Source organism: Giraffa tippelskirchi, chromosome 3 (assembly GCF_054371585.1).
Source record: "Giraffa tippelskirchi isolate mGirTip1 chromosome 3, T2T-mGirTip1v1.2.pri, whole genome shotgun sequence".
In the NCBI taxonomy this organism is placed as follows: Eukaryota; Metazoa; Chordata; class Mammalia; order Artiodactyla; family Giraffidae; genus Giraffa; species Giraffa tippelskirchi.
Genome location: NC_137277.1, coordinates 28,233,719 through 28,467,296, shown reverse-complemented (window position 1 = coordinate 28,467,296; position 233,578 = coordinate 28,233,719). Strand labels below are relative to the sequence as shown.

General features: G+C 54.6%; 11 protein-coding genes and 3 long non-coding RNA genes across 52 annotated transcripts; 7 read left to right on the top strand and 7 right to left on the bottom strand.

The window, feature by feature from the left end:
• Nucleotides 1-12,608: 12,608 nt before the first annotated feature.
• On the top strand, nt 12,609-34,106 carry GRAP (GRB2 related adaptor protein). The gene is made up of 5 exons (XM_081583596.1): nt 12,609-12,749; nt 18,599-18,696; nt 23,199-23,321; nt 30,990-31,158; nt 32,972-34,106. Exons 1-5 carry the CDS (start codon nt 12,672-12,674, stop codon nt 33,155-33,157), a joined length of 654 nt encoding a protein of 217 aa, XP_081439722.1. The 5' UTR covers nt 12,609-12,671; the 3' UTR covers nt 33,158-34,106.
• A 7-nt stretch (nt 34,107-34,113) lies between these two features.
• SLC5A10 (solute carrier family 5 member 10) lies at nt 34,114-91,430 on the bottom strand. Of its 4 annotated transcripts, XM_081583591.1 has the most exons (15): nt 91,317-91,430; nt 86,176-86,247; nt 85,819-85,923; nt 85,459-85,518; nt 84,714-84,818; nt 79,993-80,098; nt 79,651-79,731; nt 77,886-78,091; nt 72,260-72,395; nt 40,890-40,997; nt 38,486-38,636; nt 35,090-35,258; nt 34,758-34,973; nt 34,556-34,613; nt 34,114-34,441 (listed from the first exon to the last, which is right to left on the bottom strand). In XM_081583591.1, the coding sequence occupies exons 1-15, from the start codon at nt 91,428-91,430 to the stop codon at nt 34,335-34,337; spliced, it is 1,794 nt and encodes a 597-aa protein (XP_081439717.1). In that variant the 3' UTR covers nt 34,114-34,334. The 4 variants fall into 4 exon arrangements, with proteins under 4 accessions (XP_081439717.1, XP_081439718.1, XP_081439721.1 ...); XM_081583592.1 differs by lacking the exon at nt 79,651-79,731; XM_081583593.1 differs by lacking the exon at nt 40,890-40,997 and having other exon boundaries at nt 34,335-34,441.
• Nucleotides 48,749-80,329, top strand: SACK1G (scaffolding CK1 anchoring protein G). The gene is made up of 6 exons (XM_081583590.1): nt 48,749-48,801; nt 49,278-49,876; nt 62,395-62,562; nt 69,722-69,846; nt 70,506-71,751; nt 77,342-80,329. Exons 2-6 carry the CDS (start codon nt 49,370-49,372, stop codon nt 77,747-77,749), a joined length of 2,454 nt encoding a protein of 817 aa, XP_081439716.1. The 5' UTR covers nt 48,749-48,801; nt 49,278-49,369; the 3' UTR covers nt 77,750-80,329.
• Nucleotides 91,431-95,008: 3,578 nt separating the features above from the next.
• Nucleotides 95,009-129,953, bottom strand: PRPSAP2 (phosphoribosyl pyrophosphate synthetase associated protein 2). 13 transcript variants are annotated; one of them, XR_014080446.1, is made up of 15 exons: nt 117,916-118,057; nt 113,508-113,737; nt 113,228-113,322; nt 112,856-113,006; nt 111,946-111,998; nt 111,353-111,419; nt 109,422-109,594; nt 107,599-107,714; nt 104,945-105,000; nt 103,697-103,845; nt 102,593-102,663; nt 101,308-101,454; nt 98,159-98,274; nt 97,347-97,427; nt 95,009-96,798 (listed from the first exon to the last, which is right to left on the bottom strand). XR_014080446.1 is itself a non-coding variant. In XM_081583584.1 (13 exons), exons 4-13 carry the CDS (start codon nt 112,972-112,974, stop codon nt 98,116-98,118), a joined length of 1,110 nt encoding a protein of 369 aa, XP_081439710.1. In that variant the 5' UTR covers nt 112,975-113,006; nt 113,228-113,322; nt 117,310-117,352; nt 117,916-118,057; the 3' UTR covers nt 97,530-98,115. The 13 variants fall into 13 exon arrangements, 8 of the variants coding, with proteins under 8 accessions (XP_081439710.1, XP_081439707.1, XP_081439708.1 ...); XR_014080447.1 differs by having other exon boundaries at nt 113,508-113,683; XR_014080445.1 differs by lacking the exon at nt 113,508-113,737.
• On the top strand, nt 99,784-105,089 carry LOC145543114 (uncharacterized). The gene is made up of 3 exons (XR_014080448.1): nt 99,784-99,915; nt 101,058-101,498; nt 104,655-105,089. It is a non-coding gene; the product is annotated as an uncharacterized LOC145543114 (long non-coding RNA).
• A 142-nt stretch (nt 129,954-130,095) lies between the features above and the next one.
• On the top strand, nt 130,096-168,765 carry SHMT1 (serine hydroxymethyltransferase 1). 4 transcript variants are annotated; one of them, XM_081583573.1, is made up of 12 exons: nt 130,096-130,146; nt 159,698-159,812; nt 160,699-160,844; nt 162,357-162,472; nt 162,774-162,934; nt 163,316-163,397; nt 163,796-164,008; nt 164,978-165,094; nt 165,921-166,043; nt 166,920-167,036; nt 167,501-167,611; nt 167,830-168,765. In XM_081583573.1, exons 2-12 carry the CDS (start codon nt 159,717-159,719, stop codon nt 168,000-168,002), a joined length of 1,455 nt encoding a protein of 484 aa, XP_081439699.1. In that variant the 5' UTR covers nt 130,096-130,146; nt 159,698-159,716; the 3' UTR covers nt 168,003-168,765. The 4 variants fall into 4 exon arrangements, with proteins under 4 accessions (XP_081439699.1, XP_081439698.1, XP_081439701.1 ...); XM_081583572.1 differs by lacking the exon at nt 130,096-130,146 and adding an exon at nt 154,030-154,221; XM_081583574.1 differs by lacking the exon at nt 130,096-130,146 and adding an exon at nt 158,490-158,574.
• LOC145543113 (centrin-3-like) lies at nt 146,432-148,399 on the top strand. Of its 2 annotated transcripts, XM_081583589.1 has the most exons (2): nt 146,432-147,888; nt 147,931-148,399. In XM_081583589.1, the coding sequence occupies exons 1-2, from the start codon at nt 147,498-147,500 to the stop codon at nt 147,999-148,001; spliced, it is 462 nt and encodes a 153-aa protein (XP_081439715.1). In that variant the 5' UTR covers nt 146,432-147,497; the 3' UTR covers nt 148,002-148,399. The 2 variants fall into 2 exon arrangements, with proteins under 2 accessions (XP_081439715.1, XP_081439714.1); XM_081583588.1 differs by having other exon boundaries at nt 146,432-148,399.
• Nucleotides 160,175-164,411, bottom strand: LOC145543116 (uncharacterized). The gene is made up of 2 exons (XR_014080450.1): nt 163,233-164,411; nt 160,175-161,948 (listed from the first exon to the last, which is right to left on the bottom strand). It is a non-coding gene; the product is annotated as an uncharacterized LOC145543116 (long non-coding RNA).
• SMCR8 (SMCR8-C9orf72 complex subunit) lies at nt 168,589-177,600 on the bottom strand. 2 transcript variants are annotated; one of them, XM_081583571.1, is made up of 3 exons: nt 174,742-177,600; nt 172,065-172,481; nt 168,589-170,982 (listed from the first exon to the last, which is right to left on the bottom strand). In XM_081583571.1, exons 1-3 carry the CDS (start codon nt 177,102-177,104, stop codon nt 170,976-170,978), a joined length of 2,787 nt encoding a protein of 928 aa, XP_081439697.1. In that variant the 5' UTR covers nt 177,105-177,600; the 3' UTR covers nt 168,589-170,975. The 2 variants fall into 2 exon arrangements, with proteins under 2 accessions (XP_081439697.1, XP_081439695.1); XM_081583569.1 differs by lacking the exon at nt 168,589-170,982 and having other exon boundaries at nt 171,957-172,481.
• A 181-nt stretch (nt 177,601-177,781) lies between these two features.
• Nucleotides 177,782-197,982, top strand: TOP3A (DNA topoisomerase III alpha). 5 transcript variants are annotated; one of them, XM_081583558.1, is made up of 19 exons: nt 177,782-178,049; nt 184,017-184,076; nt 185,116-185,189; nt 186,201-186,276; nt 186,976-187,084; nt 187,593-187,736; nt 187,844-188,014; nt 188,170-188,270; nt 188,673-188,747; nt 189,825-189,907; nt 190,430-190,637; nt 191,479-191,664; nt 191,744-191,873; nt 192,844-192,957; nt 193,041-193,206; nt 193,824-193,964; nt 194,538-194,660; nt 195,214-195,902; nt 196,941-197,982. In XM_081583558.1, exons 1-19 carry the CDS (start codon nt 177,870-177,872, stop codon nt 197,117-197,119), a joined length of 3,009 nt encoding a protein of 1,002 aa, XP_081439684.1. In that variant the 5' UTR covers nt 177,782-177,869; the 3' UTR covers nt 197,120-197,982. The 5 variants fall into 5 exon arrangements, with proteins under 5 accessions (XP_081439684.1, XP_081439683.1, XP_081439682.1 ...); XM_081583557.1 differs by having other exon boundaries at nt 195,214-195,931; nt 196,919-197,982; XM_081583556.1 differs by having other exon boundaries at nt 195,214-195,945; nt 196,919-197,982.
• LOC145543115 (uncharacterized) lies at nt 185,778-191,856 on the bottom strand. The gene is made up of 2 exons (XR_014080449.1): nt 191,274-191,856; nt 185,778-186,301 (listed from the first exon to the last, which is right to left on the bottom strand). It is a non-coding gene; the product is annotated as an uncharacterized LOC145543115 (long non-coding RNA).
• Nucleotides 197,983-200,390: 2,408 nt separating the features above from the next.
• MIEF2 (mitochondrial elongation factor 2) lies at nt 200,391-204,626 on the bottom strand. Of its 2 annotated transcripts, none has more exons than XM_081583576.1 (4): nt 204,514-204,626; nt 202,828-202,985; nt 202,493-202,673; nt 200,391-202,100 (listed from the first exon to the last, which is right to left on the bottom strand). In XM_081583576.1, exons 2-4 carry the CDS (start codon nt 202,972-202,974, stop codon nt 201,046-201,048), a joined length of 1,383 nt encoding a protein of 460 aa, XP_081439702.1. In that variant the 5' UTR covers nt 202,975-202,985; nt 204,514-204,626; the 3' UTR covers nt 200,391-201,045. The 2 variants fall into 2 exon arrangements, with proteins under 2 accessions (XP_081439702.1, XP_081439703.1); XM_081583577.1 differs by lacking the exon at nt 204,514-204,626 and adding an exon at nt 203,187-203,218.
• Nucleotides 204,627-205,328: 702 nt separating this feature from the next.
• FLII (FLII actin remodeling protein) lies at nt 205,329-217,440 on the top strand. 7 transcript variants are annotated; one of them, XM_081583553.1, is made up of 30 exons: nt 205,329-205,405; nt 206,934-207,044; nt 207,435-207,506; nt 208,596-208,676; nt 208,992-209,077; nt 209,160-209,321; nt 209,609-209,712; nt 209,952-210,127; nt 210,213-210,370; nt 210,929-211,013; nt 211,358-211,505; nt 211,666-211,799; nt 211,947-212,159; nt 212,293-212,472; nt 213,079-213,161; nt 213,277-213,351; nt 213,562-213,645; nt 213,750-213,921; nt 214,418-214,522; nt 214,617-214,808; nt 215,074-215,262; nt 215,340-215,479; nt 215,562-215,790; nt 215,912-216,066; nt 216,160-216,220; nt 216,297-216,425; nt 216,541-216,647; nt 216,739-216,844; nt 216,940-217,005; nt 217,090-217,440. In XM_081583553.1, the coding sequence occupies exons 1-30, from the start codon at nt 205,343-205,345 to the stop codon at nt 217,222-217,224; spliced, it is 3,801 nt and encodes a 1,266-aa protein (XP_081439679.1). In that variant the 5' UTR covers nt 205,329-205,342; the 3' UTR covers nt 217,225-217,440. The 7 variants fall into 7 exon arrangements, with proteins under 7 accessions (XP_081439679.1, XP_081439677.1, XP_081439678.1 ...); XM_081583551.1 differs by having other exon boundaries at nt 211,663-211,799; XM_081583552.1 differs by having other exon boundaries at nt 210,929-211,016.
• LLGL1 (LLGL scribble cell polarity complex component 1) lies at nt 217,401-232,304 on the bottom strand. Of its 8 annotated transcripts, none has more exons than XM_081583565.1 (23): nt 232,084-232,304; nt 228,797-228,894; nt 226,947-227,028; nt 226,739-226,869; nt 225,543-225,701; nt 225,290-225,452; nt 225,077-225,212; nt 224,732-224,786; nt 224,488-224,642; nt 224,195-224,418; nt 223,972-224,039; nt 222,862-223,015; nt 222,675-222,779; nt 222,009-222,301; nt 221,733-221,877; nt 221,504-221,657; nt 219,897-220,192; nt 219,246-219,510; nt 219,050-219,164; nt 218,735-218,844; nt 218,423-218,543; nt 218,194-218,280; nt 217,401-217,958 (listed from the first exon to the last, which is right to left on the bottom strand). In XM_081583565.1, exons 1-22 carry the CDS (start codon nt 232,162-232,164, stop codon nt 218,202-218,204), a joined length of 3,189 nt encoding a protein of 1,062 aa, XP_081439691.1. In that variant the 5' UTR covers nt 232,165-232,304; the 3' UTR covers nt 217,401-217,958; nt 218,194-218,201. The 8 variants fall into 8 exon arrangements, with proteins under 8 accessions (XP_081439691.1, XP_081439694.1, XP_081439688.1 ...); XM_081583568.1 differs by having other exon boundaries at nt 218,735-218,838; XM_081583562.1 differs by having other exon boundaries at nt 219,050-219,510.
• Between the last annotated feature and the right edge of the window lie 1,274 nt (nt 232,305-233,578).

Sequence of the window (233,578 nt, the reverse complement as noted above, 5' to 3'; positions counted from 1 at the left end):
CCAGAGCAGCCAGGTGACTTGACTGGAGTCCACAGCAGAGGTGCTATAGTCAGGGCTTTAGTCCACAGTGGCCCCTCCAGCGCCAGCACCCAGGCAGCCGGGCACCACGCCCGGACCCAGGCCGACCACCCACATCTGCTGAGCAGTCCCCAGGCTGAAGGGGACCCCCTCCCCGGGCCCTCAAGGTCACTCTGCCTGGGAGGAGACGTCTGGAGCCACATTTGTCCCTGTACTCAGAGCAGGGGAGGCTCAGGGTCTCTCGATCCGCAGTGTGGAGCCAGGTCGGTTGAACTTAGGGACCCAGAGGCCCAGGAGCCAGGCTTCTCCTCTGCTCTTGTTCTGCAGGGTCAGCCCGGCAGCGCCATCTGGCGGCGATTGTCAGGTAGCAGCGCCCTTCGCCCGCCTGGGACGCAGCCCAGCCCCAGGTTCTGGGCGTGGGGGATCCCGGGTCCAGACCATCAGACGAAGTGGGAAGCCTGGAAAGAGCATCAGAGGGTGTCCGCCTGGAGCCACAGACCTTGCCATGCCCCTGTCCTGCTGCCTATTCTCCATGTAAACTAGGGCAGATGGCCTTGCCTCCACGCCCGGCTCACCTTCTGCAAAACCCACTCGCTACCCCGTCTCTGCCGGAGAAGGCAATGGCACCCCACTCCGGTACTCTTGCCTGGAAAATCCCACGGACGGAGGAGCCTGGTAGACTGCAGTCCATGGGGTCGCGAAGAGTCGGACACGACTGAGCGACTTCGCTTTCACTTTTCACTTTCATGCATTGGAGAAGGAAATGGTGACCCACTCCAGTGTTCTTGCCTGGAGAATCCCAGGGATGGGGGAGCCTGGTGGGCTGCTGTCTATGGGGTCGCACAGAGTCTGGCAGGACTGAAGTGACTTAGCAGCTGCAGCAGCACCCCGTCTCTGCGTGTGCAGAGATCACTCCTGGTGCTGATGCTGAGCTGGGCCCTGGGGTAGGGCAGAGCCCAGGAGGAGCGAAGTTGATGTTTCAGGACACAGACGAGGAGCAAGGACAGTCACCTGTGGAAACTCCTTGAGCTGCCCGTAGGTATATGCCACTTTCGTGGGAAAGTTTCCTGAGAGGATAAAATGAATTAAATACAGGACATTAGCTAAGTATTATGAAAAGAAATGCATTACATCTCCTACCAGTGTTTTTTGAAAAAGATGTTTAAATTGGCTTTTTAATGGTTTGCCATGAACCACACAGAGTTCCAGGAAAGGCACTTGCTGTGAACTTATTGCAAGGCCCCTCCCAGTGCTCTGGACATCTGGGCAGGTGAGGGCACTGCAGCTTAAGCCTTGTTAGCTTCTCAGTGAACTTGCCCTCATTCCCGGACTGTCACCTCCTGGCTTCACCCCGCTTCTCCCCTAGCTTCCCCCACACTGGCCTTGTCGCTCCTCACACCCCCAGCATACTCTCACCTCAGGACCTTTGAATCTGCTGTTCCCTCTGCCGGAAACACTCTTCCCCCAGGTCTTCCAGTGGCTCCCTCACCTCCTTCAGGTTTCTGCTCCTGTCACCTCCTCAGGAAAGCCTCCCCTCACCACTCTACTTAAAGCGATGCTCTTCCTTCCTGATCACCTCTCCACGACACATCTCATCACCTGCCAAGTCCCACATCTGACTCACCATGCTCTGATCCATCTGCCCCACGAGAAGGTAGCCCTGTGGTGCAGGGGGTCTGTCTCCTTCAATGGAACAGCACTGTGCACACAGTAGGTGCCTAATGAATGCTCGATGATAGGGGGCCACGTGGAAGGCCACAGAGCTCGAGGAGCCTGATCAAGCCTGGGACAGGGGCAGCACACTTTGTCCCCAGACTGGGAAGTGGTGATGACGAGCACAAGTGAGGGTGCTCAAGGCAGAGGGAACAGCAGTGAAAAGGTGCAGGGCATTGAGGTTCTCTAAGCCTCGGTTTCCCCATCTGCGACACCTCAGAGGGGTGTTGGTGAGGAAATGCATTGAGCAGGTGCCCAGTAAGGGCTCAATAAATGTTAGCTGTGATGTTCAGTTTGCTTCCGTCCACTGTGAGAGAAACCGTGAGTGGATAATTATAGCGATTACGACAGTTAACCCTGGTTAACATCTACTGTCTCAGTTTGTTGTTGTTCGGTCACTCAGTCACGTCCGACTCTTTATGACCCCATGGACTGCAGCACACCAGGCTTCCCTGTCCTTCACTATCTCCCAGAGCTTGCTCAAACTCATGTCCATCGAGTCGGTAATGACATCCAACCATCTCATCCTCTGTCGTCCCCTTCTCCTCCTCAGTTCTTCTAAAGCAGACCTGAGACAAGAATTTCTTTGGGGGCGACCCTCAGGAGCCCTGGCAGAGGTGAGGGGACAGAAAGAGAGCAAAAGAGTGGGTCCTGCTTCTCAGGGTTACCAGGGCACAGGGACTGGATAGAGCTCTCACCACAGCATCGTCCCTCCCATCAAGGGCTGGGAAAGGTGAACTTTGCCCTCATCAAAGGTTGTTTGCTCCTGTGCCCTTCACCTGGGCTGAGTGTCTTCAGCTGCCAGAGAAAGCCCTCAGGTGCTCCAGGTGTAGGATTGCCAACTGCAGCAAATGAGAATACAGACTTCCTACTTAAATCTGAACTACAGGTTAACAATGACTGGTTTTTAGCATAAGTATGTCCCATGCAATATTTGAGACAGGCTGAAGAAGGACTTGTTTATCTGAAAATCAGATTTATCTGGTGGCCTGTGTTTTATCTGGCAACCTCTTGAGGTGGGAAGCCAAGCGCTTGTTTGGAAACTCGGGGCTGGCTTGGTGCTGGCGGGGCTGTTACTGGCCGCTCAGCGCTCCTTATGTGTCTTCCCACTGCTCTTCGTCATGACCTGGTGGCTCATTCCAAGCGCTACGAATCAGAAGTTTCTGGTTCTCCGGAGGTCTGAATTCGGAAGTCCCAGAGCGTCACTTCTGATGCATTCTCCTGGTCTGGGCCAGCCTGGATTCCAGAGGTGGGGAAATGGGCTTCGCCTCTTGTGGGAATGAGGTGCATGCAGGGAGGGAGACGTTGCTGGTGGCCATCGAGGGGGTGGTCAGCTGCACTGGAAAAGCACTTCCTTTTTTAGGTCTGTTTATTACATCCGGGTTAATCTCTGTTGATCATGTTCAGGGTAATCTCTGCACAGCTTAGAGTAATTCAAAATTTCCCAATTATGAGTTGTGACCCCTTAGTGGGTTGTAAAATCCATGTATGGAATCCCAAACTGATGAGTTTTTTAAATTCTTTTTAAAATTTTTAATTAATTAATTGGTTACAAAGCGTGTGGGATTTTATTTTTCCCACCAAGAATCGAACCCATGCCCCTACTGTGGAAGAACAGAATCTTAACCACTGGACTGCTGGGCAAGCCCCAAACCAGTGAGTTTTAAAATAGTCTTTTAATTTGTAACTTCTGAACATGCATGAAAATAGAAAGTCTGAACCCCCTGTACCATCACTCAGCTTCAGTCCCCACAAACATTTTTTTACACATGTGCATCTACCTGCCTTTGAACATTTTTAAAAAAATAATAAAATGAAATGGGATAAGTTAGGAATTTGGAATTAATATAAACACACTATTATAAATAAAATGAAAGTGAAAGTGAGGACCCTCAGTCGTGCCCAACTCTTTGTGACCCCATGGACTGTAGCCCACCAGGCTCCTCTGTCCACAGGATTTTCCAGGCAAGAATGCTGGAGTGGGTTGCCATTTCCTTCTCCAGGGATTTTCCCAACCCAGGGATCAAACCTGGGTCTCCCTCATTGCAGGCAGACTCCTTACCGTTTGAGTTACCAGGGAACCCCATAAATAAAATAGATACATATTTTTATACAAGGACCTACTGTATAGCACAGGGAGCTATACTCAATATCTTATAATAATTTGTAATGAAAAATAATCTGAAAAAGGAATACATATATATAAAATGAATCCCCTGGACTCCCCTGGTGACTCAGTGGAGAAGAATCTGCCAGCCAAGGCAAGGGACACTGTTTCAGTCTCTGGTCTGCGAAGATTTCAAATGCCGGACCATGCTACACATGTGATACATGCGTAGGGAGTACATGCTAACTGGTGTACCACAACTTCTGAGCCTTCATGCTGGGATGAGTGAAGACTGAGCCCTCTAGGGCCGGTGCTCCACAACAAGAGAAGTCACTGCAATGAGAAGCCTGTGCACTGGAACACAGAGTAGTCCCTGGTGACCACACCTAGAGAAAGCCTGAACACAGCAGCAGAGACCCAGCACAGCCAAAAATAAAATAAATAAATAAAATTATAGTTAAAAAAACAAAAAATAACTTCACTGTATACCTGAAACTAACACAACATTGTAAATCACCTATACTTCAAGTTTTTTTAAAAAATGGGAAAAATAAAGTAGATAGAATAAAATAGAATAGAAAATATCAGAAAAATAAAGGTATTGTTTTGTGAAATTTTTGTTTCATTTTTATGTATGGTGTAGGTCAGAATGTTAAAGTGTGTTTGAAAAAAGCTTTTCTGATACGTAATTTCCCTTTTGAACAAAGAGCAGGCCATGCACTGGCTTTTGTGAGAAACGGTGTCCAACAACATTTTATAACATTGTCTTGTTTTTCCGGTAGTTTCCCTGTTATTATGCACAAAGTGACAAAATTTCCACTTAAGAGTAACGGTATGTTACTGACATTTTAAAAAGCGTCCTCAGAAACATTCATCTGTTCATGGAAGTTTTCAGTTCTTATTAAGCAGTATCGTTCGGGAAGGTGAGGGGCTGGGATGACGCGAGGGAAAGGCCTCAGCCTGGACCCCCGCCCTGGTGGCCGGCCCCCGCTGGACCCGAGGTCCGGACTCTGAACGAAAGGCGGCCTGTAGGTCCGAGAGATGCCACGAGAGGGCAGACGCGGCCGCCGACCAAGGGGCTGCGGGGGATGCGGCCGAACCCAGAGGCTCCGGTTCTATCCCGCTTCTCCGTTCCCCAGGCTGCCCCTCCACCCCTTCGCGGTAAAACGGGTTTCTGGAAAGATTAAATAAAGTGCATATAACATATAGTTTATGAACGCGTTCCCCCGCCCCAACAGCTTCATCTCAGATGGGAACTGGGGACCTCCCACAAGGGCCGTGGGCCGTTTAATGAGCAGGAAGAATCCAAGGAATTTTTATTTAGCTGGTTTGCCTTGAAAAGCGTGGGAGCAGAGGAACTAGGTGATTAAACAATACGGGGTGTGTGTGGGGGGGGTGGAGAAAGGAAAAAAAGGAAGAAAATGGACCTAATGAAAGCTACCTATAATTCTATTTCTCATCAATAAGCATAAGGATATTGGTATAAAGTTTTGCAGTCTTTTATTTTTTTAACTGCAAACACATATACACATACATAAATATATGAATATTTTATCCACAAACTCAAGGGCATGAGCAATGTCACATTAGTTCATTAAGAATTTTCCTTTACTTTAAATAATGACTTGTTTTTAGAAAAGTAACACATACTCAACAGAAAGAAATCCAAGCAATTTACTAAAGAAAGTACAGAGACAATAAGCAGTAGAACATCCTCACCAGTAGGAATGTGTATTTCATGAATATCTCACAAATTTCTCCCTACCCAGCCTCACTCATCTCTATAGGGTGAATGAATAGACAGACAGATATGATCATGAAGACTGGGATCATGATCCATAACCTGTGTGTGGTTTTAAATTAATTAAGAGATTTGAGGGGAGGGGCAGTTTTAAGTTTATAGAAAAATTGAACAAAAAGTACGGAGAATTCTCATATATCACTTCACATCTCCCCCACCCACCCATTTTCTTATTAAAATTCTGCATCGTGATGTGGTGCATTCATTACAATTGATGAGCCAATATCAATGCATAATTATTAAATAAAGTTCATAGGTTGCATTAGGGTTCACTTTTTGTGTTGTCCTTTCTATGGATTTTGACCAGTGTATAATGACATGTATTCACCATTATGATATCACACGGGCAAAGTTTACCTGCTGCTGCTGCTGCTGCTAAGTCACTTGAGTCGTGTCCAACTCTGTGCGACCCCATAGATAGCAGCCTACCAGGATCCTCGTCCCTGGGATTCTCCAGGCAAGAGTACTGGAGTGGGTTGCCATTGCCTTCTCCAGCGCATGAAAGTGAAAAGTGAAAGTGAAGTCACTCAGTCGTGTCAGACTCTTCGCGACCCCATGGACTGCAGCCTACCAGGCTCCTCTGCCCTCCCCCAAACCCTCATGTTCCATGTATTCATCCTTCCCTCCCTTGAACCCCTGTCCACCACAGATCTTCCTCTGATTCCTTTCCTGGAATGTTGTATAACTGGAACCTACAATCATCTAGATTTTCTCCTGTGATGTTAGCCTTGTTTAGTCACACAGTCATGTCCAACTCTTTGTGACCCTATGGGCTGTGGCCTGCCAGGCTCCTCTGTCCATGGGACTTCCCAGGCAAGAATACTGGAGTGGGTTGCCATTTCCTTCTCCAATGATATCAGCCTATGCTTCTCTTAAAATAAAAAACATTAAAAATAATTTTATTGCAATTTAGAATATGAAGAAGAAAAGTTAAATTGAGTAAATTCTAGATTTGAGATGCATTTCTTGTAACTATAAGAAATGTGAGTTCAAAATGAAAATAAAATGAGAAGAAGAAAAGAGGAAGAAGAAGAGGAGGAGGAAGAAGGAGAAAGGAAAGTGAATTCCTTACAAAGAATTCCTGCAGAGTTAAGACAATTTGTGAAAGTCGTTAACACATTGGAGTCTTTCTTTTAAACCATACAGTTTAAACATAGATATGAGTGTCTCTCTGTAACAAAAGATAAGGTGACCAAAAAAATTTTTTACACTGAGCCCTGGCAACTTTTGTGCTTTGACTTTGTTAACATGTATAATATATTCATGTCCTGTTCTGCAGCCTTGAGTCTCCTCATTTTGAGTTCTGCAAAAGGTAAAAAATCTGCCTGCAATGTGGGAAACCTGGGTTTGATCCCTGGGTAGGGAAGATCCCCTGGAAAAGGGAATGGCTACCCAGTCCATTATTCTTGCCTAGAGAATGCCGTAGACAGAGGAGCCTGGCAGGCTACAGTCCATGGGGTTGCAAAGAGCAGGACACAACTGAGCGACAAACACTTTCACTTTCCATTGGAAAAGATTTAGTACCTACCTTCAGTCCTTTTTGCATCAATTTTCCATTTCTAAGTTCTTTATATCAATTCCTTATAGACTGACCAGATTTTATTACTGAGTAGTTTTTTTTACGAAAGTCCAAATGGTGTAATATCTGCTAAGAGTAGCAGTCAGAGTCTAGTCAGGAGACCACAGTTTAAACAGAAGTTTGGAGAATAAATTGCTAACTGTGATCAAAGGGTAACTCTAAGGAAAGCCTGTATGGTTCCTTAGTGCTGAGGGAGGGTACCCCAGGAAGGACAAATTTGGAAGGGGTTCACACCTTCTTGGGGAAAGTGCGTTTCTGCCACTGGATAACAGAGGCTCTAATCTAGTCGGGCTGAGCTGCTGGACTGACAAGAGGGTGCTCTCTTTAATAAAAAAAAAAAAAAATTTTTTTTTAATTCTTGCAATGGAGACTTTTAAGGTCTATTCTCTTAGCAACTTTCAAATATGCAACACAGTCTTATTAACTATAGTCCCCATGCTGACAGTACATCCCTATGTCTTATTTTATAAAAGTGAAGGGCTATTACTTATTCTATAGCTGGAAGTTTGTACCTTCACCTGTTTCGTCACCTCCAACCTCCCACCTCTGGCAGCCACCAATCTGTTCTTGGCATCTACTACCTTGAGGTTTTCGCTGTTGTGGTTTTGTTTGTTTTGTTTTGAATTCCTCTTTTAAGTGAAATCATACCATAAGGTATTTGTTTTTCTCTATCTGGCTTTTTTCTCTTAGCATGATGCCCTTGAGGCTCATTCAGGTTGTTGAAAATAGCAAGATCTTATTCTTTTCCATTTACGTGGGATGTCGGAGGACTTGGTAGGGCTCTCTCATTCCTGGACCATGTCAGCCGTTAAACTCCACTAAGTTCCTGCTATTTCTCTGTGTCTTCCAATCACATCCTGGGTCATTTTCTACCAACGGATCCAGTCAAATTCTGGCTTCTTTGAAGGAATAGTGTGTGATTTCCATAGACAGAGAAGCCTGGTAAGCTACAGTCCGTGGGGGTCGCAAAGAGTCAGACACAACCCAGCGACTAACACCTGTTTGATTATTTGCTCTGACCCCAGAAGGGTTCCTGCCTGGGTATTGTACTGAAAACTTGTTAGCTTCCAGTCTAGCCTGGGTGTGCACTCTCCCCTCTGTATCTCCGTAATCACCACTGTTCTTGACAGAACTTGAGGCTTGAATTTCTTCCCTCTGTGTTGTTGCCGATGAGGTCAGTTCCTTTGGGAAGAGAGTAGGAGCTGTCCATTTTATGGCTGGTTTCTATCCCCAGGCAAAACCCAGGGAACAATGGGTACCTTCTCTCTGAGCAACACCCCTGCTTTAGGAGCTGGGGAGGGAGAGGCAGGCTGAGAGCCATGAGCAACCACCACCTCAGGAGCCAGGGCCGGGGGTCAGGGCACCAGGAACTCCTGCACACCGCACTCTGGGTGGAGACTGTTTCACGGAGAGGCGTCCACCTCCCCACCACACTCAGCCAGTCAGCCTCAGCGACACTGACAGCCTGCTCCTCCCAGGAAAAGAGTCCTACTGGGAGCTGAGAGGAGGGGCCCTGTGTCCTGGACACAGCTGTCTGGAGGCTCACCAGCTGTGAGGAGACTGAAGGGAGAGAGTAGTTTTGGTGCAAATACCACAGACTCTCACTTTTCTTATCAAATTCTCATGAATGTTCTTGAACAAACGTTTCTTCATTTCTGTTCACCCTTCGGGCCATTTCCAGAAACATTCAGTATTTTTATTTTTACCACTTTTCATCAGTTTCACGGGCAGCAAGTCTGTGGTAGAACTTTGAGCTCATCTTGCAGGGTGCTGACCTCTGAAGGTGGAGGCTCTGTGTCCATTGTCTCCTTGTCAGTGGCACATGGACAGAGCCTTCCTGGAGCCAGCGCAGGTCAAGGCTCAATGATGGGCAGAGGAGCACACCTGGCTTTCTCTCCACTCTCCTGGTAAACCTGCCCTCCCCGCCCCATGATGAAGCCCAGAGAGGTCTCTTGGGTGTGTCCATCGGTGTCAGATAACAGAAGGCTGCACCCAGCCTCTCTGAAGCATCCAAGGGTCTCATCCACTCTCTGAACTACAGAGCTCCAGCTTCACAGATCGTGGTCCCTGGAGCCCCAGGCCCAGCTCTGGGACTGGAATGGGGGTGGTGGTATCAGTTCCTGCTCGCTGTCCTCATGGTCTGGTCTCAAGTTGCCATTTCTGACTCAGGCCGGGACGGCCCCGAGGGAGGGGGTGTGTGTTTCCTGTGGCTGCTGTGACAAGTCACCACAAGGTAGACATCACAAGATCACTCTCTACTGTTCCGGGGGCCAGAAGCCCCAGCTCAGCCTCGCTGGCCTGAGGAGAAGGCGTGGGCGGGGCTGGTTCCTCCTGGAGCCCTAGAGAGAGCCCCTCCCCTGCCCTTTCAGCCTCCAGAGCTGCACTCCTCACAGCCCCCAGCCACCCGTCCTTCCTCCATCCTTGGCCACAGTGATTGCTTCGTCTGTCTCTCTCTCCCGGGACACTCGAGATCACATCTCAGGCCCGCCTGGATAACCCTGGACCACCTCCCCATCTCAAGATCCTCACCTCAATCACATCTGTGAAGTCCCTTTGTCACCTACGGGAGCACTGGCAGGCCCAAGGGTCAGGCCCTGGATGTGTCTGGGTGTTAATCAGCCTGAAACAGGGGGTTGGGGGCCTAAGGAGCACACCTGGTTTTCTCTCCACTCTCCTGGTAAACCTGCCCTCCCCGCCCCATGATGAAGGACCAGACAGTCCTAAGTGGCTGGTTCTGCTGTGACCAGGCATGGCCAGTGGCCACCAGTGCTTGTTCCTCCAGGGGTGGCTTTTGAGGGGCCTCCCACGGGGACCCAGCTGCAGCCATGATGGGATCATTAATGGTCTCCCAGCTGCCAGCTCTGCGCCCCCTCATTTTACACCCCAGCATGCACTCTCAGTGGGGTATCTGAACCCCCAAGGGGTCCTCCCAGTCAAGTCCCACTCCCAGTGTTCTGCTGGGTCTCTGAGAGTTGGGCACATGTGCCCTCCCACCAAGATTTAATGCTCACCCCTCACCCCAACCCCCACCTCCTGGCTCTAGACTGAGGCCACAAGGCTCAGGGGTCATGGCCCAGGAGTCACAGCTCCGGCCTGGGCTCATCTCTGCCACTTATCAACCGCAGACCTTGGGAGAGCTACTCTCATTTTTGTACATGACTTGGCACAGAATAAGCATTTTGAAAAACAAAATAAACCAGCCCCCCAGCCCCCAGGCCCCAGAGGACACTACTCAGCTTTGTAAGGGGAGCCCTCCCCACTCTTGCCTCCAGGCACCTCAGACTTGGGGCTGGGTGGATGCCCCCCCCGTCCCCCCCCCCCACATTGCTCCATTCTGAGGCTTTGAAACCTTAGCTGAAACAGAGCTGGAGCCGGAAAGAAGCACCTGCTAACATCCTGTCCCTGAGTAGGGGGCTGGAGGAAAGGTGAGGAGAGGCCCTGGAGTGGGGCCTGGGTCGCTGCCCTCTGCCCTCTGGGGGCCCCAGGGAGGTGACAGCTCTGCCGGATCCCTCTTCTTTTCCCTCAACTGTTGTTTTTTCTTTTTTTTTTTTTTAACTAAAACTTTTATTTTGAGATTACTGTAGAGTCACATCTATATTACCAACTTTTTACATGGAAAAATTTCAAGTCCTTTGAAAAGGTGTGAGAAAGACATGACACCCACATCCCTCTCACCTGAACTAACCAATTCACATGTGGTTAAGGGCATCATTTTTAATCTGTTATCCACAGCTTTGTAATTACACATAGAGGTAAATGCAGAAATATGCAGACACTAACTCTGTCTGCTAGGAAATACATTTCTAATATACATAATGATTATATATAATATCCATGTTAGTCGCTCAGTTGTGTTTGACTCTTTGTGAGCCCATGGACTATAGCCCACCAGGCTCTTCTGTCCATGGGATTTCCCAGGTGAGAATACCGGAGTGGGTAGCCATTCCCTTCTTCAAAGGACCTTCCCCCACCAGGGATCAAACCCAGGTTGCCTGCATTGCAGGCAGATTCTTTACTGTCTGAGGTACCAGGGGAGCCCCATATATAATATATATAGTGATTTATTTAAATATATAAGATATATGCAATTTTATTATTTTTTTCCTGCCTCTGTCTGTGGAATTATTTTTTTCCTGCCTCTGTCTGTAGAGAAGCAATGATACCTCCACAGTAATAAGCACACCCAATACCAGCTCAACCTTGGGTTCTAACATCACCTTCCATTAAAACCATCCTCCCTCTGCCCCTCAGGAAGGGCTGGTTCTTGGTCTGAGACAGAAGTCCTGGAGAAGCCTGGGATGTGTCATCAGAGAGGTGGGAGCTGCTCAGAGAACCATGGGGATTTGTCAAAAGGACAAGGGGCATCTGGAAGGGGTCCCACTGACCAAATCTGAGACAATGTAAGCATCAACATAAATAATAATAGTAATGGGTCATAATCTTTAATATCTGAAAGCAAGATGTCACCTTATCAATATAAATAAAGGAAGAAAAATTCTTTTTTTTTAAACAAAAAAATAAAACCAATCTGACTTCATGCTGATTCAGCCAGTCCCCGTCCAACACCCCACGGCTCTTCCTCGCTCTTTTTTTGGGACTGTGGTCACCCTCCTTCCCTGCACAGCAAACTCCATCCTCTGTCCTTGGTTCCGACGGCTTCGCTGCATTCAGTGGTTTACGTTCTTTCCCATGAGACTCAGCCTCATCCCAGAATTGCTGCACCGATCTCACCACCCACCCAGCAAACCTAAGCAAAGGACCACATTTATTTTCAGTCCTTTTTGACCTTAGGCTCACCATCCCACTGAAGGTGCCCAGTGTTTAAATCAGAAGCGGTGCCTTCTGAGCTGGGCATTGATGGATGAATAGGAGTCTCCTGGGAAGAGAAAAGGGAAGAGAGGCCATGCATGTGGAAAGGCTGGGGGATGAATTGGACATGTGGGGTGTCCCCCTGCTGCAGCTGCAGCCCAGGTTTGTTCAGGGGGAAGGGGAGTAACAAAGGATGAGTCTGGAGAGGTGGGGCGGGAAGGAGCAACAGGGAGGGCCCTGGTGGTTGGGCCAGGAGCTTGGGGTCAATAGGGGGTCACAGGGGGTGGCAGAGTTTAGAAACTGTGGTGGATGGATTGGTAAATGAGTGGGAGTGGCTGGGACCACAAGTTGAGCATTCTTGCTGCTCTGGAGACTCAGTTTTATCACCGGTAAGGTGGGTGCAGGAGGAGGACCCACTCCCAGGGCTGCTGGGGGACACCCTGGAGTCTGAGAGGGCCCTGTGGCTCACACCCCCTGTCTGGGACATCTCTGCTTCCTGTTTCTCCGTCAGGGGAAGTCTCTGTCTCAGCTTCAAAAGCACAAACACGCTCTCAAAACAAAGGAAGCTGGTCCTCGACTACAGAGGAAGCAGGAAGCTGCTGGCCCTGCTAGCAGCCCAGCTGCCGGGGCTTGGGGACGGCGTCATGGAGTCGGTGGCACTGTACAGCTTCCAGGCCACAGAGAGTGACGAGCTGGCCTTCAACAAGGGGGACACGCTCAAGGTAGGGTGGTTGGGGCTGGCCGAGCTGGGCCTATGTGGTATGGGGGGGTGCTTAAAATCAGGGCCTGGATGGCCCTTCTAATAGAGTCTAGTCTCTGGAGGAAGATAGGCCTGGCTTCTCCAGTCGTTGGCTATGTGACTCTGGACAAGCCACCTTCTGCCTCTGATCCTCAGTTTTCCCATCTGAGAAATGGGGAGTTAGTGCTCCCTCCTCTAAGAGCCATTCTGAGAATTCAGCGTAGCAAGTGGCAGGGGCTGATTCAACACCTAGTTTCCCAGGAAAGAATTTGAAATTAGTTAGAGAGAGGCAAAGAGACAGAGACTGAGACAGAGAGGGTCTTGGGAATGAAGTACACACACTAACCTATCACGGATAAAACAACTGTGACTAAGGGTCTAGATGGGCCTTCCCGCAAGTGAGATGAGTCTCAATGCTACGCAGCCCCTTCGTGGGACCTCTGTGAGGAGCACACACCCTCCAGGGCAGAGGTGTTTCCAGGCTTTCTCTCTCGGGAAGTGTCCCTGCTTACGTGCCTGCATTTGGAAGTGGAGCTCAGGGTCCTGACTTGGGAGTGGGTGACATGATTTGGGTGCTGGAGCTGCCATCAAGTCCCGCTCAGGAAGCTCCCTTGGCCCCAGGCTCCACGCCGGCCCGGTGGGCATGAGACCGGCCATCCTTCCAGTCTGAGCCGGGTCCCCACTGTGGGCCCCAAGCTTCAGGCCTCGGAAGGGACAGCACCTACCGTGGGCTGACCGTGTATGGAGCCATGTCTGAGCTCGCCGTTGTGCTCCAACGTCCTCTTAAGCTGCCGCGGCCCCATTTTGCAGGTGACTGAGGCTCCCAGGCACCATGACTTGCTCAGTGTCGGGTTGGGCATGAACCCCTGAACCTGGGCTGGGGCGGGAGGGTGATGGTTCTAAGAAGAACCACATCATTTTAAGGAAGTCTTCCCTTATCTGTGCTGGGGTGCTGGCTCTGGGCCCCTTGGGTTGCAGGTGGGGGTGACCTGAGGATGTGTGGTCACCTAGGGATGGGGCAGGCTTGGCACTAGGACCAACCAGCCAGTGCAGGAGACTCTGAGATCTAGGTCCAGTTCACAGGCCTTGTTAGCCAATCAGAGAGTTTGGGTCTCTAGCTCCAGACTCTGGGGCTTGGGAGAAAGTGGAATCATGAGGAATTTGGAATGGGGTGGTCAGTGCTTTCTACCTGAGACGCAGGTGATGGGCAGTGTGGCGAGGATGGATCTGTGGGGTCCCCCAAGGGAATCACTGTAAAAACTATGACACCCCCTTCCCTCCTGGATGACTGGGCTCACTACCCACCCAGAGACTGGCCGAGTTCCCACTAATCCTGGCTAGAGCACTGGCATCTCTTGCTGTGTTTGCTTCTAACCTGGGCTCCTGCGGGCAGGGACATAAACCAGTGCTGGCATGGGGCAGGCCCTCAGCAAGACACAGGGTGTCAGAGGAAGGAAGGCTGGATTAAGATGTTAGTTGAGACCCAGGAGGGGACCTCTCAAGGCATGACAGGCCATGAGAGGGGCTACCTTTTCCTTCCTTCGTGCAACAAACACTTGCTCAGCTGTGGAGCGTTGTCCTGAGTGCTGAGGACACAGGCAGTGTACAAAGCCCAGTCCCTGTCCTCCCAGAGCTGACATTCCAGATGGTGAGTCATGCCAGGAGGTGACAGACGGATGGAAGCAATCACCCAGGGATGGAATGCAGAGGGTGGGAGGGGCAGGGGGACAGCTTTAGATGGGGGGTGGGGGTGGGTTAGGGCAGCCTCTCAAAAGAAGTGACACTTCAGCTGAGACCTGAAGGATGAGTGGGATCCAACCATGCAGAGAAGAGGCAGGGGAGGAGAGTGAAGGAGGAGATGCAGCTGGCAGCGGTGGGGATGTGAGTGAGTCTGCAGCGTGGACTCAGCCTAGCTCCATGCTCCATGCTCCATGGTGGCACAAAATATCACACAGTCCCTAAAAACACCATCTGGGGAGGTGTCGTTTAACAATGCAAAAATGCTCATGAGGCAACATGAAGTGGCAAAAAGGCAGAATACAGAGGAATATACACAGAGAACCAACTCACACGTATTCAGTAGATTTGAGTTTTAGGGATGGGAAACGCACATTCTGAAGGTGAGAAAGGGAAAGCTGAGCCTCTTCTAGGCACTGGATTTGTGCCTAGGAAAAAACACCAGAATGTCCTGATGAGTTAGTCCTCGGTCCTGGGAGGCGGGCCATCAGCAAGTCCCACTTCCTTGTTCATGCCCTTGCCTTTCCCTGACGGACAGGGATGAGTAAATGGGCTTTCCAGGGCCAGACCTGGCGACGGGCCCTTCCTCTCACGGTGGTGCAGGTGCCAGGTCAAATCCTGCCTTGATTTAAGATTTTGATGGATTTTTTTTTTTGCATTAAATTTTAAACAGTCTAATTTTTAGAACAGTTTGAGGTTTACAGAAAAATCAAGAAAATAGTACAGAGGGAGTGCATCTGACACCGCACGCCCACTCTCACCCATGGTAACATTTTAGAGTATCAACCTTGTTCATTTGTTACATTAATAGACTGATATGGATACATTATCATTAACTAATGACTGTATTAACTTTTTTTGCATTGATTTTGGTTTTTTAACGTATTCTCTTAAAATACTTAAAATACGTTGATTTGTGAAATCTTTGGAGCTCCCCAAAATTTTGCACTCAATGTGCATCACCCACCTCATGCTGGTCTGGAGTCCGATTTCTGTAACTGCAAAAGTTCAACTGCAACATCGCCCGGCAGCCCTGTTCCCTCTCCAACGCCCAGGGTCTGGTGACTGAGCACACAGTGTGTCCATTCACGAGCATGTTTCCAGCACACCAGCTGTGAGCGCCCAGTGGATACACAGATCCAGGCCCTGGGAGCTGGCAGGACGCTGCTCTTCCAGTCTTGAGCTCTGCTCTTAGACGACCCTCTGGACAAGTGGCCTCAAATGTCACTTCCCTGAAACATAGACCCCTCCCAGGAACAGGCAGCTTTGGGTGCACAGCACCCCGTCGCTCCTGGCTGGAGGAAGGATGTGAATGCTGGCTTACCTCTACCTCTACATTGACAGCCTGGCCCCCAGAACCCAGACTTAGGGAGAGCATGGTCTCAGCACCTCCACGGGGATGGCCGGTGCGCCCCAGGTTGGACACAGCTGGCCCTGGGCTCCCCTCCTGCCCCTGCAGCTGTTCCATCGCACCTGGCGGCCACACCCGCCCACCAGCACCCGGGCCCAGAACTTGGGGTGGTCTTGGCTGCCTTCTCTGCATCTCAGAGCCAGCCTGTCAGCGGTTCCCCCTAAACCATCCCAAATCTGACCACATCTCAGTCACCCCAGTCCAGGGCCCCATCACTGCTCACCTGGGCCCAGCTCCTCATGTCCCTCCCTCCAGTCCACAGCCTGGTCTCCACACAATGGCCACAGCCCAGAGCCTGACCTTCCCCCAGTGGCCCTCAGTGGTTCCTCTTGTTTGTTTTTGTAAATAATTTTTTTAATTTATTGGCTGGGCTGGGTCTTTGTTGCTGCGTGGGCTTTCTCTAGTTGTGGGAACGGGGACTACTCTCTAGTTGCAGTGCTCAGGCTTCGCATTGCTGCGGCTTCTCTGGTTGCTGAGCACAGGCTCTAGGGCTTGTGGGCTTCTGTAGTTACAGCTTGTGGGCTCTAGAGCACAGGATCAATAGTTGGGGTGCACGAGCTTAGTTGCTCTATGGCATGTGGGATCTTCCTGGATCAGGGATCGAACCTGAGTCTCCTGCATTGGCAGGGGGATTCTTTACCACTGAGCCACAGGGGAAGCCTGCTCCTCTTGGTTTTGAAAATAAAAATCTGAACTGCCTCCTCACTCCCACCAGAGTACAAGAACGTCCAGCTCTCGCTCTCCCTGTGCACCTCACTGCCCAAGCCCCGCCTCAGCTGCAGTCACACTTCTTTCCTTTCTGCTCCAAGGACAGCTTGCTCCCACCTCAGGGCCTTTACACTGGCTATTCCTTCGACCATGGACACTGTTCCTCACATCTTCTCACGTCCAGCCTTTCCTGTAATTCGGGCCTCAGCTCACGTGTCGGTCACCTCCTCAGAGATGCCTTTCTTGCCCACTCCCCCACCCCTGTGGACAATCCCCTGCCCCAACCAGGCATCTATGTCTTTCTGATGTATATCTTGCGAACACTCCCCACTGCATTAAATTATCTTGTTTATTTGTCTGCTTCCTGTTTCTCCCTCTGCCTCTGCCCACTCAAGTGTGACCTCCTGCTCTCTGCTGTGTCACTGGGCTGGACAAAGGGCCTGCCCTGCAGGAGGTGCTCAGTGACCGCACTGGCCAGGGGATAGTGGCGCAGGACAGCACCAAGGAGAAGGGGCCAAGCTGGGGGCAGGCCAAGTTGGGAGCATCACCAGGGAGGGTTGGCAATTCCCGTATCTCAGAGGGTCTGGGGGCTTTGAACAATGTTGACGGCAAGACCTCAGCTACCGCAACCCATCAGAACATTTCTGAGTCTTTCCCTGGAGTGGAGATGACAGGAAAACAAACAAAACTGGGATATACGAGACATGTTACAGCCACATGTCCACACAGGACTTTGTAGATCACAAAACACCACCACATGCCGTGTAGGCTGTGTCCGTTTTACGGGTGCAGAAACTGACGCCAAGCCTGCAGAGAGAGTTAGAGGCAGGCAGACTGGTCTAGAGCCCAAGGCTCCCAGGAACCTTCACTGAATCTGTGTCCCATAGGCCCTGATTTTCCCATTAAGCTGGGGTGGGGGGGATTTGTTTTGTGTTGTTTGGTTTGTAGCAAAAGTTTTCCTGAGTCAGCCACCTGCTTCCGGCTGTCCCTGGGGACACTGGCCTGGCCCAGACAGTGGGGACAGGAAGGAGGGGGGTCGGCGGCTCAGGCGATTGGACAAGTTGCTGCCCCAGCCCTCGCTCCCACGGGGCCTCTGCTTGGGCGGCTCATCTGTGTCTGATTTTTTGTCTCAACCAAGCATCCCCACCGGGTTTGAGCTGATACGTGAACCCGCTCTAGGACAGACAGGGGAGACGGCCCTTGGGCGGAGTCCAGAGACAGAATGAAGGAGGACAGGCGTGAAGACTGAGGGGGTCCTGCTCACCTCCCCTGTCTGGGCCTGCGTCTTCCTCTGTGAAGTAGCTTTTGATGACAGCGGCCCCGGGGGCCGGTGTGAGAAGGGGTGACCCCTGGTGAGCCTGCCCAGCAACAGGGGAGGGAGCCCAGCGTCCTGCCACCACCCACAGTGGCTCCTACCCACACTCAGGTTTCAGTTCCCCTCAGGCCACCTGCAGGGCAATGAGGAGCCTGTGACAGGAGCCTCGTCTCAGCCCAAATACCTCTCGTTTGCTCCCCAGGGTCTGAACCCCCCACCCAACCGTTACCCCTGAGTTTAGACGTAAGGGTTTGTAAATGTGGGTGACCCCAAGTGATCACCACTTGGCAGGGCTCCTCAGGCTGCCCCCCACCCCCGGGTTAGCGGAGGCATCGAGTACCGTGGGCCCCATGCTCAGGGCCACAGCTCAGGGACCGAGGGGCTGCGGGGTCTGCCCTAACCCCACGGGGTGCTGGGGGTCTGGGTGGCAGCACTGGGATGTCCAGCTCCAGCCCCCAGAGCCAGCCCACCAACCAAATCCTCCTCTGTGACCCGTGGGCAGGCCCCCCCAAAACGGGTCAGGGAAGACCGTGGAATCACACGGGGTGGGGCCGGTGACCTTGCCTTCCTCTGGGACGTGGGCCCCGGGGCTGGTGTGTGCCCTCAACAGGGAAAGCCGACACTCCTAGGTGACCGGGGGCCATGTCTCTCCTGCCCACAGATCCTGAACATGGAAGACGACCAGAACTGGTACAAGGCTGAGCTGCGGGGCGCCGAGGGGTTCGTCCCTAAGAACTACATCCGCGTCAAGCCCCACCCGTGAGTAGCTCCCCTACATCCACAGGCCCCCTGCCCCACAGCCAAATGTCCCCTTCCAGCCTGGCCCAGACGGAGTGACCTGCAAGGCCTCACCCCAGCCTCCTTCCATCCGTCTGGAACCCCCTGTCTCTACCCTGAATAGAAGTAGGGGAGAGAGATGTGATGACTTGTCCCAAATCGTGGTAGTCCAGGCCACAACACAGAGAGCCTGGGACACCAGAGAGCATCCGGGCCCTGGAGAGGACAGGGCTTGGGCAGTCAGCGGTGGGCCCACCGGCCATGGCGTGACCTCAGGCAGGCCCTGGCTCTCTCTGTTCCTGTTTCTCTGTGTGCAGCACAAGGAGGGCTGAAGGTCCACTCATGGGGGGTCCTAGGAGCCTGTGTGGGGGTGGGGATGAGGGGCCAGGGAGGAGAGCGGCAGGAAGGAGGCAGACCTGAGGGCCCTGCCATTGGAGCAGGAGAGGGGGGAGCTGGACAACAGCCAAGCAGAGCCGGGACAGGGCCGAGCAGGAGTCGAGTGTGGGGCCCAAGCGTCCCCAGGCCTGGGACCTGCTGGCCCAGGGAAGCCCCTGGTCAGGTTTTCAACGTTGAATGCCCTAGTCTCAGCCCCGGGACAGGCCTAAGTGGCCAAGAATCTATGAAAAACCAAGTGGATATGCGTGGAGTGAAGGCTGAAGTAGCCTTGAGACACAGTCATTTACCAAACACTGGCTATGGCCCCAGGGACCCAGCCTGGGTGATGCTGGAGACATGTGATGAGATGCTCGGGTCAGAGCACCATGTCCCGGGGAGAGACAGGAGGTAAAGAAAGTATGACAAGAGAAGGCAGTCAGCATCGAGATAACTAACCAGGTAGGCCTTCTCGGAAGAGGTGACAAACTGAGGTTTTAAAGGATGTGTGTAGGAGTTAGCTGCGTAGAGTCAGAGAAGGGCATTCCTGGGATAGGGGCAATGAGAACCCCTGGCTGTGGGCCTGGCAGCGGGGCCTCAGATGCCAGGTGGAGGGTGGGAGGAGCCATGGATGGGTTTCAGCATGGACAGGGGGCCTGCATCTGATGCAGAGGCAGGTGATGGGGCTGGGCAAGCTAGAGGGGGCAGGCTGGGAGCCATGACATGTGTGTGGTTGTAGAGTGAAAGGAGAGGAAGGTGCAGGGCCAGGGTGGGGCTTGGAGGCTGTTTCCTCTTTATCTGTCTTCGAGTTCTTTCCAAAGCTGCCACCACCTCCGGCTTCCTGTGTTGGGTAAGGCTTCTACCCACCTAGGTACCCTGTCTGGGCTCCAAGCACTCCCATCCCCCAACAGGTGCTGTAGCTTGGCCTCCAGGCCTGCAAGGTCTCTGGGCTGTGTGACCTTGACTTCTGTAAAGGGAGACAGATAGAGAGAACCTGCCAGGGCCACCAGCCAGGGCCAGGTCAGTGAAAGACACAGTGGAAGTGGGAGCCTCCAGGTGGAGGCTGTGGCCCAGAGAAGGCTGGGAGCCTAGGAGGTTGGAGGCTGCTGAGAAACCCAAGTAGAGGCTTTGGTTTACTCAGAAGGAAAGAAAAGCTGATGGATTTCAGGGCCATGCCCTTCAGGGCAATATGGTGGTTGAAGCCAGTTTCCATCAGGGCAGATGGCAGCCGTGGAGGATTCCACGTCTGATGGCCCTGGGGTCCCTGGGGCTGTCTTTGGCCACTAGTGTCTGGGACAGATCAGAGACCAAGGGCAGATCCCCCACCTGCCTGAGGCCAGGTCCAGGTGCATTCTGGGCTAACTTCACCCCTGCCCTGGCTCTGAAATAGCAGTGGGGAAAGTCCAGCCAGTGTCTGACTCAGCCCTTGGGGTTCCAGCGTGGGACATGGCAGGGCACGGGTCTCAGGGGGACCTTGATCACCACCACCACCCTGCAGCCAGGGAGTCCGAGGGAGGTGTGATGCAGACCATCTACTCCCAGGGCCTCTGGGCATTGCGGGCAGGGTCCACCGAGGGTCTGACCCAGTTGTGTGGAGGTCTAGGGGTGTACGGTCTGCTGGGCCCGGGAGGTAGAGTAGAAGTTTGCTGGGAGTGTGGGCAGACTGGCTAACGATGGGGGAGGTGGGGTGCGCATGGGTGAAGGTCGTAGCAGTGGCAGTAAACCCCTGCAGGTGGCAATGCCCTCGTCCTCCCAAGGGCCCTGAGAGCTGGGTGCTCTCGTCACCATCTTGTGGGCCAGGAGACAGCAGCACAGAGATGAGTGGCCTGTCCAGGGTCAGAGACGGAGGGAGGTTTGCCTCAGGTGCTGTGGGCCTGGGCTGTGCCCACCAGAGTGGAATCGGGGAGATTTGCCAGGCAACTCTCGGGGGGGCCTTTGCCCCTCCTTGGGCTTCAGTTTCCACATCAGTAAAATGGGGGCTAAGTGAGGAGTGAGCTGGGGGTGTCAGGACGGGGAGGCTGGTTTCTCCCATCTTGTCCTTTGGGCCACCGAGGACCTGGAGGGGGCTGGGCAGCCTCCTTAAGACTGCGGTTGTGAAAGCCTTTGAGGGTGACGGCCGCCCACACATGGACGCCTCCTGTAGGGTTTTGTGTGTTCTTCAGAGACACCGGGCTCGGGAAACGCCCACATGGGGCCCCACTGGACCCCTGCTCCCCCCGCGGCAGCACCTACACCTGTTCCTGCTGGGGGCTTCCCAGAGGAGCTCCGTTCCGGGCACCCCCGAGCCCTGGGCCCCCCGAGCCCCAGCTCGGCCTCCGGCCTGGGGGCTCCTCTGGGACTCCCAGAGACCCGAGCGGAGCTCTCAGAGGCAGCCTGGAGCCCCACCCTTGGCCGCCACCTCCACCGCCTCCACTCCGGGAAAACCCGCTGTGAGACGGGCCCAGGCTTCCCCACTCCCCAGTACGGGGGCAGCTGTGGGCTAGAAGCTCACTTTTGGGGTATGGGCTCCCAGGAGTGGCGTCTAGAACACAATGTCAGGACCGGGATTTTATTTTGAGGTGGAAGGTGGGGAGGAGCCTTGGAACTGCTCCTTCTGGCCGGAACCAGGGAGCCAGCGCCTCAAGCTGAGCAGGGTGACTGTCCTGCTCCCCTCGGTCACCACCTGAGGACGTTGGGGACCCAACCCCCCGCACACAGGCCAGGCACATCAGTAGAAAGCCCTTGGAGGAGCCACCAGTGCTCACACGTAGCAGGCAGGGGAGGGGCAGATGGCGCTACGGGCAGGACCCCGTCTGCCTGCACCTGAGCCGCTGTGCTGGGCTTGGAGGGCTCTCTGTCAACATCCTGACATGACAGGAAATTCCCGCCTCTATCCGCCCACGCGCTCAGACTCAGGAAGGGGAGAAAGGAAACGGTGCAGGGAAGGGAGGCTTAACAGCCTCGGGGTGCCAAGGTCCCACGGTGAGATTCTGGCCACACTGGGCTTTGGTTTACCCATGTGAACATCAGGAGTGGACTAAAACCCTGGGGCTGGGAAGCCAGTTGGAGATCACCTGGGCCCTCTGAGGGTAGGCGATTCCCAAAGATGCGGACTCTGCCAAACTGCCTGGTGCATTTACCAGGAACCTTCTGTATACCCAGTTCTGTTTGGTCAGAAGGAAGAGGGACTTGAACCTGTGAGAAAAAGTCCAGGTGGCCTCTGTCTGTGCATCTGAGAGATGGGTACAGGGAGAGACACTGCCTCACCAGAGCAAAGCTGCTATTTCTCTTTGGTGGTGGTTTAGTTGCTAAATTGTGTCTGACTGGAAAAAAAGACAAAATAAATTGTGTTTGACTGTTCACAATCCCATGGAATGTAGCCCACCAGGCTCTCTCTGTCTATGGAATTCTCCAAGCCAAGAATACTGGAGTGGCTTGCCATTTCTTTCTCCAGAGGATCTTCCCCACCCAGGGATTGAACCTGGGTCGCTTACATTATAGGCAGATTCTTTACCATCTGAGCCACCAGGGAAACCCATTTCTCTTTGGTCATCTGTAAAATATTTTTTCACTTTTAAGAACCTACAATAGGAAATGTAAAAGCCCAGGTGGGGGTGGATGGGTCGGAGTTCACAGAAGTGTGTGTTTGCCTGAGTGTGTACGCATGTTAAGTCGTTCAGTTGTGTCTGACTCTTTGCGACCCCGTGGACTGTAGCTTGCTAAGCTCTGTCTGTGGGATTCTCCAGGCAAGAATACTGGAGTGGGTTGCCATGCCCTCCTCCAGGGGATCTTCCCAACTCAGGGATCGAACCCGAGACTCTTACGTCTCCTGCACTGGCAGGCGGGTTCTTTACTACTAGCACAACATGGGAAGCCCTGTGTGTTTGCCTGGTGTGGTGGCAAAGGCTTGTGCTCAGGAGCCAGAATGCTGGGACTAGGCACAGCTCCTGTCTGCCACCACGTGTGACCTTGTGTACATGACTTCTGCCTCTCTGGGCCTCAGGTTGATAGTCTGTAAAGTGGGTGCAGTCACACCTTCTGTGTCCAGGACTGCTGGGGGGACCTGGCAGTGATGGGTGCCTGGCACTAGGCAGGGTGGCCAGCCCCCCGCCCTCACCTTGCCCTCTCTGCAGGTGGTACTCGGGCCGGATCTCCCGGCAGCTGGCAGAAGAGATTCTGATGAAGCGGAACCACCCAGGAGCCTTCCTGATCCGGGAGAGTGAGAGCTCCCCAGGGGAGTTCTCCGTCTCTGTGAAGTGAGTTCTGATCCCGGCATGCAGAGGAGTTTGGGCAAGGACAGGCCCTCGGAGTGTGGAGGGAACGACAGACCCCTGGAAGCAGATGATCGTCTGGGGGTCGGGGGTGAGGCAACTGCAGGGAGTGGCGCTGGGCAGTGAGGATGGGAGGCCGACTGGGAGTCCTCCCATGCCAGGCCGAAGGATCGGGTGTTGTTCCATGAGCAGCAAGTCACCAGGGGAAGCTGATATGACAAGGCTGCTGGGGGAGAGCCGCAGGCTCCCCCGGGGTGGATGTCTAGGGTGTGCTCTGGACAGGGTCCCTCATGTGCTGCACAGTCAAGAGGATGGACCTGGGGCCAGGGTGCTTAGGTTCACATTCCAGCTTGGCCATTTCCTGTCTGTGTGACTTTGGGCAAGTCACTTAACCTCTCTGTACCTGTTTCCTTACGTGTAAAATGAGTTATTGAGAGGAACGAATGAGTCATTCTATCAAGAGCCGTTAGAATAGTGACTGTCACTGAAGCAGGGTGGCAGCCTCTGGGCAGCACGGAACCTGAAACCAGAAGTTACAATGGGGCAATGAGGAGTCCAGGCAGAACGAGGGGCAGGAACTGGGGTGGGGCTCGGCCCCCTGTTGGTCTCTGTCCTGTCTCTTCAGCACCTGGAACAGGGGGATATGGGTGCAGCAATTCAAGGACTAGTTGCTGAGTTATGTGCAGTGTGCCAGGCAGCGTCAGGGACTCAGGAAACAACAGTAAAAAAACAAAGTTTCTGTCCTTCAGGGTTTGTGTCTTAGTGGGGGAGACAGACCTTGAACAAGGAGAGAAACGAACACAGCAGGAGCCAGGTGGCAGGGACAGATGGCCTCAGGTTTGAGCAGAGATCTGCAGCTGTGGTGTAGGCTGTCCCAGGGCCCCGGGAGTGAAGACCAGGAGGAGAGCTTCCAGGCAGAGGGAATAGCAAATGGAAAGCCCCTGGGGTGAGTGGGCAAAACCAGTGTGGGGAGGGGTGTCAAATCCAGAGAGAATGGCCTGACAGGTCCCGACCAGGTGGCGGGTTCCCCCAGCGCAACAGGCCCCTGAGGAGCATTCCCAGTAGGGGAAGGGAGTGGATCCCTCGGGCTACCGAGCAGGGAGGATGGCCGGGATCGAGGGGGGCCCTGGAAAGAGCTAGGCGGAGCCGCTGGCATTAGCACTGGGGTGCGGAGGGTCTGGGAGGTGACATGTGCCTGTGAATTGGGGACCACCAACAATAATACCACCATCAGGGTTGCTGAGGGCACTGGGCACGTAGCTAGATGGGATGGGTGGGTGGACATGGGCAGTGTGGCCTCAGTGTGCTGGATGGCACAGTCTTCTAGGACTGAGATCTGTAACAGCCAATGGCTGGCTTATTTTTCAATGGATAAATGAACATAGGATGGCTTTAATGGCTCCTGTGGGGGCAAGTCTGACGGGGCACCAGGCTCAGGGGAGGGAAGAGCTTGTGTCTCCCAGCAGGCCGGCCATGAGGCTCCTATTTGCAGGAATGTGTCCCAAGGGAGGCCTTTTCTGTCTGTTCTGTACAGTTTGTGGTGGTGTGCGGTCAGCACACTGGAGCCCCAGCAGGTGGGTGTCAGGAGAGCTTCTGGGGATGGTGGTCCCACATCAGGGGTCACAGCCCTCACCCGCGCCTCTCCAAGCTTTGTCACCAGCCTTGGCTTTTCTCACTTCCATTTCCCCTGGGAACAGGCTGCGCTCCTGATCCAAGGCCATGGCTCTCCTCCTCTCTGAACCTCAAGGGTGGTGAGACACCAGTTCTTGGCCCTGACCTCCCACCCCGATGGCCCTGAGCATCTAGAGCCCCCTGGCTCCACAGCCCAGCCCCTGAGGCCAGTGGGTCCCCTGAGGAACAGGAAGTGGCAGTTTTCCCTGTGTCGGCTCCCAGGGCCCAGTATCTCCTGGGAAAGGTGCTTGCCTGCCGGGCTGGTCTGGCCTCGCTCCAGGAATCAGCTCCAAGGTCACAGCAAAGCAGGGCACAGGGGGTTTCTTTGGCCACCCCTGCAGCCTGAGCTGAGCTCCTACCCGCCTCCCCCTCCCCTGAGAGTGGATCCTATGGCCTGAACTTCTGCCATGGGTACCCTGGCACCCTTCCCTCTCCTGGCGCCTCCCTGGGCGTGCAGACCCACCGCCCCAGGCACGGGGTCAGGGCCAGCCAGCTCAACCTTTGGGGTGTGTGTGTGTAGGACAGCAGACACTCCACAGCCTAGAGGAGATGACATCGGAGCTGAGCCCCAAAGCATGAGTAGGGGTTTGGTGCACAAAGAGGAGAGGGGATGCCAGGCCCAGGGAATAACAAGTGTGAAGACCCAGAGGTGGGGCCCAGAGGTGGGGCAGAGAAGGGTGGGCTTGGAGAGCAGTTTGTCTGTCTGAGCAGGAGGGGGATGGGCAGTTTTGGGGAGCCAGCACCAGTGCTGTCTGGGAAAGGGGCCTGGAGTGTCCCTTGGAGAAATCCCCACACACATATCATACTCCCACCCTACTCCTGCTCTGCCCCAGGCATCCTGGCCAAGCCCTCTCCCCCAGCTCAGAGCCAGACCCTGGGCCCCCAGGTTGTGGTGTGTACACAGCACCACCAGGTGGCACCCTCCAGCCTCAGTTGCATCCCCCAGGGCCAGAGTCCTGGGTCCTGCCCCTACTCTGGTCCATCCTCTCTCAGGGGGCCTTTCAGGGCCCTTGGAGGACCACCAGGCAGATATTAGAGCAGGAAACAGACTCAGGGCATCTGTGGCTAGGAGAGGGGCTTTTGAGCAAGAATATCAGCTGTATAATCCTGGGCACGGAGAAGGCAATGGCACCCCACTCCAGTACTCTTGCCTGGAAAATCCCATGGACGGAAGAGCCTGGTAGGCTGCAGTCCATGGAGTCGCGAAGAGTCAGACACGACTGAGCGACTTCACTTTCACTTTTCACTTTCGTGCATTGGAGAAGGAAATGGCAACCCACTCCAGTATTCTTGCCTGGAGAATCCCAGGGACGAGGGAGCCTGGTGGGCTGCCATCTGTGGGGTCGCACAGAGTTGGACACAACTGAAGTGACTTAGCCACAGCAGCAGCAGCAGCAGTCCTGGGCAAGGTACCCTGGTCTGTTTCCTCATCTGTGAGATGAACATCGATGTAAGAGGCTGAGTATGCTGCCAGCACACAGCAAGTTCTCCCCAAATGTCGGCGTCCCTGGTGGCTCAGCAGTAAAGAATATGCCTGCCAGTGCGGGAGACACGGGCTTGATCCCTGGGTGGGGAAGATCCCCTGGAGAAGGAAATGGCAACCCACTCCAGTGTTCTGGGAAATTCCATCGACAAAGAAGCCTGGTGGGCTACTGTCCATGGGGTCGCAAAGAGTCAGATATGACTTAGAGACATGAACAACAACAATCCCAAAAGCCAGCTATCGTTGTTATTGTCATGTCAGTCCTTCCAGGGCCACACAGTGCCTCCTGGCCCCAGCCCCATGGTCCCAGGCTGTTAGAGAAAGGTCAGTGGCCATGTGAGGGTGGGTATCCCAGCTCTCCTCCTGTGTAACCTCAGCAGATCCGTCCTCCTTAGCTGTAACGTCCTTATCTCCAGCGTGGAGACAGTAGCCAGGACGTCGTGAAGTCCAGTGACCTAACAGCCACCCTTCTGGGTGATGACTACACAGATGCATGTGCAAGAGCGTTTCTGCCTCACTGGCAGGGCTCCCAGGACCTCTGATCCTACGCAAGTGGCATCTCCTGCATGCTCCCGCCAAGCCTCATAAAGCTGTCAGAGGTGGGGTTTACAGGCCTTGCTCTGCCTCCTGGAGCCATGGTGGCCACGGCTGGGTGCCCTTTACGAGTTTACAAAGGGCTGTCACCCCCCACCCCCACCTCCAGGAGCATGTCTGAGCTGGTGGCCTGAGGGCCAGGGCAGGGGCGCACGGCCTGGCTGTGTAACTTTTGCCCCCACTCCGATCCAGGCTGAGGTGGGCTCCTTGGTTGGAAGCAGTTTGTTCCCCAGTGAGACCAGGAAGACACTTGCTTCTTTTCATGCTCAGGTGCCTGGGGTCCCAACCTGTTTGCTGTGCCCCTCTGGTTGCTGAGCCCCTACTGTGTGCCAGGCCCCGTGCCCAGTTTCAGGGACTCAGCTGCCAACTCGGACAAAGCTCCCTGTCCTTTAGGCTCAGGTTCCACTGGGGCAACTGATAATTGTATACACGTATGTATGTAGAGATGTGTATGTATAATTTACTAAACAATTAGTAAATTATATAAAATCTTGGGAGGTGAAAAAGGCTCTTTGAAAATGAAGCAGGAAAGAATCAAAGGAAGGCACAATTTTATGCAGGCAAAGACAGAGAGGAAGTGACCCCAGAAGTCTGGTGTTCAAGTGAAGAAACAAAGGCTCAGAAACATGCAGTAACTTGCCTGAGGTCACACAGCCAGAAACAGCAGAGCTCGTGCCCACTGACACCCCCATGACCTGAAAGACAAGGTCTGCCCTTCCGCTCTCCTTCCCTGAGGCTAAAAACCCGGTGTTGGGGGTTCTGTCTCCACTCCCTTCCCAAGGTCAGTTTGATTCTATCTCACATCTGCTGCAGAACAAGTCATCCACCCCCTCCTTTTTCACAGATGGGAAGACTGAGTCTACAGAAGGGCCATGCCTTAACAGAGATCACCCAGTAGGCAGTCAGCAACCTGGCCTCCACCAGGCCACCAACCTGGTCTCCAAGCCCTGACTGGGGGGTCCTGGGGTTCCTGACACCTTACCCCAGCCTTGTTTATCCACCCTAGGCCACTGTCACCCTGGCTGCTGCCTCCACCAGGCCAGAAAAACCTGCTGGGCAGGACCAGTGGCAGCTAGCATCAGGCCTGACTTCATCCTTTAGACTTTTCTGACAGCCCAGGGGCTGGCCCAGCCCTCACCCCCCTGGGTAGGTGGGCATGGGGTCACAAACAGAGACACACACACCCATGGCTGCTCGGAGACGGATGCACACGGCCGGCCTCCCAGAGCAGGGAGAGACATGTGCACACATCCAGGTGTGATGGAGAGACACCAGCATACGCAGGCCCAGACATCACACACATACACCAGGCTTGGTGCCCCCTCCAGCTTGGGAAGGCTCACCCAGCAGGGCCACCCCTCCTAGCTCCGGGGCCACCTGGACTTAGACTCGGGGCTGGGGAGGTAGGAGACAGGCTGGCAGGGAGAGAGAGCCTGCCCAGGTGCTGGGTCCTCAGCCCTGTCACATGGAAGAGGGTCGGTCACTCGTCAGGCCGGGGGCTGGCTCAGAGGAGGGTCACACCTGCTCACAGACACAGCAGACCAGCTGCCCCCAGCCGTGGACGGGCTCCTCTCCCCTCTGGGCCCCGCTATCCCATCTTGAGCCATGCACAGGCTGGGGGCTGGACCATGAGAGTGTCCCACGTTTGAGAATCTGCTAGCTGTCAGGCTGATGAATTTGAGCAAACTCTGGGAGATAGTGGAGGACAGAGCCTGGCGCACTGCAGTCCCCGGAGTTGCAGAGAGTCCCCGCAGAGAGTCCCCGGAGTCGCAGAGAGTCGGACACTACTTATCAATTGAACAACAACAATAAGCTTCTAGAACTGCTGGGTCCCTTGCCCCCTCCCAGGCCTCGCCCCTCCCCTGGGTATGATCAGGGAAACGCTCCATTCTAGGTGACGTCCGGGTGACTGAAGGTAACCTTCAAACACCAGAGTGTTCAAAACTGTGCTCACTTGGAGCTTAGGTCTCCTCAAAACCCGTACACCCTCCTCCGCCCCTCACTCGGAGGACAGCTGCTGTCTACACTCCTGGCTCCTCCTCGGGGATGGCACCGAGTCAGGGCCTCTGCCTCCCCAGCACCACGGCCACAGTCCAGGGGCTGAGAGAACCCCAGGCTCTCGGTGACAGGGCACAAGGGAGTCAAGGACCAAGGCTGCAGCAGGCCGGACAGGAGGGAGGCGCCTGCCCACCCGCCTGCCCTCCTCCCATCCCAGGACGTGGACACACATGTCCCACAGCCGACAGCACAGCTGCTTAGTCACCTGGGAACAATGTTTGCTGACGGCACACGAGCGGCTTTGTCGCGGGCCGGGGTGATGGCTCTGCCTGGTCACAGAGCCTCCAGCATTTTCTGGCCTCAGTTCTGTGGGTGGAGCTGGCTGCCCTGAGAGTGGACGTGTGTTAGAGGGGCTAGGACCACAGTTCAGAGCCAGTGGGGGTTGGGGGGTGTTGGCAGGGTCTGGGAATGAAATAGCCAGTGAGCATGGACACCCTGGGCTGTCCCACAGTGTCCCTGACCAGATCCTCTCCCAACTGGCCTATGCCTGGGCCGACTCCTGCCTTCCTGCCTTCCTGCCTTTGGGTATCTGTGAGCAGCGGGTTACAGGCAGGCTGCACAGGGCTGAGGAAGACGAGGAGTCCCCTGACTCTGACTGAGGGCGTCTGAGGCAGCTCACAGAGCTTGGGCCATGTTACCCGGGCTTTGAAGCATGAGTAAGAGTTTGACTGAAAAAGAATCTGAAAGAAATAATGCAGCAGAGGCCTGGAGGCATGCTTGAAAGTGGAGAGAGAGGCTGTGCATGGTTGGGATCCTTGCCTTGGGCAGGGTGGGAGGATCCCCCTGCCCTAGGCCCAGAGACAAGCACTGAACGGAAGGTATTTACCCGGAACAAATCTCTATCTTAAATCTCACATCTTACCTTTAACAAGGCAGCATGCCGGGCCTCGGGCTGATAGGTGGAGGAAGTGAGCACAGACAGGGATAGGCAGCTGGGGCATGGACACCGAGCTCCGGTCCAGGCCCTTGAAGCACACAGAAGGCAGGACTGCAGGAGCTCAGGCTGCCCAGTCATGTGCGGTCCCTCCTGGTGTGGGATAGGCTGAGCACGGGGAGGCACCGGCAGGTCCCTCTGCCCTGTGGCCAGTCTGGGAGAGGCAGGCCATCCCTTCAGTTGGAAGGTGCTGGGCAGGGGGGTGGGATGTGGTGCAGCTAGGCTGCAAGGCTGGGTAAAGCGAGGCAGAGGAGAAAGGGGTCGCATCCGAGCGTATTTGAAGAAAATGAGGCTGGACACATCATCAGAGCCAGACCTTGAGATCAAGGTGTTAGGATTTTACCCCGAGGGCCAAGGGCCGTGGGGAGCCATGGAAGGTTCTTAAGGGGGGTGGGGGTGGACAAGAAGCATCCCACAGCCTGAGCTTCTTGCACACTGGCAGGCTTTGGTCTATGTCAGGATAGTCTTAGGACTCACCCCTCAAGGGACTGTGAGGGCTGGGAGGGGATGAGGTGGGGGAGGGAAAATAGAGTTAAGGCTGAGGGGACATTGGAGAGAAGAGATGCTGTCTGGTCACCTCTCTCAGAGGAACCATGCAATATTGCCAATAAATGAGCGCTCACCCAGAAGGGAGGTGTTACTATGAGGAAACCGAGGTTCAGAGAAAGTAAGTGATTTGCCTAAGGTCACACAGCAAGAAAGTGTCCTGATCCAGGGTCTACACCCTTAACTCCACACTCCACAGCTGGGAGATTCCCTGTGCCTTGCACAGAGCCCATTGATGAGGCCTGGGACCCCTTCCCCATCTTGTCTCCTCCTGACTCTGGGCCTCACCATGACAGGAAAAGGCCAGGTTCTGGGGGGCAGGGGGAGGGCCCATCTGAGCAGCCGTCTGAGGTGGCCTCTCCCCCAGCTATGGGGACCAGGTGCAGCACTTCAAGGTGCTACGTGAGCCCTCAGGGAAGTACTACCTGTGGGAGGAGAAGTTCAACTCTCTTAACGAGCTGGTCGCCTTCTACCGGACCACCACCATCGCCAAGAAGCGGCAGGTCTTCCTGCAGGACGAGGAGCCCCTGCCCAAGGTAGGTGGGGTTGGGGGGCGGCAGGGGGAGGGTCCAGTACAGCTTCTCCAGTTCTGTCCTGGGGGTTGCTGTGAGGCAAGAGGAGTTGGGGGGACGGCGGGAGGCGGGAAGGGCGGGTAGAAACTGCCGGGTAAGCAGAGCCTGGCTTGTTCTCAGCCAGGAGCTGTGCGTTGCACACAGTAGGTGTTCAGTAGTTGTGTGTTGAGTGAATGAAGGTATGCCACCTGCTGAGCCTCCTGGGAGCCTGCACCTCACAGGTAGGAAGCTGAGGCTCAGGGAGCAACGGGACTCGTCCCAGGCTGCCTGCCATGTGGGGTCAGCACCGGCTTCTGCTTGCCAGCAGCTGGCCTGGGGTGGGGGGTGGGGCAGGGGGGTGCCTGTGGGCTAGGTCCTGGCCTGGTGGAAAGTGTCCAGCCACCCCTGGCCTGGTGGAAAGTGTCCAGCCACCCCTTGTCCTCACAATAACAGCAATTTGCCAGCTGGCTCTTTCATCAAGGGGCCCTGGGACCAGATCTCAGTCTCATTAGGGTGACGAAACCAGCCAGTGGGGTTATTAGACCTAACAAACTATTTTCCTTGGGACGGAGTGTCAGCAAGGCCTGGGGCTGGAGGTCAGGACCCTGCACAGCCTAGTGAACTTGGGTTCTGTGGGGGACGGGGAGGGGGCTGCGGGCTGCTGCTCCAGTCCTGCCTGTTCCTAGGCGCCCCCAGCCCCGCTCCTAGCCAAGTATGATCTTAGGGCCAGTTCATCCCTCCCCTGGGCCTCAGTTTCCCCTGGGGGCAGCAGGATGAGCCCTGGGAGCTAATAGGAGAGTAAACAGTGTTTTCAGAGGACCCCACCCCCGACCCCTCGCCTTATACACCCTCCTCCCATCAGCACACTTAGTGCCTGGACAGCTCAGAGCTCAGTCTCAGGGACGCTTCCCCCAGTGGGTCTGCTGCCTGGGCCAGCTCTGCCCTTGGAAAATGTGACGGGGCCACAAGGGAGCTGGGGGATGCTGGAGGGCTCTCCCACACCCACCGCCTGGCTCCGAGGTCACCCACCCTGCGAGGCGACTGCAGAGCAGGCCCGGCCCCTGGGACCCAGGCTGCCTCCTCTGTCCTGAGCAGAGAACCGCTAATTACAGCCTGTCTGTGATCCTATCGCCTGCCCAGATGAGATTCTGCAGGCTTGGAGCAGAGTGCCTGGTGGGCAGACAGGGCCAGGGTGCTGGGTGTGATCATCACGGCGCCAGGGTGGCGTGCCCGAGGGGGAGCTCTTGTCCAGCAGCCGTTCACAGGGGGCAACCAAGTTCCACAGAGGTCAGGGACTTACCCATGGTCACTGGGGCACAGGTGGGACTAGAGCCCAGCCTGAGAGATGGAAGGTACAAAGTGATATCCTTTGCCTCAAAGCCTGACCAAGGGCAACAGCAGTAGACTGCTCATAGCCACACATCACTTTACAGTTTACAAGGCCTGTTCCCGTAGGTCTGGGGCCTGGATTCAAAAGCTCAGGAGAGAGCCCCCAAGATGCGCAGGGACCTAACCAAAGTCCCATGCTGAGGCCCAGGACTCGGTCCCTTGATTGTTGGTCCTGTGGTCCCAGCTGGGCTGCCGGGACAGACCCTGTGGAGATGCAGGGTCTGTGCTGCAGATGTGCAGGGAGTGAGCAGCGGGAGGCCCATGGTGGGGTGGGGTGGGGGGATGGCTGTTGTCTGAACCTGGACACAGAGCTGGGTTCAATCCCATCTCTGCCTCCTCTTGGAGCTTCCGTGGGGACAGCCCAGCCGGGAGCTCCTGAAGGGCCCACTGACAGTCTCCTTCCTTGCAGCCGCCCAGGGCCTGCTTTGCCCAGGCCCAGTTTGACTTCTCGGCTCAGGACCCCTCCCAGCTCAGCTTCCGCCGCGGTGACATCATTGAGGTCCTGGAGCGCCTTGACCCCTGCTGGTGGCGGGGCCGGCTCTCCGGACAGATCGGCTTCTTCCCACGGAGCTATGTCCAGCCAGTGCACCTGTGACTGGAGTGGGCCCAGGGGCTGAGTCAGTGGACCCGCCGTCCACCCGGCACAGAGGTCTGGAGAGAGGACACTGGCGCCCCCAATCCAGGGCTTTGCACAGGAGCATGGGCTTCTTGACTGTCTGGCTGGCCTCTGGTGCTTCATGCTAACTGGGATGGGCCCAGCACCCCGGAACCACTGCCATGTGCAGTGCCCACCGGTCTGGGGGGCTCCAGGGACTCCGCTGGCCTCTGACATCACAGGGTGGCCAGCAGGGCCCGTCCACTCCGAATACCAATGCCCCGCCCCAGGAGGACTGAGGACTCGGGCTCCATACACTGGGGGCTCCAGCCAAGGAACCACAGGCTGGGCCTGCCTGTCCCTCCATTCAAAGCCCCAAGGGCTGGCTACTGCGGAGGGGGCCAGGGCCCTGTGTACCGGTGACCTGGACTTGCTGAACAGACCCCAGTGGAAAGCGACTTCTCGGCTGTCCCTCAAAGACTCTGGGCTCCACAGGCCTCCAACACCCCTGTCCACTGCAGACACTTAGTGCTGGGTGGTGGTGGAGGCGAGGTCCCGAGGAAGGAGGGCAGGGGTGGGAGGAATGGAGGCAGGTGCTCCTTGCCACTGGCCCCATGGGACGGAAGCACTCCAAGGGGGCAGCCCTGGACATGGCCCCCTAGGAGACACAGCTGCACCTGCCGTATTTGTTGAGGCCCACGTTCTGCCCAGACCAGGGCCTTAGGAAGCATGCGGCACTGCAGACCAGGTGGGGAGCTAGGGGAGGAGCTGGGCTTTGGGGTCCAGCAGCATCCAGGATGGGGGCAGCCTCGGTGGGCCTGGCTTAAGGAGAGGCTGGGTGTCCATGGGGATGGCGCTGCCATACGACCTGGGATGCTCAGAGGCCTGAGCTCTGGTGAATTCGCTGCTCATGACCTGGGCCCGTGAACTCAAAATAAACACAGTAAAAGAATATAAGGATGTCCGTGAGAAATCGCATTTTCTTTCCAATTACAACTACTATTTTTAAAGTATCAGACATTCTTTTTTCCCATTTCCTCCCTACTAATTTTTCAGGGCTCCTACTTGGCTGGCTTGGCCAGTCCCTGGGCACTGGCCTGCCCTGTGGCCCAAGGTGCGCCGCCCTCCTCTGGGCCTCGGTGTTCTTGATGGGGAAAAGGGTGCTCTGGGGGCAGCATCAGGCAAAGTAGGTGTAGAAGAAGATGTTGACACACATGAGGAGGATGGCGTTGACACCACAGACACGAGCCCAGAAAGCATGTCTCTGGGATGCTCGGCCATCACCTGGAGGTAGTGGAAGGAATGGGCAGACTAGGGCCACAGGGTCCCACCCAGTGCCCTTGCCTGCAGCCCTGCCACAGGTAGGAGCAAGAGCGAGGCCTAGGGTCACACACACACCTGTTTTCACTCCCAAGGGCAGGTCCTGAGCCAGAGTCCACCAGGTCAGGCTCTGGATCTACAAGGAAGGGCAGGGGTGAGCCCAGGCAGGGGTCAGTGATGAAAAGAGGGCAGGGACCAGGGTTAGATGGGGTTACAGGTCAAGACCTAGAAGATTTCTGAGTCAGAGAGGGTCAGAGGCCAGGGGTGAGGGCAGGCTCACCTGGATGGCCTGGGGGTGTGGTGTCAGCAGGCTCCCAGCTACCACCACAGCCCCGCTGAGCAGGAAGAGGGCCACGGCGAAGTGCAAGTAGTGGACACCATGGAGGATGGGGGGCCGCATGTCGGGGTGGCCGCAGGGCGGGGCTGGGTGCAAGAACTCCAGCACCAGTCTCGTGGCACCCACCACCAGCCCCACCATCAGGCCCCAGAAGGCTCCCTGGAGGAGAAGGCAGGGCCGCTGGGGCCTCGGGAGGAAGGCCAGGCCTCCCCCACTCAGCACCCAGGCAGCAGGAGAGATGAGCCCTGAAGCCACCCACTCTCTCCACATCCTACCTGTTCATTGGCCCGCCGCCAGAAGATGCCCAGGACGAAGACCGCAGTCACCGGTGGGGCCAGGGAGCTGGTCACCGACTGCATGTAGATGAAGAGCTGCCCGCCATTGGAGCCCTGCAGGACGGGGATCCAAGCCACACTCACGCCAACAAGCACCACGATGACCAGCCTGTAGGCAGCAGGGGGCGGGCCATCCTCAAGACTCCCACCCCTCCCCTACCTCCCCCGGGTCACTGAGGCTGGCTCTCTATCTGTCCCCTGCTGCTGAAGCTCCAGCCTCCTCCCTGGCCCCTGCTCCTCTTCTCCAGGGACCCAGCTGGCCTTGCCCTCTCCAGACTCTTCCATGGCTCCCTGCTGCCTGCAAGAACTGCCCCTAACTCAGCCTGTGTGCTCCCCGTCATCCCTGAAGTCTCCCCTTGATCTCCTGTCCATCTTCAAGGCCCGACCCTGCCTCTCTGGGTTTGCTGCCATCTCCCACTCCTGGCGAGAGCAGCCTCATCCTTTAGGTCACTGCTGCATCCCCCAGCACACAGTAGGCGCTCAATACACATTCATGAATGACCTGTTGCCCTCACATCCAGGCCAGACTGACCCCCTGGCGGTTCCTCAAACCCTGGCAGGCCTTTGAAAGAGTCGGGACCTCTGGTGGCACACCCCACCCTCTGCTGTGGTGGTTTGAAGCCCCTCCTCCTGCCCCCGTGTGGACACCTCCTTTCAGCTCCTGCCTGCCTCTGGCTGGTGTGAGCCTCCCCTCGCCCCACCCCCAGCAGGGGATGTGTTTCACTCATTCCTCCACAAAGCACTCATAAGGAGCCTGCCCCAGAGAAGGATGGGATGTTGGGGCTTGGCCTTGGTGATGAGCGGGCCTGGTTTCTGCCCTGCCCCCAGCGTGGGGTGTTCTGTCATCCTGTGCTCAGGGCTGGGCTGAGGGAGCCCAGAGGAAGCATCAGTTCAGGAGGGCTTCCAGGAAGAGGGGGCCCTGTGGCATTGAAGGGGTGTGGGACCTGGCTAAGGGGACAGAGCTGGGGCGAGGTGTCCATATGCTCCTCTCTGCTTAAGGGCCGCTTGCCTGTATCCTGGGTCACCTGGGTGTCCCTCACCCCCAAGGTGGGTGATGGGTGAGACCCCCGGGACCCCAGAAAGGACAGCAAGAGGCCATGTGTGCAGCTGGGCGGGTCCTCCCCTTCCTGGCCTGAGGGAGAGGGTGGAGGAAGGAGGCACCCCCTTGATTAGGGCTAATTAACCCTCTGCCTGGCAGACGGCAGGCGCTGCCCTCTTCAAAGGCACAGGCAGGCTGCACCCCACCCTCCTTGCACAGGCTCCTATCCAACACCAGACTCAGCATCTCTCACAGGGCTGGGCCTCTGCAGCTGGCCTAAAGCATGGCCCCGGCCCTCACCGGCCTCTGGGGTTTGCTCTTCTGACTCAGCCCCTACCAGGCTGCCAGAGGGACCCCAAACCCAGAGGCTGTTCCTTCTGCCTGGAATGCCCTAATCAGCTCCTCCACCAGCAAAACCTCCTCATCCTCCAAAGCCCAGCTCGAGGCCCTCCTCCTCCAGGAAGTCTTCCTGCCCCCTTGCCCCACACCCCACTCTGCTGTCAGGATGACAGGCCCCCTCCATTGTCCCTGGGCTGCAGCTGTGGTCACTTGAGGGGAGCCCCTCAAGGCCACATGTCTCTGAGATCTCTTTGGGTCCCAGGGAGGCCCGGTACTAGTGGACTGAATAACAGGAGTGAGTTCAGGGAGGACCAAGGAGTGGGGCTCAGGACGCCAGTCATGAAGTGATCACACCCCGAGGCCTGTGATGGCTCCTCCAGTCCCCGACCTGAGGAGACTGGTGGGGTCCCCAGCGTCCCCATGATGCCAGGCTCCTGGGGGACCCCTGATGCCCTGCCCTGTGTCCTGTCTCTCCTTGGACTGGGGCTCCAGAGACCCAGAGCCTGCATGGTGGAAACACAGCTTGAGCGGTGCTGTTTTAGGCCAGAAGCAGGCTGGAGGTATTGGGGGCTGGTGCTTCAAGAGGGCAGGTGGTAGGGCTGAGCCCTGGGGCCCAGAGAGGGTGAGCAGCCAGGCCCACATCACACAGCTATGCGCCCACAGGCAGGCTGGCAGAGCCCAGGGTGGGCTTGCCTGAGTGGATAGGCGTGAAGGTGGGCCAAGGGTGCTGTGTGGGGGCTGGGCTGCATGGAGGGGAGTCCAGCTCAGGACTTTGGCCTCAGGTGGGAGCACAAGGCCAGGAAGCAGCAGGCAGGGGCCGTGGAGCCACCAAAGGGGCCCTGAGGCTGCCGTGTCCAGCCAGGGGGGTGAAGCACACCCTGGGCAGTAGGAGGATGCCCAGTCCTGGCATCCAGGAGGCTGGAGCTGGAGGGGCTCAGGGAGTCACCTGGCTGGGAAAGGTGGCCCAGGTGCCGACCCTGGGAGCAGAGGGAGGGGCTCCCTGCCCTGGAGGAGGCCCTGGCCATGCAGGAGCCCACATCTGCCAGCTGGCGTGTCCCAACACAGGCGGCTGTGCTGTGTCACGGGACGGCTGCCTGGAACTCAGGGGACCCCACCCTGAGGACGGGTGCCATGCGCTCTCAGCCAGAGGGGGCACTGCTGGTCAAGCCCAGCACCAGAGAGCAGAGTCCCCTGGGCAGGCAAAGTGGGGGTCGCATGGCTCAGAGGGAGATAGGTGGGGTGGGACGCCTCAGAGGGCACCAGCTCCCCTTCACCAATCGCAGAGTTTCACCCCGGGAATTCCTGGGGACTTAGTCAAGCTTGGGGATGGAGGGCTGGGCCAGACACAGCTACACCCACAGGAGGGGGCGTCAGGACACCAGTGGGACCTACGAGGCCTGCCTGAGCTATAGGAGCCACTGGGCTTTAGTTCCTACAGGGGGCTTCCAGGGGAGGGGACTCAGTCCTTGCCCGGGGGTATCAGATAGGCTGCCAGGAGGAGGGGCACTTGAGCAGATTCTAGAAAGATTAAATGAGTCATGGAGGTATAAGGATGGGACAAGCAGGGCTCAGAGGATGTGGGCAGAGGGACAGCTACAGCCTGGGTGTGGCCACACCCAAGTAAGGGCTCCCGGTCTTTCTGCAGCAGCTGGGATACAACAGGGGACTAGGGGCTCAGATCCAGGGAAGACATCTCTGGATGTTGGGGAAGGGGGCTTTCCCAGCAGACTCCCTCAGAGGTCCCAACTGGAGTAAGAGAGCTACCCAGGATGGGCACGGCCAGGAGCCCGTTACGAAAGGTGGGGGCAGGATGTTCTGGCCTCTCTTCTCCTCTCCTTCCTGGCATCGTTCTATCTCCGCCCAGCAAACTCCTACTCATCCCTCAATGCCCACCTCTGGGGGGCCTCCCGGGCTGAGGGTGTGCTGGGAAAGCCCTCCTCCCCGCCCCTCCCCCATACCGTCCCACCAGCAGCAGCTCCCGCTCGCCCGCACGGGGCCGCAGCCGCCTCCAGATGTCCATGGTGAAGAGGGTGCTGCTGCTGTTGAAGATGGAGGTCAGCGAGGACATGAGCGCAGCCATCATCACAGCGACCATCAGCCCCCGCAGACCTGGGGGAGGGGTACAGGCCACTGTGACCTTCCTGGGCTGCTCCCGGGCCCTGCTGATGAGGCCCCTCCAAGTGCCCGCAGGCAGAGGCCCAGAAGGGTGGGGGTGAGGGTGTTGGAGGTGGTGGGAGGAAGACCCTGACTTGGGAGGCTGGGGCTGATGGTGGGCTCCTGCAGCTGCAGGCAACACATCTGTTCTCAGCCTCTCGTTTCTATAGAGCTTCCAGTTGACAGACTGCTTCCATACCCAGACTTCATCTGATGGGTGAGGAGGTGGAAGCTCAGAGAGGGGAAGAGAGTTGCCCAGAGAAGCAGAGCTGGCCAGAGACAAAACCCAGGGGTGGTGAGGGAGTGAGAAGGGACCCTCAGCCTGGAGCCCACACCCTGGGCAGGGTGCAGGGGCCCAGGGCCTGGGGTTTCTGCTACTTCTTGTGCATAGCCGCAGGCAGGCCGAGGGCCCCTGTCTTGTTGGCTCCAGGGGAGAGGAGACAAGGCTGTCTAACTGGGGGAGAAAAAGCCCTTGATAATGAATGAAGGGCCCCCATCGAGGTGGGCAAGGCGCTGCTGTGCAAGGCCTCCTGGGGGTCATAGGCTCAAAAGGGGCTGAGGGTACAGAGGATTCACTGCTGTGTGACTTTAAGTTGGTTGGCTCCCTCTCTGAGCTTTGGCACAAGTCTGTCTCCAAAGTTTCTTGTGCTTTTTTTCAAGTGTCTAAGCACCTCCTCTACCTCTGCAGATTCCCTGTCTGTCCTCCACGCCCCCAACACCTACACACCCTTCCCCGACCTCAGGAAACACCACTTCCTCCGAGGGCTCAGCCTTGTAGATGCCACTGCTTGCCTGGCCCTGTTTCTGTGTCTGATCTGCTGTGTGACTTCTAGGCATCTCATACCCCTCTCTGTTCACTAGGCTGGCTGAGATGGGGCCCAAAGAAAAGTGAGTTAAATCATGGTTTCCCCCCCCGAACACTTTCCCAACCTCCTCTTGCTCAGGGAAGTGGATTACCTTGGGGTTTATTCTCCTCCCATTTCTCAAGTGGGGAGCTCAAGACCTTGGAGCTGGATCTCTAGGGATTGTGGTGAGCCCCTCAGAACAGCAGAGGCAGACAACGCCCCGAGGTGTGAGTCCACACGACAGCCAACCCCTGTGCCAGTCAGTTTCCCTACGCTGTGTTTAATCCCACAATCAGGCTGAGGGGTGAGTAGGCATCATTATCCCCAATTTACAAATGAGGACATGAAGCTGTGACCAGGGAAGAGGCTTGCCCCAAGTATCTCTGCCAGCAAGTGGCAGAGCCCAGGCCTGGTCCTGGAGGAAGGGAGGGAGGGAGAGAGGAGCAGGGCGGGGTCCGAGCTCCCACGGTGGGACACTGAGAATCCGGAGGTGAAGCCAGTGGAGGACAGCCGTCTCCTCTGTTTGCTTCGGTGGGACCACACCTCTCACCGTGTGTTCTGCTTTCACACCCTGTATCACACTGGCCAGGAATGTGGAAACGGCCAAAACACACCCATGTTCTCTGGTCTGCAGGGTCTCAGGGAGGCAGAAGCTGTAGGCTCAAGGCAGGGCTGGGCCCCTTGGGTCCCGGCAGAGTCAGTGGTGGACTTGGGGGCCAGAGAGACTGAGCTCTGTGTCTCAGCCACAAGCTACAAGCCCAGGACGAGTCACTTTCCTCTCATCTGTGTCTCAGTTTCCACATCTGTAAACACAGCTAAGAACTCTGCCTCATAACATACAGGAGAGGTCGTTTGTGAGTGGGCCTGACACCCAGCAGGCCTGAAAGACAAGAGCGTGGCAGCCTTTCTTGGGGGCAGGGCCAGCACAGGCCCCAGCTTTGCAGCTCGCTTGTCACCTGACCTTGGCCAGGGCACCTTGGGTCCCAGTTTCCCCATCTGTAAAGCCGGGATGATAAGGGACTTCCCTGGGGTTCTGTGCTTCCACTGCAGGGGATGCAGTTTTGATCCCTAGTCAGGAACTAAGATCCCGGGTGCCTTGCAGGGTTGCGAAAAATTAAAAAAACAAAGTGAGCATGATGATTAGAGCACCAGGGTCACTGAGAAGCGGGTGCAGGTCAGTCCTGTGCGATCCCCTGGGCATGGTGCTTGGTGCATGGTGGGAGCCTTATGTGTTTTCTATGATTCTTTTCCTCTCTTCCCCAGGAGCAGAACATCCCACCCGGGTGTCACACAGGGTCACGCTGGATCCAGAGTGGCCTCCACCGCCCCCAGGGCCCCTTGTCAGACCCAGCCAGGGCCTCACCTGTGGGCATTAGCTCCATGACCAGCTTGGGGTAGGCGATGTTGGAGCAGCCGATCTCGGCCCCGCAGGCCCGCAGGCACTCGGCCGGCACCACGCAGCCCACATCATCTGCAGGAGAAGGATCCTCAGTGTCCCCTGCCTGACCCCCACCCTGGGGTGGGCAAGGAGTCTGGCTGGACCTGCTCTGTCACTACATGCTATCAGCTGCTGCTCAGCCCTGGGCCTCAGTTTCCCAGCCAGGGTGACAGACAAGGAGGGGGCCGGTCCTGGAGCACTATTCTGTCCCTGGACACCCTCTCTTCCTGCCTTCCTGTCCATCACCACGAGCCTGTCCATATCCACGACGCCGGCTTCCTGTTCCCACGGGAGGCCGGGGCTCCCCTGCAGGCTGCCTGCCCAAGCAGCAGTCAGTCTACCATCTGCTGTCTCCCTCCCCTTACCTCCTGCCCCCAGCCCTTCTCCCCAGAGGAGCAGGTGAAGGCCCTCCCCTCAGACTGTCTCCAGCAGCTTCCAGAGGACTCTTCAAACAAGAAGGGAGTCCCCCCAACAAGACTCTCCAGATGCCAGGCTCCTCCAGGCCGGTTTCCTTCTGCGCCACCTTCTCACGGCATCCCAGCCTCCCCCCACCCAATCTCCCTCTCCCAGGACTTCCCAGGAGCTGCTCAAAAGTCATCTCCTCCATCTGGGCTATAAGGATGGGACCAGGTTTTGCTGCAGACACTCCCCGTGGTGGAGATAGCGCCCACTGCGTGCCCTCTGAGTGGATGTCCAGGGCCTTGACCCAGACCCGGACTGAATCTGAAGTCCCCGCCTCCCTCCCAGCCACTGGATCCTGGCCCTGTTCCAGGCAGGAGGCCAGGGGCACCGAGCAGCACCATCGGCCCTGACCCCTGGGTTTTCAGCGGTGGTGGGGACAGGGAGGGGGGCAGAGGAAGGCAGAGAGTGACCTGCGCTCAGAGAGAACAGGGGACAGGCATGCAGCCGCTCAGCACAGGGGCCTGTTTGGGGTCAGAATGTTTCCACGCATAGCATCGATGTTTCTGTCACCCAGAGCCCTCCTCATGGACTGAGCACTCCTGGGTTAAGATCCCTCTTTAGATGCCCAACCCACCGTGGAGGGTCTCGGGTCTCCTCCCTTGAGCCAGTGGCACTGGAGTAGCATCACTCCACCCCCATGATCCTCAGCCCGTCTCCAGCCCAGCCTCTCCTGAGCGCCAGGCTCCTGGGACATCTGTACCGCCAGCCCCCAGCCTGTCCTCCCTCCCCACTGCCAGTCTGCCAGCCCTCAGCCCATGGGGGCTCCTCCCATCACCTGCCCCCTCCACTGGGCTCCCTCCACCTGCAGCTCTGTCTTCTCAGTGGCCCTCTTCCACCCTCTGCATCCTCATCCTTTCAAAGTCATGGCTTTGCTCTTGTCACTTCCTTCTCAGGAGCCCCCTCCCCAACCCTGGAGCCCACGGCTTCCTGGAAAAAAATTCCTTTCCACAACATTCAGACAGTCAACATTCGAGGCCCTGGACAGCCAGGCCCAGGTCCTGTCTTCCCAGCACCTGTGCAGGCCACCCTAACCTGCTTGTATTTTCTCACGCACACCCAGCACCCGCCACGCCTTTGTGCCTGGGCAGACGCAGCTGGGTACCTCCTCCCACTGCTCTGGCTCTGTTCCTACCCTTGTTTGCCTCCTGCTTCACGCCTGCTGCAAAGGACTTGCTCTCGGAGGCTTTCCATAACTGTCCCCCAACCCTTCCCAGGCAAAGCAGCTTCCTCCCAAGGCCTCCTAATGACCAGGATTGAATCACAATTATTTGTTTGCATATTTCACCTCCTCCACCAGACTGGGAGCTCCCCAAGGGTGGACACTGGCTTTGAATCACCTCCGCTCCCATGTATCACCCAGTCCAGGGCTGGGCCCAGAGAAGATACTCTGTGAACATCCGTGAATGAATGAGTGAGTAAATAAGTGAATGGTTGGAGGAAGAGGAAAGGCACAGAAGGCCAGGAGGAAAGGGAGAAAAGATCCCATGAAGCCCTAGGTGGGGAGTTCAGGCACTGTTTGATCCAGCTGCCTTGTCCACAGCTGTGCAAATGTGAGAACTCAGGACCAGAAAGGGCATAACTTGCCTAGGACACATAGTGAGACCCAGGATACAGCCCAGGGTCCCCTGGAGGGACTCTGGGTCCAGGTGAGGGCAGGTGACTGGCCCCTCTAGACAGGTTCTGGGCTTGGACTGGCTGTCTCTGGCACCTGGAGGACTCAGCCCTCTCAGAGGGACAGATGAAGGGTCACAGCCACATAATGGCTCGAAATGCCCGAGTCAGGAGATTCTGCCCAGGTTTTTATTCAGCCTGTCACAGCCCATTGCAGGCTCCCGGGATGGGGCCCTGCCTCTGGGCACCTCAGGGTTTGTGCTGAGCATCAGGAAAGAACCACCTCTCTTTTGTGACAGCAGCAGAGGTGTCGTCGCCACCTAAACACCGGCTCCCATTTCTGTCAACTCAGGACTGAGCAGCCCCAGGCCGAAGGCAGGGCCAGGAGCCTGGGTGAAAGACTTTGGGTTTGTCTGGTGCTGGACTCTGCAGGCCTGCGGGGGGGCCGTGTCCCCACTGGCTCCACCTTGACATTAGCACCCCTACCCAGCGGAGGCCCACGCCGGAAGCCTGAGGGCTGCCTCCCTCCCTGACCCCCACATCCTCCCTCCCTTCGGCCAGTGCCAAGTCCAGTCACTGGGCATGGGGACCGGGGGGCTGTACCACCTGCCCCCTGTAACCCACTCCCTGTGGGAGCTTCTAAGAGCATCAGTCTGCCCACACTCCTTCCTGCTCACAGCCTCCTGTGGCCCCCATCGCCCACAGGAATGACCATGGGGCTCTAGCTGGGCACTACAGCCTCCTGCCCATGTGGCCACCCTGACTACCACCAAAATTTCATCCACAACTCCAGGCCTTTGTGTTTGCTGTTCCCTCTCCCTGGAACAGTCTTCTGAAACCCAGGGAGCTCCTCCTGACTCCTCTCGGCTCTAAGGCATCACCCTCCACAAGCGCCTTCCTGCCTCTCCACAGACGATACCAAAGGGGCCCCTGGGGAAGCCTGGGCCCCAGGTATGCACAGTGTAAGTCCATGCGTGGCAGGTTGTGCCTGTGTTTGTTGACTGACTGAATGACTCTCTTCTAAGCTGGTCACTTGACACACCATCCTAGGGAGTAAACAGGGTGCTCCCCACTCCCAGGCCAGCCTGGCTCATCCCTGGGAGCCAGTCTAGATGCTGATGTTGCAGGAGGAAGCGGGAGAAAAGAAAAACACACAGACCTGCGTTTGAGTCCAGTTCTCCCAAACCCATACCGTGTGCATGCTCAGTCAACTCAGTCCTGTCCGACTCTTTGTGACCCCATGGACTGTAGCCCACCAGACTTTTCTCTCTATGCAATTATCTAGGCAAGAATACTGAAGTGGGTTGCCGTGCCCTCCTCCAGGGGATCTTTCCAAAGCAGGGATCAAACCTGTGTTTCTTGTATCTCTTGCACTGGCAGGTGGGTTCCTTACCACTGAGCCACCTGGGAAGCCTCCTGTACTATGTGGTCCTGGGAAATTGTTCTCAGGCTGTTTCCTTCTCAGTAAAGCCCTTCTGGGGAGATTCAACATAAACTTCACACCTCACACAAATATTAACTCAAAATAGGCCACATATTTAAGTGTAAACTATCAAACTTCAAGGAAAAGAAATAGGAGAATATCATCAGAACCTAGGGCAAAATGAAGAGTTTTTAGACTTAACATCAAAAGCATAATCCATAAAATGAAATATTGACAAAACAGAGCTAATCAAAACTAAAGCTTTGGGGATTTCCCTGGAGGTCCAATGATTAAGACTCTGAGCCCTCACTGCTGAGGGCCTGGGTTCGATCCCTGGTGGGGGAACTAAATTCCACAAACTGCACAGCGTGACCAAAAAAACCCCAAACAAACAAACAACAAAAACTAAAGCTTTTCCTCTGTGTAAAACATCATCAGTGAAAAGGATGAAAGGAAAAGCTGCAGAAACAAATTCAATAAAGTCACAGGAAACAAGATCAAAACTCAGAATCAGTTGTTTCTGTACGCTAAGAGTGAACTGTCAGAAAGAGAAATTCAGAAAACAATCTTATTCTTTTTAAATGCTATTTACAACATATAGAAGTTGCTATTCATTTATGTATTGTAAATATGCTATTTACAATACATAAAAAATTTACAATGGCATAAAAATATAAGATACCTAGGAATAAATTTAACCAAGGAGATGAAAGATCTGTACACTGAAAACTATAAGACACTGAAAGAAACTGAAGAAGACACACTGAAAAATGAAAAGATATTTCATGCTCACAGATGAGAAGAATTAATAGTGTCAAACTATCCATACTACCCACAGTGATCCATAGATTCAATTCAATCTCTATCAAAATTCCAATGATATTTTTCACAGAGATATTAAAAACCATCCTAAAATATTTGGATGGAACCAATAAAAGACCCTGAGTAGCCAATGGAATTTTTAAGAAAGAAAAACAAAGCTGGAGGCAGGCATCACAAGCCCTGATTTCAAACCAAATCATAAAGCTATAGTAATCAAAACAGTGTGGTACTGGCACCAAACAGACACATAGATCCATGGAACAGAATAGAGAGCCCAGAAGCAAAGTGAAAGTGAAACTGTTAGTCACTCAGTCATGTCCAACTCTGTGACCCCATGGACTGCAGCCCACCAGGCTGCTCCTCTGTCCATGGAACCCTCTAAGCAAGAATACTGGAATGGGTAGTCATTCCCTTCTCCAGGGAATTTTCTTGATTCAGGGATTGAACCCAGGTCTCCAGACTTGCAGGTAGATCTTCTCACATACATGGTCGACTGATTTACGACAAAGGAGTCAAGGATATACAATGGGGAAAGGATAGTTTTTGCAGTAAATAGTGTTGGGAAAACTGGACAGTGACATGTAAAAGAATGAAACTGGACTCCTGTCTCATACCACATGCAGAAATCAACTTAAAGTGGCTTAAAGATTTTAATGAAGATCAGGTACCATAAAACTCCCAGAAGAAAACATAGGTGGTAGCTCCTTGACATCAGTCTTGGCCATGACCTTTTGGATTTGACACCCAAAGCAAAGGCAAAACAAAGCGAAAAACAAAAACAAACAAATAAAACAACTGGGACTACATCAAACTGAAAAACTTTTGCACATCAAAGGACACAATCAACAAAATGAAAAGGTATCTTGAAGAATGGGAGAAAATATTTGCAAATTGTGTATCTGATAAGGAGCTGATATCCAAAATATGTAAAGAATTCATGCAACTCAGTATCTAAGACTAAAACCCACAAACAAACCCCCAAAATCTGCTTTAAAGATGGGCAGAGGAACTAAACAGACATTTTCCCAAAGAAAACAAATGGCCAACAGGTACGTGTAAAGTACCTGTACAACATCACTAATCATCAGCGGAATGTAAATCAAAACCACAATAGGCTATCACCTCACACCTGCAAGAAGGGCTATTATAAAAACATGAGAGGTAACAAGAGCTGGCCAGGATGTGAAGAAAAGGAAACATTTGTACACTGTTGGTGGGAATGTAAATTGGTGCAGCCACTACGGAAACAGCATGGAGGTTCCTTAAAAAGTTATAAACAGAACTACCATATGATTCAGCAGTCCCACAACTAGGCACATATTTTAAGGAAATGAAATCACCACCTTGAAGAGACATTTGCTTCCCCGTTCATTGCAGCATTGTTCACAATAGCCAAGATATGGGAACAATTTAAGTGTCCTTCAATACGATGAATGGATAAAGAAGATGTGATGCTCATATAGATATATATGAAAATATCATTCAGGGACTTCCCTGGTGTTCCAGTGGCTAAGACTCCACATTTCCAATTCAGGGGATGTGGGTTCCATCCCTCGTCAGGGAACTAGATCCCATGTGCTGAAACCAAGGCCCAGTGCAATCAAATAAATAAAATAAATATTGAAAAAGAAAATATTATTCAGTCATGAGAAGGAAAGACATCCTGCCATTTGTAACAATGTGGATGGACCTCAAGGGTTTTACGCTGAGTGAAATAAGCCAGATAGAGAAAGATAAATACAATATGATATCCCTTATATGTGGAGGCTAAGAATGCCAAATTCATAGAAATAAAGACTAGAATACCATGGAGTACCAGTCAGCAACAGAAAGGAATGAGCTACCGATATACACTGACCTGAACGAATCACCAGAGGAGAATGGCCAGAGTTATGGTGGAGATAGTTTGACTGCAGGGGGACAGTTCTCCAACTAGATTGTGACAGTGTTTACACTAACCTACGCATCTGATGAAGTTGTACACACATGCACATAAACAAGCACACGTAAGCTGGAGAAATCTGAACCAGCTTTCTGGCTGTGGTTATCGCACTGTGGTTATACAAGATGGCACCACTGGGGGAGACTGGGTGAAGAGTGCCTGCAAGCTCTCTGTTGGGTTTTCAACAGCTTCCTGTGATTCTAAACTTATGGACAGGTAACTGGAGGGTTGGAGGTCCTTCAGCCCTGAGAGCCAGGACTCCCTTCATGAGCCCAGGGCCTCCCAGCAGGGGAAGAACAAAAGGAGATGCCGAGGCCCAGAGACAGTCTTCTCTGGGTCCCCAGCAGCAGAGGCCATTAGCCAGGCTTCAGGGCTCCCAGTGGTGTGCTCACCCTGGGGCCGCCTCGCTCCCACTTCTGACTGTGTGGGGTGGGGATGGGGAGGCAGGTGTGTGTGCACTTACCTGGGAGGTGCTGGGGGCACCTGAAGGGGCACCATGTTCAGACACAATGTGAAGCCCCCGGGGCAGGGCAGAGGGCAGGACCCAGTGATGGGACCACAGAGACACGGGGCTGGGAGGCAGCATCACTGCTGAGGGCAGCGGACCCAGGGGAGATGGCCTGACAGGCAGACGGGTGGTGGAGAGGGTCCTGGGGAAGGTTTTCTCGGGCCCAGGCCTAGAGATGTCAACAGCCAACCCTCCGCAGCACAGAGCAGTGTCCTCAGGGCCCCAAGCCCAGGGGAGCACAACCAGCCCATGCAGGGCTGGGAAGGCTGGGCCAGGTGCCTGGCTGACTGGCTGCGGCACAAGACGGGGTGGGGGTTGTGGTTGGCAAAGTTTAATGGGCTTTGCTGTCCCCACCCTGGCAGCCTGCTTTCAGATGTGGTCCCCACACACCTCCATCACCGGGGTCCCAAGCCCCAGGGACGCAGGGCAGAGAGCTGGGCCTGACCCCAGCCCACAGCTGCCCTCTCAGGCCTCTCTGCCCCAGGGGCTGGGGCGCGACTCATCATGTAGGACCAGTCCTGGTGTGTGGGGGGGTTCTCAGCAGGGAGCCAGGGCTGGGACCCAGAACTGGGAGCCTGCCCTGTCCACACCAGGCTCTGGGAGGGCCCCTGAGGCTGGGTCAGAGCGGCCCCGCCCCTGCCTCGGAGGCTCCCAGCCCAGCACCCCAACTCGACTTCCACAGCGGGTCAGCTGAGCATCTGTGCAGGCTTTCTGTCCCACCTGGGAAACTGGACACGGTTGGGTTGGACCAGGATTACCAGCAGTGTGGGGGCGGGGCTTGTCAAGGCTATGGCCTTGCTATGTGTCCTCAGGAGAACACTGTCCCTCTCTGGGCTGCAATGGCCCAGAAGCGCTTGGATTTTGGTCCCTGAGTGGCTCAGAATTCGGCCACCTGGGGCTGGTGGCGGCGGAGGAGACGCACGCACACCCTCCAGAAGTCTGTCTGTCGAGGGTGGGGTGAATGTTTCCGGCCCCGCCCCCAGCCGCACGTGACCGCAGGTGGCGGCAGCGGGGTGGGCGGGGCCGCACTTAGTCACCGCTGCCAGCGCCCGCGCCGCCCGCGCGCCCGGTAAGCGAACCCCGCCCCGTGTCCCAGACCCCCGACCCCCGGCCCCCGGGAGATCCGCCCGCTCACGCGCCGCCCCGAACCTCCTCCGCGCAGACCCCTAGGGTTGCTGATCGCGGCGCTGGGGGTTTTGGGGGCTCCTTCCCACCCCGGAAGCCCTGGGGATGCGGGGCGCCGCCGAGCAGGGCCAGAGGTCGTCGGAGAGCAGACTCCGGACCCTCCTTCTTGGGAACTTCTGGGGAGTCCCTTGCCAGCCCTAGTTCCCCCCAGAAGTCGCCAGGACCTCTGGCAGCTCCAAAAATCCCCGAAGAGGCGGGCCCCCGCGCGCGCCCCCCGCGCCCCCCGCGTCCCCGCGAGGTACCGGCACCGGGACAGTAAGCGTGCGCCCCCGCCCCCCGCCGGCCCCTCCTCCGCGCCGCCGCCCCTCCCCGGCCCCGCCTGCACACTGACCCGACCCTGCCGGCCCGCCCCTCCCGCAGGTCCCGGGGCAGAGGAGCGGCGGCGGCCAGAGGCCCCAGATCGCTCAGCGCCCAGCCGAAGACGGCCCGGAGCTGCGGAGCGCGCGGCCGCCATGGCCTTCTCGCAGGTGCAGTGCCTGGACGACAGCCACGTCAACTGGCGCTCCAGCGAGGCCAAGCCCGAGTTCTTCTACAGCGAGGAGCAGCGGCTGGCGCTCGAGGCGCTGGCTGCCCGCGGCCGCGACGCTTTCTACGAGGTGCTGAAGCGCGAGAACATCCGCGACTTCCTCTCGGAGCTGGAGCTGCGGCGCATCCTGGAGACCATCGAGGTGTACGACCCTGGCTCCGAGGACCCCCGCGCCGGCGCGCAGCTCCGCGGGCCGGAGGATGGTGAGGCGGCCAGCGGGGCCGAGGGCACCCCCACCGAGGCCGAGCCGCTGCCCTCGCTGGAGTACTGGCCCCAGAAGTCGGACCGCTCCATCCCACAGCTGGACCTGGGCTGGCCCGACACCATCGCCTACCGCGGCGTGACCCGGGCCAGCGTCTACATGCAGCCCCCCATCGACGGGCAGGCCCACGTCAAGGAGGTGGTGCGCAAGATGATCAGCCAGGCCCAGAAGGTGAGCTGCCCGGCCGGCCGGAGTCCCCGAGAAACGCAGCCGGGCAGGCCTGACCTGTCCCTGTGTCTCTGGCGCCCACACGCGCGCACTCAGCCCAGCCCGGGCTCTCGGCTGCCTGCTGGGCTGCCTCCCTCCTGCCTTCGCCAGGCTCCTCGGTTTCTCTGCAGAGTGATAGGGCACGTGGGTCCCCTGGTCGCTGACAGCAGGCTGCCCCGTCTCAAAGGATCTTTGTGCATCGTTGGGGGGTGTTTCTGACTTCCCCAGACCTGGCTAGCAGGTTCCCTAGAAGAAGGTGCTTGGACGGGGTGGGGCAGGAAGGATCGCAGGGCTTTCCCTCACTGTCCCCGGCGATGGCTCTGAGAAGCAGGAGGTTCCCGCGCACACGTGGAGTGCTCTGGTGTCGCTTTTGTGGATGATGGAGACAGTCTGGGGCCTGGGGTAGGCATGGAGACTGAGAAGTAGCCTGAGTCTGGCCAAGGCTGGCCTGGAGATCCAAGTTCAACTGTGCCTTTTTCCTTGCTGCGCTGGGTGACTGAGGGCAAGTAGCTCTCCCTCTCTGAGCCTCTTTGTGAGCTTTGCAGTGGCAGAACCTTTCCAGGCTGGGAGGTGGGGACTGGCAATGGTGCGTTCCTAGGGGTGGAAGCAGAGCAGGTCCCAGTGGGGATTGTCAACCTGGATTGAAAGGACCTCAGGCGTTGTCTGGACCTCACGTGGAGGGACTCCTGCCGAGCTGTGCCTTGTCCCTCTGTGGATATCCATTCAGCTGACACACTGACATACCTTCCAAGAAGGGGTCTCTCCACTGGCAGCCAGCCAGGCCCTTGCTGGATAGCCGTGACCATAAGTGGGGCCTTCTCTTGCTTCCATGGTTTCAAGGTACATTCTGAGATGACTGATAAAGCCTGCCTTGCGAGCAGTGTTGAGGATTCAGAAGCCAGCTCTGGGCTCAGTAGAGAGGAGTGACTGGTCAACAGTATCTGTTCTGGCTTTGGCCCGGCAGGGCGAGGTATTTCTAGCCGAGTCGAACCCCTTTACTATTCTGGGCCCGCTCGAAACCCAGACAGTGGCCCTGGGGATCATCCTGGCTGACAGGGCCCAGGGGAGCTCTTGAGCAGAGAGACCAGAAGTGGGTCAGGCACTGACAAGATGGCCATGGCTTAAGTTTCCGGAAAGGTGGAGTCCCTATCTCCCGAGGGGGCTGGCGGGGTCGGGTAGCCTGTGTTGGGAAGCCTGGCTCTCGGCCTGATCCTGGGCAGTTTTGGGGCTTTGGGTTTCTGCTCTGTGAAACGGAGGTGGCAGGGATGAAAGCCTTGAGGATGGAGTCGGGTGTCATAGTGAGGAAGAGGTGGGGTGGAGGGACCATCACAGTTTTCAGGCTGAATAACCTGCTGTGGTGGAGAGGGGTGCTGCTGGCTTGGGTGCCGGGCTTGAGATCGTGGAACCCAGTCCCTTAGGAGTGCCCGTTGGATCCCATTACCTAGCCTCCACCCCCTTTTTAAAAATGGAGCAATTGAGACCCTTGTAGAGGGGGCTTGACCTGCCGTGCTGTGGTGCCTCTCCTCCCCACCAGAAGTAGGAAAGAGGTGGATCTCAGATCCCAGACTGCTCGGGAACAGCTGGGAAGTCTTATCTCCCCAAAACAGAAAGACAGACAGCCAGGTCCAGACAGGGGAACCTGGGGCCAGGCTAAGCACCAGGGCCTCCTCCCTCCTCTCTTGTCTCTGTGTCCGGGGCTGAGACCCAGCCATCCCATGCAGCCCCATGCCCCCTGTAACTTCGTCTGCTCCCCACAAAACCCTCCAAGCTTATCAGCATCACCTGTGTAAAGGGACAGAGCCAGGAGAAAGTCCCGCCCAGGCCTGCACCCTGGTCTATGTGGTCCCAGTCGGTGCTGTCCTGCAGCCCCCCACAGGTGGGTGTTGGCCCTGCTTTCATCCCTCCCAGGGTAGGGGCTCACTGACCATGCTCATACGGCATGGCAGTGAGCCCTGGGCTCAACAGGAGGGGCCTCAGAGGCCAAGCTCCTCCTCTTTTGGCCAGGGACACCGAGACACAGAGGACGGGGGATTTGTTCACACCTGATGGGGAGCCTTGCTCCTTCTTTCCAGTCCACGTCTTTCCTGCCATGTCCACCCCAGGACCCGCGGCCAACATAGTGTGTGTGGGGTGGAGGGGGCAGCCCTGATAACCAGAGCTGCTGTTTACTGGGTGCCAGGCACTTTGTAGTCTCATGTAGTGTTATTGGCTCCATTTTCCAGATGTAGTCACTGAGACCCAGCAGGTTAGTCCCTGCCAAGGTCACCTGGCTAGCTCTTGGGTGGAGAGGTGGGGAAGGGACCAGACTGGTATTGTCCTCAGACTCTAGGTAAGTCCCCCGCCTGTCCTGCCCTGGCCTTGGAAGGACACAGTGATGGGCAGAGCAGGGAGGGGCCGCTCATCCAAGCTGCCTGCGACCCTCCCGTCTCCCTCCTCTGCCGCCTCCTGGCTCGCAGGGCGGGGCTGTGACGCCAGCGGGTGCTGACGGGTGCTGACAGGGCGCTTTGCCTGGGCCGCCCGCTTGGCCGCCAGGAGCCTGACCCACCTTCTCTCTCCCCATGAATCACCTCTCTTTCCCTCACCCCTGAATCCTCCTCTTGCCCCCAGCACCAGCGCAGGGAGAACGCCCCCTCTACCCACCCGGGATGGAGACCCCGTGGTCCAGCTGCCTGGCCAAAACGCTGGACCCCTGCCCACCTGGGCCCCTGGGCTGGGGCTGGTGGCGCTGAGTCAGGACAGCCCAGCCCACCGCCTCCTCAGCCCAGACTGTTGTCAGCACAGCGGGCCGACCCTGGGGCAGGGAAGTGACACAGCACACACTCAGCCCGTCTCGCCGGGAGCGGCCGTGTTCCCATCAGGGCCAACGCTGAGTCCTCCCTTTTTCCCAGGACATGAGCGTGGAATGAATGGGCCACAGCACAGGAGCCACAAGTGCTTGGTCAGGTCCCGGCTCTTCCTCCACCACCTGTGACCCGGCACAAGCCCTGATCAAGCCATCTGTGAAATGGGCAAGGCATTGGGGCCTTTTAAGGATCTCTCCCACTCTGACCCTCCTCTGGTACAAAGACTAGTGGGTCCAGGGTCTGACTCCACTGGCAGGTGGCCCTGAGCAGGCCCCAGAGATGGATGGTCATCTGCTTGCCCTTCTCTCAGCCCCTGGGAGCCAGGGATTTATCTGGGGAAAAAACCTGCCATGGGGTTCTAACTGCATACCAGAGGCCGGGCCTGTAGCATCATGCCTGTAGCATCATGCCTGGGCGGCTGCAGCCTCTGCAGAAGGGGTGAGGCCGGGCTGGGTCGGGCTAGGGCTGGGGAGGGCCTGCCTTGGCCAGCAAAAGGGGAGATGCTCTAGCAGGTTGTTCATTCAGGGATGCCCCTCCGCGGGACTTCTTCACAGGGGCCCCGAGGGCAGGGCTGGATCATGTGTGGGTGAGAAATCTGGGGGGGGGGGCACAAAGGAGAGTAAGGGGTGAAGCCTAGACCCGAAACCAGATCTCGTGCCCGCCAGACTGGGGCCAGACCCAGAGATGTTAAGTTTCTTGCTTGGGGCCACACAGCAAGAAGGGACTGGAACCAGGTTCCATGGTGCCCGAGTGACCCCACATCTTTTCTATCTGGCCCCTGCCTTCCCACGCTGCCATCCTGGCTCACAGCTTGGCTCCAGGAGAATAAAAGAGCTTAATGAGGCATTTATTAAATGCCAGCTGTACCCCAGGTGCTGAGCGGGCACTTTGCCTGCCTGGATCCTCCCAGCTCTACAGCATAGGTGTGGTCCCCTCTGTGCAGATGAGGGGCTCACAGAGGGCAAATGACCTGTCACCCAGCCAACACTGGAGGAGCCTTCCTAGGACCTAGTTCTGGGTGCTCTAAGCCCCCTTTCCCTGGAGGAGCAGTGTCTGGGCTGTTCTTTCTGAGCCCTGCCCTTCATGAGAGTCGAGGCTCACTGCGGGCCCTCAGCTTGACTCGGGATAGTAAAAGTATTTTCACAAGGCTCCTAGACTCTGGGTTCCCGCAGGAGCAGAAGTCTGACTGCCCCAAGGCCTGGTGAGCACAAAGTGACGGGGAGCCAAGGCCCCTGAGGACCAGGAAGGGACTCTCGCTGTCCCCAAACGAGGCAGTACCCTCACAGCCCTGACACCGTGAGAGGCCTCAGGGTGGCCCAGTTGGCTGCTTCCAGAGGCAGCACCAGCCAGGCTCACGCAGTGGGTCTGGGGACCACCTCCCAGCCCAGAGATCCAGGTGGGGAACCATCTGATAATGTAATCCCAGGTGTTGGCTCCTGTCTTCTCCAAAGGTTCCTACCCAGCAGCATTTGTGTCTTAATTGAGGTTGAGGAGAGTGAGGAGCAACTCTGCCAGGAAGGTGGGCTGGCACCTCTGGGCTGGGTGCACGCCAGGCTCCAGAGCACCCAGGCAGGTCAGCCCACACCAGCCGACCCTGCCCTCCCTCCGCGACCCTGGGAGCCAGGGCCTGTCATCACTCCCAGGTCACAGGTGATGACAGCCGAGGTTCAGAGGGGCCAGGGCCTGCTGAAGCTCCACCAGGGTCTTTGTTTTTTCTAGTTGTGGCATGTGAACTCTTAGTTGGGGCATGTGGCATGTGGGGATCCAGTTCCCTGACCATGGATTGAGCCCAGCTGCACTGGGAGGGCCGAATCTTAGCTACTGAACCACCAGAGAAGTCCAACACACCAGCGCCTTGAGTGGCAGGCCTGGACTGAGCTTCTGGTCTTGGAGATCCAGCAGGCTCGCCCTGCAGCCAAGGGTCCTTCCCCTGGGCCCTCAGAGGTAGGCTGGGCCAGGCCTTTCAGAGGCCCCCTTGCTGAATGACCTTGAGCCTTAGGTTCTTTGTTTGTAAGATGGGGATTGGGCACTGGTCTTAATAAGGCAGTCACATCCATGAGAATGCTCAGTGCGGGGCTGGACTGCCCCCTACTGGGGCCACACCTCCCTCGTCTTGACAGGCCCTGGCTGGTGGGCTGCACCAGCCTCATTCGTGAGGTCTAAGTGATCCCCTAGATTAAACACCACATGAGGTGGTGGAAAGACAGTCTTCGGTATCGGGAGACCCGTGCTTGAGCCCAGCTCTGCTGTCGGGCCATGCTGCCCGAGGTAACCACTCCACCTCTCTGATCCTCCATCCCTTCCTGCTCAGCGCCATGTGATGCCAGCACCTGCCCCAAAGGGGCTGTGAGATTTGCATGGGAAAAGCGTGGTGTCTGGCACGGATTCAGTAAATGCCAGGTCTCTTCCCTCAGCCCTGTCCCGATGGCCTCTCCCTGAGGGTGGTCTGGCTTGAGAAGTGGTGAGCCCCCCAGCCCGCATACTGGAGGAGTTCAAGCAGGAGTCGATGGAACACAGCAGAGAGGACATGGGCCTGCAGTGGCTCGGGAGGCTTGCCCTGCAGGGCTGGCTCTGTGACCCCCGGCAAGTCCTTTCCAGGCCCCCTAAGCTGGGGGGTTAGGACGCTCCATGACCACACCGTGTCTGTTGTGCATAGATTCTGGAGAAGCTGAGCTCTTACATGTTTCAGATTGATGAACTTGAGATTCTCCAGTTTGAAAACCCTCAGCTTGTGCCAGCCTCAGTCTGGATTCCACACCTGGAAGCTGGAGGCCCCTGGGGGCGGCAGGAAGAGGGAGGGGCTTGTCCTCTTGTCTCGCCCACCAGGCACAGCCCTGGTCACCTGACCCCACGCTCTGCGGCCTCCGGTCTCTGCAGCATTCCTGAGCTGTGGCCGATGTCTATCAGACTCGGGGGCAGGGCCCACGCCACTGGGCTGGGTGGGACTGCATGCACTTCCTGACCCCAGCCCACTGCAGCCATTTGGTGCTTGGGTGGCCTGAGTCTCCTTTAATTGGCCTTAATGAGGCTTCTGCCTTAATGGTGCAGAAGGAAGGTGCCAGAGCTGATGACTGTCAGAGGGGAGGGACCGCAGGTCTTCCAGTCCACTCCCCCTGAGGAGGAGTCCTCCAGTCCACTGAGGAGGGAAGCGCTGTGCCATAGCCTCCCCCCCGACCCCCCAGCGCGCCCCCACACACTGAAGTGTAGCAGAGCTGGGCGGCCCAGTCAGTGACTCTCTGGGCAGTGCTGATAGTCAAGGCTTTGTTCTAGGACCCAGGGTGGGCTCTGGGAGGTGGCAGGTGGAGTCACAGCTAGAATGGATGCAGGATCCCTTCTGGGAGAGGAGCCAGGAGCAGGAGGCCTCTGTCACCAGCCAACTGTAACCCTGGGACAGTGACAGAACACACACACATACCCGCCAGGAAGAGACAGCAGTACGAGTGTCAGCAAGCTGGCCCTGGCTTGAGCCGGCATTGTCACCCTGTATACAGACTTCCTCCCCGTCTGCCTGGGAGGCTGAGGCTCCCAGGAGGCCTCCTCCCCAGGCCTTGCAGGTCCTTTCAGCAGCAGGGTGGGGAGGGGAGAGGCACCATGTCACATTGTGGGAAACTGAAGCACAGCGGCCGGGTCTGCCCAGCCCTGCTGGTGGGCGCAGGGCTGGGGGCAGGTGCTCCACACCCCAGGGGGCGAGGGCAGCCTCAGCTTCCCCCCACCAGGCCTCAGCCCCTCCACCCGTGTAGGGCTGGTGACAGCTGCAGTGTAAGTTGACCAGAGTAAATTCAGCACTTGTGTCCCTGAAAAAGTCCTTATTTCATCTTTGGTTTTGAGAGCTGTTTTCACTGGGTAGGGAATTCCAGGTTAATGGTTTCTCCATTCAGTTGCTCCCGTGTCCTCTGGTTTGCGTTGATTCTGAGACGTCTGCTTTGTTCCTCACTGCTTGATGGTCTTTTCCCTTCTGGCTGCTTTTAAGGTTTTCTCTTTGTCACTGATTTTAAGTGATGTGATTATGATGTGTCGTGGTGTGTTTTCTTCATGTGTCCTCTGCTTGGAACTCATTGAACTTCCTGGACTTGGGGATAAATGAAAAGTCTAGTGGAAGTGTTAGTTGATCAGTGGTATCTGACTCTTTGTGACCCCATGGACTGTAGCCCACCAGGCTCCTCTCCAGGCAAGAATAGCTAGAGTAGGTAGCCATTCCTTTCTCCGGGGGATCTTCCCGACCCAGGGATCGAACCCAGGTCCCTACATTGCAGGTAGATTCTTTACTGTCTGAGCCACCAGGGAAGCCCAGTGGTGTCCATCAAACATGGAAATGTTATGACCTTTTTTTCCAAATGTTTTTCTGTCCTCCCTCCCCCACCCACTGTCTCAGCACCTGCTGAAACTCCAGTTACATGTACTCTAGACCTTTGGAGTTGATCCAAGTTCACTGACACTCTGGCCTTGGTTGTTCTTTTTTTTTTTTTTCTGTGTGTGTCATTTTGGATAATTTCTACTGATAGGTGTTCAGGCTCACTAATCTTTTCTTCTATAGTGTCTAATCTTCTATTAGTCCTATCCACTGTATTTTTCATCTTAAATCGATGAAATTTAAGATGAATTGTTTCACTTCTTGAGTTTCAATTTGGTATTTGTTTTAAAAAATCTTCTGTGTCTCTAAGTAACTTTTTGAACATGTAGGATGCATTTATAACTGTTCACACTTCTTTGTCTGCCAGTTCTAACATTTGTATCCCTTCTGGGTTACTTTGATCGATTTTTTTTTTCCTCTTGAGGCTCATTGTTTTCCTGTTTCTTTGAATGCCTGGTAATTTTTGATTGGATACTAGACTTGAAAATTTTATGTTGTGGGAGTTTGGGTTTTTTTTCCTTTAAGCATTTTGTAGCTTTGTTCTGGGATGCAGTTCTTGGAAACAATGTAACACTTTGAGGCTTGCTGTTAAGCTTTATTGCTGCTGCTGCTGCTGCTGCTAAGTCGCTGCTGCTGCTGCTAAGTCACTTCAGTCGTGTCTGACTCTGTGCGACCCCATAGATGGCAGCCCACCAGGCTCCCCCATCCCTGGGATTCTCCAGGCAAGAATACTGGAGTGGGTTGCCATTTCCTTCTCCAATGAGTGACAGTGAAAAGTGAAAGTGAAGTCGCTCAGTCGTGTCGGACTCCTAGTGACCGCATGGACTGAAGCCTACCAGGCTCCTCTGTCCATGGGATTTTCCAGGCAAGAGTACTGGAGTTTTATTAGGTAGGACCAAAGCAGATTTAGTCTACTGTAGGAGTTGGCTAACCTGGACCAAATCTGGCCTACCACCTGATTTTGTAAATAATGGAATGGAGATGTATACATTTGTTTATGAGCTGTCTGTGTCTGTTTTCAGAGTTGAAGGGGGTGTCAGAGACACATGACTTGCAAAGCCTGAGACATTTGCTATCTGGCCTTTATAGAAAAACCTCATGGCCCCTGGTCCAAGGCGTGTTTGCCCATCATGTAGGTGGTATCCTTCTGGGGACCCTCCTGCAGGTCCTTAGAGCCTGTACTCTTCTGGGGACGTAAATGACTCCTGGTCCTGTGTGATCACCAGCCGTTGTTCCAGCCGCTTCTTTCCAGCAGTTCTGTTCCAGTCTCTGTGGTTTCCTCCCATGCGTGTGCAGCTCAGTCTCCAGTTGAATCCTCAAGAGGCAACTCTGTGGCATTTGCTCTGTGCAGCCCTCTGCTCTCCTCTGTCCTGAAAATCCTGGTTTCCAGGCTCTGAGGAAATTTTATCTCCTCAACTCCAGGAGCCCCCTGGACTCTGCTGTGACCTGGAGGTGGCTGGGGCAGTCCTGCAGCTGACCTCGTTTGTCTCCCTTCTGTCCAGGGTCCCTGCACTTACCATGCTGCCTGTTGGCCACGGCTTCATAGATTTTTCTGCCTGGTGTTTATTGCTAAGACAGGTAGGTAAGTGCAGGCTCTGATATTCCCTTGTGGCTGGAAGTGGAATCCCAGGTCTTGAAGGCACTGTGCCCACTCTTAGGACAGCCTGCAGCAAGCCCAAGTGTTCCTGTGGGTTGCCCTCCGGTTGGCAGAACAGGAAGCAGGAGTGGTGGGCAGTGATCTCCAGCCTGTCCACCCGAGGGTGCTGTGGGTCTGGAGGGCTGGGATTGGTTACGTCTGCTGAGCACAGTTTCCGGACCCTAAGTGGCACTGTGCCCGCATTGGTTCACTTCACCTGCCAATAGCCATGCAGGTGGGCGCTGCCATCACCCCATGAGGAAACTATGGCCCTTCCTGAGGTCACACGGCTCCCTGGGAGGATAGTCTAGAGCCCACGCTGCCGCCGTCCTGTGTCCACCTGAGCCTTAGTGACAGACCCAGAGATCCAGACCCACCTCTTGCTTTTCCAGGTGGTAAAAGTGCCCATTGAATGCTGGGGACTCGCTTTCCGTGCCTCATGTCTCTGGTGACCTCTGGGCTCCAGGGCAGGTGGGTGTGACTGTCTCCCCTTCTTCTGGGGAGCACTTTGAGGGGAGAGACCCCTGCTGGCCCCTTAAGCCTCTGCAGTCATCTCCATGGTCTTGGAGTGGGGGGCAGGCAGGACCAGTACAGAGGAAAACTGCCCACACAGTCCTGGGTCTCAGGATCAGGCCTTGGAGAGACGGTGTGCCACTCAGTGGGTTGCTATGGCTTCTCCAGAAACACAGATGTGAGGCCTGCTCATGGCAGCCTTTGAGTCAGGGTTTGAAGGTCAGGAAGGTGTTACCGGCGTGGAGGAGGAGGGGAAGGCACCTGGTCAAGAGGACAGTGGGTACGGCTGAGGCGAGGTCTGGGGTGTGAAGGGAGGGGTCAGTGGAGTCAGAGCCCCTGTGGCTTCTGGGCCTCTGGGGAGAGATGCTCAGAAGCTGGGCTGTGGTCTTTTAGTGGTGTGGAGACCCCGGGCCGCCTCACCACTGCCCCTTCTTCCTCGCCCTTCCCTGCCCACAGTGCACCTCTGCCCCAAGAGAGGCTCTGTGGTCATGGGGGTGGGGTCTCATGAGCAGTGGTGGGGGTGCCGGAAGCCTCAGGCTGAGAGTCAGCCCGGCGAGGCAGGAGCCCTGAGCTGGTGGCGCAGAGGGAGGTGGGGCAGTGGTGGTCAGAGCTGCCTCTTGGAACCTATGCGGCCTGCCCAGACGGGTTGGTGGGGCACCCAGACTGGGCATAGGAACTTGGGGGTTGCTCAGTAGGCACAGCCTTGGGCATCATGCCCACCATCATCCCCATTTCACAGATGAGGAAACTGAGACCCAGAGAGGCTGCAGCTCACCCATGCTGGACAGCAGGCTGGGGTCCAGAGCTCCATCTCTCTTCCTGCCAGGCCACCCAAGCAGGTTGTTAGGCAAGTGAGCGAGTGCCTCTGTGCCTCGGTGTCCTCGTCTGTAGAATGGGGGCAATGACCCGCGCCTTGCAGCATGTCTGAGGACTGGACAAGGTAGTGGTTGTTGGGCAGAAGTCGCTTCGGATGGGGCACAGGGCCTGGGGTTCTCATCTGGAGTCTCTGGCCCCAGGGACGGGCACTCAGGTCTCCAGGCCTCTGAGAAACATGGTGGCCCCCATGGACAAGCCTCAGACCCCACCCTCCCAAGCACCAAGACCCCTCTCCAGCTCTGCTGGCACCTGTACAAGCCCTCCTTTGACCCCTGGCACTGAGCTCAGTGCCTGGGACCCCGTGGGGCTCTACTGGGGAGAGAGGGGCAGGCCTCGGCAGACCCAGCCCGACAGCAGGCAGCCTAGACCGGGCAACTGCCTGCCCAGGTGTCATGGGGAAGGCGCATGTGGGGTGGGTCCTGCTGGGCCATGTCCCCCAGCCCGGTCCCAGGGCACGTCCCCTTCTGGCACGGTTGGCGGAGCCTGGACCTGGGCCTGCTCTGGGAGTAATGTGTCAGCAGAGCCCTCCCCAGGCTGGCACGTGAAGCTGTGCCTACAGAAGGGCTGGAGTCACCGTGGGGTGGGGGGTAGGTGTCTAGGCGAGAGGGTCCCTGCTGCCACCCCTACCCCACCCTGGGTCCCATCACCCTCGACTGGTGGAGCCATACCAGCTCTCAACTGGTGTACTGAGCCCACCAGCTCTGATGCCACGTCCCATCTGTTCTCTCGTCCACCCCCTCAAGCAGTCTCTGGCCTTCGCACACGTCCAGGGACGGGGTGCTCACTTCCTCTCAAGACCCCAGCCTATTTGGGGTCAGAAAGCGTGTCCCTCAGCTGGTGCTGTCACCGCCCCGGGTGCCCCCAGCCCTGCACATACTATGTCTGCTCCCCAGCCCTGCCTGAAACACCCCTGACGGACTCAGACGGTGAGTTGTGGTCCCTTGGGAGCCCTGGCTGGGCCCACATGAGGAGGCTACATGTCTGTTCAGAGAGGACAGGGCAGGGAAAGGCCCCCAGAAGTACCAGCTCTGGTGCAGACGTGTGACCAGCGTCAGCAGGGGCCCAGGGCCCAGGAGGAGCCCCGCTGGGCTGCAGGGGCCGCGTGAGCTCACAGGAGTGTGCAGGCATGTCTCCAGCAGGCTCCCTGCCAGGTCACCCTCCTGGCAGGAGTGGGGGGAACCCTGGCTCTCCTGGGCCTGGGTGGTTTGAGCCTGTCTGTACCCAGCTCACTGTGCGGCCCAGAGCACAACCCTGCCCGCCTCTAGATGGAAGACTCTTCCAGGGGGCTCTCAGACCTGGGATGGAGCTGTGGCACTGGCCTTAGTGGGTGGGAGGGCTCAGCAGCATTGGGCCCTGGTCTGTTGTGTTCCCCTTGCTGCCCAGTGGGGTGGGGAGGGCAAAGGAGAAAGACTAAGTGCCAGAGCCTGCTGGCCACTGAGCCCTGTCAGGCCCGGCACCTGCTGACCACCCCACTCCCTGGCCCTGCACTGCCAGGGTCCCCGCATGCCACGCCTGGGCGTATCTTGGCTGGGCTAGGCTGGGTGCACTCTGACCTCTTGGTCCCACCCAGAGCCAGTCCCGAGGCTGAGGTCTGCTGCTGTGGCACAGATGTGGTCAGAGGACAGGAAGAGCACATGTGCTCTGGACTCCGTCCAAACCAGACTGGAGAGGTGGCAGCGAGAGAGCCTGTCCAGGGACCGAAGACTGGTGGGCGGCTGCAGCCCCCGCCTTCCTCCCTGGTGCTGACACGTCTGGCTCATCAGCCTCCCGGGGTGGCGGGCAGAAGGCGTGGCGTGGCCTGCCCGCCTTGGGAAAGCAGCCCGGGAGGGGAAACAGGACCAAGCTGTGAGCCCCGGGAGCAGGGAGGGCCACCCAGGTTTGTGGGGGGTGCTTGAACCCCAGCACTTGCCCCCTTCCCGCTGCAGGGCCTTGAGTCAGCTCCTCTGGGCTCCTCAGCACCTTCCCCTTCCCTCCATATTCCTCACCTCCCAATCACTGGGCTTGGTTTTCTGCGGTCTTAGGTTCTGGAAAAGGCAGGCCTGTGGCCTGGGCCTGCCTCCATCCTCTGCTGTCCAGAGTCCAGCCTGTGCCATCCGCTGGGCATGTCGCACCCTGAGTGTCAGTCCTATGCCTGCAGCCTCAGGGCCAGGAGAGCCAAGGCCACAGGGAGCAGAGCCCGAGTGGGCAGGTGTGGGAGAGGGTGGTGGGCATGGAGGTACCTGTCCTCCTGGCTGCATGGCACGGTCTCCCTTCCTGTTCACAGGTGATTGCTGTGGTTATGGACATGTTCACTGATGTGGACATCTTCAAGGACCTGCTGGACGCTGGCTTTAAGAGGAAGGTGGCTGTGTACATCATTGTGGATGAGAGCAATGTCAAGTACTTCCTGCACATGTGTGAGCGGGCCCGCATGCACCTGGGGCACCTCAAGGTGAGCTGGCCAGTCTTTCAGTTGAAAAATTCTTAGAGCACCTGCCATGTGGGTTGGGGCCGAGCACGTAGAGTTGTGTCTAGGGCCGCCCACCAAGTGGTCATATGGCCTCTGCTTCAGTGCCCTAGGGACAGGACACTACTTGCCACCAGGTGTCAAAGCCCACATGAGGTGCTCCTTCACCACTGTCTCAAAGCAGCCCATGCCACAGTGGTTGTCTGTCTCTGCTTGCTCACCTCCAGTGACAGGGTGCTCACTCCTTGGCTCTGGCAGCTCACACCCCAGCTGGAGAGCTTCAACTCAGGAAGTCCTTTCCCGGGTTTAAGCCCAAGTCTGTCTCCACATCACATCTACCCATAGTCTTTAGGACCCAACAGTGGAAGCTTCCTTGGGTTGAGGTCAGGGAGGGCTCCCTTGGAGGCTGCAGAGTTGAAACGGACTTGAGGAGCCAGTGGGATAGAAAGGGTCTTCCAGGGAGTGATACCGGAGATGGAGGCGGAATTCTCAGGTTGAGCCTGGGTTCCCAGCACTGCTTTGTTGTGTGTGGCCTGGAGCATGTGACCTCCACTCTCTGGACTCCAGGATCTCAGTGGTCCAATGGAGGGGTCGATGGCCCGTGTGGCCGGGCTCTTCTGCTCAGACACCCTGGCATCTGGTGCCTTACTTGGGGCCTTCCTGGTGATTCAGACGGTAAAGAATTTGCCTGCAATGTGGGACACCCGGGTTCAATCCCTGGGTCAGGAAGCTCCCCTGGAGAAGGGAATGGCAACCCACTTCAGTAATTTTCCCTGGAGAATCTCATGGACAGAGGAGCCTGGCAGGTTATAGTCCATGGGGTCACAAGAGTCAGACATCACTTAGCGATGAACACTTTGGGGGTGGAGAGAGCCATTGCTTGGTACCTGTGTGCAGCTCACTCCCCTGATTATAGACCAATGACAGTGGATACAGTCACAGCCCTCGTCCTGGGCCCTCGATATGGTTACTAAGCCCCCCTCTTGTCAGCCGACAGGAGGGGTGGCCGTTCCATGTTACTGATTGGGGATGTGGGCACTGCCAGGTGTCACCCCTGCCAGTGAGCAAGGCGTAGGCGCAGGGACAGCATGAACCCTCTGGCTGAGCATAGCTTCCGATGGGTCAGAATGCCTTGGGCAATGCCAGCTTGCTTAATAAGGGGCTGGGCTCCAGCGCTCATAATTAGTCGGCTTTGTCCAGTGACCCCCGTCCCAGCTGAGTCCTTTCAAGTGAGTGTGAGCTTTCTGGGCAGTGCGAGTCTCTGGCTGTTGGGACATTTTTATGTGGTCTCACTGGTGGGTTGGCCCACTGTGCTGCCTGCTGTGTAATTAGCACTGAGCGCCAACTCCAAGGGCAGACAGCTCAGGCTGGGAGGTCCAGAGTGTGGAGGAGGTGGCTTCTGAAAGGTGACCGCAGGGGCCTTGTCCTGTGGGCAGCAGATCACAGAGCCTCAGGGCTCTCGTCCAGCCCACTCCCTTGCTCAGAGGCCAACCGGCCCCCTCCTGCTGCACCACTGCCCCACGCCCAGCAGGGACCCTGAACACATCACAGCTGTCTACCCTCTGAGGCCCCCCTCTCCACGTACAGATGAAGAAACAGGGAGGAGGCTAGTCTGTTCAGAGGCTCCAGTGCCCCTGCTCTTTCAGCAGGGAAACCCTAGACGCAGGTTCCTGGAAGTGTCCGGAGTCCCAGAAGTGGGCGAGTGGGGCAGGCCATCCAGACCAGGCTTCCTAGGACACTCAGGGAAACAGGCCAGAGGGGGCCTGTGACTTGCCCAGAGGCGTTCCACCAAGTTGGAGCTGAACTTAAAAGCCGGTGATGCGAGGTCGGCGCAGATGGGGCCACACAACCTTGGTGCCCAGCATCCTGGACTGAGGCTGCACCTGGCAGTGGGGTCACCCTGGTATTGGCCATGCGGGCTTCCTGGCTGCCGACCTCCTGGTGCGGGGCCCACCTTCCTGAGCCTCCAGGGCTCTGTGGCCACCAGGATGCCTCGTTGGATGGTTTGAGGGTGAAAGCAGATGAACGATGGCTCTGAAGTTACTCCAAGCGATGGGTAAGCACATGGCTGCGGCAGCAACAGGAGTTACAAACCCTGGGCCCTGGGCCGAGGGTAGGAGGCTGGGAATGAGGCTCTAGCCCAGAGCGTGGCCCAGCCTGCACTGCTCACCCCTCCCTGCTCTGCAGAAGGTGGTGGGTCCACAGGATGACATACTCGGGAGCTAGACGCTGTGGGTCGACTGGGTATTTTCACCGGAAGCAATGTGTGACCCTGGCCGCTTAGTTCTCGCCTCTGAGTCCGCCCCCTCTTAGCCTGGGCAGGTAGCCAGAGGCTCCTGCGGGCCCAGCCCTGGCCAAGTGTCACCTTGTTGAGAGCCTACCTCCCTACCCGCAGGCCAGCTGGGCCCAGACCTGTCCCAGGAGCACTTCCTTTGCCGGTAATCCCGGGGCCCGCCCTCAGGCCCGCCGCCCCTGCCCAGCTCTGCAGTGACCTGCCCTCAGGTCGTGGGACCCAGGGTGCAGGTTGTCCCTGCTGGGGTCATACTCACGACCACAGGGGTGCTGGGCACCAGGCTGGGGGCAATGCCAGGAGCCAGGCCTGGGCCGCAGCTCTGCCCTCAGCACTGTAACCTTGGGCAGAGACACTGAGGTCTCTGGGCCTCAGCCTTTTTGTCTGAAAATTGGGAATATTGTCACTTATTTGGCAGGGCTTCCATGAAGAGTTAGGTAGGCCTGTGGGGCCAGGGCACTGGGTCCTGAACGCCCTTCCGTCCTGTCTGCGGTTGGGGCAGCCGTGGCCCTTCCCATGGGCTCCCAGCTCTGGTGTGAGTGCCACGGAGCTCCTCACGCCCCTCTGAGCTGTGGTCTGGCTGGTGACCCTCATGTCTCCCTCTCAGGGCAGCTCCCCAGCTGAACCCCTGAGCTGACACAACACAGTTTGAAAACAGCTGCAGTATTGCTTGGACTCAGCCCACTCCAGGGAGGTGGGAGGGTTGGCGCCAGCCCCTCCCCAGCCTGAGGCTCCCAGCTGTCCCCAATTCCCCGCCCGCCTGCTCAGCTGGGCCCTGACTCCCCCAGGCCCAGGGCACGTGGGCACAAATGCCCACACTACACACGGGAACAGGCCTTGAGAAGATGATCCCAGCCTCTGACCCCAGGCCCAGGGCCGGGCACATCTGGGGTGATTCTGGGTGCTGAGGGGTGCCCGGGCCAGGGAGCCAGGGCTCAAGGTCACCACTTAGGATGGCACCAGAGCTGTGAGATGCCTGGCTGCTCAGAAAAGCTATCTGGCTTTGTGTAGCTGAACTGGAAAAACCAGCAGCCACCCGGGCAAAGGCTGGACCCATTTCTGAGGAACAAAGGAACCCCAGGCAGGGTGGCCATGGGAAGGTGCTGGGTGAAGATGTGTGGATTCCAGCTCCTCCTGGACAGGCTGGTCCCTGCCCCCTTCTGGTACTTGGGCCTCCGCTTCTCCTGACCTGCCTTCTTGGACCCTGGCCTGGCTCTGCAATGGACTCAGGGCAGTTTTTGCTGGCTATGACCCGGAGGGAACTGCGGTACCTGCATTTTGCAGGTGGCGGCCAGGGATGCTGCTCAGCGATCGCAGGACAGTCCCCAACATAGAACCGCCTGGCCTAGAATGTCACCGAGCCAATCGGCTTGGCCCCGGGAAGGAGCCAGGAGCCCCCCAGCCCTGCTCTGTCCCCTGCCCCCAAGGGTGCATCCCATCCCAGCTTCACTATTCCTAGGGGACGCTAGGGGGAGTGTTGGTTCCCCCTGCCCCATAAAACAGACCCTTTAGAAGAAGGCACACGGGACACAGCTGTCTGTCCCTGACCTGGCCTGAACTTGCTGTCACCTGTCAGGCCTGCTCAGGGTGGTCTCTGGACCTCCCCACACCTCCTCCAGCCCAGAAGGTACCAGCAGGGCCTGGAGGGTGAAAGAGCTGCCAGGGTGCAGGTACAGGCTGTCCTCAGTCCCTGGAGGCTGGACCCTGTCCACTGGGAGGCCTTGGGCAAGTCAGTCTGCTCCCTGAGCCACCTGACCATTGTGTATGGCCAAGCATCCCGGCCTCCCTGGGCCCGAGTCCACACCATTCCAGATGTTTTCCACTCCTCTGTGTCACTCCCCCTCCTTCTCTCTGAGTAGAAGGGATGACACTCCCATCGTGCTGCATGGCACAGCCCCCCCTTATCCCCTCCAGTTTAGGGAGCAGCCGCTGAGCACCTAGCCCCTCCCCCGATGTACTCAATCTTCACAGCAGCCCTGAAGCAGGGGGTGGACAGGCCCATTTCACAGATGAGAACACTGAGGCAGGGGGAGGCCAGCTTGCATCCCTTTGCACCAGGACTGGAGCTGTGTTTGACCAGAGCTCAAGAGTGACCCACTTGCTCAGGGAGGGGGGGGTCTGGGCTGGTCCCCCTGCCTTCCACCACTCCCATGTGTACACAGGAGACTCCGTGGAGCCCTCGTGCCCAGCACACCCTGCCCCGTCCATCCACCTTTGGGGTGGTGGCACTCCGGGAGTAGATGAAGCTCTGCCCAGCTATCTCTCTCTTCTGGCCTATCACTGCCCCGCACGTATCAGGAAACAGGCTCCTGAGGATCCGGGGATCAGCCAGTGCCAGGGCAACCCATTTGTGTCCCCCGTCTGCTTTGTGCTCTGCTGGGGGCATCCCAGGCTCAAAGACAATGCGGCTTTGTGGATCCTCCACTTCTGCTTGCCCGAGCCCTGGCTCCTGAGACGTTACCTCATCTGGGCCCGGCCCCACGGGGTGGGACCCACCTCCACCCCCATCCCCACCCCCACCCAGGACCAAACAGCCAGGCGCTGCCATTGGGGGAGCCAGCACAAGCCCCTGCCTGCTGCTGGGCCCCAGGGCTGGACAGGCCTGGAGTGGTAGGCCAAGCCCCCATCACGCAGTCAGGGAAACTAAGGCCCAGAGAGGGCCAGAGAGTCACTTAGAGTCACACAGAGCATCAGGCGAAGCTGAGGCCTGCCTCCCCCACGGATTGAGTCACTCTGAGCTGTAGGTGGTGACCTTCTGAGCCCTTCATGGGACAAGCTTTGGTGAGGGTGGGGGCAGACACTGGTGGGAGGAGAGTCCTGGCTGGGGGCCGTCCTTGAAGGCTGAGGAGAAGCTGCAGCCTGAGTGTGCCAAGCTCTGGGCCAGGAACCCACAGAAGCTGTGGAGCAGGGCTGCGGTCAGGCACAGGTGACAGGGGAAGGCCGCATACCGCCTCCAGGAGCTTTGTTCAGACTTCTGGTCCCCAAGCCTGTTTCGTGTTTGGTACAAAGTCACAGGCACTAATTGTCCTGGGCTGCGGCCAGCTTCCTGCTGAGCTGGCTGTGTGCAGACAGGCAGTAGGGGAAGCTAGCCTGGGAACAGAGGTTTATCTGCCTTCTGGGCTGGGCCACACGGCCAGGTGGGCATCCCTGGAACCTGCCCCTCAACCTCTGCGGGTCCTACCCTGGGGCTCCCCAGGCAAGGGGTCTGCGACCTGTCACAGAAGAGACAGACACGGAGTACCCAGGGCCGAGGGCAGGAGTGGAGACAGCCTCCAGTTCTTTCGTCCAGCCAGACTCAGGCCCACCTCCCTCAGGCACAGAACCCCGCTCCCCACTGTCAGCCTTTGCGCCCTGTGAATGCATGCATCCTTCCTGGATGGCTCCCCCGCATTGTTCCCTGCTCTCGTTCCTCTGAGGCTCCCTACTGCCCCATACGGTCTTTCATCAGAATCTAGCTGGGCCCACTCTGCAGGCTCCATAGCCCACCCTTCTCCCCCAAAGTCCTCCTGGTTCTCAGTCAGGCCTTTGTTGTCCTGAGTCTGGGGTGCCGCACCCTCTGCCCACCCTGACCAGCTCTTCCTCATCTGTTACACATCAGCCTGGACGCCAGCCTTCCCGGGAGGCTGCCCACAGCCGGGGTCATTACCTATCTGCTCCCCTCTCTCCAGTGCGGGGTCCTTGTCACAGTCACCCTTTTGTGGGCTGGGGACCTCGGCAGGGATCAGTGAATGACTTTGTAAGCTGTCACTGAGTGAGGGTGACAGGTGGGGGTGTCGCAGAAAGTATGACAGACCAGCACCCCTGGTGGGCGCAGCGCCCTCCTGGAGGGAGTAAGAACCCTGTCACCAGGGCACCCAAAGGATTTCAGGCTCAGATTCCCTGGGGCTTGTGTTAGAAATGGAGTTCCTGAACTCAGTCCTCCAGAGTGGGAGCTGGGGCAGTCGTGAGCTGGGCGATGCTTGGACCCCCTGAGCCCATCTGCCTCCTGCCCTGAGGTTTCACGTCGGGGTGCCCTCAGTCATCCTCTCAACCCCCAGGTCTCAGCCAGGCCTGCCCTGCCCACCCTGGGGTCCCCCCACCACCAGGCTTGCATGCCTGCCCCTCCCTCCAAACAGGAAGCTCTCCTGATGGGAGGGGAGCCTGACCCCAGATCCCAGCACATCCACAGACTTGCAGAGAGGGAGGGCTCTGATACCCAGAGAAAGACAGGAGGAATCTAGCCTTGACAGGGGGTGGGGCTGGACCAGGTCTGCCTCTGACACCTGGGAGACCCTCTACTCCCTCTGGGTCTTGGCTCCCTTTCCGTGGTCTCTCGGGACCTCTCTGGCCGGCTCCTGAGCTGACCGTGCCAGCACAGCAAGAGGGATATGGCCATTTCCTGAACCGCCCTGGGAACCAGGCAGGGGGCTGGCTCTGCGGGAAGAGGGGGAGGTTACCAGGATCCCTGCCTACAGGGCTCAGGGAACACGGACACCGTGGTGACGGGGAGACAGGGGTGGGGTGGGGGGGTGGGCGCGGCAGTCACCCATGCTGGGAAGGCCACAGATCTGCCCAAGTGCAGGACCCAGGTTCTTCAGGTCAGCCCCGTACCCCACTACACAGCCCCCAGCTATCCTCTGGGCCTTCCTGAAATGTGTCTACCTCCCCCTCCTGCTGGAGACCTGCAGTAGCGTTCCCCAGGCTGGACCCGCCTCCCCTACCCACCTTGGCCAGGACCCCCACATGCACTGCCCCTTTCTCTAGGCCGTCCCTCTGTCTTATCCTTCCTGTCCACGCTCGCCTGGATCCCTCCCTAGGCCCAGGTAGGGTGCTCAGTGGTGAGTCATGTAATTCCGTCTCCTGTCCCCAACCCAGAATCTCAGGGTACGGAGCAGTGGAGGAACCGAGTTCTTCACGCGGTCGGCCACCAAGTTCAAGGGCGCCCTGGCCCAGAAGTTCATGTTCGTGGACGGCGACCGGGCCATCTGTGGCTCCTACAGGTGACTCTGGCTTGCCAGGGCCTGGGGGAGAGGTGGCTCTGGTTCCCAGCTGGTTTCTGCCCTTAATCCTGCCTATGACACCCCGGTTATTCTGGTTCACTGGTCCCCAAACTGCTGAGGTGTGCGTGGTGCTGGGCCCGCCCGCACGCCGCCTGCCCATCTCAGAAGCAGGCAGAGTGACGCTTTCCTCCGCCAGACTGTTGTTCCAGCCTCGAGGTGTCAGCAGCCCGGAGGTGGAGTGTGGGCTGGGCTCACAGGGCGGTCACTCTAAGAGCCGGGCAAGGGTGGGGGCGGGATGAGGCTGGCAGGGCCCAGCTCTATCGGGTCCATCAAGCAAGGGCAGGGGGCTGGGGGGTGCCCACAGCCACACAGCATGGGCGAGCAGATACTGATGGTGGCACAAGTCACTGTGCTGGACGACACACCCTGTCCAGGCTGCACCCCCAGGAGGGGCTTGGTGCACGGGGCTGCCTGAGGTCCCACACCAGGCCTGACCTTGGGGCTCTGGCCCCCTCCTCTGCCCCTGCTCCCTTCTCCCAAAACCCTCCTGTGGCTGCAGTCTGATGGATACTGGCCTCTGGGTGCACTGGGGCGGGGGAGGACTCCCTCATCTGGGGCCCAGACCCTACACCTGACCAGGCTGCCACCCTGTGTTGCAGCTTCACGTGGTCGGCTGCGAGGACGGATCGGAATGTGATCTCCGTGCTGTCGGGCCAGGTGGTGGAGATGTTCGACCGGCAGTTCCAGGAGCTGTACCTCATGTCACACAGTGTCAGCCTCAAGGACATCCCCATGGAGAAGGAGCCTGAGCCCGAGCCCATTGTGCTGCCCCCCTCAGTCCCACTGGTGCCCTCGGGCACCGTGGCCAAGAAGCTCGTCAACCCCAAGTACGCGTTGGTCAAGGCCAAGAGCGCCGACGAGATCGCCAAGTCATCGTCTGAGAAGCAGGACACTGCGAAGCCTGAGGGGGTGCGGGGCGCAGCCCTTGCTGAGCGCCCGGGAGACCTCCCCGAGCCTCCCCTGCCCGTGCACCCAGGGCTGCTCAACCTAGAGCGGGCCAACATGTTCGACTACCTGCCCACATGGGTGGAGCCCGACCCCGAGCCTGGCAGCGACATCCTGGGCTACATCAACATCATCGACCCCAACATCTGGAACCCCCAGCCCAGTCAGATGAACCGTATCAAGATCCGAGACACATCCCAGGCGGGGACTCAGCTGTGGAGGCAGAGCCAGGACCCCGGCCCCGCCCTCCAGTCCAGCGCCCCACTGGACAGCGTCCCTGCCGAGAACAGCCTCCCCCAGGGGGATGCCCAGCCGCAGCCGCCTGTGCCCAAGCCCCGGACGGTCCCAGTGGCAGACCTGCTTGCCCAGGAAGGCGGTGGTACTGGCTGGGCCCTGGAGACTCCAGAGGAGGAATCACCCCACAAAGGGACGGACCACGGGCTGCCCAGGACGGCAGGCCCAGGCCACACCGTGCTTCAGTGGCAACTACCTGTGACCCTGGATGACCCCGATGGCGAGGGGCAGGTGGTCCCCAATGGGCTGGACGGGGAGGAGGAGGAAGACGACGATGACTACGTGACCCTGAGTGACCAGGACAGCCTCTCGGGCAGTTCTGACCATGGCCCTGGCCCCCGGCGGGCCTCACTGGCCTCCTCCTCCGTGTCAGATGAGTATTTCGAGGTGACAGATCGCTCAGCCTGTCTCCGGAGGCGCCACTCGGAGCAGGTAGCCAACGGGCCGGCCCAGCCCCCCCGCCGACAGCTGAGCGCCCCCCACATGAGCCGTGGGACCTTTGGCGGAGCCCTGGGTGGCTCCTCATGGGCCCAGGGTCAGGAGAGAGAAGAGGCGGGCACCCAGAGGAGAATGCAGGCCGCATGCCCTGTGGACCAGGAGGCACAGGTGGGTCGGGGTCCTGGGAGCCCCACCCCCAGGACTGAGCACCCACAGATGCCACCTGCTGGGCATCCCCGGTGCTGATGGCTTTCTGTGTTATGGGGAAATCTCATGGTGGGGGGGTGGTAGCAACCAGGCAGGGCTCACATGCGGCAGGTCACTAGCCAGCGTCCCACAGAGGCAGCCTGAGCCAGGGACCAGGAGCCAGAAGAAGACACATGTAACACACCCAGAGGCGACAAGTGTGCAGGGTCACGCGGGTGATCTGCTTCCGAGTTTGTGATGAGGGGACGGCGGTGCACAGAGGTGTTCCTTCATACCCCGAGGTCACACAGCAGTAGGTGGTCTTTGCCCGGACCTCATATGCTGCTACCTCCACGTGGATCCCTTTGACTGTGGCCCGGGGACCACAACCCTCCCCGCTCCCCCAGGCCGGGAAACAGCTTGCCTGTCCTTGGCCTCTCCTCCTGGCACCCTGAGCATCCTGCAACCTTGCCCCCGGAGCATGTCCTACCTGGGAACAGCACGCGGCTGATCATGCCCGGCATCACAATCAGGCCCATGGGCAGCATCTTGAGATAGCTGGCCAGGATGGAGCCCCCCTTGGCGTGGTTCAGGTCCCGGGCGGACAGTGACCGCTGCACGATGACCTGGGGGCAGGGGAGGGGGTGAGTCCCAGCTGCTCCGGATTCCTCCTCTGCGGGGCTCAGGGAGTATGTGAGATAGAAGCTGACCTGTCAGCCCTGGATGCGCCCTCCCCGACCCCTGACAGCACCCCTGCTGGTTGTCTGAGCATCTGGGGCCCAGGTTCTCTCCAGGACTCAGTCTTCCCATCTGTCGAGCAGAGAAGTGTTGGTCCTGCCCGGCCTGTCACCCCGACAGTTGTCAGGGCTGGAGAAGACCATGGATCGGTGTCAGGGACCACCCCCACCCCCACCCCACCCCACCCCCGCCGCCATCCTCCCGCCATCTCCTGCGCTGTCAGGAGAGGCCAGCAGGCTCATGCATGTGTCAGGAGCAGACACTGGTTCCAGCTGTGTTTTGTGTCCCAGGCAGAGGTCTGGAGCTTTAAGACCTGGGTTTGGGGAAGCTTGCATGTCAGTTGTGGAAGGAGCTAGAAGCCACAACATGAGGGCAACTCCTCATGCAGCCACAGGCAATGCCTATCTGGGCCTCAATTTCTAGATCTGCAGAATGGGAGGGGGTAGTCAGAACTGATGGCATCTGAGATCCTCCCAGTTCTGACACCACGATTCTACTTTTTAAGAACATGGGACTTTAAACAGCTTTACCGAGATATGATTCACACACAGTTCAACCATGTAAAGCATACGACTCCGTGTTTTTAGTATGTTTCCAGTTGTGCAGTCTATAACTTTTAAATGCAAGTATTTTTCGGTTCCTGTTCTGCAATTTAAGTCACCTCCTGCAGTTCACAAGTAGAAATTCTTTGTGATTTTCACTTATTTTCCAAACACGCGAGTTTGACAAGTAGCTCCTAGCAGTTCCCTCTGACATGGCTGTTGGTGAAGCAATTAATTACAGGGTCCCAGTCAGCGTGAGCTCTAAAATAGATGTTTTCCTGCTAAATCAGGTGGGGACGGAGCAATTTTCAAAGCTCTAAGGGTGCAGCCAGTGGAATCCACTAGAACATTCCTTGGGTTCACTTGGCGACTCCACCCTCCCTGGCTCATCCTCCAGCACCTTTTCATCAACTGAAGAAAATTACCTACGTTTACATCAGAGCAAAGGGGCGGGAAGGACACATGTGAGAAATAGAGGCTTGCAGACTGTTTTTTTTTATCTTTGGCCGTGCTGGGTCTTCCTTGCTATGCTTGGGTTTTCTCTAGTTGCAGCGAAACGGGGGCTACTCCTGTTGCAGAACACAGGCTCTAGGTGCATGGGCCTCAGGCACAGGCTTAGTTGCTCTGCAGCATGTGGGATCTTCCTGGACCAGGGATTGAATCCGTGTCTCTTGCATTGGCAAGTGGATTCCTAACCACTGGCCAGCAGGGAAGCCCCTGTAGCCTGTTCTTCACCAAGGACCTCAGGTGCTTCCTCGATGTGATCTTTCTCCATCTTTCCCCGGGTTCTTGCTTGGGTGAAGGTGTTAAGTACCTAGTAGTTAGGTGCCTACTGGTCCTCACTTGATCTAACGTATGCTGCTTGGAGACAGTTAACATCCTGGGGAGCAAGTGCAGAATCACAGGGTTGTGCATAGGCGTGGACACAGCCCTTGTTTTAGGGTAAACCTTTGCTTTGACGAAAGTGGATTTTCTAAAGGCTAGAAATTGCAAGTATCCATCCTAGAGGCCTCTAGGTGCCCATTTGGGTTTGGTGCCCTTAAGAGAAACTGTCATGAGCTTCTTCAGAGGTCCCTCTAAACGTCTCAGGAAATGCCCTGAAGACTGTAAACTTGCTCGATAAAGGAGCTCTGGATCAGAGATGGTGATCCCTGAAAATTTAGGCTTTGGTGCAATTTTCTTGTTATAGTCACTTGAAGATCCAAAAGTGAAAGCGTGTCCTTGGAGGCATACTCGCACATACTAACTGTGGAAGCCCATCCCTTGGAGACTGAACAGTGCGTGGATGGTGGCTGAGCCGCATACAGAAATAGAACTTTGGGATTTCCCTGGTGGTCCAGTGGTTAGTGCTCTGCAGCCAGGGGCCTGGGTTCAGTCCCTGGCTGGGGAACTAAGATGCCACAAGCCTTGTGGCTTGACCAATAGAAAAATAAATATAGTACTCTGATTCACGACCCACGGCAACCTGCCCGGGAAACCACTGCCCTGATCTCTCTCAGAGCCAGGCAGGAAGGCAGATGGCTGTTTCCAGCACCTGCCCAGGAAGCTGCACAGTGACTTTGTAACGATCAGCCCCAGGTGACCAGGACCTAATTAATAACTGGCAACTTCTCTAACTGTTGTTTCCAACTCGTCCCCCCCACCCTGACCGTTCTCAAGGCCACCCCGTTTCAGTCCCTGCCTCCTGAGTCCCTAGACTGGTGGCCTCCTGTCAGTGCCCTCCCCCGCCCCCCCCGCCCCCCCCCCCACGCCTCCCCTCTGTGCCTCTGCAGAGGTTCCCCCTCTGCTTGCCTTTGAGTTTCTGCCAAACGTGAGGAACGGGAGCTGCCTCCCCTGCTGCAGCTCAGAATAAACAGCCTTTGCTTTTCTTAAAACATGGCCAGTGCCAGGCTGGCAGCGCGGGGGCTGCAGGGCAGGCTGGTTCCACCTCCTCTTCACCAGCTCTGACTTGGGACAGTCCATTCCTCACTTTGGGCCTCAGTTTCCCTGTCTGCAGTGAGGGGTGAGCTGTGGTTCTCTGTAGACCCTCCCCTTGATGTCCTGTGATTACGAGAGCTGGGGCTGCACTCCTCGCGGGAGTGTTTCCCTGAATCCCTGCCATCTTCTGTGATTTTACTCCATACTCTCAGTGGCCAGGCCCGGGGCGGGGGCGGGACAGTCGTGGTTGCCCCACTCCGCAGCTGGAGAAGCGGTACCCCCGCAGGCCAGGCCAGGACCACCTCCCCGTCCTGGCAGCATCAGCACCGCTGCCACACAGGCCCTGCCTGAGGCCGCTCCCTCTTCCTACTCAGCCATAGGACCTCCCCGAAGTGCTGAGTCCTCGCCTGCAAAGTGGGATGTGACGCCTGACCCTCGGGGTTGTTGCACAGCCTGACTGAGGCCGCGTGTGGACCGCCACGCCTGGGTCTGGCTGACTGGTGGCGAGTCATGGAGGGCAGGCGTCTGTCAGGGTCACTGCAGGGTCACCTGCGGCCCTGTGCCGGCCTAGGAGCATTTAGATGCTCGGCTGTGAGACAGGGACAAGAGAGGAGCTCGTGGGAACGAGGATGACAGGTGATGGGGACTGTGCACTCAACACAACACCCGCTCTGCAGCAGATCCTGAGGGTTGTGGCCTCTGTGGATGGACCCAGCTGCTGCCCGAGAGGGACGGTCCATCTGAAACTGCAGCCGCGACAGGGGACCAAGTGCGCTCCAGCACCGCCGGAGCGGGCAGGCCCGGGGCCCTTCCTGTCTGTGCACCTCCCTGCTGTGCAGACGAGCACCTGCAGTGGGAGGGCACGGCAGCCCCCAGACAGGAGCCCGGTACCTGGCCGGCCCCTGCCTCCTGTTTCATTGATTTTGTTGGCTTCTGAGCGTCACCTACATGCTGCGGCCAAGCTGGGAGACACTGAAATGTCTAAAGAGGGTGAAAAGCACTCGTGGCCCCAGCACACAGAGCTGCCACGTGGTACTGACCACACCGTGGGGCTGCCTGGATCAGGGGCTGAGTAGGTCCCAGTGGACCGGTATCTGCATGGTGGGGGATCTGGTCCGAGGCCCAGCGGTTCCCCAGGTAGACCCAGCCTGAGCAGGAGGGGGACAGAGAGGTCGGGCTGAGGCCAGGTACGGCCCCAAGCTCCTGGCACTCTTGACCCCCATGGGGTCAGCAGTGCCTCTGCCTCCGCATGTGACTTTCTTATCCAGGAAGGAGGGCGATCCAGCCCTGACCTCCAGGCCAGGCTGTGTGCTGACTTATTAGGCCTTCATGGGAAAATCTCCTGAATGCTGGCCCACCCCTGGACACAGGGCCATGCCAGGCCCATGCTGAACAGGGAGGGAATGAGAAGCGCCTGGTGAGGAAGGGGCTCCAACTGGTCCACGGGGTTGCCAGGCACCCCCTGCCCACCCTCCACTGCTGGCCTTTCATCCAGACCCACCCTCACCTGGGCTGAGCCTCAGTCCTGCCAGGTACTGGGCAGACGCCTTCAGTGGGTACAGCCTACAGGGACTCTTGGGCATGTGACCATGTCACATGTCACCATGTCACTTACCACAGGGGGGGAAATTGAGGCCCAGGACCCTTCCCACCTGGATTGCGTCCCACAGTCACAACCCAGACAGGGTCTCCTGGCGAGCACATGGAACAGCTATGCTTGGGAGATGCAGAGTGCCCCTCACCAGCTGGCACCCACCCTGGCCTCAGTGTCTCGTCCTGTGGATGGAACTGCCGGGCCCGCCTCACAGGAAATCTGTCCTCGTTCACTCCACCGTGACTGGCTGGGTCGACTCCCAGCCAGGCAGCCTCACTCCCAGGGTGGGGTCCTCAGGCCGTGGGTCCAGAATCAAGGACAGTGGTCCGGCCAGTGCCCCTGAGGGCCCCTCCCACCCGAGTGCTGCCTGAAGGTACCCATGGCCCTCAGGCAGGCAAGACATCATCTGCTTCTGCCCAGGGAGGGAGCGTGGCCCCCTGAGGCCACCTGGTGCCAGCTTGGGACGGGGACTCTGCCCCCAGGAACCAGAGACCTGGCCCAGGTGGAGGCCCATCTGACCCCTTACAGATGGGGGAGGCGGGCAGGGGCTTGGGGAGGAGCAGGCGCTGGCCTTGATGTGACCACAAGGGCAGGACCACTCCTGCAGTACCTGTGGGGAAACAGGCACGGAGGAGGGAAGGAAACGTGTCCAGGACCCCCAGCTGGTGGGGGCAGGGCCAGGGAGCAAAACCAGGCATGCTCGCCGCAGGCCAGAGCCCTTGCGAAGGTATGCAGCTGCCTCCAGCCCCTAGGTCTCACCTCTCTACTCTCTCTCCACCAGGGCCAGCGGTTTCACCACTATGGAACCCCTGCCTCGGGCACCAGGGAGAAAGACGGCTTCCCGCGGCCATTGAGGACCCTGGGACCCCCGCGGTTCCGCCCCACTGCCGACGGCACCCAGAGCTCCAGCAAGAAAGCAGTCCCGGCTGTGGCGAGCCCCCAGCACTGGCAGGCCAAGAGCGGCCCAGGGCCCCGCATGCTGCCTGGTCCTGGGAGCCCAAGGCCGGCCCGAAATGCCAGTGCCCTGGCCAACAGCAGGGCCACCGAGGAACACCCTAGCCCCTTCGGAATCCCGTACTCCAAACTGTCTCAGTCAAAGCACCTGAAGGCCAGGACGGGTGGCAGCCAGTGGGCCCCATCTGACTCTAAACGGCGGGCCCACACCCCCCGGGACCGCAAGGACCCCTAGCACCCCGTGCCCGGGCCACACCATCCATGGCCTCTGCCCAGCCTGGGCTCACCGTGCAGGGGTTCCTGGGCCACCTGCACCTCCACAGGCACCCTGAAAGGCAGGAATGGGGGAGGGTGGCGACGTGGACCCTCACCTGGTCAGTGCACCAGTACCAGGCGGCCATGATGGTCAGGCCAAAGGTCATCCCGGTCCACGGGAGGTCCCCTGTGTAGGGGTCTCGGAACATGTGCATGGCGTCTGCCCGGGGCACGTGGCAGGTGGTATTGGAGATGGTCCTGGATGGGACAGCTCGGGTGTAGGCCTCTGCCAGCTGCTCGTACCCGCCAATCTGCTCGAAAGCTGCAGGGGTGGGTGGGATGATGATGGTCAGCGGCCGGCGGCCGTGACTCCCGGCCCCACTGCCCTCGTCTCACAAGTAACTCCCTGGTACAGGAGGCTCAACTTTTTCCCATTCACCTTTCCCAGTGTCTGGAAAGGTGTGGAGATAGAGGGTTTTTTAAAAAAAGTGAATTCAAAAGACTACTTTATTTGTATTTAAAATAATAATATTAAAGGAACATTTTGCACGTGGGCACCCCATGTCCTGCAGCCTCTGGATGCCCGTTGGCCAGGAGGGGGCCCCCGCCAGGCTCACTGTCGACTCAAGGACACAGCCGCGTCTTTTCCTTGGCAGTCGAGGACTTTCCTCAGAAGTCAGAAGGGCTAATGTCCTGACCCAGGGGCTTCCAAAGGATGAGACTTTGGTGGAGCTAAGTGTGGCAGGGGAGTGAAGTGGGGGGTGGCTCTGAGACGGGAAACAGGGTCCCAAGAGGGCAGGGGAGCCACCAAGGCCAAACTGCCAGCCAGCTGGCCCAAGCCGAGACCACGTTTACTGCTCACTGTTCTTTGTCTGCCCTGGAGTCTGGGCCAAAAGTGAAAGTCCCTCATTTGTGCCCGACTTTTTGTGACCCCATGGACTACACAGTCCATGGAATTCTCCAGGCCAGACTGGAGTGGGTAGCCTTTCCCTTCTCCAGGGCATCTTCCCAACCCAGGGATTGAACCCAGGTCTCCTGCATTGCAGGCAGATTCTTTACCAGCTGAGGCACCAGGGAAGCCTGTGGCTTTTGCTTTGTCTGTGGTCACTGCCCCACCACCCCTAACCAGACGGCCTGGCTGTCCAGGTGCCTTTCCTGCAGTGGGCTACAGGGACACAGGCCCCTTGTCTGTGAGGAGGCAGGTACACAAAGCCCAGACAGCCCCAGGCCCTGCTCCCCACCCCTTCCCCATAGCCCCCAGCATCATTCCCACCCAGAGCCCAGGCCAGGCTGAGGTGAGCACTCAGAGCAAATGTACAGACACTAAACAAGGGTCCTAGAGTTTGAGTCCGGAAGAGACTGTAAAGGCCTCTGTTTGCCCTCTATGGGCTCCTCCTGGCTCTGCTTGCATGCTTTCCAGGTTGGGGAGCTCACTACCTCTGGGACAGCCCCCAAGCTTATCCCTGTTCCCAGACCAGGAGATGCTAGACTGAATCCCTTCTTCCCACCCTGCCTTTGTCCTGCCTGCCACAGCACTTCTTGGGGTCTTGTACAAGGTTTCAAACAGTGGAGGCAGATGTCCAGGCAGGTACTTGGTCTCCCAGCGGTGTCTGCACACCACCTGCAGCCCCATCTCCCATACCTGAGCCAGGGTAGATATGGATGGCCCTGCTTCCTGCATCAGCTCCGCAGCCAAACACCAGCCGGCTTGAGCTGGTGACAGAAGTGCCACATGGCACCTGGGGCGAGAGGGGAACAGGCTTCTGCCACTCAGGGGAGGCTGGCAGGGGGCTGGAGGGCCTCACAGCCTGACCTCGTGGGGACACCCACCCCCAGTGCCAACATGAGGGTCCTGCTACTGGATAGGCCCATGGCCCTCACCTTTGATTGTCAGGATCACGGCCCCCACCACCATGACGAGCGTCTGCAGGGCGTCTGTGTAGATGACAGCAGTCAGGCCCCCTGCAAGTGGAGATGACAGAGCTGGAGGGGCCTCGCCTCAACTGGAGAGGAACGGGGAAGCAACAAAGCTCTGGGAGGGATAGCTGTCCCACACCCATGCCCCTTGCCCTTGCATAGGTGGACACAGCAACCAGGCTGGCTGAGCAGCTGCAGAGGCCCATGTGACTGGCTCAAACCGGCCAGGTCCCAGGCTATGGGAGGAGGTGCCCTGAACCCCCCCAGCTAGCCTCCTGGTTTCCCGTGTGTCCCCGGGCGCTGCACCTGCGATGGTGTAAAGGGCCGTGATGGCGAGCATGATGATGGTGGACAGGTAGAAGTTCCAGCCCAGGCAGATGTGCACGAACAGGGCCCCCGCGTACAGGTCAATCTGGGGACAGGAAAGAAGTGTGTGCAGAGGCCCAGGTGACCCCAGGACCCGGAGCTCCACGCACCCGCCCAGTGGCCTTGGTGTCTCGTTGACGAGGAAGGGGAGACGGGGAGACCACCTCACCCGCCAGGGGCTGTCCTGAGCGGGGGGGGGGGGGGGGGTGCATCCTGGCTGTAGACAGCAGTGGGCAGGGGATGTTGCTGATGTTAATAAAGTCCTAAGTGGCCCCTACCCACAAGGGAACAGCTTGCTGTTCATTTTGGCTCCTGCCTAGGGATGGAGAAGGAGAGTCCTGGAGGGCTTCCCGGGTGAGGAGTGGGTCTCAGAGAATAGGACCCTGTGTCTCGGTCTCCATACCCACATCTTTCTGTGTACATGGGTCCCTGTGTTCTGTTCCTTGTTAGGCAGGGCCCCTGAGAAGAGCCCAGACTTATGCTGGGCCAGGCTGGGGGAACAGAGGGGCTCTCTTGCTTATTGAACCCTCCCCATGGGGTTGAAACTGAAACCAGGACCACGTCTCAGGCTGGAGCTTGTTCCCAGGGGTTGGACTGGACTCAGTCCTGCTGTCCCAGACTCTGGGGAGCACAGGACAGTCAGGGTCTGGGGTGAGCCTGAGAACATCAGTGCTGGAACGGGCTTTATAGACCACACACACACACCTTCACTGCACGGTGGGTGCCTGGAGAAGGAGGGAGGACCCCGTTCTGTAGGACCTAGGGGCTAGGCCAGGGGCCCACCCCCAAGTGTCCAAACCTGCCATTCTAGGCTTGCTTCATGTCAGGAAGATACCCCAAAACACAGCCTGTGGGGCCAAGAGGCTCCTGAGAAGGCTGGGCTAGGCCACGGGTCAGCTGCCATGTGGGGGACAGTCTGTGTGAGGCCGGAGCACCGGCCCAGCTAGGGGTCCAGCAGCCCTGCTGAAGCCAGGCTCTCAGACCCCTGCTTCCCCAGGCTCCTCCCCTCCCCTCTCCTGGAGCAGAGACCAGCCAATGTGGGGATGCTGACAAGCTGCTCTCAGAACAGTGGCCCCTCACTCTGCCCCCACCCCTGGCAGCGAGTCAGTGCATGTGTGTGTCCACTCCAGCCCAAGCTGAGAAGCCCAGAGCTGTTGAATATAAGAGCAGGAAGGTCTCTCCAAGCCCCCCCACCCCCCACTCCGCTCCATCAGACCAGGAACAGGGAGCTGAAGGGACCTCCCCATGGTCAGGCCCTGGCAAGTAACAGAGATGGGAGTGGCCAGGCAATGGGAGCAGGGGGCAGGTTCTAGAAAGTAGAGGAGACACAGGTTTGATCCCTGGTCTGGGAAGATCCCATAGGCCTCAGGGCAACTAAGCCCATGCGCCACAACTACTGAGCCTGTGCTCTAGAGCCCGTGAACTTCAACTACTGAGCCTGCGTGCCACCACTACTGAAGCCTGCGTGCCTAGAGCCTGTGCTCCACAACAAGAGAAGCCACTGCAGTGAGAAGCCCGTGTCCTGCAACTAGAGAAAATCTGCACAGCAAGCAAGACCCAGAACAGCCAAAAAAAGAAAAAGAAAAAAAGACCCCTCCCCAGACCCTAGTCACCTTGGAAGGGAGCCCTGGTCTGTGTGCCCAGCCTTCAGGCTCTGGCCACACTGCCCTTTAAGCCCAAGTGACTCTGGTCATGCCAGACTGGCTGCTGTTCCATACCCAGCACTTTGCTGCCTCCAGGCCTCAGCTCACCCAGGTCCCTCTGTCCAGGGACGTCTCCGTCTCTGTGTCACTTATGACTCAGCCTGCCCCCGACGCCCTCCTTCCCAAACCACTCTGCAGCCCAGGGACTTCCTCCTGAGACCAGTGGTTGGGCGGTGGGGACAGCATGGGCATGGGTGTGGAAGTGGGACTTGGGAACCCTGGGCTGCCTCTGTAAAGGCTCCTGGTGCTGCTGGAGGCCAGGTAAGTGTGCGGTTGGCTGCAGGCTCCAGGTTGTCTCCCAGCCCCATCAGACCCCTCCTTCTGCTGAACTCTGTCCTGGGGGCCCAGGCGAGCTGCTGCTGGGTAGGAGCTAAGAGCCCTGGATCTGTGACCCTGGTGAGCAGGTCACCTTACCTCCTGAGCCCCAGGGACCCTGTCTGTAAAGTAGGGGGTAGATGTGGAGCACCACTGGCACTGTGCTCAGACCCCACCAGCCCCCTGGCCTCTGCAGACCCGGAGCAGAGGAAGCCGGGGTGGGGAAGTTGGGACCCCTGAGGGAGCCATTCCACTCCACAGAGGGGCACACAGGCGCAGAGGTTTGAAGCAACTGGCCTCGAGCTCCTGAATGACCCAAGGCGTCAGACCAGGTTTCTCTATTGTCCAGAGGTTAAGTGACTCGCTCGGAGCACACAGTGATGGAGCTCAGCTACCCTCCAGCCTTTAGGCCCCCTGGGGTCATTTGGCGGTTCTCTCTGCAGACTAGTGCCCCTACCTGGGGGCTGGCAGCAGGCGGGCCCTATGGTCTCTGAGCAGGCTGGAGCTGGGGTGAGTCCTGGGCATGTGGACACACGGGGCATTCCAGGGGCTCCACCCAGTGAGGTCAGGGCCTCAGGGGCCCTGCTGGGCTCCAGAGCTGCAAACAGCTTCAGCCTTGGTCAGGGGAGCCCAGTCCCTCCAAGGCCTGGCCTGGCAATCAGCATTCCCCTTGCTTCCCTCCCACTTCATGCATGCAGTCCCAGCCTAAGTGCAGAAGCTGTAGCCTTGACATCAGTGGGTTCCCTCCCATTTTATAGGTGGGTAAACTGAGTCACCTGGGGCTTTCCCGGTGGCGCTAGGGGTAAAGAATCCACCGGCTGATGCAGGACATGAGGATTTGATCCCTGGCTCTGGAAAATCCCTTGGAGAAAGCAATGGCAACCCACTCCAGTATTCTTGCCTGGAGAATCCCATGGACAGAGGAGCCTGGTGAGCTACAGTCCATGGAGTCACAGAGAGTCGGACACAACTGAGTGACTGAATGATGACAACCGAGTCACCTCATTACAAAGTGGGGCAGTGATCAGCCTGCTGGTCTCTAACTGTGGTCTCTGCCTGATTCACCATGACCACTCCCTAGGTCTCCATCATCTTGTCTGTAAACAGGGCTGTGCACAAAGTGTCCTCTAAGGACTCCCCCTACTTACTCCCCCACCGTTCTGGACACCCTGCCCAGGCTCTGAGTGTGAGATGTGAACTCTGCCTCAGAGCCACCAACAGGACAAATGGGCTGGGGGACCCATACACCTAGAGGTTGGCCTTGGCAGACCCCACCCTGGCCCCTCACCTCTCACCCCTGTGCCCTCAAGTCCATCCTCTGGTGGGGGAGGGTGGTGGCACTAACACAAGCCTGACCGTGTCACCCGTGCTCAAAGCCCTGGGGCCCCTTGGCACTCAGATCCCTTACTCACCTCTCACCAGCCCTCTGGCCTGAGGTGGGAGTGGCCCTCGAGAGCAACATGCAGCATCGGTCTGGCTGTGTGACTGCTGGTCAGTCCCAGGCCCACCCCTCCCTGTCACCCCCCCACTGGCTCCTCCTCTGGTCCTGAGGTGTCTGACCCCTGGGGTCTGAGGCCTCCACCATGACCACCCCCAAAGCATCCCACACTGCCCCCCACCCTTGGCGTTTGCCCTCCCCATCAGCACCCCTTTCTCCATTAGACCCCAGCTCTGTGTCGCCCAGCAGGAATGCCGCCTTCTTTTCTGAGGTCCATCCCCTGTGCTACATCTGCACCCCCTGCCGTGCTGAGTCCCTGCTTCCAGAGGGGTGGGGGGCTCAGGAGGGACAGGAGAGGGAGGAGGAGGCACATAGGAGCCGTCCTGGAGGGCAGCAGCGCCCACTCCAGGAGAAAGCCCCAGGGGAGATCCTCCTAGGAGAGAAGGCGGGGCCTGCTTACTAACCACCCCACCTCCGAAACCCACCCTCACCCAGCAGGGGCCTGGCAGGGGCCTGGCAGCCCAGGTGGAGGCTCCCAGGGCTCCCGGGGTCGTGGAGGAGGAAGCCCTGGACACCCCTGCAGAAGCTGCCAGGCAGGAGGGAGGAACCAGGCTCAGTCTAAGAAAGGGACCACTGTCCACCTCTGAACCTTGCCAGAGCTGGAGCGACTGTACGGCCTCCGGGGATAGGCTGGTGATGGGGACACGGGAGGGAGAACACAGGCCTGGAGTGGCCATGGAGGCCCCATGGGCTTGGGACCAGCTCCCCCCATCCTGGCCTCAGTCTCCCTCCCTGTGAGACCCAGTGTGTGGACAGGATATGCCCAGGCCAAGCCCCCCAGGGAAAGGAGGTGCTGTGGGGTAAGCCTGGCGGTGGAGCGGACAGCCACTTGCCACCTTGGGCCAGAGACGGCAGGCTCTCGGCGCCCCCTAGTGGGCACTCCTGGCTCACCAGAACTGGGACCCAGAGCCCAGACAAGAACCCAGGGGCAAAGTAGGAGTCACAGCGCTGCATTCTGCCCCCTCCTGGGGCCCTGGGGCAGCTGTGTGATCCTGGGCAAGTCAGTGTGCCTCTCTGGGCCTTGGTCTCCCCAGCTGTCAGACAAGGCAGAGGTGGATCAGGGGCTGTCAGGTTCCTTTGAGGGCCCCAGAGCAGGGATGTTCCGGCTAAGCTGGCCAGAAGCTGGGAGGGAGGGGGTGGCTCACCGATATCTTGGTGAAGACGGACAGCAACAGCGACAGGACAGACAGGTACATGCGAATCCGCTGGCCCCCGTAGCGCTTCTGCATGTATTCAGGCATAGTGACAATCTAGGGGCACAGGCAGGGGAGCTAAGCTCACTGCAAGGCCACAGCTAGTGATTGGGCCTGGAGCATCTCACAGCCCAAGCACCAGGCTTAGAATTCCAGGCTTACACTTCTGATCACATGGTGAGGGGCTTAGGCTGGGCCATGGCGGGCTGAGACAGGAGGGATACATGAGGGGCTGTGGCTAGGGGCAGGGGACGAGTTGGGAGGCTGTTATAACAAATCCAGATGAGCTCTGGCTAGATGGGGAAGTAGGAGACTGAGACATCCAGGAAATGTGAACCACCAACCAGACTTAGTGATGCCTGGCTGGGACTAAAGAAGTGGCAGAATTGAGGATGTGACTTGCATCCCATGTGTGCAGCCTGTGTGCTCAGGTAGATGGAGCATCCTCCTCCAGATGCAACATGCAGGTACAGTAGAGACCAACAGACAAGGCACCTGGGCTGAGGGCCCAGGGGACCTGTCTCCATGGGTTGATGGGAACGTTAGTTGGACTAGAAACAAACCCAGAGCTGAGACTTGTGGTTTCACTCACCAACTCATGTGTGAAGCCAGGGGTCCTGCCCATCGCCACCACCCACTCCACCCCAGGCCCGGCTATCCTGAGGCCCCCAGCTGGGCTGTCCCTGAGCAGACTCACCTCCGAGGAGAGGTAGATGGGCACAAACACCCACGCCAGGGCCAGCAGCACGTAGGTAGCCTGCGGGGGACAGAGGCAGGTAAGGATAGGGACATACAGGGTCCAGAACTGTCCCCGCCTCCTCTCTGCAGCCCTGAACACTAAGGATGATGGCCGAGGCTCAGGGCTCCTTGCCTGAAGCGTTCTGTAGACCCGACTTCCCCATCAACCCTGCCTGCCTGGATCTTGGCCTTCCGGGTTGCTGGGTACTGCCTCTGGCCATGGAGGGGTGGGCTCTGATGAGCGCATCCAGCACCTATCAAGGTTGCTGCCCACCCACCCCACTTCCACCCACGGTGGACACCCGCCTCTGGAGCTCACATTCCACTCAAAGCCAGCCACAGCCAAGCCTCCAGCCGCTCCCGAGCCTGCCAGTCCAATGAAGAGGCCTGAACCCTCACTGCTGGCAAAGAGGGAGGCTCCAATCTGGAAGAGAGAGAGGGGAGGAGCTAGCATCAGCCCTGCCCTCTCCACGCCTTCCACCACCTGCCCCCCCATTGCCGCTCAGGGACCCCTGCTGGCCTAGGCCCCATCTCTGCCTGCTTGGCCTGGCCTGGGGGTGACCCTGGGTGTGAGGAGGACACAGGAAGTGACAGCAGGGATGCAGATGCAGGCTGACCTAGGGATCAGATGTGGCCCCAGTGCAAGGAGGAGCGGGAGGGGTTGGGGGGCACTCACCGGCCACCACGTCATGTCCCGGCCGGCCAGGAAGTAGCCGCTCACCGTGTTCCTGCTGGCCCGGCAGGAGGACTGCAAAGACAGGGGCAGGAACTGGAGCCTTCGCTGGGCCAGAGGCAGTGAACAGTGTGCCGCTACTGTGGGAAATAGTGCACTGGCTCCCCAGAGAGTGGGACACACAGGTGACCCCGAGACCCAGCAGGTCCGCTCCCAGCTACATCCAGGAGAGCTGAGAGCAGGTGCTCGAATGATCCCCGCACATGGCTGCTCACAGCTGTGTAACTCGCCACAGCCTGAGAGTGGAAGCAAACCGAAGGCTCATCAGCTAATGGATGGATGGACGGATGAACAAAGGTGCATCCACACCACAGACCATCGCCCAGCCCCCAAGAGGAAGAGGCACCACTACTTGCTGAAACACGAGTCCATCAACATGCAGGCCTGGTTCTTCCAGCCTCCAACTGCCTGCTCTCTGCTCCCCAGATGGTCAGGATGACTAAGCTGGTTTGTCTGGGCCCAACACTCGAAGCTTCTGACTGCTGGGTGCTGTCCCACTACAGCCCCCTGACCTCTGCTTTCTCTCTGTGCTCATGATCCAGCCATACTGAACACAGTACAGTCTGAGGACTCTCACCATCTTGCCAGGATGGCCACGTCCAGCTGTGTAGGTGGTGCACTGCACAACCTCCAGAGCCACCCTAGTCTTAGCCCCTGCTTTTCTCTATCGTGTTCTCTTATCCTCAAGGATGTAGTGGATGTTGCCAACAGCCTTCTCACAGCATTTTCTCTTCCTACAAGGGCCTCATCTTTCCCAGCAGTTGACTGAGTGGTCCTGACTCACTCCAGCTCCTGGGGTCCCAAGCCACCTAAGTCACAGAGCCTGTCCCATTCCTCATGTACTCTGCATGTACTCAGATGTACTCTGCAGGTAAGTTAAATAAGCAAGGTGACAATATACAGCCTTGATGCACTCCTTTCCTAATTTGGAACCAGTCCATTGTTCCATGTCCAGTCCTAACTGTTGTTTCTTGACCTGCATACAGGTTTCTCAGGAGGCAGGTAAGGTGGTCTGATATTCCCCTCTCTTTAAGAATTTTCCACAGTTTATTGTGATCCACACAGTCAAAGGCTTTAGTGTAGCCAATGAAGCAGAAATAGATGTTTTTCTGGAATTCTCTTGGTTTCTCTATGATCCAACGGATGTTGGCAATTTGATCTCTGATTCCTCTGCCTTTTCTGAATCCAGCTTGTACATCTGGAATTTCTTGGTTCATGTGCTGTTGAAGCCTAACTTGAAGGATTTTGAGCATGACCTTGCTAGCATGTGAAATGAGCACAATTGTGTGGTAGTTTGAACATTCTTTGGCATTGCCCTTCTTTGGGATTGAAATGAAAACTGACCTTTTCCAGTCCTGTGCCACTGCTGAGTTTTCCAAATTTGCTGGCATATTGAGTGTAGCACTTTAGCAGCAGCATCTTTTTGGATGTGAAATAGCTCAGTTGGCATTCCATCACCTCCACTAGCTTTGTTCGTAGCAGTGCTTCCTAAGGCCCACTTGACTTAACACTCCAGGATGTCTGGCTCTAGGTGAGTGACCACACTGTTGTGGTTATCTGGGTCATTAAGACCAGGAAATAAATTAATGAACTCCTTATTGCCAAATTCAGATTTAAATTGAAGAAAGTAGGGGAAACCACTAGACCATTCAGGTATGACCTAAATCAAATCCCTTATGATTATACAGTGGAAGTGACAAATAGATTTAAGGGACTAGATCTGATAGACAGAGTGCCTGATGAACTATGGACAGAGGTTCATGACATTGTACAGGAGACAGGGATCAAGACCATCCTCATGGAAAAGAAATGCAAAAAAGCAAAATGGCTGTCTGAGGAGGCCTTACAAATAGCTGGGGAAAGAAGAGAAGCGAAAAGCAAAGGAGAAAAGGAACGATATTCCCATCTAAATGCAGAGTTCCAAAGAATAGCAAGGAGAGATAAGAAAGACTTCCTCAGCAGTCAATGCAAAGAAATAGAGGAAAACAATAGAATGGGAAAGACTAGAGATCTCTTCAAGAAAATTAGAGATACCAAGGGAAAATTTCATGCACAGATGGGCTCGATAAAGGACAGAAATGGTATGGACCTAACAGAAGCAGAAGATATTAAGAAGAGGTGGCAAGAATACACAGAAGAACTCTACAAAAAAGATCTTCATGACCCAGATAATCATGATGGTGTGATCACTCACTTAGAGCCAGACATCCTGGAATGTGAAGTCAAGTGGGCCTTAGAAAGCATCACTATGAACAAAGCTAGTGGAGGTGATGGAATTCCAGTTGAGCTATTTCAAATCCTCAAAGATGATGCTGTGAAAGTGCTGCACTCAATATGCCAGCAAATCTGGAAAACTCAGCAGTGGCCAGAGGACTGGAAAAGGTCAGTTTTCATTCCAATCCCAAAGAAAGGCAATGCCAAAGAATGCTCAAACTACCGCACAATTGCACTCATCTCACATGCTAGTAAAGTAATGCTCAAAATTCTCCAAGCCAGGCTCCAACAATACGTGAACTGTGAACTTCCAGATGTTCAAGCTGGTTTTAGAAAAGGCAGAGGAACCAGAGATCAAATTGCCAACACCTGGTGGATCATCGAAAAAGCAAGAGAGTTCCAGAAAAACATCTACTTCTGCTTTATTGACAATGCCAAAGCCTTTGACTATGTGGATCACAATAAACTGTGGAAAATTCTGAAAGAGATGGGCATACCAGACCATCTGACCTGTCTCTTGAGAAACCTGTATGCAGGTCAGGAAGCAACAGTTAGAACTGGACATGGAACAACAGACTGGTTCCAAATAGGAAAAGGAGTACGTCAAGGCTGTATATTATCACCCTGCTTATTTAACTTATATGCAGAGTACATCATGAGAAACGCTAGGCTGGAAGAAACACAAGCTAGAATCAAGATTGCTGGGAGAAATATCAATAACCTCAGATATGCAGATGACATCACCCTTATGGCAGAAAGCGAAGAAGAACTAAAGAGCCTCTTGATGAAAGTGAAAGAGGAGAGTGAAAAAGTTGGCTTAAAGCTCAACATTCAGAAAACTAAGATCATGGCATCTGGTCCCATCACTTCATGGGAAATAGATGGGGAAACAGTGCAATCAGTGTCAGACTTTATTTTTGGGGGGCTCCAAAATCACTGCTGATGGTGATTGCAGCCATGAAATTAAAAGACACTTACTCCTTGGAAGGAAGGTTATGACCAACCTAGATAGCATATTGAAAAGCAGAGACATTACTTTGCCAACAAAGGTCCGTCTAGTCAAGGCTATGGTTTTTCCAGTAGTCATGTATGGATGTGAGAGTTGGACTGTGAAGAAAGCTGAGCGCCGAAGAATTGATGCTTTTGAACTGTGGTGTTGGAGAAGACTCTTGAGAGTCCCTGGGACTGCAAGGAGATCCAACCAGTCCATCCTAAAGGAGATCAGTCCTGGGTGTTCATTGGAAGGACTGATGTTGAAGCTGAAACTCTAATACTTTGGCCACCTCATGAGAAGAGTTGACTCATTGGAAAAGACCCTAATGCTGGGAAGGATTGAGGGCAGGAGGAGAAGGGGACGACAAGAGGATGAGATGGCTGGATGGCATCACCTACTCAATGGACATGGCTTTGGGTAGACTCCAGGAGTTGGTGATGGACAGGGAGGCCTGGCATGCTGCGATTCATGGGGTCGCAAAGAGTCGGACACGACTGAGCGACTGAACTGAACTGAATGATTATATTTTTTAAAAAAGAAAGCCTCCACTGCAGGGGCCCCTCCTCTGACCCCTAGCACAGTGCTCCCAAGAACACAGCACACTATGGTTGGAATGGATTTTCACATCCGCTGGGCTCTTGTGCTCCTTGGAACAGCTGTGAGAGGCAAGTGTACAGATCTACAGGGTGTGTTTGAGGAAACAGGAGGTTAAGTAACTGTTCCCAGAACACACAGACCCACCTTTCCCGACACCCAGCACTGGGCTGCCTGAGAGTTACTATTTAATCACATGAGAATGAATTCCAATCACTGCAGCTGTTACTTCCACCAGCCCCTTCTCCACTTCCACCATCATCTCCACCACCCCCACCTCCACCTCCACCTCTACCTCCACCACTCACACTTTCTACTATAGGATCGACAGCAGCAGCGGGGTCCCTTACGTGTGGTCACCTCAGGTAGAAGACCTCTCCCATTTGGGAACTTGGGACCTAGGACCAGACAGGTGATACATGTCTTACAGATAAAGACCCTGAGGCTCAAAAAGCTGAGCAACTTCCAAGGATCCTAGAACTGAGGCCATGGCCAGAGAAGATAAGAGGGGCTCCTCATTCTGCACCAGGAGAGGAAGACTGCCGCCAGTCAGGGCTTAGGGGTGCCAGCCTGGGGAGCCCTGGGAACAAGACTGGGTGGCTTGTGTCCACCTCCCACCCAGGATTAGGAGTAGACGGAGGAGGCCCTCCCCTCTGGGCAGGGTCCTGGGTTCACTGCCCAAGTCCCTGCCCCCTGAAGCCCCGGGGTTCACCTGCAAATGGGGCTGCGGTGGCGGGCGGGGGAGGGGCAATGCGCACAGCACCTGCATAGCAGTGGTCCCGCTGCTGCTGGAGCCTGTGGTGACCTAAAGCCCTTCTCTCTTCTCAAAGAAGGAAGAAACTGGCTCACGAACTAGGCAAGGCTGGCGGACACAGTGTTGTTAAAACAGAGACCCCAGGCCCCGCATGCCACTGCCCCCCTCTGGATTTGGCTCAGCTGGTGTGGGCACAGCCAAGAACCCCTGTGATTCTGTGAGCCCATCTGACATCAGAGGGGAGGCCAGAAGACTGCATGCTATGACAAGTGCCCAGCTTATCAGCGGCACAGAAGCCCCCAGCGTTCCTCTCGACCTTCCCTTAGAGACACTTCCTGTCCCTCACTTTAGAGACTTGAGAATCTGTTGCCAAAGAGAGAAAGGGCCTTCGTCAAGGTCTCCAGCGGGGCTGGGAGGAGGGCCCGAGGGCATCGGGCCTCCAGAGAGAGGATGCCATGCCCAGGGACATCCCGGACGGTTCCCACGCCCCAGCGCCCGCCCCGGCCTGTGCCACCACTGTCCTCTCACCCATATGCCCACGGCCACGTTCAGGGCAAAATACACGGTGATGATGGCAATGTCCGCCATGCTCAGCTGCGCCCTGGGGGTATGGGGGTCGCCGGTGGAGTTGTCCACAGCCATCCTGCAGCAGGGCTGGCTCTGAGTGAGTGGGACTGAGGGCTGGACCAGAGCAGAGGGCTTCCTGGCAGGCAGTAAATTTATGATTAAACCAGCACGATGGTGACATTCCAGCCCACGGTGCACGCTTCAAAGTGCAGCTGGGTCTTCTCCACCCTACCCCCTCTCCTGCCCCAGTGGGGACCGCTGGGGGAGGGGCACCTCTTTACACACAAAGGAGGCTTGGGAAATGTGAAGGGGTCTAATGGACCCAGAGGAACCAGAATTGTCCCAGAAAGAAAGGGCTTGTTACCGAATGTGTGCAATTCAGGTAAGGAGCAGGAGGGTTGGGGGCCAATGCCCCTCCTCTGGGGATGCTGCCGTGACAACAGCCATGTACTTCTACAGCCTTTGGGCCTCAAGTGGACCGCGAGGCCCTTGGCGGTGACTTGCATCTCTTGGGTCACTTCCAGCCACAGCAGTCCTGGTCCTAGAATATACTCTGTTGGACACTAGAGGTTTGTCACATTTCCTGTCCTCTTTTCTAGACCATGCCCAAGAGCCCCTTCCTGACCATCCTCTTGGGTCCCCTGGTCTCCCAGCACCACAGATACTGGGCCCCACATCTAGCAAGCATCTGCCAGGGGCTGGGCCATGCTTAACCTTTCTGCTCACTGACCCGTTCTGTGCTCAGAGTAGGTGGTGTGGGTCACAGGGAAGGAAGCAGGAAGGTGGCCACCTGCCCCCGTCCAGCCACTTGAGGGCCAGAGCTGGGCTTCGGCCCTGTACCCAACCTCAGATGCTTCCCGGTGGTGGCAGTGATGTCTTGGGTCCATGATGTCCCTCCTGCTTAGATGTCTGCTCACTGATTAAATCAGTATGTGCAGCCGAGCAGCTCTCGGTGACACGGCCTGTGGCTTCACAGAGCATTTGGAGTTTACCCTGACATGCAGCCTTTCCAGAAGTGTTAATGAGTGAGCAGCTGGCCCTGGGAACACCGGCTTGCAAAGCCAACTGTGCCTGTTACTTGGTAACCAAGGTGGAGGGTTTGAAGATTAATCCCCCTCACATGCAGGATTCAACCGGGAAGAAGTAAGTCACTGCTTACAGTAAACTCAGGCAGGCCCAGACCGTCCTCCCCAGCCACCCTCACCTTCAGCCAGTTAGGCTCTCAGATGTCTTACACATTGTTGGAAATGCATCGTGACTCAAAAGGTCACTTCGTACCGCAGAGGGACCCAACTGGATAATGTCCAGATTTATTAAACTGGTCTCCCAAAGAGGAAATAGCTGAAAGAACAGTCTTTGGTCCCCTCTCCATAGCCTGGGTCTCAGAAGGAAATATACCACTTAGACAGAGTCCTCCACCCCCTCCACTGTCTGATCAAAAGGCCTGGGGAGAGACTGCCGACATGAGCTGATGGATGGGGCCAGGGGGAGAGTGGCAGGGGAGGGAATGGAGAAGAAATTCCGCACGGCAGTCCAATCACGGTCTACACTCTCCTCCAGCCTCCCCTGACCACACTCGTAGATCCAACCCTCATCCAGGATAGGAAGACAGACAGCTGTCCAGCCAAAAATCACAACTGGTGACTGCACATGGACATACCATCACCGTCCAGAGTTCACATTAGGGTTTATTCTTGCTGTCGTGTGTTCCATGGGTTTTGATATATGTATGATGACACACATCCATCATTAGAGTATCACAGAGCATCTTCACAGCCCTAAAAATCTAGGCTCTATCTATTCCTCTCTCCATTCCCCCACCAACACTTGATCTCTTAGCGTCCATAGTTTTGCCTTCTCCAGACTGTCATATAGTTGGAATTACATAGTATGTAGCTTTTTTAGATTGTCTTTCCTCATTAATTTTAGTTTCCTCCACATTGTTTCATGGATTGATAATTCATTTCCTTTTGCTTGAATAATATTCCATTATCTGAAGGCACCACAGTTTATTTATCCATTCACCTACTGAAGGACATTTTGACGGATTCCAAGTTTTGGCAATTATGAATAAAACTGCTATAAAACTCCATGTGCAGGTTTTTATGTGGACATAAGTTTTTTATTCCTTTCAGTAGGTATCAAGGAGCATGACTGCCGGATCACATGGTAAAAGTGTGTTTAGTTTTGTAGGAAACTGCCAAACCATCTTCTCAAGTGGTCATTTCTGTATCCCCACCAGTGATGAATGAGTTCCTGTTGTTCCACTTTATCAGCATTTGATGCTGTCAGTGTTCCAGATGTTGGTCTAAGAAATGTGCAGTGTTTCTCATTGTTTTAATTTGTAGTTTCTTGATGGCATATGATAAAAGGCACCTCTTCATACGCTTCTTTACCATCTGTATACTTTCTTTAGTGAGGTGTCTGTAAGGTCTTTGGCCCCATTTTTTTCAATATAAATTCAAAAGGTTTACTGTACCAAATGCCACAGAAAAATGGATCAACATATGAGAACAAGTTTTAAGAAAAAAGAATCCTATATGTTGACATTGATGTCTATTTAACTGATTAAAAACAAAGTCCTATTACTTTGTCTTAGTGGAATTTCGATAATAACAAATCAATCCCGGAATTTTCTTTCCAAAAATCACTTAAATCTAAGCATATTGTAATCTCACTTCCAAGTTTTATGGTTCATTTTTAATCAGGTTTTTGTTTTCTTAGGGAGATTTAATTGTTCTCTTTACTAGTCCTTGATCAGAGGATTGTTTTCCAAAGACTTGTCCTAGTCTATGACGGGTCTTTCACTCTTAACACTGCATACCAGAGAGCAGAAGTTTTTAATTTTAGTGAATTCCAGTTTATCAATTCTTTCTTTCATGGATCATCCTTTGGTGTCATATCTGAAAAAAACCATTGCCATAACCAAGGCCATCCAGATTTTCTTCTAGGAGTTTCAGTTTTGACTTTTACATTTAAGTCTGCATTTCTTTTTTTTTTTTTTTTCCTGCATGTGAATATCCAGTTATTGGTGGCTCAGATGGTAAAGAATCTATCTGCAATGCAAGAGACCCAGGTTTGATTCCTGGGTTGGGAAGATCCCCTGAAGAAGGGAATGGCTACCCACTCCAGTATTCTTGCCTGCAGAATTCCACGGACAGAGGAGCCTGGGGGGGCTACAGTCCATGGGGACATGGACTGAGTGACTAACACCTTCATACTGTCATCCAGTTACTTAAGCCCCATTTGTTGAAAAGAATATTTTTGGTCTACTGTGTTGCCTTTGCTCCTTTGTAAAGATTGGTTAACTATATTTATGTGGGTCTGTTTAAGCATTCTCTATTCTGTTCAATCAATCCATCTTTTCTTTCAACAATATTTTTTGTTGTTGTTTTTGGCTTTGCCATAGGGCATGTGGGATCTTAGTTCCCTGACCAGGGGTCAAACCCACACTCCCTGAAGTGGACATGCAGAGTCTTAAACCACTGGCCCACCTGGGAAGTAACACCACACTCCTGATTATGGCAACTTCACAGCTGGCTTGAAGAGAGGTAGTGTGAATATGTTCTTTTCCTTCAATTATTGCCTTGGCTATTCCGAGTCTTCTATCTCTCCATGTAAACTTTAGAATCAGTTTGACAAAATCCACAAAATTATCTGGTGGAATCTTTATTGAAATTTCATTGAATCTTTAGACCAAATCGGAAAGCACTGACATCTTGACAACAATGGGTCTTTCTGTCCATGAACACAGGCTATTACTCCATTTAGTTTTTTAAAATTTATTTCATCCATTTTGTTGTTTCCCTTACATAGATTTTATGCCTATTTTGTTAGATTTATACTTAATATGTTATTTTTGTGGTGCTAGTGTATATGGTTTTGTATTTTTATTTTCAAATTCCACTTGTTCTTTGCTGGTATACAGGAAAGCAAGTGACTTTTATCCTACAATCTTGCTATAATCACTTATTAGTAATGAGTTGGGAGAGTTGTTCTTGATTCATATTTTCTACATAGGTGATCGTATGATCTGAGAACAAAGCAGTTTTATTTCTTCCTTCCCCATTTGTGTACCTTTTAAATCCTTCTTGCCTTATTGCATTAGCTTGGATTTCCAGTACAATATTGAAAACAAGTGATGAGAGGGGACATTCTTGCCTTATTCCTGATCTTAGTGGGAAAGCTTCTAGTTTCTCACCACTAAGTATGACATTCACCGCAGGCTGTCAGTAGATATTCTTTAACAAGATCAAGTTCCCTCTCTATTCCTATTTCACTCAGCTTTTGTCATGAATGGATGTTGAATTTTGTCAGGTGCTTTTTCTGCATTGATTGATATAATCGTTATTTTTCTTTAGTCTGTTGGTATGCTGGATTACATGAAGTGATTTTCAACTGCTGAGAAAAGTCTTGCATATCTGGGATAAATCCACTAGGTTGTGCGTAATTCTTTTTATACATTGTTGGAATGAATTTGCTAATATTTTGTTGAGGATTTTTGCAACTATATTCTTGAGATCTTGGACTTTGGTTTACTTTTCTTGTAGTATCTTTGCCTGGTTTTTGTCCTAGGGTAATGCTGGCCTCATAGAATGAGTTAGGAACTACCCCTTCTTTAGCGGGGAGAAGGGTGGAGCTTACAACAATGCAGGGGGTGGGGGTGGGGGCAGGTGTGAAGTAACAATGGTTACCAGCCTCTTTGCACCTCTGTGCAGAGAAGTAGCTACTTGCTATCAGAGCACAGATCTCTGCTGTCTGGAGGAGGGGCCTTCTTGCCTATCCTGGCTCCCACAAAACTGTGCAGATCGCTCCAGGAATGTGTGCAGAGCTGCCTGCCGCAGGGTTAGGAGTGCGGGTCAGGAATCGGCAACTTGACTAAGAGCTGGATTTGACAAAAGTTAGCTACATTTACTGTCTAACACTTCCCCTGGAAGTTGCAAATCTTCAAGACTCCAGAGTTCCAAAATCATTAGATGGATTTGCCACTGTTTAGATGGAGACAGATTCCTGGTGCTTCCTATTCCACCATCTTCCACAAATCCTCCCCATTTGATTCATTTTTATTATTCTTCTTTATTGATATTCTCCATTTGGTGACATATAATTTTCCTATACTTTCCTTTAGTTTTTTGAGCATGTTTAAAATAAATGATTTAAAGTCTTTGTCTAGTATGTTTAAAGTCTGAGCTTCCCCAAGGAAGACCCTGTATATGGGTGCAACCTTGTTTCTTTAGACGTCTCGGAACTTTTTATTGTTGAAAACTGCTATTTCTAATATTATAATGTGATGGAAATCAGGGTCTTCTCCATCCACAGGGTCTGTCTGCTTTTCTCAACTGATTCTGTAAAGTCTGTATTCTTCATTGTTTGTGGCAACTGAAATCTCTGGACAGTCAGCTTAGTGGTCAGCTAGTGAGACATCACACACTTCCATAAAACTCTGAAACCAAAAAAGAGAGAGAGAGAACAGCATTCCCAATCTGCAGGCGGGCTGTGAGACCTGGGCATGCCGTCAACGCTCAGCCAGGAAATCTACAACCCCACTGGGGCCCTCACTTCTTGCTTGCACAGAAACCCAAGGTCAGTCAGAGGTACAAGCCTATGGCTTTCTCAGGCCTTTCTGAGCACATGCTCAGCAAGCAAAGGTTTAAGGATTTTTAGAATAAAAAAAAAGGAATTTTTCTCTTTGTAAGAAAGTCTTTTGTTTTTGTGCATGAGCTGGAGGGGGTTGTGGTTAGCTGACCCCAGTATCTCACAGCCTGATAAACTCTACGGCAGTGTGTTGGGCTCTGAACTCTGACAGACAATATTAGATGCTCGACACTGACCAGGGTCACAGCTCTTGCCCTCTGGAACCTCCTCCCTCCAGCACCTCATCATCCAGAGCATGCAGCGGTGCATTTTGTTTCGAGAATGACTGTGCTATCACACAAGGAGCAGAACAAAGCCACGCCAAAATGCATTCGGCAGCTCACACTGACTTCTGACCTGACCCCAGTGGCTCATGCTGGTGTCCCAACTCCTCTCCTGCTGCAGTCAAGTGACTACGCGTCATGAACGTGCAGGGCCCTGGACAAACAGAACAGGGAACATTACATCCCAAAGACACAACTACACCACCTGAAGCTGCAGAAATCCCCACAAGCTGACCAACACTTCAACATCCACATGTGGATATTCAGCTTCCACTTTATTTTAGTTATAAAACAATTGCCAAAACACAAAGTTTAAAAAAACACACACAAACACAGTATGTTTTTATTCCTTCTTTTGTTGCAGAAAATAAATAACCGTCACATATTCCATAGCTTATCTATAAAAGCATTTCTAAAAATGTAATTTACTGGATTTAACAGCATAATCTTTTTGGCTTTTCAACTGCAGTATCATACAGCAGATCATTTTATTTTACTAACTTTTTAAAAGCACTTGGGCTGCAGCAACTTTTGATAAAGGCCGTTTGTGAGCTTAGAAATATTTTTCCAAGTTATTTTTTAAACGGTTAAATGGAATACAACCAGGTCTTAATTAATTCTATTTAAGAGGAGAATATAGTTTTTCTTTTATAAAAATTGCCCCTCAAACTCACAAACACCCAAATGGACATAAAAAGTGGGTCTGTCTTCATAGAAATTAACAAAAGGAAGGAACAAGACACAGCCGGCCCCTGTGAAATGCATCCAGCCGGGCATGCGCCTCAGAGTACAGACGTTCACGACTCCAGTGTGGCCCTCGGGACTTTTTAAGAGGACAGTGTTCAGTCATCTAAACCTATGTTTCTGAAAAGGTAGGACATGGACTCCCCATTGTGAATCCGACGGATGGCTTCTGAGAGGGTCATGCTGATATCCACAGTTTTGATTTTGGGGCACTGGAGCTTCTGGATTTCATGTGGAATTGTATTGGTAACCACCACCTGCCAATCAAGAGGAAGAAAGGAGAGGTCATAACACCAAGTATCCTCCTGGATGGATCTGAAAACATGACACATTCTCACCCCTCTGAGGTCCTACTTCCAGGACTGGGGACTACTCTGCCTTCAGCATGAGTTCCGTCAGTGTGAACACAACCTGCATCTTAGGTTAAGGTTTACACCCACTGTGACAGCTACAGAGACAGATGACAGCAAGTGTGGGCAAGGACGTGGAGAAACTGGAAGCCTCATTCACTGCTGGTGGGAATGCAAACTGGTTCAGCTGTGTTGGAAAACAGCCTTGAGGTTCCTCAAATGGTTAAACATAGAGTTACCATGTGACCCAGGAATTCTTCTCCTAGGTAGACACCCAAGGGAAATGAAAACACCTCCATCTGAAAACCTGTACATAGAAGTTCATAATAGTGTTATTTACAATAGTCAAAAAGAGGAAACAACCCAAATTATGAATAGAAAGCAAAATGTGCTACATCCAGGCAATGAAATACCATTAAGCAAAAATAAGGAATGAAGTACTGACACCTGCTGCAACACGCGTGAACTTTCAAAACATTAGCTAGTGAAAGGAGCCAGACACCAAAGGCCACGTATTACACGATTCCATTTATATGAGAAGGCCGGGTTAGGTAAACCTGTTACAGAGACAGACAGCGGATCAGCAGCCCCCTAAAGACGAGTGGGTTGAGAAGAAATGGAGACAGACAACGGGTAAGGAGTTCCACTGTGGCAGCCTGAAAATGTTCTAAAAGTGAGGGTGGTAATGGTTGCACAATTCTGTGAAAATACTGAAGATTATTATATACTTAATTTTAAATGAATTTGTATTGGAGTATAGTTGACTTATGATGTGTTAGTTTCTACTGTACAGCATAGTGAATCAATTATACAAATGCATATATCCACTCCTTTTTAGCTTCTTTCCCATATATGGCATTACAGAGTATTGATGGGTAGAGTATCCTGTGCTATACAGCAGGTCCTTGTTGACGATTTATTTTATACATCATAGTGTGTATATGTCAATCCAAATCTCCCAATTTATCACTCTCCCTCTTTTCCCCTTGGTGATCACAAGTTTGTTTTCTACATCTGTGACTATTTCTGTTTTGTAAATAGGCTCACTTGTATCATTTTTTTAAGACTCCACATATAAGCAATATATGACATTTGTCTTTCTCGTATACTTTAAATGCGTCAATCATAAGGCATCTGAATTACAGACCTTCCTCCCACCCACCATCCAAGCTTTCACTTTTCATGGTTTCAGTTACCCCCAGTCAACCTCGGTCTGAAAACATTACATGGAAGGTTCCAGAAATAAATAACCCATAGGTCTTAAACTGTGCAGAGAGCCGAGTAGTATGAGGAAACCTCACGCCGTGGTGCCCCATCCGGGAGGGGACTCATCCCTCTGTCCGGCAGACCCCACCCTGGCAGTGACTCTCAGTGCCTGTGACCAACAGACCCTTATCTGACTTAATAAGGGCCCCAGAGCACAAGAGGAGTGATACTAGCAATTCAGATACACCAAAGAGAAGCTGCTAAGTGTTTCCTTTAAGCAAAAAGACAAAAGTTCTCAAGGAAAGAAAAAAATTGTGTGTGCTGAGATTGTGAAGATCCATGGTAAGAATGAATTGTCTATCTGTGAAATTGTGTAGAAGGAAACAAATTCATGCTGGTTTTGCTGTTGCACCTCAAACCACAAAAGTCAGGGCTACAGTGCGGTAAGTGCTTAGTTAAGACAAAAAAGGCATTAAATTTGCAGAATAAGATATGTTGTTATAACAGTTGTATTTTATCATTAGTTATTATTGTTAATCTCCTACTGTACCTGACTAATAAACTTCATCACAGACTACACACAGGGTTCAGTACTATCCTGCACAGTTTTGGACATCCCCTGGCAGGCCGTGGAACCCATCCCCTGTGGATAAGTGGGGACTTTGGACTTCCCTTGTGGCTCAGCTGGTAAAGAATCTGCCTGCAATGTGGGAGACCTGGGTTCGATCCCTGGGTTGGGAAGATCCCCTGGAGAAGGGAGACACTACCCACTCCAGTATTCTTGCCTGGAGAATTCCATGGTCTGTATAGTCCATGGGTCACATAGTGTTGGACACGACTAAGCAACTTTCACTTTCTGGTATATCTCAATAAAGCTGTTGCTTTAAAAAGTTAAGACTTGATAAAACATCCAAAAAAGGAGAAACAAACATTTTTCAAAAGCTATAATTAAAAAAAAACTCAGCCTTCTTTAAAAAAAACAGAGGATGGGAATACTTCTCAAGTTATTATTTATAATACATATTTCCTACTTCCAAAATAAGCCTGAAGACAGTTCATAACAAGAAAGTCCACACATGAGACTTGAATGAGATGGTCAGGGATCATGCCAAACCAGCATCAAGGATGCAATCACCTAGCCACCAGGAAGACTCAGACTGGCTCTCTGCCTGATCTTCCAGGAATGTACAGGAGACAGTACTTTTATTTCTTAAAAGATAATAAACACATGATTCACACAATCGCTCTCCAGCCAGCCAGGCCCTGGGCCAAGGTGGACAGAGCAGGGCAGGGATGCCTGCTTGGCTCACTTCAGCCGGGCGCCACAGGCGTGTAGGAAGATGGCCAGCATGCCCTCCTGTCACATCACGGGCGTCTGTCCAGGGGGAGCTGGGACTCAGCATCAGGCAAATAGGGTCTGAACCCACGTGCACCTCGTGGCTGCCCAACCTGAAGTCCCTGCATGTCTCTCCCTCTCCCCACAGGGGTGTGTCGGAGCTCAGGTGGGTGTGTGCCCGACTCCGGGCAGTATTTGCAGGGACCATGTACTCCATCGATAGAAGTTACTAAAACTACAACCCACTGCCACTGTCAGAAGCAGAGGCTACAGCCAGTGACCAACAAACAGAACTCACGCCGGGAATCCACTCTTAACTCTCCACCTGCTTTCTTGACCTCAGGTCAGGGGCCCATGTGCACCAGCAGCTGTGCCCACACATGGCCCAGCTCTGTTACCTCATCGATGGCAGACTCCTCGATCAGCCGGGGGGCATCGGAGGACAGCAGGCCATGGGTTGCCATCACGAAGATCTTATATGCACCCCTCTCCTTTAGAGTCTCTGCGGCGGCCAGGAAGCTGTCCACATCGTCGATGATGTCATCCTGGCATTACAGATGCAGCAAAAGACATGAGCACATGTGCAAAGGTGAGTTTAGACCACGGGGAGAGAGGAGGGGCTCCTTCTACTGTGACATGCTCACTGTCCACGGTGACCTGTCCAGACAGCGAGGTCACTGGCTTCCGTGGTATTCCCTCTGGGCCTCCCAGCTGGACAGTCATGATAGCTGTCACTTCATGGCCCCTGGGCCCTTATCTCTCTGTCCCTACTGTCCAGAGCAACGCCCCACCAGGCAGGGGCTCTAGGAACACGCACCTGTATGTTCATACCCAGTACGGCATCTGTTAGGAGATGCTTTGACTCCACCAGGTTCTTTCCCCTTTGGTGCTACTTTTCCTTATTTCCCAAGTTTTCTCCACTGGGTGGATGGGAAATGGGGTCTTATATATATTTTTATAATGGGAAAACAATAGTTACTATTAACAAAATACACAGTCTCGTGGTTTCTAATCTCACAGACTCTCAGTACGAGGTAATAGAAAATACGTATGGTGGTTTCTGTCCCTGGATCCTGACAACAGGCTTCTAAAGCGCTTGTAGATGCCTCAGTAACGAGAGCACAACAAGAGTCTCTTGTCTTTACTCGGTGACCCTGAAGGGCTCCTGGGTGGGGACTGGTCCCAGAAAGACCAGGCCATGATGAGAAGCTTGGCATTTTCAGCCCCCTCAACTCCTCCAGAGAGGGAAGGGGGATGGAAATGGAGTTAATGACCCCCTCACAAGGTTCAGGGAGCTTCCGGGTGGTACACCCCAACTCCACGGGGAACCTCCCAGCCCTCGCCCTGAGCATCTCTCCCTTCCTCTGGCTGCTCATCTGAGTCCTTCGTCACATCCTTTAATGAACTGGTGAATGTTAAGTTAGTGTCTGCCTCGGTTCTGAGAGCTGTTCTAGAACACATTCGAGTCCAAGGAGGGTCCTGGGAGTCATGTCGGACAGAAGTTGGAGGTCACCTAACAACACCCAGTTTTTGGACCAAAGCAAACATTTAGCCTAAGACACCCACCAACTTAAGTGAGACTTACCTGGCCATAGCATGATCCTCAGCACAATTAACAAGGTGAGCTGACAAGCTAATGAGGGTAAATATGACAATCAGTAACAACAGAAGAGGCACACGTACCACAATGATAGCGATCCTTCCTCCCACATCACCAACAACTGTGATCGGGGGCTTTTCTTTAGGAATCAGCACTGGTCAGAAGAGAACACACACACAAGTTTCTGCATCTGATTTCCTGACATCCCTTTATCTGCCTAAAAGCAGAGCCCCCAAAAGAATTCAGTTGTCATAAATCCTGATCCAGGAACAACACAGAAGCCTGGCTCTCATCACCCAGACCAGAGGTCAGTGCCGCTCCTACACGGACATCGCCACACACGGTCCTGTCTCCCCTCGCCCTTCCCAAGAGCCATTCATCTTCCCATCGGTGCCCCTGCCCTACTCCCCTTCCCCTAAGCCCCAAATTCCAACCTCCTCCTAAAATCTGTCTTCTCTCTTGCTAATCTGTCTTTTGGCGGTTTTATTTCACTGCAGCCAGCCTCCTGAGCAGTGAACCTAAAGAGGCTAGAGCAAAAGCTTTTTCTTCCTAACAGACTCAAACAAAAGCAGTATTTTTTTTTTTTCGTTGAAAAGGCCTTATTAAAGCTTGAAAGAAGTTTCTTAAAGACAAAAACAAACTTCTGCACAACTCCAACAGCCAGTCACAACCACATTCCTCATGTTCCCTCCTGGCCCAGGCAGAAGACATTGAATAAGACACTCTGCCTTATTCACACACATTCCTCAGGTTTTCTCTTGTTTCCAGTCAATTCTTTCAAAGGGCTGCATAATGAGTTGTGCTGATGCGACATTCTTCACCAAGGCCTCCCCTCTGAACTATTTACTTGTCTAGTATTTTGTATCAGAAATAAAAGGACCGTGAATAACTTGTGCACCTAGAGCTTTCTGCCCGTGTTAACCTCTGCTCTAGCACACACTACTGAGTGGATGAATGCGATCCCTGTTGGGCCACAAGTGAGTCTAAACTGGGCATGTTCATGGGTCTTGCTAGGATCACACAGACCGCTGCTAAGAGGCCATCAGAGATGCACTTGTCACAGCCAGAAAAAGGTACCAGTTTTTGCCAACTTAAGAAACAAAAAGACAAGAAGTACTTCACATTCAATAAAGAAATTAAGTCAGCCTTAAAGGCAAAGAGGAAGGGACCCAGGGCTGCGTGCTTACTGGGGATCTCCAGGCTGGGGTGGATGGCGGCCGCGCTCCTGACCATGGGCGGGGAGTGCCGCCCGTCCACCAGGTCAGACTCGGCATCTTGTGCTTCTCCGTGAATCACCGCAATGCCCAGCCGCAGGCGCTCGGCGAAAGACTGGGCCCTAGGGAGAGCAGGAGATGGGTCACAGCCACGCAAAGTGGTTTCTGCTCACCAGAAGTATCACAGGAACTCAGAAAATGAAGTTTCCCAAAGGATTAGTGAAAAAGGAGAATAAAACAACCTCAGCTTCTGGGAATCCAGGACAGAGTGTGGAGAACCCACATGACACACGTCCCCCTGCGGGGCCTGTGGGCACGCAGCCAGCAAGTGAGCCTGTGTTATGTAGGCTAGTTCACCTCCCTGAAGCCTCTGCTTCCTCACTTGGAGCTATGCACTCTACCTGCTCACCTGGTTAACAGTGAGAACCAACACGAGACAGAGCGCGCTAACTACTCAGCAGAGTATGAAGGCTCAGATGACGGGTAGCATTTTTTAGCAATAAAGTATTTTTAGATGAAGGGATGTACAATGTTTGTAGTACATAACACTACTGCACACTGAATGGTGTAGTGTAAACATAACTTTATATGCACTGGGAGACCAAACGTCCATGTGACTCACTTTACTGCGACACTGTTTTCTGGAACCCACACCACCCCCAGGGCATGTCTGTGTCTGACATCCTTTCTGTCAAACACAACTGCAGGTTCTGCACCCCTGTCTCATCAGTTATTCCAGTTACATGGAACTCTCAGCACTGCCCCATTTACACACCTGTAGTGTCTGAAAGTTATGTAAAATGTCACTTTTTAACACATACCAATCAGTGGCTTCTTGGCTGGATAGAATTATCTGTTAATAAATTACTGAGTTCTCTGAATAAGGCAGTAAACAACCTCAAAATATATTCTCTGGTATTTTAAATCGCAGATGTGAAGATGAACCACCAGCAGCTACCCAAGTGCAGGGCTGGGACTCTACAGTCCTGGATGGTTTCTGGTAGGAAATGTGACCAGCAGTCACAGACGGGGACTGGGACAAGGGAGGACGATGAACCATCACCTAATAAATGAAATCGGCAGACAGGCTGTGCACTATCAGTCCCCAGGTCAAAAAGCAAGGGCCAGAGTGGGAGCTGCTGCAATGGGACCCAGAACACTGGGATTCAACGGGCTGGACTCAGGTGTGGTTTTGCACAGCAGCTGTGAGCGCCCACCTACCTCTTGGCTGAGGCCGGAGACTTGGCCACGATGACCGCGTTCCTATAGTCTGGGATCTGAGAAGAGGAGGGGCTGGGTGACTGCCATGTCTCCAAAGGCTGCTCACACCAGCTCCACAGTCAATAAAAAACAACACCCCAACACATTCAGAAATGTCAGCTGGTCACTTGAACGTTTTCCCAAAAGAGAGAAAACTCAAAGTAAATTTCCTCTTTGGAAAATGAAGACATGCCTACCTAAGAAAAAAAATTATCATCAAGGCATGAATCTCATAGACTTACTTTAAGAAAAAAGTAGAGTTAATCAGTAATAAGCTCATATCTAAGTGGCAGCAAAGACGATTTTATAAAGTCAACAGAAGTCCTCTCAGGGACCCCTGTTACATGTAATTTCACAGCCCAAGGATGATATTCACTGGACCTGAATAGAAGGCATTTGTCAACTTCTAAGCAAGTGACTACTTAATGTACTGTCACAGTCGATGAAGAAAGAAACCAACCTGCTAACAGAATCAGCCCAGCACTCTTTACAAAGATACTAAGAGCCCTTAAGAAAATAAGCAAATGTCGGTCTACACTGAAGCCCTTTACTTTGAGCATCTGAGTGATCTGGAAGAGGATGACGACAACTGAAGAGACACCCAGTACCAACTCCTCAGAGTTCACAGGACAGAACTAGCAATGCTTTTCAGCTGAGCAGTAGTTTGCTGTTTCTGATTTCACCTGCACAATATTTTCAAACCATGTGCTTAAAATCTAATCACTTCATTAAATTATGTTATTCCATTCAGATATATCCCCATTGATTTCTCACAATTATGCTATATTGGTGAACTGGAACATAAGCACTCACTACCATCTAGCACATTGCACAATGCCTAGCATGTGGAAAAAACTAAATAATCAATACTTAGTAAACAAACAAAATCCTGATGAGTTTGAAGAAGGTTCTATTATAGATATACCCACTTGGATAAGATGTCTCTCCATCTGGTCCATCTACATACATAAATAGCACAAAATATTTTCATTTTGGCATGTTCCTCATTTTTCCTGGGAGTCTTTATGAAGTGTTTTATGTACTTCCATGCCTCATCAAACATCATCAAACAGCACCAAACCCAACCAAGAGGAGAAATAACTAATGAAGGAACAGTTACTAAAGCAAAGCAAAGGAAACTTTAAAAGAAAGGACTTTGTAATAAAAACAGGTCTACTCTCTCCTCGGGACTCAAAACAGGAAATCATACACATAAAGAACGAACAAGTTGTTATGAAGGTGGAGGTTATTATGGTCAAAGTAAGAAGGTCAACAGCTGGCTGGTTCAGGGGCAGGATGGACGCAGCTGCAAGAGCAAGCCATGGAAATTTCCCACCAATGCAGTACAGGAGAAAGCAAAACTTGAACAAAAAACAGTTAAATAATATATAGACTAGATGATTTTCAACATCTAATAGCTCCTGAAGAAAGAAATGAAAAATCCAAATTACATATAACAAAATTCGTAGGGAATGGAAGGGCCCCACTGAGCATCCAGTGAGATGGATGAAGATGGTTCATCTCACTGGATGCTGGTTCATGGGTCATGGAAGTCCATGGACATGCCACGCGGAAATTTCAAAACCACAGCAAAAAGATAAAGCACTATCTCACACTGGGAATTCTGTCCAAGTGCAGATTAATACAGCCCTTCAGACAACCTTAGTTTTTGCAGTATCTAGTAACATATTAAAAATGTAGATACTTTACAATCACGATTCCACTTCCTAGTGTATCTCAGAAGAGCACTTGTTTAAGTACTGAGAAAAGCAGGTACTGCTTTTAGTACTGAAGTACTTTAAGTACTGAAAAAAGAATTTTCAGTGCAACATTACTTAAACATTTTTTGAAAATAAAATATTTCACTTAAAAGAATGAAAAATTAAACCACCTAATATCCAGCCAAGAGGGAAATGGATGAAAAACCTGTGGTTCATTTAAATTTGTGCTTTAACACCTAAACAGGCAGCTACTTACATTTAAATTAACTAAACTCAAATGAAATCAAGGATTCCATTCTCCAGTCACACTGGGCAGTTCAGCTGCCATTCTGAAGGCAGAGTGAACATTTTCACTGGCATAGAAAGTTCTATCCATTACAGTTGGTCTGAACTTTGGAATACTGTGTAGCAATCATGAAGAAGCAATCCTATACATCTGAACATGGAAAAACCACCAGACACCAGCTCCGGAAAGAAAAGAAAGTTACAGAACAACAAAAGGAAAGAAAGTTTCAGAACAACACAAACAATATATCAACTCTTTTTTTTCCCCCCACAAATCAATATCTGCAACTATGTGTATATTGTAGAGGGAGAGGAGGTAAACTCAGAAAGCTCTAAGAGGATTCAGGATTCAGGACACACAACAGGCTGGAGCTAGGGAGTACCCTGCAGAGGGTCCAGCCCAGGCTGGTGATTCTAGGCACCTGAGGTCCAAGAGAAAAAAGAGCAACTTTCAGAGCTCCGCAGATGAAGAGTTTCAAGTACACCAGTTACATTCATCAAGTCAACTTTAAGCAGAACACGTCAACGTTAATCCTTCATCAAGCCCAAGGAGATGGAGATGCATGTTTCAGCCTTAAATAGAAGGTTGAGAAGTCTGAGCTAACTCACCTCCTCCTGAATGTACTGTAAGAGGAAGGGAGATGCTCTCAAGTTGTCAACAGGAATATTGAAGAAGCCCTGGATTTCTTTCTGGTGTAAATCCATAGTAATGAGGTGAGTCAGACCTTTGAAAACAAAGCAGACACACACACACCGATTGTTTCATGACCAGTTGCACTGTATGAATAAGCACTACATAAAATAAGATACCATATGGAATAAATTACTATCTAAAATTACTCTCTCATCAAAAACTCAGCATCTTTATTCCTCAGATTCTTAGTACAATGAGATTGTGAGATAATAGAAAATATAAACGCTGGTCTCTGCCCCCAGGACAGAACTCCTAAGCCCTTGTCACTCCCTCAGTGCTAAGAGCACTGGAAGCATCTCTTGTTGTCATAGCTGGTCTGTGACCCCATCTCTGACACAGAGCTCCTGAAAGCTCTGGGGACGGGCTCCTGGACGTGGCTGGTCACCTTGACGGGAAGCTTGGCATTACCAGGCTCCCCGCCCCTACTGTCCAGAGAGGGGGAGGGACTGGACATGGAGCTGATGAATGACCACACCTCCCTGAAGCCCCAAGAGCAAGGCCTCAGGGGAGTATCCAGGTGGTGAACACGGGGACGCCCCCTCTCCTAAGCAGGTGGGGATCTGGGCTTTCCCTCCTCAGAAGAGAAAGACTGGTGATTCTTCTTACAGAGAGATTCATGATTTTCACACCAGTTTAAAACAGCCAAAATCACAGTGATGAAGAAACACCTCTGATAATTCTATGAGAGATTCCCTCTCCCTGAAGTTGTGTCAGCAGGCATGATAAAGCCAGATTAAGACATAATGTCTTCAGATATTAAGGTAAACCTCACACACCTGTAACCGGAAAAAATGAAGAATCTTCATCCCACTGGCTCCTTGAAGGATATTTGATATTTGAAATGGAAATACACACACACACACACACACACACACACACACACACACACACACACACTTCAATTGGAAAAATTTTAAAAACCAAAATTTGCCGAAAAGAGCAAGAAAGCCTAGTGGCCCATCATGAGCAAGACTAGGAGGGCAGGGGACCTTCTCGGGAGCTCGGTGGCTCATCTGCTCCTTTCAGCAAAGTTCTCAACAGGGTGTGCCCGGAGGTCGCTGGGGTTCAGGTCTGGTCATTTTCTGTTTTGGTTTTGCCTTCTTTGAAATGCTACAGGAGAAATTTATTCTGTAGTAAGTGTGTTAAAAGGTAGTGATATGGGGACTTTTTATTCTTTTCTCTCTGTGCAAACTCTCTGTGATGTGTGCTTTCTATAGTCACATACACAAGTACACATTCGTGTGTGTGCGCACACACATACACACAGAGTAACAACTCTGAAATCATTTAGAAACAAGGGGAGACACTTAGGATGTTACTGGAAAATGCACAACACAAAATAACACATAGGGTTTTGCAAAATATGCCAAGCTGTCCTGGGAAAGAGAAGAGGTGAAAATAAAGAGAGTTGCTGGGTTAGTTTAGAGTAGCTGATTCCAATGCCTTTTCTACTTTAAAAATAGCCTCAATGGGACTGCCACCTGCCATTTCAACTTTTTAATCTTTTAAACAAATAATTTAGGAAAAAATAAGTTGTCCTCACGAGCTTTGTGTTCAGAGAGTTTGGACCAGGAGCAAACTGTTAGCATAGGCGTCTGTTACAGATTCACCATCTGGAAACTACATCACTCTGGGCACTCTGTCCAATGCTCTGAGTCAGTGAAGATGAGGCTTTACAATTCCTCAGGTAAAAATGCAACTCCCAGATCCCCATCAACCATCAATGCCCGCCCCTCACCAGCTTTGCACATCATGGAGGCCAGCAGCTTGGAAACGATGGAGCCCCTCTTCCTCATCTTGCACTGCTTGCTGTAGGGGAAGTAGGGGACCACACCGATGATGCTCTTGGCGCAGGAGGTCTTACAGGCATACACCATGATCAGGAGCTCCATGATGGTGGTATTCACGTCCCTGCAACCCAAGGGCGAAGACCAGCAGGGAGGGTGTCAGACTTGCCACGACCTCTCTCAGTCCCAGCTAAACATCAGCAAGATGCCACGCCCGCCTTGGCCAAGACAGGCTCCAGACACACAGAAGAGACAAACGCCGCTCTTCTCGGGCCTCCATCAGTAGCCCCCACGCCACCTCTCAGCCAATAACTCTACTTCCTTTCCCACCAAGAACAGCACTGTTCACTCCAGTTTACTCAGGACAGAGCCCCAAAGGCATCCTTAGCTGCCCTCCTGTCCAGACACTGGCAGCATCTCACACTCCACTGCTGCCCGGTCTGAGGCCCACCTACCCAAGGGAAGGCCACAGCTGCATCCACACGCTGCCCGCCCTGCCCCGTCCCTGGCAGTCTGTCTGCAGCCACTCTCTGCACAGCACCTGGCTGATCTTAGAGTCACGGGCAGATCACAGACTCTCTGCCCAGGACCCAGGGATGTTTCTCACTCGGCCCATGGCAGATGCCCAAGGCCCCACAGGGCTCCTGAGGCCCTTTCTGGATCTGCCCTACTACTCCTCCATGCCAGTCCTCACAGCCACCTGAGGGCCCTCTGTCTGGGGCCCCCCATTCCTACCTGGAATGACCTCCTTGCCAGCTGGCACCGGCTTCCAGTGTTTGTCAGAGGTCACCCACTGATCCACCCTCACTCCAGCCTCCTGCCACCGTCATGCCAGCTTCCTTGCACACTGTGCTGGTTTTTCCCACAGCCCTCGTCACCTCCTGACAAACTGGATAATCTACTTGTTCAATATGTCACTTTCATGTCACAGAATACAGGTTCCATGAAGATCAGGATCTGTGACCTATTCTAATCTTTCACGCCTCTTGCACACCTGTAACAATGGCTGACACATGGCAGACACCTGACACGTGTTTGTGAATAAGTGAGTGCATGAAAGAGCAATGGGAAGCCTGGAGCTTTCGGGTGAGCAGGTTCTCTGGATTACAGAAAACTTAAGTCAATGGACATAATTTTCTTCACTTAAAAATTTTCTTATACTTTTAGTAAAAAAGAGGCACTTATTTTACATATAAATGCACATTTAGCATGCAGTGATTTTTGGAATCTCTAGACTAAAAACTGATGTACTATACAAACTCATTTCTAGACATTATTAAAAACTGCTGAGTTAAAATTTTCATCTAAGAGGCCTTCAGTGACATGTGTAGACAGAGTGGCGTTTGATCAAGGAGTGGTGCAGACACCTCACTGCACTGAATCTTCTACCCCAGCGCACACGCCTGTGACTCGACAATTTCTAGAACACACGGCTCCCAGACGTCACGGCAGACAGAGACACACCTGCCTTCACCACCATCTCTATTCTCCTTTAACTTATGCGGCAGCACAGCACACAGTGATCACATTTAAATTATCTGCAGGAAAAGCTTTAAGAACCCCAACTAAGTGAACACCTCTCCTGCTGCTTGTTCTCTTTGGGAACTAGAAGAGCTTCCCTATAAGCTCTGTGAGACTCTGGCTCCTGACAGGGAATGTCACAGGTGCTCACTGTCCCATGCCTCTCCCCCAGCGCGCAGCTATTCCCACACCAAAAGGACACAGTAAAGTCAGCAGCTGTGTCAGGAAGACCAGATGAGTAAGACTGGGCTAGTTTTAAAACAATCTTATTCCTTCTTGTCTGGGCAACTCTTATTATACTAGACATTCAAGCCCAAACAGAGACCCAGTAAGCAACATTTCTGGTGGATAAGCTACTCACTTTGAAACAGTCTGAATGATGAAAACATCTTTTCCCCTCACAGATTCTTGAATTTGTACTCTTGTTTCTGACAGGAAAAGGGGAAACAAGAAGAAGGGTGAACAAGGCACATCATTTAAAAAAAAACACACAAGAAAATCTGCACCATTCCCCAAGGTTATAAACTATGGAAATTGGAACTGTTACAAACTCACTACAAGGCTTTAGATTCCATGGAGGATAATGAACACACTGTGATTAACACACTTTGAAAATGCCACTTGACACCAGGGCCACACCAGACACATGCACTCTGCCTCAGGGGACAGATTCAACCCAGGTTGAGCTCATGCTCCCATCAGCTGACAACAACTGCCTTCAGGTGCGGTCTGAGGATGAGCCTCTAAGTCCCCAGCTGTGACCTGCCCCAGATTCGCTATGGAGCTGGTATTAGTGGGGGTGGGAACACCATGATGGCCCACCCCTGTCTGCCTTCCTGCAGACAGAACTCACTGGACACTGAGGCTGGCTGCTCAGTCATGGAGGGTGAGGGCCGGGCTGGAATGGCAGGTACCACAAAAAAGCCATCATCACGAGGGCACAGGATCACTCACCTCGGTCAGGTTCCTGATAAACCTGCACTTTGCCCATCTCCACTCCCAGCCGCCTAGAGAAGAGAAAGAGGGGAAAAGCGGAAACAATAATAAAACAGATACAACATCTTTACTATTAAGATGATTTAGAAATTGATGAAAATAAAACAAATTTTAAAAAGAGAGATATTGCTATTATAAAATTTAAAGTGGATCTCAAACTGTTTGGTCACCTAGCCCATTACATCTCCATCCTATACCGACCCTGTCCTGGGGCTCCCTGTGCTCCAGTCACATTCCTGCTGTCCCCTTTCTACCTGGAGGGCTCTGCCCCAGCTCCCACTTGCTGCCATTTCCTGTTTCTCAATTCACATTCCACCCACAGGTTTACAGGCACTTGAGCACCTGAGCTAAGGAGGCACAACCCATCCCATCTCTCTGATCTTCCTGCGCAGATCACTACCTGAAGTTATCCTGTTTGACTGTTGACTTCCTCCTTGTCTGGCGCCTCCACTAAAGAAGGAAGGATTCTGACCGGTTTGTTCACTGTTATACCCCAATATCTAGATCAAAGTATAGTACACAGCAGGGATTCAATATTTATTTAATAAGTTACTAAAATTATACTGAACTGTAACCTGTGAACTACCTTCATATAGCATAGACCCTTCACTGTTCTCTGTACTCAAATAGCTCTATACAAATGTAGCACCTCACACAATCACTGGCACTCAGGAGTCCCCGGTAAATGTCTCCTGAATCCACGTGTAGGAGTAATGACAGTTTACAAAAGGTGAGCCCTTAGTGCACGGATGACATGCAGATTCACTATAAAATATCTGCTATCAAAGTTAATACCAGCGCCAATATGCATATCAAATGTAAACCACCACTGAACAAGCACAGAATTTAACAGCATGATTATACTCACTCAGCGATCTTCTTTGAAAGCTCCATACATGATGAATTCGAATTTGCCGAAAACAACACCAGACCCCCTTTGGTTATGTTCATCTTGGCTTCTGATTCAGGTGGCGCCACACAAAACATCAAAACCTTCTTGGTTTTCCAATTCTCAGAGCCTAGAAAGATACCAAATGTGTTAAAAACTGTCATATGAGATGAAATACACCTGAATATTTTGAACAGCAAATGAGCTGAAGGAAATTAGTTTTCACCATAATGGAGTCTTTCACATTGAACGTGTACATGGACAAGTAGGAAGTCTATTTGAATTTATGGAAAGATGTCATCATACGACTCAATTATTTTCATGACTACTGGGAATAAATGATAAACTTACAAGAAAGGTGGAGCTGAAGAGCTCAGTGTTTTACTGTTTGCTGCTTAAAGTCAATTACGACAACCTCCTTTTAGTTTCTGACAACAAAATTCCTCCTGGATTAACACACAGAAAAATGGCAGAGCCATTAGCAAGGACAAGAACTGACTGATCCTTAAACAATGAATAAATAACGCATACACACCCAGCTTTCCCTGTAATACCTGTTTACCACAAACAGCCACCCCCCCCCCGCCCCGCCCAGGCCTTGCAGCTGTCCTGGGTCCTGTCTAAGCCTGACCTGGTCATCTGCACTTTCCTCAACTGGAACACAAGGTTGAGCAGATTACAATAATCTTGAAGGAAAGTGACTCAGCCATATAATTGACCAGCAGCAGGGCACACAGAAAGACCCTGGCCTAGAGGCATTCAGAGTCATCCACACGTTCCTCCTCCTTCCACTCTGGGGCCAGTGTCCTGATGGAGAAAGGCAGGCAGAGGACTGGGTGCAGGATCAGCAGTCCAGGAGGCCTGGGGGGATGGAGGAGCCTTCTGAGCAAGCCCGCCGCATTAATGCAGCCGTTATGTTTATGCGGCTGGCTCTTGGAAGGCTGGTGGAGGGAGCAAAAGCCTGGAGCCCATATCTTATTTGTTATTCCTAAATTTTAATTACACAAGTACGTTCTCCTTGTAAAAAACTGAAACATGAGAGTTTAGACTAAGGTCACCAGCTCCAATCCGATTCTAGGCTCCTCCCACCCACCTCCCCGGAAGAGAGAGTTCTTATTACTGGTTTGATACAGATACCATCGGGCTGTTTACACATTCACATATGTGATCCCCATTAAAAAAAAAAGTATAAAAATTCATTTGTAACATAAAAAGGGAGACCATCATACAAATCTATCTCTAATCTGCTTTATTTTGAAACAATATATTTGAGAACCCAAGTAGAAAGCATAGACCCATTGTGTACTTTTTAACTGTTGCCAGTGCTCCCTGGCGGAGAAGGCAATGGCAGCCCACTCCAGTACTTTTGCCTGGAAAATCCCATGGACGGAGGAGCCTGGTAGGCTGCCGTCTATGGGGTCGCACAGAGTCGGACACGACTGAAGCGACGCAGCAGCAGCAGCAGCAATGCTCCCTGGTGCAGCCAGGCCACACTTGCAGGTCACCAACCCAAACAGGCCTCCCTGTGCATGCGTCTCCCTCTGCAGTAACTGCCAGGGGGAGCCAAGGGGGCACGGGTGGGTGACTCATGGTCCCACAAGCAGGCTAGGAGAAAACACTTCCTCTTCAGAGGCCTTCACAATGGGAAATGTGGGCCATCCCACTGGACTTGGCCTATTAATTACAAACAGAAACATATGAACAACTGTGCAAAGCCCTAAGGAGACCAAGAAGGACCACTGGTGTGTATAGCAGAAAGTGGCTTTGGAGCAGGGATGAGTAAGGTACATGCAGGACAAAACAGGTTATATCTGTAAATAAAACTATACTGGAACACAGCCATGCTCACTGTTTACAAATTGTCTGTGGATGCAATGGTAGAGTTAGCTGCAAAACCTAAAATATTACCTGGGCCCCTAGGGAAAATGCATGCCAACCCAGCTTTACAGCATAGCGTCAGGCAGGGGGGCTGGTGCAAATGAAAGAAAGAATACTATTTAACCCTCAACACTGAGAATTGGAGGAGATCCTGGTTGTCTTCTAACACCACCTCTCAACCCCTCTATGGCTGTGTTTAGGAACAGAGGTCTGCAAAAGGAAACCACAACAAAAATAAAACTCATTCTCCTGTAGTTATGAACACAGGCTTTAGAGTCAACCCAGGTTTGCATCTTAGCTCCTATTTGCCCTCAACTTACTCCGAGATCTCACATAAACTAACCTCTCTCACCCTCATCCATGCCACTGTGAATACTAACCTTACAGGGTCACTGTAAGATTAGCTCCTGTATAGCACTTAACACACTGCCCCACATACAGGATACCCTTGGTAAATTGAAGCTATGAGGAGTCAGCTTGTTATATGTTCGCTATCTACTGAACAAGCACGTAATATGCATGGGGGTGGCAACCTTTTTACATTCCCCAGTCTTCAAATAAGAAGCTTCTTAGAGGAAAACGGTGTTCTTGAGTGGATGTGGAACACTGAGAATCACAGTGTCTGAGGGGCAGAAGAGTCCTCAGAAGTAACTCAGGCCACCTCTAGGACTCCTACCAACGAGCCACTCGAGACACCTGAACAGCCCAGACCCAATGCCCACACCCTGAGGGATGTCCCAGCCATTCCAAATCCTTCCTCAGAATACACAATGATTGCTTTCCTGGTAGCGGCCACCTCTGGGCCTTGTCCTTTCCTTGAAGATTTATGGGAAACCTCAAATTCCTTCTCCCCTCGGCAGTCCTCAGTCTATCTCAAGATGGCGCCCTTGGCCTGGGCCTGGCATTACTGATCATGGTTTAAGTCCTTCATCACTGACCATGCTTTCTAGGGTTCCAGTCCAGGCAGCAGGTTTCAACAGTGGAAACCTAAGACCCCAACATGCCACAGGGAGGGAGATTGTTTGGGAACAGGTATCAATACAGCCATGTTCTGCAACTGTCCATCTCAAGAGCTTGTCAAACAACAGAACTAGCTGCTAGTTTCAGTTCTCCTTTTCCTATTGTAAGCTCAAATTGTGTTCTTTACCAAGCTTCAGGAAGAGTTTTAAAGAGAATCCTCAGAAACAAGATAATCACCAGGATGGGGGGGCAGAAAGTTCATTAGCACAAGGCTTTAGTGTGAACACAGTGTAATGACAATATTCCCATTTCTCCCCCCATAAACTTCAGACACCCTTACATTTATTCTAAATTAACTCTGGAATGTGTGAGAATTATATACAACACATGAAAACACACCCTTTCCACAGAATCTCAGCACCTCACACAAAGTGGGTCGTACTTCTCTTTGAATGAGACGGGGCAACCTGCTAAGTCGCATGAACCAAACCTCACTGAAAGACCACTTGCTCTGTAAGTGCTAGCAGTCATCGTAAAAAAAAAACTCATCCACACCTCAGATGAGAAAGGCTGTAATCAAGGTGTGTAAACACCCTCCATCTGAAGACAGCTGGAGTTGCAGTGTGAAGACCCAATTTGTCTCCCCAGTTACCAGCTACGCGTTCTTGGCTTTCCCCTCTGGACAAGAGATAGAAGCCTGCTTAAAACAGCTTCCCCAGCAGAATTGAAAGCTCAGGACAGCAGAGACTTTTTTTCTACTATGCTTTTCTCTGCTGTGTATCCAGGGCCTAGAACAGCACCTGGCAGAGGGAGAGGCTCCGTATGTGTCTGTCAGATAACACATGTTGGTCGAATAAAGCCTGACCTCATTGAGCTGCACTGATTAACACAGAGTTGAAAGTAGTTTGCAAGCTCAAAGGCGCCATAAAGAATTATTATTTTTACTGTGATGTTCTTCACATTTTGGGGATGTGAATTCTAAGAGAATTATAAGGGCAAAGCCTAGATGTAATTAAGCCCCCATGCCTCTGGGATCCCAGGCACTCGGCTGTCACTCCATCAGAATGTTTTCTTTCAGCTAAATACCATTTTCTGAGTGCTCTGAATTCTTATGACAACTCAGTAAAGCAGGTATTACACTACAAGTCGACCCCTTTCAGACACAGTGCTAGGGGGCAGGGTGAGGCTTGGAGATGAAGACACTTCCTCCAGGTGGCCCTCCTGGAAGCAGGAGACATCAGGTCACCTTCAGCTTGTCTCCCAAAACCAAGGAGGGTGACCTAACACCCCGCATTACAGGGGGGGAGGACCTGACAAACACCAGGTTAAAAAAAAGTCTGTAGTAAACAGACTCGTTTGGAGAACAATTTATATCACGTGCCAAAGAAAGAACACATGACTCGGTATTTCCCCTTTGGAGAATTTATTGTAGGGAAAGAAGGAAAAAGCTCAATGATGGCCACTGCATGCTTTTTCTAAGAGGACGACCGTGAACATATGGAAAAGTTACATAATGGGGGTAATTAACTAAAACTGAATATACATTCAATGTAATAAAAAACGGTAAATATCCGAGACTGTGTGAAAGTGCTTACGTTAAGTGGGTACAGAGCGGAACTGCATCTCCTCCAAGCTGAACTGGGTCATAAAGGCAATGGACCAAGTCAGGACAGAAATACGGAGGAGACGGGCAGGACTTTGTGGGGTTCAATAATGTGGGCGAATCACTTGTGTACGGAACATCTTCACACATGAGAAATAACACTTTCTCACTCCAAATCTCCAGCCCGAATTTCCTACTCCTTGCAAAAGCTACACACCCAAACCGCGTCAGTGTCAATAAAAGGGGAGAAAATCCGCACCATCACTGTGCAGTCTCGGTGGGGCGGGGGGTGGACCATGAACAGCAGAAGCCTGCCTCGCAGCCACATCCCGGCCGCCCTCGGGCTCTGAGGGCCGGCCGAGGAAGAAAGCATCTTTCCGGGCGACAGAAGCCAGCCCGGCACCGCGCTTCCGCCCGCGGCTGCAGGTCCCGGACCAACCGGACCGGCCTCGCGCCAGGCCTGCGGACCCCGACAGACCTGACCGCGCTGAGAGCGGAAAGCGGCCGGCCCCCGCTGAGCCCCCCGACCCTGCACCTGCGCCCCACAGGCCCGGCTCGCCGGCCGCGCCACCACCGTCGCCGGCTCCCGCCCGCCTACCTGGCCCCGACCCCAGCCCCGGCCCCGCCGCAGCCTCCGCTGCCGAAGAGGAGAGCGCCGGTCCCCAGGCGGCCTGTCCAGGAGCAAAATGGCGACTCCAATCCCGAGAACGGCGTCCGCGGCGACAGCGAGGCCTGGGGGCGGGGCCACGTGGGCGGGGCCTCAGGAGAGACCCTCTGCGGGGGCGGGGCTCACCGAGGGGAGAGGCGGGGCCTTCGAGTCCTACTGGAAGGTGCTAGGCAGGACGAGGGGGCGGGGCGAGGTTGTGGGAGGGGTGGGGCCGGGTCAGGCGAGGAGCGGGGCAGAGCCTCCAGTACCAAAGGAACACGATCATCACCTACACGTGAAAACGAGTGCGGACTTTGCTGTCTGGAATTATAAATGTCTGGGTTCAAGTCTTTACTGGCCTGTAACCTTGGGCAAACTCACTTCACCTCTCTGTGCCTCAGTTTCCGCAGCTGAAAAATGGAGATGATAGTAGCACCCATCTTAGGGATTGTTGGGAGGAGTAAGTAAAATAACACCTGCCGAGTTTCCAGCACAGTTCCTGGCGTATAGTAAACCCTCTATTGTGGTTAATTACAGTTATTTGCTTTGTTGTCCTTTCTTCTTTTATCATAAAGTAAGGAATTGGTGCTTGCCTGAGTTCCTTATAATTTGAGTATGTTTTATATATGTATAAAACATAATCATTGCAAACACGTAGGGAGTGTGTCAGGTGAAGTGCTTACCACAAATTAAACACTGTAACTTACTGTAACTTATTTAACCCTCACAGAAGTATGAGATGATCTTATTATCTTCATTTTAATAGTTGTGGGAACTGAAACACTGACATTAAACAGATTGCCTAATGACAAGGGCTTCCCTGGTGGCTCAGCCGTAAAGAATCCTCCTGCAATGCAGGAGACACAGGTTCGATCCCTAGGTCTGGAAGGTCCCCTGGTGAAGGAAATGGCTACCCACTCCTGTATTCTTGCCTGTGAAATCCCATGGACAGTGGAGCCTAGTGGGCTACAGTCCATGGATTCTCAAAAGAAGGACACAACTGAGTGACTAAACAACAAAATAACAAACAATCTGAACAAGAACTTCAATCCAGGTGGCCTGGCAGCACGGTCTGCACTAAGTCAGGCCCTATACCACGCCCCAGCTCCAGTTCTGTTTTGACTTTTTAGCTAGAATGAGGCTTGAAATCGCTCACAAGAGGCAGCACAGCCAGCTAGAAGCAGCTGGTCCTCACAATCCAACCTCATAATTTACAGTGTGGAATACAAGCATTTACGAACTATAAATTAAGTATAAAATGCTTTCTGATATGGAGTCATATCCTTTGTCTGACAGCAAAGGGTCTTATCTCTGTGAACAACAAGGCCGGTGAGCCCACAGACAGATTCGAGTACAAAACTGAATCCCCTTCTAGGGTGCTTTGGGTTCACCCACTGCTTCTGCACTGACCCAACCCTTAAACTTCTCACCTCCTGGTTTGGGTCTGCATTGGCTCCACCCAGCATTTCACGGTCCAAGTGACTGGATCTGACCAATCAGGGCCACTCATCCCTCTCAGCTGGATGATTCTCTCCAAGGGCAGGCCTCTGAGCCAATCAGTCCAGTTCAGTTCAGTGGCTCAGTCATGTCCGGCTCTTTGCGACGCCATGGAATGCAGCACGCTAGGCTTCCCTGTCCGTCACCAACTCCCAGAGTCTGCTCAAACTCTTGTCCATCAGGTCGGTGATGCCATCCAACCATCTCATCCTCTGTCGTCCCCTTCTCCTCCTGCCTTCAATCTTTCCCAGCATCAGGGTCTTTTCAAATGAGTCAGTTCTTTGCATCAGGTGGCCAAAGGATTGGAGTTTCAGCTTCAGCATCAGTCCTTCCGATGAATATTCAGAACTGATTTCCCTTAGGATGGACTGGTTGGATCTCCTTGCAGTCAAAGGGACTCTCAACAGTCTTCTCCAACAACACAGTTCAAAAGCATCAATTCTTCTGCACTCAGCTTTCTTTATAGTCCAACTCGCACATCCATATGTGACTACTGGAAAAACCATAGCTTTGACTAGATGGACTTTTGTTGGCAAAGTAATGTCTTTGCTTTTTAATATGCTGTCTAGGTTGGTCATAACTTTTCTTCCAAGGAGCAAGCATCTTTTAATTCCATGGCTGCAGTCACCATCTGGAGTGATTTTGGAGCCCCAAAAAATAAAGGCTGTCACTGTTTCCACTGTTTCCCCATCTATTTTCCATGAAGTGATGGGACTAGATGCCATGATTTTAGTTTTCTGAATATTGAGTTTTAAGCCAACTTTTTCACTCTCCTCTTTCACTTTCATCAAGAGGCTCTTTAGTTCTTCACTTTCTGCCACAAGGGTGGTGTCATCTGCACGCCATAAGGTTGGTGTCATCTGCATCTGAGCCAATGGGAGCCCGGAAGATGCAATCTTGAGCCACAGTGGGCTACCTCTCCAGTTGATGCAGTCAGAATAACTAGAGGATCCTGAATATGGAACCCTGAATTCCTTCCCTCCATCCCTGAAGTCAGTGTGGACTGGGTTTCCGTCATCACAGGGGCCTGGGTGTTCTCCCCTGCTTACTTCTTATTGTTCTTTCCCACCAGCCTGTTCCTCTATCCCTGAAATACAGGGCCTTTGCATATGCTGTTTCTGCCTCTGGGGACAGGTTCCTTTCTGCTGCCCTCTCCTCCATCAACTCGTACTTAAACTACATCTCAGTGCAATTGTCATTTTTAAGCCTTTCCTAAACCACTCACCTTCTCAAAGAAAAAAAAATCAGTGCACTTTTCCTTCCTTAGGCTTATCGTGTTTGCTAATTGTGCATTTGTGTGGATGGTCATTTTATAAATATTCCCATCCTAGCCCCTGTGGGCAAGTTCTTGTCTCTTTTGTTGATCACTATTTCCCAGTACCCAGCACAGTGTCTGGCACAAGTGTGGTACTCAAGGAATGTCCGAGGGTGACCTCAGAATTACCTTCACCCCTGATGGAAAGGAGGTGGGCAATAGCACCACACAGGGAAAATATTCCTGATAATTTAAAAATCATCTCTGCTGAGTCAGTATGAGCTAGCTCCCACATATCGTGCTCCCAGGATTTGGTGATCAAATTGCCAGTTTCTCATCAGTTTCTCCTCATTGCAGGCATGTAGTTTTCAGTTTCCTTTGCTCTATTATATCAGATACCACTTATCCATCCACTTTCCATTCCCCAAACTCTTTTGAAATCCCTCATAGGCTGATGCCTTGTTTCCCGTCCTTCTTTATTCTTGGGGTTTAGGCCATGGATGGGAGCCACGACGGACATCCAGCCCAGATGACCCACTAGCGACTGCAGCCCCAGTCACTACCTGACTTCAACTGTATGAGAGACCCCAAATGAAAACCACCCAGCTGAGCAAACTCAAGCCACAGAAAATTGAGAGATAATAATAAAACTTTGTACTAAGTTGCTGCGTTTGGTGGTGTCTTTTTGTGTGTGCATGCTTTCTTTTTTTTGTCAATGTCTTGATACACATCTATGGGTAATGAGCAAGAAAAGAGCAGAACCAGAATCTAAAGGTTGTGGTCAGTTTCACTCTAATGAAGTTTTTGGTTAGTCTATTTCCAAGCTTGATAACCGCTTGCAGAGCCTGCACATGATGGATGCTCAGTTTGCCTGCATCATGTCACTGACCGCATTCAAGGGCACACAGAATATGAATCAAGACACTCGATCCTAAGACATTGCCCTTCAACGTTTTTTTTAAGGAAAGAAAAGTGTCTTTCCTAAAGTTTATAGAAGATTTTCAGCAGAGTGGTAAACCAGAAAACACAGAGTTCTTCAAATGACTACTGAAACAAAAACAGAGGGACTTGACTGTCAGTCATTTTGACCAGGGTCTGTACCCAGCTTCCTCCACAGAAATGACCTCAGCCAGAGAGCCAAAGGCACCTCTCTCAGCTTCAGTTTCCTCATCTGAAAAATGGGCGCTAAGATTAGCAGCCACATATAGATTCCAGGTGGAGGATGACTTTTCTGTGGAGTCAGAGAGTGGAGAGGTCACCAGAGAAAGCTGTTGTGCAGCTGTCTCCCCACCCTCATATCTCTGGCCATCAGGAATGAACAAATGAAGTTTCAGTTTTTCCGCAAGTGGAGGAGGATGGCAGCTTGTTCAGCCGGGGAGGCTGCAGAGGCCAGGGGCCTGGTCACTAGACAAGGGAAACTTGGAAGTTTCCATGTTTGTGTCCTTTCCTTCATCCTCTGGATTTTCTCCTTTTTAATCCACAACCCCCCATGGGAAAAAAAAAAGGCTTCATTATCTTTCACGATGATTAATATTTACATATTATAAACCATTCAAACAAACCAGAAGAAAAAATTAAAAAGATCTTTGTCATTATCTCATCATGGAGAGATAAACACTTGACTTTTTTTAACCTCCCTTTTCCCCTTAATGATCCCTGGTCAGGAAACTAAGATCTTACAAGCCATGAGGTGCAGCCAAAAGAGAGAAGGAGACTGCAGACTGTGTAATTCCCTTTGTGGGGATTCCCTGGAAAACTAATCCATGGTGACAGGAGGCAGGTCAGGGAGGCCTGCAAAGGGACAAGAAGGAATTTTTCACAAAGATGCAAAAGTTCTATCACATCATATAGCATGACAGCAGTCCATACAATGGTAACACTGTATTTTATGTAGACTTATTGTTTGTTGTTGTTTAGTAGCTCAGTCATGTCGGACTCTTTGCAACCCCATGGCCTGTAGCCCTCCAGGCTCCTCTGTCCATGGAATTTCCCAGGCAGGAATACTGGAGTGGGTTGCCATTTCCTTCTCCAGGAGGTCTTCCCAACTCACTGATCAAACCCGAGTCTCTTGTGGCTCCTGAATTGGCAGGCAGGTTTTTTTTTTTAACCACTGGGCCACCAGGGAAGCCTTTATGTAGAGTTGTTGTTGTTGTTCAGTCGCCAAGTCATGTCCGAATCTTTGTGACAGATGGACTGCAGCATGCCAGCCTTCCTTGTCATTCACAATCACCCTGAGTTTGCTCAAACTCATGTCCATTCAGTCGGTGATGCCATCCAACCATCTCATCCTTCTCCTCCTGCATTCAATCTTTTCCAGCATCAGGGTCTTTTCCAATGAGTCAGCTCTTTGCACTGTATGGCCAAATTATCAGCTTCAGCATCAGTAGAATACACCTCCATAAAGTGTATCTATAGAAACCTGCTGGCCCCAAGGGCAGACCCTCTGTCCTACATGCCAGTCCCAGTGCACTTGTTTCCACGCATTTCCTGCCTGTTCCTTCCACAGATACACCCCACCCCTCCACCGCTGGCTTCCATGGCCTCCATGGCTTTCCCTCTGCTATTCTTGTTCATGCTCATCCCCTCCTTGCTCTGCTCTCCAGGGGGTCTTCCCGACGGAGAGACTGAACCCAACCCCACTGCGAATCCAGGTCTTCAATGCTTCCTCATCCCACCAACTTCCCTGTCATGTGACTTTCACTTCTCTCTGGGCACTTAGAGGCATAACCTGCCAGCCAGGCCACCACGGTGAGTCAGTGGATGGGGCAGGAGAGGAAGCCTTAGCTGAAGAGGCTGGGCTACAAGGGACCCAGAGCCAGGAGCATGGAAGGACAGGGAAGTAACCACCCTGTCCTCCTCCCCAGAAGAGCTGCAAGCTACCTGACAGTCAGGTGCTCACAAGGAGCAGGTTTGTGTCCAGAGGTGCTCTCCCAGCCCTCCCTCCTGAGTGTGGTGTCCTGTGGCATCCATAAGAACACCTTCAGCTCCATCACTAAGGGTAACATCCAAGTCCAGAAGGACCTGTCTGCCTGCACTGAGCTGTCTGGTGGGACCACCGTATACATAGGCATCATGGACTGGATGCAGAGGGAGATCAGGGCCCTGGCCCCCAGCAGGATGGAGATCACGACCCTCACTGTTCTGGACACAAGTACTCAGTGGGGAGTGGGCTGCACCCCAGCCTCACAGTCCATCTTCCAGCAGATGTGGGTGGACCAGCAGGACCGGCCTCTCCACAAACGCTTCTAAATAGACTGTGAGCAGATGCATAGCACTTGCTGTGTAAGTTCATTCATGATAAATTTGCCACACACCTTTGCCAGTTCCTGAAGCTGGAATAAGTCTTTGAAAATAAATTTGAAGCTTGTATCTGAGACTGTAGAACTTACTGCTGATTTTGACGTTGTAGTCAACACTTCCCTTGGAGTGTCTTTTGTTTGTTTGTTTTTGGCTGTGCTGGGTCTTTGTTGCTGCATGCAGGCTTTTTTCTAGTTGTGGCGAGAGGAGGCTGCTCTCCAGTTTCAGTGCTCAGGGTTCTCACTGCAGTGGCTTCTCTTGTTGTGGAGCACTGGCTCTAGGCTTCTCAGGCTTCAGTAGTTGTGGCTCACAGGCTCTGGATAACAGACTCAGTAGCTGTGGTGCACAGGCTTAGTTGCTCTGCAGCATGGGGGATCTTCCCGGAACAGGGATCGAACCCATGTCTCTTGCATTGGCAGGTGGATTCTTTACCAGTGAGCACCAGGGGAGCCCCCCTTGGTATATGTTTAATACCTTGTGTAGATCTTTTGTTTAAGCCCCTAGTTACATGTGATTCCATCACTTCGTGGCTGAAGTGAAAACGTGTTTCTGGAAGACAGATCGTTGGCTGGATGAGAATCTGTGAGAACTCAAATCTCTCTATCTGTGCAGAGGATTAACATGTCAGAACTGCTGATCCCGGGGACTTCCCTGGTGGTCAAGTGGCTAAGACTCTGCACTCCCAATGCAGGAGGCCTGGGTTAGATCCCTGGTCAGGGAACTAGATCCTACATGCCGCAATAAAGACCCAGTGTAACCAAGTAAATAATTTTCTTTCTTTCTTTTTTTCTAAAGCCTCTTATTCCAGAAATTCTCTAGAGGCTGGCAGGAGTCCTGAGCCAATCACTACTTCTGTCCTGCTGTCCTGACGATGTTCAGGAAGGTCTGAACCTCGGGACCTGCTTTCCTCTCATACCCGCTCTTTTCCCTCCAGGGCACCATGGACTGTTATCTGCCTTCACTTGGAAAACAGTTTTTATTTACTGCTGTAAACTTATTCACCCTTTTAACTTAGGCAAGATTTTTGTACTCAATTCTCAGTTCTTAAGAGATGACAAGAAGTTTTGGTGTTGTATAGTCATGTGAGAACATGAGGCCCAGCAACATGTCACTGTGAGGACAAGTGCTGCAGTAAACAAACCGAAGACTTTCTTTCAAGGCTTTCCCTTTGGACATTTGCTCCACATCCACTATTAAATATGTAAAAGTCACCCACATTTTGCAGAAAATATAACCCTTTGCTGCAAAATAAAATTTGAAATGATTTTTATGGTTTTGCTTCCTAAATCATTTGGCACAAGTGGTCCAATCAACCTATGACTGACTGTGATTTCTAAGCAAACATCTTTCATCTTACTTTATGAGGAATTCTGGCAACGTGAGAAAATCTAAGCCACATGTTTTTCACTGTCCTGAAAGTTTTACGAATATGAGATTTAATGATGAGGAAATTGACTATAATGTTATATTTTATAGGTATTTAATTAAACATTTATTAATCTTGGTTTTGCAGTTTTTTAAAAAAATTCATATAGGTATGAATACATACATGAATACATAATTCATATGTATTAATTTTTTTAGATATCAAATATAAATGAAAGCTCTGAAATGGTCATTAAGTCCTGGACTGGGTGCCAGAAGAGCTTGCCAGATGAAGTGGGAGCTCTTCCCAAAAGCAGACAGAGGGTGCAGACCATGCAGAGGCTCTTTCGTCTATACATCACTGCAGGGCGATCCCATAGGAGGGAGCAGGTGGGCCCTGTTCATGGCCAGGGCTGGAGCTGGGGCCAAGGCAGGACTGCAGGGAAACAGGTTTTGTCTCAGCCTCAAGAAGGTGGTCACAGCAGCCGACAGAAGGCCTGTCCTGTCGAGGAGGCACCACTGGGATGGAAATGAAGATTTCTGTCTAGGTCAGGAAGGGCTGGGCTCTGCCACAGTAACAAATAAGCCCCAAACCACTGTTGGTTTCTACCAACCAAGAGTCCTTCCTTCCCTACACTCTGAGTCCATCATGAATCACCTGGGAGCTGAATCCACATCACCTACACTCAATGCCCAGTCTGAAGGAGCAGTGCCTGTGTGGGGCACAGTCCCTGGTACAGTGGAGGGAAAAAGAGAGAACTGTTGCTAGTTGTGTGTCAACCAGTAGAGCTTCTGCTGGGAAGTGATGCATGCCACATTTGCTCACATCTGACAAAGATTCTCCCCTTGACCAAATTCTGCTCAGGCTCCTCTGAGTCCTTTTTCTACTAGGTTTTGATTTTTGGACTTCCATGTTCATCTCTGCATTGTCCAATTGTAGCAAGAATCTTGCTTAAGTCAGTTTAGCCAGAATTCCCCATCCTCCATATCTGACTACCCTCCACATCTAATCAAGGTCTTCATTCTCCACCATCCCCCAGGTGATGTGTAATCTCCCTGACCTAGCTCCAGCAAAAATCTTGTTTAGTCAGAAACCTCCTGTGGGCTTCCCAGGTGGTGCTAGTGGTAAAGAATCTGACTGCCAATGCAGGAGACACAAGAGATAAGTGTTCGATCCCTGGGTTGGGAAGGTCCCCTGCAGTAGGGAATGGCAACCCACTCCAGTATTCTTGCCTGGAAAATTCCATGGACAGAGGAGCCTAGTGGGCTACAGTCAGTCCATGGGGTCCCAAAGAGTTGGACATGACTGAGCAACTGAGCACACACACACACAGAATCCTCCAGTACTCCTGTTTCCTTTGATTAATTTTCCATCCAGTAACTTCACCCTGCTCCTCAGTTATAAATTTCCACTTTTCCGTTCAGTCAGTCCAACCTCTCTCTCCCACTGCAAACCCCCACTTATCCCAAGAACCTCTCTTGAATAAAGCCTGCCTTACCACTCTTTAACAAGAGTCAGAGTGAATCTTTTTTTCTTTAACTCATCTCATCCATTGGCCAGAGGAAGGCAAGTGACCAAGACGGTTGTTAACAGGGCTGGGGGGGAGAGTTTTCCAGAAAGTGACAGTGGGTGCTTGTGAACAGTGACACAGGCTTTTACCATTTTCCTCTGACAGAGAAACTTGAAACAACCCTCTGTAAAGCAGGTCCCACCCAAGACAGCTGTCTTGCTTGTTAGGTCTCAGGCAACCACATCTTGGGGAGTGGGGAGGGGAAGTCACATGCCAGAGGTCATCAGAAGTCCCTTCTCCCTCCCCTCCTTGAACCTCTTCATCCATTGGATCATTTCTGATTCACACACCTGACCCTCGAGCCGGTGTGAAAGGTCACCTGACTCAGCTGGGGGTGAGGTGGGGGGAGGCACAAAATCTCTCTTCTGGGGTAGCCTGTTTGCATGAGATGAAGGTAACCTGACTCAGACTGAAAAGACATTTTATGCATGAATCTTGATTAGTTCCTTTAAAAAAAAAAAATCACTGTCACAACTACTGAGCCCACATGTCACAACTATTGAAGCCTGTGTGCCTAGAACCCATGCTCTGCAACAAGAGAAGCCATGGCAATGGCTACAACTAGAGAGAAGCCTGCACAGCAACAAAGACCCAGAATAGCAAAAAAAAAATAAGTAAATAAATAAAATTTTTTAAAAATTACTTTCACACTTATTTATCATTTATAAATGACACTTACTTATGTCATTTGTCTACATAAAAACCTGTAATGGCTTCTAACTGCCAACCTCGCAGGTGGAATCTGAACACCTTGTCCCCTCCCCCAACTGTACTCAAAGGCAGGCTCAATTTCCCTCAGGATACAAAAACTAGGGTAATATTAGGTGGGGGACAATGGGTACTAGGGAAGTGACCATCAATAGCCATTAACATTCACCACTGTGATTTGTTCTTCCTGCAGTAAAAGTGACACCCCGCAAGTGTCCTCATGGGCACTCAGATAAATTACATTTCCCAGTCTCCTTCCAGTGGGACTGTGTGATGGTACTCTGGACAATGGAATGTGAGCAGAAGTAATTTACACCATTTTAGGGTTTGGTCCATAAAATGCTCCAATCTCACAACATCAAAGAAAACCAGAGCCTGCCAGTAGTTAAAGTGGTAAAAGCAAATTTTACTCAGGAACTATTTCAGCAGGGGGAAAGAGGCCTCATCATAAGACTGGGGTCAGCTCTGAACATGAGGAGGAAGCCATGGGAACACAAGGGTGGGGGCCAGTGGATGGAGAATTATTAAGGAAACATCAAGAATACAGAAGTATTCTGGCTAAACAAGATTTTTGCTGAAGGCAGGCAAGGGTGATCAGGCATCACCTCAGTAGAGAATGAGAAGTTTGGACAGATAACCAGGGTGATCAAGGGTGGAAAATTCTGGCCAAACTGACCTGGCAGGATTCTTGCTAAAACTAGACTCTTGGAGGACATGCCCAAGGATGGGGCCAAAGAGGACTCAGAGGAACCTGAGTAAAGTTTGGTCAAGCAGAGAATCTTTGCCAATATTCCTTTGGATCCTTATTTTTAAACAGCAGCTATAATGAATACTTTGGGAACAGCTGTGGAAACTTGAAAATAAACTGGATGTGAGGTGGTTTTATAGAATTTTAAATTTTCCCACATGTGATAATGACACTTTGGTTGCGTAGGATATCCTTACATTCAAGAGATGCATGCCCGGGACTTCCCTGGTGGTCCAGTGGTTAAGTGCCTGCCAGTGCACAGACACGGGTTCAATTCCTGCTCTGGGAACTAGATCCCACATGCCATGGGGCAACTAAGCCTATGTGCCACAACCACTGAGCCCTCACTCTAGAGCCTGAGAGCAGCAACTACTGAAGCCCACTTGCCTAGAGCCTGTGCTCCACAACATGACAAGCCTGCACGCCACAACTATAGAGTAGCCCTGATCACCGCAACTAGAGAAAGCCTGAGCACAGCAATGAAAACCCAGCCAAAAGAAAAGAGAGAGAGAGAGATGAATGCCTAATTAGTTAGAGGTGAAAAGTCACACAAGACCATAGCAGTGGGTTTGGTTTAGGGCTGACATCCAAACTCACAATACAAACTGCTCATGCAGCACCTAGTTGACTTAGAAAGGATGTGGAGCAGGAAGTACAGCAGCACTCCATACAGCTCTCCACAGCTCTGATGACTGCATATGGGGTAGGTTCTAGCCCCAGAGGATTCAGCAAAGAGGACCCACTGGCTCTGCGGCTCCTTGCTGGTCTGGTGGCAATGTGACGATAAGAGGTCACATGCATTATTCAGCAGAGCTACGGCCCATACGTTACAAGTTACACCAGCAGCCAAGAACAGCAAGTCAAGAGGCAGCCTAGGGTCAGTTGAAGAGCACACACAGGTCCTACAGGAACCCCATCTGAGTTCAGACTACAAGTCAGCTCCTGGAGGAGGGATTCACAGCTGTGAAAGCTCTCCCTCTGGTCATGGATGTCTGCAACATTTGAAATCACTGGACAAAAAAGTTAAATAAGACAAAACGGCTGACACTTGTTGAAGCCAGATAATGAGTTTATCAAACCATGCTTCAGTGGTGGGAAATTTTTATTATAGGAAATCAAAAGAAAATCTAAAATGGAGGTGTTCACCACCTGTTTTCATTTCCTGTGTGGTTTACCAGTGAGTTAATTCCTTCTGTTTAAAGCTCCCTGCACACAAGTCATAGCACAAATCTCCCCTCTTTTATGTAGCTCCCCTCCCCCACTCCGACTACAGGATCCGTCCCTCCCTCCAATCCAAGTGCTTATTCTGGATTCTTCCTGCTGCCTTCTTTCAGTTGCAGGGCACAGAAAAAGAAAAAAAGGAAACTTACCACATAACCAAATAGTCCTAGACTCCATGTCAGGCAGGCTTGGACCCAGGGTTCCAACCAGGCGTCCAGGCCCCGCGGCTCTGGCCCTGTCATGTAGCTGTTGTTGCTCCTCGGGGTGGCTTCCCTTTGCAGACACTACAGGAGGCAGCCGCTACCAGCTCCTAGGCACGCTTCCTCCTGGAGGGACTTGCAGAAGCCTTTGCCCCAGCATGCTCAGCAAAAACCCCAAGGCTTGCTCTCATTGGCCAGGCTTATCACATGCCCACCAATCAGGGAATGTCTGGCCCTGATTGGTGGGTCTGGGTCACATGCTCCACACCTGGCCCTGAGGAGAGTCAGCGATGGCAGCGACCCGCGAAGGCTCGGAAGCAGGTGACTCTGGGAGGAGGTGACTCGCCCTGGGGTTCCAGCTTCAGTGAGAGATGAGGCCAGCAACACAGTGGAGGGTGGGGTGGGGCAACTGGTTGGTGACATGGTCCAGCCCACATCAGAGGCCATAAGAATGCTCTCTGGTTCTGAGTGGTTTTTCGTCCTGTGAGTCCCCAGAATGATTTTTGGACGCCGAAGGGGTTGGATTTGTCTTCTGAGAGTCCTGGTGAACGTGCTTCCTTTCGGCTCCACCTCCTGTCAGGAGCCGCGCCGCTGGGCCTGTAGTTCCAAGAGAGGCCGTCAGGGGGCGATGGAGAGGCGAGAGGCAAGACTCCATTCAGTCTTTTCAGTTCAGTTCAGGTGCTCAGTCGTGTCTTTTCGGGACCCGGTGGACTGCAGCACGCCAGGTTTCCTTGTCCATCACCAAGTCAGTCCTTTGGGTTATGCTTTTTAACTGTATATGGAAAAGCGCCTCGTGCAGTCGATGAGTCCTCACAAACTGGACAAATCTGCTAGGCCAGGGACCGAGGCCTCAAGGAGCCCCCTGGTGCCGCCCACGCTCCCCTGACTCACAGTGTGTCGTTTACACTGGCGCCACTCTACAGTATGGACTCCTTGTGAGCTTCCTCTGCGCCGTCGTGTGTAGTTGTGTTCTCAGGTGTTCTCAGGTTCTGCGGTCCCCGCGTTCATTTGTCTGCTCTAGTGTTGATGGGCATCTGGTTTGGGCCATTATGAATAAATAATGCCGCTGGGAACCTTTCACATACGTTTCGGTGGACACGTATATATGCACTTTTGTTGGGTGTACACCTGTGAATGGAATTGCTGGGCCACAAGTTGTATACATTTTTTAGTGTCAGTGGATACTGATTGCCACACCCTTTCCAACGAGGCTGAGCGGATTTGCACTCAGGGTCCAGTTGCACTGGGTACTCTCTGTCTTTTCCTTGTTAGCCATTCAAGTTCAATAGGGTTTTCTTTTGGGGGGGGCAGTAATATTTATTTGGCCACATCAGGTCTTAGTTGCGACATGTGGGATCTAGTTCCCTGGCCAGGAATCGAACTTGGACCCCCTGCATTGGGAGCCACTGGACCACCAAGGAAGTCCCTCAATAGGTTTTTTAAAAACAGCTTGATTGAGGTATAATTGACATACTGTAAAATTCACCTGTTTTTATGTGTACAAATCAATGCTTTTTAGTAACTTGTGCAATCACCACAGTGAATCAATTATGGAACATTTCTATCATTCCTAGACCCCTCATGCCCTTTTTAGTTTGGTTTTTAACCTTGTTTTCTTCAACAGTCTTTGGGCACTTGTCTGCTGCCAGGCACATTGCTAGGTGATATGAATAACTGAAAAATCAGGAAAACCTGGTCCTTGCAGCCTAGAGAGAGTCAGACATAACCCAATTGCTGTAATCTTGGGGAGGTACAGAGTAGCGTGGGATGTGCAGTGACCCAGAAAGTGACAAGGGTTTCTGACGCTTTAACTGCAAATGTGGGGAGGGAGCAGGGGCAAGGTGTAAGACGACAGGGAAGGGACATCAGCTTGACCACCACCTGGGAAAATGTCCTTCCAAAGAAGAGCTCATCCTTCCAAACTTTGGGGGTTTTCCCAACCACAGGGTTGGTTAGGAGTCTCTGCCCTTTACCCCCAGAACCTCCTGGACTTTGATACAGGTCTGCCTCCCTCCTGGACTGAGGGTAGTGAGGACAGGGTCTTGACTTTCTTCACTATGTGTCTCAGGCTCCGAGCAGTGTCTCAGAGGCTTTCAAAGTGCCCCAAGCTGGGGGGCCTAAGGTGACAGACATGTATTCTCTCACAGTGCTGAAGGCTCAAAGTCAGAAGCCAAGGCGTGGGCAAGGCTCTTCTCCCTCTGAAGCCGGCAGGGAGGTCCTTTCTTGCCTCTTCTAGCTGTGATGGTACCGGCAGTCCATCATGATCCTTGGCTTGTAGCTGCATTACTCCAGTCTCTGCCTTCTCATCACTGGGAGGTTTTGCGTATGCGTTTCTGTGTTTCTGCTGTTCTTCCGAGGAACCAGTCATATTGGATTTAGGGCTCCCCTACCCCAGTATAACTTAATCTTAACCAAGTACACCTGCTTGGAAATAGTACACTGTTTCCAAATAAAGTCACATGTGAGGTTTCAGATAAACAGGAATTTGGGGAGGGGCCACTGTGCAGCCCAACACAGTGCTCAGAACGCCTGTTGGAAGATGCCTGCCTTTCCTCGTACTCTGAGCTGGCACTCACTGTGGAGCCTGCTGCTGGCTTTGGTGTGAAAATCACCTTGATGGGGTTGGGGTGGGGGTCCAAGAAGTCTGTTAGATCATATCTCCTGGGTGTTCAGTCTGTTTTCTTCTAGAATCAGCTCCTGTGGGTGCACCCAGACCAGCCCCCCTGGGGAGGGCCAGGCCCTGGACACAGAGAGTCACTACACCCCAGTTCCCCTAGCCTTTTCATTTCAAACATTTTTAAAGTACACTAATAACACATGGTGATTTTTATAAACTTAAAAAACCTTTTCTTTGTTTTCCTTTTCTTTCAAGCATTTCATTGTGTATTTACAAATAATGCATGGTGATATTTTTAAAACCTTTTTAAACCTTATTTTTTGTCTCATTTTTCACTTCAAACATTTTTTAAAAATAGTCAAATAATGCATGGTGTTGTAAAATGAGAACAAGTGCAAGGAAATAGCCCCAAAAGGGAGCTGTTGCCAACCCTAGGATCTGTTATTTCCATCTTACATCTCCTGATTTTCAACTAGTCAGGTTGTCACATGGAGTAGAGGATACACTTCCCAGTTCCCAGATGGTGAGGGAGGCCACATGACCAAGTTCTGGCCAGTGGGATGAAGTGCAAGTGTTACATGTTAGTTTATAGAAAGTTCTCTCAAACGACAGCTCATGGGTGCCCTTTGCCCTTTCTTGTCTGTTGTTTAGAAATCAGATGTGGTGCTGGAGTGCCTTCTTGGAGCATGAAGTCAGGGTTGCACCCTGGGGATGAGAGAGCAGAAACTGCTGAGTCAGCCTGAATCGTGGTTGTCTGTGGAGATAGCATAGCAGCCAGGGCAGCCAGTCCGTACTTGGACTCAGATGTGTGAGACACACCAGCTTCTGTCTGTGGTTGTGTACCAGATCGCCAGGGGTGGACTAAAGCCACATGTGTGTATTATCTCACAGTGCTGGAGGCCAGAAGTTTGAACCCAGCATCACTGGGCCATGTCAGGGAATCAGCAGGGCCTCCCTGCCTCCAGAGGCTTTAAGGGAGAATCTGGCCCTGGTCTCTGCCAGCATTTGGGGGCAGCAGCCTTTCTTGGACTGTGGTCACGTCACTCTGATCTCTGCCTCGGAGACCCTGAGGCTGGGAAAGACTGGGGAGAATGAGAAGGGGGCAGCAGAGGATGAGAAGGTTGGATGGCATCGATGGACATGAGTTTGAGCAAACCCAGGGAGATAGTGAAGAACAGGGAAGCCTGGCATGCTGCAGTCTATGGGATTGCAAAGTCAGATACGACTTAGCAACTAAACAACATGCTGCCAACTGTGTGTATATTATGTAATCTCCCCATGGCTCCCACTCAGAAAGATACATGTGACTACATTTAGAGTCCACATACATAATCCAGGAAAATTTCTTCATCTCAAAATTCTTGACTTGATCATATCTGCCGAAACCCTTTTTCCAAGTAAGGGAATATTTACAGGCTCCAGGGATGAAGACTTGATGTCTTTGAGGGGCAATGTCCAGCCACTGTTGTTCATCTCTCTGTTAGTTTGTGCTGAGAGGAAACCCCAGTAAACAGACAAGAATATATGGAAAGGAATGTTCTGGGCAGCATTATGTGTTATAACTGAAGAATGGAAATGACATCCAGGATCAGCTGACTTTGGAGAATGTAGATTAATGGTCTGGTGTCGTGGGACCTTATACAGTAATGAAAAGGAAGCATTTATCAGCATGGCTAAGACCCCTGCAGAATGCTGTGCTGAGCTCCATGCTGGGGCCTGAGGCCCAGCCCCCAGTCCAGAACCAGTCATGACAGCATAGCGTAGGCACAGCAGCAGAGTGTCCTGGACCTCTGATTGAGCTGGGAGGTTTGGATATTGGGGGATAATTAGGTTGCACCACATGGGCTTGGGGGAGGGGCATTCCAAGTGAGGAGAATTCCAGGTGCAAAGACTTGGCCATAGGTTGGCCATGGCCATGTGAGACGAAAGAGGGGAGCAGAGGCGGTGGGGTGCTGACAGGCTCAGGCAACAGAGACCTAAGGAGAGGGGCTTCCTGGCCCAAGTGATGGAGTGGTGTGTCAGGCTCGCCCCCTCGTGTCAGCATCCTCCCTGACCGTCGGCAGTCACCAGGGCGACAACCCTCCTCATTCAGTCCAGGGTGGAAAGACATTTCCGCAGCCAGGGAGAACAGTCCTGGATCTTCCCTACATGCAGCTGTTCCCCCTCCAGCAACTCAGTGACTCCCCACCCTTCTCTGCACCGCTCTGCATCTTGGGAGCTACACAGGTGAATTCTTGCATTTTTGGTTTGTAATTCCTCTCCTTTTTATTCTCTGAAGAGACAACTACATCAGGCAATAGTTAGCAATCTATGCAGGTGGGCATATCATGTACAAAGATGTACTTTGTGACAATAACAGCATGAAGAAGGGGGAGGATGCAGCTGTTTAGGAGCAAGGTTTTACTAAACCATTGAAATGAACACTAATCTTGAAAACATGTAACATGAAAGAAGACAGACAGGAAAGGCAACTTATTTTATTAATTTAAGTGAAATGTGCAGAATAGGCAAATCCATAGAGATAGAAAGCAGATTAGTGGTTGCTAGATGTTGGGTTTGTGGGTGTAGGAGGGGGCAAGGAGTGGGGATTACTACTAACTCCTTTTGGGAATCGTGAAAATGTTCTGAGATTGAGTGGTGGTAAGGGTTGCATAACCTTGTGAACCTACTGAAAACCACTGCATTTTATGCTTTAGAATAGTGAGTTTTACAGTATACAGATTATTTCTCAATTTTTTTCAAAAAGAAAAACAAAACCTTTACCACCCTGGTATTACTCAGCCATTAAAAAAAAAGAAATAATGCCATTTGCAGCAACATGGATGGACTTAGTGTTATACTGAGTAACGTAAATCAGGTAGAGGAGAAATATCATATGACATCCCTTATATGTGGAACCTACAAAGAAGTGAAACAAATGAATTTGCTTACAAAGCAGAGACTCACAGACTTAGAAAATGAACTTATGATTGCTGGGGGTGGGGAAAGATAGTTAGGGAGTTTGGGAAGGTCATGTACACACTGCTATATTCAAAATGGATAATCAAAAAGGACCTATTGTATAGCACAGGAAACTCTGCTCAATGTTATGTGGCAGCCTGGATGGGAGGGGGATTTTGAGGAAGAACGGATACATGTATATGTATGGCTGAGTCCCTTTGCTGTTCACCTGAAACTACCACAACATTTTTAATCAGCTATACCTCAATACAAAATAAAAGCTTTAAAGTTTGGGGAAAAAAAACATTACCACCCTGTTTGTAGCAATAGGAATGTACTTAGAGGCAAGGAACAGAGAAAAACAAACGGAGTTTGCCCACAAACAAGTGAAGCCAGAGCAGCTGTGCCCAGGTGTCCACTCCAAGTAGTGGCAGGGCTGCCCAGAGCATGGTATGTAAATGTGACTGGAGGTCAGGCTGCTGTACAGATTTGGATTCTAAGGGTGTAGTTCAGAGAACCTGACTTTCTCATGCTCTTTCAGGTGATGCTGGCACTGCTGGTCTTAGGACCAACTTGCTGTAGCAAGGTCGGAGAAGGCAATGGCACCCCACTCCAGTACGCTTGCCTGGAAAATCCCATGGACGGAGGAGCCTGGTAGGCTACAGTCCATAGGGTCGCTAAGAGTCGGACACAACTGAGCGACTTCACTTTCACTTTTCCCTTTCATGCATTGGAGAAGGAAATGGCAACCCACTCCAGTATTCTTGCCTGGAGAATCCCAGGGACGGCGGAGCCTGGTAGGCTGTCTACTGTGGGGTCGCACAGAGTCGGACATGACTGAAGCGACTTAGCAGCAGCAGCAGCAGCAGCTGTAGCAAGATAGTTCTGGTTATCTCCTGCTATGTCACCTTCACAAAACCCAGAGCCATGAAAAACAATTGTTTCCATGTCACAGTTCTGTGAGTTGACTGGACTCAGCTGGGTGGTCTTTCCATGGAGGATCTCTCTTGCAGTTGTAGTCAGACAGATGGTGACTGGGGCTGGAATGTTCCTAAGGCTGCTCACCTGGGTTCACCTGTCTGGTGCCCCTGCTGGGATGGCTACAACCACCAGGGACTAGACAGGCCTTGACCTCTCTCTATGCAACCTTTCCACGTGGCTACTTTTCCACATTCCTTAGGGTAGTCTGCCTGAGACATGGCAGATAGATTTTCCCACAATGAGTGTTCCAAGACACAGAAAGTGGAAACTGCAGGGTTCTTGTCTCCTGAGCCTAGAAATGGGTACATTATCATCATTCTTTGGTGTTCTAATGGTTGAAGTAGTCACAGGGCCCACTTGAGTTGAAGGAGAGATCACATAACTCCTCAGTGGGAGGAGTTTCAAAGAGATTTGGGGCATTTTTTGGACTTCCTTGGTGGTACAGTGGATAAGAATCTGCCTGCCAATGCAGAGGACACGGATTCCATCCTTGGTCAGGGAAGGTTCCACATGCCACAGAGCAGCTAAGCCCAAGCGCCACAACTGCTGAGCCCGTGCTCTAGAGCCTATGCTCGGCAACAAGAGAAGCCATTGCTCACCACAAGAGAAAGTCAGAGTGCAGCAACGAAACCCAGCGCAGCCATAAATAAATAGATTTGGGGCCATTTTTAATCCTCCAAAAAGATTCTGATAGGCTCCCTTGACAAGGGCTCGTAGGTACACTGCTCCCTCTTGAGTCCTTGTACCGTCATGACAGTTTCCCTGCCACCTGGCTTGGTTGCAGATCTAGGCTGTGAGATTTTGGTGTGCTTTCCTGGTTGAACTGTTTTTATGTAGGAATTTGGGGATATTTAAATACTACACTAACATTGCCACCATCATCCAGGACTCTTCCCTCTGGGCTTTAATTTGGATCTGCATATTTTTTCATTCCTGATACAGGTCGTCACCCAGTGTGGGAGCCACAGGGCTCATAGAAACTGTAGGAATGTTCTGGCCAGTGAACCCTCATCTGCCTTTGGCTATGTGACGTCAAGCAGCTTGAACTTTCCGAGCTTTTTTCATTAAAAAATGAAAATGCTCACTTTGAGGAGATGTGTTTAGAGATAGCAGATAAAGGCATTCGGCACATATTAGACAGTAAAGAGTAGGTATGAGAAAAATAAAAAATAAGACCGTTGCCAACAGATTGAAGAGAAAAACAAAGAAAAATTGGAGGTGTGGGCGGGATGGTAAGTTGAGCCCATCCTTCTGGAGCAACTGGTAATATTTAACAAGAGCTGGGCAGCTGTTCTTTGCTTTGGCCTGGAAATTCCCCATCTGGGAACATATTCCAAGGAAGTGATTCCCAAGGGGAAGATATGCAGTTTTTCTGCAAATGTTTTTAATAGCACTATTCATGATAGGAAGTAATTGGAAAGAAAACAAGTGACTAATTTAAAAAGTCTTGAAAAAGCAAAGGAAGAGAGCATGACAGCAACAGAAAATAGAAGTGTAGGGAGTTTAAGGGGTCAGTCCCTCCATGGAGCAACTGTTAGGCAAAAATCAACAGAACTAACTTATTTTAGAACTCTGGAATCCAACCAAGAGCTTACAGCAACCAGGGGAGTGCTTAATGAAGGCGGGGGTGGGGGGAGTTAAGTTTCAGTATGAGGGGATTGTGGTGTTTTTGCTTCCTTTATTGCCACAGGTGGCTGTGGAAACCACAGCCCGTGTTCCTGGTGTGGCCTGTTGGGTAAAGAGTCAGTGTGGACTTTGTTCTTAAACACTGTACTGGAATGTTTTAACCAGTTTGGCAGTTCCCTAAGGCCCTGGTGCCAAGATGTCTCTTGGTTTTGCCCCCCTCAGGTTAAATCCATTTTCCAGGAACTGACGGTCAAAAACATTTAAAGATCTAGAGTCCCCGCAGCCATCTGGGGCAAGGATGAGTGGACAAAATGGCAGCAGATGGACTGAAAGGCCTGGGAGGAAGGGGGCTGAGGAGAAAGATGGTGGATGGAATAAGGCTTTGAAGGACTGAGGTGTGTATGAGGGTATTTGGACTACAAAGAGCACACCCAGGGCCAGATGCATACACAGAAAAGATCTTCCAGGGTCTTAGGCTTACAAATCTAGCAGACCCTTGGGCTCTGCATAAGCAGGAGATGAGGCAGAGTCCTAAGTGGCCTGGCCAAGGTTGTAGGAGCGTCCAGCTCAGATCCAATCTGCACGGATTGGGAGGAGGATTGTTTATTATCCTTGGCTCCAGGCATTTATGAAAATCTCTGTCCACCGACATAATAGAACAGAGAGTTCAGCCATGACACATGGCAAGGAATACAGTTTTTACAAAATACCTTTGAAAAGTCACCAAAAACAAACAAACAGAACACGTCAGTTCTCAGCAATAAATAACAACAAACTCTGGGGAGAGGGAAGAATCTGATTTTCAGAGTTTCTACATTATAATACTCAAAATATCCAGTTTTCAACAACAACAAAAAATGATGAGCAATGCAAAGGAAAAAAAAATGTCTCATTCACAGGAAAAAAAGAAATTAACAGGAATTGTCCCTGGCAGAGCCCAGATATTCAACTTACTAGGCAAATACTTCAAATCGGTTGTCTTAAATGTGCTTAAAAAGCTAGAGAAATCCAGGAGAATGATGTATGAACAAATGGATAATATTACTAAAAAGGTATAAACTATGAAAAGCAACACTATGGAAATACTGGAGCTGAAGAGTACAATAGTTGAAATAAGAAGTTCGCTGCGGATCAGAACCAGATGTGAGCAGGCTGAGGAAAGAATCAAGAATCAGCAGATGTGAAGATGGAGCAAATGAAATCATTGAGTCTGAGGAGCATAGACACAAAATCATGAGAAAAAATGAACAGAGCCTAAGGGGTGTGTGGGACATCACATATGTATCAATAGATGCATGATGAGAACCCAGGAGGGAGAGAGAGAGAGACAGAGAGACAGGAAGAGACACACACAGAGTTAAGAATATTTAAAGATATTAAGGCCAAACACTTTCCAAATTTGATGAAATCATAATTTGCATATTCAAAACCTCAATGAACTAAAAGTATGACAAATCCAAAAAGATCCACAAAAGGCATATTATATTCAAATAGTCAAAAATCAAATACAGGAATTTGGAAAAGTTAGAGAGGTAGCAGAACCAGAAATTTGTCGCCTCACCTAGAATTGCCCAGGCAAACTTTGTCTCAGGTAACTCTTTTGGAACTCTGGAGTCTATTGGAGGCTTGTAACTTCCAAGTAAAGGTTTGGACAGAAAAGGGTGGCTAATCAGAGTCAATTTTAGCTCTTAGCAGAGTAGCAGTTCCCACCCCCCCCACCCCCCCGGAGCTGTGGCAGGCAGCTGTGCATGGGTGTTTAGAGCAGCTTGTATGAGATTGGCAGGAGCCAGGAAGAGGGGAGGACCACATTCTTCAGAAACTGCACATCTGTTCCGTAATCACCGATTGCTGCTTCTGATGACAGATGTGCAGACTCGAGACAGGGCTCATGTTGCTCCTCCACCTAGTGTTGCAAGCCACATCCTCTCTGGCTAAAGTGACTTCCAGGGAATGGAAACGACCAGGCCTTTTTTTCCCTTCCTTTATTTCTTTTCCTCATTTTGTGACCCAGACATTGAAAAATAAGACATCCAGGACCTCCCTGGTGGCTCAGTGGATGAGAGTCCATCTGCCAATGCAGAGGACACAGATTTGATCCCTGATCCAGGAAGATTCCCTCATGCTGCGTGGAGCTACTAAGCCGGTGAGCCACAACCAGTGAGCCTGTGCTCTAGAGCCTGCCAGCCACAACTACTGAAGCCCGTGTGTCTCAAGTCTGTGCTCTGCAACAAGAGAAGTCACCACATTGAGAAGCCTGTACACCACAATGAAGAGTAACCGCTGCTCACCTCAACTAGAGAAAGTCCATGCCTGGCAACAAAGACCCAGTGTAATTTTTTTAAAAAGGAAGATATCCAAAAACAACTGCAGTACAGAGGAAATTAGAAAGTCATTGTGCAAGCCCAAGGGAAAACACAGAGGTGTTCTCAGAGGATGGGGAAGATTTAGACAAGCATATTCCATGGAGCTGATCTTTGGGACTGTCTTTAGTTTTTTTACAAAGGTGTTAAGCCCATGGGAACCATGCCATTTTTTTGGGTTTTCATTAAAGTAATTGACTAAAAGAAAAAGCTGTCCTGAGCTTCCCTGGTGTCCAGTGGTTCAGTCTCTGTGTTTCCACTGCAGGGAGCACAGGTTCCATCGCTAATTGGGGAAGTCCCACATGCTGCACAGCATGGCCAAAAAGAAAATAAAGCTGTCTTAATGTCCTTGTCTGCTAGCTTCAGCACCTCTGTCATTTCTACATCTGTTACTAGTCATTAATTTTTTTTTCCCTAGTTGTGGGTCCCTTTTTCTGCTTCCAGGCACACCTCCTAATTTTTAACTGGACATTGGATACTGTAGGTGTTACTTGTTGAGTATCTGGACTTTGGTGTCTTCCTTTAAAGGGTGTTGGACTTTGCTCTGGAAAGCGGTTAAATTACTTGTGATGTGTTTGATCTCTTCGAGATTTTTAAAAATAGTTTATTTCAAAATAATTATGGATTCACAGGAAATTTCAAAGATCATACAGAGTGGGCCCATTGAACCCTTCACCCAGTTTTCTTCCACAATTGTCTGTTGTATAGTATCAAAGTCGGGAAATTTACGTTGATACAATGTATGTATAATTTTGTGCCATTTTATCACATGTATAGATTCATATGTGGTTGTCTTCCTTATAATGGTTTTACTTTCCACGGTCCTAAAACACTGAATAGGAAAATTCCCAAAATGAATAATTCATAAGCTTTAAATCGCACACCATTGTAAGCAGCATGATGGAATCTCTCACCGTTTCGCCTGGGACGTGAATCACGCCTTTGTCCAGCTTGGTCCACCTGTTAGTTACTTAGTAACTGTGTCAGCTATCAGACCAGCTGCCACAGTGTCACAGACCTTGTGTTCAAGTGACCCTTTTTTTTCTTAATAACCGCCCCTAAAGTGTGAGAGTAGTGATGCTGCAACTCAGATCTGCCAAAGAGACACCCTACAGCGCTTTCTTTAAGTGAAAAGGTGAAAGTTCTCAACTTAATAAGGAAAGAAAGAAATCATATGCTGAGGTTGCTAAGATCTACTGTAAGAAAGACTCCTTTTTTTCAAAATTGAGGTATAGTTGATGTACAATATAAGTTTCAGAAGTACAACATAGTGATTCACAGTTTTTAAAGGTTATATTCTGCTTAGTCATTATAAAATATTGGTCATTTTCCTTGCACTGTACAATATATCCTTGTAGCTTATTTATTTTATATGTAGTAGTTTTGAACCTGTTAATCACCTACCCATATCTTGCCCGTCCCCTCTTCCCTCTCCCCACTGGTAACCACTAATTTGTTCTCTGCATCTGTGAGTCTGTTTTAGTTATTGTTGTTATTGTCACTAGTTTTATTTTTTAAAGCCCACATAATTGATATCATATAATGTTTGTCTTTGTCTAACTTAATTCACTTTGCATGATACTGTCCAAGTCCATTCATGTTGTTGCAAATGGCAAATTTTCCTTCTTTTTGTGGCCTAGTGATATTCCACTGTGTATGTATACATCTTCATCCATTCCTCTGTCAATGGGCATTTAGATTGTTGGAGATTTTATTATTTTCCTGTTATTGATTTCTATTTTGGTTTCATTGTAATCAGAGAACACACTCTGATTTAAATTCTTTTAAATTTCTTGAAGTTTGTTTTATGCCCCAGGATGTGGTCCACCTTGGTATTTGTTCACCGTCACTTGAAAGCACGTGTAATCTCCTGTTCTGTTGTTAGGTGGCATGTCCTATAAATGTCAGTTGGATCGAGCTGGCTGAGGGTGGTTTTGGGTTCTTCAGTATAGTCTCTGGTTTCTGCCTGAGGCTAGTTTCAAAGTTTTGCTGCTGCTGCTGCTAAGTCGCTTCATTTGTGTCCGACTCTGTGCGACCCCATAGGCGGCAGCCCACCAGGCTCACCTGTCCCTGGGATTCTCCAGGCAAGAACACTGGAGTGGGTTGCCATTTCCTTCTCCAGTGCATGAAAGGGAAGAGTGAAAGTGAAGTCGCTCAGTTGTGTCCGACTCTCAGCGACACTATGGACTGCAGCCTACCAGGCTCCTCCGTCCATGGAATTTTCCAGGCAAGCGTACTGGAGTGGGGTGCCATTGCCTTCTCCGAAAGTTTTGCTAGAAGAGAGTAGATCAGCTTCCATCTGGGGGTAGTTTGGATTTACTACTCAGGTATGCTGGCTCCAGGGTGTCTACCCCATGCCCTCTGCCATCACTGGGGAAGCTCCTCTGGCTGCTCAGAGTTTGAACGTCTTTCCCTGTGAACTCTGGGGATTTGTCAGCTCACAATTCCCTGGCTGTTCTACCTCTTTGAAGAGTTTTTCTCTGTACATGCAAGTCACATACTTGGCAAACTGAAAGGAATTCCACACACAAAGGAATGCCTCATTCTCCCCAGCCCTGACTTCCACCCCCTCCACCCACTGAGACCACCAGCCTCTGTGCCATCCCCTCATCCAGGATCATCTCCACACACCCAGCCAGGGCAGACCCCACTTTTCCCGGAGTGTCCGAACCTCCAACCCCTGGTTGTTCAGTGTCTGCAAGGAGCTCTTTGATAGGTTTTGCCCAGTTCCTAGTTGTTTATCAAGGAAGGTTAAGTGCGATCCTTTCTACTGTATCATGCTTGGAGGAGGAAGTCTGTTTCATACTTTTAACATTCTGAGAATAATGCTTTTACATGGCAACACAGGGAAGTGATGACAGTGGAGTTTTAAGTTCCTTTTTGTTTTAAGTGTTGCTGAATAGGGAGAAAGAAAAAGTTACAGAGGCAGCCTGATGTCTAGGAGGAAACAGTGGGTAGAACTCCAGCATCCTGCCTGCTTCTCTATCCTGCCTACCTCCCTTCCACCTCCTTTTGTCCAGAGAAATCAGACCTGTGAGTCTGATGTGACTCTCCTCGGGGCAGGCTTCCTTACCTGCCAAAGGCAGAGTTAGTGGGTCCCTTCTTTGCCAGCCCCTCTCCCACCTTGCGCATCTCACCCACCCTAGAGTTTCTATTTCCTCCTCCAACACCTGTGACACTTAACTCAGATGGTCAACACCACCTGGGAGTAGATGAGCTGGTCTGGGAGAATGTGTAGGCGAATGAAGACCATAGATCGTGTCTGGAGAGCCCATAGCCTGGAGGGAAGCGGAGGAAGAGAGGAGTCCAAAGTGGACGTGATAAAAGCTCAGAGAGGTCAAATATCTTACTCAAGGCCACACAGCACATTCACCTTGCATGCCTCGATGTGCCTTTGTGGCAAAATCAAAGGAGTCCACCCACTCTCACTGAGCTGTGTGGCCTCTCCTAATTGGCTAGCATCCACTCTGCAGAAGACCCCCTCCCCTGGAAGGTAGTATTTTGATCTACTTACATATGTGTAGTCTTGCCACCCAATGTTGGCTCAGACTCCAGCTCCTTGTTCCACCACAGCATCAGGAAGAGCCAGTAGAGCAGGCAGAGAGAAGAAAGGTGTTAATTCTTGAGTTTCAAGTCATTTGAGAGCTTCCTCACAGAGCAAATGGCTTGAGAGAAAAGAGTTTAGTGGCAGAGAGGAGGCCTTGGAGTTACAAAGGCCTCCTCTCCTTGTGATTTAGAGTAGGGAAGACATAGGTGAGCCAGATGATTTTCCATTCCACCGAGTCTCTAAAACAAGAGGACTTTCTCTGGGCTGGAGAGAGAAGCAGTCTAGAGGGGAACAGACAGGCACGCCAGGCTCCTATGAAGGATTCTGTCACCCGCTGAGCTGTGGGCAGGCCGGTGTCGGCAGTGGGTGAATGGAGACCCCAGATACTCTGGATGGCCTTGGAGCAGAGAGAGGCAGGACCCAGGGGTCTGAGTCCACCCTGTGGAGTAGAGATAGCCAGGGGGCTGACACACAGCCAGGGGGGCACCGAGGGGGTGGGGACAGGGGAGAGGGCACAAGGCATTACACAGCCAAAGAGATGGGAGGGTACACAGAGTGGTACACAGAGTAGCCCTTAGGGATCAAGGCCATGAATGATGCACTGTGGATGCCAAGAATGTGTGTAGAAGTGGACACAGGCCCCTGGCCTGGTCCATGCTGGGCACCATGTGACCCTTGAACATCCATGAAGCAGCAGTAGTGGACAAAGCTGTGGTTGACTGAGTTCCTGGAGCTGCATGGCTTCCCTCTACTTGAATGCCACAGAGTGGGAACATTCACGGCATTATGCAGCTGTCTGGATTTGTCCATGCAAAAGCAAAGAGGCGTTGGGAGTCTGGGTGCAGAAGAATCCTAAAGAAAGCATCCGTTACGTCTAGCTCTGGGAATCAGTTTACAGTCTCTGGAACTTAGTCAATATGGTGTTGTTATTGTTGTTGTTCGGTTGTTAAGTCGCATCCGACTCTTTTTGATTCCATGCAATGCAGCACACCAGGCTTCCCTGTCCTTCACTACCTCCCAGAGTTTGCCCAAATTCATGTCCATTGAGTTGGTGATGCTTCAGTATCAGTCCTTCCAATAAATATTTAGGGTTGATTTCCTTCAGGACAAATGTGGCTAAGTGGCTAAGTGAAATTTGCTCAGTTGTGTCCAACTCTTTGCGATCCCATGGACTATACAGTCCATGGAATTCTCTAGGCCAGAATACTGGAGTGGGTAGCCTTTCCCTTCTCCAGGGACTCTTTCTAACCCAGGGATTGAACCCAGATCTCCCACATTGCAGGTGGATTCTTTACCAGCTGAGCCACAAGGGGAGTTCCACAAGGGAACTATCAGGTGAACTGGGACTAGTGCCTCATTAACTGCCCTTAAAACCAAGCTGTACTCTGTGGGGCCCCCAGGCATGGAGGTCTTTGTGTCCCCTATTTCTTGTGGGTAAGACTTCAGCCTCCCTGACCTCCCTTGAGTTCCAAAAGGCAGATTGGAATAGTTACTAATTCAGAGAGGAGCAGCCAAGAAACAAGCTAAGGCAAGATTAAAGGAGCTCAAGAAGCTCATCAAGATTGAGAGACCCCCTGTCTTGTCAGGCCCCACCTTTGACCCACTGTTATAAACCCTCATCCAGTTCTCTGGAGTAGAGGCACACAGGTTTTTTGAGGCAGAAGCCTGGTGTGCCTCCCTTTGCCTGGCAAGGCAATAAAGCTGTCCTTTTTTTACTTCATCCAAAACCCTGTCTCTGGGATTTGTTTCAGTGCTAGCGTACAGAGGCTGGGCTTTCAGTAACATCCTCAGGACTTGAGCAAACCTGTATTCTCCACTGTTTTTTATAAGCAGAATTGTTGCAGGCAAGAGGAGTCCTTCCAGGGCCCGAGAGTGGGCTTTTGTCTAACACAAATGAATTACCCAAATGGCAGTGTTATAGCCCATATTTTAAGAACTTGGTTATTAGAAGTTAGATACCTTGTTGGGCCTCAGGTATCAGAGTCTTTTGCATGGGTAATCAGCATTGGGTTTAACAAACTCTGAACTGGGAGCAGATTAGTAGCTTTCCCAGGGACTTCAATGTCCCAGACAGTGGGGTCCACTTGAGAAATAATGTGGGCTGGAATGGAGACCTCCTCTGGTTGGGACTGAGGCAGGTTGCCATGGCTGGGTGCCTTCTCTGTGAGGGTCTCCAGAGTGGAGTATCATTTGGAATAGAGTGAGCAGGTCCCTTCCCAGCAAGCAGCTTCATTCTTTCTGGAGCTATTGGTAATTGTCCTCCGCTCTTCCCCAGTAGCATACTGGACACCTTCCAACATGGAGGGCTCATCTTTCAGTGTCATATCTTTCTATCTTTTTATATAGTTCATGGGGTTCTCACGGCAAGAATACTGGAGTGGTTTGCCATTCCCTCCTCCAGGGGACCATGTTTTGTCAGAACTCTCCACTATGACCCATCCGTCTTGGGTGGCCCTGCATGGCATGGCTCATAGCTTTATTGAGTTATGCAAGCCCTTTTGCTATGACAAGACAGTGATCCATGAGGTGGGGTGGCACTCAGGCGTGAGCAGAAACTGATGGGCAGAGGTAAAATTCCTAACAAGCAGCTGCATGGTGTGGGGAAGAGGGGATTCTGAATCGCTTGGTTTGGAGCCATACATCAATCCTGAGAATCAGATTGGATTGTCCAGGGAAACCAATCAGCACAGAGCAGGCTGCCCCTGTACCTAACAGAAAATAATCTTCCTACCTGCCACATCAAGGGCTGCTGCAGCTCCTCTGGAGAATGACCAGGTGTCCTCTGGGAGCCAGGGAGGGTCCTGGGCCCTGTCAGTCTTCTGTCCTATTGACCATCATTGGTTTGGGAGCCCTGAGTCCCCTTTGGGACTGAGGGCAGTCCCGCTTCCAGTGATCCTTCAGTTTATATTTTGGACAGGGTCCTGGTGGCCCTCTTCCCCACGGGTGACATTCATTCTTCCAGTGGTCTTCCTGGCTGCACTTCACACACATCCCTTCTCCACAGGGCAGGGCTCCAATCTGGGCTTCCTGGACCCTGTCCTTCCCATGACTTTTCACAAGGAAAGGTAGCCCTGAGGTGGTGCAGGCATAGGAGCTGCAGTTTATTTTTCTCCCTGGTAGCCCACCAGGACTTCCCTGGTGGCTCAGACAGTAAAGAATCTTCCTGCAATGCAGGAGACCTGAGTTCGATCCCTGGGTCTGGAAGATCCCCTGGAGAAGGGAATGGCTACCCACTCCAGTATTCTTGCCTGGAGAATTCCATGGACAGAGGAGCCTGATGGGCTACAGTCCATGGGGTCACGAAGAGTCAGACACACTTTTACTCTTCACTGATAGCCCAAAATGTAAGAAAGGAGTGTGCTACCAGGGACTTTAGTGGGTGGGGCTCTTCAAGGGATTGTCACAGAGATAAGTCCTATAAGCAGTTTATTGGCCTGACCTCAGAGTTCCAAAGAATAGCAAGGAGAGATAAGAAAGCCTTCCTAGGTTTCTGAGACCGGTGAGGGTCGTTGGCGTCTGTCGAACGGCTTATGGAAGTCTTGCTGCTTTGGGTAGGGGGTTAAAATCGTTCTCGAGAGGAACGTCTCAGTCCGAAGAGAAAATGAGTTTAGCTCTGAGAAATGAGCTTATAGTAGACAAAACAAAGAGGAAAAAAAGAAGAGAACTCTCTGAAGAACAGAAGCAAGAAATTAAAGATGCTTTTGAACTATTTGACACAGACAAAGATGAAGCAATAGATTATCATGAATTAAAGGTGGCAATGAGAGCCTTGGGGTTTGACGTAAAAAAAGCTGATGTACTGAAGATTCTTAAAGATTATGACAGAGAAGCCACTGGGAAAATAACCTTTGAGGATTTCAATGAAGTTGTGACAGACTGGATATTGGAAAGAGATCCACATGAAGAAATACTGAAGGCATTTAAACTATTTGATGATGATGATTCTGGTAAAATAAGCTTGAGGAATTTGCGACGTGTTGCCAGAGAATTGGGTGAAAACATGAGTGATGAAGAACTTCGGGCTATGATAGAAGAATTTGATAAAGATGGTGATGGAGAAATAAATCAAGAGGAATTCATTGCTATTATGACTGGTGACATTTAAAGAATTACAAGGATAAACACTAAGAATGTTGCAGTTGTCATCTTATATTCATTCTATTTTTGTGCCTGGAGCCGTGTTAAAAAAAAAAAAAATCTTAGTTTGTTTTTCTGAAAGGACCAAAAATAAGCATCTTATGTATTCATATTTTACTACTGTTAAGTTTCTTTATATGAATAGTATTGTTAGTATTCTAATAGCTTAGCTTTGTATTTTATAGTGTATAGTATAGTATATAAACTTTATATATAAAGTTTAAAACATTGACTCAAGTGGTACACAGTTTTTGAAGGTTTTTTATTTAGCATTCGTAGTCACTTTTGTTTTGGTGCACATGTTTTTCAAACTTTCTTTAATAAAATGTTTAATTTTTAGTGTAAAAAAAGAAAAAAAAAAAGAAAGCCTTCCTAAGTGATCAATGCAAAGAAATAGAGGAAAACAATAGAATGGGAAAGACTAGAGATCTCTTCAAGAAAATTAGAGCTACCAAAGGAACATTTCATGCAAAAATGGGCACAATAGAGGACAGGAATGGTATGGACCTAACAGAAGCAGAAGATACTAAGAAGAGGTGGCAAGAGTACACAGATGAACTATACAAAAAAGATCTTAATGATCCAGATAATCACAATGGTGTGATCACTCACCTAGAGCCAGACATCCTGGGGTGTGAAGTCAATTGGGCCTTAGGAAGCATCACTACTGATAAAGCTAGTGGAAGTGATGGAATTCCAGCTGAGCTATTTCAAATCCTAAAAAATGATGCTGTGAAAGTGCTGCACTCAATATGTCAGTAAATTTGGAAACTCAGCAGTAGTCACAAGACCGGAAAAGGTCAGTTTTCATTCCAGTCCCAAAGAAAGGCAATGCTAAAAAATGTTCAAACTACCATACAATTGCACTCATCTCACACGCTAGCAAAGTAATGCTCAAAATTCTCCAAGCTAGACTTCAACAATACTTGAACAGAGAACTTCCAGATGTTCAAGCTGAATTTAGAAAAGGCAGAGGAACAAGAGATCAAATTGCCAACATCTGTTGGATCATTGAAAAAGCAAGAGAATTCCAGAAAAACATCTACTTTTGGTTCATTGACTATGCCAAAACCTTTGACTGTGTGGATCACAACAAACTGTGGAAAACTCTTCAAGAGATGGGAATACCAGACCACCTTACCTGTCTCCTGAGAAATCTGTATGCAGGTCAAGAAGCAACAGTTAGAACTGGACATGGAATAACGGACTGGTTCCAAATTGGGATAGGAGTATGTCAAGACTGTATGTTGTCACCTTCCTTATTTAACTTATATTCAGAGCACATCATGTGAAATGGTGGACTGGATGAAGCTCAAGGTGGAATCAGGATTGCAGGGAAAAATATCAATAATCTCAGATATCCAGATAACACCACCCTTATGGCAGAAAGCAAAGAGGAATTAAACAGCCTCTTGACGAAAGTGACAGAGGAGGGTGAAAAAGCTAGCTTAAAACTCAACATTCGAAAAACTAAGATCATGGCATCTGGTCCCATCACTTCATGGCAAATAGATGGGAAACAGTGGAAACAGTGACAGACTTTATTTTCTTGGACTCTAAAATCACTGCAGATGGTGACTACAGCCATGAAATTAGAAGACGCTTGCTCCTTGGAAGAAAAGCTATGACAATCCTAGATATTATATTAAAAAGCAAAGACATTACTTTATCGAAAAAGGTCTGTATAGTCAAAGCTATGGTTTTTTCAGTAGTCATGTATGTGAAGGTTGGACCATAAAGACAGCTGAGCACTGAAAAGTTGATGCTTTTGAACTGTGGTGTTGAAGAAGACTTTTGAGTCCTTTGGATAGTGAAGAGGTCAAACCAGTCAGTCCTAAACGAAATCAGTCCTAAATATTCATTGGAAGGACTGATGCTGAAGCTGAAACTCCAATACTTTGGCTACCTGATGCAAAGAACTGACTCATTGGAAAAGACCCTGATGCTGGGAAAGATTGACAGGAGGAGAAAGGGACGACAGAGGATGAGATGGTTAAATGGCATCACTGACTCGATGGACGTGAGTTTGAGCAAGCTCTGGGAGTTGGTGATGGACAGGGAAGTGCTGTCCAGGACTGGTGTGCTGCAGTCCATGGTGTTGCAAAGAGTCAGACATGACTGAGTGATTGAACAAACTGATCAGGTTAGGGGATTGAGGCAGAAGAGGTGTCTAATTAAGCAGGGAAAACTGGGCTTGTAGCCATCAGACCATAAGAAAAGGTTTGTTTTGCAAAGACAAAAGCAAGGGCCCTGTAAGCACCCAAAATCAGTTTGGTGAGCCTGAGGAGACCCCTGGGGTTAGTCAAGGGGAGGAACAAGGGCCAGAAAAAGTGACTAGAGTCCCAGGTCCTAAACCCTTCAGGGAGAGAGGGAGGAGACCTAGGCCGTGTCACTAAGCAGATTACCTTCATTTTCAGAGAAAGGGAAAGGTAAACAAACAGACTTCCCTGGTGGTTCAGATGGTAAAGCATCTGCCTACAATGCGGGAGACCCAGGTTTGATCCCTGTGTTGGGAAGATCCCCTGGAGAAGGAAATGGCAACCCACTCCAGTACTGTTGCCTGGAGAATCCCATGGATGGAGGAGCCTGGTGGTCTATAGTCCATGGGGTCAAAAAGAGTTGGACATGACTGAGCGACTTCACTTTCACTTTTCAAACAAACAGAGCTGCAGGGTAGTGCAGAAGCCAGAAAGTGGTAACAAGACAAGGTCAAGGCCCTCCTTGAGAGGTTGTCCTTGTGCTGTTGAGAATGGGCACTTCTTTACATGAGCAGAATCGAGATAACACCCCACCCACTGGGAAAGCTGGCAGGGAGGTGCAAGGACCAGTAGATAGGCTAAGAAACCAGGAGGGGATGAGAGAAGGAGGATATGAGAGAAATCCAGGGCAAAGAGAGAAGGTGCTCGCTCAGCCAGGACACTTCCTAAGCCAGAGATTCACAGGCCCCCTGAGGAGGGTGCTTGATCACTTCCTCTGCTCAGGGGTTGATAAAGTCTGAGACCATCACATGTGACCAGGGGTGCAATGAGGCTGTGAGCCCCGAGAGGCACTCAGAGAGGGCTGGGCCACAGATGTAGTGGGAGACTCCCATAGTCTCTTTATTTGGGCCCCCGATGCAGTTCTGACATTCTGGAACCGGGCCAAGACTGAGAATGAGTAGGGAGGGGGAATCAGACTTGAGGAGCCACGAGGGGAAACTAACCCAGTCAGGTTGCCAATTGCCACAGTCTTAATTTGGAAGTCCAAGTGGTGGACTCTGGATCTTCTCAGGTCCAAAGAAACGGAGTGATGGGGGAGAATGACAAACATGAAGAGAAGAGCCTTCAGCTTGGTGGGCTCCTTCGGGGCCAGAGAGCTGGTCTCCACCAGATCTCCAGGCAGCATTAGCTGCCACCTAAGGGCTACTCAAATCTTCAGGACTAAGTCCCAGCCGCCCTCCGCAGTGGGCAGCCACAGCCTAGTAAGTGGATCCAGGTTATGCCTTTTGATGTCTCTTTCGTGGTCGCCACAAAAGATGTTGCAGGAGAAGGGTGGGGAGGAGTGAACAAGGTCTCTAGAGAGTCACCAAGTGAGGGTCCTTGGCTTCACACATGAAAGAATTTAAGAGTGAAGTGGTTGGAGAAGGGGCAGGGATTTCTAGGAACTGGGCCACTGCCCACTTTTTGCCCTCTTATGGTCAGCCTCAAAACTGTCATGCTGCCTGTGTGTGTGTCATTTAGATGCTAATTTAATGCATCACATTGAGCATAGACTGAGGCTCACAGTCTGCTGGAAGTTGACTCTTCCACTATGTTGGACCTGACTGGTTCCAACTAGCTTTTGTTGTATCCTCCAAGTCTATTGTTGCTGTTCAGTTGCTAAGTCATGTCCAACTCTGCGACCCCATGAACTGCTTTTAACTGTTGTGCCCTTCCCCTTCCTACCTGTCTTAAGAGGAATAACAAACTTCTCCTATCTTTATGGTAGGAAGTAGTTCTGCATCTTAAAAGGAGGTTCTTACCCAGTGACAGACACTTGGAGATATGGGTGCTGGATCCTTCACATTTCTGTTTCAAAGTGACAGCTCCCAAGTCCTTGACAAAGACATTCCTGGGTCATAAACTTGACAAAGGGCCTATCTAGTCTTCAAAAGGATTTATGTATGTTTCAAAGAGATGTTGTTAATATCTATCTATAGCATCATTGACTCAATGGACATGAATTTGAGCAAACTCTGGAAGATAGTGAAGGACAGGGGATCCCGGTGTGCTGCAGTCCATGGGGTTGCAAAGAGTTGGACGTGACTTAGAGACTGAATAGCAACAACAACAGACATTACCAAACCAAGCCTGCATCTGCTCACCTGATGCACAGCAAAGTCAACTTACTGGCACCAAGTGGTACTGAAGGAAAATACAGCCTTTACTGTAGGGCCAAGTTTACTGCAGCTCATGCTCAAAGACCCAACTCACCAATGGCTTTTGGGAAAGCTTTCAAAGACAGCATTAGGGATGAGGTTTCAAGGGTGTATGATCAGCTTGTGATCATTCTTCTTCGTTGTTGGTGGTAACGGTGGTGTTTTGGGAACCTCAGTTATCAATTTTTTGGCTTTAACCAGTGTAGGGTCTACATGTGGGTGGTCACCATGCTGTTAACTTCTTCCACCTTGTGGGGGTTTCAGTATCTGCACAACAGCTCAGGGATATGACTCAGGATTTTATCTAGAGCCCTTGAAAAGGAGCTAAAGGTCCTTGACTTTCTTACGGATCCTTACTCTCTCACTGTCTTCCCCTGGACTTTTCTGAATCAATTTTGAATCCATGCACTGTCACATTTTAGCCACATATATTACAATATTTTGGAAATTGCTTGGCCTTGTAAGAGGTAAAGTGTTGTGGGTACACTGAGTACTGAAAAATCCGGAGCTGTTAAAGAAAAAAATATTCAGTGACACAATAAGACAGACCTTATTCGGGGCGGGGGGGGGGCACGATTTCAACTGGTGTAGGGACCACTGGCATAGAACCTTACAGTTTGAGAGAGAGGTTATGCTCAACTCTGAATACAGCAGGGGCAGTGGGAATTTATAGCAAGGAGCAGGGTGAGGTGGGTGGATGGAAAATTACTAAGGGAAACATCAGGGCACAGGGAGTTCTGGCCAAGCTGACTAGGCCTGGGTGATCAGACATCACCAAGGCTGGTAGAAGATGAGGAATCCAATCAGATATGGAGAAGTGGGGGTGGGCTGTTCTGTTTAAACAGACTTAGCAGGATTCTTGCTGAAATCTGACAACACAGAGACAAACAGGAAGGTCCAAAAGTCAGCCTTCATTCAGTTAGAGAATCTTCGTCAGCTTGTTCCCTATATTGTGCAGGCCCTTGGTTTTATTATTCTTAGCAATGGTTTAATGTTAAGATGCTAACATCTTAACAAACTCCAGGAAATAGTGAAGAACAGCGAAGCCTGCCAGGCCTGCTGCAGTTCAAGGGGTGGCAGAAAGTCGGACACGACTTGGCGACTGAACAACAACAACGTTTTTTATTTATTGAGCCCTTGCTGTGTGTCAGGCACAATGTCAAGTGTTTTAGATATATCTACAAAACCTCCCCATAGCCCTTTCAGGAAGATATAGTTATCTCCAACTCAAAGATGAGAAATATGAAACTCAAAAAGCGAAGTGACTGGTCTAGGGTTCCATATATGCAGAGTAATAATGTCGGAGTTGGAACTCTCCTTTGTCCTATTTAAAAGACCACTGTGCTAACCTGTAAGTAGGACAATGCAAAAGACAGATATAAGCAACAGAATTCACCTCTAAACCTCTCGTCTTCCCGGAAACCCCTAGCCACTGGCCTTTAGCCCTAGGGGATGATACCATGCCCCCTAGCCCAGGTGAGCAAAGGTACGTCTCGCTGCACTGGGCGGGGCTCGACCCGCGATAGCCAATAGCGCGGGCTCCTCTGGGGGCGGAGCTCTCCCGTTTCCGCGTCCTGATTGGGCTACTCGAGGGGCTCTCCAGGATGCGCACTCTGATTGGGTGTCTCTGGGGTGGGTCGGGGCGGGCCGGGGCGCGCCAGGTTTGGGTGCGGGTCTCGCGCGGATCACGTGGAGGCTAGCGCGCGGGTCCCGACTCTGGTGTTGTTGGCAGCAGCCAGGGGCTTGGTGCTTCTGTCTGTGCTTCCCCCGCGGCTCCGAGAAGCGGGATCGGGTGAGTGCGGAGCGCCTTGGTGGCGCCTGGGGTGAGGGGCCGGCGCGCGCGGCCCCAGGTCAAGACTTGTGCGGTTGGGTTGACCGCACCTCGAAGGCTCGGCGCAGGTGCCGGCGGCCGCCTTCCTCGTGGGACTCTAGATTTCAGTGCAGCGCGTCACCTCGTCACAGTTTCTTCCTGGCGCGGCTGCGTCCAAGTGCTTCCCTGTAGCCCATTTCGCAGACGGGGAAGGGGAGGCTCAGAGAGGGGACCCAACGGAGCCCGCGCGGTCCCACTGCACTTGCAGCCGCCCTGGGGTGGTTGGGGGCGGCGAACCTGGCCTTCCCACCCCTCACCCCGGTCTAGGAGACAGGCGCTGCCCTGTGGAGTTCGCGGCCCAGGGCCCTGAGCGTCGAGGTCCAGGAAGTTAAGCGACCCTTGGTCAGCTGAGGCCAGCACAAACATGCGATTCAGTCGGGCAGAGCTGGCGGACTGGAAACACCAGTTCACGTTCTTATGGGCTCATAATCCTTTTACTTGACGGAACGGGCAGTGGACGTGGACGATTATGGTTTTGTTTAGCACAGAGTCAGGGAAAAGAGTTCAGATTCCTTCTGTCACTATTATATGCCACCTAGCTTCTGAGCCTGTTTGCTCCTTTGTAAAGTAGGGCACACAGACAGACAGTAATTTCCACAGGACCAACAAGGGGCTGATCCCATTGTGTGACAAAGACCCAGGAAAGATCTGGGGGTATGGGAAGGCTGGTAACCCTGGGAAGTGAATTCACTTACTCGGATTGTTTCTCTGGGCTTGAGGTGAAGATCATGGACAGTGTCACTGGTAAGTGACGTTTCTTCAACAGAAACAGCAACAGCATGACACAGTGACAGCTGCAGTGGGTTGTGTTTCCCGGGGTGCTCAGAGGTAGTAAAGATGGCCCTAAGGTACCCAAGTCTCTTTAATAATAATAGTAGCTGCTCTCTCTTTTTTTTTTAATCTCTTGACAACGCCACATGGCATGTGGGATCTTAGTTCCCCAACCAGCGATGGAACTCGTACCCCTGCAGTGGAAGCATGGAGTCTTAACCACTGGACCACTGGTGATGTCCTGTAGCTGCTCATTGTTGAGTAGTCACTCTTCCTGGCCCTGTCTGAGTGCTGTGTGTCTTATACCTGATTTAACTCCAACCAGCTCAGGACTGTCATCATCCCTGTGTCATGCACAAGGAGACTGAGAAACAGGTGTCAGCAGCCAGGGCTGCACATTAGGAAGTGGAGAGCCAGACTCAAACTCTGCAGGCTGGCTCTGCAGTGAGTTCAGCACAGCTCCCTTGGATGTGGCCTTCACTGATGGAAAGTAGGGCATGGTGGGGGTCTGACCCGTGGAACATCCACTGCTCTCACGAAAGGAACCTTAATCTTCTCCAGTCGGGTTTCTCTAGTTGTTAGTTTCAGACAGGTATTTCTCAAACAGGTACATTGGGAAACGACATGAGACCTAGGTCCTTGAGCACAGTTTGAAACCTGTGAGCTCTATTCTGCCAAGGTGAGGATTTTATCTCATCTCTGCACTGGCCTTTAGGCCCTCGAATCTCATCTCCTCGTCTCTGTTGTGTTCCTCATTTCTGACCCTTGACAACTGAAACCTCTTCCCATTTTCGGGCCTTTGGACTGGTGTTGCTCTTGCCCTACATCTCACAAGCTTGGCTCCTTTCCACGGTTCCAATCTCAGCTCAGGCGCCTTCCATGGCAGGTCTAAACAAGCCCTCTGACTGTTTATTGCCCTTCTAACAGTCATCACTCCCTGACGTTCTCTCTCGTGAACTTATTTACTTTTTTAGAGCCTGCTTCTCATAATGGCAGGGCCTCTGTCTTGTTGACCCTTGTATTCTGAGCTCCTAACTCAGTGCCTGGGACACAGGTGTCACTTAATAAATATTTGTCAAAGGAACAAATGAATCCATTGTAGGTTAATGATAGTGAAGTAAAGCTCCTAAATATCAAAAGCTTATTTCTCATTAAATGTAGAATTACTATATGACCCAGAAATTCCACTTCTGGGTATAAACCCAAAAGAATTGACAGTAGGGATTGGATATTTGTGCACCTGTGTTCATGGCAGTATTCCTTGCAATAGCCAGGAGGTGGGAGCAGCCCAGGCATCAGATGGATGGATAAACAAGACATAGTTTCTCTGAACAGTGGACTATTATCCAGCCTTTAAAAGGAAGGAAACTCTGACACATGTGCCAGCACAGTTGAACTTTGGTGGCATTGTGCTGTGTGAAATAAGCCAGCTACAAAAGGACAAATATTGTGTGACCTCATTTACTGGAGAAGACAATGGCACCCCACTCCAGTACTCTTGCCTGGAAAATCCCATGGACGGAGGAGCCTAGTAGGCTACAGTCCATGGGGTCACTAAGAGTCGGACACTACTGAGCGACTTCACTTTCACTTTTCCCTTTCATGCATTGGAGAAGGCAATGGCAACCCACTCCAGTATTCTTGCCTGGGGAATCCCAGAGATGGCGGAACCTGGTGGGCTGCCGTCTGTGGGGTCGCACAGAGTCGGACATGACTGAAGCGACTTAGCAGCAGCAGCATTTACAGGAGGTCCCAGAAATAGTCAAATTCATAGAGACAGAAACTAGCATAGTTGCTACCCTATGAAGGGAAGGGAATGGAGCTTGTTTAATGGGGACACAGTTTCAGTTTAGGAAGGTGGAAGCATTCTGGAGATGATGGTGGTGGAGCTGCATGACAGTGTGGATGTTTTTAATGTCACTGAGCTGTGCACTTCTGTCATAGTTCAAAAAAAAAAAAGGGAGAAAAGTGCAAGGTGTCCTGTTTCTCAGCCAACATCCAGACCTGAAGGATAGATAGATGCTTGGTGTATCTTCTGGTCTTCCCTCTGATGTAAAAGAGCACAGTCTTGGGATCTTTGTCTCACTTGTTTGCCAGCTGTCAGGGCGTCCCACCCCAGGCCCTGCCAGGTTGATGTGTGAGCTAACCATCACATTCAGGATCTCTGCCTTTCTTACTGTAATTTAGAATGTCACAAGATATACATTATACTGTAATAGATATTACAGATTTAACTGAAACAAGACAAAGAATCCTGAAATTATTGTTTTAATAAAGAATTCAGACTTCTTTGACTTTTATTTTTAAAGAACTTAAAAAAGAACTCAACTTGGGTGGATTTAATAAGAGTGTGAACTGAGCACTCCATTTGGGGGGTGGGGGTGACTTGACCTGAGTGGTAACAGGATGCAGGGTGGGAAACATCCCCAGAGAGCAGCAGCAGGAGCAGGGGGGCCCTGCTAGCCTTGGAGGGGCCTCTTGCAGGGGTTGAGAAGGAACTGGGACTTGGAGTTCACATCTTAGATGAGAGGAGGGTTTGTTGGCACTTCCTGGGTGGTCCAGTGGTTACAACTCTATGCTCCCAATGCAGGGGCACGGGTTTGATCCCGAAATATCCCACATGCTTTGTGGTGCGGCCATAGAAGAAAGAGTTTGCTATGAGGGCAAAGGGCTGTGGGTGGCGATGCTGACAGGAGATGCTGAGACCACAGGTGGAGGTGGAGCGGAGTGGATCTGAGTGCCTCTAGGGGCTGAGGCAGATCTAACTTTCCTGGGAGAGGGGAGAGAAGGCATTCCAAAGGGACTTTAGTTATTTATTTAGTGGTTGAGAAATACTTACTCTGTGTTGCTTGAATCCTTTTTAACATTGAGCAGTTGGAATTTCAAAGAAACTTTTCTCTTCGAAAAGACTGTAGGACAAGTGTACCCGTTTGGTCTCTGGTTTTCTGTGGGTTTGCCACCACCTGCTGAGGGCACGTGGGAAGCAGCCATTGAGTTCAGAGGAGCCATCGGCCAGATGCCCAGACCACCTCATCTCCCTCCACCTCTGGGAGAGTGTGGCGGAGGCCCTGGCACCAAGATTGGGGCCACTTCTGCCTCAGACACGTTTGTGGCCTAAGTCCTGCACTCACTGCTGGTTTTGCGGTAGTGACCATGTTTCTGATCCCGTTGTGCTCATGTTAAAATAATGGCTGCTTCAAAAACCCCAGTTTGGGATTTCCTGGTTAAAGCTTCCTGCTGGTAGATATTTGCTTCCCCAGAGATTAAGGAGGATACTGTGACTGGGGACTGTGTGGCTGGTTTATTTAGTGGGTGTGCGCTTGTGCAGGAGAACCATGCTCTTCCTGCTGTGTCTCCTCTTCACTCTCCCAACTGCTGTTGATGGCACCTGTGACACCAGACGACCGGGTGGCTTTCCCTCACCCAGCAGTTCTGCCCCACCAGCTGGTGTCGCTCATTTCAGCTCAGTTCTGACGTGAGCCAGAGTGAGCACAGACCCCGCAGGTTAGTCCCACCAGATAGCCACCTCTCCCCACTTCAGATGCCAGTTACAAGTACTAGGTCCCCAGGGGACCCACAGCTTCTGTCTGACTTGGCTCCCAGGACCCTCCTTGGACTCGAATGTGTTCTAGAACAGCTCTCAGAACCCAGGCAGACACTAACTTACATTCACCACTTCATTAAAGGATGTGACAAAGGACACAGATAAGCAGCCAGAGGAAGAGAGAGGTGTGCAGGGCGAGGGCTGGGAGGGTCCCTGTGGAGTTGGGGTGCACCACCCAGAAGCTCCCTGAACCTTGTGAGGGGGTCATTAACTCCATTTCCAGCCCCCTTCCCTCTCTGGAGGAGTTGAGGGGGCTGAAAATGCCAAGCTTCTCATCATGGCCTGGACTTTCTGGAACCAGCCCCAACTTGGGAGCCTCCCACCCCGAGTCGCATCATTGGAACAAGAGATGCTCCTGTCACTAGGAAATCGCAGAGACCTGTGTGTGTGTATATTATTTATATTCTCATGGTGCTCTCAGGAGACTGCGTCTGATAGGCCCCTTCTCAGCCTGGTGTCCTCTCCTCTAGCCACAACCCTCCAAGCTGACCTGCCCCCAGTGCTTGTCCTGTGGGCCTGGTTTTCTGTCTGCATTTAGTGCGCTCGCTGTTTCCTGCTCACCTTCCCCCATGAAGGTTCAGTCTGTTTGGGTCCCACTGTGTTAGAAAAAGTAATACATAAGTCAGCAATTCACTTGTTCACTTTGGCAAATATTACTCTCATATGGCTGTGCCTGGTACTGTGGGAAATTTTTTAAAAAGTAACCATCAGCCCTTGCCTTCAGGAAGCTGGTTTAGTTGGGGAGCTAAGCCACAACCAGGAGAAGTTCAGGTAGGAAGAGGGGGTGCTGGGCTCCCCAAGGCTGGGGCACCTCAAGGCAAGGAGGGCGGGTCTCCTGAGGAGCTGGTGACCGGTAGGGATCCACAGGTGGTCCCACGTGGTGGATCTGCAGCAGAGACCTCATGCTCTCCAGGCGGTTCTGGGATAAGGCCCACACGTGTGTCAGTACTTCAGCAACTTGGGAACTGACAGGTGGCAATGAGCTGTGACTGAGTTTAATATTTGAAGTTTTTCCATTTTTAGGCACCTCTGAACCAGCACAATGGCGGCTCCAGTCAACGCGGCACCCAGGGATGCCGATTTGTGGTCCTCGCACGAGAAGATGCTGGCACAGCCCCTGAAGGACAGCGATGTCGAGGTGAGGCTGTGGGTGTTCTCTCAAGTTCTGCTGTCAGAGGTCCTTGTTCAGGCCTCTGGTTCTCACCAGAAATGAGCTGTGTTTGGGACAGCCTTGTGGGTTAGATACAGGACAGGTTTATAGGCAGTGGTTACAAAGTGGCTGAAAGTCTTTTGAGGGTGCATTTAAATCTGAGTTTCTGTGAAGAGCTGCTGCTGAGGAAAGGGGCAGGGGTCGGGTCACTGAGACTTAACCCTCTCCTTACAGTTCGGGGGAGCATTTCTAGAAGCATCTTTTATTTATGTATTTTCACAACAGCTTTACATGTAAGATAAGTGAATGCACTTAACATACAAGTTGCCCATTGAAAGTACACAGTTCAGTGGTTTTTAGTGTATTTATGATTGCTTTTAGAACATTTTAATCCCCCCAAAAGAAACCTCAAACCCATTAGTAGTTGCCCCCCTCCATCCCCCAGATTCCCATCCCTCTGCAACCACTGGTCTGTTTTCTGTCTCTGTGGATTCATCTAGGTATCTGTTATATTAAGGAAAGGAGTAAGGAACAAGGTTCAGGAGGGAAACTTGGTGAAATCTAGGGATGAAAATAACAAGATGGCACAGAATTTTAAAATTCTGTGGGATGCGTGTTTTAAGGATTATCTTCTCTTCCATCGTTTTGTTCTTCTTAATTCACTTTCTATTAATTCCTTCCCAGGTGCTAAAAGCTTTGAGGAGGATTTCCTCTATTGTTCAGGTGCTGTGGGAATCATCTTGGTCTGGTTACACTTGGCTTCTGAGGGCAAAACATGAAAGTATAACAGTGTCTCTTCTCTTTACTCGGTTATTGCTGGGATCAGAGCAGATGTTAAACTGCAGTGTCCCCGTTCCCGTTTTCTTCTTGTCAGGTTTACAACATCATTAAGAAGGAGAGTAACCGGCAGAGGGTTGGACTGGAGCTGATTGCCTCCGAGAACTTCGCCAGCCGGGCTGTTCTGGAGGCCCTAGGCTCTTGCCTGAACAACAAGTACTCCGAGGGGTACCCGGGCCAGAGGTATGTGAGTGTCGTCCAGGCCTGCCTCCCAGAAAGGGAGTGGACATTTCAGAAAACAGCCAGGTTCTCAATGGCAGGGCCTCCTGTCCCCTCCTCTCTTACGATTCCTAGCGGGTGGTGGCACCCATGTTCTGGGGGCAAGATACTTGGGGTCACTTGGACAGTCCCCCTGGGCCTTTCTAGAATAACAGCCAGGCCCGAAGGAGCAGCTGCTGGCTGCGGCTGAGCCTCCAGAGGAAGGTTGTGAGAGGAGTGACCCCAAGGTGAGACTGACCTGCCACACTGGAAACCAGGTCAGCATTTTAAATGCTAGGTTTATCTACCAGAGATTTTGGTCAGCTTCTCCCCCTGAGAACCAGGAGAAGTCATATTCATTTGTGTTTCTTACAGTTGTCATCAGGCAGAGATGGTGATGACAGAATTTAACACGTGGTTTTTGCAAAATTGCACACTTGTGTCCCAGAGAACACGGAAAAGGGAGGATCACCTGCTGTTCTACACTGATTAGAGGGTCATAATTTTTGGACCCCTACACCCATCCCCCTGGAAGAGGGTTGTAGGGTTACATGCCCTCCTGAACCTTGTCCTGTTCACAAATTGAGTCCTTCACAATAGACCAGGGATCACGAGTGAGGCGCTTTCCTGAGTCTTGAGTTTTTCAAGTGAATTACTGAAACTGAGGGGGTCATTTGTAGCCAATTGGGGCAGCAGTGCTGGTGGCCCAGTGACCAGGGACTTGCCTTTGGCATCTGAAGTAGGGGGCAGTCTTGTGGGCCTGAGCCCTCAGCATGGGGGTCTGCACTGACTCTGGGTGGTCAGTATGGGAACCGAGTGGAATTGTGGGATACCCAGCTTGTGTTCAAACACCAGGCTGCCCGGGGTCCCAGTGTTTCTAGTTGACCTTGGAGGAGATACTTTGGTGCCTCAGTCTGGAGATGCGGCGCTGCAGCCTTGCTGCTTCCTGCTGGGACTGAGGGTGTGGTGACCATGGCACACCACCCCTGCTCCCAGCTCTGTTTCCACGACAAAGGCAGGAGAGAGGGGCACCCATTCTCTGGCAGGTCAAGTCGACTTGAAGAGCATGGCTTCCGTCCCAGGCCAAAACTAGTCACAAATAATAAAAAAACATAAATGCATGATACATTGTGATATGCAATTATTAAACAAAAAATAAAATTTTATTAGAAATGCAAAATAAATCCCCCCAAACCAGTAACTCCCTCTCCCAGCCCCTGGCAACCACTGTCCTGCTCCACATGCTATGAATTGACCTCTGGGCACCTGGCACAGGCCATCACATGGCTGTGACAGTGTCCCCAGGGTACATCTGAGATGTGGGGTCAGACCTCCCCACGGATGGCAAGACATGGCTGCCTGGGCCTGGTGGAAGCCGTCTCGTGGGTTCAGGGTGTGTGTTCTCACCCTTGCTCCTTCATCCCACTAGGAGCCTGGCCTCTGTCCTGCATGCAGAGGTGGTGCCAGTGGGCCTATACCCCCCGCCTTCCTCCGCAGGTACTATGGTGGGACGGAGTTCATCGATGAGCTAGAGGTCCTCTGTCAGAAGCGAGCGCTGCAGGTCTATGGCCTGGACCCCCAGTGCTGGGGGGTCAATGTCCAGCCTTATTCAGGTAATCGCCAGGTCCAGACAGGCCTGGGTGGACCCCTTCCTGCCAGCCTCCTGGGGCTACCTGAACAGGAGAGTATAAGCAGGACACCCTGCCAGACCTGAGGTCTCCCCTATCCCCCTCAAATGCCTACTGCACGCATGCTTCCTGGGCACCCCACCCCTATCTCTGAATGTCCCTGCCACTTACTCAGGGGCACCTGGGTCCAGAAGAGGGCATGGCAGCAGCCAGGCTGTTGTGGCCACTTGTGATCGATGGCCTTGTGGGCAGGAGTAATTGTGCCTCCCGGGTCTGTCCACTCCAGGCTCCCCAGCAAACTTCGCAGTGTACACGGCCCTGGTGGAGCCCCATGGCCGCATCATGGGCCTGGACCTGCCGGATGGGGGCCACCTGACCCATGGGTTCATGACCGACAAGAAGAAGATTTCTGCCACGTCCATCTTTTTTGAATCTATGCCCTACAAGGTACGGGTGTGTGTCTCTCTCTTCTGTGGCTTGTTTCTCAAAGCTTCCTCACTGGCCGTATCCGTAGGAATAAGGAGCTTCATTTCCAAGGCACCTCAGGAAGTCCCGCCATCACTGTCTCTCATCTCCCTGTTCTGGGGACCCTCGGGTGTTCACGGCTCGCTGGGACCCCCAGGGCATCCTGTCCGAGAGTGACGATGCCTGACTGTCTTAAACACTTGTGCCTGTCTTGCCCTCGAGTCCTGGTCAGGGGCAAGGGCAGCAGAGGGGTCTAGGCAAGGGGAGGGAGTCCTCTTACCCTCAACGGCTGGGTGCGCTCCGGCAGAGCAATCCGTGTGGCTGGAGGGAGCAGCGTGAGCCTGGTCTCTGTGACATCCACAGGTGAATCCTGATACCGGCTACATCAACTACAACCAGCTGGAGGAGAACGCCCGCCTCTTTCACCCGAAGCTGATCATCGCAGGTGAGAGCCGGGCAGGGCCCCAGCCCCCCACACGGGAGGTTTGCTCTTCCACCATGTGCTGGTCCCTGCTGGCTCTGCTGCACAGCTGAGCTGCTCAGGTCTGAGTATCTCCGTCTCTCTCAGGACTGTTAGTCCTGCCCTGCTCTCCAGAAGCATCTGGACACATTGGCCCCTGTCGAGCTGGGGTGGTAACAGCGGGGAATCTGTCCCCCCGACCCTGTGACGCAGGGGCAGAGGGCAGGGGTTGCCTTTGGCACAGATGGGATTTCTCGGACCTTAGAGGGAGCAGCCCCAGCTTTCAGACAGGCACACCAGCTAAGCAGGGCAGGGGCTCTGCTCTGCGCTGGAGCTGACTGCCGGCCAAGGTCTCTGACTCCACATCACCCTTGCCATCTCAGGGACTAGCTGCTACTCCCGGAACCTGGACTACGCCCGGTTGCGCAAGATCGCTGACGACAACGGGGCGTACCTCATGGCTGACATGGCACACGTCAGCGGGCTGGTGGCGGCCGGCGTGGTGCCTTCCCCTTTCGAGCACTGCCACGTAGTGTCCACCACCACCCACAAGACCCTGCGGGGCTGCCGTGCTGGCATGATCTTCTTCAGGAAGGGTGCGCTTATCCCTAGGGGGTGTCAGGGTCCCGTGAAGAGCAGGGGGCAAGAGCACAGCAGTCCAGGTCATGGGGCAGGAGGGCGGAGAGGGGTCTGGATGACGGAGCCCTTGTTTGGGGTTTCCGTTCCCGAGAAGCGAGATGAGGGTCCCACGGTCCTTCAGCCCTAGATGGTACCAGTGACTAAGCTCCGTCAACAGAAACAACCCCCTCTGGGGACCGAGTCTCTCAGACCCCTGCAGGACCCCCTTGTCCAGCCTCTGGCTAGGGCTGGACACATCATCGCCCACTGGGCCTCCAGGGCCCTGCTGCTCCTTGGAGGCCCCTTCCCAGCTGCTTTAAGCTTTCTGAGGCTGGCAACCTTTCCCACCCACCTGGGAGACATTTGTTTTCCCTGCTGTATGTTGGTGGTATTTGACTGACCCAGTCACAGAGCAAGGCCTGGCTCTGTCACAGAAGCGCTGTGTGATCTTGGGCTAGTTGCAAAGCTCCTCTGTGCCTTGTTTCTTCACCTCCAGATCATCACAATAGCGCCTGTCCCTTGGGATGGCTGTTGTGAAGATTAAATGAATGATTTTAGGGAAGCTGCTCAGGGCAGTTCCCAGCTCACAAGAAGCTCTGTGGAGACACTGGCAGCTCCCATCCCTGATCCTTAACTTTTCTCAAAAAGGAAGCTTCTTTCCCGTTTCTGGCCCAGTGAGCCTCGTCTCCTCCAGAGACGTCATCTTGGATGGCTCTTTGAGAAACTGCCTAAGGCATACTCCTTGTTCCTGTCTTGATGGAGGGACATTTTCATCCTTCCTTTCATCTCTAAAGCGTGGTTCCCTCTCCCCTGACCCCTCGGGAGCAAGCACCTTCCCTGGTCTGCAGTGTCAGCTCCAGGAGTGGGGGCTAGGCCGGGTTTGTGTCCAGGCAAGGAGAAGACAGAGGAGACGGCTTGTCCCATGTCCCATGTTGTCCTTCATCCAGGAGTCCGCAGCGTGGACCCCAAGACAGGCAAAGAGACGTGCTACAACCTGGAATCACTCATCAACTCTGCTGTGTTCCCAGGCCTGCAAGGGGGACCCCACAACCACGCCATTGCTGGTAACGCACCCTGCCCCATGGCTTCCCTGCTGTTACCCCTCTGTAGCCTAATTCTCACCTTGCTCATGCCCCCACCCCACCCTAGGCAGAAGCAATTCTCTGGTGGTACACAAGCCTTAGAGAATCTGTGATGACCTCAGAGTTACTTCTCCATCTTTGGAGAAAAGCAGTTGGTGGAAGAGCCAGGGTCAAGGTGTCACTTCCCTTTCAACCAGTGTTTGCAAGGAGGGATGTGGAGGGAGCAGTGAAGGGCGAGTTTTAGGCTTCGGGCTGGGTGTGGTGGCTTCCTTTACACCTGGGCTCAGTGCCCAGGTGCCCCACCTCTGCGATGGTGGGGTGCCCATCCACTGGCTGCTCCAGCCCTTTCCACATGCTGACTGGAGGTTCCTTTGCCAGAACTCCGGCAGGTAGCTTGCATCCTCCTCCATCTTCTATTCCCCTTTAAGTACCCCTAGGGATGGAACAAACCCAGAGGAGCCTGGATGAACTGGTGAATCAGGCCACTCCTCCCCAGCTCTGCTCCAAAAGCTGCCTCACTTCGCATCAAAGCAGTGGCAGCTAAGTGAAGCATGTCCCACGTCCTCCTTGCTGGGGACAGGGAGCAGCTCTCCTGTTGCAATATTAGCCCAGAACTTCATGCTGGATAGAGGCTGCCTGAAAAACTATTGCTCAGAGAGGTCTGGAGGGCCAGCTGGGGAATTGCAGGGTTAAAATGGGATCATTTGGGAGGAGATGTAACCCTGCCTCGGTGACACTGAGAAGCTTGGATGCCCGAGTGGAGACAGGTGTTTCTTAGACTCACAGTCTGCCTTTCATCTCCTGCCAGGGGTCGCGGTTGCTCTGAAGCAGGCCATGACTCCAGAGTTCAGAGCCTACCAGCGCCAGGTGGTGGCCAACTGCAGGGCTCTGGCCGAGGCCTTAATGGGACTGGGCTACAGAGTGGTCACAGGTACAGCAGGAAGTGAGCCCATGGGGTGGCCTTGCTCCTCGTCCCATCTCTGTCAGGGTGTGGCAGTAGGTCGTGGCCTGGGCAGGTGGCCACAGCTCTGGGGTGACTCAGGATTCCCAGCTCTGGACACATGACCTCTGGATTCGAACCTTGAAACAGCCTTGTGAATCACAGGTCTTGTTTTACAAATGGGCATCTGAGGTTCCTAAGCCACACGACTACTGGAGTTGGGGGGCAGTGAGGGTAGGGGTGGGGGGATGGTTCAAGGGCCAAGGGTCAGCTGAGGCCGTGAGCATCTTTGAAGTCAGTGCCTGGGGATTAAGCAGGGTCCATTCACAGTGAAGATCAGATGCTTGAGAGATGCCTGGGAGGCCAGGGGCTGTTTCAGATAGTTCTTCCACACCCTCACCTGAACCAGTTTGAAGATACAGTCACCTTGGCAGGATTAGGGGTAAAGCACCCGATGTGCCAGTTACCCTGGCACCTCTATCGCCCCCTGCCCGCTGCCCTGAGGCCCCTTAGAGGGAGCCTTGAAGATGGATCTAGAGACAAATGGGAAATTCCCAAGGTGGGTCATCACCCCAACAGGCTTCCGGGAGTTGGTGGGTTGGGACGCAGCCACGGGCTGTCTGGGCTGGCCATATGCCCTCAGTCCCCTCTGCATTCTCAGGCTCCCTTTCTAAACTACTCTGTGCTTCATCTCAAACCCTGAGGCCCTGGGTCTTCAGCACGTGATGACAGCCCTGCAGGACACGTGGTGTGATCACGTTTCTGACCTCACCTGCTGTAGCCCCCTTGCACCCTGCCACTTCTTTGGGAGAGGGATCCCTGTGCTTAGCACAGGATCACCTTCCATGCTTCCCACCTGGTTTCCAGGGGGTTCTGACAATCACCTGATCCTCATGGACCTCCGCTCCAAAGGCACGGATGGCGGCAGGGCAGAGAAGGTGCTGGAAGCCTGCTCCATCGCCTGCAACAAGAATACCTGCCCAGGTGAGCATCCTCAGTCCTCTCTTGTCTGGACCTCTCGGGGCTGATGGTGACTTGCTCTGGGGACAAGATGTGCTATGTGGGACAGGAGCCAGGCTTTCCCCCGCTGCCTGCCCCGTGATGAGACACTGACCCTGCCCAGGACAGAGCGGGAGAGGGTGCGGGAGGTGGGGGCCCTCTGGAAAACTGGATTTCTCAGCGGCTCATGAATAAGATGTGGGAGATGCATCTCAGACGCAGATATGAATGCCTGGTGTCAGGAGCAAGGACCACGTCCAGGAGGCCACTTCCTCGTATTTAAAGTAGTGCAGCCAACACCTGGCTCCACCTCCTGGCTTCTGCCTTCCACTCTGGCCCCCTCGAGCTGTGCCCCCTCGAGCTGGTGTCTTCAGGCCCATTCCTTTTGCCCATGCATCCCTTTCCGGTGCAGGGGGATCAGTGGGGGACAGAGCCTATTTATCTTGAAGGTGACAAAAGTGCCCTGCGGCCCAGTGGGCTGCGCCTGGGGACTCCAGCACTGACATCCCGAGGGCTCTTGGAAGAAGATTTCCAAAAGGTCGCCCACTTCATTCACAGAGGTGAGGGGAGGCATGGCTGCTGGCCACGGCGGGCTGTGGGATGGGGAGGGAGGACTGCTCTATGTCAGGGCCGGTGCTGGGCCAGGGACAGCCTCGCCCAGCAGAATACATGGGCAGAGAGGATGGCGGGTGCGGGTGGGAGGCACACTGGGGCCTGGATGGCAGAGCAGCTGGCTGGCCGCTGGGCACGTGGGCAGTGGTGTCTCTCACTGGCACAGGCATAGAGCTGACCCTGCAGATCCAGGACGCCGTGGGGCTGAAGGCCACCCTGAAGGAGTTCATGGAGAAGCTGGCAGGGGCCGAGGAGCACCAGCGGGCTGTGGCGGCCCTCAGGGCAGAGGTGGAGAGCTTTGCCACCCTATTCCCGCTGCCTGGCCTGCCTGGCTTCTAGAGGAGTGCCCTGGGGGCCCCACACAGGCCCTCCCAGAGGCCTCTTTTCGGAATTTGCTACCTTTTTTACCTTCTTCACAAATCAACATTTAAAGCTTCTGGGACAAGTTATGAAGGAGTATAAATCTGACCCTCACCTCCTTGCAGCTGCAAATATAGTTATCATGGGAAAAGGGAATACAATTTAGCCATTCCACCTTAATTATCCAGACGAGTGTGGGCACAGCTCTGGGAAGACACTGGGACCTTTACCCTCCTCTTGATCCCCTGGGCTTCCCCCTGACACTGGGACAAACAGAAGCACCGAGCTGCAGCTGGGAGGAGCTGCTGTGATGCCAGACGAGGGCTCAGCTCTGATGTCGTGGGCGAGGAGGGTGTGTCCTGGCCTGTGCTTTCAACCAGAATCCCAAGTCAGATGATTTTGTTCGGGTGCCACCCAGCTAGGTGGGAGTCCGGCTCTCACACCTGGGAAGGAGGGAGACGTGTGTGGTTTCCTCTCCCAGTCTGAAACAGGCGACCCTGGAAGCCAGTCTGGAGCCACCAAGGTCCAGACAACCATCTCCCTCCCCTGATCAGGAAACCAGAGGTCACCTTCCCAGAGAAACTTTATTTTCCACAAATCTCAAGTGCAAAACATAGATGACCATTTTTAATAAGCACAAATTTTTAACCACAGGATGTCTACAAGATTACAGTTTTAAAAAATACAACCAATTTTTATATTTCAAAAATATCTGAACTCAAATAAATTAATTTCTTAAAAAGTACACTTCTCATACTATTTGTTTGGCATGACTGGTTAAACTGGTGCAGCCACACCGAGCGCTGCGGGCACACGCATGTGCAGCGTGCTCGCCCTGCAGTGCCCACAGCTCACCTGGGGGACCCACACTCACACATGACAAGGAACATGCAATAATAAAATAGCTTTTAAAAAAGTGACAAACATGACTTTGTCACGCCCTATGCTTCTCACTGTGGCCTGAACGCAGCTGCGGGTGGGGGCTCCAGTGCAGTGGGCAGGGCAGCACCACCTCTGGAGGCTGTGGGGGCATCACGCTGCCCAGCCTGACAAAGGGGCATCCCCAGGCTGCTGCACGCCCACCTCACATGCCTACTCCCTCCTCCCCACAGTGGTGGTAACCAAACCTCCTCAGGTAGGGCCAGTGTGCTCAAACCCTAGCTGAAGCTGGTTTTCCTTCTGGGCAGAAGTAGAGATTTGATGCTTTTCCTTTTCGCAGTCTCTTAATGCAGTCTCTCTCTTAAAAACTCCAGTTTTAGGCAGTTTCTACCAAAACACTGGGGAAAAGCCAGAAAGCCAGCTGGTTTGCTTCACAGCATGAGCCAAGGCACTTTCTCAAGCCTCTAGGGAAGTGGGAAAGGCTGTCCACTAGCTGAGGGCTCCTGTGTGGAGACCACGTGGCAGCGGCAGCATTATGGACTGAGTGGAGAAGCTGGCCAGGCAGGCGACATTAGGCTGGGGAGGGGGCGGCAAGCTGCGTGCAGGGTCTGGACTGCTTGGCCTCCGGGGATGTGTCACAAGCTGCAGCAGCCCTGGCACTTGGGGGAAAATCTACCACCCTTCCTGTGACTTGTCACTAGTTTAGGGGTGAAATTTATAATCTCTGCACACGGTAATTGACCTGAAACAAGATGTTAAGAACCAACGGGGAAATGACCAGGGATCAGATTCTACTGAAGGAGTAAGACCCCCAGGGGCTGTAAAAGGGTTTGGCAGGTGTGGAGCTTCTGGCTACCTCTTAACTGCCAGCTTGAGCAGGTTCTTCATAACCTGGACTGCTTTAAAAAGGTCGGTGAGGGTGGGGGCGCAGTGCATGTAACAGACTGGAAGTGAAGCTGAAACCAACCTCAAGGTTTTGGTGCCTGGGCCTCCAAGGTGCACTAGGATTGAAGAAGTACTAGGGGCACTGACACCCCAATTTCTTAAGTGTCTTGGTGTTTGAACACTTATTATTAAAGGGAAAACAAGATGAGCTGCTGCACAGGCTACCACCACTCAGACTGGGTGCGTCTGACACTTCCGGCAGGTTCTGGAACTGTGGCAGGGCAGGGAGGGCCTGGTTTCCCTTTGAGGTCCTCTGAAGAGAAACACTTGGCATAAAGCAAGCCTGTGAAACAGCCACACTGCAGAGCTGGATTTTAACCAAAATTTAAATGCTGGAGTTCAACCACTAGTTAGCAAAGGCTACTTCTCAGAGAAGACACAGCTCAAGGGAGTGGCTCCCGGGTGCCCACTGTGTGGCTGCCCCATGGGCAGGCCTGCTCACACCAGCCAGGATTGCCTTCCACACCCTGGGGGTCTCCTGACCACTTAAGGTGTAGCTTCTGCACAAATACTCTCCACAGTTGGACTTTTCCTTCAGGAGGCCAGTGTGACTGACCTGCTGCCCCTCCCAGCTTCCCAAGTAAGAGGCGTGAACTGCTGAGTCCATGCTGATGGTCCAGGAACAAAACAGGTGGGCCAGTGATCACCTTGTATCTGGTCACTGGGTGCCCATGGCCCGCTGATCTTCCCAGGACATAAGGTGGAACAAGCTCATGTCCCAGGAGGCCCAAGTAGACACAATCAGCCACCTACCTGGAAACAAAGCAGCCTCAGAACATGAGGAGGGGGAGTGGGGAGTAACAGGAGGGCAGCCTTCCTGCCGGTGCCCACACTGCACGTTTAGAAGCTGCCGGGCCATCCCCGGAGACACCTCTGCGGGAACACAGGTGACAGCACAGGTACACAGAGCCGAGAAGACGAGGCGACACAATGCCCCCAAGTGGCCTCAGTCACAGACTGTGGAGCAGGATCAGCCCTCCAGCAGGAATGGAGACCCTGAGCAGAATATCAGGCAGGGAGAAGCCATGGGACTGAGGTGACGTGAAGCCAACAACACGGAATGCGGCCCCAGCAGACTTGCATACACGTGCTCAGGAGCAACCACTGTGGCTGGTTCAGGTGTGTTTATCACAATCTGGAGAAACGTAAAGCAGTAACACCAAGAGTTCTCTCTACTTCAGGAAAGACAGCATAAGGAAAAAAAGGTACGAAAGTCTCAAGGTTGCAAAAACCATCTATATACATCAGGGGTAACTGTCAGAGCCTTGGGGGTCCTGGTGTGTGAAGGTATGGGGGACTCAGGCGGGGGGGTGCAGCAGAGCAAGCTGCCGTAAGGTGCCCATGCTCCAGGCCGGCACAGCCTGAGGCAGATCACTGAAACTGCCACACAGCCTTCCTGGAGACCCCAGCCTGGCGGCCAGCTGAGTAGGACCCAGCAGCAGCCAGACCCGCGACACCCCACGAGGTAGTGAAGTAGTTGCAAAGGTTTGCTGTGGGTATGAGGACTGGGGTGACTTCTGGCAACTGAGCTCCAGCCTGTCGACAGACCCTTTGAAAAGACAGTGCAGAATCACCCGGCCAGGGAAGGGTGGACAGGGCTGGCTCTTCCTCAAGGAACCCTGTGGCCTTGTCTCCGGGGCTCCCCATCCCCGAGAACAGATCTGAAAATGTGGTGCCAGTGACTCTGCTCACTCCTGCTGAGCTGGGGAGCCCAGCGACAGCGCCTCTGTGCCTGGTCAGGAGGTGAGGACTGGGCAGGGTGCCTTCAGGGGCCTCCCTGAGAGGGCGGCTCCATGAAGCCGAGTGAAGGGGCTCCTGCTTCCCACTGTGTCCTCCAGGCAACAGCTGCCCCCCAATCCTGTTTGTGTGAGTGTCCAGAGAAGCTGCCCGCAACCAGTGTGGTCCTCCACATGGGCTCTGCCCCACTACCCTCATCCACCACCGAGACTTTCTTCTGTCCCAGCCTCTAGGCCCAAACCCAACCACTCTCCTCCAGGGAATGCTGCCAGAGGGCCAGGCCCTCCACCCTTGCCCAAAGGCAGCTGGAAACCATGGCTGCTGCCTTGGTGTCCTTCCCACTGACAACAGCAGGAGTCTGAACAGCTCAGAGGACCGCCCAGTCATGCCAACCCCTCCCTAACCCTGGGTCACAGGTCTCAGTCACCGAGGCCGGGCTGGACTCAGATCTTGTACAGAAAACTGGGCACGTAGTCGAACCTGAGGGCGGGCTGGCTGGTTCCGTGCGGCTCCTGCGTGTAGTGCAGCCGCAGCAGCTCCGCCAGGTACCGCACCACCTTGACGTCCTCATGCACTAGCCCCAGTGTCAGCTGCAAGAAGCTGGCCTGGCGACTGGAAGCCAGCTCCGGGGCCTCGCTGCCATGTGCAGGCAGGTGCAGGTGGTGGCAAAAGGTGTAGAGAAAGGCCTTGGCACACAACTGTGCAAGCATGCTCTGCACGTGTAGGAAGTAGGTGCTGCCCCGCCGGATGTGTGTGCGGTGGTCCGCCAGCCGCGGCACCAGGGTGCCCCTATAGAGCGGGCAGCGCAAGGTCTTCCGGTCCAGGTCAAGGATGCTCGTATAGCGGCTGTAGCGGCTCAGGGCGTGCAGGGCACTGGCACTGGCGGGGGACGCCACCCTAAAACACACAGATCAAGGTCAGGGGGCAGAAGCTAGGGTGGGGCCCCCTCTCAAGAGGCCAGCCCCACTTGCTGGTGCTCTCTGGAAGGCAAATGTGGTCATGACGATCTTCACGGCTCCTCAGCCCTCACAATGGTCAAATCCTAGTGTGGCCCATGAAGCCCTGATGACCCGCTTTCTGCTGGTCTCTGAGGCCCAGCTGTTACTTCCCCGGGGACTCCCCTGCAGCCATGCCAAGCCTTCCAGTGGGGGGCAGGTTCTGCTCTGCCTGAATACCCAGCCCTCTCTGCTGTGCCAACTCAAACCTCACCCAGCCTCCCTGACCCCCGTGTGCACCACCATGTCTTCCTCTATGACTCGGTTAAGTTCCTTCACTTCTGAGCCTTGTCTGTGAGGCAGACATTGGTCCTAGCTACTGGGTCACCACAGAGGCCGAGTCCGGGGTGCTCAGGACAGCGCCTGGCCCTCACCCCCAGCCTGGCACTGACCAGTGTGGTGCCAGGAGCTTCTGCAGACCTGGCTCTGTAACCATGCGGCACCCTGCATGTCAAGAGGCAGGAAGGCGGGCGGGGTTCGCTCAGCAAGGGAAGGAGTGCCTGGGGAGGAGGGTAGGGACTGTCCCGGGTCCAGCTCTCAGATTCCAGACTGACTTAGCACATGGGACCAAGCCCCGTGGACACACAGAGGCACCCTCTGCTTGGACCCTCTAGCACTGACCCTCACGGGCCTCGATCTGCCTCCCATCTCAGTGTCCGACCTGCCTGCCGGGCTGGCTTACCACCCACGTCAGCTCTGAGCACCCCTGGGGCCAGGGTTCAACGTGCATCCCAGGGGGCAGCCCTTTCCTGCTCCGAAGAGCAGCTGCAGGACCCCCGCCCTAGCCTTGGTTCATCCCCTCAGAGTGCCCCTCACCTCGTCACTGCTCACTGCCTGGAACACCTTCAAAGAAGCTGCAGCCACTCTCCTCCTGGTCTTTCAGTCAACCCTCTAGTGACAGCTGCCCTGGAGGGCAAGGCCCCCAGCCTGTCCACTGTGGCCCACAACCAAGCAGGACCCTCTGGGGGTACATGTCCCAATTCCCAACCCCTGTGCACTCAGGAGCTTTGGGAAGAAGGACTCAAGGCACGAGTCATCAGACAACCTCCAAGGTCTCAGCTGCCACTGCTGACTGGCCTCCCACTTTCCTGGAGGGACCCTCCATGGCTCCAAGGCCAGGGCCCGGCTCCACCCCTGAGGGCCTGGCTCCACCCCTGCCACCCAGCCTGCCTTCCTCGGGGCAGGTCTTCACCCCGTGGGGACATCAGAGCGGCAGACGGGGATCAGACGCAATTGGCCCGACCAGAGAGGTCACAGCTGGGGCGGGAGCAGGGCAGCCTGTCACAGGGACATCCCACTGAGGACACATCTGTAATCCAGCCTTGGGCACAGCGGCTGTCACTTAACAGCCTCAGTAAACATTTGGCAAATGACTGCTCAGTGATGCAACCCTCCTATTTCCCCAGAAGGGAGGAGGGCCCTGCCTGGGTGCCCACTGCAGGGGAGCAGCTCAAGCATGCCCTCCTCTATAGTCCAGGGACTGGACTCCAGCTATCACCCCTCTCGCTGCCCGCATGTCACAGGTGAGCAAAGGCGGGTGTGGGGAGAGGAGCGAGGAGGCTGAGCCCAGAGCACACTCAAAGGCAGGAGTCCCTCAAGCCAGACAAACAGAGTAGAAAACCCCAAAAGGAACTGCTAAAGCACAAGGGAGTGAAGTGGAGACAGAAAGCTTTCAAGAGGCGGAGGAATCAGCTCCCGCAGCTGACAGGACAGTGGAGGGGGAGCCAGGAAGGCTGCCTCTCCCAGCATCGCTACCCTCTTCAGACCCAGACCTCTCCTCAGACCCAGACCTCGCCTCAGTCATTTACACCCTAGCGTGAACTAGAGACTCAGCAGGGACCTAAGATCCAGAAGTCCAGTCATTCCCAAACCTCGCTGCAAACCACGTGACTCCACTTCATACCCCAAGACAACTGGATCAGAATCTCTGCAGGTGGGGCCAAGGAGCCCGTGATTCTAGAAAATGCTCCCAAACAATTTTGATACAACAAGGTACAGACCAAGGTCGGGAACCACATCGGAACTGAAGTCCCTTTGGAAAGGATCTGCCAAAAGTGACAGTGAGTTGGTGTCCCACAGGATCCGTGAACCTCACCCCAAGGGACAGCACCCGACATCTCATCTCTCATGGCCAGGGCCCGTCCCACCCCGTGACCAGTTACCTCTGCAGGCCAATAAGCTTCCACTTCTGGAAGTCCGTGATGTGCAAAGGGGAGGACAGCCAGTGCTTCACGGGTTTGCCATGGCGGCCGTAGCCAGGGACAAATATGGAGAGTGCAGTCACCAGCTTCCTGACCATGGCCTCCTCTTCCCCCAGGACCACCAGTGTCCTCCCGCTGAGCAGGGAGTAGATGGCTGGGTGGGCAAACGGGTACTGGCGGATGAACTTTAAGGCGTTCTGGCCTGCCCTCTTCTTGTGCCTCTCGGAAGAGGGGCCAGCAGGAGGCACAGAGGAGGGAGTCCTGTCGGAGCTGGTGGAGGCTACGCTGCTCCCATAGCTGGTGGCGTCGGAGTGGTCATCCAGGCTGGTCTTACTGCCATCTCGGCTGGTCAGCAGGTGGCTCGGGTCCAGCTCGTAAGCAGGGAAGCCTTCACAACTGTTGTCTCGGGAAGAAGGATTGGCATTTTCCACTGAGAAGTCCACGTGGAACCCTTGGTCCTTCTGCCGGTAGCGCTGTGGGGGAACACTCACGACCCCATCCTCATCAGAGAGTGTGTGGCCTGGGGTGGAGAGCGGCACCAGCAGAGCACCTGCTTCCCTTCCGATGCAGCAGGAGGTGTCTGTCTGTAGCGAAGCAAGGCCCGAGCTGCCCTCCTCGGCCTCTCCCAGCTCCGGTGGGCTGATGCCTACCTGGAAGTGGATGGCCCCCTGGCTGCCCTCTGCATAGGACTCCTCCTCGTTAATGGCACTTGGATAGCTGGCCTTGAAGTCATCGGGGATGAGGGCCTCAGAGGGGCAGGTGCTGAGGACTTCAATGCTGTCCCCGCTGATGGTCCTGTGGCTGACTGCCTTGCTCCGGATCACCTGGGGGCTCAAGGGCACCATGAGGCTGGACTGGCTCTCAGACTTCGACAGCACTGAAGTGGGTTTCTCCGTGCCCAGAACCTCGATGCTCTCTCCACTACTAACGCTCCCTTTCATGTCCATCTCCAGGTAGTCCAAGTTCTCCCGGGGGTCAAAACTGCTCGATTCTGTTACCGCTGCTTCCTTTGATGCCTCATCCTCAAGGTCCTGCTCCATCTTGATAAGCACGGACTCCACGCTGGACTTGTAGGAGCCCACGTTGATTAACACTTGAGGAACCAAACAGTCTTCCAAAGACTCAGAAGGCGGCTCGTAGTGATGGGGCTTAAGGACTGTGCGCTCCTGTTTCTCAGCCAGTCTGTCGCCGACCTCCACCAAGTCTTCAAAAAGGAAGCTGGTAATATGCTGCTGCTTCAGGAGTGCTCTGTCAATCTGACTGGTCAGGAGGTAACAAAGGTCCCCTCTGAACACGTGCTCAACATGGCGGAGCTGCGCCAGGGTCTGGGTGAAATACTCGGTGTCACAGAGCTCCTCCAAGGTCTTGAGCTTCTTGTCGAAACATTTGGTGGACTTTGCTTTGATGAGTTTCGGGGTGTAGGTGGGTCTGCAGGCATAATGGTCGGTGTCAGCAGACTCTTCAGGGTCAGAGGTAGTGGCTGCCTGGCTGGGCGGATCCTGGGTGTGCTCCGACTCCCTAGGACACAAATTGGACCCCCTCAACTTGCGATGAGGGTATGAGCGGATCTGCCTCAGAAGGTCTTGATGTTCGATGATTGACTTCTCCACGCTGGCCAGCTCATTGGCCTTCTCGATAGCCTGAGATGAGTAAAAGCCTTTGTCGTTGGCTTTCTTCTGGATCTCTGTCTCCGTGTGTAGCACCGTCCTGGTGTAATCCAAATCTTTCAGTTTTTTTTCAAGTTCCCCGGCAAAAGCTTTCCTGTTGCCTGTCTTCAAGCACTCTGATGCTTTGGAAAATTCAGCTGAGAGCTCCTGGAACTGCTGCATAATTTTGTGCTGGTCTGCCGAGATATAAGCCATACAAAAGGGCCTCACGAAGCCGCGGGCCTCCAGGTCGTACAGGGTGAGATGGTGCACGTAGGCAAAGGCCCCTTCCTTGGAGTCTCCCAGCACCACCTTGGAGTCCTCCACGAAGTTCAGTTTGGGGTAGGCAGAGCCAGGAGGATGCCCCACGAAGGAGGCCTGGTAATCCACAGACATGATCCGCAAAGAGAAGTAATTGAGATCAAAAGTACCGAAAACTTTGGTGTCATTGGGGATGGTCAGTAAGGGCTGGGGTCCCACCTGCTCAGAGAATTCGGAAATAAGGATGAAATCCCGAGAGAACTTAGCCCCGGACAGTTTGGACCATGGATTGGCTCCTTGGCTGGCGAAGGGGAAGAGCGGCACCGAGTACTCCTCGGGTAGCGCCGGCTCATTGTAAGGCTCCTCCTCGTACTCGTCCTCTTTGGTGAAGGCCACCACGTCAGGGGCGCTGATCATATTTCCAGGTATATGGGAAGAACATGGAGAGGAAGTAGGACGGATGAGGAGGTAGCCAACGCGGGTGAGCCAGACCTCTGGAAGAGGAAGCAAAGTCCCTGCGGAGCAGTCTTCTGTGCGCCCTCAGGATTAGGAGGCTGCCAGTCACAAACCGGAGGTTCGAGCTCCCGCACTCCCTCAAAGGTGTGGCTCCTTCAAGGCTTCCGGAGGCCTCAGGAACTCCGCAGGTCAGGAAAACCCAGGAGACCGGTTGCCCTTCGCCTCCTCCCGCGACCGCGGAGGGCGCAGAGCACCCGCAGCGAGGTCACCGGCGCTCCCCCGAGCACACCGCCACGGCAACAGCCCCAGCTCTGGACGGGTGACCAGTGAGGGGCTACGGACTGCCGCACGGACCAGCCAAGCTTGGCGACTCTCACGGCCCAAAGGCAGAAACCGTCGCGGCTCCTCAGACGCCACAACCCGGATCTAGCTACCGCGGCGCCGCCATCTTGGTATCACATGACTCGAGCTGTCGTGCCGCGTGACCCGGAAGCGTCCGCTTCAACTTCCCAACCGGAGAGCGGCGTCTCCCGAGGGCAGAGCGGGAAGGCAGGGAAGTGAGGCGGCCGCGCGGGGCGGCCTGGGAGTTGTAGTTCACGGGGATGTGCGACTAGCGCTGGCGGAAGCGGCTGGAGGGCGGGCGGAAGCGGACTGTGCGCGGGATTGCGGGCCAGCTGGAGATTCCCGGTTCCCGGGGCTGGTGCCGCAGATGCGCTGGGCCCGGGGATGATCTTTCCGGCAGCCAGCCGCTCTCTCCGGTGGCTGCCGCGGCCCGGTGCTCGGGCCCTGACTCGCGCCGCCATGGAGGTGGCCCTGCGAGGCGTGCGGAAAATCCTTTGCGTGGCCGAGAAGAACGACGCGGCCAAGGGCATAGCCGACCTGCTGTCCGACGGCCGCATGCGGCGGGTGAGGAGGTCCCCGGGCCGGCGGGACGGGGACGAGCGGCCGCTGCTCCCTCCGGGCGTCCCCGCCGTCGGAGCAGGGCGTCCGGGCGCCTGCTGCGACCGACGGGCGCTTAGAAACGGAGTTAGTGTCTCTAGTTTGTTTGGAGACCTTGGGTCTGCCTTGCGCGGCGGCGAGTGCCAAGCCGGTCTGAGACGCAGAACCGCCTGCCGAACTCCCCCGGCTTGCTCTGGAGCCTGCGGGGTCGTCCGTCTGGGTGCATCCGACGGGGCGACCCGCCCGAGCCCCTGTCCCGCCGGGCGAGGTGGAGATCAGGTCTGTTCTGGATCATGGGAGGCACAGAGGAGAGAGACGGTGAAAAGGTTTGGAAAGGGGGTGACCGGAGGCCTTACAAGCTGTTGGGGACGCTCTCAGTTACAAAAGTGGGCCCCGAAATGGTTTTCTGGACATTTCTCAGCGCGCGAGTGGAAGTCCCGTGCTCTCTTTTCTTTCACATCTCAGGGTCCTCAGGTCTCTGCTTCCCGCGTGTAGGTGGTGGGAACTGGAGCCGAGGTTGTGCGGGTGCTGGCTGACAGCGTCACCTTTTCCCGGCGCTGAGCGTCCTGGTGACCAGCCCCAGGCTGTGCCCGCTCCTGGGGCTCCAGGCTCCTTGAGACTGGCCTGTCTACACAGCTAACTTCTGTATCCTTCGGCCTCCGTTTAAGTGTCTCTTCTTCGGGGAACCTTTTCCTCACGTTTCTCTCCCCCAGAGGAGTCAGGGTGCAGTGTGATAAACTGTCATTGTGTCCCTTTCTACTTGGAAGGCATCTCCTGGTTACAGTTCCATAATGTGCTGTGCAAGTTGCTCATCTCATCCAAGTCCCCACCACCCTTCCATGGACCCTCAGCTTGGAAGGAAAGAGCTGTGGCTGTTGGGTCTCCTCATACCCAATATGTGTGTGGAGTACAGCAGGCCCTCAGTCAGCACTTCTGGGTGCACATTTGACCTCAGTCTTGAAGTTTTACCAGGCAGTGAGGGCCACGTGTACAAAGGGTAACCCACTGGCTTGAAACAGGTTGGCAAGTTCAAAACTGGAAAGTTGAAAGTGTGGGGTGCTGGGGGAAGGAGCCAGTGGGCATAGGAAGAGAGGATGAGAGAGCCACGTGTTTCATGGGTGAGTATCAACTGTCTTGAAGGTACAGTTCATCAGTGTTCACTACATCCCCAGTGTTGTTCTCTATTTAGTTCCAGGTTTTATCACACCGAGAGGAAATGCCATAGCCATTAAGCAGTCACCCCCATTTCTCCACTCTTTCTAGCCGCTGGGCGCCACTAATCTGCCTTGTGTCCCCTAAGATGTGTCTGTTCTGGATATGTCTTACGAAGAGATTTACGTGATATGTGGCCTTTTGTGTCAGGCTTCTTCTACTTAGCATTTTTGGAAGCTTCACGCTGTAGCGTGTGTTAGCACTGCATCCCTTTTTACAGCTGAATAATATCGCGTTGTGTAGACAGATCATATTTTGTTTATCCTTTCATCAGTTGGTGGGCATTTGGGTTGGTTCCACCTTTTGGCTCTTGGGAATAGAGCTGCTGTAAACGTTCACTCACACACAAATTTTCATTTGAATATCCGTTTTCAGTTCTCTGAGGTAAATTCCTAGCAGTGGAATTGCTGGGTCCTAAGTTAATTCTGGAGAAGGCAATGGCAACCCACTCAGTACTCTTGCCTGGAAAATCCCATGGACGCAGGAGCCTGGTGGGCTGCAGTCCATGAGGTCGCTAAGAGTTGGACACAACTGAACGACTTCACTTTCACTTTTCACTTTTGTGCATTGGAGAAGGAAATGGCAACCCATTCCAGTGTTCTTGCCTGGAGAATTCCAGGAACGGGGGAGCCTGGTGGGCTGCCGTCTATGGGGTCGCACAGAGTCGGACACGACTGAAGCGACTTAGCAACAGCAGCAAGTTAATTCTATCTTCAACTGTTTGAGGAACTGCCAAACTATTTTCCACAGTGGCTGAAACATAATATATTCTCTCCACTGATGGTCTAGTTTTTTCATATTATGTCAACACTTTTTCTTTTTTTAATTATCACTGTTTTGTACGCGTGCTAAGTTGCTTCAGTTGTGTCGTGTCTGAGTCTTTGCGGGTCCTTGGACCGGAGCCCTCCAGGCTCCTCTGTCCATGGATTCTCCTGGCAAGAATACTGGAGTGGGTTGCCAGGCTCTCCTCCAGAGGTTCTTCCCGACCCAGGGATTGAACTCCTTCTCTTAAGTGTCTTGCATTGGTAGGCATGTTCTTTACCACTAGCACCACCTGGGAAGCCCAGTTATCACCATCCTCAGTCAGTCAGTTCAGTCACGCAGTCATGTTTGATTCTTTGCGACCCCATGGACTACAGCACGCCAGGGTTCCCTGTCTATCACCAACTCCTGGAGTTTGCTCAGACTCATGTCCATTGAGTCGGTGATGCCGTCCGACCATCTCATCCTCTGTCATCCCCTTCTCCTCCTGCCTTCAATCGTTCCCACCATCATGGTCTTTTCAAGTGAGTCAGTTGTTCGCATCAGGTGGCCAACGGATTAGTTTCGGCTTCAGCATCAGTCCTTCCAATAAATATTCAAGACTGATTTCCTTTAGGATGGAATGGTTGGATCTTCTTGCTGTCCAAGGGATTCGCAAGGGTCTTCTCCAACACCACAGTTCAAAAACAGCAATTCTTTGGCGCTCAGCTTTCTTTATAGTCTAACTTTCACATTGATACATGACTACTGGAAAAACCATAGCTTTGACTAGACGAACCTTTGTTGGCAAAGTAATGTCTCTGCTTTTTAATAAGCTGTCTAGGTTGGTCATAACTTTTCTTCCAAGGAGCAAGCACCTTTTAATTTCATGGCTGCAGTCATCTTCAGTGTGATTTTGGAGCCCCCAAAAATAAAGTCTGTCACTGTTTCCACTGTTTCCCCATCTATTTGCCATGAAGTGATGGGAACAGATGCCATGATTTTAGTTTTCTGAATGTTGAGTTTGAAGCCAACTTTTTCACTCTCCTATTTCACTTTCATCAAGAGGATCTTTAGTTCTTCTTCGCTTCCTGCCATAAGGGTGGTGTCATCTGCATATCTGAGGTTATTGATTTCTCCCGGCAATCTTGATTCCAGCTTGTGCTTCATCCAGTCCAGCATTTCTCATGATGTACTCTGCATAAAAGTTAAATAAGCAGGGTGACAATATACAGCCTTGACGTACTCCTTTCCCGTTTTGGAACCAGTCTGTTGTTCCATGTCCAGTTCTAACTGTTGCTTCTTGATCTGCATACAGATTTCTCAGGAAGCATGTCAGGTGGTCTGATATTCCCATCTCTTGAAGAATTTTCCACAATTTGTTGTAATCCACACAGTCAAAGGCTTTGGCATAGTCAAAACCATCACCATACTAGTGGGTGTGAAATATCTTGTGGTTTTAGTTTGTGCTTCCCAAGTGACTGGTGACACTGAGCATTTTTTCATATGCTTGTTAGCCACTGTGTCGCCTTTGGAGAAATGTCTGTCCATGTCTTTTGCCCAGCTTTGAATTGTCTTTTTGTTATTGAGCTGTGAGTTCTTTCTATATTCAGGGTACTAGGTCCTCCTCAGATGTATGACTTGCAGATGTTCTCATCCATTCTGTGGGTTGTTTTCTCTCTTGATAGTGTTCTTTGATACAGAAAAGTTTAATTTTGATGACATCCAGTTTATCTAATTTTCTTTTTGTTGGTTATACTTTTTCTATCATATCTAAGAAACCATTGCCAAACTGAAGATCATGAAGGTTTGCCCCTGTGTTTCCTTCTAAGAGTTTTAGCTCTTATAGTCAGGTCATTGATCCATTTTGGGTTAATTTTTCTGTGTGATGTAAAGTAACCTGTTTTGTGAAGTCTTTCCTCAGGCTCCTCTCCATCCATTTCCGTCTCTGTTTCCAGATGTGTTTTCACAGCTCTTGATGCTGGGGATCTCTGTCATAGGTCACGTCCTCCAGCTGCTTGTCCCTCTCTCCCATGTGTGTCACTCTCTAAGGCAGAGATGGGTCTGTTCACTTATTTCGCTCTCACACAGGGGTTGCTTCCCATGACATAATCCCTGCCTTTCAGGGACGTAAATTCTGAAGGAGGAGCCAAGACATCCACATGCAGAGCTCAGAATCAGGAGATGCCCTTGGCAGCTTAGTAATAGAAAAGAATGGAAGTAGCAAGTAACAGCAACGGGGGGTAAAATCAAGTTGTAGTTATGATAGGTAATTAGATACTCATCATGGAAAAGACTCGTATGTAGAAACATATATACATTTGAGAGAAGTTCACTATTAACTTAAGATAAAGTCTTTTTTTTTCCTTAACAGTAGTGCTTAAATGGTAGTAACTACTGCAGATAGTTTAGAGAACATAGATGTGTGTAAGCAGAGCAGCCCCACTTTAGACAGTGACCATTGTTAGTAACTCATAGATCTTTGAGGATTTTATATTCAGAAGGAGAAGTCCTGTAAATTCAGTGGCAGCAACGTGATCACTCCCTGCAGAGTGCTTAGAGCAGGGACGGCTCTGGCATCTGAGGGGAGTTTGTTTGTCTGTTTTCTCTAATTTTGACCGCATGGATGGCTCTGCAGAGAGATCACTAAAGCCACCTTTTTGGTCTGTATACTTGGTTTTCTTCTTTCTCTAGGCTCCAGAACTCTGCTGGAATTTAAGCAGCCCACTCCTGAGCACCTCACCCAGGCAGTGGAATCATGCATAATTGAGTGCTGTCCTCAGCTGGGAACTTGGGGGGAGTCGGTCGGGGGCAAGTTTGAAATGCCAGGAAAACATTTTAGTTCCTCAGGACCATCCACTGGCACAGACTGCCTGGGAGTGCCTTGCCCTGGGGCGCACACATGTTGTTAGACAGGTCATCCCCTGGAAGAGGATTAGAACACAGTTTCCGGACTGTCCCCAGGAGAGTGGGGACCATGGACAGCCATGGGGGCCGGGCTGGGATGAGGCTGTTGGCTGGACTCAGCCTGTGGCAGCCAGAGAGCTTGGGCCTTGGTACGTATCAGGGCCCATGTAGGAGTTTGTCTGAGAAGGTTTAATGCGTTCTTAGAAAGAGGTAGAAATGCTGCTGATTCAACTGTTTCTCTTCTCTAGACTGAAAGGGCTTAACAAGCAATTGCAGTTTGTAAAGCAGCACTGGACCCAGTGAACTCGTGTATCAGATTTGAAAATAAATTTCCACTTTAAGTTTGCCATTGTGCCTTGAAGGGATCTGCACTGACTGTTCCACACAGAAGATTTGTGTGAGGCTGGGGGAGAATGTTCTGGACACAATCCTTGGTGCTTGCAGGTTCCCAGAGTCCAACTTTGCATGTGTCTTGTCTTCTGTGCTGCGTTGGTGTAAAACTCACACATGTAGTTACTTTTAACACCTTTTTGAAGGCTGGGATCTTCTCTGAGAGGGTCTCATTCACGGAAAAGTGCAGCTAAGGAGGTAGTAGGCTGGTTCCCAGGCCTGACTGAAACTCACAGCTTCACTGGATGTCAAAGCCAGAGGGACCTTACAGATGACTTTACTCGGAATAAAGTGAGGTTCAGAAAGGTGAATGACTTGCCCATGGTCCCCAGTTTATTGGTACAGTTGTATGGCTGGGAAGTAGAAATGTGTGTGAAGAACAGAGAACTGGTGAGACACGTTGTAATCCTGTCTGGAGTAATTGTCATGTGATCTTGGACAAGCCCAGTCTCACCTGTAGGAACATGTTGTCTGACTGCCGTGGACATGACCAGGTCCCTGCTTTTCCCTGAGTGTGGAGAGGCCACTTCACAAATGGGCCTGGTGATCTCACCTTGTATTAATCTGTAGGAAGTTCTGTTGCATTTTTAATATTCTGCAGGAGTTTGCTTAATCCTTATGTGAGGACTCAGTTTGTCTTTTATGTGCTTTATATATTTTCTCTATTTTTGTTTTGTTTTCTAGAGGGAAGGACTTTCAAGATTCAACAAGATCTATGAGTTTGATTATCATCTGTGTGGCCAGGTAGGTACTGCAGGGCTTCTATCCTGTGCCTGAAGGGTGCTTTTGGACCCACGTCTTGCTCTGCATTCCTTGGGAAAAGAGAGCTTGTGTTATAGAATTATTTAATCAAGGAGAATTAGCCTGGCCATTGTAGACAATACAGTGTCTTTTAAGAACTGTTTCTGTGACCTAAAGATCACTGGTGACAGGTTATCGTTTTATAATTCATAAGAAAGTCTCTTTTTTATAAAATATGGTTCCAATGTCAGCTCTGTATGACAAGAGACAAGCTAATATACCATAGTTTAAATATAAAAGGCATCATGGAGCCAGAATTAGAATGGTATTAATATCACTATGGCTTTGGCTTTGAAAAGCTGTATTTGTTTATTTCTTTTCAACCTGCTGGTTTTGGGAGGTTGTGTGTGTGTGTGTGTAGCTTCACAGCAGAACTGAGAGGCGGGTACAGAGATTTCCCACACACACACACACCCTGCCCCAACACAGCCCTGCAACAACCCCCTTAGATGGTACCTTTGTTGTGGTTGACGGGATACATGAGATCATCTTTACCCAGAGTCCCAAGTTGACATTAGGGTTCACCCCCCTCATGTGCATTCTATGGTTTTGGGTGAATGTGTACCTGTACCCACTATTATGACCCCATGCAGAGTATTCTCACTGCCCCCAAAGCCCCTGTGCTCTGCCCATTCATCCTCCCTTCCCCCCACCCTCGACAACCACTTTTTTTCTCTTTAATAGAAGTTATAGGAGTTCCCTACTTTGATTTGGTAAAATCTGATTGCTAAAAGGCTAATGTAAAGTGGATAACCAACAAAGACCTATTGTGTATCACGTGGAACTCTACCCAATGTTATGTGCCAGCCTGGATGGGAGGGGGGTTTGGGGGGGAAATGGATACACGTCTGTGTGTGACTGAGTCCCTTCCCCGTTCACCTGAAACTGTCACAACATTGTTAATCGGCTGTACCCCAATACAAAATAAACAGTTTGAAGTTTAAAGAAAAACAAGGCTAACGTGAATTTTGTCCTCATTCAGAACGTCACCATGGTAATGACCTCAGTCTCAGGACACTTGCTGGCCCATGATTTCCGGATGCAGTTTCGCAAATGGTTAGTTCGATCCCTGGGGGCAGAACATTCTGATTATTACAGTGACCTGAGCCAAGTTTCAGGGCTCCTCACGTGGGTGTCGTGGTATAAACCCCGTCTTCTAGGAGCTCCCAGGCAGGCTGGCTGCTCTGGTGACCTAGCCTTTTCGGTGTACCCGGTGGGGACAGGCCTCACCGAGCTGGTGTCTCGAGGAGCCTCGCCAGCACTGGGCAGGTCCAGTGCAAAGCTATCAAGCGGTAAAACATCACTGGAAGTCTGAGGCATGTCAGTGTTAGGTAACTTACAGCAGTAAGATGACTGAGTCCATCTGGCTACTGTAGCAAAACACAGGCGCTGGGTGTCTTGTGTGGGACAGAAACCAGTTCTCCCACTTACAGAGGCCAGAGGTCGGAGCACCGGCTCGGTCCCAGGAGGCCCTCCTCTTGCCTGTAGCCAGCTGACGTCTCATGTGCTGGATGGTCTCAAGAGCCGGCCAGGGTCTCTTATAAGAGCTCAAGTGGCCTCCAGGAGGCCCCACCTTCTGGCCCCTTCCCACAGTTGTTGGGATTCCAGCCTATGAGTCTAGGGAGACACAAACCGTAGATACCGTGGCAGTGACCTAGGATTAAATTGTTTGCTGTGAATTTTCACCACATGCTTAGAATAAATACATACTTCCAGGTGTGTTCCCCAAAATACCCAGACCCTTGACCAAGCAGGGATTGAACCAGGGCCATACAGTGAAAATGCCAAGTCCTAGCCACTGGACAACTAGGGAACTCCCCACCCAGACCTTTGCTTTCAGTCATTGGGTTGCTTTACCCTGTTGCAGATATGCAAGAAAGGGCTCCAGAATTTCTTCTCAGCAACTCCTGTTAATCCCCAGGGGAAGTGCCTCTCGGAAGGTCACAGTCTCACTCATGTTCTCTGGCTTTTTCTTGGGGCCTGATTCTGGTGGGGACGTACCACCAGGGCACTGGGACGGCTTTCTCCCTCCTGCGCTGAGTTAGGATTTTGTGTTTTCTTTTCTAGGCAGAGCTGCAATCCTCTTGTCCTCTTTGAAGCGGAAATTGAAAAGTACTGCCCAGAGAATTTTGTAGACATCAAGGTAGGATCTTGGGAGACACGTGGCCCTGCAATTGAACAACCACCACATAATTAAACAGAGAGATTTCTGTATTTTGATGGCATTAGAACTGAGGTTTTCTACTAAACGAGGCACCACAATTTAAAACATTCCCATCCATTCTGTAGAAGTGAGGCCACTTCAGCTAAGTGGCTGAGGGACTGGGTGAGTGTTTTTATGAACTGTGGCCACCTGAGGAGATCTTGGGAATAAGCATGCTTCTGTCGTCAGAGCAGCTCCCACCCTCCCCTCACTGGAGGGAGAGCCTGCAGCCTGTGAGTGGCCGTCTGGCCCTGAGCTCTGATTTCTCAGGCTGTCGGGGCACCTATCCTTGGTTCACTGCCTACTGGGGGCCTTTCCTGGGGTGAATCTCAATTCAGGGTTGATTTTTTTTTTTTTTTAACCCAGGACATAGAACTCCTAGAGCTGAAAGTGTGTGTTAGAGCCAAGTTTCAGGGCTCCTCACATGGGTGTCGTGGTATAAACCCCGTCTTCTAGGAGCTCCCAGGCAGGCTGGCTGCTCTGGTGACCTAGCCTTTTCAGTGCACCCGGTGGGGACAGGCCTCACCGAGCTGGTGTCTTGAGGAGCCTCGCCAGCACTGGGCAGGTCCAGTGCAAAGCTATCAGGCGGTCGCTCTGCAGGTTCTGCTCTTACCCTCTTATCCCAACCCGGTGTTTCAGAAAACTCTGGAGCGAGAGGCCCGGCAATGCCAGGCCCTGGTGATCTGGACTGACTGTGACAGAGAGGGTGAAAACATTGGGTTTGAGGTCATCCATGTGTGCAAGGCTGGTGAGTATCTGAGACCACAGTGGGTGACGCTCAGCCTGAGTCCCCCTGCCAGACTCAGCAGCCATGTGTTGGGGGCTCAGCCCCTACAGCCCAGGGCTTGTTGCCTGTTTGGTCCAAGCTATATGATGCCTGGACGTTAAATAACCATTGACATCCACTGAATGATTTCAGGTAAGTGAGAGGGTGGCTTGAAGGCCATTGTTGGGCTTCAGAAAGTGGGGGTGCTTTTCCCTAAAGGCCCAAGACAGCGAGGGACATGGACGTTCTCACAAGGCTCACCAGGCTGCTTCAGCTGGTGACTGAGATGCGTTCAACCCCTGTTTCTGACAGCTCTCAGCCTGGCCACCACGAGGCTTCCCTCTTAGGCAGCACGTGGCTAATTTAACTGAACCAGTGAAGCTGGATGCCTCATAGCCTCTTGGACTGGTTCACCCTCCAGGGTTCAGGGTGGTTTGGGAGCAGTGAGCCCATGTGACCACCCCTGCTCTGTGCATCCTCTGTTGTGCAGTGAAGCCCAGCCTGCAGGTGCTGCGAGCCCGTTTCTCTGAGATCACCGCCCGCGCCGTCCGGACAGCCTGTGAAAACCTGACGGAGCCCGACCAGAGAGTGAGCGACGCTGTGGATGTGAGGCAGGAGTTGGACCTGAGGATTGGTGAGGAGGGGGCTGTGGGGGTGGGGGGCCGGGGCTTGGGCTTGGGCATGCATCTGGCCATGACCTTGCCATCCGCGGTGTCTCCTTCCATCCATCCTCTCTGCCAGGGGCAGCCTTCACCAGGTTCCAGACGCTGCGGCTGCAGAAGATCTTCCCCGAGGTGCTGGCGGAGCAGCTTATCAGCTATGGCAGCTGCCAGTTCCCCACCCTGGGGTTCGTGGTAGAGAGGTTCAAAGCCATTCAGGCGTTTGTGCCGGAAGTCTTCCACAAGATCCGAGGTGCGGGCCAAGGCCTGTGGGTGGCCCCGGTGCTGGTCCAGGGGGTGGTTTGTGCCTCGCTGTCCTTGCCCCCTCGTCATGTGTCCAAGGTGGCTCTTGCTCTCCCTGTGATGGGCCTCTCTCCCTGAGTCATGGCCTTCCTGTGTCCCCAACAGTGACTCATGACCACAGGGATGGTGTGGTAGAGTTCAGCTGGAAAAGGCATCGTCTCTTCAACCACACAGCGTGTCTCGTCCTCTATCAGCTGTGCATGGAGGTGAGAAGGTCTCAGAACGTGGTGATCTGGGAAGACTGTCCTGTGACTTCCTAAGCTGCCCCTTTTTGTCCCGTGTCCCACGGGACTGCAGTTTTCAGCATGCATCTCAGGGCATCAGCTTTCAGCACCAGTAAGACCCCATGAAAACAGTATTGAATGTGGAAGGAAAGACTTATAGAACTTTCAGGTGAAACCAGGAGTGTTAATAAATATGCAGCTGGAATCTGTCCCAAAACTGCACTCTCACCAGAGGCAGATAAGGACCCGCTAGGCCAACCAGGAACCACAGATCCTGGAGCTGGAAGCTGGGGAACTGGGTAGAAGCAGGACCTCTGCAGGTGCTGATAGCTGGGGAAGATGCTTGGCCGGTCACGGTGACCTCAGCTTTCCCTGTCTTGCCAGGATCCCAGGGCGACAGTGGTGGAGGTCAGGTCCAAAGCCAAGAGCAAGTGGAGACCTCAAGCTCTGGACACTGTGGTACGTTCTGGATGGGAGTTGGTTGGGGGAGTTGTGCCAGCCCCAAGGAGCCCTGGCATCTGTGGAGGGCACCGGCTTCTCCTGCAGAAGGTGCCCAGGGGCATCTGTCTTCCCGGTGCCACACAGGAAGGAAAACAGACCCCAGAGCAGGACCTGCTCGAGCAACTAATAAATATGACGTAACTGCTCTGTGCGGGGTGTGGGAAACAAGCAGGGAGAGAAGTCACCAACGCTTCCCATCCTTAGGTGGTTGCTGCTGCGGTTTTGGTGTCGTCCTCTGTTTTCCGTGTTGTTTTTAACAGCATTGTTATCGAAGTAGCTAGTTTTTTCCACCCAAGTGGAAAAGCATTTTCTTTGTTTCTGCATAATCTGTGTAAACCTCATTTTGCATACCCAGATTATGAGCCTGCCCCCAAATAAGACTTCTCAAATTTTGTGACCCCAGGAAAAGCCGCCCAGCAGGACACCTTAGGGTGCCGCTTCCCAGTCCCCACTCTTCAGGAGAGTTCAGGGTGTGTTTACCCTGAAGGTGGAGCCTGTGGGACGGCAGGGGCAGTGGGGGTTACAGGCTGTGTGCAGTGAACCTAAGTGCGTTATCCCTCTCTGGTTGACATGCTCAGACGTGTAGCCAGCAGCATTTTCAGAGGTCCTCCCGCAAGGGAAGGGATAGCTGATGACCGCCTGGATGCCTGCATGGATGTTTGTCACCAGGGGAGGCCCCGAGGTCTGGATGGTGTCCCCAGAGTGCAGGTCTCAGACCGCCGGCACTGGAACAAGCCTTTTAGACCCTTGTTAGAAACGCAGTTCCTGGCCCCACCCCTGTCCAGCCCTCCTCGTCAGATCCCCTAGTGCCTGTGCCCAGGAGTGTGTCCACTCCTGTCCCCACTCATTCTGGCTTCTGCACTCAGAGTCCAACACCCCTTGGGCTGTGGCCTGACTGCCCGACGGGCCCGGAATCCTTCCCCAGCACAGCCTTTTACACGTGTGTGACACAGCCAGGGTGATGGCCGAGGGGTGCTGAAGAAGAGGGTGTGGGTGTTGTGTCCTCTGACTCATACTCTGTCACACGTCTGACAGGAGCTGGAGAAGCTGGCATCTCGGAAGTTGAGGATAAATGCTAAAGAAACCATGAGGATTGCAGAAAAGCTCTACACCCAAGGGTAAGCCTGAGTCCTCATTTGGGAAGAGAGTTTGATGTGTCTAAATCAGGGTGCAGCATCTTAGAACTTGAGCTCGTGGGGAAACCAGACTGTCTAGATGATGTCACCAGCTCTCCATGGAGAGATTTTGGCCTTGACTTTTGAGATGGAAAAGGCATGTCAGAGTCACTTACAACCTAAAACAAGAACCCACAGAGTACGTTCAGATCCTGCTGTTGACCTCTCATAGGCAGGGTGTGGGGACCCTGGCAGGGGCAGGCAGCACCTTTGGCACTTGTGTGCCTGTGGGAGGGCAGGGCTAGGGTGGGCGGCCTGGAACCAACTCTGACCCCTGGGAGTGACCCACAGGAGTGCCTGCTGCTCCTCCCCTCGTGGTCTCGTCTCGGGACTTCCCCAGTGTTGGGGACCACAATGTTCTGGATCAGACGGGCTGCTGCTAGGGTCACCAGTGTTCTTAGGTCAGTTCAGTCGTTTCTCGACCACTTCAGCTGTTTCTCATTGTGTGTGTTTGGCCTTGTTTAGGTACATCAGCTATCCTCGAACTGAAACGAATATTTTCCCCAAAGACCTAGACCTGGCAGCACTGGTGGAGCAGCAGACCCTGGATCCACGCTGGGGGACCTTTGCTCGAAACATTCTAGAGCGCGGTGGCCCCACCCCACGCAATGGAAATAAGTCTGACCAAGCGCACCCTCCCATCCACCCCACCAAATACACTGACAGCCTGCAGGTGGGTATTCCTGGCTGTGCTGCCACGGGACCCACGAGGAGGTCAGGGCTTAGGTTTGGGTTGAATCTGCTCTGTGGGCTCTGACTTCAGGAATAACGTGACTGAAAATTTCTCTTCTGTTGCGGGGAAGAGATGTCATATTGACACTCTCCTCCCACAGTCTGTGCCTGGCTTCCCCGAGGGATTGTACAGGGGCTGTGCCCCGTCCAGGCCCCGCCTCACACTGTCCCCTCCCTCCACTGCTTCCCTGACCATCCCGCAGACCAAGCGGCCCCTTCTGAGCCCTCACACAGCCCCCCACCTCCTCCTCCCGAGACGGGGCTGGTCGTGCAGCACAACGTCTAGCGGTTGTGTGCATGTGCTGTATTTGCTGGGTCTGGCTTTGAAGGATTGTATTTGACAGTTGTTTGCACAGTGGCTGTGTGTGTGGATATCATGTCTCCCTTGCAGACGTTCTTAGAGGAGGATTTGGGATCTGAGTGTGAACTTCTTACAGGCTCTTGCCAGGGGGTCTCACTGTGTCCCTAGTTACTAAAAGGGCAGAGGGTGCTATGAACCGTGTGTTTGTGGGGCTGCCTGAGTGTCTTCACTCTGCATGTCCTGCATACACGGGCCCTCTTGGAAACTTGCTTTTACCTTTTTTCCTGCTCAGACAGGCTTTACGTCAGAGGAGTTGCTTTCCAGTCTTGAGGGAAGGGAACTCCACTTGTGAAGTTTATGGGCCTGAACCCACAAGCAGCGGGGATTTGCCTGCCCTGCACATGGGTGCGGAGCTCTGGGCTGGGAGGCAGCACTGGCCAGACAGCGTCTGGAGGTGCTCAGGCTCCTCTTCTGCCCACAGGGGGATGAGCAGCGGCTGTACGAGCTCATCGTCCGCCACTTCCTGGCCTGCTGCTCGCAGGATGCCCAGGGCCAGGAGACCACCGTGGAGATCGACATTGCGCAGGAGCACTTCGTGGCCCATGGCCTCATGATCCTAGCCCGGAACTATCTGGACGTGTACCCGTATGATCGCTGGAGCGACAAGGTGACGCATCTGGGCAGGGGACCGTCCTATTCCCAGCCCGGGGCCAGGTGGGCTGACTGCTGCATCTCTGCCCCTGTAGACCCTCCCCGTCTATGAGCAAGGCACCTGCTTTCAGCCCAGCACTGTGGAGATGGTGGACGGGGAGACCAGTCCCCCACAGTTGCTCACTGAGGCCGACCTCATTGCCCTCATGGAGAAGCACGGCATTGGTCAGTAGCTGGTCGTCATGGTAACTGGTACTTCGTAACTGAAGGGAGGCTGTCTTCTCCTCCGCATTTCGTAGCTGAAGGGAGGCTCAGGAGCAGTGAAGAACTTGCCTCAGGGCATACTCAGGGCACAGTGTGTGAGCCGTGAACCCCTGGGTCCAGGTGACACCGCAGTCGGCACCCTTGGCCGCGGCCCTGCACGTCCGCATGTGGGCACAGGTGCTCCCCGTCATTTGGGCTCACCTGGGCCTCGCTGACCAGTGTTCTTGGCGCTCACAGGGATTTGTTGTTTTTGTTTTATATTTAGCAAGGTACCAACGTTTAAAACTGTCAAGACCCACATAAAATCGGGTACCTTCCTCTTCAGGAGCATCACGGGTCAGCAGCTTGGCAGCTGAGAGTGGCGGTTGTTTTCTGTCACTCACACTTGGCTTTGTTCACCTGCTCAGCACGTGCAGGGCCCCTGTGCCATCTGAGTCTGCCTCTCGGGTTCTCCATGGATGACCATGTGCTTAGCTTCTGATAAAGTATTTCCCATAGTTGTTTAAAAATCAGAATTTTTTTTTTTTTTTTTTCAAGAAATTGGGCCAGAATACTTTTTCCCATTAGTCCTGTGGCCCAGGCTTTACAGGTGGGTGCCTTGTGACTGACCTGCTGCCCCTCAGTTTTCACCACAGCTCTAAGGGCAGCTGAGTCCAGGGCGAGCAGTGCCACAGGGGATTGGGGTGCGGGGAGTGGGTGGAGCAGGGCAGGGCCCCAGCTCCTCACTGCAGAAGAGCTCACAGAAGGATTTATAGCAGGACGTGACTGCTGGAATGAATGGGTGTGGGGGAGAGGTGAGGTTGCTGACGAGGCTTCTGCATGGCTGGCTCTGAGTGGAGGTGTGTCCCCTGGAGTAGGAAGTCCAGGCAGAGGAAGGGGCCTCTGGGGCTGGGGGCTAAAGATGAGCCTGAGTGACGGGAGTGGCCTTCAGGTACGGACGCCACGCACGCTGAGCACATCGAGACCATCAAGGCCCGGATGTACGTCGGGCTCACTCCAGACAAGCGCTTTCTCCCTGGGCACCTGGGCATGGGGCTCGTGGAAGGTGAGGAGCTGGGGGCTTTGGGGGTGGTGGTCATGAAGCCCCACAGTGTATCCCGGGCCACACGACGCCACTCTTGTCCACAGGCTATGACTCCATGGGCTACGAGATGTCTAAGCCTGACCTACGGGCTGAGCTGGAGGCTGACTTGAAGCTCATCTGTGAGGGGAAGAAGGACAAGCTGGTGGTCCTGCATCAGCAGGTGCAGAAGTATAAGCAGGTGTTCATCGAAGCCGTGGCCAAAGCCAGGAAGTGAGTGCTGGGCACTGCTGGGCGGCCCGCTAGGCCCTGAGGATGGCTGCTCCATGCACTGTGACCTTGCTGGGCACCTCACTCCCACCTGCAGTCTCCCCTCTCTCCTCCCCTGTTTGTTTGGCTCCTCACCCCAGAGCCTTGTCAGGCTAGCGACCGTAACCAGGAGGATCTGGTCCAGTCATTCCGGGCTTTAGAAACACCATTTCCATCCTGTCCTAAGTTAGCAGGCAGCACGGTTTGCTTGTGGGTTCACCAGGTGTGGGCGTGTGCCCCGTTGTTTTCTTGGGCCTTTGGGGGTGGCCGTAGCAGGTAGCATGTCTATATATTCTGTTGGGAATAACACGTTTTTTTACCCCATGCCAATTTTGAAAAACACAAGCCATTTAGATTTGATTCCAGACCAACTCAACTGTGTGCGTGGCCTAAGGTCTGCTTGCTGTGGGGCAGGTGGTGAGGCAGGGTTACCTGCCTGCGGCTGGATCACTCCCAGCAGCGGCCACCTCGGGAGCAGGCCGCATGGCCCACACGGCCACATTTGTGGGAGAATGCTGTGTGAGTCACATGTGCGTGATGGGCGCCTGACAGAATGCTGTAAACGCTCTCTGTTTCCTCAGGTTGGATGAGGCCTTATCCCAGTACTTCGGGGCGGCTGCAGAGGTGGCCCCACAGGAAGCCCTCCCGGCTGTGCCCAAGCCCATCAGGAAGTGTCCGCAGTGCAGCCGGGACATGGTTCTCAAGACCAGGAAGAGCGGCGGGTCTGTGTCTGGCTGTGCCCCACCCCCACCCCCGCCCTGAGACCCGGTACTGCTGTGCAGGCCCGTCCTCTGGTTCTGTGTCCTGTTTAAAAGCAGGCCTGCTTCACCAGTTCCCGGACTGGGTGTTGGTGCTGAAATGGTGGCCTTGTGGGAATTGAGGGCTGGTAGGGGCAGGGCTTATCCCTTGGGGATGGACGATCCTCCGTGTGTAGACGGTGGCGCAGGCCTCCTGATCAGTGACTCACTGAGCCTGTCTGCTCCTCACAGAGCTACAGGAGGGTGGGGCCTGCGTTCTCTGAGGCGCGTCCAGCTAGGGGCTCAGGGCACCCTGGGCATCTAGGCCCCACTTCAGTCTGAGCGCTGGTGGCAGCTTGTTGGTTCCTCATCAGGAGACAGCATCAGCAGTGATTGAGGGGGTTTCAGGGACACAAGTGCAGGCTGGGCCTCCCATCTTGGTGTCACGGACCGTGTCTCCAGAAGCTCAAGTATCACCTGTGATCAGACAGAAGTGTCTCCACTGATGGCGCCGTCCCAGGATTGGGGGCGCCCATCTGACCCGGCCTTGCTCCCCAGGTTTTATCTCAGTTGCACGGGCTTCCCTGAGTGTCGATCGGCCGTCTGGTTCCCGGACAGCGTGCTGGAGGCCAGCAGGGATGAGAGCGTGTGTCCTGTGTGTCAGCCGCACCCTGTTTACAGGTGAGACGGACGCCCAGGACTGGTCCTTGGACGTGTGGTCACGTGTCAGAAATCACAAGGATCTCAGAGAACTTATGTTTATGAGGATTTACCACATTCTCAAAGTGAAAGCAGGTTTTTAAATATTTGTTAACTTATAACAATTGCATACTAACAGATAGGTCTTTAGGATAAAGTTTATTTATTTTCAAAGCAAAAAAATGAGAACAGGTTGTGTTTGGATGTTGCCAGTGTAACATCTGGCTTAATAGTAGAGCAGAGCCCGCGTGCTGCTGGGCGCCATTACCAAGCCACACACCAAGAGCCCCTGGACCTTGCTGCACTGGGGCCCGAGGACAGGCACTTTTCACAGGCATCTGGATGTGGGCGGTTGACTGGGTCCTAGAGCTCACCCGCCCCCAGCCCCCTCCTCCCTCTTGTGCCGACTGGAGGGCCAAGTGGCTGTGCCTTGTGTGGCTTCCCTGGGGTGGGGGGTGGGCGGGACAGCCCCCTGTGGACCCAGGAGAACTCTTCACTCAAGGGTTGAGTGTCTTGTCATCTTCTGTCCTCACAGGTTGAAGCTCAAGTTTAAACGAGGCAGCCTGCCCCCAACCATGCCCCTAGAATTTGTTGGCTGCATCGGCGGGTGTGATGAGACCCTGAGGGAGATCCTGGCCCTCAGGTTCTCACGGGGCGCCCCCCAAGTGAGCCAGCCTGCCAGCCAGACCTCCAGCCACCTGCAGCCTAGCCAGTCCCTGAACAGAATGGACAGTGGCCAGCAGGGCCAGCCCCAGCCCCACGTCACCAGGCCCTCGAAGGCTTTAACCAGGACTCTGCCCCCACCCACTATTGAGAGTGAGGGCAACTCGGTGACCTGCAACTGTGGCCAGGAGGCCCTGCTGCTCACCGTCCGGAAGGAGGGGCCCAACCAGGGCCGCCAGTTCTACAAGTGCGGTGGTGGCGGCTGCAGCTTCTTCCTGTGGGCTGACAGCGGCCAGCCAGGAGCCAGGCCTCCCTCCTCAGTGTCCAGACCCCCGGGTGGCCCCCTGGGACGCCCTCCGGGCTCAGGGACTCTCCCAGGCGGGTCCGGCAGGCCCGGCGATGGTGGTAGCGGTGGCGCATCCTGCCTGTGTGGACAGCCAGCCGTCACACGCACCGTCCAGAAGGATGGGCCCAACCAGGGGCGCCAGTTCCACACGTGCGCCCAGCCCCGTGAGCAGCAGTGCGGCTTCTTCCAGTGGGTGGACGAGAACGTGGCCCCAGGTAAGGAGGCAGGGCTGCTCTCCCAGCCTGTGACCTCACACCTGTGAGGTCACAGGCAGTCTGCTCTGCCCCTGGCACCATGCGATACTCCAGGTACAGCTGCTCTTGTCTCTGTTGGGTGGTGGTTGTGGTTGTGCCTCCCAGATGGGGACCGTGAGGCCCACACTGGCCACGTGGCCTGTTGGGGTCCACACAGCCGGGCCTGATCTGGGAGCCCCTCCCACCTTTGCGAACCTAGCAGGGTCTGTGTTGGAGCCCCGTGTAGTAAGACGGAAGCCCTGGCCCTGATGTTTGGAACCTGCCCCAGGTTATGTGGTTTGGGTTGGCCCCCCGCAGATGGGTGTGGGGAGAACTGCTGCCTGGACGTAGGGTCAAGGTAGATGAGGTACCTGAAGGTACCTGGCCATCTTGGGACACAGCAGATACCTGGTCATGTGTCTGAGAGAGACCAAATGGCCTTGTGATGGGTCCAGCTGTATGTCCTTGAACCGTTTAGCGTGGTTTTTCAGCCTGTCTCCTCAGTAAGATGGGTGCTTCCTCCCTTTCTCTTGTTCCTATTAACCTACAGCTGTGATCCTGACACACACATGGCAGGTCTGCACACACAGGAAGAGCCCAGGGCCTGGGTGCAGGCCAGGGGTCAGAGACACCACTGCTCCAAGAGACCCACGTCTGCCTTGTAGGAGGCAGTCTGTCTGTAGGAGGCATCAGAGCTGGATCACCTCCTGCACGGCCGGCGTCAGGGTCTCCTGTTGGGAGGAGGTGGTGTCTTTGGTCCTGGGTGACAGGGCGGTCCATGCTGTGAGGCTCCTGAGGGACAGGGAGGGTCCGGAGCTCAGGCTCCTCGCACGGCAGGTGGGAGCGAGTATTGGTCACAGCCGGCTTGTCTTTGTCGTATCCACACGTGATCAGGTGGTTTGCCTGCCAGGTTCCCGTCTCTGCACATGAGGTGACATGGGCCCCTCACCCAGGCCCTGGTGGCAAGGCTCTTGGAGGGCATTCCTATCTGCACTCAGCAACCTCCCATTCTCCCCACAGGGACCTTCGGAGGCCCCCTCTGGCCAGGAAGCAGGGGAGGAACCCAGGGGCTGGAGGCCAGAAGCAAGAGGGCTCGGGCCTGCTCCTCAGACACGGGGTCTGCAGCCAAGAAACCCCGGAAGTGTAGTCTTTGCCACCAACCTGGACATACCCGTCCCTTCTGTCCTCAGAACAGATGAGGCAGCGTCGGGCTGAGGGGACCACCTGCCCTCCTCCCTCGCCCTCGTGTCTTAGGAAGCAAGTTGTTTCTCAGGGGCCACTAGCGGCTCTCGGGGTTTGGCCTGTGTGTTGGGTCCGGGTCCAGATCTCTCTCTCTGCTGGACAGCGGCCCCGTGTGCAGGACCCAGGAGCAGCCGTGTCCATGGCTGAGAAGCTACAGAGGCTGCCTTCTGCGATTCACAGGGGCTGTGCTGTCAGCGCCTTAGTGGAGATTGGCCCTGTCTGCAAGGGGCTTCCATCCACAGATGGCCTGAGAAAGGGTGGGATGCCAGGGAGAGGCTCTTGTTCAGAGGTTGTGTCCGCGGAAGGTCTTTGCCTTTTTATTGAGAAGCTGCAGCCAGGACCCCCCACAGCTCAGGTGCCTCAGTAAAGAATCCAGCCCCTTGACCCTGGCAGGTGATGGTGTAGCGTCTGGGGAAGTTTGGCAGGACACTGGGCAGTGCTGACCTGCCTGGCCTCCACCAGCCCCACTGCTGTCCTTCGGGGCAAAGAAGAACTGGTGCAGATGCTGCCATGCCGGCCTCCCAAGAACTGTGGAGCTGAGCGGGAATCAGTGGACTTTGCTCTGCAGCTCAGATGACAAGCAAGAGTAGGCTGGGCATGGCTGAGTTGCATGGCTGGTGAAGAAGCGAACTGTTCTGGGACTCCTGGCACCAAACCCTTCCCTCAGACCAGCCCTTGCACCTGGACTGGACAGCGAGCTGCCCAGAATTGCTCCTGAAGCGTCTGGTCAGTGGGTGTTGGTCTTAGCCCAGTGGCACAGTCCACTTTGTCCCTTTGGTTTTTACCTGTGCTGAGCATCTCACATAAACAGAGCCGCACAGCCGTGGCCCCCCTCTGCTTCTCTCTGAGCGCCTTGTCTCCTGGGGTGGCCCTCATGGTTGCGCATCAATGCCTTGTGTGTTTCTCTGACTGAGCTAGTCCACCGTGTTCACTCATCATCAGTTGATGGACATGGGGGTGGGGTTTCTGGGTCATTTAATTCTATGCCCTAAACTCTCCACAGCAGCTGCGCCATTTTACCTTCTCACCAGAGTTCCCCTTTCTCCACATCCTTGCCAACGTGTCCTTGCCCATATTGCCATCCTCGTGGGCCTGACGTGGTATCTCGTGGCTTTGACTTGCATCTTCCCAGTGACCACTGAAGTTGGGCATGCTTTCACCACTCACGTGGTCTTTCATGTTTCTTTGGAGAAATGAAAGGTCTTTTGAAGACCTTTGCCCGTTTTTCAGTGGGGTGGTTTGTGCTTTTGCTGTTGAGTTGAGGATGCTACCTTCAACTCATCTGTGGGTTGCAGTCTCTCCACGGGGAGCCCCCGTGCCCACCGGGACCAGAACTGCCAGGTGGGACTGGGGGTCCTGCTGACAACCACTTGCTGGGCTCCCTGGGCTGGGCCTTCACAGGGCCTGGTGGGGGTTCTGGGGGCAGGGTTGCTGTCAGCCCAGGTGGTGAGACCATCGGACACAGACGGGCGGACGCTGTGAGGGAGCTTTCCACACAGGCCTCCCAGGACGCTGGGCAGAGGCCCCCCGTCCTTGGGGTGCATCGGCCACCTTTCCCCCTGGACCTCCGTCTCGGGTTCCTGAGCTGCGTCCATGTTCAGCTCACAGGTGGGAGGGGCCCACTCTGCAGGGCAGCAGTGCACCATCCTGTCTCCACCAATATTCATGCTGGGCAGGGGTGCAGGGTTGGCCTGGAAAGTTCCCTGAGGTCATACAGGCGGGTGAGCCTGAGGCCCGCGAGCTGAACTGCTGGCTCAGGAAGTGGGTGGCTTTGCTGAGAATACCCGGGCAGCGTCCAGGCCCTGTGGTGGTGTTGGGAGCACTGGGCTGTCGACACCAGCTTTGGTGTCCTCAGTGAACGGAGTGCTACCAAACAGTCATGTTACTGAGGTTTTTAACTTTTTGATTTTTTTTTAATTTGGGGAGTATTTAAAAGACTATCCTGATTATAAAAGAATATGGTTAAAGATGCAAATGCGTCAGATGTATATGACTTACACCAGGCTTTAGGCTGCTCATCCTGGAGGGGACTGGGCTGGGGGCAGCAGTGGTCCTGGATTAGAGCTGAGGGCTTCCCTCTCCCATTCGGCTCCAGCCCTGCCCGTCAGGGCCCTTGGACCTTGTTTGCAACCCCGCCAGGAAGCTTGGTGAGACCCCCAAGGACCTGGGTGTTGATGTGCCCAGCAAGCCCTTAGTCTGCAGCCCCAGTGAGAAAGCTCCCATGCAGACTTTCATTGGGGCTTTTTCTGTTTAGTAATTGCACAGCCTGAAACCACTGGCTGGGTCCGCTCTGGATGTGATGCACTGTCCCGAGGGGTCCTGCTCACGAGTTAATCCATGAAAGGACTTGTCTTATATCTGGACAGACTTCCCTGAGGCCCCCAACTCTGACGGACGCTGGACTGTCTCAGTCACTGGCTCGGGGGCACCTTGCTCTGTGCCAGCACTGGATTAACACCCCACCCCCACCTGTGAAGTAGGTATTCTGGAACCCTCATCTTAGGGAAGAGGCCAAGGCCGCCCCACCTCCAGCCTGTCCCCTTGCCGCCATCACAGCTGCTCACTGCCGAGGGCACTCAGGCCAGGCAGCTCCTGAACCAGGTGACCTAACGGCCCTTGGGGAAGCCAGTCTCCTGCCCAGTGCCCCTCTGTGGAGCCACTGAGCCCACGGGAATACCCGGGAGGCAGGCCCCTCCTGATACGCAGAGGCTACTGGCCCTGCAACCAGAGTGCCCAAGAACACCTCCTCCAGCCTTGTCTCCTAGTCCCAGCTGGGAGGGGGTCACCTCAGGACACATGGGACAGGAAGGAGGGGCCTGGCACAGCTGTGGGGGCCTCACCCCAAGCCCATGTGGCCCCAAACCCTCCCCGGCTCGTCTGCCACATGGGGTTACATGGGAGCCACAGCTCCCACAGGGACACCTAGACATGCCTGCATCCCCGTCTGTACAAAGCAGGGAAACTGCCCTCCACTTGAGGGTCCATGTCTCTCTCCATGTGGACCACTGCTGGCCAAACTGCCCCCTGGCAGCCCCACCCATCCAGAAGATTACAGGGCTCCAGGGGTCAGGCTTTTTGGAAGAAAGGAAACCCTGACCAGCTGGTGCCCGTTACTAAAACTAGATGCCACTCCAGGTCAGTCTTCTGCTTCCAGGTTGAGTCCAAGCCCCTCTGGCCAAGCTTAGAGCCTCAAATGGCTACACGTAAGAACCCAACATGCGTCTCATGGACATTCGAGTTTTTCTTTTTTATTCTCATTCACAGTCCTTGCGGCATAGCTTTACTTCGGCAGGAAGGATACCAGAGACAGGAGAGATGCCTGGGAGGGGAGGCAGACAACACTGCCCCCCCAGCCCCTGCCAGCTCCAGGGAGAGCACAGGGTCAGCTGGGTCAGCTAGGACAGCTGGTGTTGGCACAGTGGGGGCCGAGCCGGCAGCAGCTACGGGCACCCTTGGCTGTGGGCCAGGTGAGCAGCACAGAGAGCCTTGGATCCCCCAGTGAGGACAGAGCCCTCCCAGGGCCTCTGTCGCTAGAGGGGAAGGGGCTTCCCCCAGGTTAGCCCCCGCTAGTCCAGGCTAGAGAGCAAACCAGGCACACAGCATGGAAAATACAGGCCTGAGGGTCAGCCAAAAGCTACGTTCTGAGGCTCCCAGGTGACTCCAGCCCCGGGGGGGAGACCAAACACAATGTCCACCGCCAAGCACCAGCAGCCTGGAGATGCCTGCACCCGAGGGAAGCATGACTCACCCTCGGGACAGAAAAAGACAGTGGCCTCATTCCTGCCTGGGACTCACGGCAGCTCCTGCAAGCCGAGAGCTGCCCACACTCCCTCGTTCCAGCTAAAAGCAGCGGTGTCGGGTGTTGCCCAGCTGCGTCCACCCTCTAGAGCAGCCCCTCAGGGGCCTGTAGGCCACGGTACAGCACGAAACCCAGGTCGTCGATCTCTTCCTCCCGCAGGCCATCCAGGAGGTTCACGCAGCGGTTGAAGTGGCTGGGCAGGCTGGCCCGCTCCAGGCTGCCGAGCAGCAGCTCCAGGGCCTGCAGGAAGTGCTCCCCCAGGGCCTCCTCGGCCCAGTCAGCCTCCTGCTCGCCCAGGTGCAGAACCACCTGAGCCAGGCGGTCCCGGCCCAGCCGCCACAGAGCTGGGTGACTGCGGCAGACAGCGCAGAGCAGCAGCAACAGCCGCCGGCGGGTCCCAGCATCCTGCTCATCCAGGGCCCGCAGCTGGGCAGCCTCAGCCGGGTACCAGTCCTGCAACCAGAGGTTCCCGGCCAGCCCCTCCAAGGGCCAGGCCAGCAAGAGGTCTCCGTCCTGGGCTCCGGCCACAGCCAGTAGCACGGCCACGGTGAGCTCCAGGCACTCATGCTGCACCTCCAGCAGCAGCTCATCCGAGGCCACGCGTGGCCGGATCAAACACCCGAGGAGGCTGCCGATGGCCGGCCAATTGACAGAGGCGGTCAGGGCCTTGCGGACCAGCTCCAGCAGGACCCGGGAGGAGAGGTAGCCGCCCACCAGGAAGCGGTCCCAGGGGCTGCTCCCACGGGGGCGGAACTCCAGCTGAGTCCTACGCACAGCCCAGCAGCGAGGGTCTTGGGCTACAGTGTCCGAGCCGGCCACCAGGCTCCACAGGTCTGGCTCCAGTGCCAGGGGCACCAGGAGCCGCACAGGGTCGGCAGCCCCCGCCTGCAGCCCCTCGTAGAGCGGCCCGCCAGGCACAAGTGCCCCGAAGGGCAGGTCTGGGAACTTGTTTCGCAGGTAAGCCTGCAGCTCCAGGGCAATGTCGCCGGCCAGCTGCTTGGCCAGAGACACATGAGCCCCTGGCACGGTCACGTGGTCCCGCTCAAAAGCCAGCAGCTTCTCCTGGAACGTCAGACACAGCGGTGGTGCCGGCGAGCTAGGCTGAGGCAACGTCTGGGGCCCTGCATTAGCGGGCCCTTCTGAAGAGGGAAGGGACCGAGGGCCAGTCAGAGGGGTTGTAATGGGACCGACCACCTGAGATGGCACTGAGTTCAGTGACGAATTCTCACTGTCCAAGATGCCCCCCAACACCCTGAGGCTGAAACCCCAGGTCTCACTTCCCCAGGTGAGGGCTCCCGCCATCACAACACTGCCACCTCGCTCTGGTGCCAGCCCCCATGGTCTCACGTCCTGGTGGCTGGAGCCTCAGCACCACGCAGGAGGGAGACGGCATCCAACACACAGGGAGCCCATAGGGAGCAGGGACCCAAGCAGGTCACACGGACACCAGGACAGGGCCTGGGCTACATCTCCCGAATGTGACTACCGAAACAGGACCCACCCAGGTCAAAGGAGAAGGGGTGCCGCTCACCTGGGACAGAGAGTGAGGGGGCTGGAGGCAGCACCGGCTGGCTGAGGGTGGCGGGCGGGGGCCGGGACTGGAGGCGTGGTGTGGCCTTGAGCAGGCTCAAGTCCTGCCAGCTGTCCTCCAGGCATGGGGCATCCCCCTTGGTGTCGTCCTCATCCCGGGGGCTGGTAGCCCTGTCGATGAGCTGCAGGCAGAGGGACACAGGTGAGGGCATCTGAGGCCTGGGTGGCCATGGCAGAGCCAAAAAGGCAGAGGGGCGGAGGCAGGTGCAGTCTCAGGCAGTCCCACCTCCCCAGCCCGGCTGTGGAGTCTGTGTCAGCAGGCCAGCCCAACCTTACCCGCTTCACGGCCAGGGTAGCAATGCCCAGCACCGCAGCCCCGCCCACTCCCAGCACCAGGCGGGCATTGGCCAGGAGGAAGTCTACAGCGCCACCCAGCACCTCGCTGTCACGCCGCTTGCTCCGATTCTGGGAGAAATCCGCCATGGTCAGTCTGCCTGTAAGGGAGCCAGAGTGCAGGGGCCACTCAGTGAGGGGCCGGCCTGGCATCCAGGCAGGTGCTCTACGGTCAGAGTTGGGGTCACAAGGGGGCTTCCAGAGAATTTCCAATGAGAAAGGGGCCACCTGCAGGTTTTCTTGGGAGGAGACTGGGAGCTGGTCCAGAGACCTCCCCCCACCAAAACCTGCAAACAACCCACCTGTATGACAAGGGGCTCACAGAGAAAGACCCTGAGGCCCATGGCAGGTCAGAGAAGGGAGACAATCTCCCCGGTCCCACCTTCCAGGCCCCCTGATGTCGCCAAAGACCATGACGGGGTCTTAACAGCACCATCCTCATTTATAAAGAAATAGGTTGCTGACCACACAGTGAATGGTGGGGACTCGAACCCACCCTATGACCAGGTCCCAGGAGCAGCCTTATCCTGGTTCTTAACCAGGCCCTGCAGGAGAAAACCAAGGCCCAGAGAAGACCACGGCTTGGGGACCCAGGCAGCCTGCACCAGACAGCCTCTCAGGCCTTTGAGGGAACCTCAGCAAAATTCAGGGGGGCACAGTTACCCCCAAATCTCAGCAGGGCAGCCCCCAGAGGCAGGGACACCAAGTCACAGAACAGGACAACTGAGATGGCCCAGGACGGCCCGGGGAACGAGAACTGGCTGTCAACAGGTATGTGTCAGACAAGGCTGAAGGCCCCGCTGTGGGGACAGGGTGTAAGGGGGCTCTAAAGACCACAACAGGCCAGTCCAGTCCCCTGGACAAGGGCCTCTAAGGCTCGGGACAATAGTGGGTGGGGAAGGGTCTCAGCTGCTGGGAGCCCAGGCCACAGCAGGTGAGCTGAGGGCCTGAGTGTGCCAGATACTCTTAGCTCATCTGTAAGATGGAGGAGGTGCCAGGAGAAAACGTTAGACATGCGGAACCCATAAATACCAGGGGCTGGGACCACAGGCATCTCTGCCAGGCCCGGCAGGCTGAGCCCCAGCCCTCAGGTCCTGAGCACTGAAGGGGTGTGTGACCAAGAGACAAGCCCAGGGGACCAGTCAGATGGCCAGGCAGAACTGTCACCCTGAGGATGCCTGAACAGATGACCCTGAGCTCAGAGCCAACTCAGCCCCAAGGACTTCTGCCTGCCCTGCTCGCAGCGGGTGCCGGAGCACGGTTGCCAGGTGGGGCCTGCAGCCCCGCACCCGCCCCCCTTTCCTAAGCTAAAAATAGGAAAGACGGCGGAGTGGGGGGGGTGACCCAGCGTGGCCCCCCCGGCAGCTTCCTTCATCAGGACTGCCACCCGCCTCCAAACTGTAAAGCGGTCAAAGCCCCGGCCTGTCTGACCCGGGGCGCGCAGACCCTAACCAGGGAAGGGGAGAGGGCAAGGCCAGGCCTCCCCTAGGCTCCTCCAAGCGCCGGCCGCGAGGACACCGAGGCCCGGGGAACGCCGGGATGGGCCCAAGAAGCGACCACAGCTCGGCCCGATCCGGCTCTCTCCCGGCCGGAACCGCGCGGCCGGTGGAGGCCACGCCCCGCCCGTACCTGCGTCGCGGCTTCGGTGCCCCGGCCCGGGGACGCAGGGGGCCGCTCGGGCCGCGCCCCGGGGCCGCCTGGGAATGGAACGTGCAGGACCCGGGAGTGGAACACTGAGGCCTAGGGCGGGCACGGGCCCCCGGCTCGCAGACGGACAGGCTCCGACTCCAATCAGAGCGCTCAAGGCCCGTGCCCACGTGCCGCCCTGAGGGGGTCTCGGCCAATGGCGGCCGAGCGCTCCTTGGGGCGGGGCTCCTAGGCGAGCACCGCCTTAAAGGTGCAGGGTCGCGCTCCGGGACTCGGGCGGTGGGAACGCGAGCTTCTTCCCAGCCAAGAAAGCATCGGTGGAGTGCCTGGTCACTGTAGTCTGCGGCCGCCTCTCCCGTGAAGGGGATACTGGTCCTGTCACCTACTGGGACCGCCATGTGCCGGCGCAGGGACGCCTCCCTCGAGGGGCAAGCGGGCACATAACCGCGCACCTGGGCTCGCCTCCGAGCCGGGACGCCTAGGAGTGTGGGCACTGGTCCCCCAGCGTATCCCGGAGGGAGGCTCGTGGCTCCGGACGAGGACCCGGGCGTCCTACTGCCACTGCCTTCCGAACCACCCGGGTCCCCGGCGTTGACCAGAGTAGGGACAGCCGCGAGCCGAGAAGGCCCTTCGGGGCACCGGGACACCGCCCTCCTCTAGGCCCCGCGCCCCCGGGCTGGCCCCGGGCGCGTCCGGAGCGGCCCCGGGCTGAGGGGCGGGGCCGGCAAGCTCCCCGCCCCGCCGGCACCGCGGTCCCCGCCCCGAGCGCCAGGTCCCGCCCGCGGTCCGCTCCCCTCAGCCCAGCGCCGCCATGGAGGGCACCGGGGTGCTGCCGTTCGTGCGCGGCGTGGACCTCAGCGGCAACGACTTCAAGGTGAGCCTCCTGGCGGCTGCCGGGACCCCCAGTCCGCCCCTCCGCTTCCTGCGCGCCCGGGACCGCTGACGGGCTTGCCCGGACCCCGCCCCGGGCCGACGTCCTAGGCCTCCACCCGACGCCCGCGAAGACAGCCCAGGCCGGGCGGGGCGGGCGGAAGCGCGCGGGGTCCCGGAGCTGCGCCGGGGCGCGCAGGGTCTGCCCACGGGGCCCGTTGCTCGCCCCAGGCCCCGGCAGGCCGGCCGGGGGTCCCGGTCGGAGCTCGAGCTCGCGCCTCCCAGCCCTCCCCGCCCCTGTGAGGTCACAGCCCAAGCCGGGCCCTGACTCATGGTTGCGCCGCCGGCTCTGCGCTACCCGCACTCGCCACCCCCATCCTGTGTGGTCTTAGCCAAGTCACTTCCCCTGTCGGAGCCTCGTCTTCTCGTCCGGTGGAGGGGCTTGCATTGAGCCCCATGGAGGCAGGGATTAGTTGTGGAGGGCATGTTGGGCAGGTGCGCGAAGTCTTGGGTGCCAGTCGTCTGAGCAGCTGCCGAAGTGGTGGACCAGGGCCGCTGGGAACCCCAGCCTAGCCCCGGGGCGGGGCAGTGGTTCTTGAGAACTGAGAATGAGGCCGCAGGGCTGGTGACCAGAGAGGAGGCCCTGAGAGATGGCCTGGTTCCAGGAGGGTCCTCAGGGCTGCAGGGTGGATGAGTAGGCCGACCCCGGCTGGCGTCAGTGGAGCATCAGTGGAGCGTCAGCCTGGGTCCGCAGGGTCCAGTGGCGCAGGCAGTGGCTGGGGTCACGGCAGAGGAGACAGGCTCTTTCTTCCTGTGTTTACCCACACTTGACACCATGCAGACTCCTCTGCCTCTATCCCCACCGTCCTCACCTGGAGTCCCCAAGTGTCTTCTCCAGTCTAGGTGAGTCACCAGCAGGGAATGTGGCCGTAGGGAGACGGGGCACTAGCCCAGAGCACTGAAGGCACAAGCCTCCCCAGGCTTCTGGCCACAGGGCTGGGGTCCTAAGGTGGGCATTTGAGTCTGGGGGACAAATGGGTGAGTGAACTAATGAATAAGCTATGCCTGTGTGGGGGAGGGTGGAGAGCAGGGGCCTCATGCAGGGGGTGGGTGGCAGGGCACAGGTGGGGCCTTGGCAGAGGCACAGGGTGCAGTTCGACAAATTGCACAGGCAGGGCCTGGATGCAAGGCAAAGATATTGAGTTGATCCGACCGCACAGCTGACTGTTGGGTGGCACCTAGAATAAGCCTTCCTGGGCTGAGAATCCAGCAGGAGAGGCGGGTCTTAGGTCAGCAACCATCCTGATCACCAGTGGGTTCTCAGGACGCTTTTGTCATTAGGGGGCATTCATCAGCCCTATTCTACGGTTGAGAAAACTGAGACACAGAGTGGCCAAGTGATGTGTCTGGGGTCACACACCCAACTAGAGGTGACTGTTGCCCCCCAAAGGCTCCCACGGGCAGTGGGGGCCACAGGGTGGCAGAGCAAGGGTACCATGTCCCAGACCAGCCTCACTGTGACATACCCCCAGGGTGGCTACTTCCCTGAGAACGTCAAGGCCATGACCAGCCTGCGATGGCTGAAGCTAAACCGCACCGGCCTTTGCTACCTGCCAGAGGAGTTGGCCTCCCTGCAGAAGCTGGTAAGAGGCTTTGGGCAGGCAGGGGAGGATCCTGGTGGATGGGGCTGGCCAGGTGGGCAGAGCCTGTGCAGAACATTGCCTGTCACAAGCAGAACTGGTGGAGAGGGGATGAGCACCCTGTCCTGGGAGGTATGCAAGAAGAGGCTAGGTCTGTGAAGGAGAAAAGGTGCAAGAGTGGACTGGACCTGGGTGGCCGAGGGTGCCTGGATGGGGCAAGGCTATGGTGGCGGATGGGGGCTCTGTGGGAAGATCCCTAGGTGAGGCAAGGCCCTGGTGGTGGATGGGGGCTCTATGGGAGGGTCCCTGGACAGGGCAAGGCTGTGGTGCCGGTGGGGGCTCTGTGGACGCCCAGCCCACCCTGCTGAGCCTCTGCACCCTGTGCCTGCCCAGGAACACCTGTCAGTGAGCCACAACAACCTAACCACGCTGCACGGGGAGCTGTCCAGCCTGCCATCGCTGCGGGTGAGTGCTGCCCAAGACTGCAGAATTCAGGGTGGGGCCTGGGGGCTAGGCCAGCCCCTCTGTCTACCATGGTTTCGGGGGGGGGGGTGGTTAGGGGGAGAGAACGTGCAGTAATGACCTGAGTTGAGTAACGCATAGGAGAAAAGGTGAAAAAATCTAAGTCTGATCCATTTTGAACTGCTGTGATAGCTGATCCTGGCCGAGCAGCACTCCAGCTATTTTTCAAGGGTCTTTCATGTGAGCCCGAACTCCACCAAGTTCACAGATGAGGGCACTGACCACGGGGGCAGGTCACTTGCCTGTGTTTTATCCCCAGTGATAAAGCTGGGCCAGGGCAGGGGAGGTGGTCTGGGTGGGTCATTCCCCCTGCTGTTCTCCATGGAACCTCCTGTCCCAGATCTTCAGGCCATTCCACTGGTCATTCCCATTTAAGCTTGGAGCCCTGAGATGCGAAGGGCACACCTCTGGACTCGGGTTAAACCTGAGCTGTGCACTTTCTGAGATGGCCCTTCAGTGACCACCATGAAGTGGAAGGGTGTCACCACGCAGACATTGGGCAGAGGGGGTTGCAGTGGAAGCTCCTGTTTCTCCTTCTGTCACTTGTGGTCATGGTGCCATCCCTTGGTCTGTTCCCTCCCCCTCGGCCATCCTGCACTAACGTCCTGCACCATGAAAGCCTGAGCAGGTTTCAGCCCTAAAGGCACAGAAAACAGGCTTGCTGTGAGTCTGTACTCTGATGCTTTTGGTCCAACCTTCTTCCATCTGTGCCAGAAACTCTGACTCAGAGCTCCATCCCTGTCTTGCCCTATGGAACTGGGAGGAAGAGGGGTTATTCTATCAGCAAAAGTTCCCTGTGTTTCTGTGTGCTGGGCTGTGGGGTGTATTTGAGATGGGCTTTGAAGTGTGAATAGGAGCTCATTGGTAGAGTAGGAAGGGCTTGCCAAGTAGAAGGACTACAAGCAAAGGCCAGAGTGGGAGAGCACTCAGGACTGGCCTCCCGTGGGCTTATGGAGAAGGTATCCTTCCCTGACTTCTGCTTCTCCTTGGAGTGGAAGCCAGGACTCATGGACTCTTGTGGTTTATCCCCAGGCCATTGTGGCTCGAGCCAACAGTCTGAAGAATTCAGGAGTCCCTGATGATATCTTCAAGCTGGACGATCTCTCAGTCCTGGTCAGTGGTCACCCACCACCTGGCAGTGAACCCTACTATTCAGTGACCCTCTCCCCACTGACCTGGTCCCTGGGGCCATGGTTTTCCTGTTTTACAAATGAAGGAACTGAAGACGTCCGATGGACAGTGCCTTGCCCAAGGTTGCTCGGTTCCCTGATGTAGGCCCCTTCCTCCCAGGGTCCCACTGTCTCCCATTTGGCCTGGAAACCTCCTCCTCTGCTCTCTCAGCATCCATCCCAACCCTTGAGCGTGGTGCAGGCCTGGCGGTGTGGGGCCAGCCCTGCCACCCCTGACCCAGCTTCGCCCCCTCCCCAGGATTTGAGCTACAACCAGCTGACAGAGTGCCCGCGGGAGCTGGAGAACGCCAAGAACATGCTGGTGCTGAACCTCAGCCACAACAGGTGCTGCGCGCCAGGCTGGGCCAGGGAGGTGGCTGACCCCAGAAGCAGAGCGCAGCCCTGACCGCTGGCCCTCTCCCCACAGCATCGACACCATCCCCAACCAGCTCTTCATCAACCTCACTGACCTGCTGTACCTGGACCTCAGCGAGAACCGCCTGGAGAGCCTGCCCCCCCAGATGCGCCGGCTCGTGCACCTGCAGACGCTCGTGCTCAACGGGAACCCGCTGCTGCACGCCCAGCTCCGGTGGGCGCCCACCCTCCCCGCTGGGCCCGGCCTAGCTGAGTGTCGCATCCCGCCTGCCCCGCCCCCACCCACCCTCAGGCCCTGCCCCACCCACCCTCACCCTCAGGCCCTGCCCCCCCCACCCACCCTCACCCTCAGGCCCTGCCCCCCCACCCACCCACCCTCACCCTCAGGCCCTGCCCCCCACCCACCCACCCTCACCCTCAGGCCCTGCCCCCCACCCACCCACCCTCACCCTCAGGCCCTGCCCCTGGCCTGAGGCGGTGTCTCCCCGCGTCCCCCCACAGGCAGCTCCCGGCACTGACAGCCTTACAGACCTTGCACCTGCGGAACACACAGCGCACCCAGAGCAACCTGCCCACCAGCCTGGAGGGCCTGAGCCACCTCTCAGGTGGGTGGTCCCTGGGAGCCCTCAGTCCCTTCCTTCCTCACAGAAGAGGCAGCTGGACCCTGCTTCCCTAAAAGCCTCCAGGGGGAGGGGTGCCTTCACGGGAAGGGGTGTGGTTCCCACACGATCCCATTCCATCTGTGGCCTGAGGCCACAGAGCCTGGAGGGGTAGCCGGGCTTCACGTAGCGCGCTGCCCTGGGGCCCACTAGGGGCCCCAGCTGACATGCCCACCTGTGCCCAGATGTGGACCTGTCCTGCAATGACCTGACACGGGTGCCTGAGTGCCTATATGCCCTGCCTGGCCTGCGGCGCCTCAACCTTAGCAGCAACCAGATCGCGGAGCTATCCCTGTGCATCGACCAGTGGGTGCACCTGGAGACCTTGAACCTGTCCCGGAATGAGCTGACTTCGCTGCCCGTGTGTGCAGGTCTGGGGAGGGTGGGGCGGCCACAGGCCACTTTGGCGCCCACCTCTGACCCCACATCTGCTGTGCCTTCTGCAGTCGGCCATCTGCAAACTGACCAAGCTGAAGAGGCTGTACCTGAACTCCAACAAGCTGGACTTTGACGGGCTGCCCTCAGGCATCGGCAAGCTGTCCAGCCTGGAGGAGTTCATGGCCGCCAACAACAAGCTGGAGCTGATCCCCGAGAGCCTCTGCAGGTGCTGGGCTGAGGCAGGGCCTCCCCCGCCCCCGTGGTCTCTGTGCATTGTACAGAACACGAGGGGTTGAGTTGAGTGTGTGGATAAAGACCCTGGGTTCGTGCCAGTGGGTTCCCCAAGCACCCTTCAGGGACAGGGGGCAAGGCCAGAGGGACTGTGCCACTACCTCCTGTGGGACGCTGTGCTGCCTTTGTCTGCTCCCCGAGGTCACAGCATCCACTAGCATGGTCCCTGGTGCTGAGAACAGGACCCCTGGCAGCTTCTGAGCTAATTTGAGGGCAGAGTGTGGTTTTTGATGCCCTTTTGCTCTTGTCCAGGGGTCTCTGGTTCTCGGAAGGCCGTAGTGGAAGGTGCTACACTGTAGGAGCCACAGAAAGGGCCTCCAGTCACTCAGCCACAAGGAAACTCACCCCACCCCCACCCTTCTGGGTGCTTTGGGGCCAGCTGGTTTCTTAACTGGCCGGGCTGCTCAGGCCCTCTGGTCCTACCTGCCTCCCCAAGCCAGGACTGGAAGGCCCCCCGTCTGCCCACTCTTGAGGCCCGACTGTGTCTTCACAGGTGCACGAAGCTGAGAAAGCTGGTCCTGAACAAGAACCGCCTGGTGACCCTCCCGGAGGCCATCCACTTCCTGACGGAGATTGAGGTCGTGTGGGCAGCTGGTGCTGGGGGTGGGGACAGACCCCCAGGAAAGACCGAGCAATGGGGTCCTGGGGAGAGGGCAGCAGGGGCTCCTGGAGGGGTGGCCGGTGCCAGGGTGGGGAGGGAGTGACCCGCATGCGGTATCCACATATCACACTCAGCATTGTCACTTAAGCCTCATAGCCAGCCTGTGAGGCCACTCTTCACAGATAGGGAAGCCAGGCCCACGAGGGTGGCAGGGTGGGGACCTGGGCCCTTTGGCCCTGGTGGTGCAGAGGTAGAGATGGGGTTTGGGGGCGCTGAAGGAGAACTGGGGCTGAGCGCTGGCTCTGCTCACCCATGAGGCAGGTCCTGGACGTGCGGGAGAACCCCAGCCTGGTCATGCCCCCCAAGCCTGTGGACCGTGCCGCCGAGTGGTACAACATCGACTTCTCACTGCAGAACCAGCTGCGGCTGGCAGGTGCCTCCCCTGCCACGGTGGCTGCAGCGGCTGCTGGTGAGCACAGGGTGCCTCTCTGGGCCTCAATTTACTCATCTATAAACTGGATGGGATGTTCTCTTGGGATAGGGGGTGTGGATGGCCCCTGGGTGGTTGGATGCCCTGGGGATGAAGGGGTCAGAGCGTCAGGTCAGCCGTGTGCCCCTCCCCTCAGCAGGGAGTGGGCCCAAGGACCCCCTGGCTCGCAAGATGCGGCTCCGGAGGCGCAAGGACTCGGCCCAGGACGACCAGGCCAAGCAGGTGCTGAAGGGCATGTCAGACGTGGCCCAGGAGAAGAACAGAAAGCAGGAGGTAATCCAGCTGGACCGGGGCTCGGCTCTGCTCGGCAGGGACCCAGGCCCAGTGGAAGAGGGGACAAGGGACAAAGGCAGAAGGGCTCCGCTCCACCCGAGCTGGGCGTGGGCAGAGTCAAGCCAGCGTTGTGCCCACCCCCACCAGGAAAGTGCAGAGACCGGAGCGCCTGGGGGCAAGGTGCGGCGCTGGGACCAGGGCCTGGAGAAACCACGCCTCGACTACTCAGAGTTCTTCACCGAGGACGTGGGCCAGCTGCCTGGCCTAACCATCTGGCAGATCGAGAACTTCGTGCCTGTGCTGGTGGAGGAAGACCTCCACGGCAAGTTCTATGAGGCAGACTGCTACATCGTGCTCAAGGTGCGAGTTGATGCTGCAAGGGGCCACAGGGGCATCTTCTGGATCGCTCTGGATGGGGTGGGAGGGGAGAGCTCTGCAGGGCCTGGTGGTGCCGCTGGCCAGGGGCTGACCCAGACGCTGCCCCGGCCTCCAGACCTTTCTGGATGACAGCGGTTCTCTGAACTGGGAGATCTACTACTGGATTGGCGGGGAGGCCACACTCGACAAGAAGGCTTGCTCTGCCATCCACGCCGTCAACCTGCGCAACTACCTGGGTGCCGAGTGCCGCACGGTGCGCGAGGAGATGGGCGACGAGAGCGAGGAGTTCCTGCAGGTGCTGGGGTGGGGCGGGGCTGACAGGGATGTGTCCAGTGCGGGGACAGATGGGGTGAGGTCAGAGGAGCGAGATGAGACCACCAGTTGGGAGCTGGGTCAGGTAAAGAGGAGGAGGCCAAGCTAGTTTGGGAGTCCGCTTGGTGGGGGTGTAGCCAGGAGAGACGGGAAGTTGAAGCAAGAGCTGCAAAAGGACTGGCTACCAAGGAGGTGGGGCCAAGGGCAGGGCCAAAGTCATCCAGTGAACTGGGTCAGTGAGAGATGTCTGGCCTGCCACCAGCTGGTTACATGCAGACACCTACATAACACAAGATTTTGGGTACTTTTACCTAAATTTGCCATGTTCTGTAAACCTGCTTGGTCCTGTCTCCTGATACACTTGTATCTTACTATGCTGTGTCTTGCACAAGAGCAGACGGGTTCATGGTTGTGTGTATACCAACACCCCAAGTGTGTTTTTGTTTGCAGGCATAGATCTTATATTTTTTAACGTTGTCGTGGATTCATAGCATCTGATCTATCAGTACACAACTCTGTTTCTCCTGACAGGTGGTATTTGGTGGGGGGAGGGGGACAGCTTAGTGAAAGGTCACACACCCTCTCACAGGTATTTGACAATGACATCTCCTACATTGAGGGTGGAACAGCCAGTGGCTTCTACACTGTGGAGGACACGCACTATGTGACCAGGTGAGGCTTGTGTGTGAGTGGCACTGACCTGGACTCAGTCGGGAAGGATGGGGGAGGTCATTGGGGTAAATCTGCCCTTGGTGCCCCCTCAAGCCACTCTTGCTCTGGCCTCCAGGATGTACCGCGTGTATGGGAAGAAGAACATCAAGCTGGAGCCCGTGCCTCTCAAGGGGGCCTCCCTGGACCCAAGGTGAGCCCCATGATGTGAGGTGGCGTGCTTGACCCCATACCTTCTCCCCACCAGTGTAGGGATCAGAGCTCAGCTCTAAAGAGGGCGCCCAGCCCTTGTCCCACATTGCTTGGCAGGAAGCCAGCAAGGAGGGATTTGGGGTGAGGTCAGAGGCACAGGGGGAGTCATTGCACGTGGCCCATTGCAGCCCCTCCCACCCCTTCTATCCAGGTTTGTTTTCCTGCTGGACAGAGGGCTGGACATCTATGTGTGGCGAGGGGCCCAGGCCACACTGAGCAGCACTACCAAGGCCAGGTAAGAGGACCGTACCCTGCCCAGACATCCTGGGTGCTTTGTGCAAAGGAACGTGGTCACCTGAGGATGTATGGGCTTCACTAAGGCTTTGCATCTGCCCTCAGGCTCTTTGCGGAGAAAATTAACAAGAATGAGCGAAAAGGGAAGGCAGAGATCTCGCTGCTGGTACAGGGCCAGGAGCCCCCAGAGTTCTGGGAGGCGCTGGGTGGGGAGCCCTCCGAGATCAAGAAGCACGTGCCTGATGACTTTTGGCCACCCCAGCCCAAGCTGTATAAGGTGAGCTTCACCAGTGGTCAGGATGTGGGCGGGCCTTTACACCACCACTGTGGTGGCTGTGGTCTCATTCTGGACTTTGGTGGGGAGAGGGTGCCACCTTCTGGGCAGGAAATGCCAGGGTCTGAGTGGGGCCGTGGAAACTAGCATCAGGCTCTGTGGTTCCAGGATGGTGGGACTGGAGAGGAAGGCCGAGAAGCACATGGGTGCCTGGCCTGAGGACCTGGTCTTGACTCAGTGGGTGACAGGAAGATAGGGGTGTGTGGGCGGGAAAAGGACCAGTTAGAAAATCTGTAAGGACCCAGAGAAGGAAGGCAGGTTTAACAACTCTTCTGCTGGTAGGATTTCCTGGATAGGAGATTGGGGTACAGGGGGACTAGTCCGGAGAGGAGCAGGCTGTGGACTTGAGCACAGTGGCCAGCCTGACCAGGGGCTGCTGTGGGTTGGTCTTGTGTTCTCCAGACCCACCCTAGTTAAACCCACCTCTTGCTCCTGCCAGGTGGGCCTGGGCCTGGGCTACCTGGAGCTGCCACAGATCAACTACAAGCTCTCCGTGGAACATAAGAAGCGGCCCAAAGTGGAACTGATGCCTCGGATGCGGCTGGTGAGACTCACAGGGAGGAGGGCCCCTGGGCCTAGATCCCTCCCTCCCTGCTGGCTGACCCTGGCCTTGACCTCCAGCCTCTGGGGCCCCTCAGCTGCAGAGCCTGCTAGACACTCGCTGCGTGTACATCCTGGACTGTTGGTCCGACGTGTTCATCTGGCTCGGCCGCAAGTCCCCGCGCCTGGTGCGTGCTGCAGCCCTCAAGCTGGGCCAGGAACTGTGCGGGATGCTCCACCGGCCACGCCACGCCATGGTCAGCCGCAGCCTCGAAGGCACCGAGGCGCAGGTGCGGATGAATGCAGCCGCCCTCGGAGCTTTCCTCCCCGAGGTCCTGCGACCGCGTTGTTGCCCGACGCCCCATGAACGGGTTACAGACTATATACAGCCCTGCACAGCTTCCAGGACTGCTGCCTGCCCAGCCCTGTTCCTACCCGCCCCTCCCACTTCTAGGCCACACCCCTCGAGCCCGCCCCTCCCGGCCCCGCCCCGTTCCAGTTCCCAGGCCCCGCCCTGCTTCGCGGACACCGCCTCCTCCTGCTGTGCTTTCTCAGGTGTTCAAGGCCAAGTTCAAGAACTGGGACGACGTGTTGAGCGTGGACTACACGCGCAACGCAGAGGCCATGCTGCAGGGCCCAGGGCTCGCGGGGAAGGTGAAGCGCGACGCCGAGAAGAAGGACCAGATGAAGGCAGACCTCACGGCGCTCTTCCTGCCACGGCAGCCGCCCATGGCTGTGGCCGAGGTGGGCGCGGGCCCCGGGCCGCGGGGAGGGAGGGCCGGCTGTGCCGGTCCCTCCGTGACGGGTGGGGTCGTACGCAGGCCGAGCAGCTGATGGAGGAGTGGAACGAGGACCTGGACGGCATGGAGGGCTTCGTGCTTGAGGGCAAGAAGTTCGCTCGGCTGCCAGAGGAGGAGTTCGGCCACTTCTACACGCAGGATTGCTACGTCTTCCTGTGCAGGTGCCCTGCACCCGCCTTGCCCGGCCCTCCCCCGGTGCTGGGGCCTCGGTTCAGCCCTGCCCACCGCCCTGTGACCCTGCAGGTACTGGGTCCCCGTGGAGTATGAGGAGGAGGAGAAGAAGGAGAAGGCGAGGGCCGAGGACAAGGAGGGCGAGGAGGCGGCAGCCGAGGTGGAGGAGAAACAGCCCGAGGAGGACTTCCAGTGCATCGTGTACTTCTGGCAGGGCCGCGAGGCCTCCAACATGGGCTGGCTGACCTTCACCTTCAGCCTGCAGAAGAAGTTTGAGAGCCTCTTCCCCGGCAAGCTGGAGGTGTGGGGATCCTGCCGCAGAGGCGTGGGCCGGGGGGTGGGGGGCGTTCCTGGGGAGGCTTGCCCCACTGGGAGCAGGGTAGGGGTCCAAGGAGCTGCCCCTGACGCTTCCACACCTGCAGGTGGTGCGCATGACGCAGCAGCAGGAGAACCCCAAGTTCCTGTCCCATTTCAAGAGGAAGTTCATTATCCACCGGGGCAAGAGGAAGGCTGCCCAGGGCGCCCTGCAGCCCAGCTTGTACCAGATCCGCACCAACGGCAGCGCCCTCTGCACCCGGTGCCTGGCTGTGGGGCGGGGCGCGGGTGTGCAGGGGGCAGGCCTGGCTGCTCCCTGCTGACCCCTCCCTCACTTTCCCCTCCCCTCTCCCAGGTGCATCCAAATCAACACCGACTCCAGCCTCCTCAACTCGGAGTTTTGCTTCATCCTCAAGGTGGGGTCTCGTGTGGCTGGGACCGAGGGGCAGGGTGGGGAGCAGGGTGGGCCTGACCTGACCCCCACACCCCCAGGTTCCCTTTGAGAGTGAGGACAACCAGGGAATTGTGTATGCGTGGGTGGGCCGGGCATCGGACCCCGACGAGGCCAAGCTGGCAGAGGACATCCTGAACAGCATGTTCGAGGCCTCCTACAGCAAGCAGGTGACCGGGGTTGGGGCAGGTGGTCAGGTGATGGGGGCTCAGGGGGCCAGGCGGGGGGTGGTGACCAGGTGGGGGCAAGCAGTGGGCCCTGAGCTGACCAGCCTTCTCCCCCAAGGTCATCAACGAGGGCGAGGAGCCCGAGAACTTTTTCTGGGTGGGCATCGGTGCACAGAAGCCCTACGACGATGACGCTGAGTACATGAAGCACACGCGGCTCTTCCGGTGAGGTCGCCCCGCCACTCCCAGCGTCCTCCTCAGTCCTGGCCCTGCTGCCATGACCCTCAGCCTCTCCCTGACCCTTTACCTCCCCCAGATGCTCCAACGAGAAAGGGTACTTTGCGGTGACTGAGAAGTGCTCTGACTTCTGCCAAGATGACCTGGCAGACGATGACATCATGCTCTTAGACAACGGCCAAGAGGTGAGACCCCCCCGACCCTGTCCATGCTGGGAGCCTGACCGTCCCTAAAGAGGCATTCTGAGGCTGGAAGACCACATCCCTTGCTTTCCCCACAGGTCTACATGTGGGTGGGGTCCCAGACCAGCCAGGTGGAGATCAAGCTGAGCCTGAAGGCCTGCCAGGTGAGCGGGGAAGGGGCCGAGGCTGGGCCTGGGGGAAGGGCCGAGGCTGGGGCCACCCTCACCAACCCCCTGCCCGCCCCCCAGGTGTACATCCAGCACATGCGCTCCAAGGAGCACGAGCGGCCTCGCCGCCTGCGCCTCGTGCGCAAGGGCAACGAGCAGCACGCCTTCACCCGCTGCTTCCACGCCTGGAGCACCTTCCGCCAGGCCCCGGCCTAAGGCCGCCGCCACTGCACTCCACCTCTGTGGAGAGAGAAGTGCCCCCATCCCCAGCGCCACCAGTGGGGTGACCCTGACCAGTGTCTCCAGGGGTCTGGGAAAGCAGTCTCCCTCCACTCTTGAGCTCACGTGTGACTCCCCCTCTTCTACCAGGGATAAAGCAGGTGTGGCTGCCCTTTAAGAGATATTAAATGCTTTTATTTTCAATATTAAAAATCAGTATTTTTAATTTTAAAACGCTAATTTAACAAAAATGACAGAAAAAAAGTCCCCCAGAGTACAATCTACAGGAGACCCATCCTGACCCCCCCAGACATACACACACGCACACACGGCCAGGCCTCGGTCCTGGTTGCCAAGTGGAGCTCTCACACACTCGCACGCAGCAGGGGGATCGAGGGGGTGCTGGCCCAGGAGCAAGTACCAAAATAGTTTTAGAAATGACTGTGGTGCCCGACACAGGCGTTAGAAAAATACTCTTTGCAAAAGGAGAGGGGGAGGACGGCACATGGCCTGGGAGGTGGTAGCCGTGGGCCCTGCGGCCTTCCCTGTGGCGCCTGACCTCCCAGGCGGCCTCTGCCTACAGGCAGGGCCCGGTGGAGTCCCTGAGGCTCAGGGCCAGGCTGGCAGGCCCCACAGGAGCCCGAAGTTAGCAAGTGCAGGTCTACATGGAGGACCAGGCCCCTGGCTCCAGCTCCGAGCAGGGCAGGGGCAACCTGGCAGTTCTGGCCTCCCTAGCAGAGAGAAACAGGATCACCAGAAGGCTAGGGAGGTCCAACGGGGCAGGCGGCCTGGCCACACATGTGCCACCACTCAGTCTCCAGGACGGGGGGCTAGGGCCCTGCAGTGACAGCCTGAGCCCCGAGGCTAGGGAGGGGGCAGCAGTGACCCCAGCAACAGAAGGAGCCACAGCACCCGTGTCGGGAGAGGCTGGGGGAGGTACTGACTCAAGGGGACCAGGCTGCGCACCTTCAGCCTCATTTGATCAGGATGGCGCAGGCTCGAGCCTCCTCTTCTGACAGGTTCCGCAGGTTCTTCTCAGATTCCTCTGAGGAGCTGCAGGGAGGGGCAGCGGTCAGCAGATCTGGGGTCAGACCCTCAGTCCTTCGTGCCCAGCTGGGGTATGAGGTTGGCTGAAGGGTTGGGGAGGGAAGTTGGGAGTGACCAGCCCCTCTGGTGGACCCAGCCGGCTCCTCACCCCAGGAAATCCTTTACGTCCTCCACCGTCATGTCCCCTGTTGTGTCCAGTGTGGTGTCGGCACTGGTGGCCGAGTCAACGGACACAGGTGAGAGCACAGCCTCAGGTGGCTCCGGGGTGTCTGCAGGGAGGAAGTGAACAGGGTCCTTCTAGGGCTCCAAGGCCCCGTCCACACTTGACTTGGTCCCAAACCAGCCCACGGTGGACCATGGCACCAACCAACCCCTCCCCAGACCCTCTGGGCAGCTGCCTCCTGCAGAGCACCCCCACTGCCATGAGACAAGCTGCCCAGCAAATGCGCGGCCTCCTCACCAGCCCCCTTGCAGATGGGATCGGGGCTTCCATCACGGCTCTGTGGGGCCAGGATGATGCCCGGGGTCCCGTTAGCCTGGCTCAGCTTGGGTGACTCTCGGGACCTGTGGCTGCAGAGATGGGCTGTGCTGCAGACCGTGGGCAGGCATCTCATGGCTCGAGGGCCAGACCCCCCCGCCCTCCCATTCCTGAGCCCTGGGGCCAGAGGGATGACCGGGGAGGGCCACCCTGCTCCTTGCTGAATTGGGGGATGGAATGAGCCCAGCCTTGGTCCCAGCACTGCACCCTCTGGCCAGGGGCTACCCCTGCACACACCTGACACGTGTCGCATCTCGGGGCCAACGGACGTCCAGAGAGCAGAGTGGCTCGGTGATGTTCCGGGCGCTCAAAGAGAAGCGCTCAAACTCCGAGGGGGAAATCAGGTAAAACCCTAGGAGGGGGCAGGAAGCACAGTAAGGGGCCACGTCTCCGCCTCCCGGAAGCCCTGACTGCAGCCGCCGGCCTGCCTCACCCTGGCCATGCCGCGTGAACACGCAGGAGGCGATGCCGCTGATGTCCTCCTTGCGGATGCAGGCATAGTGCACCTGGGGCCGCAGCCCTGGCACCGAGAACACGTGCACGTCACCCAGGTTAGTGAGGCAGGCCAGGCAGGTCTCCGCGTAGTCCTCGCAGGCCACACTGGCAAAGGTAGCCAGGGCCACCTTGCGCACACGGCAGCCCTCGTGGGCTGTCAGCTTGAACTTGGTCTTGGCGCTCACCTTGGGTAGCGTGAACACCTGGAGGTGGGTGGGGAGTGGGTGCTAAGCAAAGCCTGGGCCAGTCCACACCCCAGTGCCCCCAGTCTAGCCCGGCCCCCACCACCTCCTCCACTCGGCACCACCCACCCGATCACAACTCCACAGCCCAGAAACCTCCCAGGCCTCTCCACCTGTGGCAAAGCCAGTCACGCTAGGTGGTCAAGTTGGAAGCCCCCCACACCACAAACTCCTGCCAGGCCACCCAAGGAGTGCTCAAGGGTCCTGAGGGGCACGAGGGTTCCCCAAGGTGCCTCTGCCGTGGCTGGAGGCTCTCAGGAGGTCCCAGCGAACAGGGATGGATGCAGGCTAAGGGTTCGATGGCGTCCAGGAGGCAAGAGCCCCAAGGGGTCTCGGAGACTGCTCACCTTGAACTGTTCCTCGGACGCGATGAGCACGGCGTGGCCGCCCTGCATGTCGGGCGCCTGCGCCAGGTCCCGCGAGGCCTCGTAGGGCTCTGGCAGTGGACGGCCGCGCCCATCCAGCACCGCGATGGCCACCACGGGGGCACGGTGCATCAGCTGCACCTCCTTGCCCAGCACAGCCTCCACCGCCCGCTCTGGCCGCTTCTCACCACTCGCCGCTGCCGCCGGCACCTCCAGTGCATAGGCGAACACGGAGCCCGAGTTGGTGCCTGCCCACATGGTGGGGCCGTGGTGGGCCGCTGCAGGGAGACAGGCTGGTGAGGCGGGTGTGTGCCATCCCTCCCCTCTGGTGCCCTGGGACCCTGGACTGGGTCTCTCCTCCTACATCCCCTGGTGACCCCAGCCGGGCCCCCTGCAGGCACAGGAGTGACCTCTAGGGTCCCTCCACAGGCACATCAAACTGGACCCTGACCTCTCAGACCTCTCCCAGCATCCCAGTGATGTGGCCCATCACCAGTCTCAACAAAGACTTGGACTCGGACCCCACCTGCAGGGCACCCAGGCACCAAGTCCCAGGCCCATCTGGGATGCACACCACACAGTCTGACTCCCTTAGGAAGGGGAAGGCTCTTGAGTAGACAGCTAAAAACACTGGGGTGCGGGTGGACCGGGCAGTCACACCGTGCACCCTCAATGGTCTGGTGACCTCAGCAACAATCTTAGTTGGGCGGGAGGGGATACCTGAGCAACAAACAGGAGAGCAACAGGAAGCCACACTTCTCATGGAGACAGTGGAACCAGGTCACGGCCCCTGGGGCTGCCACATGCAGTGGGAAGATCCCCCAAAGGGGTCCTCAACAAATGACATCAGAAGTGGGGGGCTCCCCTCCCAGATGGAGGAGGAAAGACGCAGAGATACCACGTGCACGAGCTGGATGCTGACCCCACCCCAACTCTAAGAAGGCATTTCTGAGATGAATGGGGTCACCTGTGGGCCAAGGGTGACAGGGAACCCCAGCCATCAGGATCCACACTCCGGGCTTCAACACAGGCCCTGTGCCAGAAGTGACATCCACCAGACACACCGAGTTGCCCAGTGACCTTTGTTTTAAATCGTGTTTACAAGATACACGATGTAGGGAGAACAGGTGGGGAGTCGGTGCAGGGCTGAAATGCCCCATTACCAAGTTAAATTGATCAGTGGTTCCATCCATAAACCCCAACGCGCCACTGCCCTGGGCAGGACCTGCAAGGGCTCTGCCCACTTGGGGTCAAAACCGGCTCCTCCCAGGCCTGCCCTCCGCTCCAGTCACACTGCCCGGGCGACTCATGTCCACCTAGGCCTTGGCGCTGCGGCCCGTACTTCCCCCAGATCCTGGGCTCCCTCCTCTGCCCAGGTCTAAGGCCTGCCCCGCCCACTCACCGAGCCTCACCATCGGGTTGTTCTAGGGGCTGCTGGGGGCCAGGACACCCTGTCACCAGCACAGCCTGGCACTCGGTAGGCACACAGTGTTTTCCAGCCTTCCAGAAGGCACGGGTCCACCCCATCACCCATTTCCCAGAAGACCAGGGACACACCACCCCTGGCTGCCCACCCCGCCCAGTCTCACCATCTCGAAGGAAGGTGTCTGCAAAGTAGAGACAGCGCACAACACCCGAGAGGGAGTCATCGGCCGAGCGGGGCTCGATGCGGCGCTGCACAGGCGTCACCTCCACATCCTGGGGACCGGCCTGCTCCGCCAGCTGCGCGTTGGCCTCCTGCAACTGGAGGGGCGCAAGGTCGGGCCACCATCCTGCCCCCAACCCCCATCATCCTGCCCGCCTTGCCCACCGCCCCACCTTGCTGCTGGCGACTGTGCGCTTCTTGCCCGACGCGCGGCTCTTGCGGATGCGCCGGAAGGACTGGCGCAGCGACTTCTTGAGCGACTTCACGCGGGACAGCGGCCCCTCCATGGCCAGGGAGTCGCTGGGGTGCAGGGTGCACCTGGGGGCGCAGGCCGGCCATCAGGGAAGCGCAAGTCCAGCAGCCAAGGGGCAGACCTCCCCCAGCAGCGAGGCTGGCAGTGCCCCCACCTGTGCCCCCATGAACCTCAGGAGGGGCTCGCTCACACACACCTGGCCAGCACAGGGCTCCTGCGCAGGTAGTCAAAGAGGCCAAAGCCGTGACTGGTCCCGAAGGCCACGAGGCCCCACTCAGCGTGGAGCGTGACGGCCGTGACGGCGGCCGGTGGCAGGCACTGGATGAGAGCGCGGGGCTGGAAGCCGGCCGGCCAGGGCAGCGGTCCCAGGCGTGGGCTCAGCCGCTCGTGGCCTTTCCATGTGAAGCCCTCGCGGTCCTGCAGCAGGTCCAGGCTGGCCACGCTCACCGCCGGCTCTGCCGGAGTGTCACTCAACTCCAGCACCAGCACCTAGGGGGGTGGGGGGGCAGTCAGCTTGGAGGACAGGGCGCCCCCACCCTGCCCGAGCCAGTGACACCACTGCCAGGGTGCTGCCAGGAGCATCTGGAGAGCATCCTCTGAATAAGCACTGACTGTGCCTACTGTATACCAGGGCCCTCATTGAGTAACACCGTGGAGACCAAGACCTGCAGGCCCCGCCCTCCCAGGGTTCACTTAACACGGGTGCTCCTGCCCGGGCCCCAACCCTGTGAGGGTCCCCAGGGCCCCAGCTGGCCTCCCCCGTTCCCACCTTTGGGTTTCTGCCGGGCCGACCCCTCTAGCACCCTACTGGACCCGCTAGAAGCCCTCGAGCCCCGCAGCCCTGGCAACACCTCAGACCCACCTGACCCGCGGTGCCGGCCACCACCATCTGGGCCGTGTACTTGCAGAGCGCCACCTTCTGCACGCCGAGCCGCGGGTCATCGCTGTAGGGGTCGAAGCAGCCCACCTGCAGGGGTGGGAGGGGAACTGGTGACAGGGCAGAGCCCAGACCAGGCTCCCTGGGCTGGGAGGGGGTGGGGGGCTCGCACCTTGCGGAAGGGCGGCCAGTCGTCCTCGGCGGCCTGGGCCAGGCTGTCGGCATGCTCACAGTCCGTCTGGAAGAGGCCGGCGGTGCTGAGCTTGTAGAGTGGTCGCAGGGCCACACCGGAGGCGTCCCAGAAGCGCACCGTGCCATCCTCGTGGCTGCAGAAAGGCGACATCAGGCCCCAGGCCGCCACCCAAACCCTCCGTGTCCTTTCAGCCAGCAACCACTAGCTGGGCACCCAGCACCTAGGCCAAACACTGACTGGACTCCTACTGCATACAGCAAACAGGAAGCACCAACTGTATAGGGCAAGCAAGTACTGAGGACCTACTGTGTGCCAGGCCACAGCACCTGGGCCCTTCCCTACAGAGAGGGTGAGAAGGTGTGAAGATATCACTGGAAATAATGAGAAGAGGTGTGGAGCGGTGACACAGGGGACAGAGGACCATGGGGGTTCTGCCCCCAGGGGCCTTCAGAACACGTGACCAGAGATGCCCCCAGAGCAGAGGGGTGTGCTTGGGCAGGAGCAGGAAACCTGGGGAGGCCAGGAGGAAGCAGGGAGGGGGAGCAGATGAAGCTGGGGTGCAGCCCAGGACACAGCTATAGAGCCCAGGTCAGGGCCCCTGGGCAGCGGTGGCAGCCCAGTGCCAGGGCGGGAGAAGCTGAGAGTCTGCGGGCTGGTTGGGACACCTCCAGAGGCCTGAGGGTCCCGGCACAGGCAGACGGCAGGGGCTGGGCAAGAAGGTGGGGCCTGAGTCACCGGGCACGTCAGCGCCCGCCAGGCCCAGGCCGGGCTCTCCGGCACCTGCCCTGGGCAGCTCGGAGTGGGCTGGCCCAGATTTTCCGGTCCCGGGGCAGGCTGAGTGGGTGGAGTTTCATCAAGAAGGAGGGCTGGGCCTTAAACCAGAGTCTAGGGAGGCTTCGTCTGGTGCACCCGGTGGGAGAGGGTGACCTGGTCCCACCAGGGGCCAGGCCTGAGTCAGTGGGCAGGTCAGCACCCGCCAGGCCCAGGACAGGCCATCTCGCACCCACGCGGGTGGCACCAGACCCTGCTCGCCCACACAAACACACGCTCACACACCTGTCACAACTGAGCTGGAGAGGTGTCACCTACCCGGTCAGCAGCAGGCCTCGCTGGGATGGCTCCTGAGCCAGGTTCCGGCCCCCAGTGATGGGCCAGCTCTGGGGGATGGAGACGGGTGTAAGCAGAAGTCACGCCAGGTGCCATGTGCAGGACACAGAGGCCCTGCAGTCACCCCAGGTACATCTGCCACATCCCCTCCTCAGGCCCGGCCTGCAGTGCACCCCTGCCCCCCCCCCCCGCCCCCGGCACACACCGAGGCCCCAGATGCCGGCTGGGGGCTCTGCTGCTCGCCAGCGCTCATGATGCGGGCCCACAGCTTGGCAGGGACGTTGGCGACGTGGGCTGAGCAGGTGATGGCAGAAGAGTGCAGGGGGGCCAGGTACGGGGCAGGCACGGCCGGCCAGCCGGGCGTCTGCAGGTCCAGCACCACCAGCTCCTCTTCGAGCAGCACGGCGAGGGCCTGGGGCTCGTCGAACTCTGCAGGACAGGGCGGGTGAGCGCAGCCAGAGACGCGTGGGGGCCGGGTGGGGGGGAGCGGGTACACACCATCCTCGAGCCGCATGCTGTGCACCGTGAAGAAGTCTATGACGCGGGAGGTGAAGTCCAGTGTCACCAGGGTTTCGGCCTGGAGCACGCTCACGCAGTGGCGGTCGCCATAGCTGGCGCGGGGCATGCCACCGCTGAAGATGACGAAGTGCTCGCTGCTCAGGGTGAAGAAGAAGCGTGAGCAGCTGGTGGGGCTCCGGAAGAGCTTCCCCCACGACCCTGCCCCCGGGCAGGCCCCACCTACCCAGATGCACAGCTTCGCCATAGGACCTTGTTGATGGCTTTGCAGGGGAAGGGGCCTGCGAGGGGACAGCGTTGGCCTCACTTGCAGGCTCTCAGGCAGGGACCTGAGGGCTCTGGATCGCATTTCTCGCCACTGCCCCATCCCCCTCCTGCCTCCATCATCCCCACCAGGGCGGCTGTTCCCTGCATCCCAAGGGGAAGGCACGCTACCCAGCATGGGGCAGGGGGGTGGTCTCACCTTTGGCCTGGTCCTGCCACTTTCCACACATCCCCCCTGAAGTTCCCCCACTGAGGCCAGTCGGAGCTTGGGGTCACAGCCAACCCTACACAGGTCCCCCACACTCACCATAGGGTGTGGTGGCCATTGTGGGCTGTGCCGTTGGGGAGTTGCCGGTGTCCGTGGCCCAGATGGCGTAGCTGCCGTCGCTGTGTGAGCTGACCACCGTGCAGCCACTGCGTTCCCAGCACACGCTCTCCAGCTGCTGCGGGTCGGGAGACAGGTGTGAGCTTGGCAGCCGTGAGCAGAGGCCCCGGGTGGCCACCAGCCTCACCCACACACCTGGTTCCCCAGGAAGATGCGCTCGGCACAGCGAGCGGCCTGGTTCCAGATGACCAGCAGGCCCCGGCTGTAGCCAATGAGGATCTTGGTAGGGTCCCGCAGGTGTCCCTGGAGCGACTCCACGGGGCCCAGTGCCTTCCCACACCGGTAGTCATCAGGCACGCTGAGGACGGAGGAGGGAGTGAGCGGGCGGGGTGGTCGGTGGAGGGAGTGGCTGGCGGAGGGGGCATAGGGAAGCCGGGTGGCCTCTCACCTTCGCAGAACCTCGTCCGGGCCCAGCGTCTGCCCCTCAAGCAGCGTCAAGGTGGGAACATCCAGGAAGAAGATGCTTCCGCCCTCCGTGCCCAGGGCGGCCATGTCACCCGCAGCCACCAGCAGGACCACTGTGATGTGGGCAAGGCTGGGCAGGCCGCTGTGGGGCCGAGGGGAAGCAGGTGAGGGTGGGAGCCTGCACACCTGCTGGGGAGGGCACCGGGGCCCACGACTGTCAGTTCACTACAGCCCCTCTGCTCGCGCTGGGCCCTGGTCATGCAGGGGGCTGGTGCCCAGGAAGGCCACGGTGGTGGCTGCAGACACCGTAACAAGCTCACTCAATTATTCACTAGGACGCCGGCGGGGAGAGGGATAAAAATAGGTCCCCAGGTCTTGGAGACAGGCCCTGGAGCTCCTCCCCTGACCCAGAGGGGATGGCAGCAGGAACCAGGCCGCGCCTGGGCAGGGACCACAAGCTCCAGGACTCTGCCTCTGAGACCCACCAGGAAGCCCCATGCCTTCAGACATCTCCCTGACCCTGAAGGGGGGCCCCCGATCGCTCCCCCGCAGGAGCTGAAACACCCCGGATCCATGCTGAGTCCAAGCCCAAGCAGGACAAGCCTGTTTCTGAGCTGGATGGGCATCTTGTGGCCTGGTCAGACCTGCCGCAGCCATTCCAACAAGGGCTGGATGGCAAGGAACTGCAAGGCACCTTACTCTCCCCCTGAGGGTTCAAGCCCAAGCTGTTGCCCCCCGAGGCGTCCTGCCAGCACCTCACAGCCCAGGGAGACCCTCCTTGTTCTGATCTGCCCTTTCCTCCCGGCATACTAGGGCCCATAGTCCCGCCCCTGTTCAAGGGTCTGGAGGATCGGTGCTGAGGTGAGTTCCTGCTCTAGATGACCCCCTCGCTGCAGGGGCACAGGGCCGCTCCACAGGTTCTGGGACACACCCTCCCCACCCCGGGCCTCGTGGGCCCCGGCAGTGCCAGGGCACAGACCCTCCCTGCTGACCCTAGGCTCACCTGGGACTCCCGTCTGACGCCCACAAAGTTCACAGAGCGGCTCTCTGGACCCAGGCCCAGCCCAAATGCACCACCCCGCCCTGAGTCCCAGCCCTGGGGCAGCTTCCTGTCCCCACTGCACCTTCACAGGTCCCCCAGTACATCTGGCAGCCACAGCCAGCCAAGCCCCTCGGTACCTGGCGCCGTCAAAGCCAGGCCGACCGGGTGCCTGGAAGCGGAGAGCTTCCTCTAGGTGGGCGCAGCCATCGTGGTGGACGATCTCCCACAGGTGGAGGCTGTCGTCATCCAGCAGGGTCAGGACTCGACCCTGGAGAGGGAGTGAGACCAGGACTGAGCTGACTGGGGGCGGGGGTGGGCCAGGGGCTTCTGGGGGCTGAGGCTCACCTGACCAGGCAGGAAATGCATCTGGGTGACAGCGGCCGCCTCTCGGTGCAGCCCCGTGAACTCCACGCCAGGGGCGCCGTAGCTGAGAGTGACGCGTCAAGGGTGGAAAGCAGGCACAGGCCAGGACACCAACATCGGGGATCACCTAGCCCCTCCCCAGGACCACTGCAACGGGCCCCTGGTGACAGTGGTGGGGTCACCTAGCCCTGTCCAGGGGCCCTCCCAGGTCTGGGGCTTCCGCCCTGGAAGAAGCACTGCACTCAGGATGCAGACCCATTCGGTCCTGCGAGTCAGTGCTCCATGTGGCCTTCCCTTCCTCATCTGTAAAACCAGCCGGCGACTTACTTGTCTGCCTTCTGGGGCAAGACACAGGACACCTAAGAACACAAGCTCTTCCGGCACACCAGACCCGGGCCCAGCTCCTCATGGGTCTGTGGGCGCAAAAGCTGGCCCAGCACTTCGGCATCACAGGCAGAGATGCCAGGCCAGGCCTAGGAAGCCCAGTGCACAGCAGAGTCCAGGCTGCCTCTCCACAACCACAGGCCTGCAGGCCAGGAAACCCATGTCCTCGTGGGGCTGGCAGCCCCCATTGAGTGGGTAGAGGGCCCAGGGGCTTGGAGACGTGGGTGCCTGGCTACAAGGGCCCAACGTGAGCGCCAGCGTCCCAGCAACCTCAGGCTTCACCGTGGACAGTGGGCCGAGGGGCCCAAGGGGGGAGGACTAGGCCGGGGTCAGCAACGTTGCTGGGAGACAAGGCAGGAGCCGTTGCCTAGAGCTAGAGCCGGGAGAACACAGACAAGGGGACAAAAGAGGGGCAGGAGTGCTGGGCGGGAACCAGGTCGCCAAGGAGACGGGCCAGACTGGGGGGTGGGATGGCCCCTGTAGCCAGCCTCAGTTTCCTAGCCCAGGGCACAGGCAGGAGTGGTCTGGGGGCAGGGGGCTCGTCCTCTTCTGAGGCCGTCTGGCGGCCCATCCTTTGTCAGCATGAGGGGCTGGTGCGTAAGAAAGACCCCACCACCGGCAGAGACACACTGTGCCAGGGAGAAGGGGCCATGGGATCATGGCTCCCACAGGCAGGACAGCAGCCGGAGGCAGGAGCAGCAGGCAGGGAGGGGACTCCTGGGCAGGCAGCGGCCTGGGGCAGGTGACCAGGGCACTGTACCATCCCTGTCCCACCGATGCCTCAGGGTCCACAGAAGAGGAGGGGGCACCTAGACCCAGCCTCTCTCCCTGGTCCCTGGAGCTGGCAAACTCACAACTGCCCAGCCAGTGCCCCCAGTCCCGAATGGGGAGACTCCGTCCCACCCTGTGGTGGCCAGCCAGATCCTGCACCTGGGCCGCACCTGGGGGTGGGGGGCTCAGCTCGTGCAGCGGGGGTGGGCGGCTCCACAGCAGGAAGGAGGCATCCAGCTGCCAGCCTCCCCCCACCCCCCACCCCCCGCCCCGAGCTCTCAGGAAAATGGCCCTTTGTGCAGCTCACAGGCCCATTGTGTGGGGCCAGTGTCCAGGTGGGGGCTGTGCCACGCCGAGCCTGGTACTGCCCCCAGCCCTCGGCTGGACACATGTGTCTTCATGCCGGCACACATGTGTGCGCCCAGTTCCCAGGGCAAGGCCTGCTGTGACCCTGGTCCTCCTGCCACCCTTGCTGGGGACTGTGTGCTGCCAGCCCCGGCCCACCTCCTCAGTCACAGCTGCTGGGACGACGGCAGGGTTGCCGAGGTAACTGGCTGCAGCGATGGGCAGCTGTGGACCCCTTCGTCTCTGAGGCACTGCCTCAGGGCAGCAGCTGCACGACCTCCACCAGGGGCCCGCCCAGGCACCCCACACACAACCATGACCCCAAAGGATACATCTTGATGGCCCCAGACCGGGTGCCGATGGCCATGATACGAAGCTCAGGGTCAAAGGCCAACGCGCTGGGCTGGTTGGGGAAGCCGTGCTCCACGGTCTGCAAGGAGGCAGGGGTGTCTGCAAGGCACAGCCCCCACCCAAGACCCACCCAAGGCAGTCTCCAGCTATGTCCCTGCTGCATGCCCGGCCCCCGGACCTCAGTGTCCTCAGCTGCGAGATGGATGATCACACCTCCAGCGGATGAGGAAGGGCCTCAGCCCTGGCCCCACCAGAGGCCTTCCCAGCCAAGGCCCATCCTACTTGACACTTGGGTCCATGACAACAAACAGAACGGGGCTCACAAGGGAGGATGCGCGGGCACAGACGTGAACCCCAGCTGCCCCACAGGGTGGGTTCCACACCCTACTCGCCCAGGCAGACTGAAGTGGGGTGCAGTCCTTGGTAACCCCCACACACAGGCTCTGCATGGCAGTCAGAGACCAACGCCCAAGGTTGGCTAGGCAGAGGCTCTTGACTCCCCAGAACCAGGGCTGCTCCCCACTCCCAGCCCCAGAGAGAGGAAGAGGGGGGCCCAGACAGAGGATGCTTCCTGCCCAGTCCCTGAAGGTGTCACACATCTCCCAGACTCAGGTTCCGACCTGGAAACTAGGGGACATGGTTCCCACGCATCCCTGGTCAGGGTAGTAAGCGGTGCTGCACACTGGGGGTGCCAATGAAACAGCTCCCACCAGGTCCCCTGCTCCTGGCCAAGCCCTTGTTCCCCCACCCGCCCACCGATACAAGGAGCCCCTAGTCAACCCCGAGGCCTGGTTAGGAGCCCTCCCCGGGAAACCTGCACCCCTGGGCCCCCAGCCCCCAATACCAAGGTGGGATACCACATGTAGCTGCCAGTTCCTCCTGACCACTGCGTCATCAACACACAGGTTTTCTAAGAACCCCTAGTCCCCTGAGGCCTGTGTCTTTCTCCAGCCCCAGCCCATCCAGGCAAGGACTGAGTCATCTGAGCAGATGGCTCGGCCTTGGGCAAGTCACAGCACTGTCCGAGCCTCAGCTTCCCATCCAGGCACTGGGGAGCCCACCTGAAGACAGAGTGGACCACTGGACCAGGGTGGGGTGGCAAACACTGGCACCGCCGTGCCCACACTGGACCTGACCAATGTCCTGCGGCCTGCTCCTCTGCTCAGGACCCTTGGGGACCCCCAGCTCACTCCAAGTCAAAGCCTAGTCCTTACCACCTGGCCCTCTTCGACCTCCCTTCCATGGACCCCTGGCTGTTGGCCTTCTGCTCTCCTCCAGTCCACCATGGAAGCTTCCTGCCTCAGGACCTGCACACCCACCAGTCCCTCTACCTGGCATGTGCCCTCCTCACTGTGGAGCCTTCCCCCAGCTCAGGAGACAACCGCTGGCTCAGCAGCCACCCCTCCACACCCTTACCTGCCTGACTTCCTCCACAGCACTGACCACCAGCCCAGCTACTGCCAGCTGCACAGCCCACTCCCTGTTTCGTCTTCTCACTGTCTCCCCAGCTAGGACACTGGCCCCCCAAGGCAGTATGTGTTAAGATGACACAGAGTGGACACACAACAGGCAACCAGGGGCAGGGCTGGGATTTGGACCCAAGACAGCCCAAAGCCCACACTCACCCTGACCACCCTCCACCCCCGGCCACTTGGGAATCTGAGACTTTTTGTTTTTGCTTGATGGTGTTGCCACACAGCATGTGGGATCTTAGTTCCTGGACCAGGGATCAAACCAGAGCCCCCAGGAAGTGGAAGCACAGTCTTCACCACTGGACCACCAGGGAAGTCCCTAGGACCTATTTTTTAGTGATCACCTGCCAGTCCCTCTAGTGACCCTCTACCTAAGTCCACCCCCCTCCTACCACTGCTGCCCACTCAGAATATGGCCTCGCCCTCCTTAGCAGGGAGCCCAGCTTCTGCCACCAGGGGCCAGACGGGGGAGCGCCTCCCCTGCACCTTTCTGGGGCCCCTGCTTCACACTTCAACTCCCTGGCTGAGGAAGTGACACTTTAGCACAACACCTGCCCCACCACGCTGTCCTCTCACCATGAAGGACTCACCCTCAGTCACTCAGCATAAGAAGGGGCCACCTGGGAACCCCTGGACACTAGCCTCTCCTCTGGACCCCTTGGCCACCAAGCCCGAGGATCCTGGCACCCTCTATTGCCACCTGGGAAACCCTGCCTGCTCTGAGAAATGTCCCGGCCTCGGTCAGTGCAGGAGCAGTGCCCAGAGAGGGTCTTCCTGGAGCAGGGTCTCCTGGCAGCTGCTCGGGACCTACAGCAACCCCTCAAGGGGCCCTGGCTCTCAAGGCTGAAGTCAAATCCCACTGACAAGGGCACACAAAGACCAAGTGCCAGCTCACTCGGTCTCTGGCCAGGTCGTCAGTCCTCTGAACCTCAATTTTCTCACCCGCATGTGAGCATAACAGCTCGAAGCCCATAGAGCAGCAAGGGGGCATGTGATCAGAGGGCTTGGGTGTAAAACTGAGGGCAGAAGTGACACCCCTGGGGGGAGTTAGCAAGGGGCAGGCCGGGCCTCTCTCAACCACACACCAGCGCAGGGAGGCGGGGCTGAAGGCAGCCCCTTTCCCGTGGCCCCTCTGGCCCTACTCAGGAAAGAAAGGAAGGAGCAGCCCTCCACCCCCACCTCCACCAAGGCTCCAGAAACGATGGGTCGGCTGCCCCCGCGACAGAGTCCGCAGCAGGGAAGACAGTGGCCCCATTTCATCGTAAGGGAAACTGAGGCCCCAGGATTCGAAGTGCAGTTGGTTACACAGCCAGGCATCCCCCCTGGAGCCCGGGCAGGCCGGGAACAGCTCAGGCGGGAGTCCCAGGCAGTGGGGGAAGGGAGGAGAGGAACCGGGAAGGGATTTCCCAGCCCCACCCCCCAACATCTGCCCCCACTCAGCACTCCTCCCCACCAGCCTGGGTGCGAAAGCAAAACAAATCAGACCCAAGGGCTGCGCAGGGGCGCCGAGGTCCCCAAGAAAGAGATAAAGAGGCAGCGAGTGGAGCTAGAGCGAGAGTTGAGAGCCGCACGAAGGCAGAGGGGCCCCTCGGGGAGAGGCCAGAGAAGTCCGAGGCGCGGAGACAGGAGCAGGGGAGCAGAGGGCAGGGATGCAGGGAGGCAGGCACGCGGCTCGGGCGGAGAGGAGCGGAGCTGGGCGGCCCGGCCCGGCGTGCGCCCCCTCCCCCGGCCCGACGTGGCTCCGGCCAGGCCCCCGCCCCCGCCCCCAGCCAGCTGCCCCCGGCCCGCCGCCGTACCTTATGGAAAGCGAAGAGCTCCTGCTTGAGCTTCTCGCGCTGCGGGTCTGCGCCCTGCCTGCGGAACCGAAACTTCATCATCTTGCGCCCGGCCGCCCGCCGCCGCCCGCAGGATGCGCCGCGCGGCCCCGCCGGTCCTGAGGCGCGGGCGAGCAGGAGCCAGGCGCGGGCGCGGCGGGGCGGGGCCTGCACGGGGCGGGGCCGCCCGACGGACGCGCCGCCCGGCCAATGGGCGACCCTCACACCGCCCGCCCCCGCCCCTGCCCCTGCCTGGCACTCAGTGGGCGCCCGCGAGCACGCCCCGCCGCGCGTGCGCCGCGGCGCGGGGCCTGCCGGGACTTGTAGTCCGCAAGCGGGGCTTCGGCGTGGACGGCTGGGGACTGGTTTTTGAGCGGCAGCGCGCGTTCCCCAACGCGGAGGAGGCTTTTCCCTTCCTGCCATGAACCAGCGATGAGCACACCCAGGTTATGAGGCAGTCCCGTCCCGAAAGCCAGGAAAGCTCTGACCCGGGCGACTCCCTAGCCCCCAGCCTCAGTTTCCCCATCTGCGCTATTGGCCCGGTGATTGCTCAGTTGTATTATGTTTGAGGGGTTTCCCGGGACCCCACGTGAACCATACCCCAGCGGGCCAGAGTACCGCCCACGCCACGCTCTTGTCCCCGCTGGGTGGTCGGTCCGGAATGCCCTCCTCCGTCCCCAGCCCCTGGGGAACTCCTGCAGCCCCAGGATCCTACATTAAGAAGCTCTGGTGGCCTCACGGGGGATTCTAAGGTGCACCATGAGCTGAAGAGAAGGACGGAGACCCAGTTGGGAGAAGAGACCTTTCCTTGGGAGCTGGCATTTGGTCCTGAGATTGGGTCCGGCCTTCTCCGAGATGGATGGAGGGCCTCCCTGCGCAGAGAGCTGTGTATATACAAAGCTGCACCCCCTCCACTCTGAGAGAGGATGACCTAGCCCCACCCACCTCCCGGGCTTCCTTTTCTCATCTGGACAATGGCCTGAAGGCTGAACCTTTCTTTCCAAGGCTGAGAATAGGCTGCTCTGGGCTCAGGGTCCCAGAAGCTTAGGTGGGGCTGACGGACTTGGCCCAGACCCCACCAGCTGTGTCAAGGGAGGCGCGCCTGACTTGTGACCCCAGGCAGCTGCCAAGCCACAGGCCCAGCCCCTGCACCCCACCCACGTCAGTCCTGCTCAGCCCTTCCTTAGAGTTGGATCTGGAAAAAGGGTGAGCTGGGGAGCAGGGAGGTGAGAGGAGGGAAGATGATAAGAACAAGGCTTGAGTGCCCACAGGTGTGGCAAGCACCGTTCACAGCCCTCTCCTGGTTTCAGCTGATTAAGTGCTCTCAACAGTCCTGGGAGGGAGGAAAGCCCAGTGTTCTAGATGAAGAAGCTAAGACAGATGGTCACAGGCAAAGGGGCAAGCTGGCTGCACCAAGAAGCATCAGGCCTCTCCGGCCACTGCCTGCACCCAACTCGGGTGCTCTGAGGCCTGGGTT

What these genes read in the sequence shown, in the direction of transcription:
- FLII (XM_081583548.1), top strand. Translation starts at nt 205,343, where the DNA reads ATGGAGGGCACCGGGGTGCTGCCGTTCGTGCGCGGCGTGGACCTCAGC. An exon ending in CGCCCATGGCTGTGGCCGAG is followed by an intron (nt 215,263 to 215,339) that starts GTGGGCGCGGGC and finishes GGTCGTACGCAG; the next exon opens with GCCGAGCAGCTGATGGAGGA. An exon ending in TGCTACGTCTTCCTGTGCAG is followed by an intron (nt 215,480 to 215,561) that starts GTGCCCTGCACC and finishes GTGACCCTGCAG; the next exon opens with GTACTGGGTCCCCGTGGAGT.
- PRPSAP2 (XM_081583578.1), bottom strand. Translation starts at nt 129,802, where the DNA reads ATGGAGTCTAGGACTATTTGGTTATGTG. An exon ending in CTCCATGATGTGCAAAGCTG is followed by an intron (nt 107,715 to 109,421) that starts GTGAGGGGCGGG and finishes TTGTTTTCAAAG; the next exon opens with GTCTGACTCACCTCATTACT. An exon ending in TCTCCGGCCTCAGCCAAGAG is followed by an intron (nt 103,846 to 104,944) that starts GTAGGTGGGCGC and finishes TGCTCTCCCTAG; the next exon opens with GGCCCAGTCTTTCGCCGAGC.
- GRAP (XM_081583596.1), top strand. Translation starts at nt 12,672, where the DNA reads ATGGAGTCGGTGGCACTGTACAGCTTCCAGGCCACAGAGAGTGACGAG. An exon ending in ACAAGGGGGACACGCTCAAG is followed by an intron (nt 12,750 to 18,598) that starts GTAGGGTGGTTG and finishes TCCTGCCCACAG; the next exon opens with ATCCTGAACATGGAAGACGA. An exon ending in ATCCGCGTCAAGCCCCACCC is followed by an intron (nt 18,697 to 23,198) that starts GTGAGTAGCTCC and finishes CCCTCTCTGCAG; the next exon opens with GTGGTACTCGGGCCGGATCT.
- TOP3A (XM_081583555.1), top strand. Translation starts at nt 177,870, where the DNA reads ATGATCTTTCCGGCAGCCAGCCGCTCTCTCCGGTGGCTGCCGCGGCCC. An exon ending in GGAGTTGGACCTGAGGATTG is followed by an intron (nt 187,737 to 187,843) that starts GTGAGGAGGGGG and finishes CCTCTCTGCCAG; the next exon opens with GGGCAGCCTTCACCAGGTTC. An exon ending in ATGATCGCTGGAGCGACAAG is followed by an intron (nt 191,665 to 191,743) that starts GTGACGCATCTG and finishes CTGCCCCTGTAG; the next exon opens with ACCCTCCCCGTCTATGAGCA.
- SLC5A10 (XM_081583591.1), bottom strand. Translation starts at nt 91,430, where the DNA reads ATGGCTGTGGACAACTCCACCGGCGACCCCCATACCCCCAGGGCGCAG. An exon ending in TGGCTGGCTTTGAGTGGAAT is followed by an intron (nt 85,519 to 85,818) that starts GTGAGCTCCAGA and finishes TGTCCCCCGCAG; the next exon opens with GCTACCTACGTGCTGCTGGC. An exon ending in GGTACTGGTGCACTGACCAG is followed by an intron (nt 72,396 to 77,885) that starts GTGAGGGTCCAC and finishes CCCTGCCCCCAG; the next exon opens with GTCATCGTGCAGCGGTCACT.
- SACK1G (XM_081583590.1), top strand. Translation starts at nt 49,370, where the DNA reads ATGGCCTTCTCGCAGGTGCAGTGCCTGGACGACAGCCACGTCAACTGG. An exon ending in TGCACCTGGGGCACCTCAAG is followed by an intron (nt 62,563 to 69,721) that starts GTGAGCTGGCCA and finishes TCCCCAACCCAG; the next exon opens with AATCTCAGGGTACGGAGCAG. An exon ending in GCCATCTGTGGCTCCTACAG is followed by an intron (nt 69,847 to 70,505) that starts GTGACTCTGGCT and finishes CCTGTGTTGCAG; the next exon opens with CTTCACGTGGTCGGCTGCGA.
- SHMT1 (XM_081583573.1), top strand. Translation starts at nt 159,717, where the DNA reads ATGGCGGCTCCAGTCAACGCGGCACCCAGGGATGCCGATTTGTGGTCC. An exon ending in GAGGGGTACCCGGGCCAGAG is followed by an intron (nt 160,845 to 162,356) that starts GTATGTGAGTGT and finishes CTTCCTCCGCAG; the next exon opens with GTACTATGGTGGGACGGAGT. An exon ending in CATGATCTTCTTCAGGAAGG is followed by an intron (nt 164,009 to 164,977) that starts GTGCGCTTATCC and finishes TCCTTCATCCAG; the next exon opens with GAGTCCGCAGCGTGGACCCC.
- SMCR8 (XM_081583569.1), bottom strand. Translation starts at nt 177,104, where the DNA reads ATGATCAGCGCCCCTGACGTGGTGGCCTTCACCAAAGAGGACGAGTAC. An exon ending in AAGCTTATTGGCCTGCAGAG is followed by an intron (nt 172,482 to 174,741) that starts GTAACTGGTCAC and finishes TGTGTGTTTTAG; the next exon opens with GGTGGCGTCCCCCGCCAGTG.
- LLGL1 (XM_081583561.1), bottom strand. Translation starts at nt 232,164, where the DNA reads ATGATGAAGTTTCGGTTCCGCAGGCAGGGCGCAGACCCGCAGCGCGAG. An exon ending in CGAGGCCTGCTGCTGACCGG is followed by an intron (nt 223,016 to 223,971) that starts GTAGGTGACACC and finishes GCCTTTCTGCAG; the next exon opens with CCACGAGGATGGCACGGTGC. An exon ending in CGTCCGAGGAACAGTTCAAG is followed by an intron (nt 219,511 to 219,896) that starts GTGAGCAGTCTC and finishes ACCCACCTCCAG; the next exon opens with GTGTTCACGCTACCCAAGGT.
- MIEF2 (XM_081583576.1), bottom strand. Translation starts at nt 202,974, where the DNA reads ATGGCGGATTTCTCCCAGAATCGGAGCAAGCGGCGTGACAGCGAGGTG. An exon ending in CTACCCTGGCCGTGAAGCGG is followed by an intron (nt 202,674 to 202,827) that starts GTAAGGTTGGGC and finishes CTCTGCCTGCAG; the next exon opens with CTCATCGACAGGGCTACCAG. An exon ending in CCCCTCACTCTCTGTCCCAG is followed by an intron (nt 202,101 to 202,492) that starts GTGAGCGGCACC and finishes TTCCCTCTTCAG; the next exon opens with AAGGGCCCGCTAATGCAGGG.
- LOC145543113 (XM_081583588.1), top strand. Translation starts at nt 147,498, where the DNA reads ATGAGTTTAGCTCTGAGAAATGAGCTTATAGTAGACAAAACAAAGAGG.